Genomic DNA, 288358 nt, shown 5'->3' on the forward strand with positions numbered 1-288358 from the left:
TTGGCCCTTAGAGAAATATAGGGTACACGTAAAAAGGTAGGTAACACCTTTCATTTTTATTCTGAACGACTAGATACATTTGTTGGGACAAATGCTTTTCGGGTTTAGAGGAGCGAGTGCAAGTGTGAAGGAAATGTATTTGTGAGTTTAGCTAAGGCCGTGGTTTAGAGGGATGGGTATGCCAGAAGAGGAGAGGGAAGAGTTCCCAGATTTAAGTTGTTATCATATAGAACACTGTAATACGATATGAAATCTCACTCCTCCACCTCTGTCCCCTCCCTCTCTTACAACTTCACCTCTCACTCAATCCACTACCACAATCCTGCTCCCTCTCAAATTCCACTCCATCCTCACACTCAATCCACCCATCCTCACACTCAATTCCCTTGCCACACACTCAATCTAACCCTCCTCACACTCAATTCCCCCCACCACACACTCAATCCCCCCCCACCACACACTCAATCCCCCCCAGTCATACACTCATTCACTGCCCCCTACACACATTCAATCCACCCCACACACAAATACTTCTCCCTCCCCCCCCCCAACCCCTCAATAATTTTACCTTGGTGGGAAGCATCAAGTGCAGGCCCAACTTCCAGTGCTGACTGGAATGTGGGGGTGCCTTGGAATAAATCAATGGGCCCTCTACTAAATTATTTTCCGCTGTCTTGTTTCGAGGACTGCCAAACAGTGTAATCCCCAAGAGATATTATATAAAGTTTGCAAAAACCTTTCAAAGCTTTCGTTTACCATGGAAAACATTGAAGATGTATTTAAAAATAATGTAAATTTGGCCTACTGTATGTGTGTCAGATTGCATTTTAGGGGTGTAAGTAAGAACAGTTAGTGAGTCATTCTATGATGCCATTTTATAATGGAATTTATCAAATTCTGTAGCCCACATGTCCCTATCTACTTGTCCCTCCCTGAATACCATCTCACCTTCCCTGTCCCTCTCCACTGCGGCAAAATATAAGCAAGAAGACCAAGACATAATGCTTGACGTGTGAAAACAGCGAAGTGAAATAAGGGTTTTTCTTGCTTTTGCCAGGGGAGGGAAAGTGCAAGCTGCAGTTTCAATGAATTTGAACCATTGAAGTTCAAAGGGATAGGGAGGGGGGTATTCATATTTGAAACATCTCTACTAATTATTGTTTACTTGTTAGGTGTTTATAGTGAACACTTCAGTTTTTAATCTGATAGATCTTGAATAAGAAAGTGGTTTCTCACAGAAATGTATAATCTGGTCTTTCTTAAATTGCATTTCTATTGACATTTACAAGACCAAGAAAAAGTGTAAGGTTTACACATTCTTTGAAATGTGCATTTTTTTTTAGTAGCGCTATTATTAAACGCTCCTATGGGAAAATACAAGGAATTCTGGATAAGCTTCCACAAGTTTGACGACTGACTGATATCAAAAATCAATGTTTCTACTCATGATGGAAAGGTCCTCGTGGGACTAGAAAAATGCTCTTATTGAAAAACTAACCAGTTTTTATGGAATGTAGAATGTTGCTTCTCTGTCAGTTTGATGGCATTAAACACTGGATGAATCACTGCTCCAAAGTGAGTATCTAATTGGAAACTTTATAAGGAGAAGAAGAAATATACAGTTTGGAAAGTAGAACAGCCGTCTTCTTCACTGTTACTGATGTACTCAAGTTTTCTTTTCCATGCTGTTTCTTAGCATTCCCTATGATTTCCCAAAGGGTTTAAGGATGACTTGATGGTTAGCCACAGGTTTAATCAGTGTTACCTCATGTTACAGCTTCAAACTAATGTACAGTGTGTCTTATACATTCAACCATGTATGTGGTTTCCATTTTCAATGTGAAATTTATACGCAATCTATGTGATCACTTACAGTGACCTCTAAAAGGAGCCAATATTTTTAGAGAAATAAACTAAATTCTGTTCAGCATCAAAAATGAATGAATAATTGTAGTCTCGAAATATTTCTTTTACTATGGCGCAATTAAAAGAGTAGTAACAAGTAATAGCAAAAAACGTAAACCTATTCCTCAATGTAATTGGCTTCACTATAAATTAATTTAACAATATGGTGTCTGTTTCCATTGTAGTTTTTCCCTTGATCACTGAGTTTTATTGTCATGCAACTCTTCCCTAACCCCACCAAATCAAAAGCTGACAGACATACTGTAGGTCCAAAAGCGGGAGGGAGAGAGGGGGAGAGAGGGAGGGAGAGAAAGAGAGAGGGAGAGAAAGATAGAAGGAGAGAAAGAGAGAGGGAGACTTGTTCAGGGATAGCATGTCATTATCAAGGGCTTTTTAATGGACAATTGTGATGTCGCTATACCTTGCACACCTGTGGCTAGATCTGCCACTGATTGTGCTTAGGTACCGCAGCAGGTCTTAATGGACAAAGCAATTGACCTTCTTTTAGAGACGTAGGGCCATATGGCATGGCACTATTTGCTTGTGGGTACAGTGCAGCAAGATAGACCATGAAATCTGGAGGAAGTCTGTTGCCCCTCCCTTCAAACAATACCAAGATGGTGGGAAGCCAATGCAGCCTGAACATACCATTCTGCTCATTCAGTGAAAATTACTTTGTGCCTGTGACCACCCATGCTACTGAAACTGACAGAAAAGAATGTGCCACCCTGGAGCAATTACCTGTGCCTGTTTGGCAAAAGCACACCTGCTGCACCTTAACCACAGAGGCATAAAAACACCTGTATCCCAGTCAATGAGGACCCAGTAAATGGCATACCTCTAGCCATAATAACCAGGGAAACTTTACAAATATATGCTACACTCTGCAGGGGACAGCCACATTGATCTGCCCAATTGATCTTCCAGCATCATGTGCCTTTTCAATGATGTGCTGAGTGGACCGACATGTTAACTGTATGAATCCTGTGGTAAGAAGGTTAGTACAAACAATTTGAGGAGATCTATTTTAGATGGACTTGGGAAGCAGTATAAATACTCAACTGTGGAATTCAAAATAGATCATAATCTGATTTTTACAACACCTGTGGACTTGAGTGCCTGAAACTGATGAAAACATTACATTTCTTAATACATAAAAATGTTTATTAAGTCGTGTGGTGGTGAAAGGTTTAACCAGGCCAATAATAATGGTATTATGCCCAGCTGGTTAACCCTAAATCGTGTTGGGACAGAAGGGGTTAAAATGTATTGCCAACATAACACCAAGAAAAAAACACCCCATCAAGTTTTTTTCTTGTTGTTTGGGGTCCCCCATTCTTGGGAGACCACTTTTAGGAGCGACTGGGAGGAGCTCTTACACACCCAGCTGGAAAATAATTGCTTCACTATTGGAGAAGATTTATGACCGCTCGAGCGCGGAACTTTCACCTACATTTTGCTTGCCAACATAACACCATGTTTTCCCCTACCCTACCTTTATTGTCCCTGTTTTGCAGCTCAGCAGCTAGCTGCAGTTAAATAAATGAATGAGAAATGTGCTCACTGTATTTGCGACAGGAAAGTGCTAGCACTCTAATTTTTGGAGTGCAGCTAGGTAAAAAGAAACCATGAAGATACATATGAGTTTTATATTTGTTGCATACACAGAACATACATTTATAAATAAACTGTATTAATGGTGTTTTAAAATTTACAGGCAGGAAGCCTTTCCTGCCCTGAATCCATTAACATGCCCATATGTCATGGATGAATGAGCTGAGGGATTTTTCATCTCCGAACTTCAAAAGGCACCCTGCTAAGGTGATGTCCCAATGTCTATGAGAAGTCCGGAGTTGAAAAGCATCAGAGACTCGAGGTGTTAGGGTGGTAAGGATATTTGTAAGTACCAGATACCGGTGTGAAGTATGGGCGCTTCACACTTGGTAGCCAAACCCCAGACTTGCTGTCGCCAGGTAGAAGGTTGGGCTCGGTATGCTAAGTAGCTCAGTTGTCAAGTTAGCACATGCTCAGAGCAAACCGGGAAGCAACTTCTGCCCTCTTTTCAAGGTACTCTGAGTGTTGGGGTGTCTCTTTCACTGTCTATTTATAGGACTGCTGCCGTGCTAATCTCTGGTAATGAACTTTCGATGTCACTGAGACCACCCGATCGAGGGAGCTTTTCTACTGAGACGGGTCTACTACGACTGGTTACTCATGTAGAGGAGGAATCACACAGACACCATCTGAGATGTCTACCAGAGGGACCTATTCCTGGATCCTGAACTCCAATTGCCGTGTGCCGTAACTTGTGTGCTTTGCACACTCAATGCTCATGTTTTAATTTTTTGATGTACGCAGAATATTTATCCCTACATTTTATGTAATAACATCTTGATTTACTTCATTATTTGCGTTTTGCGCTGTTGCTTTTGTTTCCATTTCTCCAGTGTTTAGGGGGTGGTGAGCAACAGTTTAATGAATGCATATATTTCTTCTCAATGATTTACAGGTGAATTTGAAGGAGATGTTGATGGAAGAAGATTGGGCCTGACACCAGTATACTCCTTTAAATATATTTCGCATAGCCATTAGTATATTTCCCAGTGTACCTCAGGTGTGCTGTTTTTGAGCACAGGCATCTCTCCATAAGTTATTTGGAGGGGAGTTTGTGGGCACACACGCACGCATTAGCTTGATAATTTAAAAGCCCTGTTTCAAGGATTGGCACTCTGGAAAAAAAAACCAGAATATTCCCTTTTTTGTCTCATCCATGGCGGATTTGGATTTCTAGTTAATTTTCGCCCATCTCTACAGTACTCCCAAGTATCCATGTACTTATTGGTGGAGTAATTCAGATAAGTGGATAGTGATATGTGCTATGGATATTCCTCTTCTCCCTACTGCTGAGGTTCGTTTCTCCTGATACCCCTGCCTGATGACACTTCCACTTGATGTACACTTTGATCTGACACAAAGACACAGTTTGCCATATTGCTGGAATTGCTTTATTACATCTGACATCCTGTGAGTAGGAAGCACATAGGAGCCAAGAGTCAAGTTGAATTATCACTATTTACATTACCATCTGCTCTTAGATTTGTGTTTTATGTTGTTTTCTCCTATATGCTTCCCCTGAACTACGAATACAAAGTTCTGTCCTTTGGGACCGGTGAAAACAGTCCCTACCAGAGGGTCTGAGCAGGGAGTGACCACTTTATTTATTGCCCTAATATTTTGTATGCACATTTATTTATTCAATATATATATATTTTCTTCACTTTATTACACTTGTATTCACAATTTTTATCACTTTAATACTAGTGAGCACTCTTTGTGTAAGAGCGCCTTTGAGATCACTTTCACATAGCTATGCTACAGGGACAGGCCCATTAGATAGGGACACTGCCCCCGTAGTTGCATAGTGTCAGGGACACAGCAGGACGCCACACAATAATTGCGGTCTGTGGTCTGGGACCAGATCACCACCACAGTTACAGACTTTCTTCTAGGTGGGACCCTCCAGCTGGATACCACCCCACATAGAGGCGGACGCCATCGCTGACGGCGACGGCATGTGACAGACGGGCCCCAATTCTTCAGTCAATGGTAACAGGTGCTGGAGCACTTGGCAGGTACCTCAACAAGTGCACCAACTCAACCCATTTCCTGTGGGAAGCACTGTCACACACACTTTGGTTGGAATTGCTCCTGGGGACACCAGAGTGGTCGGGTGCCCGGGGCACCTCAGTAATTTTGGGGAAACCCCGCCAGGGTGTGGACAAGTTGGTTGGGGGACACTGTGGGGTTACGGGTGTGTGAGGCCTACCTTGTCCATGTTATTCCGATATATATATATACAGCTCAACCCCATTATAGCACTATCCGCTATAACGCGGATCCGCATATAACGCGGTTTGAGCGTGGACCCCAAATTAAAAAAAAAAAAATTAAGGTTTTTTTTATTTATTTTTTTGCACACACACTGCACACACTCACAGCACACTGCATACACTCACAGCACACTGCATACACTCACAGCACACTGCACACACACACAGTCTCACATAGTCAAATACACACACACACACACACACACACACACACACACACACACACACACACACACACACACACACACACACTGTATCTTTAAGGGAGCTTGCTCTCGCAATACGGAAGCAGAAGCAGGAAGCAGAGGCAGGGAGAAGAGCTGCCAGATGCCGTGTAAGTGCTGTGTGCTGTTGAGCTGCCCCACTGGGTCTGGGAACACTGGGAGAGTTCTCAGCTTTCCCCCTCCGGCGGACACAGTACCACCACCACAAAAAAAAAGACCCTGTTTATAACGCGGTGGTCGCGGGTGACCCTCGAGGACTGCGCTATAACAGGGTTAAGCTGTATGTTCTTAGCTGCGTTCAGTAAACCTGTATTGTATTGGGTCCTGTGCAATGGGTATCCAGCGGTGCTAGGATCCTTCACAGGTGGAGGCGCTGTCACGGCCGTGAGGTCACAGGCAGCGATGAAGGATTTGTGATGACGGACCCCAGAAGCTGCGCTGAGTAGGGGTACATTAAACGATGCATACCTGCACTAATGTATTTTGTAGTCAGGATACTATACTAAATCTGTCCACAGCTACCTAGCTGATTACTAACACTGAGGTGGGCACATACCTGAGTGTCATCCAGTTTACTAGAGAGGCGATAGTGGACAGCTGGACATGGAAGTACTTATTCTATGCCTGCATCATTATTAACTCCTGAGGCCACCATTAAAGTGACTAACTCTCATAGGATTTTTCAAACTACATTAAGGTACCTTTACCTACTCAGCTAATTAAATTCTGTGGTGTTCATGAATATACCACGCTGAGTAGGGGTAAACAATACTATGTATATCTGTACTAATGTATTCTTTCAGCTAGGACATTATATTAAATATGCCCATAGCTACCTAGTTGGTTAATAATACTATATACCACTCACTTACTCAGCTAATTAAAGTTCGAGGTATTTACTAACACACCCCGCTGAGTAAAGGGTATAGCACACCATCAAGTAAGTGTTAATAGTCACATAATAGGTGTGACCTATACCTTTTTTCTCCCCCTCTCCTTCAATGCATATTAATTATTTGGGGTCAGGATTATTTATTATAGGATGTCTTACTATCACATCTAATTGACCATTATAGCAGTTGAAGCTGTCATAGGTCAATAGAGCCGCAGTCTCTAATCAATATCATATGAGAAGACTGTACGGCTAACGCTAAAGCTTGTGGTCTCACTATTAAGTGTTAATTGCTCTGATGACCACACACTGCTCTAACAAGATATTGGTGTTTGAGTATCATATGCTACTGTCAATAGGCTCTGCATATATCTTCACAGTATAACATATCTAACCATTAGTTTACTGTTTTCATTCTTTACAAATAAAGCTTGTTTTGCAGTATTTAAAATGATTTTGGCTATGCTGCTATGCATAAATGTGTGTGTAATGTATTTTAAAATTAGATAACTGTAATTTATGGACTTGTATGGTGTACTTTAGGTCATGGTGAGGCTTGCTTTTGTATATTGTATTCTTTTTGGTACTTATATTTTGTCTGATGGTAACTTGTTCTGTTTAACGATTTAAATAGTTAATTGTTTAACTGTTATGGATGGAATTTAAATTGTTTAGTGATTTAATTAATGAATGCTAATTGATTTTTGGTGACTTGATTGGTTTAAACAATATACTTGTTTGGATGTATTGTTTTTTTGTTTGGAATATGTTATTGTTAACATTCATTGGCAGAGTGTACATGGTGCATAGATTGTATCCATCATGTATACAATGTAAATGCAATGTTTTGATTGGCATTTGAGGCTTTTTATTGGCATTTGAGGCTTTTGATTGGAAGATGAGATAGGATTTTTTTTAGGAAATATGATTTTATTGTATTGTGTCTGTATGGAGAAGTGGTATTTGTAGTAGAGCATGTTTTTGATAACCCTTCTACATTTATTTGTATATTGGTTCATCATATCTCTCTCTCTCTCTCTCTCTCTCTCTCTCTCTCTCTTATATATTTATATATATATATATATATATATATATATATATATATATATATATATATATAGTTGCATGATGAAACCACTGTACAAATGAATGGGTGAAGGGTGGGTATCGGGCCAGGGAGGCTTAACCCCTTGATTACGTTGAGGTTATTATCCAATAAGGTGATTAAGGGGTTGATTGATAATGGCCAAATAATCTATTATCCCTATCTGGATAATAGTTATTTTGCACATTATTGTACTGTAGGTGTTGGGGGGGGGAATGTATGTATTTAATGTATAGGTCAAGTTTATTTTTTTTACATACAGGGTTGGTTCCTTTTGTTCTGCGAGAGACCTCTGGAGACCACCTGCGGTATCCTCGGGCTTCTCATGGGTATCAGGCTGGTGGGTCCACAGGGGACACCTGCGGGGAAGAACCGGTGGCCACACATCTGTGGGGGAACCGCGGACCCGTAGGGACCACCCGTTGGTCCTCAGACACCTGTGGGTCTGACCCGGGGCTCCCAGACATCCGTGGGCCTACCGTGGGGCCCCAGTTGTGGCCCACGGTGACTCGCGGAGACCACCTGGTGGACCATGGCACCTGGCGGGACCTACCAACAGGCCTCCAGAACCTGTGTGAAACACGTTGCTGGTAACCTGTAGGTCTGTGAGGTGACCCGTCAGGCCCACCGGGGACTCACGTGGGCCTGGGGTATGAACCCTGTATGTAAAAGAATAAATTATGTGTTTATGGGGGGGCACAGGGGGTGGATTATGTATTTAATAAATAGAATGATGTTTATTGTGGGGCAGTGTATTGTTTTTATTGTGGGTACTGGGGGTGGGGGGATGGGTATTGGCCCCAATGGAATGTGGGTAGGCCTCCCGGCTGGGTATTGGGTGAGGGTGGTTAGGCCTCACGGGGTGGGGGGTTAGTGGGGGAGGGTATGTAGGCCTCCCGAGTGGCGGGTGAGGGTGGGTTAACCCTTTAATGACTGTAGCGGTTAATAACCACTATGGTGATTAAGTGGTTAGGGGACATTACATTGGATGTTTTTATTCTTATTTCTGTTTTGCAGCAGCGGAGGGGGCATGGACGGTGATGAAGATGAGGATGGCCTTCTTTGTGGCAGCCGGACAAGGGTGAGTGCAATATGTATTTAATGTATTTATTGTTCTTTATGTATTTTAAATGGACACATTCACTATTATCCATTGGTGGATAATAGTAATTTTGTCCATTACTGTATTGTATGTTTTAGGGGAGGTGTATTTATTGTAAAGTATTTGTGTTGTTGGATTTTTTGGGGGGGGGCACAGAATTGGTACTGCAGGCCTGCGGGGAACACCCGAGGGCCCCCGCCGGCCTCTAGTATCATTGCTGTTCATCCCAAAAATGTGATATATGTAATGGGGGTATAAGGGTTGTTGGGGGCACAGGGAGTGTATGTTGTGTATTGCAATGTTTATTGGGTGCAATTGTCACCAATAAACATGCTATTATGCCTTAACCCCTTCATTGCCTTAGCGACTATCCGCTATGGTAATGAAGCAGCATTAATGTATTTTAATAATATTGTGCGGGAGCAGGGTATCCCCTGAGCTGAACTGCATTGATTTGTGGCTCAGGGACCCCCTGCTTCCCGAGTTACAGGCCCTGGTTTGGGGCATCGGTTCCAGTGACGCCGCCATCTTTATAGCGTCCAAGACGCGACGTGGGCTCTATAAAGATCGTGGCGACACTGGCACCCGATGCCCCATACCGGGGCCTGTAACTCAGGAAGCAGGGGGTCCCTGAGCCACAAATCAATGTGGGTCAGCTCAGGGGACCCCCTGCTCCCGCACACTATTATTAAAAATACATTAAGGCTGCTTAAGTACCATAGCGGATAGCCGCTAAGGTAAGGAATTATTCTTTATTGATATGTGTGTTTTACTCATAGTGGAGATGTGCAGAGGGTCTCCGGAGCTGAACCGCTTTGGTTTTAGGTCCGGGGACCCCCTGCTTCCCGAGATACAGGCCCCTTTATGAGGTGCCGGTTTCCCTCTGCTTTGGAATACACATGTGCATGGTCAGTCCACCGTCACCTGTATCTATTTTACAGGCTTTTTTAACCTTGTCATTGCTGAACTAGGGGGTTAACTATTTAGTTCATGATAGCTTATCTCTACTAATCAGCAGATAGTTTGGATCTTCACCTCTCCCCCTAGATCTCAGTTTTAGCATTGTGTATTTTTGTCTGTTTTATGTGTTGTGTTACCACTGTCAGTTGTCCATTTATTTATATGATTTTGACACTTATTTTAACGAGCATAATTAAAGTAATTTAATTTTAAGTTTATCACCATTACATTACCACACACAACGAGTGCTGCCCAGAGGGTGTCTTTGTTCTCTAGTAATAACTCTGTACCCTCCCCTTATTGCACCGTTGTTGATTTCACTTCACCACATACTACAGGCTGATGCGAGGGTCTCCATCCCTTTCCCCCTTCCCCATTTGTTGTATTGTTTACATTCCGCGGTCACGTGTTCGGAACATTTAAATGCAGAGGGATACCGGCACCTCATAAAGGGGCCTGTATCTCGGGAAGCAGGGGATCCCCGGATCTGAAACCAATGCGGTTCAGCTCCGGAGACCCCCTGCACATGTACACTATGAGTAAAAGTTGTTTAGAAAGATTTTTATTTTGCCGATGTTTGCGCAGAGAGATTGGCGGATCTCTCTCTGCTGCAAACACATATCGGCAGAAACGGCCTATCGCCAGGCTATCGGGAGCCAGGCTCTTTTATCACCGGCTCATCTGCGTTTTGCTTTCGCAGTGATTCGCCAGGGATTCGGCCCTTACTGAATACGGTGAAGGCAAATCGCCAAAATCATGCCGATAGTGAACACTTGCCGATAGCACTTTTTCGGCGCTTACCGCCCTGCATTTATCTTAGCATAAGATTACACCATTAATGTGGTTACACAGCATGGTGTATATGGTGCGTGGTCGTACAACTATTACACACCACACTGAACAATATATACACCCACTCATCTGATCCACCTCCTCTAGTATCACCCCAATTGGGTAAAGGTGTCAGATATCTACAGGCCAATAGTCCCTCTGTTTTACCACTATAATCAAGGTTTGGGAGTGTACCGTTTAATTTTTATTTTATTGGTCTTGTGACCAGTTGTTGTAAGTGTTGTTCGTCTGTGTTTCGTGTTCAACTATTTTTATCTATTAGAATATACCGTTAAAGGTTATGTTTTACCCTTCACACATTATACATTCTTGAGTGAGTGCTGGTACTATAGGGGTCTTCTTTCACTTGCCTGGGCAAGTGTTTGTTTGTTCATTAACCCCTACACTGCCAGAGGGCTGCCATAGCCTACATGCTAAAAGGGGCCTGATCTTAGCAAGGGGCTACATATGGGTGTCACGTTTGCAGCAGTAGGACTGCAATGAATGTGCACCCAGCATCTGGAATTCCTTCTGGTGTACATCTCCAAGTTACAGGTTGTAGATAGCTCACTTAGAAACCAACAATAACACAGCCAGTTATTGCTTTCACACATGAATAGCCTTAATTGTCAGTGTCGTGCTTGTGGGAAAACAAACTTAATAGAATGAGAAGCTTTAAACACACATCTTCCAAACATATTGACTAAAGGGTGTGCAAAGTTTTTAAAGTCTCAAACTCACATTACAATTAATGTCAGTTTGTCCTATGTCAATCTGTGTTCACCTTAAAAATAATGGGCCTATGTTCGGGAAAAATACATAGTTAGACCATGCAATGGACACTTAAGTAGTTGGATTAGGTTGCAGAAAATTCTATGTTCACACACTCACATCTACAGTAAGTTGCAATATTCTTATTTTAAATCTTACCTGTACATAGGGCAAGGGATGTAGCCATGGATGTGGCCATATTGGCCAAACTACTTTGTGTTGCGCCACTGCTTTCGGCTGCATCCTGTGGTGAGTCTGTGGTACTTCTAAGAAGACACAGCATCAGGGAGTCATCGCGGCACCAGATTGGTTTGGAGTAATGTTGGCAAAGCCAATATCTAAGGGCCAAATTCCTGGACTCCCGCCATCTTCACAGGGAGTTGATAGCTTTGTGGTGCCATCTGGTCAATTTCCTGACCAGCCACTCCAACGAACTGATGTAGCAGGCAATGGAAGTCCTGAAGCCAGGATCACATATCCCTACACTGGATATGACAAGGTCCAGCTCTGAGTCTGGACAATAAGACCCTCACCCCCCTTGAACTTGGCCAACACATAGCCAACGAGGACAAGTGAGGCAGTGGGGAGGGCACCGGCGCCATTCTAGCCAACGCCAAGGCGCTGTTAACAGTATTTATTTGTTGTAATGTTATGTGGAGACTTCTCCATTAAGTTAAAAAAAATTACATTAAAATAAAAAATAGCGTTTTCATTTTTGTTCTCACTTTATTACAGGTTCCCTCAAATGTACACTTTCAACTATTTAGCACACAATATTTATAACAAGAAATATTTACAGCGTAATAAAATGGTACATGTCGTATTTAAGAACTTACACATCACATCACGATTGGCACTTTTTCATTAACCAGGTCATGATACCTATATTACACTTCATAGTCAATAGTGCGTAACATTATAATGACGGCTTTTGATGCATTTAAATTATAATTATACAAGTCACCAGTAATCTTTTTACATCGATTCAGAATGAATGTACTGTAAGAACATAGTTACTAGAAATTAGTCTGGTGTTCTCTGCCTCAACCTCTTCCTCCTCTCTCCCTTTCTTCCCCTCTCTCTTCCTCACTCACTCTCCCCTCTCCCTCTCTTACACCCCCTCTCTCTCCTCCGCTATCACTCAAAATACTTCCTCCAATACAAAATTACCCCACCCCCTAAGTACACACTATCCCCCCAACTACAGTCAGATCTACACCTCGCCAGATGCAAACACCACTACCTACCCTGCCCCCCAGATTCAAATAACAACAATGACTGCAGCAGAGCCTTGTTCAAATTGTGGTGTGATCTGCTTGTGACCCTGGGAAAGTCAAGATATCGAAACCCCCCAAAATTACTACCACTATGGTGCAGGGACTTGTGCCAGCAAAGGTTATATGTACAGCACTGTCAGTGCTATACAAGAAAATATGATAATATTAATCGCTGTTAATTAGCATTATTAAATTTGTGTGTAAAATGACTAACATTAAAGTAAATCAGTTTATGTTTTGCTGTCCATAAATAGCTACTGTGACTTGCACAACGGCAGCTATTGAGGCTCTCTCACCACCTTGGAGGTCGCATGAAAAAAATGCAATTTCTCTGAGGTCGTAGTGAAAAAATGTGCGTTTGAAGCTTTTTTGACAAACTGATCAGATTTGCAGAAGCAGAATGAAACCGCTCATAACAAAGCTTTGCCCTTTCTGGACATTCCTACATTGAGCACATGAAAGGCATGAGGGGGTGAAGGGGGAGTGTTAGGGAAGTAGCGGTAAGGGGGTGGGTTATTCGGATAGGTTCTGCGGGGGAGGGAGGTCAGGCTGCCTGGAGGGATTAAGGAGGGTGGTTCACACCTGGTTGCACTGCTATAACAAACAATAGGTAGTCAGTGAAGTAAGGTATTTGTATGAACCCTTTTGCTGCCTTAATGACCACTACTGCTTTAAAGGGTTAATACACAGGTCTTGGCTAACTTTTTTAGTCTAGTCCAGTTTTTTCACTTTGGTTTCCTATATTGCTATGGCAATACAAGAAGTCAAAGAGGCCCACAGAAGAACCCAGGACAAGGCCAAAACAGGTTCTATGACCCAGCTTGGAGCACCTATCGCCAGGTATAGCCATGACCTACAATAACATAGCATTAAGGCCCGTGTTAACAGCCTGCTATGGATATGTGTTGAGATGGTCCACACCTAATTTGCATGTTATTAACACTAATGGCTTTTAAAGTTAATGGCAGGCCATCTTAGCTGTAAGACAGTACTCAACGCATTGTTAGAAATCAATTTATTATATTAAAATGTATGAATGAGATCTTCTATCAAGACAATTTAATGTGAATATATTTTAAGGTTACATAGTTACATATTTAAAACCAGAGACATAACATAAAACACAGACAAAGCTCAGTGCACATCCAGAAAAACTTATATACGGTACAGTGCCCAAATATACATGTATAAATAACTAATAAATAAAATGGTCTTTTAGTTTAACATTTTGGCCAAATTGTTGTAAGCCCTTGAGCCAACTGCACGGCAGACCATGTTTCAAGGGTCCCTACACTAATATAGATTCTTAATAACCTGTGCATTTCCAGGAAGAATGATTTATAATAAATCTGTCAATATTAGTTGCAAAAGTTCTAAGTCTGATTGAAGCTTTTATTAACCTGTACAGTACATTACCAGGAAAAGCACTCTGTAATAGATTTGTCACAATCACACTGCATGCAGGCAAGTTCCCCTGATAGTTGGAGATGCCATGGAGTGAGCTTTTAACCATTGAAATGTGGGAGGGAGTGAGCTTCAATTGGATAGGAGGTTGCCACCCTCCAATCAGCTAAGACTAGCTGAACAAGAATTATAAAACATACAGAACACCTACAAGCTCATATTGAACCCCAAAAATACCCACAACATATATATAAGCATATAAGTTACACAGAGGAGTGCTACTGAGCATGGCAATATATATATTTAAAACCAGAGACATAATATGGGTGATGTCCACTTGAACTCTCCTCGTGAAGATAAATCATGTAAGAGAAATAAAAACAAACATAGAGTAATACAATCACTAAACAAACACACAACACTAATCACAATTGATAGACAAACAGTAGCTGAGACAAAACGGGTGACTGATAAATAAAAATAACATTTAATACAATAGCTAATGAAAATATCTCTAAAACAAGGGTCACATGTGCACTCCAACCGTGGTTGGACTGGCCGCTTACCAGACACTATAGATATGAAGGCGGTGGATAAATCTGAGAGTATCCCCTCTCGTTACCAAGCGTCTCAAATGATCAGCAGGAGCTTCGGAGAGGAGCCCTCCCTGCCTTCCACGCCACAGACCTCTACAGGGCAGACACACAGGGCCGCGTGTCGCAGGAGACGGCATCGTCACGTGTGCAGCGACAACGCAAGGTCCACGCCGACAGCAGCAGCCCGGCAGCCTGGCGGTGTCATCAATGTCCTGTCCGGTGCAACAGCTACCGTGGACAGGAACGATTGCCGGGATAAGTCCGTGGATGGGTATAACAAGTGTGGTAGATGTTGTAATATCAGCTGTGCACAAAAAGACCACCCTACGTGTTTCGGAAGACTGCGCTTCCTTCCTCAGGGGTAGAAAAGTAGTTCCTCAGTCAGAGAATGTCCACATTTAAGTAGTCCCGATTTAAAGGTATAATAACCCAATTTAAGAATGGACATGCGCAATGGCTTGAAAAATAAGACAAAGGTCTCAGCTAACAACACTTAAAGACATACACCTATACAAATACATACATAGACCAAATATCAAAAGGCTGTAATGAAATACAACTAAAAATAAAAAAGAGAGAAAGGGATGAGTATATAATATGCAAATATATAATATATAACTAAATAAAGAATAATTAATAATGAATGTTATGAACTTCTCAATGATATTCCACAATAAGATATGTACATTCCAAGATGGTATTTAGCCCCAAGGCTTAAAGTAAAAACCCAGAAATGGATCACAAAAATTGAACAGATATAGATATAGAATGGACAGTGTGCAGAAGGAAAAGGATAAAGCCTATGGCCTTGCAAAAATGGGGCACCAACCATTCCAACCAATACCTCAAGTAAACACAATATATAATTAAATGTTCAGTGCTCAGCACAGGTTCAACCATAAACCCTTTATATTGACTACAAAAAGTGCTATACCTCATATAATATACTATGTGTAACGTGATATATGGAATCAATGTACTCCACAATCCTAGTGACTAAAGTGTAATATGACCCTTAAATAAACAATGAAATAAATCAATTGGATCAATATGAAAACCCAAACACCCATGTAGATGTCAAGTGACATAAGGAGTAAAATTACCTATTGGAAGATTTATTTATTTATTAATAAGAAATGCTTTGAGGTCGAACTCGATGTCAAGACCCAGAGGTGCCAGCGTCTGTAGCTCATATATCCAAAAGGACTCTTTTTTGCCCAGGAGGATATTAATATTGCCTCCCCGCCAATTTGGTGTAAGTGCCTCTATGGCCATACATCTAAGTCCTGCGGGGTCCTTATTGTGTACCTGGAGAAAGTGATTTGACACATTATGCATAATCAAACCTTTAGTGATATTATAAACGTGTTCATATAAACGGCGTTTGATTGGCCTTGTAGTCATTCCCACATACTGCAGACCGCAGGGACATTCCAAAAGATAAATAACATTTGTGCTGTTGCAATTAATGTGTTGTTTAATATTATACATCTTAGAGGTAACTGTAGAGGAAAATGAAGTTCTTTTTAAACTGTATTTGTAGGCTGTGCACGCACTGCAAATAAAGTAACCATTAAGGCCGAAATTGTTATGTGCTTTCTTCTGCATGAGGGGACAGCTAGGTGACAAGGTCTGTCCAATATTTGGTGCTCTTGTAAACACAATGTTAGGTTGGCTGGGTAATATATTTGTTAAATCCTTATACTTCATAAGGATTGGCTAGTGTTTGTATAAGATCTTCTTTATATTGGAGGCCATTGAGTTATATTGTGTGATAAATGATATTTTGGATGTTGTCTCAGTTTTCTTTCTATACTGAAGAAGCGTATCTCTATCTAACAATTCGACCTCGGATATGGTATGATCTAAACCAGCGTTTCCCAAACTTTTTTTCTGTGACCCTGTTATTTTTGAACTTCTCCTTCGTGACCCACTAAAAAATGTATCGCCTATAGGTAAAATAAAACAGTTATGAATGTCCATACAGATTTCATATATTCTCCCAATCCCCTCTATTCCCTCTCTCCCCCCCCATTCTCTCTCTGACCTGCACAGAAGCACACCGTCACTGACCTACAGACACTCACACAGACAGACCAACACAGACACTGACCACGCACAGACACCCACACAGACACAGCCACTGGTGGCCTACACAGACACACACACAGTCACTAATACACACACACACACACACACACACACACACACAGCCACTGACAGACACGCAGCCACTGACACACACGCAGCCACTGACACTGATACACACACAGACACTGATACACACACAGACACTGATACACACACACACAGACACTGATACACACACACAGCGTCTGATACACACACACAGCGTCTGATACACACACACAGCCACTGATACACACACACACACACACTCACACACAGCTACTGACACACACGCAGCCACACAGAGACACTGCTACACACACACATACACACACTGATACCCATGCACACACACACACACACACACTGATACACACACACACTGATACACACACACAGACATTGATACTGATACACACACACACACTGATACTGATACACACACACTGATACACACACTGATACACACACACACTGACACACACACAGACACTGATACACACACACAGACACTGATACACACACACACACACACACTGATACTGATACACACACACACACACACACACACACACACACACACACACACACACACACACACACACACACACACACACACACACACACACACACACACACTGATACACACACACACACACTGATACACACACACACAGCCACTGATACACACACACAGCCACTGATACACACACAGACAGACACTGATACACACACACACACACACACACACACACACACACAGGCACTGATACACACACACACACACACACACACACACACACACACACACACACACACACACACACACACACACACACACACACACACTGATACTGATACACACACACACACACACAGCCACTGATACACACACACACACTCTCCCCTATACACACACAGACACACACAGTGAATTACAGGCAGCGACGGATGTGAGTGACTGGAGGGGGGGGGGGCAGGGGAGAGAGGAAAGTACAGCGATCCAAGCAGGCAGCTCCACCGCCTCCCCCTGCCCGCCAGCGACTGCACAGCCACCATTGCCCGCCCCCACGCCCATCTCCCGCATCAACTGACTGGGTGGGTGGCTGGGAGATGGTGACTTAGACAGTGACTGGGTGGGTGGTAGACGGTGACAGTGACTGGGTGGGCTGGGAGACGGTGACAGTGACAGGGTGGGAGAAAGTGACTGGGTGACAGTGATTGGGTGGGAGAGAGTGACTGGGTGACAGTGATTGGGTGGGTGACAGTGACTGGGTGGGAGAGAGTGACTGGGTGACAGTGATTGGGTGGGTGACAGTGACTGGGTGGGTAGGTGGGTGGGTGACAGTGACTGGGTGGGTGACAGTGACTGGGTGGGTGACAGTGACTGGGAGGGAGAGGGTGACTGGGTGACAGTGACTGGGTGATAGTGACTGGGTGGGTAGGTGGGTGAGAGAGGGTGACTGGGTGACAGTGACTGGGTGACAGTGACTGTGTGGGTAGGTGGGTGGATGACAGTGACTGGGTGGGTAGGTGGTTGACAGTGACTGGGTGGGTGACAGTGACTGGGTGGGTGACAGTGACTGGGAGGGTGGGAGAGGGTGACTGGGTGACAGTGACTGGGTGGGTGACAGTGACTGGGTGGGTGACAGTGACTGGGTGGGTAGGTGGGTGGGTGACAGTGACTGGGTGACAGTTACTGGGTGGGAGAAAGTGACTGGGTGACAGTGACTGGGTGGGTGACAGTGACTGGGTGGGTGACAGTGACTGGGAGGGTGGGAGACAGTTACTGGGTGGGAGAGAGTGACTGGGTGGGTGGGTGACAGTTACTGGGTGGGTGACAGTGACTGGGTGGGTGACAGTAACTGGGTGGGTGACAGTGACTGGGTGGGTGACAGTGACTGGGTGGGTAGGTGGGTGACAGTGACTGGGTGGGTGACAGTGACAGTGACTGGGTGGGTGACAGTGACTGGGTGACAGTGACTGGGTGGGAGACAGTTACTGGGTGGGAGAGAGTGACTGGGTGACAGTGACTGGGTGACAGTGACTGGGTGGGTGACAGTGACTGGGTGGGGTGACTTACCTTGCCGCTGGACGCTTTCCACTGCTTCCCCCGATATCCCCGCGGCAGCTGCCCGGGACGGGAGGTGGGCTCGGGAGGGGGGGGGGGCATAGGAGGTGAGCTCGGGGGGAACGTGGGAAGCTGGCCGCGGGGGGAAGCGGGCCACAGTAGTAGCTGGTACTTCCTCTTCCGTCCCACGTTGGGAGCAGGGGGAATCGCGCCAATTTTTGTAACTTGAGCAGGGCGGGGGGGAGGGGCACCGCACGGCCAGACTTGCTGCGACACGGCAATTTTGGTTCCGTTGCCCGGTGCCGGGTCGCGACCCACCATTTGGGAAACACTGATCTAAACCACCTATTGGGTATTCCCTTTCAATAAATTTATTTTTTAATTCTTGTGCTTGTGTCTGAAAAGTAATATTTTTTGAACTATTCCGTTTTAACCTGATAAATTGACTTTTTGGTATGTTGTTGATCCACGCAGGGTTGTGGTGGCTGTTAGCGTGCAAATAATTATTGGCTTGAACGGATTTAAAAAAAGTTTTGGTGTGTAAAGTGTTATTTTCAATGTAAATACATAAATCTAAAAACTCAATAGAAGTGTTGCTAGAAGTAAAAGTGAATTTAAGATTAAACAAATTATTATTCATATACTCTTGGAATGATAACAACTCTAGTGAGGTGCCTGACCAAATGAAAAAAATGTCATCGATGTAGCGCCGCCATAGGACCAAGCTCGCTCCATAGGGATAGCCGGACCAAATAAATGTATCCTCCCAGCTGCCCATAAAAAGATTGGCATAACTAGGAGCGAACTTCGTACCCATGGCGGTGCCACATGTCTGTAAATAATAAGATCCATTAAAATTAAAAAAATTGTGTGATAAAATAAACTTAATACCTGTGACTAAAAAGGATTTTAATGTGTTAGAAATTAAGGGGTCACCATCTAATACCCGGCCAACAGCCTCGCAACCCTGAACGTGGTCAATGACTGTGTACAGTGAAGACACATCTGCTGTAACTAAATAAAATAGTTTTTGCCACTGGATGTCCCTGAGGGTCTGCAGTGTGTGGGTCGTATCTCTTAAATAAGATGGAAGCTGTATGACATATGGCTGCAAATAGTGATCTATGAATTCTGACAAGTGGGAGGTGAGAGATTGGATGCCGGATACGATTGGCCGTCCCGGAGGATTTTGTAGGTTTTTGTGTATTTTGGGAATGATGTAAAATATAGGAATAATGGGATATTTATTGTACTGAAAATCGAACTCCTGCTTTGTCAAAACTTGTTGTTCCAAGCCTTCGTTCAGAAATTCCAATAGTTGTTTCTGATATTTAACAGTGGGATTGGAGAGGAGGGGCTGTTAAGTGGATATGTCTGTAAGTATACATAATGATTCCTGGACATAATAGCTTTTATCCATAATTACCAGCCCCCTCCCTTATCTGCCGGCTTGATCACTATTGCATCACTCTCTCCAAGTACCTTCAAAAGGCCCTTTTCTTTAATGCTCAAGTTATGTTTCTTAATTTTGAAATTTTTACTTTGTAATTCCAAGTCATCCGTAACCATTTGTGAAAAGGTGCTTATAAAAGGACCACTCATAAACTTAGGAAAAAAAGTTGAGGGGTTCTTAAACTTAGAACCTGTGCTGGGTACTGAACAGATGGGTAAATTATCATTTGTGTCTTGCTTTGAGACAACGTCTCTTGCAAAATATTTCTTAAGACACAACTTCCTAACAAAGCGCTGTACATCCACATATAACTGGAAACTGCTAGGCCCTACCACAGGGGAAAAGGACAAACCTTTAGAGAGAACATCCTTCTCTTTATCAGTGATGGGATAGATACTGATGTTAAATATATTCGTGTAATTCGGTTTTACCGTTTGTGTACTTTTCCCTGTCTTGCTACCTTCTCTTGTTCCTCTACCGTGCTTTTTCTTTTTCTGTCTCTTGATGTTCCCTCTCTCCCTAATAGATCTTTGATCGCTTCTCTCGCGTTCTGCTGGTCTCTGGTCTTTCTCCAGTCTAAAAAAGAAAAAGTGGGTTTATCATCACGGTTACTGGTGGATGTCTAATTCAAAATCTACCAACGGTTGGTATTTATTACTGTGATGGTATTGCTGAAATATGGAATCAATTTCCTTATCTATGCGTGGTATTCAGAACAGATATAGGGGGTTTTGGGTTGACAATATTTTCTCGGTGTGATTCTGACCGTGTTTCTTGTCTTTTGGGTTTAGGAGTAATGAATTGTACCGGATTGGGAGCTCTTTCTTTGGTCTCAGAAGCAGGTTTTTAATAGCGATTGGGTATTTTATGGGAGTAGCTCAGTGCACATCCAGAAAAACCTATATACGGTACAGTACCCAAATATACATGTATAAATAACTAATAAATAAAATGGTCTTTTAGTTTAACATTTTGGCCATATTGTTGTAAGCCCTTGAGCCAACTGCACGGCAGACCATGTTTCAAGGGTCCCTACACTAATATAGATTCTTAATAACCTGTGCATTGCCAGGAAGAATAATTTATTATTTATTAGTTATTTATACATGTATATTTGGGCACTGCACCGTATATAAGTTTTTCTGGATGTGCACTGAGCTTTGTCTGTGTTTTATGTTATGTCTCTGGTTTTAAATATATATATTGCCATGCTCAGTAGCACTCCTCTGTGAAACTTATATGCTTATATATATGTTGTGGGTATTTTGGGGGTTCAATATGAGCTTGTAGGTGTTCTGTATGTTTTACATAGTTACATAGTTACATAGTAGATGAGACTGAAAAAAGACATGTGTCCATCAAGTTCAACCTATGCTAAATTTAGACGACAGATACTTTATCCTATATCCGTACTTATAGTATATTGATCCAGTGGAAGGCAAAAAAAGCCCCTAGTGACATATCATACAATGATATCTCATAAGGGAAAAACTAACTTCCTTCCTGACTCCAAGAATTGACAATCAGATTACTCCCTGGATCATAATCCTTCCCATGTTTACTTATTTGGTACAGTATATCCCTGTACACCTTTCCTTTCTAAAAAGGTGTCCAACCTTTTTTGAACAAATCTATTGTATCTGCCATCACAGTCTCCATGGGTAATGAATTCCACATTGTAACTGCCCTTACTGTAAAGAACCCTTTCCTTTGTTGTTGGTGAAATCTCATTTCCTCCAAACTTAAAGGATGCCCCCGAGTCCTTTGTACTGCCCGTGGGATGAATAGTTCTTTTGAAAGCTCCTTGTACTATCACTGAATATATGTTTATGAAGATTTAGAATTCATCTATAGCCAAAAGAGCTGAATTACAGTAAAGGCTTAATGCATAACAGATGTTAGAGGATAGGATTTCAAGGCCTAGTATGAAATTTGAATCTGAAGTAATTTGGAGTTTGTCTAAAGAAACCCACGAGGAGAAAGGGGGTAGAGTTTGTGATCAATAAATATAGTTGTACTCTGCAAGAATGTCTCTCTTTCCAAGATCTCTTCCCCAAGACCACACTCTGCATGTACCACCAGCAGCATTTGAGTGAACAAAGGTTTCTCTATCATTGCATCTGAGCACATGTTGTCACCATTGATTAAATTTTAATCTGTAAGTAACATTGTAAGAATAAACTAACATTGTCTGTTGAGCAACAATTTGACGTATTGGAATCTTTCTTAACAAGAAATAATAAGTAGAATTATTATTAATTATAGGCTGAAGCTGGTAAATTCTGGGCATTATTAAAATCCCTGCTCTCTGATTGGATAACCAATAACCCAGAATTTTAACCAATCAGTAATAGCCCAGAATTTTTGGCATCCTGCCAAGTTTTTCAGCCAATCAGTTTTCAGTTCTCATTAACAAAGAGTGAGATCAGCTCTCAAACAGTGGAGGTGATTGGACAGGAGGCACCAGTGTTTTGTTGGTGTGTGTGTCTGCAGAGTGTGGGTTTACAGGGGGCTGCAGTGGGTGTAGAGAGGGGGCTGCTGGTGTGTGTGTGTGTGTGTGTGTGTGTGTGTGTGTGTGTCAGTGTGTGTAGAGGGTGGAGGAGGGCTAAAGAGTGTGTTTAGCTGTGTGTGTTTCTGAAGTTGTGTAGGTTTTCAGGGGGCTGCAGTGTGTGTTTGTGGGGGTAGAGGGGGTTTGCTGTGTGTGTTTTGTGGATGTAGAGGGGGCAGCAGTCTGTTTTGTTGGTGTGTGTGTTTGTAGTGTGTTTTGTGGGTGTAGAGGGGGGCTGCAGTGTGTGTGTGTGTGTGTGTGTGTGTGTGTGTTTGTGTGTGTCAGTTTGTGTAGAGGGTGGAGGAGGGCTGCAGAGTGTGTTTAGCTGTGTGTGTTTCTGCAGTTGTGTAGGTTTGCAGGGGGCTGTGGTGTGTGTTTGTGGGTGTAGAGGTGGGTTGCTGTGTGTGTTTTGTGAGTGTAGAGGGTGGAGGATGGGTGCAGAAGAGGGGGGACTACATAGTGTGTTTGTGTATATAGAGGGGGTTGCAGAGTGTACAGTATATGTGTGTGTGTATAGAGGGGGGCTACAGTGTGTGTGTGTGTGTGTGTGTGTGTGTGTATATATAGGGGGTTGGAGGCTGTGTGTGTGTGTGGTGTGTGTGTATGTATAATTTCCTTTTAATAAACTTACAGTAAAAGCAAAAGAATGCAGACAATCATGCTGATAAAAATCAATATGACAACAAAAGTGTCTATCTTTTATATGCATTTTTTTAATGTAATCCCCTGTGTCAGCACAAGACATGGCCCCTTTAAGAATTACATTCCACTGGACCATGTGACTGTGCTTAGCCAGTGGAAGGACAGTTGGTGACAGTTGGAAAGGAATTGCTGAGGGGACTGGGGTGGCAGTTTTGTTTTGATATGGTGAGGCTGCTGCAGAACACTCTGCAAGGGCCTGACCGATCCATGGAGTGAGGAGACTGGTGGATTTTGCTGGCAGTACAAAGTACAGTGACACCACAGGGAGCACTGCAACAGCTAAGAGGAGAAATATCAGGATTTAACAGCCAGAGATAAGGAAGAGATCCCCCTGCATTTGAACACATGTTATATTTTCAAATTAACTGTAAGAAGCAGCAGCTGCATCTGTTTGAATCCAGAGCTCCAACAAAAGCTTATTGTACAAATACCCTGTCTGATCAACAGGGTATATGAACTAATATGCACCCACACATCTCTTCAAAACATAGAGCATTGGATGAATGAGTCAAGATATGTGCATCATGACCTGTTCCTGGAAAAACAAATAGGGTGGGCGCTCACAATATAAGGTGCATTATCTAGGGCTAACCAGTGTCTGTGAATGTGCAACTATTAAATAATAGTGACAATACCAAACTCGTGTAACTAAATGATATAGTACCATAAAATATGCTATATCTGGTGAAATAAAATATTATGGAGTGATATACAGTGCTGGAAAAAATATATATAGAAAAATGCAGCTCAAACAAAGCTTTAATGGATGGTCTATGGACTCCACTCAGCAAAATTCATTGGCGGAAGAAGGGGAGCGCAGGTCTCAGAATAATACATGTCCTCCATGTCAGACCTCTCAGACCCGATACGTCACTTCCGGTTGGTGACGCACCTTGGATCGTGGGGAATCCCGGTTGGAGGAGGGTCACAGCGGCAGGCTTCCTTCACTGGGGGTTGACTCAGAGTTTTCTGATTCACCTCAGCAATCCACAGACTCTACGCGTTTCACTGGTCGAGCTTCGACAGGAGACATGACAACAAGTTGGCTATACTTGCTACTTAAACCTATGCTAGCTATCTGATTGGCTAATGAGTAAATATGCAAAAATGATGAATGAGGGTACATCCCAAATTCACCAAAAGACTGATTGACCATCAGAATAACAATATATGTACTATATATATATATCTTTATTTTTAATTTTTTTTAAAGGCTCAAATTAAGCTAAAAGATTACTTGAATCCCATATTTAGGAGAATAGCACAAAGACATACAGTATATGAGAGTGGTTGATTGAGAGAGAATAAAAAGAGAGAGAGGGCATATTACTGTATGTTAGAACATATAAAATATATACATAAGTATGACATATTTATAATAGTAACAATATAAGGATATGGAAACATATAAATATAGGAGGATGGAAGATGTAAGGTATAACAATGATAAATACTAAAAAATACAAATCATTATCAATTTATTAATTTAGAAACATAAAAGATCGCATAAAAGGGGCTCCAAAGTTGCGCTTAAAATATAAGAATATATTCATATTCATATAAAAATTTATATGAAAATTAACATAAAAATGTATATAAACATTCAGTTAAATAATTCAGACAAACAATTTTTATAAAAATGCTATTATGTCCATATCTGCGTTTAACCCCTTGGAATCACAGTGCCCATTCTGTGAATCCAAAAGGATTCCATATGCACCAGATCTTGTGCTCTGTTACCATCCTTCCAATGAGATTTCACTTGTTCAATTCCCCTAAAGGTGAGATGCTGTGGATTAGAGACATGATATGTTTCTAAATGTTTTGGGACACTATGGGTCTGTAATACCAGTGCAGCGTTAGTGATTGTTTAGTAGGATGGCAGAAATACTATGTGGTTATATGGTAGCCCTGTGTATGTATCCCTGTTCAAAATGATAGATAAAGTAATATAAAGTTTGTTAAAATTCCATACAGTTGTGTTGTGTCTAATTACTCCTGCTTCCCACTTTGTGTACCACCCACTATAAGCGTTAAACCCCAAGTTGCAGATCTCAGGACCCCACCTCAGTGACAGGTTCTATAATCTGAGGTAAAGTAAAGAGGGGTTGCACATAAAACATGGTTTGTTTGTGACAAAGTATACACTGTTCTATTCATGTGTTTGAGTTTTTCAAAAAGAAGTTCATCTCTTTAAAACATCGAGCATTGGATGAACGAGTCAAGATATGTGCATCATGACATGATCCTGGAAAACCAGCACCCACGTTCAGAATTCGCATTGTAGCGTCACATCCCACCTGCACATTGAGGGAATTAAAAAAATCCCCCCCCTCCACTCAAGGGTACTGCAGTGTGGGGAAAACCCATGATTACTACTGGCAGGCCTGCTCTTAACAGGGCTTACTGCCAGAGGTCAAGCTGGTAGCCAGAAAGCTACACATGTATTATGTTAATAATCTACTTCTTTACTTTAAAGTAGTATAATATGCATTTAACATATGTATTTACAATATAGTGATGTGTCTAATTCGCTGTTGTTATCAACATGCATTATATAATCTTTATTTATCAGGAAGAAGAGGAACTAAAGCTGTTCAGTTAATTTGTGTGAAAGCCCTTGTGGATTCATTGCTCTGGGAAAGCTCTGGTCTTCCAGAAACTGTTACCGCTTGACGTGCTTTCCTATGACTCACCGTGGAGCATAGAGTGTATACACAGCAATGTAAAATGGTATCCGACGGCCAAAATCCTGCTATAGGTAAAAGGTCAGGAGGCCAGGCTCAAAGCAGGAGTTTCTCCTTGGCTCCCTGACTCAGTTGTACTCGGCTGGGACTGGCCCTTTTTTTGAAACCTACTGGCTCCTTCTCAGGAGGAGCCTTATGCTCTGGTACAGGAGAAGCCTGGTAAACTGTTCCCCTGCTCGGCAGATCTATTCCCCAGTAGACACCGGGTTCCGAAGACTCGTAGGCAAAGACGCTGTGACAAACAGGACTGGTTGCAGAAATCTGGGACTCAAGGTGGTCATACTAATAGGCAGAGATCACATGTGATGACTGTGGATGGATAGAAGGAGGGAGAGAGAGATCCTGGGGATTTACCAGAGCTATCTCTGATTTTCACCAGACCCAGGCCTTGCCAGTCAATAAGAGAAAGTGGTAAAAATATGGTGACCCGATATTGAATGCACAAGGGGTAATGGTATTATCTCATTTTGAATTGTCAAAGGCTATTCTGTATAGGGTGAACAAGCAGACACAAACAGGGGAGGTCACAAGACAAATCTTGGTTCCCAAGTTGTTTGTGAAAACTGTCTTCACCCTAGCCTATACTGTTCCTTGGGGTGGTTACCACGGTAGAGATAAAACCATGAACCATATTTCGTTCTGGTTCTATTGGCCAGGGATGCATACTGTAGCGATATTGCTAAATTATGTGTGGCATGTCCTGAATGCCAGCTAACCTGTCCGAAGGAACAAAAAACAGCCCCCGTGGTTCCTCTACCCTTGGTCTCAGCTCCCTTTGAGAGGATTGAGTAGACTTGGTAGGATCTCTAGAGCCTTCTGTGAAAGGACACAGGTTTATTCTGGTAATAGTCGACTATGCAACAAGATATCCTGATGTGTTTCCCCCCCCCGAGGACAGCAACTGCGAAGCAAGTAGCCAACAAATTGTTGGAGCTGTTCTCACGGATCGGACTTCCCCAGGTTACTGTATGTTGACAGACCAAGGTACAAATTTTATGGCTAAACTGATGCAGGATGTCTTAAAATTACTAGAGGTCAAGTCAGTTCGGACATCGGTCTACCATCCACAGAATGGCGGATTGGTTGAAAGATTTAACCAAAAGGTATGTTAAGAAAGTTTGTAGATTCGGAAAAGAGAGCCTGGGATGAATTTCTCCCTTTTCTGCTGTTTGCAGTGCAGGATGTTCCCCAGGCCTCCACGTGATTCTCTCCATTTGAACTACTGTATGGCTGCCAACCCCAGGGTATCCTAGACCTTCTAAAGGAGTCCTGGGTGAAACAATTGTCCCCTTCTAAGAATACCCTGCAATATGTATTGGACCTTAGAAAGCACCTAGATGTGGTCGGCCATTTTGCTAGGGAGAATCTTAGATCAGCCCAAGATAGTCAGGAGAGACATTACTACCAAAATGCTCACATGAGAGTGTTTCGTCCGGGGGACCAGGGGATGTTATTATTATTCGGTTGTGACAGCAAACTCCTAGCACAGTGGCACGGCTCATTCGAAATACTCTGCCACACGGGTGATGTGGATTACGAGATCTCTCAACCAGGGTCCAGGAAGGGTAAACAAATTTACCATGTGAACTTGCTAAAACCCTGGAAGGTGCAGAGGTCTCTTTTCATCCATCTGGTGGAAGTGGAAATGGACCTGGGTCCTCAGCTCTCACAGGGGACCACCATTGGTGACGATCAAATCACTATGGGTAGCCAATTGTCCTCTGAACAAAAAGGGGACTTGTTAGAAATATTTAAACAATTCAATTATGTTTTTTCTGATTTACCAGGGCAAACAAATTTAATTTCACAAGTGATAGAAACAGCACCTGAGGTAAAAATGTATGTTCTCATCCTTACAGGTTGCCTGAAAGCAGTAAAGCCCTTGTAGAGAAGGAGTTACAAGACATGCTAAAGTTGGGCGTGATTGATGAATCATGAAGTGAGGGGTGTAGTCCAATAGTTATGGTCCCTAAACCAGATAGGAAGGTAAGATTTTGTGTTGACCTCAGAAAGATCAATACAGTATCCAAGTTTGATGCATATCTGATGCCAAGGGTGGACGAGTTAATTGACGCCCTTGGTACAGTGGAGTATATATCGACACTGGACCTAACAAAAGGATACTGGAAAATACCTTTAGAGGAGAAGTCCGAATGCAAAACCGCCTTTGCCACTCCGATGGGTTTATACCAATTTGTGACAATGCCATTTGGACAGTATAGAGCCGACCACGTTCCAGAGACTCATGGATAAAGTGCTGAGACTTCATAGGGCTTATGCCCCAGCCTACCTAGATGACATTGTAATTTATAGTAAACACTGGCGGGCCCAACTAAATAGGCTGAAAGCTTTCCTCATGTCTCTAAGAGAGGCAGGGCTCACAGCTAACCCTTAGAAATGTGTCTTAGGTAAAGCGGAAAACAAATACTTAGGCTATGCAGTGGGAGGTGGAAAAGTAAGGCCACTAGCTGACAAGGTAGCTACCCTGAAAGAAGTTCCAACTCCCCAAACAAAAACACAGGTACGCTCTCTGTTGGGTTTAGCAGGGTTCTATCGGCGGTTCATACCTGACTACTCTGAAGTTGCAGCACCACTAACAGACCTCACAAGAAAGTGTGCCCTACACAAATGGTATGGTCTAGGGAGTGCCAGAGAACATTTGAGGAGATAAAACGGTGTCTACCAGAGGGCCCATCCTTAGAAGCCCAGACTATAATAAGCATTTTATCGTGCAAACCAATGCATAAGAGATAGGGCTAGGGGCAGTGCTGTCACAACAGTTTGAAGGGGTAGAACATCCGATTCTTTTTCTGAGTAGGAAATTGTTCCAGAGGGAAAAAAAACTACTCAGTGATTGGGAAGGAGTGCCCTGCAGTAAAGTGGGCAATTGAGGCCTTAAGGCCTGGCAGGAATCCATTTTACCTTGGTGACAGACCATTCTCTATTAAAGTGGTTAAATTCAATTAAAAACTCAAATGCTAGGTTTACCAGGTGGTATAAGGCCCTCCAACCCTTCTCGTTTGAGATTCAGCACAGACCTGGAAAAGAAAACGTGAACGCTGATTTCTTCTCTAGAGAAGGGGTGGATGGTCGGGCTTCAGCCATGCGTGGCCCTAGCCACACACTAACAGGAGAGGAATGTAACAGGGTGAATATAAGACACCAGATCTGTGCCTGGCAGACCTATGTTTCAGTCTGCATTGAAGCAGTGAACTTCATAACATTATCAGATGTATCTGTTGATGTGTTTCAGCCTGTAACAGGGTGAATATAAGACACCAGCCCAATGCCTGGCATAGTGCAGCAACTCTGAAAGAAAACTGCTTGCTGTAAAGGTCTGTCTTGTCTATAATTCCTGTTTCCTATTTAAAGACTCTGGACTTTGAACAGCCCTTGTTGGGAAAAGGGAAAAGCCCTGCTCAGGACTTATCTTTCTATTTGTTTATATTTTCTGAAAATAAGCTTTTCCCCAGGTATCTCAGGTGTGTTCAGTTTTGTTCACAGTTATCTCTTGCTCCCTCTCCCCACCTTCAGGAACTGTACAAACTTAACTAACATCATGTTAACTCTATGCATTACCCCTAATAGATCTATGTGGATAGGCGTTGCGAGGGTGAATGCTTCATTTCCACAGAATTATCACTTATATCATAGTTAATGCAATGCAATTTCTGACCCCAAAAAAGACTTAACGTTACTGTATTTAGCTTTTAAGAAACACGTTTATGTTATGTAAACTGACGTAACAGAGCTCTGTGGATCTGGGCCTGAGTGCTTTGCCTTACCTATTTTTACACCTCTTGTAATTAATCAGTGGATTGCTCTCAATAGTTTCCTTGCAACCTCTCTTTGAAAACTTTATGCAAGTGTAATCCTCTTTCCTGTGACTAAGGGAACTACATGTGCTGAGTACCTGTCTGGCGTACAGGAGGCCTAATCCTCTGCCCCATTGAGCCTGGGCTGATCGCGTTCTTTCTGGATACATCGCCTCCAACTGGGAGGGATCCTAGCGCTGTAGGATAACCCCTCACAGGATCCAATTCAGTCAGTGAAGAAGGATACACACACAGGTATAACTAACTTACAGTATATTTACTGACACACATGTACTTAGATAACACATTAACCATACAAGGCCCCCACAATACAGTACCCACACAATATACACCACCCCGGTGGAACTCCCCCAAAGTACTGAGGGTGCTCTGGGCACCTAACCACCCCGGTGTCCAAAGAGCCAGGCCCACCCAAAGTGTATGTGGAGTAGCGCTAACCCTGTGTGAGTTGTTGGTGCACATGTGTACCTTCCTGGTCTTAAGCCAGACCAGGCCAACTTGGAAATGGTGGATCCGCAGATCCACACTGTGAGCCCACGACGCGGGTCTCCCGAATCCTCTCACTCTCTCCTTGCCGAAGGCATCTGCCTCTTGAGGGAGCTCCAGCTCGAGTGTATTCCTTAAAGTCAATGGGGTGACTCGTGGTCTAAACCCAGACCACTGGCCGCAATCTGACTGTCTGATCAGTCTCACTATGGCTGCTGTGTGCTAAGGGGAGCGTCTCTATCTGGGGGCCTTCCATACAGCACCACAATCTACCATGGTTCAGGGCTTAGTTGGGGCCTGCAGGCGATGTCTTCCCTAGTTCAGGGGCCACTGGCACGCTGAACATGTCCTCACCCATTGCCGTCCTGGTGCCGACTCAGCTCTGTTTCACGCCAAACTCCACTGCTCTACCTTACGTGAATCACTCAGCCCTATTGGCTGTGCTGTCCCACGTGGTGCTTGTCCTAGAGGAGCCTGGGATTTGTAGTCCCCTGCGGCTCTTGGGGAGCCACCTAACATGGCCGCCACATCTACTGCCCTACTGCGCATGCGCCCGGCATTCTTTGCGCATGCGCAAGTATTCAAGATGGCGGCCCCTGCTTGCCGGGTATGCCGCAGAGCTCTGGTGACCCGGTCACCCTGCAGCCTTCCCCCACCCGGCACGGAGGTGAGCGGGGACCCCGGCTGTACAAGGAATTAACCCCTCCTCTGCCCAACCATGTGTTAAGCCTTTACACCTCATCCCTAACATTGTTCCCTATACTATTTATTTTTCTGCATAGCCATGCCCTGCATTAAAGCCCTATTTACAACTGCGGGGCAAAAATCAGTGCATGAGGAGCAGGACAGTACGTGATATGGAAATTGTTTTTCTAAATAACTCTTGAAGGTAAATAAATAACTTGCCTTTGATAAATATGAGATTGTGTTTTGGCTTCGGTTTTGCAGCAAGGTAGCAGTGATGAATGACTCCTTATGTGCCTTCATGCATGGTACTTGTTTCAGACGAATCATAAGATTAATTTTAATGCCACATTTGTCAGTGTGGGAGATTGATAAACAATCCCCAAGGATGAAGAATGAGCCAATATTGGCATTTCATGTCTAGGAACTTCCCTCACTTGTCTTCTTTATGACAGTCATGTACTGTATAAAACAGCTTTGGCACTCAAGGGATTATTTATTGTAGTCCTTTGACTCCAGAGATGGGGATAAACTGAAGCAAAAATGGCACCATGTTCTATGAAGAAAACTTACCCCTGTATTTAATGGGAGTTTTGTTTCCTTGATAAAAACATTGCTGCTTCCTTTTGACCTTGGACAAGGTCCAAGAGATATACCTCTATCTCCCTGCACCTCAGGCAACAGCATTAGATTGTCAGATCTTTGAAAAGGGGACTTGTGCTTGCAAAAATGATATGCACATTACAGCATTGAGGACATTATCCGTGCTATATTACAAACAATATTGTTATTACCCTGTGTAGGTAGTAGAAGTTCACACCGGCTCGGGGGTTTTGGTTTTGAATCAAGACCATTATTTCTCTTTTGGTTTTGTATTATTTTACCATTTTATACATGGGAAATATAACTATATTAATTAAGGAAATATATACATAACAACGTGCATGTAATAAGTGTAGCGCATTTTCCCCACCTTTATTAAAGTGTGGCCGGTACCGCAAGCCGGGAGATTTCCCGGCTTGCTAGTGGCCGCCCCTCGGCGTGCCGCGCGTCATAGACGCGCGGTCACGCGTCTTCGGGAGCCTGCGCCCCCTGCACGCGCGTCCAGGGCTCCCCGAGGGAGCCCTGGTGTCCCGCGATCGCGGGACGGCGGCAGGGGGTTCCGGGGGACCCGGTGGACCCGGCAGCGGTAGGGAGAGCGCCCCGATCGGAGGGCGCTCTTCCGCTGCTTCGGCGCTCGCCCGTCACCCTCGGGCGCGTGCCAGGCTACTGCTGCGGCCAAGAACGGGCAAATGCTCGAATAAACTTGGCCGCAGCAGTATGGCGACTACGGTGTGTGGTGCGTTACCTGTGGCTCACAGAAGACCTGAACCTCCCCTACTGGGAGTCTGGGGTGTTCCTGATTCTTATGGTGACAGCGCCTCCACCTGCAAGGGATCCCGACTTGGAGGGATGGACCCTTACAGGAACAATAATAGTAATACATGCACACAAATATATATATATATATATATATATATATATATATATAAAAAAAAAAATATATATATATATATATATATATATATATAAATATATATATACTAACAACCTTAACTGAACATGATAATAGTGGTACCCTGTACCACACAGTAAAATAGACCCCAACCTGATACTAACAGTGAGTGTCGAGAAGTCAGGGAGCGCAGTACACCAGGGTGAACCTAAACGCAAAAGAACATAACACAGATAATAGTGCAATCCTGTGTGATTGAGAGATGGTATAACTAAAATGGGGACATGGAAAATGGACAAAAAAAGATTGCTACACAGATGGATGAAATAACAAATGGGTTTAGTAAGTGAACATCATGGAGCACACAGATGCAGTGGGAACATACAAGAAAGCCCCAAAAATCAGGCAATGGAAATAGAGCACAGTCAGTGTCCATTGTGGGAGGTAAAAAATCTGTAAGTGGTGAAACTGCTGCAGGGGGTCAAGCTGCGCCGGCGATTCCTCCACTGCAAACCACCACAGAACTTCCGGGTTTGATTCTCCCACTCAGTCTTCTGCTCCACGAAACTGCGTCACACTGCGGACAAAGCGGGCTTCTATTGGCACAGGAACTAGAGACAGTGAGTGTCCCCAGAATACATTGGTTGCCAGGAACCAATTCCCTGATGTCCCTTTCCCAATGTCAAGGCCCACTCAAAGTGTTGGAGATAGTGCTATCCCGTGGAGTGTTAGTGCACTTGATTAGGTACCTGCCCGGGGCTCCTGCAGGTATTGCAGAATAACAAGGAGGATCCGTCTGATCCAATGTTGTTGTTCGCGATGGCGTCCACCTCTGCGTGGGGTGAATTCCGGCGTGGATAATATCACCTTACCGTCTTTACCGAGTAGCTGGTCGCAGTCACCACGTGGCGTCTCACCGGTGCTGTACCTGACTAAAGGCAGCTACTGGGGAAAGGTCCCTGACTATGGGCTTTCCCTATAGCAGCCACATGCTACAATGAGTCAGTGCCTAACTGGGGCATAAGGGGGAAGATCTGGCCTAGTCTAGGGGAGCACTGTTCCCTGGACAATACCTACTCCTCAGAGGTCCCTCTTCTGACTGGCGTGTCTCTCCTAGCACACCAAATGTAACTATTTTGCTGCAGGGCATCCTCTCAGCCCTATTGGCTGTTGTGCGTCATGTGGTCTTCACCCCAGGGGCTGCTGGGGCTTGTATTTCCCCTTGTGGAGCTATTTCCCTAATGGCCGCCGCTATGCTCCACACTGTGCATGCGCGAAGCATTGTGCTGGTGCCTCCGCAACTACTGGAACCCATGCGCATGCGCAAATCTTCCTGTCATGGCGGCGCCCTGAGGCAGCATTTGCCGCGGGTCTCCGTCTACCCGCTCGCCGGGTATCAACCTCCTTGCACCGGATGTAAGAGGAGGGGTTATGCAGCGGAACCGGGGGATCAGAAGGGACCTGGTTACATCCTCCCTCTGGTGAAAACCCAATGACCCTGCTTGGACAACATATGCACACAACATTATATAATAAAAATGCAACGTCAAAAATGCAACTTAACACAATATGACTTGACTTTACATTAAAATGTACATTTCGGTCAACATAACAATAACCGATTTCACCTTGCTACGAGCCCACTGCTGAGCCTCATAATTGGGTGCCCCAATTTGGTCATGTCATCGGATTGGGTGGATGTCTAGCTCTCTGGCAACTCCCTCTGGGGAGTAGTACAAACAGTCCTGCGGCTAAACCTCTCCCATTGAGGGCATAAATGTCTCTGAAGAGTCTCTGTTTGGGATGAAGCATGGGCTTCCGGGGTCCAGGTGTTGGCTCATTGGAGCCACCTTAGGGGGCGTTCTCGGGCCCTTTACCCGTAGCTCGGCTGAGACCTTAGACGCACCTGATGACGTGGATCGAACAACGCAACACCAGGAAGTAGGATCCATGTGAGAGCAAGTGCTGCAGCTGGCAAACAATACGGATCACCGATGGAGTTACCGGAGGGTAACAGTCCTAAACAACAGTGGAGGCTGTGTTCCAAATAGAGGACTTGATTTCTCTTTCCCCTTCGGAACTATAGTTCAGTGAGACAGATGACATCTGGAGCCCTGATAACTTATTTCTACTGCTGGCGGATCCTGAATACTGGTGCAGTCTGGACAGATACTGAATCCCGTTGGTAACATATGACAAAATTCATGTATTGCTTAAACTAAATATCTTTTTGTACATGCATTTATAACCACCTTCACTTTTATCACAGTATATTTATTTGATTTCACTATGAGTTGTGCGCTGTGTTTTCTTCTTTTGGTGGGTAGCTGTACCTCATTAGCATTATTAGTAAGTTTATGATCTAAGGGGGCTATTCACTAAGCTCTGAGCTTTCGCGCTGGCCTGAAAAAAATTAGCACGTCCGATAAAAAATAAAGCCGGCGGCGCGATTCACTAAGGCCCTCAGCCCATTTTCTATCGGACGTGCCCAAAACTGGCTTATCGTGCGTGCAATGTATTTTCCCTCTGCTAGCACACTGAAACTTCCCGTACGCTAGCTGATAGAAAAAAAAGCCGCATGTAACATTTGCATGGAGATTTGCCATCTCCATGCAAGGCTGTTACAGGCGATCGTACACTAAATAAATACATTTTAATTATAGTGTACATGAGCAGGGGGTCTCCTGAGCTGAACCGCATTGGTTTCAGGTCCGAGGACCCCCTACTTCAGGAGATATAGGCCCCGTTATGGGGTGCCGGTATCCCCTGCACTTTAAACCTTCCGTGTCACTTGACAGGGTTATTTACATTCTGCAGGGGATACCGGCACCCGATAAAGGGGCCTGTATCTCCTGAAGTAGGGGGTCTCGAGGCTGAAACCAATGCGGTTCAGCTCAGGAGACCCTCTACTCATATACAGTTACAGGCCCCGGTATGGGGCATCGGAGGCCAGTGTCGCCGCCATCTTTATAGCGTCCAAGACGCGACGTGGGCTCCATAAAGATGGCGGCGACACTGGCCTCCGATGACCCAAACCGGGGCCTGTAACTCGGGAAGCAGGGGGTTCCTGAGGCAGAAATCAATGCGGTTCAGCTCAGGGGACCCCCTGCTCCCGCACACTATTAATAAAAATACATTAAAGCAGCTTCATTACCTTAGCGGCTAACCGCTAAGGCAATGAAGGGGTTAAGGCACAATAGCATGTTTATTAGTGCCAATTGCCCCCAATAAACATAGCAATATACAACACACATCCCCCCCGCCCCCTAACACATACAATACAGTAATGGGCAAAATAACTATTATCAACATGTGGATAATAATGCATTTGCCCATTTTAAATACATATAAATTACAATAAATACAGTCAATACATATTACACTTACCTTTTACAGGCACCCACGATGAACGTCGTCTTCATCCTCATCTTCATCCTGCCCATGCCCCCTCCGATGCTGTAAAACATACACAAGAATAAAAACAGCCAATGTAATGTCCCTTAACCCCTTAGCCACCATAGCGGTTATTAACCGCTACAGTCATTAAGGGGTTAACCCACCCTCCCCCACCACTCGAGAGGCCTACATACCCTCCCCCACTACCCCCCCACCCCGTGAGGCCTAACCACCCTCACCCACTACCCAGTCGGGAGGCCAACCCACATACCCTTTGGGCCAATACCCCCTCCCCCCACCCCCAGTACCCACAATAAAAACAATACACTGCCCCACAATTAACATCATTATATTTATTAAATACATAACCCACCCCCTGTGCCCCCCCATAAATATAGAAAAAGCATTGAGGTGTGCTGCTACCCCAATTAACCCAATACCCCACTTAACCAATGCTGCAGAGTTAAAGAGGGGTGTTTTCCCCTCTCTCTCTTTTTAAACCTCCATGACAGAATAAAGATTTTATGCGCAGCCCAGCCTCTGTGATCTGTTGCACGGCCGTGCCCGCTGTTATCTCCTCCCCGGTGACGTCTTTCTACCCCCCCATAAATACATGATTTATTATTTTACATACAGGGTTCATACCCCATGCCCACGTGAGTCCCCGGTGGGCCTGACGGGTCACCTCACAGACCTACAGGTTACCAGCATCATGTTTCACACAGGGTCTGGAGGCCTGTTGGTGGGTCCCGCCAGGCGCCTTGGTCCACCAGGTGGTCTCCGCGGGTCACCGTAGCTCACAATGGGGTCTCCACGGTAGGCCTGCAGATGTCTGGTGAGCCCCGGGTCAGACCCACAGGTGTCTGAGGGGCCTCGGTTGGTTCCTACGGGGGTCTGGGGACCCACGGGTGGTCCCTATGGATCCGCGGTGCCATGTGACAGAGGCATTGCTTCAGCCAATTAGAATTGGGATGGAGTTCACAAGCTCTGATTGGCTACCGTACCATGTGTCGCCGGCCATCTTTGTTTTGATGACGTCATCTTAAAGGCAATTGAAACTCAGCCATTCTGATTGCCTGGCGTCATTGCCTTTAAATGACGTCATCATTTTTTTTTTCCGGCCAAATCACATGTTTTTCACGGCCCAATCAGGACCGTGGGAAACATTTGACCAAAATGTGACGTCATAGGCCTATAAAAGCCTATGTCGCCTCATTTTGAAGCCAGTCGCCGAGGATGGAACGCCTCCCCTCCTAAGAAGAGAAGAAGGGCTTCGCAGAAGAAAATGGAAGAAGACGGAAGAAGATGGAGAAGACCCCAAAGAAGAAAAGAAGACCCCAAGACCGACAGGAAGGATTACAAATAGAAGAAAGAAGACACCGTTATGGATTGTAAGGGTTTTTTATTTTATGGTTACCTGTGGATTGGTTCCAGTGTTTCCGGGTCGCCTGGATTTCGGTGAGTGGACATCTAATGGTAAGTAAACAAAAGAAAAGTGTATTATTTTTACTTTTACAGTTTTTTTTTATTTTTGATTCATGTCTTTTATTTTTTCAGTCCCATTTAATGCCCCCTGAATGTATCTATGTACCTATGGGTATACATACATTCACAGACACTGAATGGGTGTATTCTATGTGATTTTTGTATGTAAATGCATTGTATTTTATGCTCTATTATTGCCCCCGTATGTTATGTATATCTATCTATATGGATAGACATACAGGGATAATAATTGATTGTTTTACTATGTTTATGTTATTTTCATGTACGCTAGTGTATTTATCAGCTTTATTTTGTCATTGGTGTGAATAATGTAATTTGTATTTAGTTACAGGTTATTTTTAATGGCTTCTTTCTGGTAGTTAGATTAGAAAGCACAGATTAATTGCATCATGTGCACACTCAATGCAATTGTGTGACATTTCATATAAATTTGTGTAGCTGCTGGTTTGTTGGTTTATATTTACAATTGCTGCAGGATATATTTTAACATGCAATGTGGTGATTTTAAGATTAACAATTGAGGTTTTGATTTATGCATGTTTTATGTGTTTCATAATGGGCAAATAATCTATTATCCATATCTGGATAATAGTTATTTTGCACATTATTGTACTGTATGTGTTGGGGGGTGGGGATTGATGTATTGAATGTATAGGTCCGGTTTATTTTTTTACATACAGGGTTGGTTCCTTTCGTCTGCGAGAGACCTCTGGAGACCACCGGAGGTATCCTCGGGCTTCTCACGGGTACCAGGCTGCGTGGTCCACGGGGGACACCTGCGGGGAAGAACCGGTGGCCCCACATCTGTGGGGGCACCGCGGACCCATAGGGACCACCCATGGGTCCCCAGACCCCCGTGGGAACCACCCGAGGCCCCTCAGACACCTGTGGGTCTGACCCGGGGCCCACCAGACATCCGTGGGCCTACCGTATAGACCCCATTGTGGCCCACGGTGACCCGCAGAGACCACCTGGTGGACCATGGCGCCTGGCGGGATCCACCAACAGGCCTCCAGACCCTGTGTGAAACATGATGCTGGTAACCTGTAGGTCGGTGAGGTGACCGTCAGGCCACCGGGGACTCACATGGGCCTGGGGTATGAACCCTGTATGTAAAATAATAAATCATGTATTTATGGGGGGGCTCAGGGGGTGGGTTATGTATTAATAAATATAATGATGTTTATTGTGGGGCTGTGTATTGTTTTTATTGTGTGTACTGGGGGTGGGGGGAGGGGGTATTGGCCCCAAGGGTATATGGGTAGGCCTCCCGGCTGGTTAGTGGGTGAGGATGGTTAGGCCTCACGGGGTGGGGGGTTAGTGGGGGAGGGTATGTAGGCCTCCAGAGTGGTGGGTGAGGGTGGGTTAACCCCTAAATGACTGTAGCGGTTAATAACCGCTATGGTGATTAAGGGGTTAGGGGAAATTACATTGGATGTTTTTATTCTTGTGTATGTTTTGCAGTATAGGAGGGACATGGGCAGGATGAAGAAGGCCTTCATCGTGGGTGCCTGTAAAAGGTAAGTGGAATATGTTTTTACTGTATTTATTGAAAGTTATATGTCTTTAAATGGGCAAATGCATTATTATCCATATGTGGATAATAGTAATTTTGTCCATTACTGTATTGTATGTGTTAGGGGGGTGTATTTAGTTATAAATATTGTTTATTATTTTTGGAGGCGCAACATTGGTACCGCAGGCACACGGGTACCCCATGACTCCTGCGGGGCCCCCCGCTTGGTGAGCCAGGGACACCCAGATCCCCGTGGGGTCAGCCGGGGACAACCGCTGGCCTGTTGTATGGGTGTTGCACATGCAAAAAGGTAAACAAAGAATTTTTTCTAAGTTCTGCTTTTTTTTATCACCAGCCTTTAGCTGGTGAGCTTTATTCAGCGCAACTTTCACGTACGATCAGTTTGCGTTGCTTAGTGAATCCCGCAGAAGGGCAGGATTCAGTGCAAACAGCTGATCGTACGAGCAAAGATAGACTTTGAAAACATTTCACGAAAAAGTCAGTTTTAGAGCGCAAAGTGCCTGTTTGTGCGGCTTAGTGAATAGCGCTCGGCGGAACTTCACTTTATAAGAGCACTTTGCGCTCTTAAAATGACTTATCACTGCTTAGTCCATAGCCCCCTAAGTGTTGTTCTATTTATGCTGGGTTATATGTGTATAGTAAAGAGTTACTGTTTTACCATACTGGTGTGTATTACTCATGTATGTTCCTGCACAGGGTTATCCCACCTAGTTAGGATCCCGCACAGGTGGAGGCGCTGTCATATATCGAATCAGCTACACCCCAGGCTCCCAGTGGCGGAGGTTCTGGCCTCCTGTGAGCCACAGGTAATGCACCACACACATCATAGTCGTCTTATCTCCCAGGGGGTGGGGGAAAGTGCTACATTTATAATCCCATCTTTTTTGGAGCGCTGGAGTTCTATTCCCATTTTTAGAAAGTTGTATTAGGAAAAAAAAGGAATAAAATAAATGACTCACAATTTTGTTCACATTTTCTACAGATCCTCTGTGTTTCGCTCTGACCCTCTGCACCTCTCCGGGCCAGGCACCCAGTTTTAAAGAAGTTTCCACAATACAACATTTGCATGTCCCAAGTTTGCACTGAGAAGTGAGATGTAAGAAATCTTATTTAGATGCCGAACACTAGTAAAAATCTATTCTAGTGTTTTATTATTGAATATATCTGATTTTTTTCCCTGAAGAAAGTTTCATAAAAGACCAAAAAGTTAAACAAATATATAATTATTTGTGCACAAGTAGAACTTCTGCATTATTGACTGCTCGGGAGTGTGCGTGCGATCACATCCAAAGTTTTTTGACTAACCATTAAACAAACCGCAGTTGAACATACAGTACAGTAGAGCTGTTGGACAGCTAGATGCTGTGTACAAAGGGCCTGTTGTTGTAGTGATCAGGTTAGGGGATTGAGAAGATTACTAGGAAATAAAATAAGCAGACAGTAAAGGGAAGGCTGAAGATACCCAGATGCAGGACACCGAGACATTGATTACTGTAGTTGTTCCAAGTAAATAATGATCCCCGTAGTGTAACACAGGGATTAACTAGAATAATTGATTTTTCCGTATATATATATACATATATACAGTGTTCAACAAACCTATAGATTTGCACGCCCCGGGCGAGTGGATTTAAGATCGTGGCGAGCTCCTATTGGCCCAAGCACCACACGTTTGGTACTAGGTGGCGAGTAGATTTTTTTGTTCGGCGAGTAGATTTTTTGGTGATTTGTCGACCACTGCATATACAGGCATACTCCGCATTAACGTACGCAATGGGACCGGAGCATGTATGTAAAGTGAAAATGTACTTAAAGTGAAGCAATACCTTTTCCCACTTATCGATGCATGTACTGTACTGCAATCGTTATATACGTGCATAACTGATGTAAATAACGCATTTGTAACAGGCTCTATAGTCTCCCTGCTTGCGCACAGCTTCGGTACAGGTAGGGAGCCAGTATTGCTTTTCAGGACGTGATGACAGGCGCATGCGTGAGCTGCCGTTTGCCTATTGGGCAATATGTACTTACTCGCGAGTGTACTTAAAGTGAGTGTACTTAAAGCGGGGTATGCCTGTATATATATATATTGGGCTAGTAATATTTTCCTTATGACAACTTTTAAATTCCAGATGAATAGTGTAAATGTCTAATAATTTGCTATGCAGAAAATGTTATCCCCGGCATTCGGTTTATATAATACTTGTTTCATTTTGGAGTAATTGCACTGTACTGTATTCTCAGAATCCCTGAATGAAAGCTGAGGCGTGAGCCCTATTTATAGAAATCGTGTCGAGTGATTTTACCCTCCAGTTTCCATAGAAACAACATATTCAGCAAGCGTCTTTCCAGTCTTTGTGAATGAAACAGACTCTGTTTACTTTACACCATTCAACATTTTAGTATTACAATCTGGGTTAACATTTTATACACATGTAACGTTAGGAAACGGGATACCATTTGCAGCACTAACATTCGGAAAAATAGTTACCGATTTGCTTATAGAAATAATGATACTACAATAGCTTTATTTGGATTCCAAACACTAGCCACATTACAGTATTATTTCTTATTTCCCTAGACAATAGCCCCTTTATTGGGATACAATGCTTATTATGTTTTCTAGAATCACATTGCTTAGATTAAATGTTATACTGTTAACACCATTCAGTAGTATTAAGCTGTATTTAATAAAATACATGGTTTTGCAATATCAGATATCACTTCCTAACAGATGATATTTAAACATTCAATGAAAATCGGTAGAAAAAATATTTACCCTAATATCAGACCAGATGATAAGTTTACTAAAATGTAGATGGAATTTCAATAGAATTGTCCATGTTTGAGTCAAAAGCAAATTAAAGTTCTGTATTGACTATGTAACCCTTCCTGCCCAGCATCCAAGGGAGGTTACATTAGTGTAGGGCGTGTCTACATGAGCATAGATTACCTTGTCTCAGGATGCTTGATGTGGTCAGCTGAGTGACGATAATGATGGGCGCCAGGAGCTTTTTTTAAGTACAACTTCAATCTTTATTCAGGTCCCCTTGCATGGGAACAGTTCACTCACATACAGTACACAAAAAAATTGACATAGTTGTACATTGTTTCTTCCATATAGCTATCACTCTTGACATAGTCCTTGCCTAGGTGCCCACTGAACACTCAGGTTCATAGACTTGTTACTGTATGGATTGCTTTAATTGGACCGGGCCACCCTTTTTAGCTACATCCATGTGGTCCTGCTTACTTCAGGTCCCTTCTGAGATCCTGGCTTGTACTATGCAGGTTACTGTTACTCTCCAGCCCTGTTGTTGAACTGCCACTTCCTATGGGGCTATGAATTCTGTATATGGGGATCCGCTTGTGGGGCTGATCCCCTGACATCCTGGAGCCCTCTTTAGGTGGCCATCTGTGGAAAATCTGCATTCCCTCTCTGGGACGTGCCTATCTCTTAAATGGCAATTGTGTTAATATCCTAACTGATAGGGCACTGTCCCTAGTTAAAACATAGTAAAGAGGGGGCCTGATCTCTCCTATCAAATGGGAATACTTTCCCCTGCCTCTACTCCCAGAGGCTCCTATTCGCCTCTCATCCTGGAACCTCTCCTTCCAGAACTTTTCCTCTCTCTTTTATACCTACAATAACACAGTACCCCTGTGTCAGCACAGGGTGGGGCCTTTCATCTACTACTGTACTTACTATTAACCCCTTGTAACACACTATTAACCTCACAGGAGGGGGTTACAATTATAGAATGTGTCTGTGCTAGTCTCTAACAACTTATTTACTATTTCTTTGGTTTATTTAAAGTAAATGTATATTATATTTTTGACTAGTTAAGGGGTGAAGGATATGAGCAATGGCATAAATACTGCCCAGAATGGCTGCACAAGCACCGGGGGCACTAGCTCAGGGGGAAGGGGAGGGCGGGGAAGGGAGTCTAGACCCTCCATACTCATAAGCAGCGGCGGAGTGGCATCCCACATGATAACAGGGAACCAGAAAAGCTTCAAACGAACCTGGATGCTGTTCAGGGGAGGAAAGGAGATAGAGCTGGTACGCTCTCTCTTACAGCACCAGCTCTCTCCTTTCCTCCCCTTAACTGCATCCGGGTTTGTTTGAAACATTTCTTGGTCTCTGCAGCCACTTGGGGTGCTGCTCCGCTGCTGCTTGCGAGTCGTGAGGGTCCACTAAATTTTGTGCTGGGGACCCCCTTACGGAATAGTTACGCAAAATGGATATAAGGATCAGTAAACTGTAGAATCACTTGCTGTCCTGTACTGTATCATTACATGAATGTTTCAGTTATACAGATGTGAACCTTTCTCAAGGTCAACCACACAATAAGTCCGAAAGGTCCCATAAAAAGTTCAGTGTGTGGGTTACATCTATAGATTTTAAAAGTTGGTGCAATGGTCATAGTAAGTGAATATCTGGTGTGCTGATCCCACATTCTTCAGCATTGACTTGCTGTACCTCAGTTTATGGACATACTTGGAAGCGAGAGGTAACTCTCAATGTATTTGATCCCGGTAAAATACCCGAAAAAATTATTATTCTTGGCTATTTTTTTGTTTGTTTTTTGTTTCATGTTTTGAGTCCATACCTTCAAGGATTTTCACAAATGTCAGTAATATTTTCCAAAATAGGGATTAATGCTGTTTGCAATTCTGTGAATAAGAGTTTGTGAAAATAAAAAAAATTGGAATAAACAAATGGGTTTATAACTTTAAAAGTAATGTCAAGGGAAGGAATGTTGGCTGAACAACTGACCAGTCATTGCCCCAGAATAGATCCCCCCCAGATCAAAAAAACAATGAGTCAACGTTTGGTCTTAACAAGGCCACAGCTAAGTAACATAACAGGATACTGACCGTCTTCCTGTAAATATTGTCTACAGCCCACAGCATAACTGAAACTTGTGATCCCTGTTGCTGAAGTATTCATCAAATTACAGATGTATACCTTGTTAACTCTTCACACCAAACTTTAATTTTCAAACCAGTACATTCCCAACAAATTTAAAGGCACAACCTGGCAGCAATCCACCGCAGGCTGTGACGAATTACAGAAAACCACATGACATAAAACTTGAAAGATATATTTAATCCTATTTTTTTTTTTTTAGATTTTATTTTTGGAAATATATATATATATATATATATATATATATATATATATATGTATTTAACAAAAATATATAAACATAACTACTATTCAATCAAATGAATCAATAATATATACGTGAAATAACAAAGTTGGGTGGGAGGGAGGGAGGGACGGCATCTCTGAAAGCAACGCACTGACCAAATGAAGGTGCACACTCTCACAATATAAAACAAAATCTTTTCATCGCCACAACGCATGCAGGATTCTTTAACTGTTTACTCACCCAGCGGGGGCTCCGGGTCAGTCTGGTCATTATGGCTAACTACCTTAAAGCTGCATCCCACCTCATCAGTCATGCCCCAGAATAGATCTCCCCCACCCAGACAAATAAAAAATTAGTCAACCTTCAGTTTAAACAAGGCCACAGATTTATTATAGCAACATAACATGATTTTGCCACGCTTCCTGTCAAACTTGTCCAACGTGCGCCTCTGGCCCAAATTATTACCCCCTAAATGTATTAATAAAACATCAGGTGAGCAATGATTTTAAATGGATAATTTCTGGAGAAAATGTACCCATCTCACATCCCTATGACCTACAGTATCCAAAAGAACCTAAATTGCTCCATAGTAAACATAAATTAGAACCATAAGGACTAACTGCTACATGTCGACCTACCAATAAAACCAAGAAATGAGCCAACCTATTTCTGAAAACCTAATAAATAAATAAACACATGAATAAAATACAAACAGTATTTATTTTTTAATATAAACAAATAGAACTTCTACATCTATATGAAATCCAACGTTAGGGAGTCCTTGATGGATTTGGCTACATAGTTACATAGTAGAAACAGTTGAAGAAAGACACACGTTCATCAAGTTCAACCTGTGCTTAATTTAGATGACAGATACTCTATCCTATATTTGTACTTACATTATTTTTATCTAGCGGAAGGTAAACAAATTGTCTACTTTAGTTTTACCCATTTTGTCTTGCCGGGGAAGGTTATATGTAGGATGTATGTAGGTAATTTGAAAGGTCCGGTAATATAAGGAGATGTAGCAGGGTGATTCAAGAAGGCTATCACATACCAATCATTTAAGAGATTACATCAACCACTGTGAGGAAAAGTCACTCAACTGCAGCTCCTTTGTCCACTTGTGTTTTGCAGTACTGACCTCTGTTTGCTTGATCCACCAGAGGCCTCCACTCCAGGGCACACAGGAGATATCACTCTTTGCCAGCGTTGGCTCCATCCTCTCATCCAATGGTGGGTGCACCAATACACCACCCCCCCACCAGAGAGAGGGGAAATGAGGGACTATCAGCACTGGACTTCTCCCACTGAAGCCTCAGTACTTTCCCGAGAGCGCCTCACTCTGTTGTGCAGTTTCACAGGCCAATGACATCCATCTTGGCTCCTCTCAAGGCAAATAAGCCGGCGGTTCTGTGTCACCAAGCTCGCAAGCGGTGTGTCTCACCAACAGGAAAGTCTCCATTGGGAACTGCTGGATCAACAGAGGATTCAAATTGTGTTTTGAGGGCGGGACAAGCTCATCTGCTCTGGTGAACCTCCGACAGATCGCCAACACAATATGGCCACCTGCTTCTCATCCCAGTCCTCCACACCCGGCCATCAACCACAAGCAAGCCTCTCCACTGCTTGAGGTGGGATTCACAGGGTCTTCCATTGAGGTCTGGTCACTTTTATATATCTATTTACTGAGCGTGGCAAGCTCATATCCATATATGGGGCCCACAAAGCTCCACTGCCCTACATCTTCTCTGCTCTGCTTCCAGGCCACGCCCTGGTAGCATCCCACCTCAAACACCAACTGTCGACGATGTGTTCACAGGTGAAAAAAGGAGACTTGCTTTGGGATTAAAAATGTAGGCTTTTATTTCGCCAAAGAGCATCAACAAAAAACAGAGGCTTTTCCTTAGCCAAGGTGAGGCAAAAGACAGGACAGCAACATAAAGTTTAACTTTATCCTAGGCCAAATTTAAGCTTCCCCAGCGTATGAAAGTCTATATACGTCTATAGAGATCTACAGTATATACTGTAGATATCTGGTGTCCTTTGGCTTCAAGGTATTGGTATTTTGCATTGGTATTTGGACCCTGGTGGGTGTTTAAGCCTTGCGGGGGGGTTTCGGGTGAAGTTAACCCATTCATTACCTTTGCTGTTTTTACCGCTAAGGTAATGAAGGGGTTAACCCCTCCCGCTACCACCTGGTAGGCCTTAACACCCATCCATGGGAATACTACCCCGTCACCCAATCCCTCTACCCACAATAAACAAAAATACACACAACAAACCTTCTACCTACCTCCTCTACCCCCAACAAACCTCCTCCCCCCAACACACACACACAGTACAGTAATGGGCAAAATACTATTATCCAGATATGAATAATAGCTCATTTGCCCATCCCAAATCAAACATTAGCCAGGCAGCATAAATAAAACTTTCTACTTACCCCTAACATCATGAAGGGTATCCCCATCAGCATACTGCAGGTCCATGTCCTCCGTGGGCAGCAAGAGTGCATGCAAAAATACAATCTAATGGCCCCTAACCCCTTAATCACCTTACCGATTAATAACAGCTATAATAATTAAGGGGTTAACCCACCCTCCCCCACTACCCACCAGGGAGGCCTAACCACCCACGCAAGGGCCACTATACTTACACTCTACCCATTGATTGGCACAGTGGTATAACATACCCAAATAATATGGGCATAAGCCACTATAGCAGTCAATGGCCAACCTATTCAAACAATCAAACACAACAATACACAACAATTAAAGAAATAAACAAGCACCTAAACACCACAACAATAATAGAACTAAAAAGCCTCAACTACACATCAATAAAATTATTCTAACACCAAAATCGCTAAAGAATAAAAATTATATTATACCAAACTGATAGAATACAATTAAAGAAACATCTAACAAACAAAACAAATCAAGAAATAAAACTTCTAGCCAATCCACAAATGTACTAAAAACAAGCCATCCAAATTCCAAACAATTTTTTCAAAGCAATAAACAGAAATAGAAAAAAAAACAATCAATACAAAACAGGCATTTGCCAAAAAAATGCATTGTGTGGCACTGTATTTATTTGCACCCTTAAGGGGCACAAATTAATACATTAGCAATCAATGGGCAATGAAAAACATATAAAAACAAGACAATAGCAGCAGAAAACACAGGAACCTAGCACAAGCTGGAGGAACCAGTATAAACATCACTGACAGACATGAAGGGGAAGTTTATATAGGCAGGCTGAGAGGTAGAGCACGGGTACAGAGGTGCCAGGTTTTAGGGTCTGGAATGTTCCTTGAGAGAATTAGTAGAGCAGTCCTGGTGGAGAAGCATGGGTACTGCAGGCTAGAACATGACAATCGCTATAGTGATTAAGGGGTTAGGGGCCACTAGATTGTATTTTTCATATACTCTTGCTGCCCACGGAGGACATGGACCTGGATTATGCTGATGAGGATGCCCTTCATGATTGCAGGGGTAATTATAAAATTGTATTTACTTTATGCTGGCTGTTTGCTTTTGAATGGGTAAATGCACTATTTTCCATACTGTATATGGATAGTAGTAACTGTGCCCATTACTATACTTTATGTGTTGGTGGTAGGGGGAGGGGAGTTGTTGGGGGTAGAGGATGTGGGTAGTAGGGATGTTGTGTTTATTTTTGTTTTTTGTGTGTAGAGGGATTGGGGAATGGGGTAGTAGCCCCAAGGATGGATGTTTAGGCCTACCGGTGGTAGCGGGGGGGGAGGGGTTAACCCCTTCATTAAGGTAATGAAAGAGTTATCTCCACCCAAAACTGGCCCACAAGGCCTAAACACCCACCAAGGGCTAAATACCAACTTCACCCACCTTTCTTACCCACAATAAATATGGCACTGGTAGCTCATCCCTTCATTGCCTTAGCTGTTTGCCGCTAAGGTAATAAAGTTGCCTGTAAATGCATTTTTATTGCATGGGATTCATGTCTGAGGCCCCGGTGCTGATATTAATGGGTATCAGCTCCGGAGCCTCCTGGCATCAATCTGATTCAGAAAAAAGCATTTTTTTTTCTAAGTCCTCTCTCGCCGCCTTCGAAGCAGGTTTCCCCCAGCCTCACGCCAACTTATCCTGTCGTGAGGATTTCGGGAGAAACTCTCCATTCTAGAGCCGCGATAAGCCTCGTTAAACTAATCGAGGCTACTAGAATTGCACGAGTTTCCAAATTTGCCGATAAGTGGCTTATCGACACTCACCGGGCGATGTGTTTTGGACAGCAGCAAAAATTGGCGAGTCATGCCTTTGTCGCCCACTTATCAAGGCTTACTGAATAGCAGTGGGCATTTGGTCCGGAAAGGCCTTGATTAGTGGGTTATCGAGGCTTATAGAATAGGCCCCGTAGTATGTTAAATTGCAGCATGCGGAGGAATATCAGGTGGTGGTTGAGTGGAGGCTGTATGACTTTGATAAAAGACATTAACACTATAAAAACAAGTTTCCTGTTCACTACCCACTGTAGTAGATATTGTTACAATACATTCATTTGGAGCTGTATTACAGCTAAGCATAAGACTTTCTATGACAGAAAGGCTTTACATCTCAAGTACTAGTTGATATTATAAACCTCTTTTTGGCAAGTGCTAAAGTAAAGTAATACAGTATAAAGGCACCAAGGGGTAAACAATCTAACAAAGCTTCAGATGTACAGTAGCACAAATATTCACAACATTATTAGCATAAATCGCAAAAGTTACCATGGCAACAAGTCAAACTTTAACTGTAGTGCAGTTCAAAAGCTACAAGAACATTTGTTTTATCTGGAGACGAAAGTCTGAGCTCAGGAAAACATGATGCATGAGGTTGTCTCAATCCTGAGAGATCAGAAACGGGCTATGATTTGCATTGCAAGAAAAGATAGATTTATTTAGAAAACAGAAGCAGACGTTCAGTAATAACTTGAGATTGGAAGTTTTCTCCGAAGGGATTGAACAGGGAAATATAATTACATTTGTGCAAATTAAATGCACGTCTTTGCAACTTGAAAAAGACCCTGTTTTTTTTTAGTTTTGTTTTTTTAAATCCAAGAGCACACAGGATATCTGCTCACATGCCTAAAGAGGAGATTTATCTGGAGCAATTATAGAAAAGTTCTTGAATTTTACTACAAAATAATTGGTACCTGACAGATCAAGAGAAACTGAAAAGTTGTTTTGGCAGGAGAATCAAATACAACGTGTTCAAGATTTTTTTTTCAATTGTACTATAATTTAAAAGAAAAAGGTTTACAGAAGCAAGGATTGGATTTTTTTTTGTCTCTCTTTTATCCAGCAAGGATGAAAGTACAGTAATTCATAAAGAAATGCCCTTATTTTTCTAGCGAGCAAGAAAAATTGGGACAAAAAAAATTTCAACTCAAAGTGGAAAAAAAAAATCGCTTACTAGTAAACCTGACGCCTTATTGGAATTTCTACATAAAAATCTTCCCGCAGGTGACATGAACTTAGGCAAAAAGATAAATACAACAGTGGCAAACGATTGCCATAAAATAGATAACAAAAATTCAGCACATAAAACTAAATATAGGAAAAGGTGCAGAAACAAAATAATGTCCGGGAGTCATCACAGCTTGGTTCACGCACAAATCTGTGTTTCTTTTCATAAATGTATTCTTTCAAGCTTATAGATAATTACCTTTAATATTATATTTATATTTAATATATATTAACTATTCTGTTTTCCTCTGTTCCCTCCACATCTTCGCTGATCTTGTTATCCTTGTTGGATCCCTTCTTTCCCTTCCTTGTGTTTCTCTCTCTCTCTCTTAATTAAATGGCGGGTGGTGGTCTACTGCGGGATACCGAGTCACTAGATAAGTAATCTTATGAAGTGTCCATGTTTTATTCCTGTCTATATTGAGTACATTGTCCTCTTTCATACTCTTTTGTGTCTCTTTTAAATGTATTTCTTTTTATTTGTAGTATATCTTTTCGTAGTCCTTCTTCTTTAATAACTAATTCTTGGCTAGTCTTCTTGAGTTCTGTGATATTGATCCCAAAAATTCAGGATCTATACAACCCCCCTGGAAGATCAATTGTCTCAGGGTCTGATTGTATCCTACAACCAATCTCTCAGCATTTAAAGTATCATCTGCAAAACAATAGTACAGCCATTATATACAGTAACCAAAGACACCACCCACTTTCTTAACATTGTAAAAGATCTGACAGATATGCAAGATAATGGCATTCTATGCACTATGACGGTCCAAAGATTATATATGGCAATCCCTCATGATGAGGGTATAGCCACTATATTTAGTACACTAAGGACTACCATGTTCTCAGATGAGAAATGTAATTTGTTTTATTAAACTGCTAGAAATTGTATTAATACAAAAATATTTCCAATTTGAAAATAACTACTACATGTAAAAACAAGGTACGGCAATGGGTGCCAATATGTCTTATGCCAACTGTTTTATGTATATAATAGAAAACAAATTATTTGTGACAAATCACAAGTACAAACACCATACCCACCAAGTGGGGCGCTACATAGATGATGTTTTCTTCATCTGGGCAGGTGGTGCCCTCCAGTTGGAGGATATGATGGAATGGGTGAATCAGGCGCATCATACAATAAAATTCACACTTGAATACGATATTAAAGAAATTAATTTCCTGTATGTAAAAATACAAAAATCAGGTAACATACTCACTACATATGTGTACAGGAAAACAGACAAAAACAATATACTGGGAGCAGACAGTTTCCACCCACATCAAAGTAACAAATGACTAGCATATTGTTAACGTTTAAGAGCCCATAGGATCTCCAGTGACCAAAATAAGTTTAAGCTAAATGCAGACAGAATGATAAAAACATTTTAAAAAAAGAGTGTTGTACAGAAAATCTAGAGAAATGCAAAGTGATGTTGAAAAATTACCCAGAGAGGCTCTCTTTCTGGATAAGTCGAAAAACAATAAAACCTTCTCTGGAATACCTTTTGTATCTACCTATAAGACACATGTCCACACATGTAAAATCAATTATTCGAAAGCATTGGCAGATTCTGGAGAGAAAAAAACTGAATTCTGGGACAAACATTCAAATAAGAACCCCTCTTTTCCTATAAAAGGCCTCGCAATGTAGGAGACATGCTATGTAAAGCAGATCTAGGCTTATCACTGAACAGACAAACAAGACTACCAAATAAAAAGCCACCTATCCTCTGCCTGCCACTGGGATATAAAAGGGAGTGACAATCAACCACCAAGTGCTAAAAATATGGAATTTAAAGATCTTTGTACATGTGGTAGTTTATGCATTTGTGTCCCTGTGGCAAACTGTATGTAGGACAAACAATGAGACAATTTAAAGAACGTCTCAATTATATGCTCACAAATCGGATATCAGACTGTAGAGAAAAGAATCCCCTGTAGCAAGACTCTTTGCATTCCTCTTCCGAAATGTTACTTTTATGTCTGAAGCGCTTATTCCCATGATCTGTTATTTGTATTATTTGTTATTTATATGATTATGTCACGTGTATTACTGCTGTGAAGCGCAATGTACATTAATGGCGCTATATAAATAAAGACATACATACTTTGTTGAACGACGACATAATGGGGCCTATTTACTAAACCTCGATAAGTGACTTATGGCACTATAAATGCCCTTATAGTGCGATATTGCCTGTGTTCCTATTCAAAAAGCTCAGACAACAGGGCAATAATGCACTAAAACAGCTTTTTATAGTACTGTAACACTTGAGAAAAACAAGCTGTACGATAATGCCAAAAATGCCAGAAATTGCATTTTTTGCCAGAAACTGCTATTCACTAAGCTGTGATAAGCATATCGTACTATAAAAATGTGCAATATTTTGGCACCATCTAAAGGTACTGCAAGATGCATAAAAGTAGTTTATTTTAGTTTAACACAGGATTGATACGGAAAGCCGACAGGGACCCGCAGGGACCTCGGATATCTGGGGGTTCCCGCGGGTCTTGCGGGTCCCCAGGTGTTCTTGCAACTCGAGGGGGGGCTCCATGGATTCCCAATGGTCCCCACGAGTCTCCGGGGGGTCCCAACCAGCCTCCACTATCAATTCAATGCAATAAAAATAAAATTGCAGCCAGTTTCATTACTGTACCTTAGCGGCTAGCCAAGGCGTGTTTGACCAATGTGGCGAGACTAATTTTGACTCGTGTGCCACTAAATTTGAGTGAAAACTGGAGATCTGTCCCGGCCCACCTCCTAGACATGAAGTGTCTGACCTTATTGCATTTGTCTCCTTGAAACGATTACAAATATCAAAACGTTATAATTTAGAATAGAGGTTATATCACCTGATAACTTCATTTTTAATAAAGTCCTCCAATTAAGTGGTGACATATGTCACCTCTCTTTGTGATGCACAAGTGATCATTCAAGAATGTCACAGTCTCCTGTGAAAGTGGCTTGTTTATAAAGGTCAGGAGAGCCATCATTTAATTCCACCTCTGGCAAAACAAACGACCTAATCTTTAGATTCTAATCAGTCCTGTGCAACACATCTGGTACCTTTAGTCAGTCAATAAGTGATAATCCACCAATTAAGCCCTCTTTGTAGACCTACACAGACCCAGGAAGGGTCTTGACCTATCATAAACCCAACATATTGTATTTTTAAGGTAAACAGTACCCACATTAACCCCATAAGCACCAGATTGATTCAAATACTTAATATTCCCCACCACTTTCATAACAACAGGCATTTAGATAATCAAATACAGTATGTGATACAGTATACACTGCAACAATCCTGTTTGTAGTGTACATGTTAATATCATATTAAAAACTCTCAAGGAAGTTCAAAAGAAGCAATATGGATATATGACGGCTTAGTAGCGTCTCAAAGATCATAACATAATTTGCGGAAAGAAAGTCAATGACAAGTTGAGTGGTTTTTAAATATACCCGTGAAAGCCTAATGGATTGTCAAAATTCACATGTTCCATTTAGAGTCTCATATAATTCAAAGATAGTGAGTGTTCTAGTGACAGAAATCAATTGGAAAAATATTGGGCACCCACGCACATAATGAAAATGAAATCATATCTACTTCAACATATTATTATTTGAGAGAGGTATATACACGATCAAAAAAAAAAAAGCCCAGGATGCTTTTAACATAGTTGCTAGAGAGAAATAAGCTACAGTACTTACCAGTTCATCCTTCCTCGAAAAGCTTCAAGCCTCTAAGAAATTCTGAACACAAAGATTTAAAAGGCTTCTCTCTAAGGTGTAAACATGTCCTAATGGGTATTGAGCTTGGTAGTGGTCTAATGTGTAAAAAAAAAAAAGGGCAAAAAAACAACCCAATGCCTACTTCCAACATATCAAATTAGTAAATTAAGTATTATCTGTTATTCTTCTCAGGGTTATTTGTCAAATCTATGGTGGCCAAATCAATGATGTAGCATTGGGGCTTGTAACCTGGGACTTACCCTGTTCAGAAAACTTGCCTCTAATCCAGCAGTGTGCTGGTTAATTGACCAGCACCTGGCTGATTAGAGGTGTTAGAAAAAGCCTGCCTTTAAAACAGGAAGTAAGACTCCTTAGCTCACATCTGAGCTGAACTCGGAGACAGAGCAGAGATTCCAGAGTCTCCCAATTGGGGGTGGGGGGGACTGACCAGAGGAACGGCTGTCTTGAAATGCAGAAGGACTGGACTGTATACTGATAGCAAGACAAGGGGACCAGACCTCAAAACCTGGACAGACATTGCTGTAGCACACAAAGGTGCTTACCCAGGAGAGCAGAGAGGACTTTCCCTACAGCTTCAGGAGAACAGATAAGACTTTCTTTTGGAACTGTTATATATCTGTATATATGTTTATATTTTGAGGCTGGTAAATAGCTTAGCTAACCAACCCAGTCAGAGAGGGCTGAGCTACAGGTGTAGATAGTCTCCAAAGCAGAGATAGGTTTTTTGTTTGGCTCATTTTCATATGTTTTGCTGTGTTAAAGCGACAGGCGCAATAAAGCCTAATTTTAATTTCACCTTAAAACAGTCTCCCTTGCGTACCCGTGAACACGTCTCCTAAATAGAGAGGTAACTCTCAATGTATTACTTCCTGTTAAAATATTTTATAAATAAATAATAAATAAATAATTATGGTGTTAGAAGTGGGATTGAGGTGAACTTTGAAGTTAAAAGGGGCCCGGAGACTGCCTGTGAAATTTTTTTGTGCTTTTTGCCTACAAACAGCATGACCAAAGAATCTCATGCAGCAGAGACAGAGTTAAAGGGATACACACCCATGCAGGAAATCTACACTGCACTGAAACTCACAAAACCACAGATAGACTCTTTTCCCCAATCCCAAGAGGCGGGAGAGAGAGACTGCTGAAGCAGGTAAACCTTATTTGCCTATCACAATAAAGTGTAATATGGTCATTGAAATAGGGGTTTTGCCTTCTAGCCGTAGTCAGGGTTCAAGAAGTGAGTTAGCCCTTAAAAGGGATAGGCGTTTGTTGTTTTCAAATGTTTTGCTGAAGCAGTGAATACAGATGGTGACCCACGAGCGGTAGTGATTCTGCAAATAAAGGTTGCCACACCGCATAGGACTACCAGCTGTGAATGGAGTATATGCAGAAAAGTGTGAAAATTGATGCAAGACTGTGCTGAAGCAGAGGAATTTTCAGCAAACAAATGCTGAGGGTAAAATTGCCCTACCGGGGAAAAAGGGATTGCTGAACTGTGTAAAAGGTATTCCAAAGCCAATTACTGAGTGTTGAGTCACCCTGCCGGGAGTGAAAGAAATATTCCACTGCAAATAATGTTTTTTTTTCTGCAAGTAAAGTCTGCCTATGTATCTTGGGAGTAAAACAGGCCCCCGATGAAGCCACTACAGGTGAAACATATGTAGGGCAAGCTAAGCGTTACCACCTAGTTCGCTGGCTATATCGGAGAGGTCTGCTGCCTAACCTCCTTTCAGAGTGTTTCGGAGACTTCAATAGGAAGCACAACACTCTGACTACTCCTTATCTGGTGTATGGTTCTAAGTACAAGACACATACTTTGTGATCTTGCGACAGCTGCTGAAGCTTATCATAACAGACCCACAGGCTCATTCAATCTTGAACCTGACGGCCTGGCACAAATGTGTATGTATATTTGATCTACATTCTACCAGGCTTAACCACACTCATTTTGAATCTATACATCATTTTAGGTTACATCCCTTAACATTTAGGAGTAGTGTTCTAAGGACATTAAAATTGTTACAGAACCACTACCACTTCTAGTATAATTATATAGTTGTGGGACACTCATACTTATAATAGTGGTTTCTATCTACATTGTTAGTCTGAATTAGGCATACAGCTAACCTCTCCGTTTTTAATTTACTTTTTAATTTTTTGGTTTACACTACTGCTGCAATAAATATATTTTAAGTGTTTATTAATAAATAGTAAGTTTTAATACAGGTACAGGTGTTTTCTTGTGCGGCATATAGGGAACTTCTCTTTATCCTTCTGTTCAATATTAACCCCTTCCCTGCCAGCACCACCTCCACACTTTATTGCAGTTTTTGTTCCTAAACTACACATGTTATACCATTTAGTTTTCCCTCCTTTCACAATCGGTATAGTGCAAGGTGCACACCCTATGACCCGTCTGGGCCATTCCATCCCCCTCCGAGTAAAACAGGCAACCAAAGTGTGAAGAGTGAATGCCATAATACCCAAAGATGAGACTGAAAATTACTGAACTCAAGCAGAAAACCAACTTCTGTTGCTGAAGCGGAGGGATTGGTATAGCAAGTAAATGGTGTAAAGCAAATGCCTTTGCTGAAGCCAGAAAATGGGCAGCTAGCAAGCATTGTATTTAAAGAAATAGAACCCTGGGAATTTAAAATGGCCACCCAGCTGAAGTCAAATACAGACTGTAAAAAAGGGAAGAAAATTTGTTCCTGGTGTAAAGAACCCCACCACACGGAGCAGTGTACCTTCAGGCCTTATTCAGACGATGAGAGTGAATGCATGCACAGTACTGCTAATATTGTAAAACTTACCCAAGGGAAGAAAAAGTCTACAGAGAGGCTTGTGAGAGCTACGACCGCTACAAGCAAAATATGCCCACCTGTATGACTACCACCATTTGGGGTTCTAGCAAATACAGTAGCAACAGCTACAATAGTGTCTCCTGAGGTCAGGAAGAAAATTGCACCTGATAGCCCCAAAATGGAGGACAAGATGCAGCGTTCCTGTAATGAACCCTACCCCACGAAAGAGTGGCCCTTCCAGTCCGATGAGCAGGAAGACATCTCTTATGGGGAACCCAAACCGAGTCACACCCACAAAACACCCCAAGAATTGTGGGGGTTCCTGAACTCGGTACGAACCGAAAAGACCGCTCCCTATGATGGCAAATATGATCTTCTGGAGAAATTGCGGGAGCAGTGGATCACCGAATATTTCTGTCAGCTGTTACAATTGCAAGAAAAACCAGGTGGATCCAGTGACGCTGCTAAAATTTCAAATGAAGATGGAGACCCCAGTATCCCTGAGGGGACGGTGTCATCCAAAACAAAAAGGTGAAAAAAGAAAAGCGGTTCTTCATTTACCGTGGAAGGAACAGACACATCTGCAGATCTTGCGGAGGAAAAGGTGGTCTGAAATGTCCTGCAGCCTAGAGAAAATGGAGAAGTCGTCCCGCGGATGACTGAATATCCAGAGGGCCCAAGGCAGAAGTCGTGTACCCCAAAGAAGTGTCTATCCGGTGCTAATAGTGAGAAACCCTCAACCAACCATCCCAGGGAAGGGAGCCGGAACCGGTGAGTGACAATCCCTTGACCAGCCCTGGGGATGCCGTGAAGGTTGCCAGGGGTGACTGTGATTGGCTCGGGAAAATAACGTGAAGCTACAGGAACATGTGCTCGGCCAGGACAGAATTGGATGATCTCAAGACTGAGCTAGATACTGCAAACGCTACTATTTCCGCTATGGATGGAAAGCAGAGCCAATCTGATAAAATGATGGCTAAGCTGAAGCGGAAGTATGAGGAGGCACTGAAGCAGATGACAGTCTTCCAGCAAGAGGTTCACACTCTTCGCATAGAGCTGAATGCCTCACAACAGGAGGTCAACAGTGTCTGGACAGACGTAGACGTATCTCAGAAGGAGGTTCATACACTCTGCAGAGCACTGGATGCCTGACATAATGAGATCAACAGCTGCCGCACAGAACTGGGAGTCTCCAGAAAGGAACTTCACAGTCTCACTGAGGAGCTGGACATTTCAAAGAAAACCATCCTACATCTTAACTTAGATCTCAAAGTCTCTCAGAAGGAGCTTCAAAACCTAAACCTGGAGATGGAAGTCTCACGCCAGGAGACAGCCCGCCTCCAAGCAGATGTGCAAAAATTGAAGGTGGACTGTAAGGAGGCCCTGAATAGTACAGAGACTGAAAAAGGAGAACATTTAAGATTAAAAAAAGACAATTCGGTGTTGACAATCCACATCAATGGAAAGAATGAAAAGCTGCACGAGCTTGAAAAAATAAAGAAACGGTTGGAAGATGAGAAATTTGAAACAGAGCACCGACTGCAGAACCAACTGCAAGGTCTGCGTACACACCTCAAGAATGTCGAAGAGAAGCAGCGAACTCTGCAGGAAGAAAATCTGCAGGCTGCTAAGGAAAAACAAGTGCTGCAGGAACGTCTGATTACCCAGTGCGTCCTCGCAAAGCAGCAGGATAAACTGAAGGCTACCCTGACCATCACCAAAGCATCGCTAGAGGCTAAGCTTAGAGACCAGGTGACTCGGTACAAGAGGGAGCGCAAAAAGGTCCAGAAACTGAGACGATTATCTGCGGCCCAAGCGAAGAAGTTCACAGTGCTCCACAAAATAAAGAATGATAGGTGGAACCAAGCTCGGAGAAAGCACAGGGAAGAAATAAAGACCCTGAAAGGAGAATGGCAGGAAACACTCAAGAAACAGAGTGAGACTATGCAGTCCACTAACTTACAGATGCCTCCAATACGGGAAAAGGTATTGGCTCTGTCCAAGCATCGGTATTCCACAGTAACTAAGGCCCGTGAGGACAAGTGTACAGTGAGAGCTGGGAACACCACGCACCTTCAAAACAAGATTACGAAGTTTGAGACACCTAAGAAAGCACTAGCCAAACCTGCAATCGCCCAACAGGCAACAAACACAGGTAGGACTGCAGAATCTAAGCCAGAAGAATCCTTAGCTGAGGAAGCTGAAAAGATAGGACATTCTCTGGAAATCGCAACTCAATCCCAAAGAAGCTGAAATGGCGACTACATTGAATGGAAAAGTGCAGGAAGACAGCTTCAAGAACTGAGGGCTCAAATGGCTGTTATAGGGTGCTCTGGTGATACCAGGAAATGGACATTTTGTGCTAAAGTGGAGCACATGGGAAGGATGGCGAGAGAGAGCGATTTGCATAGGCGCTCTGCGACTGTCGCTATACAGTCTGCCTAAAGGAGCCCGACACAGGGGAAAGCTCAGGACCACATTGTCAGTAGAAAGACTGTACTTGGGAAAAGTTCTCCTTGAGCGACTGAGGACTGTACTCAAACACTACTCAAACACTACAGGAGACACTACTAAACTGGAGAAAGGGCTCCAATCCCTGCAGGACTGAGGGTTCTCCTCCATCCACTCTCATTCAAGTCCCAGAGGTATCTTGAGTGAGAGTGGAAGGATGGGCTTTTGCCGTGGAAAGCCCGAGATTCCCACAAACAGGGGATTTACCCTGTTCAGAAAACTTGCCTCTAATCCAGCAGTGTGCTGGTTAATTGACCAGCACCTGGCTGATTAGAGGTGTTAGAAAAAGCCTGCATTTGAGACAGGAAGTAAGACTCCTTAGCTCACATCTGAGCTGAACTAGGAGACAGAGCAGAGATTCCTGAGTCTCCCAATTGGGGGCGGGGGGGGACTGACCAGAGGAACGGCTGTCTTGAGCTGCAGAAGGACTGGACTGTATGCTGATAGCAAGACAAGGGGACCAGACCTCAAAACCTGGACAGACATTGCTGTAGCACACAAAGGTGCTTACCCAGGAGAGTAGAGAGGACTTCCCCTACAGCTTCAGGAGAACAGATAAAACTTTCTTTTGGAACTGTTATATATCTGTATATATGTTTATATTTTGAGGCTGGTAAATAGCTTAGCTAACCAACCCAGTCAAAGAGGGCTGAGCTACAGGTGTAGATAGTCTCCAAAGCAGAGATAGGTTTTTTGTTTGGCTCATTTTCATATGTTTTGCTGTGTTAAAGTGACAGGCGCAATAAAGCCTAATTTTAATTTCACCTTAAAAACAGTCTCCCTTGTGTACCTCTGAACACGTCTCCTACAGGGCTTTTTTTAAATATATGTATGTAAAACCAAAACTCTTAACATTTTTAGAAACAAAACCCCCAAATTATTTAGATCCAAAACCAGAACAAAAGGCAGGTGACCATCATTAGGTGTTTCTGACCATGGGGCCTCTGCTATAAGAGTTCATAAAAAAAATCACCGGGCCATTTAAGTCACCTGGTTTTTGAGCGTTGCTATCACGGTAATCATAAAACCTCTATTTCCTGTGATAGCAAAATTCCCTAAACGGACGAGTAGCCGGCGGTGTGATGATCGCCTCTCTGAAAGGCCAAATCCGGCGATTTCTTTTTTAGCTGCAGAGAGAGCTGCTCAGAGAGAGCCGCTTCTCCTTGTGCTAATCTTGCCTGAAATAAATGTTTTTTTTTTTTAATAAAAAATGTAATACTAGCGTAGATGAGCAGGGGGTCTCTGGAGCAGAAACCCGTTGATTTGAGGTCTGGGGACCCCTTGATTCCAGAATACAGGCCCAGTTATGGGGATGCTGGTATCTCCTATGCATTTTATTCCCACGGTCACGTGACGCGGGACATTTAAATGTATAGGAGATAGCGGCACCCCATAACGGGGCCTGTATCTCGGGATGCAGGGGCTCCCCGGACCTCAAATCAATGTAGTCCTGCTCCAGAAACCCCCTGATCATACACTAGTATTAAAATGTATATTAAAACAGCTGCTACCCACAATAAACATTAGAAACAAAACAACACTAATACCCACCTCCTCTACCCCCACATAATTGATACCAGAGGCAGCGGGTGTCCGGGGGTCCTCAGGTGGTCCCTGCGGGTGTCTGTGGGCCCTCGGGTGGTCCCCGTGGGTGTCCAGGGTGTCTATACTATACTGTATGTGTTGGGGGGGGAATTTATTTAAATGTTGACTTTTCACCTGCTGCCCCCAGACACCCACGGGGACTACATGAGGACATCGGACATCCGCGAGGACCACCTGAGGACACCGGAGGACTCCTGGACACCATCTGAGGGCCCACATATCCCCATGGGGACCACCTGAGGACCCACAGACACCCACGGGGACCACATGAGGACCCCAGACACCCGCGGCCTATAGTATAATCATATGGTGGTAGAGGAAGTGGGTATTAGTGTTTATTGTGGGTAGGGGGGTGGGTGAAGGGGATATTTGGCCCTTTGTGGGTAGCGGGAGGGGTTAACCCCTTCATTGCCTTAGCCGTTGCCGCTTAGGTAATTAAGTTGCCTGTAAATGCATTTTTATTGCATGGAATTCATGCCGGGGATCTCCGGCGCTGATATTAATAGACAGCACTTATTCCCTCACCTGCTGTCTCTATAAGTTTCCCCTCAAACCTCTTAGATTGTAAGCTCTTCGGGGCAGGAATTTCCTATTGTCTGATTTTGCTGCACTTAATGTATTTTAATTCCCTGTACTGTATTCTTTGTGAAGCGCTGAGTACATTTTTGGTGCTATATAAATAAAGACATACGACACAATACAATGTCAGCTCCGGAGACCCCCGGCATCAATCCGATGCAGGAAAAATGCCTTTTTTTCTAAGTACTGTCTCGCCGCCTCTCAGCTGCTTCTCAGCAGCCTCACGCCAACTTTTCCTGGCATGAGGATTTTGGGAAAAACTCTCCATTCTAGAGTCACGATTAGCCTCGATAGGCTTTGATAGGCCTCGATAACCTAATCGCGGCTACTAGAATTGCACAAGTATCAGAACCTGCCAATAAGTGGATTATCGCCCCTCACCCGGCGTTTTTTTTTTTTGAAGGCTCAACATTTTGGCGATTCATTTTTTTATCGCCCACTTATAGACGCTTACAGAATTGCAGTAAGCATTTAGGCCAATAAGTGCTCGATAAATGGTTTATGAATGCTTATAGTATAGGCCTCACTCCCGGCCTAGGGCACCGAGAGTGGGTCCAGCTCTTCCCCTATCCTCTATGCAGGATAGGAGGTATGGGGTGCACCCTCTCGCTCCCTGTAGGGAGGCCTCAAGCCTGCCAGTCCTGGCAGCTCGGTCTGGGTCACCCTTGTCTCTCTCCCTCTGGGGACAGACTCACTAAATAGGAAGTAGCAGTACACTAAGTAGCTCCAGCAGGCACCACCCCTGTGTCTTCTGATTGGACACAGAGCCTGATATGTAAAATAATAAATCATGTATTTATGGGGGGGCACCGGGGGTGGGTTATGTATTTAATAAATATAATGATGTTTATTGTGAGGCTGTGTATTGTTTTTATTGTGGGTACTGGGGGTGGGGGAAGGGGGTATTGGCCCCAAGGTATGTGGGTAGGCCTCCCGTCTGTGTAGTGGGTGAGGGTGGTTATGCCTCACGGGGTGGATAGTGGGGGAGGATGTATAGGCCTCCCGAGTGGTGGGTGAGGGTGGGTTAACCCCTTAGTGACTATAGCGGTTAATGACCTCTAAGGTGATTAAGGGGTTAGGGGACATTACATTGGCCCTTTTGATTGTTTTGTATGTTTTGCAGCACCGGAGGGACATGGGCAGAATGAAGATGAGGATGAAGACGGCCTTCATCGTGGTGCCTGGAAAAGGTAAGTGTAATATGTATTTACTGTATTTATTGTGATTTATATGTATTTTAAATGGGCAAATGCATTATTATCCATATGTGCATAATAGTAAATTTGCCCATAACTGTATTGTATGTTTTAGGGGGCGGGGGCAGGGCGGTGTATTTAGTTAGAAATATTGTTTATTTTTTTGGAGGCACAACATTGGTACCGCAAGCCCGCGGGGACTCCCACGGACACCCACGGGGACCCTGGGACGGCCGCGGGGACCCCCGGACTCCCGTGGGGACCCCCGCTTGGTGATCCGGGGACCCTCGGACCCCCGCGGGGTCAGCTGGGGACACCCGCAGTACCCCCGGCCTCCCTTGGGGTCAGCTGGGGACACCCGCCGGCCTGTTGTACAGTATGGGTGTTGCGCCTGCAAAAAATGTAAACAAAGAAATTTTTCTAAGTCCTGATTCTTTTCTGCCTGCCTTGGGCTGGCGTATTTTTTTCGGTGGGTTTTAAAGAACAATCTCTTAACGTAGCTTAGAGAATCCCGCAGAAGGGCAGAAATCAGCTTATTTAGCTGATCGTACATGTTTTTTCAGGAAAAAACCCAGTTTAAGAACGTAAAGTGCCTGTTAGCGCTGCTCTGTGAATCGCGCTGAGCGGAATATCACGTTCGCAAAGCACTTTCCGCTCTTAAAGCCACTTTATGGACCTTAGTGCATAGCCCCCTAATCTCCTAAAGAAGTCTCCTAAAGGATTACTATTCAACTGAGGTAGACCAGAGCATTTTGTTGGCATATAGTTTAAATCATGTAAGTTGCACAACTATTTTTGTTGCTGTTGCTAAATTCACCTCTATAAGGGAAATAAAAAATTGGGCCTAAAATATTTACAATACTGTCCAACATGAATTGAAGCAGAGGCAGCCCCTCTTTCAGGTATCTGGCAATACCACTACAAGTTGCATGCCCGTACTTAACCCTAAGTTCTTTGTTCTTTACATAAACATAGATACATTTAATTGGTGACAAATTACAGAATTAGTCTAAAATCTAAAATATTCTTGTATCTGTAGAGGATATTTTGCCTTTCTCTTCCCCAGCCCCTTTGCTGTTTTATTCTCTCGTGTTCTGTTCCGTTACTTTTCTTACCGTCTACTTTCCAGTCTGTATTTTGTCTTTCCTTTGTCTAGCACATATCATATATCATATCTTGCTTCCTGGGCATTTTCTGCCCTGAACTCCTGCAGCCCAATTTCTCCCATTTTTCCGCTTCAGTCTTGTTTCTAGATCATTTTCTGTCATTGTCACATACAACTCAACTGTTAAACATGTTACCTTCTGTACTGACGTTTTAGATGGCAGTACGAACAGAGCAGTGTAATGTATTTCTGTGGCTCGAGTCCATATATGCTTTTCTTTGAGGACACTTGCAACAACCATGTACATTTATAGCAATACAACTAGTTTCTTTTTCTCACAACACAAATGAATCGATGTGTGTTGTCTTGGTTTAAAAGCATCTAGCTTCCCCAGAAGCCAACCGAATATTAGTTTGGATAATACAGTATAATATTACAATATTGTCCACTAAGCATGTCCTGCTCTTCAAAAATCAAATAGTTTAAAATATATATTTGTTATTCTCCAGTTTCTGAGATAACCGTGGTTACCTCTAGATAGCACTGGACTCTGGAGAAAACTCAATTTTAGCCACTGGAAACTTAATACGCTTATCTCCTCAACAGAGCATCAGATTGTAAAAGTAAAAACAGCATTGGAAAGGGCAGGAACTGGTCTTATACATTAAAAGGCAACGCATGGCAATCAGTAGGTACTGCTACTACAAGATTCCAGTTTCTCACTACAGTACTTTTGCAGAATTCATTTAAAATCACCACAGTTGTGAAATGTCCAGAAATAGCAGGGCTCACTGTTGCCGGAGTTACAGCTTTTTCCTTCCTTAAAACAGCCATGCCGCGTTTTGGTATGGCAACACATCCGGGAACAAGGAGTTCCTCTACATGATTAGGTTCTTTCGCTATGTGTAAATTAAGCTTTCTATTTCCTTTCCCCTACCGTATGGCTCTTATTTATACAAACATGTGGCTACTTTTTTTTTCTTCTTTGTAAACAAAGCATGATTTCCTTTTTTTAAAGGTTTTTGGAATCCGGAGAGTGTTTGTCAGTCAAAAGCACACAGGGAGCACTCATCCAAAAACGCTCTGAGCTGTAAAAAGTAAAATGTTAGAACTTTAAGTGTTGTTAGTTAAAGGTTCTCTTGAGACATTATTTTTCCATTGAGGGTTTGCACAGATGTGGAAAACATCTGAGATGTACATGTATGTATATCTTTATTTATATAGCGCCATCCAGGTACATAACGTGTATTGCTGCTTTGAAGTGCTGTGTACATAGATGGTGCTATATAAATTAAGATATACTGTACATACAGCTCTATTTATACAGTATGTGTCATGAGTATAGGAGAGAAGGTCAGTGACCCCTCTCCAATCAGCAAAGAGAGTCAATAAATGAAACTAGTCTTCTTTCATAAGTACTGTACTGTACATGCAAATACAATTTGCAGTTACGGTACATTCAGAACGTGGGTTTGTTGTTTTCATTCTTCCTACTGCAGCATATGAAATTTTTAGTGTGACACGTTTAGAAAAGAGAGGAGAGAGCCTGTATATTTCAACATTTATGAGACTTTGCAGGATCAAATGGAAACATTTGCTATGCAGGAAGGAACTAAACCACTAATGGTATCAAATAAAAATAAAGCTGGAGTGGAACTCAAATTATTATCTGTGTGAACTCTTCAGAAAGGAAAGCAATCAATCGGGGAAACAACTTTATCTTTACTGTCAATTGGAGATTAGGTTGAGGACTAACAGTGCCCATCATTTTGGCTTACTGAATCAAGCATTCTCTTACATGTCCAAGAAAGTACTGTATTTTGTATGTGTAGCCATGCTTTCTGTGGCTACTAGCCTGCTTCCCTCCTGGCACTATGCCCTGGTACAATCAGGCTGCCAGTAGTCAGTATGGGGTTTTCCCCCCTCCTTGGTGCTGCACTCGAGTGACAGCGGAAGACCGTGACATCAGGCCTGAGCATGTCCAATCATGGGACAGACCTGGTGCCCTCTTCCTGGCTGTACTTAAGGGCAGTGCCGCCCCAAATTCAGTAGTGCTGCTACCCCCATGCGAAGGGCAGATCAGACGACCAAGAGCCTGCATATTGGGCCTTCTCTAGTCCTCTTCCCTCCGGGGGAGAGTGAGTGTATACCATACCTCTGCTAGAGGGGCAGGGAAGAGCTGGGACTGCTGAGGGTGCCCTTGGCCAGTAGTGAAGGTCCAGGGACCATCCTTCAGTGGGTATCTGAGAGTGACTGTTGTGGGCAGGACCTGCCGTGTACTGTGCTGCACAGAGAGAGACATTAAACCGTTCCTGTTTGCATATACCTCCGGCCTGGTTTGTTATCTTACTGGGGGGGAGAGGTAATCGGTTCTAACATGGGAGATCCTCTTCAGTTCCAGGAGCCTACTGCAGATGGGGGCACTGCACTGCTAAAGAATATGTAGGGTATGAACCCCAGAAGCCTGGTCCTGTGTCCCCACTACCATCGGCGGACGTCTCAGCCCTCCTGTTACCAGCAGGTATCATGCACCACACATACAGTAATGGCCAATCTCCCACCGGGTGGGGGAAACACTGTTACATATGTTTGCTCAAATACATTGTCCAGGACTTGGAGTGCAGTGTGGCAAACATGTAAGACTTCACCAGCTTGTGTCACATGTGATCCTAAATGACAGCTGAACTTACTGTAACTGAAAGAAATAGACACTGTTTTAGGATGGTATCTACAGCATAATATGAATTAGGGCCAGTGGTTCTAAAATGTATTTGTCCTTTACAAGTGTCCCCATTCTCTAAATGTTTCCATTCATTTTATATTGGCCTACTGTATCAACCCCAAATGCATCTGATATTTTCTGCTAAGCAATATTTTGTTGATACTTCAAAAAGAGAGAAAATGTTCATACATCCTAGCACAATATGTCTTTAAGTAATCCCTAAGAGGATCTCCCGCTGCTTCACTTATACAAAGTACTGTATTTTGCAGTTGTGGTGCTGCTACATGTGTGCAAAGTACGTTCATTGCTGCTGACACCGTATACCTGGCTTATGTTGAAGTTCCTTTTTCACTGAAGTTTAAAAAGAATCAGAAAATACAATTAACAATTCAGGTTTTTAATTTGATAGTTCATTATTTTTTGTGCACAATGATACATACAGTACATATAGAATTTATCCCAAATGCCAATCTTCTAATATCCAATTCACTTACTTTACAAAATAATTTATTGGGGGTCATAGAAAAAAATCCCTCGGCACACAAGGAGAATCACAAGGACATTCTGAAATACTGTATACATTTATTTTCAGGGAAAAAAGCACAATGTTTCAATGGAAACAATCCCCTTTGTCAGGCACAGTGCCATTTTGAGGGTCTACATCTCAAGCAAACTCTATTAGGGGCAGATCAACAGAGATCTGCCATTTTTCGTAATGTTACCCACAGTTATCGTAACAATACTCCTAACACCAATCCACCAACCTCAAGTTAACCAGTAAATAGAGTATCAATATATTTGGCGGACGTATGCAAATCAGATGCTAATGAAACATTAACCTAACATCGCAGATCCTCGAACCTCCGTTAAGGTTAGTGCAAGGAAATAACATTGCCATGCATAGATCACAGCAAAAGTTGCCGTTAATCACGGCGTTATCATAACGTTATTTCTGTACGTTGCTTATAATGACAAAGGCAGGTCTAAAGTGGCAGCATAATACATTGTTTGGGTATGGCACTGAACGCTTTCTATTGAAATAGAAGTGTCATACAGTATAAAGGTGGCATGGCCTGGAGCCTGAATAAGACGACCCTGTTGAGCTGCAGGTCTCTAGAAAGAAAATGATCATTCTTAGCCATCACTGAACAAAACACTCAAACAATATGGCTGGTGAATTTAAAACCTGAGAATACAATATTTTCAGTGTGGCATGCCTCTAGTGTGGCGCATTTTTCAAGGTTTATATGTTATGGCTTTTCTCTGTTTATAGCTACTCTAGCGATTTGTGTTAAATCTCTTGAATTTACCCATATGCCGATGACCAGATTTATGTTAAAATACAATGGTACCTATTATGCAGGCAAAAATCTGCAGACTCATACTCAGAAGTCCCCTCACTGTGAGGGACATACAGGCATACCCCAGTTTAAGGACACTCACTTTAAGTACACTCGCGAGTAAGGACATATTTTCAATAGAACCATACCCCTGTGTCCGTACGCTTGCTTCGCAAGTACGGACACTTATTCTTCCCTACAGAACGCCATAGTAGTGACGCGCTGATTTCCCCTCGCCCAATAGACAAACAGCATCTCTCGCATGCGCATGTCAGCACGTCCTGAACAAAAATATCAGCTCCCTACCTGTACCGAAGAATCGATAAGTGGGAAAAAGGTAGTGCTTCACTTTAAGTACATTTTTCGCTTTACATACATGCTCTGGACCCATTGCATATGTTAAAGCGAGGTATGTCTGTATTGAGAAAAAATACTATTTGATGTCTTACAGGGGCACCATGATACATGACACATATGACTGATAGAGGAATAAGTCTCCACAACACTGGGAATAGATCCCTTGTTCAAAACAATATCACAATGTTCTCCTGGAGTGTGGTTGGCACTAATACACCAATTAAATGGAAATATATTATTCCTCACCAAAAAGACGCTGGGTAGTTTTGGAAGCCGACCTGGTTGACCCAGTTGAGCTGAGAGACCTGCTCTGGACCCCAATGAGGAAAAGGCCTGATATCATCCATACCAGTCAAATTATAGCTCACTCTCTCACATGTTCGGACTCGGTCACAGTTAGAACACAAAAATCTCTAATAACCCCACTCTATGAAAATCCAGATTTTGGTCCAGGTCTGGGTTTTAGCAGGTTTGAGAGCTGGAAAGTAGCAGGTGTTGCGAGATTGAGGGATGTGGGTCCAGAGGGGTTCCCCAGGCCCTTCGAATATTTTAACAAAGAAAAGGCTATCCCAAATAACCAGTTCCTTCAGTATCTTCAACTAAAGGCCTTTTACAATAAAACCCAGCCCCTTGATTCTCTAACAAAATTTGAGACTTTCTGCCTGGGGGACAGAGACACGTCAGGCCTTATATCAAACCTTTATGGTTGCTTTGTGAGCTCCCTCTCTGATGCATCAATAACTGAAATATATGTCCCAATGGAAACAAGACCTGGGGGAGAAATTGGATTTGGAGGACTAGGATGACATTTTCCTGGCGGTGGCTAAATCCTCCATGTGTGTCACTATCAGAGAAAATGCCTACAAGGTTCTGATGAGGTGGTACTTGACCCCCATGAAGCTAGCCAAGTTCACCCTAGGATATTCTTCAACATATGCAAAGGAATGTGGGGAGCGGGCCATCTTCCTGCATATGTGATGAGGTTGCCCGCTTGTGTCAGCTTACTGGGCTAAGATCAAATCGTGGGCCCAAAGATTCTTTGGTCTGGATCATCCTCTGGATTCCTGGTTATTTCTACTTAACAAGCCATGACACCTTCTCCTGAGACACGAGAACAAATTATTGTGCCATATGTCCTCAGCCACAAAACGCGAACAGTTTGGAGACAGCCAGTTATCCTATCGGCTCCAAAATTAAAAATAAAATAAAGTCTGTCAAGTCTGCTGCATGGAGAAGTTGGTGAGTCTTAATAACGACACCTGCACAGGTGGGTTGCCAGAAGGTCTGGTTGCCTTGGATTCTGGGTGCGGGCTACCCAGGAGTAGACTCCCACTGAATTCTGCTGTAAAATGAAGGTCGGGGCAGCTTTACCCATCTAAAAAAACTCGGGTCAAGTTGGAACTCTGGCTCTAAGCTTAGGGTAGAGATTTGCTAACTAAACCCACAGTTGTTAATTTCTCTCCCACCAGATGGTATTCTGTTCTGTTATGTGAATATATGTGATGAGGTGTTTTGCTCTGTAAAAAATGTACCTGGGTATGTATCCAACCCCCTGTTTTATTTTCTGTGCTAAACCCCGCCCCCCCCACCCATTTGATTTATCCCATCCCTCCCCTCCTTTGAAAAACTTCAATAAAAAATTGAGTTTAAAAAAACAATGGGAAGCCATATACAGTAGCAATGTTACATGAAACACACTCAACTGAAAATGAAAATAAAAAACTATGCACTAATTGGGTAGGTAGCTCACCCATACACAGCAATTTTTTTTTATATATATATATAAATATATATATATATATACATATATATACAAAGAGAAAACTGCGCCCCTCAGGTACTGTCTCTTTTAACACTTAGATGGTATATAGATCAATACTTTTAATGCATAAATCCGAATGATTATTTAGATGTCAGCAGTAATATATAAATAAAAATGAATATAAAAATACACACAATAATAAAAAACAATGTAAAACTAAATTAGTGTGAGCTAATGACTAAATGGTAAAAAAAAAATTAAAAAAAAAATTGCATTTGAAAATATTGCAAACAATAAAATATAAAAATCAATAAAAAACCATATAAAGAAAATAGTCCTGTATATATTAAAAAAAATGCATGATGGCCCTTAATCTGGATCCGGCTGCTCTCTGCAAGGAACTAACGACCTCCCAGTAAATCTGCAAAACGACAAGAAAGAAAGCGCCCGATCCTAGTGTAATATGAAAAAATACATTTAATAACCAGTACTAGATCCAACTAATTTACACTCACAAACATATGTGAATAATAAGCATGTAATGAATATACTCATTCGCCAACTGCGGGACGACACTGCTCTGCTCACACGTCACACTTCTCTTCAATGGAGTCCCAAAGTTTCTCAGCCGCCAACCAGCAGGGCTCTCACAAGGCAACACAACCTCTCCTGATGTGAACCGGATGTACACCGCTCATCACAGCAACTCCGGATGGGAGGGAATGACCACGTGACCCCGTGGGGGAGAAGGGGCTGGTGTAGTAGTTCACCAAAGCGTAGCAACACAAGCAATGTCCCGGCAGCAGTCCAGGTAAAACCGAATAAACTATATCTTGTCAGTAGCTCACACTAACATCCCTTTGGGGATGGCGAATACAGTTGTCGAATGAGTATACTCATTACATGCTTATTATTCACATATGTTTGTGAGTGTAAATTAGTTGGATCTAGTACTGGTTATTAAATGTATTTTTTCATATTACACTAGGATCGGGCGCTTTCTTTCTTGTCGTTATACATATAGATTGATAGATAGATAGATAGATAGATAGATAGATAGATAGATAGATACAGATAGAGAGATAGTTAGATAGTTAGATAGATACAGATAGAGAGATACAGATAGAGAGATAGATAGACACAGATACATACAGATATAGATAGAGAAATAGATAGAGAGAGAGATATAGATAAATATAGATAGAGAGATGGATATAGATAGATAGAGAGATGATATAGATAGATATAGAGATAGAAATAGATGTAGATAGGTAGGTACAGGTAGATAGATAGGTACAGGTAGATAGATAGATAGATAGATAGATAGATAGATAGATAGATAGATAGATAGATAGATAGATAGATAGATAGATAGATAGATAGATAGATAGATAGATAGATAGATAGATATGCTGTGTATGGGTGAGCTACCTACCCAATATAATAATTATATTCCATAAAAATCATAGATGAGCTGGTAGACCCAGAGGGTAGATTTCTGGTGATCAAATGTTTTGTTGAAGGAAAGAAATTGATTCTGGCAAATATCTATGCTCCTAATTTTCCTAATCACAATTTTTGTGTCTCCACATACAGTACCAGCGGCTCGTCCAGTGGGACGGACTCCCAAATCATATTAGGGGGAGATTTCAACACAACAGATAATCCATCCCTTGACAGGAGTGACTCCAAAGCGTTCAAGATAGAAGTAATACTGAATCCATCCCATTCATAAAGGAAAACCTAAACCTTTTGGTTCCTTGACACGTTCTCGGGTCTTTATACAGGGATTACTCCTTTTACACTAAGGTTCACTCAATCTTCACAAGAATTGATTATATACTAGCATCTACTTCCCTAATCCCAATAATTAAGAAAAGCAAGATAGAAAATATACTCAAATCACTGCCGCAATATGGATTGAACTAACTATTAAACATCCCTCCTTAAGATCTCAGAACTGGAGCATGCCTTTATAGCTCTACAACTTAAGTGACTTTAAAACAATTTTACAAAATACAGTACCTGCTCAGACTACGTGCAAGATAATGTTGAACATATACATAATCCACCGTGGTTATGGAATGCCTCCAAAGCACTATAAAGCGTACAAATCATATCTTACGTAGCAGGAAAAATAATTAATTATAAAATAAGATCCCAAATCAGAAAACTCATTCAGGCATTCCAACCTCATAAACTGGTCATCAAAAATCAGAAGAGAATTATCTAGAAATCAAGAGCTCAAGCCTCTATGAAACCTTGCTCAGGGAACGAACCCAATTAAAATTAGAGTCCAAAATAACACATTTTTTAGAGAAGCAAACACATCAGGTACTGTAGTCTATTGGCCAACCTGGTAAATAACAGCAGAAAACCAAACACAATAATGAAGTCACAAAATGGCTCCAGTTATAGCGACCCCGACAAAATAAACAAGACTTTAAAGAATTTTTTATGAGGAATTATATATAGTAGTTCTGAAAAAGATGAGAGCACCAAGGGTGCCACATTTATAGAGAAGGCAAATGTCCCCAAGTTGTTAGAGGAAACTAATGTTTCTGTTATTAAACCAATCTCAGATGAGGAAATCTTTGCTGTAATTCAAATGTCAAATATGGTAAATCACCTGGGTCTGATAGATTAATCACTGAATACTACGACATTTTACATACTGTAATGATGTCATTCCCACTCTCAAATTGGTATTTGACACATTCTCAAAACTAAATACTTACCAAACGATTTCAATATAGTCAGAATTATTGTACTCCAAAAACCTGAAATGTACCCAGAACTAGGTAAGCTCATATAGACATATAGATAATAATAATAATAATAGCATGTTCTTACAGAAACATTTTGCAGGCACAGGTCCCTGCCCTCGTAGAGCTTACAATATAGGTTTTTGGTGCCTGAGGCACAGGGAGATAAAGTGACTTGCCCGAGGTCACAAGGAGCTGACACTGGGTATTGAACCAGGCTCCCCTGCTTCAAACTCTCAGTGTCTTTACTCACTGAGCCCCTCCCTCTCCCCATCTCACTATTAAATAACAATGTTTAAATCTTAAGAAAAATATTGGCTTACAGAATTTAAAACATTATGCCAACTATAATTTCAATAGAACAAAGAGTGTTCACAACAAATAGGCATTCTGTTACATATTCTGTTTATTAAGAGCTCTAGCAGCGGTTATAACTACACGAGATAAACAAAAACAACCTACTCTAATTGTAAATCTGGATGGAGAAAAAGCTTTTGGTAAAATAGCATGTCCTCACCTATTCCGAATCATAAAATACCGCACCGGAAACCATAATGACTACAAACAACCTACAGTAAACTCTAACATATTTACTTTAGGGAAAGTTACAGGACAAGGCTGCCCTCTTTCTTCTATGTTGTGTCACTTTATCTTCCTGTGTCTCAGGCACCAAAAACATAGATTGTAAGCTCCACGGGGCAGGGACCTGTCTCTGTAAAGCTCTACGTACAACTAGCAGCGCTATACAAGAACATGCTATTATTATTATTATTATAATGAAGGGGATAACGCCTCCTGCTACTCACCCAATAGGCCTAAACACCCACTTCAGACCAAATAACAGCTTCATAGTTGCCCCAGGGTTAGTGTTTAGGCCCCCTGGGATGGATTAGCCCCTCCCTTATCTTAGCGATTATAACCACTAAGGTCATAAAGGTGTTAACGTTTTTTCGCAATGCCTAACCACTTACCAAGAGTCAACGACCCCCATCACCCACCCACCTACCACCAACACCACACACAGTAATGTACAAAAGTGCTAGAAGCCAAAGATGATTAATAATGCTTTTGCCCATTCAGATAATAAATACAGTGCAATACACTCAAATACATTACTATAAAAAATACATTAGTATTAAAATAAAATTGAGCCATTTATTCCATTGATTGCCACTGTTGTAATCTATGCCCTCAACGGCTCAATGGATCACAGATAGCATCATTGGCAAGCAATGGCCCCCACACAACCCCCCCTTCCCTCTACCCCTGAGGTGTCAGTATCTCCTGCAAGTATTGTTCTCCCACGTCACGTGACGAGGGACATTTATACTTGCAGGAGATACCGGCACACTATAGAGATCTGTACCTTGGGAAGCAGCGGGTGTCCCCCGGACCTGAAATGAATGGGGCTCAGGTTCAGAGACCCCCTGATTTAATAATATGTTAATATTGTCCTGGAACTAGATTCCATATTCCTCTGTCTTTCCTTTAGTTATGGGATCCATTTCTCCCTTGTTTAATTACTTGTCAGTTTCCCCTGTCCCAGCAGCAACGCTGCATGTAAAATGCAACATTATTGCTACATGTTGTAGTTCCCTCAGACATTCTGTGAGTTGCCATAGCAGCCCCAGCCTTTCTCTCCAGAATGGGCTAGTCTTCCCCCCCTTCTGTTTGTTTAAGATAGTCTGTCCCAAGGCTATTCCCTTTACCCACACTGCTCCTCACTTTCTTTTCACCCTGGACTCTGTGTGAGTAACTGCCTGCTATATACCCCAGCAAGGCCTTTTTGTTTTACACTGTCTCATCATTGATACACTGCACATCAGACAGAGAAGCACTCTCTACCATATTACATCACCAAGCACCTATCTCCCTGTGATTTCCCTCAATAAAATCAAGAAAGAGAAAAGGACTTGTTTGTGCTTTGGAAGAGGTGAGACATGAGTTAAGCTAACTGGAGTCATTCATACACCATTCGTGACCCTGGCTTTAGTATAGTAAAACAAGACCTGTGTTAGGGAATCACACAGGAGCTACTACTCAAAGACTTATACTACACAGAATAGTCTCTGCACCCCAGGACAAGCAGCAGCTTTACTCTGCCAGACAGGGCAGCTAGCTTTATACAGCAAACTGCACACAGCCTGCAACCTTACAGATAAGCAAGCAGATTTATACTGGACACAGCCAGCACCTACCCTGCACTTAAGGTAGCAGCTTTGCAGACTGACAGTGCACTTTACACACAGAGCCTTGATCGCCTTCTCTGTATTTTTGAGTCCACCACCTGCACAGCCCATAGTGAGGATCCACCATCTCACCTACCCCTGCGCACGTCCCCACGGCCAGCGCCATCAAGGGTCACACCACCGGACACCCGCCAGGACACGGGTCAGAGCCACCGGACACCTGTGAGTACAGCTACCCCTACGCTGCACGCTGCAGGACACCGCTCGGCATCATCTGAGACAGACGCCCATCGCTGACAAGGTAAAAGACCGCACGCCACACGCACTGGCAAAAGGCCTACACACACCTACAGCATGGCAGAACTCAGAGCCTGACCAGACGTCACGCAGGAAAGCGATCACTCAGACACAGAGACCGATGCGCAACTGCAACAGGCGCAGGCAGGCGCAAGGCCCAAACGGGCAGTCACACTGACACAAATGGCCCGCGAAAAATATGACACTGACATTGAAGCGCACCGCGCTAAATTAGAGTTGGCCTGGAGCACAACCACACTGGGAATACGCAATGTTACTAGAGTTGGCAACTATGCGAAACAGCTCGAGCAGGCAATAACGCAATTAAGGACCGATTACTCGCGTTATCAAGAACTGTCAGAAGCATACATTACTTACCTGACCAGGGCCAACACCAGCGAAAGCCTGCAAGAAAGAGACTTACAAAATGACATTGACCGTACACGTGACAGCCGCGTGCGGACCGCTATCACAGACGCGCAAAGCGTGAGAAAAGAGCTCCTCCTGGAGACCACGTCGCAGCGCTCCAGCACATCAAGGCACTCATCAAGGTCTGCAAAATCAGCGCAATCCAACGCGTCCAGCGCAAGCGCTACCAAGGCGCGAGCCACTGCAGAGGCTGCACGTGCCAGGGCCGAATATGGTCGGAGAGAGGCAGCCGTAAGGACAGAAAGAGCACGCATAGAAGAGGAGGAGGAGAATGCTGCCAATGCCGCCGCCGCTGCCACTGCCGCTGCTACCGCCGCCGCTGCCAATGCCGCTGCCGCTGCTACCGCCGCTGCTGCCAATACCGCCGCTGCTACCGCCGCCGCTGCCAATGCCGCCGCTGCGCGTAAAAAGGCCGAATTGGACGCGGATCTAGAAGCTCTAAGCAAAGAGGAGGACGCCACTGCCGCCATAGCCCAAGCCGAAGTCTTAGAAGCAGCTGCGAGACAGGACGGCGGGGAGCTACCGTACAAACGGATAGCCTCAGAGGATCCAATCCAACGCACTGAAGACTACGTAAGGAGCCTCTTCAGTGTAAACACCAGCGCACCATCTCAACACGGATGGAGTGACTCCACAGAAAATGAAGACTTGCTAAGCCCACGAGGAGAAGACGCTGGTACATGCTGGTACATGCTGCCTGGGAAAGCCACAGCCGCAACAGTGATCCACACGCCAGTGCGCACACGGATGTACCACAAAAGGCTCGCTGTCCAGCTACACCCACACGGGAGAACACAGCCCCTCACACTGACCAGCAGCCATCTAGCGTCCACGCCAAGGAAGAGATGACCGCACAGACCCTCCAGCAACTACCTCAGAACGGGATGCCTCAGGCCTGACAGACATAATCAAGTACATGATCCGGCGTGACCTGGTGCAAGCAGGACTCACCAGCTTCGACGACCGCCCTGAGAACTACCGGACGTGGAAGTTCACGTTCAAAGACGCAATCAACAGCTTGGACTTCTCAGCAAGGGAAGAGCTCAACTTGCTATTCAAGTTCCTGGGGAATGAATCCAGAGAGCACGCGAATAGACTGCGGGGCGGCAAACGCGCACCAACCCCAAGTAGGTCTCGACCTAGTGTGGGAAAGGCTAGAAGAGTCCTACGGCAGCCCCGAAGCAGTCGAGGATTCGCTCTTCAAAAGAGTCGACAGCTTCCCCAAGATCACAACTAAAGACTACTCGAAGTTACGAGAGCTCGGGGACCTGCTGCAAGAACTGGAGTTCGCAAGGAAAGACCATTCCTTAATAGGTCTCAACGTCCTAGACTCAGCTCATGGAGTGAGACCCATCCTGGAGAAGCTACCCTTCAACCTCCAAGAAAGGTGGATTTCACAAGGCTCCAAATACAAAAGGGAGAAACAAGTAGTCTACCCCCCATTCTCAGTTTTCTTGAGCTTCATTCGCGAAGCAGCCAGGACAAGGAACGACCCCAGCTTCTTCTTAGGTGCGCAAACCACACACAGTGCAAGCAGCCTGAGGACAGAGAGATCAGTGGCGAGATACGGTAACACCCAAACACCCATCTCGGTCCGCAGGATGAACGTGCCTCCCACGACCCAAACTACTCCCGATCAGTCGATCGCCGGAGACAAGAAACCAAGGGACCTTAACAAAGAATGCCCTATACACAGAAGGCCGCATCCGCTTAACGAGTGTATCGGATTCAGAATGAAACCCATAGAGGAGCGAAAGAACTTACTCAGGGAATGGGAAGCTTGTTTCAAATGTTGTGCTTCCACAACTCATTTATTCAAAGACTGTAAAGAAGAAATCAAATGTACGGTGTGCGAAAGTGACAAGCACGTGACATTGTTACACCCAGAGGCATTGACACCCCCACCAACTCAACAACCCATCCTCCGTAGCGGAGCATGGCGGGGAGGAAGGAGAAGGAGAGCCAACATCCGTCACATCTCAGCGCACTGAGGTTTGCGGAAAAGATGGTGACAAAATGTCCTGCTCCAAAATATGCCTTGTCGCAGTGCACCCCCAGGGACAACCTGAGAAGGCTATTCGGATGTATGCAATCCTCGACGACCAAAGCAACAGATCATTGGCGAAGACGGAGTTCTTCAACCTATTCAACTTACAGGACAATGCCTAACCTTACACCCTCAGAACCTGTGCAGGGTCAACTGAGTCAACAGGGAGAAGAGCAAGTGGTTACGTCATATGTTCGGTGGATAACAGAGTGAAGATAGCTCTCCCCACACTCATCGAGTGCTGCCACAAGGCCACAAACAGGGACGAGATTCCCACACCGCACATGGCACGCCATTACCCGCACCTCAGAGGAATAGCCAACTACATCCTCCCGGTAGAACAAGGCGCCAAGATCTTGCTGCTGCTCGGTAGGGACATCATGAGGGTACATAAAGTCCGTAAACAGCTTAACGGACCCCACAACGCGCCATACGCCCAAAGACTTGCCCTAGGATGGGTGATAGTGGGCAACGCGTGCACCGACAAAGAGCACGGACGAGACTATGTTGACGCCCGCAGAACGGTGGTAACAGAATGTGGACACACATCCCTCTCTGAATCATGTCTTGGCCATCTCCAAGCGATAGGAGGGCCAAGTGAAGAGAAGAGACAAGGTCATACCCCTGAGATCAACAAAAACATCCTCACATCAGGGGGATGTGACAATGGCCTGGGATGCTCAGCAGTCCAGACAGCTAAGGATGATGAGTCGATTCCACCGAAGGAAGAAATTAACCTCCCAAAGGTGACCGACAAAGGGATCGTCCAAAAGACGATCAAACAGTCCTCTCGCGAGCAGTGGCACGACTAAGATGTACAGTTGTTCCTCTCCACAGAGTATCAAGCGACAAAGCAACCAACTGCCACGGCTGGCATAGCCGCAAAAGATTGCGCCCTACAGGTGAAGCCACAGTGTCAAAAGGACTGTTCGTTCACAAACGTAAGGGGAGACAGTTGCAGAGACATTTCCCAAAAGGATTTACAAGGACAAAAGAGACAGTTCTTCGTCATGTCCAGGGAGAGAACAACCTCCTGAGGGCAGTCAACAAAGAGACACAAAAGCTTTTCACCAAATTACGTGGACGACAAGGGACGACGACAAACAAACACCATTGAGGGAAGATAGAGGTTTCCTGAGGTTAACAGTCAAGGAGCTCTTCAAGAACGAATTAGGCAGTTGGGTGGCCCCACTACCATTCCACTCGCCAAGAAGACGTCTTCCGAACAATAGAGAACCTGTCATCTCTAGGCTCACTTCGCTCCGCCGCAACCCACAAAGGGAGCCGGAGACCAAAAGCAACTTTGTGGCCTTCATCCAGAAGAGACTCCTTACCGGCCACGGAAAGCCAGCATCTCTAATGAAGAAAGGTGAAGAATGCCAGTACCTCCAATCATCTGGGGCCTACCACCCTCAGGAACCCGATCAAATCCGGGTAGTGTTCAGCCCCAGCACTCAGCTTCAGGGAGTCTCCCTGAACGACGCCCTCTTTACTGGACTAGATTCGACAACCAGTCTTCCAGGAGTGTTGTTCCGCTTCCGCAAGGAGCCAAAAGCCATCTCCTTCTGCCAAACGCCAGATGAGAGAGCGACAGGCTACCACGACTGGCAAACCTACAAGGGGATGCATTCTGTGGGTAAAACTACAGAGACAAAAAGACTGTTCTCTCACAAAAAAGATGGGGTGTGGAAAAGGGGAAGGGGAGGGGGTGGGTGATGGACTGGGCGCTCCCAAATGGTGGACCAATAATATTGATAAAAATACAACTTAAATACACAAATATATCTCACACCAATAGTGAATGAAAATAAAAAATAAAAGTGTAAAATAGGCAGCTCAACTTCCTCTGATGGGACAGTTCCAGATCCCAGGATGGTGAACTTGTATTGCTTGCAGATGAGGAGGAGCGCAGGAAAGTGTGGTGATATATGAAAGAAAAAGATATCATATATAGTGCAGATTGTATAACACTGCAGTTATGGATTAATTCAGTAGAATAGAACTCACAAAAGTCGTAGATAATTTCACATGTCAGAGATCCTTCTCTCTCTGACTGGAGCCCTTTAGACAGTAATTGCCAGGATATCCCTCAGTGCACGGGTATATGCAAATAAAGAGAAGCCACAATAGTGCATACTATTCCAAATCAGTATAATTTAACAATTAACAAGAGTGTAACACACTCACATTTGCCATGTTAAAATCAGGTGGGGGAGAGAACCATAGATTGTTCTTTGGTGCAGTTACAGGCAGCTTCACAGCGTCTTGGAATCTCTCACTGTGATTTCCGCATCCGTCGCCGTCGCGTCACTTCCGCTATTGCGTCACGGCTAAGGGCGGAAGTTCCCACTGGACGAGATCTCTGCCTGAATTTGCCAGTCCTTCCGAACAGGTTCCCTCACTTCAAACTCTACGCGTTTCGCCAGATGCTTCGTCAGGAGTTGTAATTAGATGGGAGATACCTCTGTACTATTTATAGGCCCATCAATCAAGAGATATGACAATATGTTAACCCCCTCAGCGCTCACACATAGCGCGAGGTGCAAAAACTCAGTATGTTGTTAAAGTGACATACACAGGACGATAATCTTTATTATACATATTTTTAACTTCATAACTTTAGATTTATGTATAATAAAGATTATTGTCCTGTGTATATGTCACTTTAACAACATACTGGGTTTTTGCACCTCGCGCTATGTGTGAGCGCTGAGGGGGTTAACATATTGTCATATCTCTTGATTGATGGGCCTATAAATAGTACAGAGGTATCTCCCATCTAATTACAACTCCTGACGAAGCATCTGGCAAAACGCGTAGAGTTTGAAGTGAGGGAACCTGTTCGGAAGGACTGGCAAATTCAGGCAGAGATCTCGTCCAGTGGGAACTTCCGCCCTTAGCCGTGATGCAATAGCGGAAGTGACGCGACGGCGACGGATGCGGAAATCACAGTGAGAGATTCCAAGACGCTGTGAAGCTGCCTGTAACTGCACCAAAGAAAAATCTACGGTTCTCTCCCCCACCCGATTTTAACATGGCAAATGTGAGTGTGTTACACTCTTGTTAATTGTTAAATTATACTGATTTGGAATAGTATGCACTATTGTGGCTTCTCTTTATTTGCATATACCCGTGCACTGAGGGATATCCTGGCAATTACTGTCTAAAGGGCTCCAGTCAGAGAGAGAAGGATCTCTGACATGTGAAATTATCTATGACTTTTGTGAGTTCTATTCTACTGAATTAATCCACAACTGCAGTGTTATACAATCTGCACTATATATGATATCTTTTTCTTTCATATATCACCACACTTTCCTGTTCTCTCACAAAGCTAAAAGGAAACAGTGCCAGAGACTTTTACACAAAGACATTGTGGTGCAACCAACAAACCTGGAGCTGTGCATCCACCCTGCATCCTTTGCCAAAGAACCTTGACCAAGGGACCTTGAAACCAGTGATACCGTCCGGTGTCACATCGCTATGTGGACATGGACTCTTGCATTGTTTGAGAATGTGATGTTATTCTTGTTATGCATTGCACATATGTTCCACATATTCATATTATATAGTGGTATCTCCAGATACCAGACGGGGAGTGTCCTGGAACTAGATTCCATATTCCTCTGTCTTTCCTTTAGTTATGGGATCCATTTCTCCCTTGTTTAATTACTTGTCAGTTTCCCCTGTCCCAGCAGCAACGCTGCATGTAAAATGCAACATTATTGCTACATGTTGTAGTTCCCTCAGACATTCTGTGAGTTGCCATAGCAGCCCCAGCCTTTCTCTCCAGAATGGGCTAGTCTTCCCCCCCTTCTGTTTGTTTAAGATAGTCTGTCCCAAGGCTATTCCCTTTACCCACACTGCTCCTCACTTTCTTTTCACCCTGGACTCTGTGAGTAACTACCTGCTATATACCCCAGCAAGGCCTTTTTGTTTTACACTGTCTCATCATTGATACACTGCACATCAGACAGAGAAGCACTCTCTACCATATTACATCACCAAGCACCTATCTCCCTGTGATTTCCCTCAATAAAATCAAGAAAGAGAAAAGGACTTGTTTGTGCTTTGGAAGAGGTGAGACATGAGTTAAGCTAACTGGACTCATTCATACACCATTCGTGACCCTGGCTTCAGTATAAATATATTTAATTTTTTAATGTATGATCGCCTGTACGTTCTCTCTGCGCATCTCTTACAGACTGCAGGGAGATCGCACATTAGGATCTCCGAAAAAGAAACTGCTACGTCGCTCGGTATGTCATTCTACCAAACGGTATCTGACTTGCGATAACTCTTTCTGAATACTGTGATAGCAAATATGTCAGACCGTGAGGTCTCTGGTGTAGCCAGCTTATCGGAGCTACAAGAATAGGCCCCTGAACCTCTGATTGACCCACCTGTGCTGAAGCAGGGTCTAATTGAGTCACCTGTGCTGAACTAGAGACTGATTGAGCTACCTGTGCTAAAGCTGGGATATTCTGAAAACCTGACCGGTTGGGGGCTGGGTCGGGGGGTGAGATTGAGGACGTGAGTTTAGAACCCCTGCTTTACTGTACTGCATGTGTTTAATTTGTATTTTATTTACTATCAAAGTTGCCAAAACGTATACTGTAGCGCCAACGTGTATTCTAAAACAAATCTGGGGCAATCACCAACAAGACCCAGGTACATGCTGGGTACATGCTGGGTACATGCTGGGTACATGCTGGGTACATGCTGCAACATTTCAGTGACATTTCTGCAGACAGACTAATGGCCCATCGGATTAACAGCGGGGGTCCCTGGCAGTCCCATTAACACAGCAGGGGTCCCTGGCAGTCCCATTCAGTTTGAATGGGACTGCCAGGGACCCCTGCTCTGTTAATCCGATGGGTCAATAGTCACTGCAGAAATGTCACTGAAATGTTGCAGCATGTACCCAGCATGTACCCAGCATGTACCTGGATCTTGTTGGTGATAGCCCCAGATTTTCCAAGGAAAGTTTAAGGCAAGTTTTAGAATACTCGTCGGCGCACCTGTATCTCTTAAAATCAGCTCACTCTTGTTAGTGCTATAATATAAATTTTGCTGTGATACATTATAATAAATACATGGCCCAGCTTTATCACTGTTTAACTTTCTGTCAAATATAAAGTCCTCTACTTTCCAATACCTTTCAAAGTCACGTCAACATCAAAGGAAATACCAAAATAACAACAAAAAAGACATGATAATTTAATTATAATTCTCTTGCAAATTATATGTCATAGTAAATTGGATAAACATAAAATTGATAAAGAAAGCCATGTATAGAGATAAAAGCTACAAGTAAATAAATAAGAGACCTTTAAATCCCATTAGACATAGTACGAAAAAAGTAGTGTGTTCTCTGGGGTAGTCATGGTTGATACTGTAGTTACATTGATTTTTCTTGTAGTTGACATTACAAACTTGTAAAGCTTACAGTGCAATTTAAGTGATACACGTAATGCACAACATTTTAATTATTGCCCATTCTCTTTTGTTTTTCTCCAAATGTCATTTTTTCCTTCTTTCATAGATTTCCCCCTTTCTGTCTCCCCAGTCCAACAAATAGTGTGATGTGGAAGAGAACATTTTGTATTCCAGAAGGATATGTGAGTTACAATGTCTTAGCCTTAGTTTAGTGAAGCTGTATACAGGTGATTAAGTGTCAAACAATCGGTATTGCTGGAATATTTTGGGTCCAGCATATGAGATGTCCCTGATTGGAGATAGGATTGAAACCAGGACTTCTACTGGATAACAGCAGCGGAAAACAAGAACGTGATTCAAAATAGTTGGGTAAAATAAAAGATAATGTGAATTAATATGGCTATCTACATCAGCACATTGCTAGATGGCTGTAGTGTGAGTAATCAGAGAGGCTGGATAATAGATCAAAGATTTTTGGAAAAGATACAGTATTTTTCTAATTTGTGGTTTGGCTGCTTATGTGAAACTGACGAAAGCAATGTCATTGTAGTTACTGCGACTGAAGTTCCCTTATGTTCCTCAAAATAGTTCTTGAAATTAGGAAATGCTCAGGATTTTTATTGGTGATTGATGACAGTTAGATTAAATCACAGGACAGATTATTAACCCAAAGTGGTCTGATTTTAATTAAATAATGCAGAGTCAATGAGTACTTCAGTATTAGGTGATACCTTTTATATTTGGACTAACAATTGATATTATAAGACAAGCTTTCGAGAGTTCTCTCTTTCCCTCAGGTCAGCAATACACAGGAAGAGAGGAGAACTCTTGAAAACGTGTCTTGTATTATCAATTGTTAGTCCAAATGGAAAAGATATCACCTAATACTGAAGTAATCATTTTCTCTGCACTATCGTAACTGAACTAACACGGCTAATTCTATATCATTCTTGAAATAATAAAAAAATATTTAATCATGCCAAACTTGTAAAGTTTACTCTGCAATTTAAGTGACGTAATACACAACATTTTAATTATTGCCCATCCTCTTTTGTTTTCCCTCAAATGTCATTTTTTACTTCTTTTCATAGATTTCCTCATGCACTTTTTCTGTCTCACTAGTAGTCCAACAGATGGTGTGATGTGAAACAGAACATTTTTGTATTCCAGATGGATGTTTGCGTGTGTGACAACCTGATACTGTAACATACTGTAGGTTATCACTATTGATGAGCACTTGACCCCGTGTTTTTGTATTGGTTCTAAAAACAATTTTTCATGTCTAGTCAAAAAGGCATTTCATCTGGTTTTGGATTACATGGATGATGTCAATTTAATGAAAAAAAATCATCAAATCATGTAATCTGGAGGTTGCCAACTTAATTATTTATGTAATTTACAATATACAATACTTAGTAAAAATAATTATATATATATATATATATATATATATATATATATATATATATATATATATCTTTATATATTAATAAATGTAGAAAAGTCCCAAATGGGACCTAAACATTGAATGAATATAAACTAGACTTTTTTTGCATGTAGGCCGAACTGTGTCAGGGAAGCCAGACATGCCGCTTCTTCTGATGGACTCACCCTCTCCCCAAGCGAAACAGGTTGGGTCCCTCCCCCCAAACTGAACAACTCACCGCCCTCCCCACTCTTGCCCATCAAACCGGGGACCAGCTTAACACTTGAAAAGCGAACTACGTCCAGTTGGGCAGTCAGATAAGGATTCTGGATTTCTTTCCCATTTTTCTTTTTTAGCCTTTGAGCATATTTTACTGCAACTCATTTGAATGAAGCTGAACTCCTCTCCAAAACTGGGAGGCCGCTTCACAGATGATTTTTTTAGGAGCTAATGTGGGAGAACTACTCACTATGGTTTGTTTATACAACTGCAAATTGTTTCCTCGAACTTCCTGATTTCATTTATCAATTTTTTTCATGTCAGTTGTAGAGAAGGATAACTGACATATATAAAAAATGACCTGTGAAGGCTATTTTCTTACTTTTGTCCCTCATACAGTATTTTCCCTCGGTACAAAAAAACTATACACCAAACCTCAGAGATTTCCTAATCAATATTCACTTAAATGCGATTATTGATAACTCAGTCATCCCGTTTTGTAAATATGTGTTGTACAATACACTGAAGTGAAATAAAAGGTAGGAACTAAGAGACTAATAATAATAATATAACGTGTAATGATATCATTGGTAGTATATTTATTTTTGTCACTAACATGAAAATTAAGCTGCAACGATAATGCACAGTGAACCATGGTCGTCACAGTACATTAATTCATTGCTTTAAGCCCTGTGGCATTACCAATGAACTTTTCAAGCAATAACTTCACTATTTAATTCATCGTTTGTTTTTAGTGTACAATTGTCAAGCATGATTTGTTTTCCTCTATAATATTAATTAAATGTGGTTAGACGTCGTGGACTTTAAAGGGCCTTTGAAGGATTGTGTTCTAGGATTGTGTTCTCTGGTGTGACAGGTACAGAACTTAGAAAACACAGATAGCGAGAATTTGTTTCCTTCCATTGAAGTTGAAAAGGAAGAAATTGCTTGATGAATTTTAAAACAAGACATTTAAGGTGAATGACCTGCTCGTGATTTTAATTAGTTAATGTGACAGTCTTATTTTGTAACTTTATTGCAATCTATAATGGTACTGTTTGAATATGAAACAATCTGGTTAGTGAAAGACCTAAGTCAAATTAGAATATCTATGGAAAAGAATGTTTGATGGCTTGTATGTGTTGTAAGGGGAGTGGGAGGGTTGGGGATAGAAAACAAATACACTATCCATTGAATCCAGTGATTATCACTGTAGTTATATGCAATGGGGCACAAGAAGCCATATTAGCAACCAATAGGCAACCTAAAAAAAAATAATACAATAAAATAAAAACAAACATTAGCCAAAAAATGCATTCATTAGCACTGTTGTTATCTATACCCTCAACTGGCACAGATAACTACATTGGCAATTAATGGGCAACATGAAAAAAATGCAATGAAATAAAATACAATCAAGGTGTTTCTAACCCTTGCCGGGATGAAGGCTCATCCTCCTCATCCAACTGCAGTACCAACAACTCTTGACTCACGAAGCAATGATCCTCATCTTGAAGAACAGCATGATGAACAGAAGTTCATGATCCTCAGTTGCTTGAAGATGAGTCCCCAGTGAGTAGATCTTCTTATCTTCTTTCTTTTCTTCTTATCTTCTTTCTTTTCTTCTTATCTTCTTTCTTTACTGTTTCTTCTCTTGAACAGGTGAAGGAGATGTTGACTTGTCATTGTCTTCCTATCATGTGACATGTGATGTCACATTTGACTGACAAATGACACATCCACCAATCAGATTGGTGGGTGATCCATGTGTCCAGGCATCAGGTTTGGCAGGCATTGAATTCTATACCAGACTTGATGGAATCACATGCTACAACCACCAATCCGATTGAGCATGCACTTACAGTACATGATGGAATAGAAATAAAAATAGTAGGACCACTTAGTGTCCATGTAAGTATTCAAAGTCGTTAACATGACATGTCCATGTCATATTTTTTTTAACCCTGCACCGTGATGTCACTATATTGGACTATAACATGGACGTGTCATGTTAACATACCCCTGAGGAAGTTCCACATGAACGAAATGCGTTGGACAACTTGCCATGAGAGCAGCAGACCTACCACCTATAGGAATTATTTACTCCTCCACCCTCGTAACTCTGTTGCGCCGAGTCATCTGCGGCGGCTGCCATTTTCGGAAGTGACGTCACTCGCGTGCATGCGTGAGGAGAGCAAGAGAGGGGCTGGATGGCGCAAACTCCAGGACACCTTTAAATACTTACATGGACCGTGGGTGGTCCTATTGCCTATATTTCTCTTCCTTTTTGTAAGTGTATTCTATATTACCTTTACATGAGTAAAAATATATTGCATTTTTTTCTTTCTTTCTTTTATTATAATAAAAATTTCTCAAGAGTTCTGCTGTTTGCTGTTGGTATGCCGAGAGTTCTTTCCTCTACAATGCTCATTGGAACTGGACACCACATGAGTTGGAATAACTTGAGTCCATTTTTAAATTATCCACATTGCCACACAGTGTTGCACTTTTTTTTCTTCCTTTTTTCCCCCTTTTTGAGGAGATTTGCGCTCCGATATTTGTGTTTTTGCTTGTAATCCAGACCCCTGGAAAGAGGCTTCCTTGTGGCGCTGCACTGTTGCTTATGGTTGTACTTATATAGTTTTATGTTTTTAAGTCACTGCACATTTTTTGACACAAAGAAGACGGCGAGTCAACATCTCCTGGACCTGTTCAAGAGAAGAAAGAAGACACGAAAGAAGATAAGAATAAAATAAAGAAGATCTACTCACCGGGGACTCCTTTTCATGCAACTGAGGATCATCGACTTCTGCACATCATGCTGGACTTCAAGATGAGGATCAATGCTTTGTGAGTCAAGAGTTATTGGTGCCACAGCTGAATGAGGAGGAAGAAAGCCTTAATCCTGGCATGGGTAAGAGACACATGTATTGTATTATATTAAATTGCATTTTTTTATTTTCCTCATTCATTTCCTTTATCTATGCCCGTTTTATTTATTTTATTTATAAAAATGTTTTACAGGAAGTAATACATTGAGAGATACCACTCGTTTTCAAGTATGTCCTGGGCACAGAGTTATAAAAAATACATGGTTACGATAAAAGAACAGGGTTATACAGGGAATTGACAGACATTTCCTGGACAGATAAAGTTGGAAAATTGGGTACAGGGGATAAAGGGCTTATGTGTTTCAGATAGAAATAGAGCAGCTTTAACATCACTTTAACATCAACTAACATCAGCGAACGGCAGCAAACGGATCATGCCCTATGGCTGCCCTTCGGCTGCGCCAAAGGCTGTGCGCCTTTGGAGCAACACAGATGTGCGCTGGAGTGGGTGAGGTTGAATCTGATGCGTCTGTGAACAAAAAGATCTTTTCTTTGTCCCCTTGGCTCATTAACATTCCAGTGGGTGGGGTTGCCGATTCAACAAAGAACAAGCACATGTTAACCCTTAGCACGCTGGTCCTGTGCAGAGGGGAGCAGTTCTTGGGGGGCCCTCATCAGGAGCAACGCAGATGTACGCTGGTAACTGATTTTCAGCACTGAGGACTGTGGATTCAGAACAATCAAACAAACGTTGAGGGTATACAGTAGATAACCACAGGGACAAACTCTCAATTTTTTGGCTAATGTTTGTTTTTATTTTTTTGTAATGTATTTTTATTTTTTAGGTTTTCTATTGGCTGCCTATGTGGCTATCTGTGCCCAGTTTGAGGTCATAGATTACCCCAGTGAAAATCAATGGGTTTATTTACAACTATTTATTTGAATGCTTTGAAAATACATTTTTATTTTATTGTGTAATTTTTTATTTATTTCAACACAAATGGGCAAAAGTACTATTAGCCATATTTGGCTATCAGTGTTTCTGTCCATTTATATGTGTGGTGATGATGGTAGAGGGGTGAGCATGGGTGGAAGTTGCTCCAGGGATGGTGGATAGGCCTTCCTGGTGGAGATAAGGGGCTGGGTTTAATCTTTTAATTACCATAGCGGTTAATACCCGCTGAGTTGATTAAGACAGGGGTATGGAAACTTGGGGATGCTGGATTTTCTCTGGGGGGGGGGGGGGTTCGGCGGTTGCAGATGCCAATGCTCTTCCCGAGGCATTTAAATGAAATGCCTTGGGATCGCGCAAAGCCTCTGCAACCTCAATTTACCGGGATTCTGCCAGCTTCTGAACACGACGCTATGGCAACATGGCGTCAAATGACACTGCGGGTCATGTGACATCATGTCACATGACCCCACAGCATCATGTGATGCTGGTTCACAGGAAATGGGGGGGGGACGAGAGCGCTGGTGCTGGCAGGCAGGGGACGCAGCTCAGAAATTTTGCTCATCCCTGGATTAAGGGGTTACTGACCGATAGCTAGTTTTATTTTCTGTTCATGCCATGGAAGAAGAAGTGGACCAGGAGGATAAGGAGGATGAAGATGGCTTTCATCCTGGCAGGGGTATGTATAACTGTAATTTACTATATGTGTGCTGGCTAATGTTTTATTTTTAATGGGCAAATGCGCAATTATCCAGATATGGATAATAGGACTTTGCCCATTACTGTATGTGTTGGGGGGGGGGTGTTATCAGGGTGACCATTTGTTGACAATATGGCTATCTGTGACACTTTGAGGGCATAGATAACCACAGTGACAATCACTGGATTAGATGGCTAGTGTAATTAGTTTTTTATTGTAATGTATTTTCTGTATTGTATTTCATTTTATTGCATTCTATTATTTATTTGAATGGAAAAAACGCTATTAGCCATATTTGGCTTTTGGCACTTTGCATATAACTATGTGTGATGTTGGTGGTAGAGGGGGTGGGTGAAGGGGGTAGTTTATCCAGGGGGAGTGTTTTGGCCTCACATGAGGGGTTAACCCCCTTCATTTCCTTAGAGATTGTAACTGATAAGGTAAGGGAGGTTTTAATCCATCCCAGGATGCCAAAACACCCACCCTGGGCAACTTTGAAGGTGTTATATGGCCCTGCGTGGTTATGGCTCCAGGGTGGGTAGCAGGAGGGGTTAACCCCTGTATTACCTTAGCAGTAGTAAATGATATGGTAATGAAGGGGTTAACCCCTTCCGCAACCCACTCGGTAGGCCTAAACACCCAACCCGGGGCAACTACAGACTTCACCCACCCCCTCAACCACCAACAAACCGGGCATGGCACTTAAACCCCTTCATTACCTTAGTGATTAGACACTAAGGTAATGAAGCTGGGCTGTAAATGTTACATAGGATTGTAGCAGGGGGTCTCAGGAGCTGAAATGAATGCAGGTCAGCTCTGGAGACCCCGGATTCAATCCCATGTAGTAGCAATACATTTTTCTTTTTCCTGTGCACAAAGCGAACCAGATCTCGCCATCTGAATATGCAGGTTTAAGGTGTGATGTGCATATCCAAGAGACCCGAATAGCACTTACTGCCAAAAATGCGAGTTGTGGCATTTTTTGAGCTACCGTGGAGTGCTGAAGCTCCTTAAAAAGCCGTTTCCAAGCGATTTTAAAATGTGATCAACGCTTTCTGAATAGCTACAAATGCAACATAGCTTGGAAAGTGCACAAGTGTTAAGTTACTTATCGATTCTACCTGAATAGGCTACAAAGTCTTTATTGGTGGCTCAAACGAAAGAAAATTTACAAAGGAATGTCTATGAATCAACATGCATGGAATATACATGCCACAATGCCAGTTTAACAGGATTGGGGCCATTTCTGCAAAACAAAGATTGGTCCAAGGTCAATGGTCAGCCAAAGAGACCAAGTTATTTATCAACATCCTAGAAATACTCACAGCATTCTGCGCAATAAAAAAAATCCTAAGGGACCTTCCTCTCAGAGTTTTGTTGTACAATGTCACAGCAGTTGCTTATATCAACCGACAAAGGGCCACACAAAGTGTAGAAGCCCTCAGAGAGGTCTCAATGATCCTCAGATGGGCAGAACAGGCAGTTGCCCATCTTTCAATAACTTACATTTCCGGAGAAAAAAATATAAAGGCAGATTTCTTGAGCAGACAAACTGCCCTAAGCAGGAGAATTGGAGTTGTGTTCACAAATATTCGTGGGTATAGTACAGCAATGGGGCCACCTATCAAGAGACTTGATGACTTTTAGAACAAATAAAAAGTTAGCTCACTTCGGCTCCAGATGGCAGGATCCCAATGTCACTGTTTGGGATACCATGTCAGTCATATAGACATTCCTTCTAATATACATGTTCATTCCCACTCCGTTACTCCCTTTGGTGACAGCCAAAATCAGGAGAGAAAAGGCAGATGCTATACTTATAGCACCTCACTGGCCCAGATAGGCATAGTTCACAGACCTAGTGAACCTTTCCATAGACACCTCATTGAGGAGGGGGGGGGGTGCAGGAGGAGTTAACTGCTTCATTACCTTAGCGGTTACTACTGCTATGGTAATGAAAGGGTTAACACCTCCCGCTACCCCACCCGGTAGGCATAAACACCCACCATGGGCCAAACACCACCATCACCCAACCCTGCTACACACAATAAACATTACAACACAATACTAGCCAATACACCCATTGATTGACAGTGTGGTTACCTATGCCTCAAAGAGAGCAAAGATAACCCCAATGGCAATGAATGGGCACTCCCTAAAACCCAAACAACCCTCCTAAACACATACAGTACAGAAATGGGCACAATTACTATTATCCAGATCTGGATAATAGCTAATTTGCCCATTAAAAATAGAACATTATCCAGCCAGCATAAAGTAAATAAAAGTTCTACTTACCCCTGCCAGGATGAAGGCCGTCATCACCATCCTCCACGTTCATGTCCTCCGTGGGTAGAAACATAACAATAACAAAAAAACTAATGGCCACTAACCCCTTGATCACCTTAGCGGTCAGTAACCGTTATAATAGTTTCCCGTTACCAACACCCGGGACACCTAACCACCCTCCACGGGGCAACTACCCCCACCCTCTACTTCTTTGAAGAGGTAAGTAGGAATTTAGACCTTACAAGGTCCCTAACAAGAGGTTAGTCTACAAAATAAAATAAATTATTTGCGCCTGGATTGAAAACTGGTTGAAGGATAGACATCAGAGAGTTGTCGTAAATTGAACTTTTTCAGTTTGGGCTAAAGTTGTGAGTGGAGTCCTTCCAGGATCGGTAACTGCTTTTTAGCGTTTATTAATGATATTGGGGTTGGCATAGAGCGCAAAGTCTCCATCTTTGCTGATGACGCTAAATTGTGTAATGTAGTAAAATCAGAGCAGGATGTACATTCTCTCCAGAAGGACTTGGATAGACTGGAAACTTGGACAAGTAAATGGAAGATGAGGTTCAGTACAGATAAATGTAAGGTTATGCATTTGGGAAACAAGACTAAACAGGAATCTTACAAGTTAAATGGGGATAAATTAGGAGAATCCTTTATGGGGAAGGATTTAGTGCTTGTGGACAGCAGGCTTAACAACAGGGCCCAAAGTCATGCAGTAGCTGAAGAGGCAAACAAGATCTTATCTTGCATTAAACAGGGAAGGGAAGGGAAGTAAACATAATTATGCCCCTATATAAAGCATTAGTTATACCACACCTTTAACATGGAGTACAGTTTTGGGCACCACTCCATAGAAAAGACATTATGGAACTATAAAAAGTGCACAAAAGAGCCATCAAATCAATAAAGGTGATGGATAATCTGATTTGTGAAGAGAGGGTAGCTAAATTAGGTTTGTTTATATTAAAAAAGAGATGTCAAAGAGGTGATATGATAACTATATACAAATATATTCGGGAACAATACAAGGAGCTTTCAAAAATAACTATTCATCCCAAGGGCAGTACAAATGACATGGGGCAATACCTTAAATTTGGAGGAAAGGAGATTTCACCAGCAACAAAGGAAAGGGTTCTTTACAGTAAGGGCAGTTCTAATTTGGAATTTATGAGACTGAGACTGTGATGGCAGATACAATAGATTTTTTCAAAAAAATGTTGGACATCTTTTTATAAAGGAAAGATATACAGCGATATACCAAATATGTAAACATGGGACGGATGTTAATCCAGAAAGTAATATGATTGCCAATATTTAGAGTCATGAAGGAATATAATTTTCTCCTTATGAGAGATCGTTAGATGATATTTCACTGGAGTTTTTTGTTTGCCTTCCTCTGGATCAATATACTGTAAGTACAAATATAGAATAAAGTATCTGTTGTCTAAATTTAACATAGGTTGAACTTGATGGACGTACGTTTTTTTCAACCTCATCTACTATGTAACTACTGTACTATCTACTATGTAACTATGTAATTAAAAACAATGAGCTGTAAAATAGAAGATACATTAATGTAATACAATGTATCCGCGATGTACTAACCTAACTGAGTTAAAAGGCTATACATTTATTAAGAGAGAGAATAAAGTGAATAATAAAAGAAAATGTAATTACAGAATAACAAGATCGGTGGGTGATCAAACCACAATGTGGGTTATAATATACTAGTGACATGTTTACATTTAGAACCTAAGTCTGTGTAACAAAGGAGTCATTTGGTTGCATCTTTTCATCAAAACATGATTCAAGGCTGCCAACCTCGTCAAGGTAACCTCCGTTTAGCAGGTACCTACACTGAATGTATGCAATTTCTTATTGTCCTATGGACTATACTTTGTGAAGTATTTTGTGTTTTCTTTCTTCGGCACATCTCCCTAATTTATTTGGAGCGACGCTTGAGGGGATATATATACAACTGGCGACTGCAAATAAAATTAAAACTCTCATGCTCTCACACTCTCTCATCCTGGAATGTTGCTTCCGAAAGAGAAAAATCTGCAATTGAGGATTAAACTTTTGGAGAGGGATCTGGAGATCAAACCAATCCTGATTCCAGGCGGATCCAAATTCGCAAAAAAAAAAATTGCCTATATTCTTGACAGCAATCACTGCGGCACGCAGAGTTGAAGAATTCCACGCTTTATCATGCAAATAACTATACTTCCATATTCATCAAGACAAAATTAGGATGAGGAAGGTTCCTCACTTTCCTCTACATTCGAACGAAAAAGAGAAGCGATTACATAATTTAAACATGATAAGAGCTTTGACATTTTATGTCCAGAGTACAGCTTCGTTCAGAAATACTCCAAGACTCTCTGTAGTTTTCCAGGGCCCTTAGAAAGGGGAAGCGGCTCCTGCTGCTAACATCTCAAGATGGATCACAAACTGCTATCAGCAAAGCTTACCATCCTGTGGACAATGTTTCACTTCAAACCATTAGAGCTCACCCCACTAGCGATATGACAACTTCTTGGGAGGAAAAGGTTCAGGCTTCTGCACAAGGTATTAGTAAGGCAGCAACATGGTCCTTGTTGCACACCTTCTCAAAACATTATAGATTAGTTATCCAGGCCTTGGCCAATCCGAGATTTTGGAGGAAGTTTTTACAAGCTGTAATTTCGTTTACTACCATGGATGGACCCACCCTAGTGAACTAATTTCTTTGGTACATCCCATTAGTTATGGCTGCCATGGAGGATGTAGAAGAAAACTAGAAATATAATCACCAATATTTATATTTCTTCAAATCCTCCATGGCAACCTACTTCCCTCATTATGATTGGTTACTATTATAATTATTATGATTATCATCATTATGACAATATTTGGAATGTATTTCCTGTCTATACTCATTTTGTTCCTTTATAGGAGCTTACCTAAACGATAGCTTACCAGGGATGAGGACACACCTTCTTCTACCTATGTCAAAACTTTGTTGTCCTACACCAGCTATGAGGAAGAGCTATATCCCATTAACTATGGCTGCCATGGAGGACTGGAAGAAATGGAAATATTGGGGAGTATATTTCTCGTATTCATTTTCTATCAACCAGGAGAAGTTTGATATATTGCACCCACTTTGCACCATTTGCTCCAGACGGCAATTTGAGAAGTGTCAAAGGGATGACTGAAGAATCAATCTCATGGATAAATGTTTTTTTTTCTTCTTGGATCATCTGAAACAGATGCCTCCTGAAGCAAGGTCACAATGTCTTGCCACAGCAAAACCCTAATTTTAGTAGATATGCTTCTCCCGTGCTCCTGGCAAAATACAGGTACCAACAATATGCAATTAGAGAGTGGAACATCATGCATTGCAATCAGGTGTCTTGCAATCAGCTGCATTGAAAATCAACCACCCCAGTGTACATCTGCATTGCCCCAAAGGTGGACAGACTAATGGGGCTCCCCAAGAGCTGCTTCCCTCTGCAAAGGACCAGCGTGCTAAGGGTTAACATTTGCTTGTACTTTGTGTTATGTCAACCCCCCCCCCTCCTGGAATGTTAATGAGCCCAGAGGACACAACAAACTTTTTTTCACAGCTGCATTGAAAATCAACCACCCCAGTGTACATCTGCATTGCCCAAAGGCGGACAGCCTGATGGGGCTCCCCAAGAGCTGCTCCCCTCTGCACAGGACAAGCGTGCTAAGGGTTAACATTTGCTTGTACTTTGTGGAACATCAACCCCACCCATTGGAATGTTAATGAGCCAAGAGGACACAAAGAACTTTTTGTAAACAGCTGCATTGAAAATCAACCACCCCAGTGTATTTCTGCATTACCCCAAAGGCGGACAGCCTGATGGGGCCCCCATAAACTGCTCCCTTCTGCACAGGACCAGTGTGCTAAGGGTTAACATTTGCTTGTACTTTGTTGAACGTCAACCTCACCCACTGGAATGTTAATGAGCCAAGAGGACACAAAGTACTTTTTGTTCACAGCTGCATTGAAAATCAACCACCCCAGTGTACATCTGTGTTGCCCCAAAGTCGGACAGCCTTTGACGCAGCCAAAGGGTGTGAGCCGTTTGCTGCCATTTGGTGATGTTAAACTGATGTTAAAGCTGCTCTAATTCAATCGGAAAATCACAAGCCCTTTATCCCCTGTACCCAATTTTCCAACTCTATCTGTCCATGAAATGTCTATGAATTGACTGTTTATCCTCTGTTCTTTTAATGTAACCATGTATTTTTATAACTCTGTGCCCAGGACATACTTGAAAACGAGAGGTAACTCTCAATGTATTACTGCCTGGGAAAACATTTTTATAAATAAAAATATATTGTTGTGTTAATTCTAGTGCAGCTCTGTTTTGCTCAGTGAACATTAAAAATAGCAGACTGAAAAGCTGCTTTAAGTGACATACTGTACTGTACACAAGAAATCAGGTGTGACGGTGAGGGGGTAACGAGGCTCACAATAACGGTTTAAGCCAGTTTGGTTACCTCTGATCCATGTATTGGGGTTCGGGAGTGTCAGCTCTTGAGCCCAGCGATTGTATCTGCATTATATGAAATTATGCGACAATAAAGAATGTATGTGTTTTATGTTTCCAGGAGTGCCAGCAAGCAGAGAGTGCTAGGCTATGAGTTTCAAGAGGGGTTTAACGGAGAAAGTCTTTGTAGAATGTGCGTAGGTAGTCGGGTTCCAGAGTTGCTGGATACCCCAAAAAATGTACCCGGGAATCAGGTCGGATTCCCGGATACATTAATACACGTTGCTCCGGCAAAATCTCCCCTTGAAATGCTTGCGCGACTCACCGCTAGGATTTCCTGCTTCAGCACAGACCAGAAAGTTAAATGGGGCATAGGGATGTGAGGTGTCCCTCAACTTGCCCAGGGGTCCCAAGGTTAAGGGGGATACTCAAGTAATGCCCAGGTCACCCAGAACCTGTGTAGGGGTTCTGGGGAACTCCAACCATACATAAGGTTGTGAGGGATTTTATAAGTCCATTTTTATAGTGCATGGGGAATATGGCTAGTAAGAAATAAAGTGCAGCTTTTTATTCTATTCCCCATACCAGCAGACTTATAATAGTTTAAAGTGTATAGTTTTATTAAACAGTGTGTTTTAAAACATATACGCTTGTGCACAGTAATTTGAGCTGGGAATTTCATATACAATGTCCTGAGTGAGTCACTAGCTACCAACTTTGCTGCCAGCGTGTTTACTCAGACATCGGACTTGAAAGCCACAGAGGATGCTAGAGGTGTGAAGACCATTTGGACAGGATGGCTAGGTGAAGTATCCACATCCTGGGATGAATGAAAATCCGCTGGACTACTATTTGCCTTCCCAGCTATGGAGGCACCAAGCCCAGCGGGTGGCTTCTGAATACCAAGTGGCCAAGATGACCATCTTGTGCATGCCCTTGGCTGATTCAGAAGAAACCGCTTGCTTGGCTTCAGGAGACTGGCATCGCTTTTGATTGGCTGGCAGGAAATTTCCCATGCTCGGATTGGCTGTAGTATTTCCTGAATGAACTCTGAAATACTATAAGAAACCTTCAGCTAATCTGGACTTCAGATTCAAAGCGTCAGAACAGCAGCGGAAAATCTGAAACGCCCAAAAGATGCTCTGAGAGAAATAGTAAAGACACCGGCTTCAGAAATCCGAGTTGAAATATTTCTAAGTCCAGCTTTTCGGGGGCCAAGTTCTGAGAATTGAACGTAGCTGTTGAGGCTGGATTGCAAGCCAAATTCAGGACGTTTGGAGCCAACTCCCGGTGAACTTATTTCAGCACCTGCAGAGGAAAGACAGCGGTGGTGTCAGGAACTTCATGCCGATTTGCGTTCCAGGACATTTCGGGCCAAATCCTGGTCAACTAAAGACTCCTGTTTCAAATCTATTTAAGATAGGAAAGTCTATTTTTTTGCCCAGGTCCCAAGTAAGTGTGTATTTCTTATGTAGTTTGTGTTCCATTGTGTGTGCCTTTTCATGTAAATAAATTTACAATTTATTTCATCAACCTGCTTTGCTCAGTGAATGATCCTGTAAAAAGGTATAAATTGTATCCCGTGACACCAGGGCAATACACAATTTTACTCTACAAAAAACAATAATCCAGACCAGGAGAGGCATAAACCTCTCTGGCTAGAGATTTGCTTGAAATGTAGGAAACTTAGTCCTCAAGCTTCTGACATTTTATAAGGTTGAAGGCTGAAATGTTTTTAAAATTGCAGTGCGTCGAGGCAAACCTATTTGCCTTGCTATGTTTATCCCTATAATTTGGGATTGGAGATTTTTATCCTCATTGAACAACATCTCATACAGTACTTCCCTCTAATTAACCAACCTCCAACAAACAAGCTCTTTCTCTGACTAGGGACATCTGTTTCCAATGTTACCACAAGCATAGCCCTGGTTTTATTTATTTTAACCTTTACAAACTATTCTGAAGGGATTGTTACAAAATGTCAGGTCTCATTCCCAAAGTATAATGTTGAGTTGCAAGTAAACAGTCTGAATTCATTTATTGCACCAGTGGCGTCTGAGTCTATGACAATTTTTGCATGGTTTTGACTTTTCCAATGAAGAGGAATCCACCTTTTTTTTTTTAAATCAAAACTATTATGCATGTCTGTTCAATAATGAAACGTGAAGAATCACTTTCATCACACACTGACAGGCATGTTGTTTAGCTGCTACTTTTCACACTGAGGAAAACGACACATCGAGTGAGCAATGGTTCTCCCATTTATGTGGTTGCATCAGATTATCAGGATTATGTCCCTAAAAGCTTGAAACTGAAGGAAATTCAGTTGTATCAGTGATGGTCCATGTATAGAAAAAACAAAAAGACAGGGCGCACAACGCACATAGTGAAGCACAATTAAAAGATAATTTTACTAAAAGAGTAAAGGTTCTGCGTACATCAATATAATGAATATCAAGCAGTGGGTTAGTGGGGTTACCACACAGAAGAAATGATCACAGCTCTCCACTGGAACGGACGCAAGGCACTGGATACCAGCAGACCACATCCAAGGCAGCAGCTTCCGTGAGACCTTCAGTCAGGGTAACCATGTTACATATTCCCTGTTTTGTGTCTCCCTGATGAAGTAACTGTGTGTTAGGAAACTAGTTGGATTGTTGGATTGTTCATCTATCTGACCATACTATTTGTTAAGTATATTCTTGGCTTGTGCCCCCCGGTCCCCTGCGTCACTGCCTGTCGGTACGGGTGTTTACTATTGCTACACTGCCTTCCCTGTGTGTTGTTCGCAGATGCGCTCTCTCCCCCACTCCATGTGAGAAGGAGAGTGTTATGACGTCATCAGAAGGCGCACCACGGGTCTGAGCGGCGTGCTGTTGGAGCTGTATTGCTGTAGGACTGACAGAGGCTTCTGAGCCCCATAATGGCACTTTTACACGGGACTTTTCACCGGTCCCCAACATCTGGTTACCCTGACTGAAGGTCTCACGGAAGCTGCTGCCTTGGATGTGGTCTGCTGGTATCCAGTGCCTTGCGTTTGTTCCAGTGGAGAGCTGTGATCATTTCTTCTGTGTGGTAACCCCACTAACCCACTGCTTGATATTCATTATATTGATGTACGCAGAACCTTTAATCTTTTAGTAAAAGTATCTTTTAATTGTGCTTCACTATGTGCCTTGTGCGCCCTGTCTTTTTATTTTTTCTATAGCCCTAGGGGTGTCGAGACACCCCTCAAGAAAGGCTGCAGACGCCACATTAGTGTTATTCCCCACAAGGTCAATTTATTGTTTATTTAAACTTTCACACTGCATTGTTTCTATATACACTGTTTAATCATGTTTTAGCTGCGCACTTTCACCCCCTATGGTCCATGTATGTCTGCGTGTTAAAATAGCGTTCATGTTGAAACTACTTACTGCGTCTTTTTCTAATTACAATATATACTACATTATCCATATTAGTCATAACTTGTAATGGACCAACACAAGAGTTTGACAAATGGAAAATTATTAGTACAGGGGAAATTATAGTGTACAGGACTTCCAAGATCTCATGGTCTCTTCATGTGCACAGAGCTGTCAAAACCAAGGTGCCTATGCACAGTATAAAGTATTTGCTAATGGACAGAAGAGTAACAGATGCATGCATCCTGGTGATCCAATGTATAAAACCGAAGTTGATGTTTTGTGCAACTTTTTTAATCAAGAAAAAATAATGATAGGGGGCTGAGATAAAAGTTTGGAAGTTATCGGTTGCGCACATGAGCACCAAAAATGCATCAAACTTGTCTGTCACCGTTTTCTTGTCTCTAAAGACATACTGTATGTAAGAAAATGCGAACAATTCTTAATGTGATGTGCACAATACAAAGAATAAGAAAATGACATGCTATCCAATGATTTTAAGAGAGAAATTGATTTTTTGAAGCAATACACTCTTTCAATTTCCTTTAAAATAAAGCACATCTTTATACATAGCAAACCATGTCTCTTCTTAATTAGTATCAACAATATCTGTCAGTGGAACACTTTACCCATCAAAACATAGTTTATCATAGTAAAAAATTAAACAAAGGAAAAACAAGTGGTGCCTAGACACCAAAACGTAAAGTCTGATGTACAGTAAAACACGCGTGCCAAATATTTAAGCTCTGCTCACTAGAAATGTACAAAGGTTTCACACAAGCTCATGGCAGTGGTCACTTGTCTACCCTGCTGCTGCCCTAGGGGGGGCAGTAGAAGGGGCGATGGCAGTCTGTGTGGAGTGGGTAGGGTCCCCAACAGCTTTCCCCAGGTCCCAAGACTAGAGTTTCCAGCTTGGCCTCACGTGTCGACGGCCCTGTGAGCCCCTCCCACATCTCTCTATCTCTTACACCCCCACTCTCTCTCTCACTCTCTCTCTCACTCTCACTCTCACACTCACTTTCACACTCACTGTCACACTCACTCACTCACCTCTTCACTCTCACCCCCTCTCACTTTCCCCCTGCCTCACTCACTCTCACCATTCTCACACTTGCCCTTTCTCACCACATTATTTCTCTCCCTCCCCACTCACTGTTCCCCAACTGTATGTCCTCCTCTCTATCTCTCACTCCCCCTCTCTCTCACTCTGCCCCCTCTCTTTTCCTTTTCACCCTCTTCTCGCTCTTCCCCCTGTCTATAACTCCCTCCTCTTCCCCCTCTCCATCGCTCCCCCATCTCAATCTCTCCCCTTTCCTCCCAATCACTCCCCCCTCTTCCTTTCCATACAATTTCCCTCTCTTCCTCTCTCACTCAATTCCCCCATCCTCATCCCCTTACTCAATACCCCATTCTCTCAATTTCTGCACCCCTCTCTCAATTTCCTCCCCCTCTTTCTCTCTCTCTCTCTCTCTCTCTCTCAATATTCTCCCCATCTCAATTTTCTCTCTCTCAATTCTTTCTCCCTCACTCTCTTTTTCTCTCCATTACTCCCTGTGACAGGGTGAATGAACGTCACCAGCCATATACCTGGCAAACCTATGTTTAGGCTTGCAGTGCAGCAGTGACGAGGTTAAGTTTCAGTTGAGAAGGGCTGCTTAATTAGTCTGACCCCAGCTGCATAATCAAAGTGTTTTAAAAAAACCCAGGCTGTACACACATGCAGACTAGCTGGTCAGGAGACAGGACTGAAATACTGAAGAGATTACTGCTATAAGGTCTTTTTTTTCAAAGTACATGTGTGATGAACTGTCGGTGTCCTGCATGCTGAAGAGAAGCTGCCTTGTTTTCTATGCTAAAGAGAAGCTATTTTGTTTTTGCATGCTGAAGAGAAGCTGCCTTGCTTTCTATGCTAAAGAGAAGCTATTTTGTTTTTGTCTGCTGAAGAGAAGCTATTTTGTTTTTGAATGCTGAAGAGAAGCTATTTTGTTTTGTGTGCTGTATGTTTTTAAGGCTCAATAAAGAATCCTTATCAAGAAAACCCGCGTGTGTGGTTGCATGTACCCATGCAACATATCGTGTCAGAAGTGGGCTTTTGAGAGGCCCCTGCAGTTGAAGGGCCACACACACACAAAAATTAGAAAAATGGAAGAATTTTTAAAAGAGTTTCTGTGCGAGCAGACCAGTCAGCAGGGACTGTTAATGCAGGAGCAGGCCCAACTACTATTGCAGCAGCAAACCCAGCTCCTAACCCAGCAGCAGGCAGCACAGGATGAGCGGATGGCCAAGCTGCTGACCCAATTCCAGGGGTCTGCCAGTCCAAAACTTGCGAACAAACCCCCGGTCATCCTGAGGAAAATGGCTCCGAACGAGGATCCAGAGGCTTTTCTACTCACATTTGAAAGGGTTGCCGAAGCTCAGGGCTGGGCTGCAGATCACTGGGCAACTGTTTTGGCCCTGATCCTCATAGGAGAAGCCCAGGCCTCATATCAGGGCCTCCCAGCAGATCAGGCAATGGACTACCAACAAGTAAAAACCGCCATACTGGATCGCTTAGGTCTGACCCCAGAGACCTACTGGCAGCAGTTCCGGAACCTGAAGTACACCGCTAAGATGAGACCCCGGGTCCTCTCTCAGCTGTTATTGGACTTGTGTACTCGCTGGATACAACCCGAGGAGCACACTAAGGAGGCAATTCTTGAGCAAGTGGTTTTGGAATAATTCCTACAGATAATACCCCTTTCCGCACGCTCGTGGTTAAAACGCCATGCTGCTGAAACCCTAGCTTTGGCGGTCCGACTCGTTGAGAACTTCCTTGGGGCAGAGGATCAGGCGAGTGCCCTGGACCCAACGGATCCAACTTCACCAGCACTTGCGGAGACCCATGGAGGGAGATTGGAACAACGGGGAAACTACGGCCCCTCCATACGCAACCGCCAAGTGCCACGAAAGGAGAAGTCCTTCCAACAAGGAAGAAGTCATAACACCGGGCACCGCCGAGACCCTCATTCCCTTCCTGATGTCGGCTTGTCGCCAAATGAGAGGAACTTCCGAGGATGTCGCCCACAGGACCCACCAGATGCCTGGTCTCCAGTATCCTGTCCAGCGGAGCGCTATCCATGGCCCCCTCCTGCGAGCAGACCCTCTCCATGTTCCGCCTGCGGAGAACAAGGCCACCGGCATGTGGACTGTCCACAGATGGATTGTTCCTTCAGCAGGTCCGTCGCCTCGGCCTTCACTGGAGAAAATTATAAGCCCTGGCTACTTCACGCTCAGGTTGGGGGGAAAAACGTCCAGGCCCTTGTAGATTCGGGTTCTGGGAAAACTCTGGTCTTCCAGGAACTGTTACCGCCTAACGTATGTTCTTTTGACTCTCCATGGAGTATAGAATGTATACACGGCGATGTAAAACGGTATCCGACGGCCAAAATCCGGCTACAGGTAAAAGGTCAGGAGGCCTACATCGAAGTAGGAGTCGCTCCTTGGCTCCCTGCCCCCGTTGTGCTCGGCCGGGACTGGCCTTTCTTTTCGTACCTAATGGCTCCAGTCTCTCACAAGGAGCCTTATTCTATGGCTCAGGAGAACCCTGGCAAACTGTTACCCTTCTCGGCAGACCTTTTTCCCAGTAGACACCGGGTTCCAAAGACTTGGAAGCAAAGACGCTCTGACAAACAGGACTGGTTGCAGAAATCTGGGTCTCAAGGTGACCATTCTAGTAGCCAGAAGTCACAAGTGATGGCTGGGGATGGCCAGAGGGAGGGGGATATGGGCCCTGGAGATTTACCAGACCTATACCTCCCTGATTTTCGCCAGAGGCAAAGGGAAGACCCAGTCCTTGCTAGACAGTATGATAAGGTGGTAAAAATTGATGAGCAGATATTGAATGCACAGGGGGTGATAGTATTCCCCCATTTTGAATTATCAAATGATATCCTGTATAGGGTGCATAGGCAGACACAAACAGGGGAGGTCACCAGACAGATCTTGGTTCCCAAGGCATTTGTTAAATCTGTGTTCACTCTAGCCCATACTGTCCCTTGGGGTGGTCACCTTGGCAGGGATAAAACATTGGACCATATTTCTTCCCGATTCTATTGGCCAGGAATGCATAGTGATATTGCTAAATTGTGTGCGGCATGTCCGGAGTGCCAGCTAACTAGTCCGAAAGGACAAAAACCAGCCCCCGTGGTTCCTCTACCCTTGGTGTCAGTTCCCTTTGAGATGATTGGGGTAGACTTGGTAGGACCTCTAGAACCTTCTGCGAAAGGACACAGGTTTATTCTTGTATTAGTTGACTATGCAACAAGATATCCTGAGGCGTTCCCCCTGAGAACAGCAACGGCGAAGCAAGTAGCCAAAAAGTTGTTGGAGCTGTTCTCATGGGTTGGACTTCCCCAGGATATGGGTACAGACCAAGGTACAAATTTTATGGCTAAACTGATGCAGGATGTCTTAAAATTACTAGAGGTCAAGTCTGTTCGGACATCGGTCTACCATCCACAGACTGACGGTTTGGTGGAAAGATTTAACTGAACTCTAAAAGGGATGCTGAGGAAATTTGTAGATTCAGAGAAGAGAGCCTGGGATGAACTTCTCTCTTTTCTGCTGTTTGCAGTGCGGGAAGTTCCCCAGGCCTCCACAGGATTCTCTCCATTTGAACTGCTGTATGGCCGCCAACCCCGGGGTATCCTAGACCTCCTAAAGGAGTCCTGGGAGGAACAGCTGTCCCCTTCTAAGAATACCCTGCAATATGTATTGGACCTTAGGAAGCGCCTAGATGTGGTCGGGCATTTTGCTAGGGAGAATCTTAGATCAGCCCAGGACAGTCAGAAGAGACATTACAATCAAAATGCTCGTATGAGAGTGTTTCCCCCAGGATATCAGGTGATGTTGTTGTTACCCAGTTGTGAGAGCAAACTCCTAGCCAAATGGCATGGCTCATTCGAAGTACTCCGCCGCACGGGTGATGTGGATTACGAGATCGCTCAACCAGGGTCCAGGAAGAACTTGCTGAAACCCTGGAAGATGCAGCGGTCTCTATTCATCCACCCGTTGGAGGAGGAAACGGACTTGGGTCCATAGCCCCCACGGGAGAACATCGTGGCTGACGATAAAATACCAATGGGTAGACAGTTGTCCTCTGAACAAAAAGGGGACTTGTTAGAAATAATTACACAATTCCATGATGTTTTTTCTGATTTGCCAGGGCAAACTAATTTAATTTCACATGTGATCGAGACAGAACCAGGGGTAATAGTACGTTCCCGTCCTTATAGGTTGCCTGAAAGTCGTAGGGCCCTGGTAGAGAAGGAGGTACAAGAAATGTTACACTTAGCAGTGGTTGAGGAATCATGCAGTGAGTGGTGTAGTCCACTAGTTATGGTCCCTAAACCCGATGGGAAGGTAAGATTTTGTGTGGACCTCCGAAAGGTCAATGCGGTATCCAAGTTTGACGCATATCCGATGCCAAGGGTGGACGAGTTAATTGACACCCTTGGTAACGCGGAATATATATCCACGCTGGACTTAACAAAAGGATACTGGCAAATACCTTTAGAGGAAAAGTCCAAGTGCAAAAATGCCTTTGCCACTCCCATGGGTTTATACCAGTTTGTGACAATGCCATTTGGACTGCATGGAGCCCCAGCCACATTTCAGAGACTCATGGATAAAGTGCTGAGACCCCATAGGGCTTATGCCGCAGCCTACCTAGATGACATTGTCATTTATAGTAAACACTGGCATGCCCATCTAAATAGGCTGAAAGTGGTCCTCAAATCTCTAAGAGAGGCAGGGCTCACAGCCAACCCTAAGAAATGTGCCTTAGGTAAGGCGGAAACCAAATACTTAGGGTATGCAGTGGGAGGTGGAAAAGTAAGGTCACTAGCCGACAAGGCAGTTGCCCTGAAAGAAGTTCTGACCCCCCAAACAAAAATGCAGGTATGCTTTCTGCTGGGTTTAGCAGGGTACTATCGGCGGTTCAGCCCCAACTTCTCGGAAGTTGCAACCCCATTAACGGACCTCACAAAAAATTGTGCCCCTACACAAGTGGTGTTTCAGAGAGCCTTTGAGGACATAAAAAGGTGTCTAACAGAGGGTCCCGTCTTTAGAAGCCCAGACTTCAACAGCCCTTTTGTAGTGCAAACCAATGCATCAGAGATAGGGCTAGGGGCAGTGTTGTCACAACAGTTTGAGGGGGTGGATCCTTTTTCTGAGTAGGAAATTGTTCCTGAGGGGAAAAAACTACACATTGAGAAGGAGTGCCTCGCAATAAAGTGGGCAATCGAGGCTTTGAGGCATTACCTGGCATTACCTGGCATTACCTGGCAGGAGTCCATTTTACTCTGGTGATGGACCATGCTCCATTGAAGTGGTTAAATAGTATGAAGGACTCCAATGCTAGATTGACCAGGTGGTATATGCCCTCCAACCCTTCTCATTTGCGATTCAGCAAAGGCCTGGAAAAGAAAATGCAAATGCTGGCTTCTTTTCTAGAGAAGGGGTGGACGGTCGGGCTTCAGCCGTGCGTGGCCCCAGCCACACACTAACAGGGGAGGAATATGACAGGGTAAATGAACGTCACCAGCCATATACCTGGCAAACCTATGTTTAGGCTTGCAGTGCAGCAGTGACGAGGTTAAGTTTCAGTTGAGAAGGGCTACTTAATTAGTCTGACCCCAGCTGCATAATCAAGGTGTTTTAAAAACCCCAGGCTGTACACACATGCAGACTAGCTGGTCAGGAGACAGGACTGAAATACTGAAGAGATTACTGCTATAAGGTCTGTTTTTCAAAGTACATGTGTGATGAACTGTCTGTGTCCTGCATGCTAAAGAGAAGCTGCCTTGTTTTCTATGCTGAAGAGAAGCTATTTTGTTTTTTTCTGCTGAAGAGAAGCTATTTTGTTTTTGTATGCTGAAGAGAAGCTATTTTGTTTTGTGTGCTGTATGTTTTTAAGGCTCGATAAAGAAGCCTTATCAAGAAAACCCGCGTGTGTGGTTGCATGTACCCTGCAACACTCCCCCTCTCAATTTTACCCTCTTGGTCAGGGTAAGCCTCTAGTCCAACTGTGGATGGAAACTGGGGTACTGAAGTTGGGACCGATCGGGTACACCGGTTTGCCATCCACAATGCCATTGGTTGGGCACCCCTGCTGTAGCCAATTTCAATAGCTGAAAATTGGATTACTATAATCAAAAGCAACTATGGGTCTCTCCACACACCTCTGGGGCAGTGACACGTGGCACTTCATTAAGTAACTGCACTACGTTCTCACTCACGCCCACTCGCCCAATCACACACAGTGAAATCAATATTACACGTTTAAAACTTATATGACAGGGAATATGTCACACATTGCAGAAGACATCAAGAACCTGGGGGAGCTCCTTAAATCAATAAGAGAAAAAGCAGAGCAGATAGGGTTGGGTGATTGGCTCAGGAGCAGTCTTGGAGGCTGTGGAGCCAGGACGAGAGGAGTCCTGTGTTGGGAGAAACTACATCGACAGCAAGCCCCCTGTTGGTGAGGAGGGCTAGAGAGCTTCTGAAGTTTGAGGATATGGAGCCAGGACATCCGGAGCGTCAGTCAGCTTCATCAGACGAGATACGGGGACAAAAAGGGAAGAAGATGATACCGGAAGTTAAAGTTAAAAAATCCAAGAAGGCAGCCAGAAGAGCCAGCAGTGTCTTGGCTGGAAGGTAAGAAGACGCAGTACAAGGTACATCGAGTGGTGAGTATATAAGTCTTAATAACTTTACATTTGAGGTTTAGTGATGGAGCACAGGAAATTCCTGTAGTTAGGGTTTGGAATACGCTGAAAATTAATAATGAGGATGTGTGTATTATGCTCACCAATCTTAGCGAATTTAATAAGCAGGCTGAGAAATGGGGAATTGCTGAGTGGGGTTTTTAGGATGTGTTAAGGCGTGAGACTGCCCCTTTAGGGATGCACCTTCCATTATCTATAAAGTAAAACACTTAAAGTAAAGAGTGTGTGGATATGTTTTCTTTGCTACCTTTTAATGAGGATGTGTGGTTAAGGGAGATAAGAGAGTGGGCGAAGGATCAAGGGAAGAGTATAAGAAGCTGCCCCCAAGATAATTTAACAATTGTTTTTTTGTGTTTTTGCTAGTGTGCATGGTGGAAAGCAGTCGCAGGGTTGTTGCTGCTTATTTTAACATGTGGATATCATATTGGAAGCTTACAGGAGTTGTGGAGGATTAGCATGTTAATTTTTATGACAAGCAATGTTGTACTGTACAAAATGTGCTATTCATCCCTTTCTATGTCAGCACCAAGGTCAACGCCTCTTCTGTCAACCGCTGGCTGGTTTCAGAAAAGGAATATACTGGATCTTTAATGAGTCACAATGTAGGTTGCAATCGGAGGACAAACACCGCTATGAATATGCAATAAGTCGCGGGAGCCATTCTGCATTACAAGGGTTTATAGGGGGTGTTAACTTGCCCGAATAAGCAACAGGTATGGAGTTTAATGGAAAAGTGTGAGGACTTGTGCGAGTTTAGAAGAGGTGGATTATTGGTTGAAAATGTATCCTAAAAAAAGATAATGCTAAATTATACTAGGAAGGTTGCGCTTTAGGGTTTTGAAATAAAATTGAAACGGTGGCTTGATAATGTAAAGTCTGCAGTTCTGCATAAGATTATAGTAGAAGCAAAGTGAAGTAAAGAATTAGCTTTAGATAAAGTTGTGGGTCGTCACCTCCATTTGAACATGTTAGATGATCATTGTTAGGTGTCCCTAAAAATGATAAAGGGGCTTTTTGGTTGATACATCATTTATCATACCATAGTGGTTTATTGGTGAATGATGGAGCCCATAAAGAATTCTCTCATATGCCATACTGTACGTTACTTTTGATCAGGGACTAGAGATAATAAGAAAATATGGAAGTGGAGATGTAATGGCAGAAGCTGATATTGGATCAGCTTTTAGGTTACGGACAATTAATCCTGCATGTTTTCATTGATTTGGATATAAGTTTTAGAATCTTTTTATGTTGCCAAATGTTCACCCGTGGGGGTGTTCATTGTCTTACTTTTATTTTGCCATTTTCTCTTCCGTTTTAGAAAGGCTAAAAGCGTTCAAAATTAATTGCAAGTCAGTCTTACATTACTTGGATGGTTTCCTTTTATTGTAGGTCCAGCAAAGAGTGAGCAATGTTCAAAATTCTTATTAACATTCCCGTGGTTTGCAAACACATGTGGTATTCTTTTAGCATACAGTAAGAAAATATGGTGGGCCAAGTTGTGGGGGTTTTCTTTTTAGGGATTTAAATGGATTCAATTTTAATGGAATTTAGATTGCCAATTGAAAAACATTTTAAATTGTGTTCCGTTGTTTGTTTTGCTTTATCGGTTAGAAAGATAAAATTGAAGCAATTATAATCGTTGGTACTGTAGGTCACTTGAATTTTGCTTGCAGGCTAGTTTTCTTGACATTTGGAAGGGACTTAGATTGACTAGAGTTTTCATGGAGGATTTAAAAGTGGGGTTTTTTTTAATGAGCTATAATGGAAATTCTTGTTGGAAGGAAGAATTTGTTTTAAATGCCAATGTTGAAATGTTCACTGACGCTGCTGGACCTGGTTTTGTGGCCTTTTAAACAGGACATTGTTGTGTCTGGCTTATTGGCACATTGGGTATGGGAGGGTTTAAGAACAAAAACGTCTCTTACTACAAATGTTTCCCATAGTGCTTGCTGTTGAAGTGTGGGGGAAACCCAAGCCAATAAGAGTTATTTTTTAGATGGATAATCTACAGTAAGTGTGCTATTTTCTTAAATTCACTTCGAATGTGCCCTTTTGTAGTGCGATTATTAAGGCATTTGGTTCTGAAATTATTTAGATTTTAACATATGGTTCAAAGCAAAGCATATTCTGGGAGTATTAAACATAATTACTGATAATTTATTTCATTTGCAGTTAGAAAACTGTTCAAGGATCAGACAAAGAATGCATCTCTTGTCCGGTTTTCTTATGCTGAGTCCCCGCATGTGCTAACCGCGCTTGGCACGGTTACCTCTTTGCATGTGAATCTTCACGCCCACGCTCACACGGCGCAGCGCGCTCATGCGCGGGCACGCACACTCTCCCAAGCTTAGAGAGAGGCAGTGTAGGCTGAGCGGAGAGAGGTGGAAGGGGGGGGGGAGAGAGAATGGAGGGACACACACAGACACACACACACACACACACAGAAACACAGACACACAGAGCACGATCCAGCCAATAACACACACCCTCCCCTAATAGCCATGCCCCCCCCCCCCCACTCCTGCTCTAAAATTATTGCAGGACAGCAAACGCTCATGCTTGAAGAGTTGGTGACGTCACCACTCCCAAGCTTGAGCGCGGTCAGCACCAGAGTGGATGCAGTGTGAGTAAGTGAATTGGTGAAGAAATCTTTAGCACCTGCTACTTGGAAGAGCTATATTAGGCATGGGATGAATGGAATGTTAATAAGGGCTGCTTCCGATGTGTGAGTTGGTCAGTAGAAGGAGTTTTTATAAGCTTGATTTATATAAAAAATAAGTATGGCATTACGGTATCAGCTCTGGATTAGATAGTTGCAGGAATGTCCTTATTCAATTTCCAGGATGTGAAAGCCAGTATTAAGAGGTTTTAGGAGCCATTATTATAATAGGGATATTAGAAGGCCTCTTACAGTTGACATTTTAAACATACTGTATTGGTAGTGGTAATAGATATCTATGAATATTTTAATCTAATATAGTAGATATTTATGATTTTTTTTTGAGGCATTGTTATTTAAAGCAGTTTACTGTATGCTGTGGTGTTTTTTTTATGCGTTGAGTGAGCAAATTAGTGCCTGCAAATAAGCAGAGAGGGGGGTTAGGTTTTAACGCTTTGAATGCCGAAGAGCCATGCGGCTGCCGCGACCCTTAACCTGGAAATGTAAGAGGAGGAGTATCCTCTTCAATTTGCCTGCACTGCAGATCGCATCCTCCACTCCATGGGATTTAAAAAAACTGAGTGCTGGGGGTGATTTCTTATTCATGGGGGAGGGTGGGAGGGGATTATGTTTTGGGGTTAATACAAAAACTACAATGAATTAATTTAATTAAGAGGGATTTGGCCCAATTAAGGGCCTTATTCTGTAAGCGTCGATAAGGCCCTTATCGAGCACTTATCGGCCAAAATTATCTTGCACACTATGATGGCGGAACCAGGGCTCAGGGAAGACCTACAAGTGGAGCGTGTGCGCACGCCTTCTGTAAGGGCTGGATGCGCACACGCTCAGTGTGTGCCAGGGAACGTGAGGAGTGTCGTGCCGCAGGGGCCCTCGCCACGGACTACGAGGGGGCAGGAGGCGCAGCTGAAGGAGGTAACGTGACGGCAGAGGGAATAGAGAGGCGCCGCGAGCGCTGAGTGCCGCGGGAGGGACCAGGAGTTTGGGGGTAAGCACGCATCTTGCGGGGAACGCGCGTGACAGCTGGACATGCGTCCGAACGGGGCGCAGAGGAACGGGTGCGGAGGAGGAAGGGAGAGATGAACGAGGAGGCGGAGGAAAAGGGTCAGAGGCAGGGAGACCAGAGGTGACGGGGACACATTGGGAAGCAGGAATCCTCTGAACCATCACAGTAATATATTGAATGTTTGTAAATGTCTTTTTTAATAGGTTTTTTCATTGGATGTGTTTTTTGATTTTTTGGGGGAGGCACATTGACTGATAATATATTAATCTGTACCACTTTAGGGTACAGATTAATACATTATTATGACAATATTTGGGGGGCATTTCAGGCTTGGTATTGCTGTTGGTTTTTTTAATTACAGTTTATTATGTGGATGTCATTGTTTGTTTTTTTCCTGCTTGATGGTAATCAAATGTTTGTGATTGTTGTTCGTTTTTAGTTAATGTTGTATTATGTTAGCTAATGCTTTCATGGTGATTTCATATATTGTTTGAATTTATTTATTTGTATTTTAATGTTTAAATTAATTCATTAATGTTGTAGAAATTAATTGGTTTGATTGGTTAATGTTACTTTTAATTTTGAGTTGGTTTAGTAATTAATTGGTTTGATTGGTTACTGTTTAAAATAATTCGGAGTTGTTTTAGGAATTAATTGTTTTGATTGGTTAATGGTTTAATTAATTAATTGTTCATGGTGTTATTGCTTGTATTCATTGGATTAGCTGGCTACTGTTTTTATTTAGTGAAGTGCGTTTTTTTGGAGTTTGGTTATGTTTTATTATTGTGTGTCTGGTGCATTAATGTATTGTGATTATGGTGCCTATTGAGTGCTATAGAGGCTTATCATCCCCATATTATTATTATATGGGTATGACGTACCACTATACTACTCAATGGGTACAGGCTGGGTATTGTCAGTCCGGGGTGGGTGCTTAGGCCTCCCGGGTTTGTATCGGGGCAGGGTGGGTTAACCCCTTAATGACTATAGCGGTTAGTAACCGCTAAGGTGATAAAGGGGTTAGGGGCCATTAGAATGTCTTTATTATGTATATATGCTTTCTTGCAACGGAGGACAGAGGGACCTGCTGTTGTGGTAAGTATAACTGTATTTATTTAATTTAATAATGTATGCTAATGCAGTGTTTAATAATGGGTAAATAATCTATTATCCATATCTGGAAAATAGTTATTTTGCCCATTGCTGTGTGTGTTTGGGTGGAGGGGGGCGTGTATTGATGTTTATTAAATATTTTTGTAATATTCATTTGTTTCATAGTGTAGATGTGCAGGGGGTCTCCGGAGCTGAACCGCGTTGGTTTTATGTCCGGGGACACCCTGCTTCCCAAGATACAGGCCCCATTATGGAGTGCCGGTATCCCTCTGCATTGAAAAGTCCCACGTCACGTGACCGGGTCATTTCCTTGCATAGGAGATACCGGCACCCCATAAAGGTGCCTGTATCTCGGGAAGCAGGGGGTCCTCGGACATAAAACCAACGCGGTTCAGCTCCGGAGACCCCCTGCACATCTACACTATGAAAGAAATGTATATTAAAAAACATAATTTGTGGGCGACATTTCCGCTGTGAGAGGCGGCTCTCTCAGAGCCGCTCTCTCTGCAGCAGAAATGAATCGCCGGGTTAGGCCTTTTCAGAGGCTCCATGCTCTCGCTGGCAGCAAATCGCTCGTTTTGGGAATTTTGCTATAACAGGTAATCAAGGCTTTCTGAATACCGTGATAGCAACGCCCAACAAAACTTCGATTTAAATGACCTGGCGATGATTTTTATCAAGCTTTACTGAATGAGGCCCTAAGGGTTTATTTTCCCAGTTTGCTAATTATTTGGTCGGTCGTTATTCAACAATTAAAATGTTGCATTTTTAGAAAGACGCACCTTGAGTGTTATAGATAAAAAGCTAAACAGACCTCTGTCATTGTTTAAGAATTTGGGACGTTTTTCTAGTTGGCTTGTGGATCTGGAAAATGGTGGTAGGGTTATGTATAGATCATACTGGTTTCATTTATTTGATGTAGAGTTAGATTTTTCATTTCGGTTACGTGGAGGGTATTGACAGGACGATATTCCTATTGGGGGTTCTGAGTCTAATTTGATGGGTTAAATGGACTCGGAGTGCCATGTTATATTTTGGGTTAATAAATAAAATAATGGTTGTTATTTAGGCAGAGATGGTTATAGCTACTGTATAGTCAGTGGTCGACAAATCACAAAAAAATCTACTCGCCGAACAATAAAATCTACTCGCCACCTAGTTCCACACGTGTGCTGCTTGGGCCAATAGGAGCTCGCCACGATGTTAAATCCACTCGCCCGGGGCGTGCAAATGTATAGGTTTGTCGAACACTGGCTATAGTGGTTAGTTACCCTTTGGCTGGGAATTTAAGTTTAAAGTTGGTGCTGTTGCCTTCCTTAACACCAAATTCCGGTTGTCGTTGTCATGTTATTTTAGTGCAATCTATGTGGGACATGAGGAGGGTATTTCATTTGGAACTTTATCAACCACTTTGTGGTGTAAAGATTTGATTTTCTTACAGATGTAGCAGCCATTACCCTTGTTCATGCGAGTTAACACACAAAATAACCCAGCAAATAATAGCTGTGGAATCTACTTAATCATTTTCAAAAGTACTACTTTGAAATAAAGCGTCAGAGTAACTGCAACACATTGAGTTAGTGCTCAACTCAATCAAAGATTGAGCCTCTGATTGATTCACCTGTGCGGAAGCAGGGACTGATTGAGCCACCTGTGCGGAAGCAGGGACTGATTGATCCACCAGTGCTGAAGCAGGGATATCCTGAAAGCCTGACCTGTTGGGGGGTTTGAGGACTGGGGCTGAGCACCCCTACGTTAGCGGGTGCAATAACATCTGCTACATCTGCAATATTGAATGATCATGTTATCAGGCAGGAACTTAGAGGATCACACACTTTTGTTCTTCATATACAACATGGCAACAAGATTGAAGAATGAAGCATATCTTTTGCAGCCCAGTTTAACTTCCTCTTAATCAATATGCTGTAACTTGTTTCAGCCTTATTCAGTTTGCAGTAAGGTAATCTTCCCCTTGTTAAGATCTTAATCCTGTTCATTTGAAACTGGACTCCTACCCAGCACAGACAACATATCAAATAGGGCCTTGAGTGGGAAGCTAAAATATTGAGGGTCATTCATTAAATGTAATGGGAGTGGGGGTCTGTGCAATAGTGCCCCGATCAGGACTATAGCCATTTAATGAATTACCCCCATTGTGCTTTAACCCTCAAAAAAATGTTGATTAAAAAAAAAACGTTTTTTTTCTTATGAAAAAAACCTTTTAATTTCGCCAATTAGGAGATGGATATTTGCAGGGAAATAGCAGTAATGCCACATTAAAAAAAAAACACGTTGTGGTTATCGATATTCTCTGAAGATGTATGATGTTATGTTGAGTAGAGTATTTACTTGTACATTATCTCAAGCCATAAGACACATGTATAAAGTCTGTGAACATAACCATACATTTTAAGCTGACTGATAATATATTTTGCTGAATAAACAATCCTATATTTGTTAATGCAATAAGCAAAAAGGGAAAGAATGGCTGAGTAAAAAAACATGATTGGTGAATACTTGTGGTAGGGAGAGGAGAAATGATTGTTGCTCTCGGTTGTATTGAGCTCTTACTGGTGTCTGTGGTTGTAACTAAGGAACTGTGTAACGATTCTGCTTTGTTTTATGAAAGTCTTCAAAAATGTGCTCTAAGCCAAAGAATTCAGCAATTTTCTTCTTTCATTGCGCCATGAAAATTATTACTTTTGCAAGCAAATTAAAGTGCATAAATTGTAGATTTTTCAGCATTTTTTGCGAATACAAATACTTATGCCTATCATGTCTTCAATAAAATTTAAATCAATTTCAGTGAGGATAGTTTCATATGTAACAATACTCAGGCTAATTTAATATAAACAGATTTTTCTCAAACTCACTTTAATTGTGTCTAAATTCTTTAGGAGCAACCCAAAATATCAAGGAGAAAGGAATCCCGAATAGAGTCCAAACACTTTCCGAAAATGCTGTTATTTTGCATTAGTTCATATATTATATCGTAAGCACCACATCAGGTACAAGTTTGAATGTGGTCTGGTTTGGACTTTTGGTCCTAAAGAATGTATTTTCTTTCTTGACTTTGCCTCCACCTGGCTTGTTGTGGTTACAAGGTACTGTAAGCCCAAGAGAACATGGCACATGACATCAGGGGGCGTAGCCAACCCACAGAGGCCAAGGAATAGGAGATTATGTCACAAGCCTGGTAAACTCATGAGAAACGTGATGACATCATTATCCTTTCAGAGGAAGAAAATATAGGGTCCTGTTACTAAGTGGCTGTGACAGTTTAGCCTATAATAGCTGGGTTGTCTTGGTACTGTAGGAGGAAAAGCATGGAGAGCTGTAAAGGCTTACAGTAGTTGCAAGTAGCTCTATGGAATGCCTGAAAGGTAGCAGTGAGTTCTCCAATGGTCATGAAGGTTGGCTAGTGTACATTTATTGTGGACCTAATATCAATTAAAGTGTTAACAATAAGGTCCTTGAGTTTTCATAGTTAATGTTATGGAGCACATCCATTTTGAGCTTCTTTGGATTCCATAGTTCGTGTTAACAATATTAACATTGAGCTACCCCAGTTTTCATAGTTGATACAGCTATGACCAGATTTACTGTTTTCGGTGCTGTTCCAAACTAAGTGTAAATCCCCCGCACTTATTTGCATGTTGCGGCCCCCACTACTGTACCGCGGCTGCAAAATTCAGTTTTTTGTGCGCTGTAGTATTCTGCAGTAATGATAGGTGGTGCTAGTGTACAAGTGTGTCTTTAATCTAAATGCTATGTAATTTAACCCTTATTCCCACACGGTGTTTCAATGCGAAAAAAACTTCAGATGACAAAAAAGTATTTTTAAAGTATGACATTTTTATTAGAGTAAATTAGCTTAGAGATAAATAACAAAGACTTTGTGAAATAATACAATCTTCTTACACTAAAACAATCTTCTTCTACCGACATCTACTTCTGGCTGTCTCTTGTACAGTTTCACCTGTAAAATAATCGAGAAGAAATGGAAGAATTAATTACACTGTGCTGCTGTTAGCTATATGGAACACATGCGGATCATTTGTGCGCATGCGTGTTCTATGTAAACTGTATGGAAGGGCTATGCGGTACATTTGTGTACATGCGTGTTCAATGTAAACTGTTTGGAAGGGCTATGTGGTACATCTGTGTACATGCGTGTTCTATGTAAACTTTGTTCATTGAATTTATGCTCATGCGCATGGCGCACTATGAATTGTTAACTGTACGGAACGCATATGCGGTTCATTTGTGCACAAACATGGTACAGGTACTGTAATAAAGAATGACAAAAAAAATTATATCTTCTTCTGGCCGTCTCTGTACAGTTTCCCCTGTAGAATAAGCGTAATAAATAGATGCATGAAATACACTGTACTCCTGTGTCTGTGCGCATGTGTTCTATGTAAATTGTATGGAATACATATGCATTTCCTTGAATTTGTGTGCATGCGTGGTACAGGTATTGCAAATTGAACGGAACACACACATTACCTTAATTATCCATTATCGTTGGATTTGTTTTGTACACGAACAAAGTGTTGACATTGATCAGTCTGCTGAGCCTGCATAAAAGAATGTAAACAAGGATTAAACAATGACAAAACATTCATTACTGTATTAAAAACTGGACATTAAAAATGTTTATGTTTTATTTAATTCACTGATTAGTGCAGCACACAGTACTCTGTTGCCATAAAGGTTAATTGATTGTGTCTTTCACAGTCTTCAAATCTGCAGTTGTGTATTTATACTGCATCCCAAGTTCATTTAAATTAAGTCTCCTCAAATTGTTAGGAATAGCCTTTTTACCCCTGGAGCCATCAAAGTTCACATTTATGGTGCACTGGGAATAATGTTCAAAGTAACATGATGTTCAAAGATTAGCTTTGCAAATCAACTTTGCTGTCCCTTGCCGTGGGTAACATAGTTTTGCAAAGTTTCCCCAAGTATTATTGAAAGTGGGGTATCATCTACTGGATCCACATGGACATTGATACTGATGCATCTTTGCCTCTGTTGTGCCACAGGTGTGATTTGGAAAACAGGCACAGAAAACTTCTCCTGGATGCCACTTTCCTGCAGGTCAGTCGTAGTATGGGGTCTCATAGCCACAAATTCATCATCGCTGTCTGGTTTTTGGGTACTTCCTACCTTCTGAGTATTGCATGGAGGCAGGGCTGGCGGGTTATTTGCAGGACTTGGTGTAGAGGCTTTCCTGGGGCCGCTTACCTGGTCCAACGATGTATCTCCTTTTCAGACGACACAGCGTCACGACATTGTGGCATCACGTGATGTCATAGCGCCATGCGGCATCAGGTTGTCATGGAAACCTGATGACATTTTTGCTATGTGAAGGTGAAAGAAACGGCGCTAACTCTATTAGTGTACACTTAAGCTATATAGGGAATTTTTAACAAAATCAATTGATTATTCAACAATATTAATGTGCTCAATTAACGTGCAAATGATATTAAAAAGTTCAAACCCCCTGCTCAAACCCGGCTGGTGGGGACTGGTTTCACTAGTCTCACAAATCGTCACTCTCGTTGTAATCCAGGGGGAGCATGGAGGGAAATAGAACAAAAAGACAAAAAAACAATGCGTTGAAACCTATTCCCTGCAAGGTACAATTATGATCAAGTCAGATCTAATCAAAATTGACCCGCAAAACATCATATTGCTTCTATCTAATGAGTTCCATAATGTGGACAAAATTCGAGTTCACTTTATTACCCTTTATGTAACAGGATTATCCATATCAAAATAGCAATAGGATTAAATTTTCCTATTATCTCATTCCACGTTTCTATACAGATAGGAACAGGTTAAACCGTAACAATTAGACAGAGGATTTGATTCCTATTAAAAGCGCTCCACCGTGTATATAGATGTACAGATGGCAATTAGTGCAGACCATGTGTGTTTTTTACAAGTGTTTAGGATTAAATACCAATTGTGGAGGATATATAAAGACACCTTAGAGTAAGGGGCGGTACACTCCTGAGGAAGCCACACACCCTTTTTGGCGAAACGCGTAGAGTGGTAGCCGTCCTGAGAGGAGAGAGGAGAGAGGAGAGATTGCCATACAGATACTCACCTAGCCGCGCCCGGAAGTGACGTATCGGGACGGAGCGGAAGTGACGCACCGGCGGAGAGAGAGGCAGAATCATCCACCCGAGAGGCAGCTCCAAGTGCAGTACTTGCGAACATCTGCTAAATGGAAGTCTAACAACCCACAGAAGAGGGAGCCCACGAGGGGAGACAGCACGGAAAGACGCCGTCCACCGCCGGAGACACACAGTCCCAGAGAGAGGTGAACTACACTAAGTCACATCGGAGGAGGCGGGTGAGCCTGAAGCTAACAAACTCTTCTCTCCTTGATCACAATGATTGTGATACATGCTTAAATTACTTGTTTTTATTGTAAGTGTTCATTTTTTAACCCTATAAAGTCGAGTTTTATATTGTACTGGTCTGCACTATGGTATCATTTCTTTTACATATACATTGTTGCTGAGCTGAGAATTGGAGACCCCATCACTGAGTGGAGAACAACATTTCTAGCAGAGACCATTGTGTGTCAAAACCGCTTGATTTTAACTTACATCTTGTAAGTAGGCATCACATACGAGCCAAGACAAAACATAGAATTTTACACAAATTTAAAAATTGTCTACACTTAGATTGTTTTTTTGTCCTTTTGTTCTATTTCCCTCCATGCTCCCCCTGGATTACAACGAGAATGACGATTTGTGGGACTAGTGAAACCAGTCCCCACCAGCCGGGTTTGAGCAGGGGGTTTGAACTTTTTAATATCATTTGCACGTTATTTGAGCACATTAATATTGTTGAATAATCAATTGATTTTGTTAAAAATTCACTATATAGCTTAAGTGTACACTAATAGAGTTAGCGCCGTTTCTTTCACCTTCACATAGCACGCATCTTGGTTTCTGGTGATTAGGGCTGCTTACTATTAGTTAAAATGGCGATGAGAGGTAGCAATGTGTTTTCTAAGAGACTGTCTAGAAATGTTAAATTTAATAATACCCAGGAAGAAGTGATTGAGGTTGACAATGATATGGGGAATACAGTGGAAATTGAATTTGCCAAACTTGAAAAACTTTTTATAAGGGACACTAGAAAGTGGCTAGATGTCACGTTTCTAGAAGAATATAAAAGATGTAACCGCATACCGAGGGGATTAAGGATCTCTATTAGTCCCTCTTTTGACTTAGAAGACAGTGAGTTTTTATTGAGATGAAATGATATATTGGACAAATGTTCATTTACATTGATAGATTTAATCATTCAACAACAGAACAGCCATCTCAAGAAACTAGATGAGGACATATTGGAGATCCAAGAAAGATTCACTCCCCTAGAGGATACACATGAGTTCAAAGAAAAAGATAAGGCCTTACAAAAGAAAATCGATACATTAGAAAAAGAAGTAGAGACAGCCAAGTTAGGCAAATTCAAGAGAGATGAGGAAGATTACATTAAGGGGGAACAGAGAACTTGGAATAAAAAAAGAAGAAATAGAAGAGAATGGAACCAGGGAAGAGGGAACTACAGAGGCAAGAATAGTCAGAGCTATCGGGGTAACAACTACAAGAGTTGGGCACCCAACAGAGATAGAAGTACCTCAAGGGATAGATCAAGGACAGATACTGGAAGAGGGAAAGATGAACCACGCACAGTGGACACCAAACCCTCAAACAGCTCTAGTTCACTTGAGAGAAGTAGAGCCAATTTTACACCCATTAACACAGACAAAAGAGCCCAAAGAGACAAAGAGAGACGACAAAAAACACATAGGTCTCTAGACCGGAGTCATGACAGAAAAGATAGGAGTAGGGAGCGGAGCCAATCACACACCAGGGAAAAGAATGGTTCGGATTCTTTTTTAGAGGCAGGGACGTCTTCGATTTCAGAGGACAAATCAAATCAACAACAGAAAACACAAGAAAAAGGGAAATTAAAAAGAACCCGACAGTCAGAGGAAAGAGGGGGGGGGAGACAAAGAGCACGAAAGAAAGAGAAGTGCCAGATAGAACCAAAGAGTAGTATATTCAACTTAAGTAAAGTGACATTGACAGACACACAAAAAAGTGTAATTTCGAAGGGACTGTCATTTGCTCCAGTAAAGAGTCACAGCAGTTTTGATCTCTTTATGGACGCAAATAGATTCCTTCGGAAGTTAACTCTTAAAAGGTTCTTCATGGCCAAAGATCAAGCCCCTAGATTGGGACCAAGCATTCCTCCAGTAGTAGCACAAGAGGTTAATATGATTCACACGGGTTTAAAACCCAAATCCTCCTTCTATCCTCATTTTGCCAAGGGGAATCATCTGGAAACTTTTTTCCAGATGATCAACACAGATTTTGAGAACCTGGCGGAACACAAACAGAAATTTAAAGAAAATCTCACTAAACAAGAAAAAACAGCCTTAAAAGAAATTATAGACAATGAGGAATTAGTAATAAAACAGGCTGACAAAGGGGGAGGTACTGTCCTAATGGACAGAGACAAGTACAATCAGGAATCTTTAAGACTACTGGGGGATGAAGAAACATATATTAAATTGAAAAAGAACCCAATAAATGAATTTACAGAAGAGCTAAGGTGTTTATTGGAGAGGGGTAAGAACACAGAGGTACTGGATGAGGGGGAATATAGATTTCTGTACAGTGACAAATCAAAAGTTCCGGTATTTTACCAGCTGCCTAAAATTCATAAGAGTGAAGTCAATCCCCCTGGTAGACTTATAGTCTCGGGGATTGACTCACTAACAGCAAATTTGTCACAGTACATAGACATATTCCTCCAGAAATATGTCACGCAACAAAAGGCATACTTGAAAGACACCACAGATTTATTAAATACACTAAGTAAAGTGAGATGGGAAAGACAATTCCTAATGGCAACATGCGATGTTGTGTCATTATACACATCAATTGACCACACAAAAGGATGCAGGGCCATAAAAAGATTTTTAATGAAGGATGCAGACCTTGCAGAAGTACAGGCCAACTTTATTATTGATGGAATCATGTTTATTTTACAGCACAACTTTTTTTGGTACGAGGGAAGTCATTATCTGCAGAAACGAGGAACGGCGATGGGTACCAGGTTCGCCCCGAGCTACGCCAACCTATTCATGGCGTCATGGGAGGAGGATAACATCTGGCCGAATGGAGAGCTTGGGGAGGGCCTGGTTCTCTGGCGTCGTTTCATCGACGATGTGTATCTAATTTGGGGGGATGGAGAAAGTAAGTTGAAAGAATTTTTAACAGGCATAGAGAATGAAGAGCTGAATCTAAAATTCACGAGTGAGTACAGTGACAAAAAAGTCAACTATTTAGACCTAGAAATTTATATAGAAAATGATCAAATAAAGACAAAACATTTTTCAAGGAAACAGATAAAAACAATTACATTTTGCGTACTAGCTGTCATCTTCCAAGGTGGATGGACGGGGTTCCATTCAGTCAGTTCACCAGAATTAAAAGGAACTGCAGTGAGAGAGAAACATTTTTACAACAATCAACAAAACTAAAGGAGAGATTTATAGATAAGAAATATAAAGAGGAGAAGTTAGATGAGGCCTTACTGAAAATAGACCAACTGGAGAGGGAAGACCTTCTGAAATCTAAGGGGAAAGACAAAACAACAATAAATAAGTCAGATTTTGCATTCCTCACAACTTACAATGGGGAAGCTAAGGAAATTAAGAAGATCATACACAAACACTGGGCCATACTTAAGAATGACCCAGTTTTGGGAAGGGAATTACCAGAGTACCCTAACATCATTTTCAGGAAGGCGCGCAACTTAAAAACTACACTAGCCCCAAGTATCCTCAAACAAAAAGTAAAACCTCAGAACTGGTTGCAATCTAATAAAGGTTTTCATGCATGTAAGACATGTAGAGCATGTCAATTTAAATCCAACAATAAATTGGAATTTACATCAAATAACACAGGGGAGAGATTTATTGTACAATCAAGTCTGACTTGCAGGTCAGATCATGTGGTGTACCTCCTGGAGTGCCCATGCAAATTGCAGTATGTGGGGAAGACTGAGAGACCAATAAGAACTAGAATTATTGAACATCTGAGTAGCATTAAAAGTTCTCTTTTAACACACAGTCTTTCCAAACACTTCATGGAAAAGCACCAGGGGGACACCACGGGTCTGACTTACATGCCTATAGAACATGTTGCGGGCCACTGGCGGGGGGGAGATCACAATCTGGAACTCGTGAGGAGGGAGACTTTCTGGATTCACAGGTTGCGGACCCTCTCCCCCAGGGGCCTGAACATGGAAATAGAGTTAGCACCCTTTTTGTAATCTATTAAGACTTGGATTTGTTTGATTGGACTAACCGGTTCATTTGCTTTCTCCATCTGTTGTTTTCTCTCCCTTTTTTCTCTCCCGCAGCACGCACTTGATATCTGTTGTTCAAGTAGAAAATGTTCATGTCACTGTAATCACTCTAGCCTATTTCCCCCAGGTTATGCACATAATGTAAATGAGATTTTTCTACATTTGTATAAATATTGTTAAGATTATGTATAAGTGTTTATTGGAGCTGTGCTGCAGAATATAAGGTTATTTATTTCCCATCAGTATATTAACTTTAATGTCTGCACTGTAAATATGAATATCGAATATACAACCAAAGGTTATGCATTTCCCACCAGTATATTTACTTCCATGTCTATACTGTAAATATGAATATTGAACATACAACCAACCCCTCTTGAATATAAATGTATAATATACAATGAAATTATATGAATTTATATATATGATGGAGCTCCCATGTAATTTTTGTATATATCACACATTGATAATTGTGAGGTAAAAATATTTTAATAATAATAACATATCTGAGGCCCCTAGGGTTCATAAATGAGATTTTTTCCCCTTTTTCCCCCTTGTTCTGCCCCCTTTTTTGACATTTGAATCATGCGTTGAAACCTATTCCCTGCAAGGTACAATTATGATCAAGTCAGATCTAATCACAATTGACCCGCAAAACATCATATTGCTTCTATCTAATGAGTTCCATAATGTGGACAAAATTCGAGTTCACTTTATTACCCTTTATGTAACAGGATTATCCATATCAAAATAGCAATAGGATTACATTTTCCTATCATCTCATTCCACGTTTCTATACAGATAGGAACAGGTTAAACCGTAACAATTAGACTGAGGATTTGATTCCTATTAAAAGCGCTCCACCATGTATATAGATGTACAGATGGCAATTAGTGCAGACCATGTGTGTTTTTTACAAGTGTTTAGGATTAAATACCAATTGTGGAGGATATATAAAGACACCTTAGAGTAAGGGGCGGTACACTCCTGAGGAAGCCACACACCCTTTTTGGCGAAACGCGTAGAGTGGTAGCCGTCCTGAGAGGAGAGAGGAGAGAGGAGAGATTGCCATACAGATACTCACCTAGCCGCGCCCGGAAGTGACGTATCGGGACGGAGCGGAAGTGACGCACCGGCGGAGAGAGAGGCAGGATCATCCACCCGAGAGGCAGCTCCAAGTGCAGTACTTGCGAACATCTGCTAAATGGGAGTCTAACAACCCACAGAAGAGGGAGCCCACGAGGGGAGACAGCACGGAAAGACGCCGTCCACCGCCGGAGACACACAGTCCCAGAGAGAGGTGAACTACACTAAGTCACATCGGAGGAGGCGGGTGAGCCTGAAGCTAACAAACTCTTCTCTCCTTGATCACAATGATTGTGATACATGCTTAAATTACTTGTTTTTATTGTAAGTGTTCATTTTTTAACCCTATAAAGTCGAGTTTTATATTGTACTGGTCTGCACTATGGTATCATTTCTTTTACATATACATTGTTGCTGAGCTGAGAATTGGAGACCCCATCACTGAGTGGAGAACAACATTTCTAGCAGAGACCATTGTGTGTCAAAACCGCTTGATTTTAACTTACATCTTGTAAGTAGGCATCACATACGAGCCAAGACAAAACATAGAATTTTACACAAATTTAAAAATTGTCTACACTTAGATTGTTTTTTTGTCTTTTTGTTCTATTTCCCTCCATGCTCCCCCTGGATTACAACGAACCTGATGACATTTGACATTGCTTTGCCTTGATAATGGGACGCTGAAGGAGGTGATGCCACTGGACAGGTAAGAGACAATTATTAGAGGCCCTGCACTCTCCCCTGGTAATCAGCTTTATGGTTGTGGGAAAAGAGTAGGGCCTTTTTAACCGTGGGGCTTGTTGTAATAGCACTGACAGCACCAACATCAAGCCGGCCCTGCATGGAGGCATATGGGGAGGGAAGACGTTTCATCCAAATGTCTTGATCATGTTACAAGTTACAGCTAGACTGGAGCTCAGTACTTTGTAGGGGGGTTGCTCTATGTCTGAGTTGGGCTGATCTGGAGGCAGGTAAGCAGGGTCAAAGTTGAGCTGACCTTTGTCTGGTGTGATGTGAGAAGGGTCTGAGGTGAGGTAAGCTAGGTCTCAGGTGAGCTGAGCAGGGTCTGGAGTGGGATACGCTGTGTTTGAGATGAGCTGTGTTAGGTGTAATGGTGATTGGAGTTCAGTTACCTGGGTCATCTTCATCTTTTCCACATTGGTCCTGGAGTCTTCCCCTTTGGAGTTTTTGGTGCTGCCTTGTTTTCTTTTTCCAGTCTTTGTTTAAGTGTTTTTTGGGGTCGCAGGAAGTATTATATGAACTTTATAAGGGTCCTTAAAGTTGAGAGTGGGATAGCAATGCGAAGGTTCTTGCGTCCGTAGCAGCTGGATTGATCCATCGTTGAAGCACAAGAGTTCTGATTAAGATCAGTGAGTGTGGCAATACAATTTCTGTGTGAATTTATGTACAGTACCGTTGATGTCACATGGGCAACATTTCAGAGGCCTCACGCGATTCATTGGCATTTCATTTAAATGCCTTGGGGAAGAGTGCAGGGCCTCTGCAACCGCCATGCCCTCCCCGAAAAATCCCCCATTTTGCACAACCCTGTTCTAGATCAGGGGTGTGCAAACTGGGGGGCACACCCATCAGGGGTAGGCATGAGATTTTTCTGGGGCGGCGCAGTCGGTTGCAGAGGCCCTGCGCTCTTTCCCAAGGCATTAAAATGAAATGCTGGGGGATCGCGCGAGGCTTCTGGAACTTCAACTTACCTTGCTTCAGCCGGCATCTGGAAGCGTCTCCATGGCAACGTGGCATCAAATAACACCGCGGGGTCATGCGGTGTGACATCACAAATGCGTTGCAATAGCAACGTGGCGTCAGATGATGCCGCGGGTCACGTGACGTCACATGACACAGTGCGTCATTTGACGCCACACTGAGCAAAGGGGGGCGGGCGCGAGCACCGTGGGACAAGAGGCAGGGGGAAGCAGAAGCAACAGTTTGTGCACCCCTGTTCTAGATCATACTGTACGTGGCGAGACTGCTTACCAGCCTGGCTATCTTACTTTTAACCATTTACCAATTTAGGGGTCTCCACATTGAGAACAATCCCTTTATTACTGGGTTCACACAGTGACCCAGCATTTTATTGAGCTTTTATCTCACTACCTATATGTGATGTCCACACATCTTTGTTTGTCCACCCTAATTTTATAATAACCCCAATAAAGGTTACGTTTTACTATTATTATAACTTATACACCAAACATTTGGATGTGAGTGCTTGTTTATAGGGGCTCCTTTCTTGCCTAGGCAAGTAATTGTTTACATGCATTTGTGAACAAGAATAAACAGACAACTTACAAATTAAATGGGGCAAAATAAAGTCAACCGTGATGGAGAAGGATTTAGGAGAACTTGTAAACAGCTGGCTTATCAATAATACTCTTTTTCCATGTCTTTATTGTCTCCTTCTAGGTACTTTTTATTTCATTTACATACTGTTATATATTGTTGAATGTTATTCATATATATACTTTGATTCTGGTTGATTTCTATTCATTTTACATTTGTGTGTGTCTTTTATTCATTATAAGCACTGTTTTTTAATTATTGAATTACTTTTTAATAATAAATTTAGAGATTTTTTTTATTATACTGTATGGTCTTAATTTTGGCCCCCTGCCTTTTTTATTATTAGCATTTTGTCAATCCATCTTGGTCTGTATTTAAATTAGGACATTTTCATCCATTTGGAAGTCAATTGTAATATATATATATATACATATATGTATATATACATATATACATGTAGAGGTGTCAGTACCGTGTTAGCCGAGCTTCAATAGTCAAAAAATAAATAGATGATACCGTTCTGTGGCTAACGAAATGCTTTTATTTGTGCGAGCTTTCGGGATACACTGATCTCTTCTTCCGGCGATGTTATATATCCATATATCCATATATATATACTATATATATATACTAGAACATTAGTTACTATGCTAACTAGTACATATATAATGAAATATATATATATATATATATATATATATATATTTCATTATATATGTACTAGTTAGCATAGTAACTAATGTTCTAGTTTTGTATGTTACTTTTTGCTGCGGTTCTCCACTGCTGTTTCATTTCCAGCTTCTTCTATTTGGAACATACAGTAGTCTCTGTATTTGATTTTGATCAAGTTGTATTACTTTGTAACATGGCACATGACATCATCAGGGGGGTGGACTATTTAAAGTGTGGAGTTTTCACTAGGACTATACGTATTGCCCTGAGGAAGCAGGAACTCTGGGAAACGTGAAGGGCAGGACTATAAACACTGGGACTTTCGGACCAACTGGACGCCGGGTACGCTCCTTGTTCCTCCATGAGACGGTACTACTTGCAGCTTGTAAAATGTTTGGACGCTTGCCATTGCAGGAGCGGTGTGCTGGAGTCATCGTCAGCGTCGGAGGACTGAAGCAGCACTCTTGTTTTTTTACCCTGGGTGGTCTAAATGTGATTTTACCTTGTGGAGCATGTAAGTGTGATCACCTCTGTACTTTGTAATCTTTCTAAAAACGTTAATGTACAATGTCCATTTTCTCTTTTCTCTGCAAATTATTGGACAGAATAGCTGATATATTTACAAGCAAGAAAACTCCATTGATATCCCTTCATTACTCCATATTTTTGTTTATACTATCCATTGATGTTGGATATCACACCGAAGAGAAGATTTGCAGCTATTTGTCAAGTCTAAGGCCGCGATTATAGTGCATGCTCGCGCGCGGAACGTGGCGGAGGCGTGACAGAGGCATGGCAGTGACATCACGTGAACGGTCTGCCCTTATTGGCTGAACCACTCATGTGACGCGGCCGTGACGCGGCTGTCACGCTCCAAAAACAAATTCATTTGTCTCCTGACCTGTCTGTTGCTCCATAGGTCGTGCTCGCGTGCACAATGTGGGCCTTCATTGAGACACATGTATTTGTTACGGCAACACAGGCGCCATTGCGTGGGCGCCATCGTCGGCACTATAATAGTGGCCTAAGTGTAACGCCTGCCTGATTTATACATCCTCTTGCTAAGTGCATCCATCACCCACCTACTAATTAACCATGCAAAATTGCCCCACTTGGTGTGTTTTTTTTGTTTTATCCCCTATGTGGTTCCTGGGAGTTGTGCTCCAACTCTTGTCCATAGTTTCATGAAAGACCCTGTGGAAGGTCTCTTTGATGGAGCAGCACCTCAGAAACTTAAGGTTGTTTTTTCATCAATTAGTAATTAATTTTTCACTGATTGGCACCATCACTTATTAATATTTATTGTAAGGATTGATGCGCTTTGATTTTGTTTTTTTTCCAGGAGATCGGACACTGTTTAAATGTTCACTATATCAAAGCTTTTAGGAATTCAACATTGACGTTTTCCAATACTACTGTATCTTCAGAAGTTGAAGTTGAAATGCAAAATAGCTGTGCTATAAAATAGAGAATTGCGACTCTGAATGATGTTACTCATTAAACTGTACAATAAGTATAGAGCAGAAACAGTTCAAATGAATTGTCCAATAGAAAATGTTAAAAAAAATCTTTATACTGTGCCTGTAATTAATCTAACACATTTATCAGAATAACTGTTTCTTTTCTTTGAAAACACCTCTGGGACCTGGATAGTATAAAAGAAAAAGAATCCTAATTTGGTGTTGCATCTTCCTTCTTCAATAAACAGCCTTCAACCCACATGTCTTACTGACACTGAAGTATGTCGTGTCCTTTTTAAGCTACGAGACTCACTGATTTGAAGTAACATTTGGGAATTTGTTAAAAACGGTTGTGGACACTTACCTTGAAATATATTCTTGCATTACAGTTATAGTGCTTCAATGCTTCATTTCTTTTGCATTATTCACGTTTATAATGTAGATCTTGGGATTCTGTTTTTATTAAGTCTCTATTATATATTTTTAAATGTACTGATGCAGCGGCCGTTCTTCGAACACATCACGGCTCCGATTTTGAGTTCTCTGCTGTACTCCACCCAGCATGAACGCGGCCAATCGCCCCAGGCACCCGCGCTTATCGCAGATGTTTTGTTTGAATTTCATGGATTCTGTTTCTTCGTTTGCAATAAAATGGATGAATTGTAATGTGTACAGCACTGTGCTACTGTGCTACTGTGTCAATTTCATGTTTTTAAAAGCCAGAACACTAAAATTCATTTTTTCTGCACTCGCCGCGCTCGCATCTTAGTGCGGGGAGGCTGGAATTCATCCCGCGGTTTCAAATCGGGATTCCGATGTACATGACGCGTGAAGTGTTCCAATAAGTGACAGGTATCGGCCATACTTACTAAATAGTGCTAAGCCAAATGACACCTTACAGCGCTGTAACATTCCTTATGTCCCAATACAGTGAATGTCTTATGGATCAATATGGTGTCTTTTGGCTTTGGCCCCACATAGTACATAGGAGCCTGGTAGATTCAATGATTTTCTGCCTAACAAACTTGCGAGGAGCATGTCCAATGAATTGTTTCATGAAATGGTAGGAGCGGTGGTGCTGCAGATTTCCCTAATTCCTACTTATATACTTTGCAAACCACAATACAAATAACTAGGTATATGAAAAAACAGAAAGACAACGACACAGATCTCTTATATAAGTAAAAAATATATAGAATAGCACCCAAGCCCCTATCCTAGTAGGGAATCTGTAATGCAGCATCAGAGGAATACAAGTGTAAGTTTCACCAAAGCAGAGTACAGTGTTCCATCACTGTGAGTGCCCATAGAACAATACATTAAGCTACCGTCCTTATCTGGAACACTCTGTGATGTTCTGCTCTGCCTGGTAGTGGCCCATCAGGGGTGCCCGGTAGGATCCGCCTCTCTAGGGAACCGCAAACGCCCGCAATCACAAGGCTCCCGGTGCCGTGATCCTCTGATCGCTTCTGGGTACTCACACCTGAGTATATAGGGGCTTGGGTCCTATTATATATATTTTTTTACTTATCTAAGAGATCTGTGTCGTTGTCTTTTCTGTTTTTTCATATACTGTACATATTTGGAGGATCCCTGGCAGAACCTTGGGGGTCTGAGGAACCCAGCCCTCTGAAGACACGACATTAGATCATCTTCTTTTCAAACTGATGGACATTTTGGTTGAGCACCGGTAATCTGGTTTGTTTGTGTTTACAAATAACAAGGTACTGTAGCGCCATGAGAGGAAAGAGTGGCACAATATTTTGGTTCATTTAACTGAGGAGAGGTATATTAAAAAATGTGTGTCTTGTGTTTACAGTATTAATTTATCTGCATGAATGGCGTTTTCATGTGAAAATGCTAATTTACGTACTATAATACATCTTACCAAAAACTGCATCTTAATTTGTAATATGATACAGTACTTGCTGTATAAGCCGTTGTGGTATGCACATTGTGTATGCAAATGAAGAAAACTCACAGGCTCTCAAAAGTTGTTCAATTTAGATGCAAGATTACATTTGAGATATTTCCTCCTCCAGGCATGTGTACTATGAAATTACTGATCCTATTCAACTCAGAATGAGAATCAAATAAGAGTAGATGAAATATGCATCATGTATGCAAAAATCTACAACAACAACTTCCAGGAGGGAATGGAGAGAGGAGATATTGAAACTTTCAAGTATATTAAGGGTTTGAACAAGGTACAGTACTGTGGTGTCACGTATGGCACACCTGTGAGCACGTGACCTACATACAGGACAAAGTTTTATACACCGATCGCAAGCTGTCCCACTTTTCCCCTTCGCAAATGTCCATCAAATAAACAACATCTCCCCTCAATTCGTCCCCATATACCGTCTGTCACAAACAGCACACAAGTGAGCACGTGACTTAGAAATGCAACCACTTTTAATACAAACGGCTACTCTAGCCAATTCACCTTTCTCCCCCCCGGCAAGGTACTTTCAATTAGTTAATATTAATCCCTTACTTAATTGCAATCAGATCTATCCACTACCATCACTGAAGAAATATGACACAATATGTAATTAATATATCTGCCAGAATCTCCGGACTCTGTTTATAATAGAAAAACCTACACTACCGACACACTTTATTGAAGTGTGGTCGGTACCGCAAGCCGGGAAATCTCCCGGCTTGCTAGTGGCCGCCCCTCGGCGTGCCGCGTGTCATAGACGCGCGGTCACGCGTCATCGGGAGCGTGCGCCCCCTGCACGCGTGTCCAGGGGCTCCCCGAGGGAGCCCTGGTGTCCCGCGATCGCGGGACAGCGGCAGGGGGTTCCGGGGGACCCGGCGGACCTGGCAGCGGTAGGGAGAGCGCCCCGATCGGAGGGCGCTCTTCCGCTGCTTCGGTGCGCGCCCGTCACACTCGGGCGCGCGCCAGGCTACTGCTGCGGCACAGAACGGGCAAATGCTCGAATAAACTGTTCCGCAGCAGTATGCACTTAACACACAAAAATCTGTTGTAGAAAAATGTGTCTGAAAATGTAAATACTCTCTCCAGAGCATTCAACAGTTCATTCGGAGCCCCAAAACATCACTTATTAAATGTTTTAATATATATAAAAATACATTGTTTAGATTATAGAAAAAGGATTACAAGAACATACAATTACAGTAAAGGCTGAACAGATTCTTAAAATAATGGGACAAAACAGAAAACAAAAATCCCTTTACATTATATTACCATGTATCAGGATTTTCTCCCAGAAAGTTCACTGGCACAGAATTGAGACTTCACTTAATCCATTTTTTTCTGCTCTTTTAAATAAAATCTTTATAAATTCTTCATAAGTTCTTCATAATTGTTTGTTTTTGTCTTTTTAAACAGTTTTCATCTTTCTAATTTCACATTTAGATGTAATTTGCTGTGGACCAAACATGTGGGAGTTTTCAATCATGTGTTTCTTGTTAGTTAGGATATAGTCAATTTCATTCTTGATTCTATTGGGTCCATTCCATGTTCATTTTTTATTTGGATTCTCTAAGAATGACTAAATGATGTTTTCACATTCTGCTAATTCTACCCACCTACATTATCCCCACGTTCATTCCTGATATGATAACCAAATTTACCAACTGATGTTTTGTCTTACTGCTGAGCACCAATCTTGCATTGAAATCTTCCATAACGATCTTGAGGTGACAATTTCTGTTGTTGTTAAATTGGTTGATTTCATTGTAGAAGTCTCCACTTCATTTTCTGCGTGACTAGACATTGGAGCATACATTTATCTGTACCTCTGTAATAGAATGTGTCCACTTTTGAGCTCAATGTGGCCTTCCTTTTTTGTTCTAATTTCACAAAGACCAACAATATCCCATTGAATCCTTTCAAGTGCTTCACTGGAGAGAAAGTGAGGCAGTTGTAGGTAGTCAGATTTAGGTTTGAATTGCAGCTTTTGTTTAACCTATGGTGATTCTTAGCACCCTCTATCTAATAATTATTTATATAGATATATATATATAAAAAAAAAAAAGTGAGAAAAAATGCGGTTAAGCTTTAGATTAAGCTTGGCCGCAGCAGTATAGATATATATATATATATCTATACTGCTGCGGCCAAGCTTAATCTAAAGCTTAACCGCATTTTTTCTCACTTTTTTTTTTCTCCGCCGAGATTTGCCGCGCGCCAGCCGCATCTCACGGCCGCGTGCGCCCGTTTCTCCAATCAGCGCTAATGGCGCTGAACACTAGAAGCGCCTGCGGCGGCAAAAAAAACAAACAAGCCCGCGTCTGAACGGGGGTTTAAATTACCCGCGGTGGCGGCCGCATTAGCCTAAAGCGGGCCGCCACTGTATATATATATATAATAAAGCGGGCTTGTTTTTTTTTATATATATATATATATAGATAGATAGATAGATAGAAACAAAAAGACTGCGCCTGTTGGGATCTATATACACTTGTAAATTTAACATATAGAAATTATTTGAAATTATGATAAACTATATTCTATTTCAATAGCAAAGAGATATCTCTAAAAACATGAAAAATTATGAACAAACATATAAATAAATTTAAATATCCTAAACAAAAAAATTGCTAGTTTCTATGAAACCATAGATCAAAAAATGGCTGTGATAAAAATAATGTTGGAAAAAATCAATGTGGATAAAAAAACCATAAATGGATGAATAAAAAATGTATACTCAAATCTAGATTAGCACTCTTTGCAGGATACTGGCAGCCTTCTACGTGGAACCAACGACCTCCCAGTAGATCTATGAAAACGAAAAAAGAGAGCACCCGATCCTAGTGCAATATGTAAAATAATATCATTTAATATACGAAAAAGAGTCCAACAATTTAAAACTCAATTTTAAGACTCTTTTTCGTATATTAAATGATATTATTTTACATATTGCACAAGGATCGGGCGCTCTCTTTTTTCGTTTTCATATATATATATATATATATATATATATATATATATATATATACACATGATTGAAAACTCCCACATGTTTGGGAGTCCGAATGAACTGTTGAATGCTCTGGAGAGAGTATTTACATTTTCGGACACATTTTTCTACAACAGATTTTTGTGTGTTAAATGCATAGGTTTTTCTATTATAAACAGAGTCCTGAGATTCTGGCAGATATATTAATTACATATTTTGTCATATTTCTTCAGTGATGGTAGTGGCACTGATTGCAATTAAGTAAGGGATTAATATTAACTATATATATATAATATATATACATTGTTCGACAAACCTATACATTTGCATGCCCCGGGCGAGTGCATTTAACATCATGGTGAGCTCCTATTGGCCCAAGCAGCACACGTATGGTACTAGGTGGCGAGTAGATTTTTTGGTGATTTGTCGACCACTGTATGTATATATATACAGTATATATATATATATATATATATATATATATATATATACACACACACACACTCGTTACAACGTACAGCTGAACCCCCTTATAAAGCTATGCTTGGGGTCCAAAGAATCACAAAGCGCTATAAGCGGATCGCGTTAGAAATAATGTACAATTGTATGCATTGTACAATAAAGTATTTAAGACACCAATAATCGTGTTGTAAAGTATTCATAAATACTAAAATTGGGAGCCAACACTTGCATCGCGTTATAAGCGGATTCGCATTGTAACGGATTGTGTTATAACGGTGTTGAGCTGTAGTAAAGCACGACATTGCAAATTGGGTTGTGAGATCACACAAAATTGTTTCCATCTACTCAATTCGTTTCAATGTGCAGTAAATCGGCAGCAGTAATGCTTTTTCGTGTGATAATGGGTGATAATGGGTGATAACGGGTGCAACAGCGTCTGCTTCATCTGTAGGTGGTCCAAGTGGTTCAAAATAAATGCTTCAATGTTTCTGTATATATTGTGCATATTTTTGCATATATAATTCTTCTTTGAAAACATCTCTCCCTGAGTTGAATCGGTACATTTTCATGGCATATAAGAAAGCAGAATCTATATTGATATCGATATCTACTGCTGCGGCCAAGTTTATTCGAGCATTTGCCCGTTCTTGGCCGCAGCAGTAGCCTGGCGCGCGCCCGAGAGTGACGGGCGCGCGCCGAAGCAGCGGAAGAGCGCCCTCCGATCGGGGCGCTCTCCCTACCGCTGCCGGGTCCGCCGGGTCCCCCGGAACCCCCTGCCGCTGTCCCGCGATCGCGGGACACCAGGGCTCCCTCGGGGAGCCCCTGGACGTGCGTGCAGGGGGCGCACGCTCCCGAAGACGCGTGACCGCGCGACGCGCGGCACGCCGAGGGGCGGCCACTAGCAAGCCGGGAAATCTCCCGGCTTGCGGTACCGGCCACACTTTAATAAAGTGTGTCGGTAGTGTATAGATAAATATAGCAAATGGAAATATTACTTTATGCTCATTTGCATGTCTTAGACAGGTCTGCAACCCCGCCTTTCACCATTAACACCCAGCACACAGTGCTTCCATTGCAGCAATGGATTCTGGGAAATGACATGCAAATGAGCACACAATTGCTTCAAAACCATAGAACATGGTCCCCTGTAAGCTTTTGCTTCTACATTTCACAGCTTTGAGCACACCCTGCGGTAAGATGCATAGCCGGTAAACCCACCCAGAGGCAACCATTTCCTTCTTCCACCTTTGTGTTAAGTGTGATATTGTTTGTAGCAATATTTCTGCATAGATGATTCATAAAAAATGTGATAACTTTCAATTTTAAGCTCATCAAAGTGATTTTTCATGGAACAACTTGCAGTTCAATATACACCAGAATGTCGACTGAGTCTGTTGCTATCTCTCTCTGCAATCACCTAAAGATTCAATAACAGTATGGTTTGTTATAACAACGAGCTAACTAAATAATCGGAATTTACCTACTTTGGGTGTACTAATCCCAGTTTGCTTTTTTGACTCTCATGTTTTGGTTACAGTGGGGTTCAGCCACAAAGGCTTTTGCACCTACAAATATACAAAAATTAAGTATTCATTGTATTTCTTATAAACTATTTTGACTGGTGTGTGGTGGATTGTTTTTTTTTAATTTGTTTGGATATGGCTGCTTGTCAATGATCAATTAGACAATATTTTCAAAATATCCGAAAAAAAGGAAATCTTAACTGATGATAGGGCAACTTATTTTTATTGAGTTTATTCACCTTTAAAATATTGGAGACATAACTACTGGAATTCTCCATACCTAATAGCACTGGAAAAATTATTACTGCAGAAGGGCATAATTATAAGAAAATTGTATTTGTTTTTTTACAGAACAGGTCAACTTTATTAGCACTGATTTGATGAATGTTTCATGATTAGCAGCACATTCAAATATTTTTTTTCAATTTTAAACAACTAATATTAAAAATGTTGAACTCTGTAATTTGTCCAAGAACTTGGTTTACTTATATTTCCATACTGGGTAGTGTTTGTTGCATTATTTTAATGGATTGCTTATTTTAAGTTTACTATTCCAAATGTATTGCCAATGTAAATGTTTTATTTCCTTAATTCCAGCAAAGATTTGTAATATTCCTACCTGTAATATTCTAACAGGACCACATGCAGGATATAGTACTAAATAACATAAAAACTCATTAAATGTAGTCTCTCACTGTTTGAGGTTTCTTGTTTTAAAGTTAAGTTGACTACTTACAGATGTTTTGTGTGGAATAGCATAGTAGATTCAAAGAATCATATTTCACAAATGCAACTGTTATGGAATTTTGAAGGGTAAATGAAACACTTATAAGTAAACTAATAATTGGCTTCTCTATTTAGCACTAAAAGGGCAACACATTATTAAACAGGTTTATAGACACAACTTAACATGCTATTAAACAACCTTTTTACCCATGGGTTTAAAACTGTGCACTCCATACCATATTTCACTAAAGCACAAGACCGATTGCAGTGGGGTGCAATGAATATGGCAGAAGATATTAAGGGCCTCATTCAGTAAAGTTTGATAAAAATTATCGCCAGGGCATTTAAATTGACGTTTTTTTTGGGCGTTGCTATCACGGTATTCAGAAAGCTTCGATTACCTGTCATAGCAAAATTCCCAAAACAAGCGAGTTTCTGACAGCGAGAGCATGGAGCCTCTGAAAAGGCCTAACCCGGCGATTCATTTCTGCTGCAGAGAGAGCGGCTCTGAGAGAGCCGCCTCTCACAGCGGAAATGTCGCCCACAAATTATGTTTTTTATTATACATGTGTTTCATAGTGTAGATGTGCAGGGGGTCTCCGGAAATGAACCGCGTTGGCTTTATGTCCGGGGACCCCCTGCTTCCCGAGATACAGGCCCCTTCATGGGGTGTCGTTATCCCTCTGCATTGAAATGTCCCGCGTCACGTGACATGACATTTCCTTGCATAGGAGATACCAGCACCCCATAAAGATGCCGGTATCTCGGGAAGCAGGGGGTCCCCGGACATAAAACCAATGCGGTTCAGCTCCGGAGACCCCCTGCACATCTACACTATGAAACAAATGTATATTAAAAAAATATTTAAGAAACATATATACATGACCCCCCCATCCCCCCTCCCCACCCAAAAACATACAGTAAAATAATGGGCAAAATAACTATTATCCAGATATGTATAATAGATTATTTGCCCATTATTAAACACTGCATTAGCATACATAAATAAAGTAAATAAATACAGTTATACTTACCGCAACAGCAGGTCCCTTCTGTCCTCCGTTGCAAGAAAGCATATATACATAATAAAGAAATTCTAATGGCCCCTAACCCCTTAATCACCTTAGCGGTTACTAACCGCTATAGTCATTAAGGGATTAATCCACCCTGCCCTGATACAAACCCGGGAGGCCTAAGCACCCACCCCGGACTGACTATACCCACCCTGTACCCATTGAGTAGTATAGTGGTACATCACACCCATATAATAATAATATGGGCATGATTAGACTATATAGCACTCAATGGGCACCCTAATCACAATACATTAATGCATCAGACACACAGTAATAAAACTTAACTAAACTCCAAAAAACCACACTTCACTAAATAATAACAGTAGCCACCTAATCCAATGAATACAAGCAATAACAACATCAACAATGAATTAATTAAACCATTAACCAATCAAAACAATTAATTCCTAAAACAACTCCGAATTATTTTATAAAGTAACCAATCAAACCAAATAATTACTAAACCAACTCAAAATAAATAGAAACAGTAACCAATCAAACCAATTAATTACTACTAAAACCAGAGACGAACATGAAACACAGACAGAGCTCAATGCACATCCAGCGAAACTTTATACACGGTACAGTGCCTAAATATACATGTATTGATATCTATTAAATAAAATCGTCTTTTAGTTTAACATTTTGGCCAAATTGTTGTAAGCCCCTGGGATACTGCACGGTAGACCACACCTCAAGGGTCCCTACACTAATATAAATTCTTAATAACCTGTGCATTGCCAGGAAGAATGATTTATAATAAATCTGTCAAAATTAGTTGCAAAGTTCTAAGTCTGATTGAAGCTTTTATTAACCTGTAGATTACCAGGAAAAGCACTCTGTATTAGATTTGTCACAATCACACTGGCAAGTTCCCCTGAGAGTGGGAGATGCTATGGAGTGAGCTTTTAACCACTTAAAAGTGGGAGGGGGTGAGCTTAAATTAGGTAGGAGGTTGCCACCCTCCAATCAGCTAAGACCAGCTGAACAGGAATTGTAAGACATATAGAACACCCACAAGCTCATATTGAACCCCCAAAATAACCACAATGAACATGAAACACAGACAGAGCTCAATGCACATCCAGCGCAACTTTATACACGGTTTCACTGGATGTGCATTGAGCTCTGTCTGTGTTTCATGTTCGTCTCTGGTTTTAAATGTATATTGCCATGCTCAGTAGCACTCCTCTGTGACACTTATACACTTATATATATATATATGTTGTGGTTATTTTCGGGGTTCAATATGAGCTTGTGGGTGTTCTATATGTCTTACAATTAATTACTACAACATTAATGAATACATTTAAACATAAAAATACAAAGAAATAAATTCAAACAATATCTGAAATAACCATTAAACGCATTAGCTAACATAATACAACATTAACTAAAAACGAACAACAATCGCAAACATTTTATTACCATTAAGCAGGAAAAAAACAAACAATGACATCCACATAACAAACTGTAATTAAAAAAACCAACAGCAATACCAAGCCAGAAATGCCCCCAAATATTGTCATAATAATGTATTAATCTGTACCCTAATATATTATCAGTCAATGTGCCTCCCCCCAAAAAATCAAAAAACACATCCAATGAAAAAACCTATAAAAAAAGACATTTACAAACATTCAATATTTTACTTACCATTAGAAGCGACTCCCGGGGTAACAGGAAGCTCACGTACCTTGAAGGCCTCCAACAGCATCCGATGCCATCCGCCATGAAGATCCGGATCAGGTACCTAAATCTTCTTTTTTCTTTCTTTACTCACCGTCTTCTATCTTCATTAGCCCTAAGGATGGGTGTTTAGACCTTGCGGGTGAGTAGCGGTTGGGTTAACCCCTTTATTACCTTAGCGATATTAACCGCTAAGGTAAGAAGGGATTAAGTCCCCCCAACCCCCCCCCCCGCAAGGCCTAAACAGCTACAAAGGGCCAAATTCCCCCTTCACCCACCCTCGCTAGCCACACAAACCTGGCATGGGTGTTTAACCCCTTCATTGCCTTAGCGGTTAGCCGCTAAGGTAATGAAGTTGCTATAAATGCATTTTTCCTGCATCAGATGCATGCCGGGGGCCTCCGATGCTGGTATTAATGGCTATCAGCTCCGGAGACCCCTGGCATCAATCCGAGGCAGGAAAAGGGCCTGATTTTTTCTAAGTCCAGACATATCACAGCTCATCGACGCATCTCCCCACCAATTTACCTGAATTTTGAGGTGAATTGGATTTGGGGAGAAGATCGCCTTTTAGGGCTGATAGGCAGCGACATGCGACTCACGGGTACTTGAATCGTGCGAGTTTATGATCCTTCCGAAAATGGTTGATAAGCGGCTAATCGCCGCTCAATCGGCGATTTTCTTTGGGTCATAAGATTTTGCGGCGATATCAGCCACTTATCGAGGCTTACTGAATACGAGTAGCCATTTTGGCCGATAAGTGCTCGATAAGAGCCTTATCGACGCTTACAGAATGAGGCCCTAAGTATTTTAAGCTATCTGGCAATTCATGGGGTTAATGTTGGTAACAGATTGTCTTAAAAATACAAGAATAGTTTCTGTGTTGATCTAGTAAGGAAGCTTAACCTGGGGGTTATCACTGAAAGTTAAAACATTTATAGTTTGGAAGAACGCAGATGATACCCAGATCCTGGGCTGTCAGCCTCAAAGAAACCTTTCGATTATTGAAATATCTCCTATGCATCACAGAGAAGGGTGACGAACAGGTCACCACTTTCATTTGAGGGCTGTATTAAATGTGCAGGTATCATAGACCTGACAGCAATTTGCAAGAATAACGAATAGATATTTGTAAACGTTGTGATTATACAAATCAAATCATACCACCGCTTCATGATTAGGAGGAGCAAAAGTCAGATATCTCTTTCTTCTAAAATTAAATAGACATATTTTATGTTGAACCGTGAATATTAAGTACACAGACACAACAGTAAGATGGCATCTGTCTAAGTATTATAGAAACAAATCTATAAAGTATTTTATATATTGAGGCAAAAAGTTAAACATCACAAGAAACGTCAGGCAAGAGTTGATTGATGACAGGGGTGGGGTTATGTTGTTTTAAATGGGAAAAAAAATAGTACATACAGTAAGTCTTTCCAAGGGGCTATGAAATCAGAATTCAACAGAAGTGTGTTTTGGTATTAGACACGTGAAATCTCATATTTTCTTTGTCAGTGATCTCTCCGGGAAGAACCTATGACATGTGGTAACTACTGTATTATTCTGTTTATGATTATCCTGTTATTTTAAGAACATTTCTGCCGTTATTATAACGGTTTGTTCTTGTAATAATCTTGTTATGTGACCTAAGCACTGCAATTTTAATATTCAGGTTCAAGCTCTGATTAAACTGTTGAATACTTTGTAGAGAGTAAATTAGATTTTCGTACACATTTTGCTACAATAGATTTTTGTGTGTTAAGTGCATAGCTTTCTTAATGAATAGAGACCAGGAGCTCTGTAAGTTGATTACCGTTGGTTGTGGCAGCGGATATTATATATATATATACAGTGTTCGACAAATCACCCAAAAATCTACTCGCCCAGCCAAAAAATCTACTCGCCACCTAGTCCCGCCCCAACCCCGCCCCTAGTCCCGCCCCTAGTCCCGCCCCCAACCCCGCCCCTAGTCCCGCCCCCAACCCCGCTTTAAAATAAAATATATAAATAAAATACCTTTAATAAATTCCAAGTAAGAACAACATTCGTTTTTGACATAAATGTATTTATTGTATTACATTATACTACAATTAGTCCTTGTTACGTGTGTGTGTGTGTGCGTAAATGTCGGATCTAGAAATAAAAGCCCGATGTGAATGACTAGTTTCCTGAACCCCTTAACCAGTGTCTGGACATCCCCGCTTCACAGTATCTAAAGCAGCAATCCCGCCTGGGATCTTACCTGATCCGCAGTCCCTCAATGTCCAGGTACCCTCATTCCCGCAATGTTATACATTGGAGGGGATGTGTTCCCTACCTGTCTTCTGGGTTAGGGGGGGTTCCGATGTCTTCCGTGTGAAGCTTGAGTCAGATCTGGAAGAAAGCAGTATAGGTTATTTCGGTGAAGTATAGGGCAAGTAAGATATATAGGGTAAATAAGAGATCCAGAGTGTGGGGGGGAGAGAGAGAGAGTGTGTGGGGGAGAGAGAGAGTGTGTGGGGGAGAGAGAGAGAGTGGGGGAGAGAGAGAGTGTGGGGGAGAGAGAGAGTGTGTGGGGGAGAGAGAGAGAGAGTGTGGGGGAGAGAGAGAGAGAGTGTGGGGGAGAGAGAGAGTGTGTGTGGGGGGGAGTGTGGGGGGAGAGAGAGTGTGTGGGGGGAGAGAGAGAGTGTGGGGGAGAGAGAGAGAGTGGGGGGAGAGAGAGAGAGTGGGGGGAGAGAGAGTGGGGGGAGAGAGCGAGAGAGAGTGAGAGAGTGTGGGGAGAGAGAGAGAGGGTGTGGGGAGAGAGAGAGTGTGGGGAGAGAGAGAGAGAGTGTGGGGGGGAGCGAGAGCGAGAGGGAGTGTGGGGGAGAGAGAGAGAGAGTGTGGGGGAGAGAGAGAGTGGGGGAGAGAGAGAGAGATAGAGTGTGGGGAAGAGAGAGAGAGAGTGTGGGGGAGAGAGAAAGAGAGAGTGTGGGGGAGAGAGAGAGAGAATGTGGGAGAGAGAGAGTGTGGGAGAGAGAGAGAGAGAGAGAGAGAGTGAGTGTGTGGGGGAGAGAGAGAGTGTGGGGGGGAGACAGAGGGGAGAAATGGTGGGTGACACACAGAGGGTGGGTGATACACAGAGTGGGGGCGGTGTGACTGACTGGGGGGGTGACTGATTGGGGGGGAGAGGTTACTGATTGGGGGGAGGGGTGACTGACTTGGGGGGGTGACTGACTGGGGGGTGACTGACTGGGGGGGTGACTGCCTGGGGAGGTGACTGACTGGGGGGGGGTGACTGACTGGGGGGGGTGACTGACTGGGGGGGGGGTGACTGTCTGGGGGGGTGACTGACTGGGGGGGGTGACTGACTGACTGGGGGGGTGACTGACTGGGGGGGTAACTGACTGAGGGGGGTGACTGACTGGGGGGGGGTGACTGACTGTGGGGGGTGACTGACAGCGGGGCGGTGACTGACTGGGGGGGTGATTGACTGGGGGGGTGACTGACTGGGGGGGGGACTGACTGGGGGGGGGTGACTGACTGGGGGGGGTGACTGACGGGGGGGGTGACTGACTCTCACACACATACACATTCATTCACACACACACATACACCTTCTCCCACACACACACACACACAGGGGAGGAAAGGCCGCGACCAGCACCACGCTCCTCCCCCACCCACCCGTGCCCATCTCCCGCATCCCGCACGTTGGGGGGCAGGCTGACATCCCCCCCCAATCAGCAGGGTGGGTGGGAGGCACGTGGCGTGGTATCCCCCAGCGGGCACCCCAGGGGACAGTCAGCTCCGCCGTGGCCGCCACTGCCCTGCTCCCCTCGCCGGCATGTCCCGCAGTGCGAGGCCAAGCAGCTTTGCAGGCTGCTTCTTTCCCCCAGCCCGCGGCGGCATGAAGCTCGGGGGGGGGGTAGGGGGTCAGGCTGACATCCTCCCCTTCTCATGCGGCGGCTGCGCCATCATGAAGCTAGCTGGCGCATGGGAGGCACGTGGTGAGGGCCGAGGGCCGAGGCCCCCCCCGCACGCCAACCGGGCGGCAGCAGTGGGAACCTCCCGCCCCGGGCAGCGATCGGTGGATCGAGGGGAAGGGGACAGGAGCAGGGGAAGGGGACAGGAGCAGGGGACAGGAGCAGGGGAAGTGGACAGGAGATGGGAACAGGCGGAGGGACGGGGACAGGAGCAGGGGACAGGAGCAGGTGAAGTGGACAGGAGCAGGGGAAGGGGACAGGAGCAGGGGACAGGAGCAGGGGACAGAAGCAGGGGAAGTGGACAGGAGACGGGAACAGGAGGAGGGACGGGGACAGGAGCAGGGGACAGGAGCAGTGGACAGGAGCAGGGGAAGTGGACAGGAGACGGGAACAGGCGGAGGGACGGGGACAGGAGCAGGGGACAGGAGCAGGGGAAGTGGACAGGAGACGGGAACAGGAGGAGGGACGGGGACAGGAGCAGGGGACAGGAGCAGTGGACAGGAGCAGGGGAAGTGGACAGGAGACGGGGACAGGAGGAGGGACGGGGACAGGAGCAGGGGACAGGAGCGGGGGATGGGGACAGGAGCAGGGGACAGGAGCAGGGGACAGGAGAGCTGCCGCGGTGGGGAGTAGGAAGCCATTTGGGGACCAGGGGGATCGCAGGGAAGGAGCAGAGGGGCCGCAGCATGGAGAGTACTTACCCTCCAACAGATGTCTGGGCAGAAAGAATGGCCGCTCATTGGGGGCGAGCTCATATAGAGCCTGGCCGCACGCCCACAAAGCCTGGGAGCGCACGCCAATCAGCTGTCATGCAGGGGGAGTTTTTTTTAATTTTATTTTTTTCAGCCGAGCAGGGAAATTTAAAAAAAAAAACACGTGTGCTGCTTGGGCCAATATTTACTCGCCCGGGGGTTAAATCTACACGCCCCGGGCGTGTAAATGTATAGGATTGTCGACCACTATATATATAGAGAGTATATATATATATATACATATACACACACACACACACATACAGTGGTGTGAAAAAGAAAGTACACCGTCTTTGAATTCTATGGTTTTAAATATCAGGACATAATAACAATCATCTGTTCCTTAGCAGGTCTTAAAATTAGATAAATACAACCTCAGATGAACAACAGCACATGACATATTACACCGTGTCATGATTTATTTAACAAAAATAAAGCCAAAATGGAGAAGCCATGTGTGAGAAACTAAGTATACCTTATGATTCAATAGCTTGTAGAACCACCTTTAGCAGCAATAACTCAGGGGCATTATGAGGAAGCCATCTATGGAGAAATGTGTAGGGCGGAATATCTGATATTGAATAGACCTGCGAGCACCCATACTACATCCATCAATTAGTTATTTTGGCGCCAATATTGTTCACCGAGGAGGAGACGCCTGCAGTGTATCAGCGATGCTGGCGAGAGAAACCGGGAGGATTCTGATCCTGGTGTGCTGCATACACAAGCCCAACAAGGAACGGGGTGCCTCATCTGTTGAACATAAATACCCTAAGAGGAAGTCACATCTTTGAGTCACGAAGCACAAAAAGAGAAGTGTTGGAGAAAGATTTAATTGAAGACAGAGGGAAATTGCAAAAGACACAGAGTATCATCTAACAGCTGCGGGAGATCAAACAGGTTGTGAGTATATTGCAGTGCAAATGCTGAGGAAAATCAGGTAACCAATCACAGAATGTCTATTCACCAGGAGGACTTGCATTTATAACGAGCATAATCCATTGCAAAATCGGACTGGGTCCAAAAGAGGAAGTTGGTGTATTTATTGCAACACATCTATAATATCTGTGTGTAGATAGGTACAGACGGCTAACTTACTCACACACCAGCCCAAAGCAGCTTAAATACTGCCTCACGGTGTTGGTATACACTGTCTCCATACCAGCTCACCTGCATTTCCCACTGCCACATTATCTACGCTACTTCTCCCACGGGACTTTATACTCCAGAAGTGACGGACCTCAAGAGGTTAACATCCATTCAATCCACCAAATCTAACAATTGCGAATATGCATATCACAAATGGACTGTAATCCATTTTTTATTTTGGATTGGAGGATATTTTACACAAGAGTGTTAACATAGTCCGTTTTTTCTTTAATAATTCCATGTGCATTACCATATTTTTTCTATTGGAATCAGAGGACTTATGGTTGGCTAGCGGCTCCTACCACGGTTTATCTAGAGATAATTAAATCTCTTAATCTTGTATCATGTATGCAGTATTGCAGGTCTCAGTTTAATCAGTTAAAATAATTTTCTTTTTTTGCAATTCATTTAGTGTTGTTTAGTTTTTATATACAACTAGCTGATAAACCCGGCGTTGCCCGTGATTGCTGGGGCGGGGGGGGTGGAGGGGCGGGGAAGGGCGTGGAGGGGCGGGGAAGGGCAGGGAGGGGGCCAAAGGAGCGAAGGGCAGGGAGGGGGGAGAGGGAGCGAAGGGCAGGGAGGGGGGAGAGGGGACGAAGGGCAGGGAGGGGGGAGAGGGGGCGAAGGGCAGGGAGGGGTAGAGGGGGCGAAGGGCAGGGAGGGTGGGGGCCGAAGGGCAGGGAGTGTGGGGATGGGGTCGAAGGGCAGGCAGGGTGGGGGCGAAGGGCAGGCAGGGTGGGGGTGAAGGGCAGGCAGGGTGGGGGCGAAGGGCAGGGCCGGAGGGGGTGAAGAGCAGGGCCGGAGGGGGTGAAGGGCAGGGCCGGAGTGGGTGAAGGGCAGGGCCGGAGGGGGGGGGTGAAGGGCAGGGCCGGGGGGGGGGGGGGGTGAAGGGCAGGGCCGGGGGGGGATGAAGGGCAGAGTTGGGGGGGTGGTGAAGGGCATGGCCGGGGGGGGGGTGAAGGGCATGGCCAGGGGGGGTGAAGGGCCGGGCCGGGGGGGTGAAGGGCTGGGGGTGTGAAGGGCCAGGCCGGGTGGGGTGAAGGGCCGGGCCGGGGGGTGAAGGGCCAGGGGGGGGGTGAAGGGCCGGGGGGGGTGAAGGGCCAGGGGGGGTGAAGGGCCAGGGGGGGGTTGACAGATCCCTTCCCGTGCGGTTACTTACCTCGCACCGGGCCGCGCTCCTCCTCGGGTTCCTCGGCGGTCTCCGTTCCCCCCGGCGAGGCAGAGCTGAGATGCTCAGGTGAGGAGGTGGTGTGGGCAGCCGGCCCGTACAGCTCCCGACTGAGAGAGCCGGAGCAGCGCTCGCGGGGATGGTGAGCTGGGGGCGCGGCCTCTAGGCCTGAAGGTGAGAGCGGCGAGAGCGTGCTCTGGGGGTGGGGGGGGGGGGGGTTAGCGGTCTGTGGGAGGGAGCACCGGGGGAGAGGGAGCACCGGGGGAGAGGGTGAGCACCGGGAGAGAGGGTGATGTTTGTCAGGTCCAGCGGAGTGGTGATAGGGGGGGTTCCGTTGTTGCGTGCCAGCCGCCGGGAAGGGCGGGGGGGCTCAAGGCCGGGCAGCCGTTGAGGAGGGCGGGGGGGGTGAGAGGGTGGATGGGCGAGGGTGTGTGTGTGTGTGTGTGTGTGTGTCCTTCACTCCATCTCATGTGCGGGGGCGGGCGGGCCAAGGGAGCAATGTCATTGGCCTGGCTCAAGGTCCAATGGGATTGCCGCTAGGGACACGGGGAGGGACACAGGGAGACACATACAGACATAGAAACATAAGACGCTTTCACAAATATATAGTAAGATACATTTCTGTGTTTTATTTACTAGATTGTCTGTATTTTCAAGCAACTTGGTACACCACTATAATTAACTTAATTTCCTTGCGCCTGAGTGTTCCCCCTATTCCTATTATTCTTATTGTTGGAGTTGTGAGATCTCCAATTCACAAAGGCAGCAGTATTCACATTATATGCACGATTTTCTACACCTTTTAGCGTTTTTTTACCACATGTTGCAACAGGATATATATCAATCTCATGTACAGTATACTGTACATGTCACTTTATACACAACCTTGAACTTATATAGCTCAATCATGTATGTGACATACTTACATGTGTGCCGTCATAAGAATAGAAAACACTATAGGCCATGGCTTGCACATTGCATGTATAAAGTTATCCTTTGCCTCCAATTTGAGGACCAGATAACTGTTCACTACTCACAATAACACTAGTTTAATCAACACTTAAGAGTGTCAGTATCTCAAAAGGGTCATGTCAAACCTGATTAATTGTCTTAAGAAAGGTATCTAAACAGCCACTGTACCCAGCACTTCTCTCTTAAGACTATGAGCAGGTTGCTGATCCTAAGGCTCACTGAAGAATCTTGCTGCTCTTCTTTCTGCTAACGATCACCCCACTGCTTTAGCTATTGACCTGTGTCCCTCAAATAATCATCTTGTCTAAATGCATTCCAGCCTTCTGATGTTTGCCATCGCAAACATGTTAGAAATAGTCACTTTGAAAGTACTTCACATCACGCTGTGCCAAGGACATACTTGAAAATGAGAGGTCACTCTAAATGTACAGTAATTGCTCCACAAAATGGTCATAAACTATAGCATATCTCAGCTCTCATGCATGTGCCTGGTCCAAATGCCTACTGAAGATTGGCAACAGTTTGTGTATCATGGCCTCTATATATTGTACTGTTAAAATGTTACATAAAGAAAGAGACATGTTCAAAAATGGTTGTTTTGGCAAGCAAACCTATCAAAATGTGCTTACATGCACCCACGTTCTGTATGAATGTATGTGATGATATGATGTTGTAACACCACTTCCCTCCTCCTCAGGGAGATTTGGCTGATAAGGGTGTTATGGTGCTAACCTGTTAAGCTTACAAGAGGCCTAAGCCTCCGTGCTTGGGGAGCCTGGGGTGGCTAGTGCAGCGCCTCCACCCTTGAGGATCCCTGCGTTGGTGGGATAGCCCATCATGGTAACCGGTACTGTATATCTATATTGTTTACCTCCTCTAACCCCGATCCACACAAAGTATATGCAACCTATTTACTATTGTCCTGTAGACTTAGCAATACAATATACACACACAATAATCCCTTTGCCAGTTCTGTCAGGGCTGAGCACGCCACCTCCAGTCCGCGCAGGAAATTCTGAACGACAGGACCTCCTCTTCCTGCAGTGCCAACCTCACGATGGCCGCTGAATTACACACAGTCCCTATGTATGTGGCTGCGCCAACCACAATATGGCCACCTCAGCTCACTAAATCCTCCCACCAACAGGACCACTGCCAGGGAGGAGGCAAGGGAGGGTACCCTGCTACTGTACAATGTATTTTTTTTTCTTCAAAAGCATCACGCAGACAGACAGACAGTGTTTGAGGCTGCACAGCCTGTGCCCAATTGTGCTGAACCTTTGGAAGAAGAGGAGACAGTGATCCTCTTCCTTTCAGAGATTACAGAAAAGGAGGGATAGCTGCTGCTCCACCTGCACCGACTGCTGCTTCTCCTGCTGCACCTCCACCTGCACCTCCATCTGCACCCACTGCTGCTTCTCCAGCTACACGTGCAGCTGCACCTCCACCTGCACCCACAGCTGCTTCTCCAGCTACACCTGCAGCTGCACATCCACCTGCACCCACTGCTGCTTCTCCTGCTGCACCTGCAGCTACACCTCCACCTGCACCCACTGCTGCTTCTCCTGCTGCACCTGCAGCTGCACCTCCACCTGCACCCACTGCTGCTTCTCCAGCTACACCTGCAGCTGCACCTCCACCTGCACCCACTGTTGCTTCTCCAGCTACACCTGCAGCTGCACCCACTGCTGCTTCTCCAGCTACACCTGCAGCTGCACCTCCACCTGCACCCACTGCTGCTTCTCCAGCTACACCTGCAGCTGCACCCACTGCTGCTTCTCCAGCTACACCTGCAGCTGCACCTCCACCTGCACCCACTGCTGCTTCTCCAGCTACACCTGCAGCTGCACCCACTGCGGCTTCTCCAACTACACCTGCAGCTGCACCCACTGCTGCTTCTCCAGCTACACCTGCAGCTGCACACACTGCTGCTTCTCCAGCTACACCTGCAGCTGCACCCACTGCTGCTTCTCCAGCTACACCTGCAGCTGCACCCACTGCTGCTTTCCAGCTACACCTGTAGCTGCACCTCCACCTGCACCCACTGCTGCTTCTCCAGCTACACGTGCAGCTGCACCTCCACATGCAACCACTGATGCATCTCCAGCTACACCTGCAGCTGCACCCACTGCTGCTTCTCCAGCTACATGTGCAGCTGCACCTCCACATGCAACCACTGCACCCACTGCTTGTTCTCCAGCTACACCAGCTCCAGCTACACTATAAAGAAGATGATTTAATTGAATGTAAAAGTCATGTTGGCTTTTATACATTTGATTTCTATACACCATAACCATGTATAAAGTGCAAATCCACCTGCACCCACTGCTGCTTCTCCAGCTGCAGCTGCACCCACCGCTGCTTCTCCAGCTACACCTGCAGCTGCACCTCCACCTGCAACCACTGCTGCTTCTCCACCTACACTTGCAGCTGCACCTCCACCTGCACCCACTGCTGCTTTCCAGCTACACCTGCAGCTGCACCCACTGCTGCTTTCCAGCTACACCTGCAGCTGCACCTCCACCTACACCCACTGCTGCTTCTCCAGCTGCACCTCCACCTGCAACCACTGCGGCTTCTCCAGCTACACCTGCAGCTGCACCTCCACTCACTGCTGCTTCTCCAGCTGCACCTCCACCTGCATCCACTGCTGCTTCTCCAGCTACACATGCAGCTGAACCCACTGCTTCTTCTCCAGCTATACCTGCAGCTGCACCTCCACCTGCAACTACTGCTACTTCTCCAGCTACACCTGCATCTGCACCTCAACCTGCACCAACTGCTGCTTCTCCAACTGCTCCCACAGCTGCTGCTCCAGTAGATGCACCTCATCTGGTTCCAGTTGCGGAGCATTTGCGGGAGTGCCGGATGTGCGGCCTCAGCCACTGTGCTCAGACAAAGACTGCTCTAATCGCACCAACCATCTGCATCCACTACTGCTGCTCCCACGGCTCATTCTCCTGCTGCTCCCAGGCATCCTGCTCCAGCCCCTAGAGCTGATCCCCTGGTGAACACAGCATTCTTGGCACATCAATGTGTGTTGCAGATGCAGAGTGCTTGGTTCTGCTGCATCACGGACAATCTGGTGACAGTCGAGCAAATCTCGGCAATTTAGTATCCTGACCACCCTGTATTTGTTTTACTTTTGTTGTGTGTATTAGCAGGTGTGGATATTGACGATTACACAGTACATTACTTAAGTGAGATACTCTGCACACACCATTTTCCCCAATTGAACAGTTATTCCCAAAACCATAGTTCTATAAAACTACATACTTTTTGATAGATATTTTCAACATGTGATTTCACTCTGTGACATACAGTATTTACTCCATTGGTTTCTCTACAACAATTGTGTTAAATATAGCTGAACTGAAAAATTGCTCAGCATGGACCTAAAGATCATCTAAAATTACTTACTGTATACCTTCTTAGGTTTTGTATGAACTACATACAAATGTTTTTGTCATACCTAAATGTAGTGCTGCTTCAAACCCCCCCCCCCCCCCCCCCCCGCCCACCCCTCTGGGAGATCTTGTTATTGCTACAGGTGTCATGGTGCTAAATACCTGTGAGGGTCCTGGAGATGCTGAAGGTCTGCGTTGGTATGGGGAAACAGGACAGGCTTTTGGTGATCCTTCAGGCTCTTCTCATGGTGACAGTACCTCCAGTCAGAGCAGACTCTAGGTGTACTGGAGACAGTCCCCACCATGACAGTCTTATACTGTAGCATACCTCTACCCAATAGACTGTAACTTAGGCAGAGGTACAGTATATAAAACAGGATCCTTTATTGAGGCTGCCACTTGATGCAGTTGTTAATACAGCGTATGCATAGGGTTTTTCAGGTTAAGTCCCAAGCCTCTGGATGGTATCTGGCTTTTCTCAATTGAGACCGTGCAGTCTATTAGATCTTTTCACCTCAACCCCCTAAGGGGCTGAGAGCATGTCTCACTCCCAGCCGGGAGGAAGTAGAACTGCCTATAATTTAGAACGCCTCCTCTCCAGTACAGATGAGGAGGGCACAAGTTCTGCACCGATTGGCTGTACACAGTCCCAGTTCACCTCCAACCCTGTCACTCAAAGAGGCTGCAAGAGGGGCATGGAAGGGGGGGTGGGGGGGTAAACCCCACAGGATAGCCTGACACTGCTTGTAGCTACTAGGACTTACGTGACAGGAGGCAGAAAATATAGCCCTGGACTAGCCATGGCTACATAAACTTGGCTCAAAAAGTAGATCAGGATTACATGCCATTTTTCACTTTTTAAGACTTAAGAAGATGTGACAAGCTTAAGGTTTCCAAATCGCTTGACTGGTCTATTAGCAGCTTCCCCACACATTTCCAATTCTGGAACATGACATGTTCCTTTTTTGAACTAGAACTGATATGTTTTATACTTGTTTGTGCTATTTACACCATATAGCTTTACACTACAGGGGTGAAAAGGACTTGTTAATATAGTGAAATGTTTATTGCCTTTTGAAATCTTGTGACTCATGTTAGGTACTGTAGCAAATTTGTCTTTTTATAAGGAGTTCCTAACTACATTCTAAATTCTCAATTTAATAACGACTTTAATTAGGACATTATAGAAAATGAACCATACACCTGGGAGGTTATGTAAGCAATGCAAAATAACAGACGCTGCTGACATTTCTTGATTCACTACTATGCAATTTTTAGGATAACGTTTATCACCATAATTGCAAACAAAATGTCATTGCATTAAAATAGTAAGTAAATCAATTATTTAGCTTCATAAATAAAAAAAAATCTGATTCCTGAGGAGTAAAACAGTTATGATAATAAAAACAAAGGCAATGAGCAGATTGAAGATGAAAGGATTAAATTGTTCTCTGTAAAATTAAGAGAACTGCATGACTCCTGATCCCTTTTAGTGAAGTACTGAACATTAGGGAAATGTGCTGATTAGCTGTGTAGACCTCTGCAGACCTCTGCAAACTCAGGTATCTACACAAAAGGGGAAAGATTAGTTTAAACAAAATTGTTGCCGCTACAAGTGACAATCATAACACTAGACAGGAGGTTGCACACCGAGTCAAGGCAACAACTTGAGATTTATCCCAATTTAGTGATGAATACAGTAGTTTAAAGTTTGTGGTAAAAACAAATTCTTCAGTTACTGCCCAAAAGAAGCTCATATTTCTAGATGTGCACATATTTCCTAAAGTTCACAGATCAGGCGAATCTTGTTGAATATTTTGGAAAAATAGCAAGCTTTGTGTTTTGTTTGTGGCACGAATTAAAGTCAAGTTGCAAGATCCTGTGGCCCTTTATACACTGCCATTTTCGCAAAATTCTGTTGAAATTCTGCCAAAATTGGCGATTTCTAGGCACTTTAAATATCTGCAAAAAATGTAACAAAAAAAACAAAATTAAAGAGGAAACTTCAAATTTTTTTGCAAATCTGCTATGTAGATATTTGCACATGCCTACTTAAAAAAACAAACACATATATCTTTATTTATATAGCGCCATTAATGTACATAGCGCTTCACAACAGTAATACATGGGACATAATCATATAAATAACAAATAATACAAATATCACATAATGGGAAGAAGTGCTTCAGACATAAAAGTGACATTAGGAAAATAAGTCCCTTCCCCCAAAAGCTTACAATCTAATTGGTAAGTAGGAAGACCATACAGAGACAGTAGGAAGGTGTTCTGGTAAGTGGGTCTACAAGAGGCCCAGGTTTATGTAAAGTATCTGCCAGAGAGCTACTCATATGCTTTGTTATGGAGAGGTGTGTTTTAAGATGGGTCCATGCTGTCCGATGGGCAGCATGGAGGTCATTAGTTATTTTAGTGAGGGCTGTTTCAGTGGAGTGAGCAGTGCGGAAGCAGATTGTAGAGGGTCAAGGAGAGAATACAGTAGGTGGTGATAAAATGGAGCAAGAGCAAGAATACAAGACGTTCCAGGAGTTTAGAGGCAAAAGCAGGAGGAGACAGGACGATATTTAGAAAGAAAGGTAGGGTTAAGCTGTTTTTGATTAATGGTATAACTGTTGCAAGTTTAAAGGATGAGGGAAAGGTACCAGAGGAGGAGTTAAAAATGTGGGTTAAAGTAAGATATATAGTAGGAGCAAGAGGTTTTAAGAGATGGATGGAATGGGGTCGAGAGCAGGTGTTAGAGGGAGAAGAGGAGATCAGCAACGATCAACATTATCCTCTATGACAGCAGAAAAAAGAGTTGACGAAGGCAGGAGGAGAGTTAGGAAGAGGTATAGGATGGGAGGAAGATACAGAGGGGATCCACCTTATACTTGAAACAGTCAGCAAAGTCCTGAGGTGAGATGGAGGAAGAAAACAAACAGCAGAGGGTTGTTTGACTAGGGAGTTAAAGACAGAGAAGAGTCGGCGTGAGTTAGACTTGCGCATGTCGATTAGTGAAGAAAAGTAGGTTAGTTTAGCCTGAGAGAGGCCAGAGCTGTAACAGGTTAGCATACATTTGTAGTGAAGGAAGTCTGCGAGAGTGTGAGATTTCCTCCAGATGCATTCAGAGGAACAAGTGCAGGAACGCAATATACGCATGTGGAAATGTAGCCAGGGTCTGGGGTAAGAAGGGCGAGAACGGCAGAGAGAATGCAGGGCATGTAGATCAAGAGATGAGGAAAGGGAAAAGTTGTAGTTCCTGACCAGGTTGTCAGGGACTGGAGCAGAGCTGAGAGAGGAGAGAGAGGAGCGTAAAGTGGAATAAAAAGCTGATAGGTAAATAGAGCGCAGGGTCTCTGCAAAACTGCGGGATAGGTGGAGAAGGGGAGAAGTGAGAGAGAGAAAATGAGATGATGGTCAGAGAGAGGAATAATACTTTGGTCTCTCCCCACCTCTATCCTACCGCTGTTCTAGTAAACAGCATGGGACATCCAATGGAGGCAGAGTAATCCGGGCATCCAGTGATGTCACGATACTGTGCGTCATCTAGCCGAGCTTAAGTGAAGGATATCTGAAGTGCTCCCCCTAATTATCAATTGAAAATGAAACAGAAAATATGCCTGACAGTCTGTGTCTTAAAATGCAAAGTCGACATGCAGATAAAAAACAAATGGTACTATCCTGGAACCAGGGTCACGTATGATGTATGAATAATTCCAGTTAGCGTAACTCATGCCTTCCCTCTTCCAAAGCACAACACGTCATTTTGTCTTTCTTAGTTTTATTGAGGGAAAATCACAGGAAGAAAGGTACTTGCAGATGTAGTGTGGGTAGAGAGTGCTTCTCTGTCTGAAGTGCAGTGTATCAAGATATGGCAGTGTAAAAACATAAAGGCCTTGCTGGGGCTAATAGCAGGCAGGTACTCATTCAGAGTCCAGGGTGAAAAGGAAGTGTGGGGGAATCTGGGTAACAGGAATAGTCTGGGGACAGACTAACTGTGAGCAAAACAGGGGGGAGGGCAGAATAGCCCATTCTGAGAAAGATCTCAGAGGTTGCTGTAGCAACTCACTGACTAGGGCTGTGTAAACAACATACTGCACCGACACACTTTATTCGAGCAAATACCCGGTATGTACCTGGCAGATACCTGGAATGCGCCGCTCCTCACCTCTGACAAGCCCCGTTGCGTTTGCCTTCCCAGCCTGGGTTCATGCCTGGCTGACGGGTGGCTGATCTGTTAAATGATAATGATTAGGATTTAATAGGCTGCAATGCTTCGCGTGTCTACCAGATGGCATAAATTCATGAATTGTAATGCATTATATATATATATACTGTGCAGTATTGCAGCCAGCGGGAATAAAATGCTTCAATCCCTTGCTGGAAAATACCTCAATGCACTCGGGCAGAAAACAGTCACAAACCTCAATACACCCGGGTATACCCGAATTCGTGGGACTAGCCGAGCTCAAATAAAGTGTGTCGCCAGTGTATGTATCAATAATGTTGCCTTTCACATGCAGCTAGCTGCTGGGACAGGGAAAATAACAGGCAGCTAAACTAGGGAGATATGAATCCTATGAGCTGCAAAGGGAGACAGAAAAATGTGAAATCCTGTTCCAGGACAGGTACCATACTAGCCCGATATTTATTGCTGCTCAACCCAAAAGAGGATCCTCCCGTGATCCTCGTGGAACAGTAGAAACAGAGTGCGGGGAGCGCAAGAAGAAAATGAACAGTTGTTAGTAACAATATTGCTCTGATATGGGAAATCACAGTTCTCAGGTAATTGGCGGTATGTATAATATAACTATAGACGATGTACTCACACGGCCATGTATGACTGTCTCAAAAAGTGATTTCTTTGTAGACTGTAATCCCTCTGTTACTCAGAAGAAAATCTTTCCTCCTGAATCTTTTCCCTCTGTGTGGGATGTTCTTGTAGTTTGACGACGAGCGGCCTCGCGGTGGAACCCAATGGGGATGACAGCCAGCCACACAAGTGGTTTAAAAAAATTACATTTATTGATTAAAATGTATGAGTAACAGTGTACTCACACATAGGATGGATGCATCGAGTACTCACGGCTACTTCCAGCACTGAGACTCAGTGCACTCCCGCTCCTGCATCCGGTCGACAGGACTGGATACAAAGCGCTTGGAGGAGCTATGGTGGCTGTCGGCGATCAAAAAGAGACACCAGCTTGAAAAACACGTTTCATCATCTGATGCTTTGTCAGGTTCTTGCTGTGGATGTGTGGTAGGCGTAGCGATTATATACCCTTCACAGGGGTATTATTCAATTACCTTAAGTATACTGTATTGGCACTTGGATTTTAGTCGTGTCAGTGTTTCTCATTATATGATGCAGAGCACCAAAAACATATATTAGGTAACCACCAATAATAGAAATTATTATGGATTGATATTGTACATTCATAAATACAATTGTCAACAACAGTTAGGCTAGCAGTAATCATTGTTGTGGTTAATAGTGTGTGTCATAAACATATGATTAAAAACATATGATTAAAAACGCTCGTATATACATTTGTCTATTTTAAAAATACATGTCACTACAGTTGATATATCCAATATGTATTGCGAATAGACCCACAGATGTAATTGATAACATCAATCCTAGTTGCAATATGCATTGCTTTAGTTGATAAAGGTATATGATAAAAATGTATGGTTTAAAACATATGCCCATAAACATACATATATAAATATGTCTATTAAAAATACATGTCTCTCCAATTCATATATCCAGTTTCTATTACGAATAGACCCATTCTTTTAAAGTAGATTTAATCTCAATGTATAATCTATACAAAATGCAAATAATTTTGGTAGCTGCCAGGGACCCCAAGGTTTCAGGGGTAACCAGATGGGCTTACACCTTTATTGTGTAGCCTAGATACCCCCTCCCATCACAGAGGATAAACACTTATGGTTGATATTTGAAAAAAAAAATCAAATTATCAGGGGATAATATTTTATTGGCCTGTTCAATGAATGTATCATTAATTAACATATTCACGTGCTACTCACAAAAATATTTTGTCATCTGTCCCAGGCTGGCATTTGGCTTGACTATGTATACAGTACACTGGCCACTTTATACTGTATGTAGTCAACCTGGAGAAGGTAATAATAAAATATTACCATTGGAAATGGAACAATCCCCTACAGCTGTCAGACCTGATAGAACTACAGTAACTGTTTGATATTCCTCATGACTGGTACAAAGCTAGTCTCCTAGCTAATTAATAAATTGTATTTATGGGATGCATTTTCTATCTGTAAGAGGGAATTTGAAAATACATTAAATATTGCCTTTAATGTGGAGCTGAAAATGAGAATCTGGGTATACTTTACACCTCTCTCCACCTTCAAGACTGGTCCTAAAACTCACTCCTTAAATAAGCCTTTCTCCAAATTACTCATCCCTTGAGTATACAGTACACTCCCCATAACACCTTCCGATTGTCTCTGCAGGTGCTCTATACATACTTAAACTGTAAGCGCTTCGGAGCAGAAACTCCTATTTCTAATGCTAATGAAGGGGTTAAACTTGAACTGTTTATTAGGGGCAGGAAGTGTGTATGAAGGGGGTAGTTGCCCCAAGGTGGGTTGTTAGGCCTGCCTGTAAGGTTGCAGGAGTGGTTAACCCCTTCACTACCATTGCGGTGGTACACGCACAATCCGATTGGTTCCTGTACCATGTGATGGCAGCCTTTTTAAAAAAAATTAAAGATGATGTCACATCCTTTAAAAAAAATGAAACATGTCACATGGTACTTCAACAAATCAGATTGGGGACAATCCGATTGGCTGTAGTACTACAGTATGTGATGGCAGCCATGTGGTTTTGAGGATGTGACGTACCTCCCGTACCTTTAAAAAAAAGCCTGTCACATAGTACAGCATCAAATCGGATTGGAGCTGTACCATCTGACCCTAAAACCTGACATCACGGGCCTTATATAAGGCCTGTTCCATCTCATTTTATTTTAATAAGACGACGAGACAACATCTCCTGTTGGATTACAATGGATTACAAAGAAAGAACATTTTACCTGATGCTGAGGATCGCAGAGGATAGCTGAGGAGGGCGTCACAGATGGTGAGCTTCCAGATACTGTACACCGGTATTTGGAGAGTGAAGACATCTAAAGGTAAAAAAAAATATTGAATGTATGTAATTTTTGTTTTTTATGTTTTTTTTTATTGTATTTTTACATTTTTATTTTTTTTGCTTGCCCATTGCCTGCTAATGTATTTATCTGTGCCCCTTTAGGGTATTGATAAGTACATTGACAAGGCAATGCATTTTTTGGCAAATGATTGTTTTTAATTAATGTTATGTTTTGTATTTTTGTTTAGTGTTTTGCGTTAATAATTATGTTTTTATAGGGCTTGTTTTTATTAAATGTTTGGATTGTTTAGGCGTATGATTTCTTTTATTGATGTGTTGTTTAAGCATATGATTTATTTTATTGATGTGTTGTTTAGGCGTATGATTTCTTTTGTTGTTGTGTTGTTTAGGCATATGATTTCTTTTATTGATGTGTTGATTAGGCTTTTTATTTATTTAATTTTTCTGGTGTTTAGGTGTTAGATTTCTTTTATTCTTCTGGTGTTTTGGCTTTTGATTTATTTAAAATTTGTGTTTAGAGGTGTGATTTCTTTTATTGTTCTGATATTTAGGTGCATGAGTAGTTTTTATTGTTGTGTCGTAGTTGTTTTTTTTAGGTTGTCCATTGACTGCTATAATGGCTAATCATGCCCATATTATATGGGCATGATATACCACTGTGGCAATAAATGGGTAGATGGTTGGGATAGTTGTCCCTGGGTGGGTGGTCAGGCCACAAGGGTGGGTAACAGGGGAGGGGGATAACCCCTTATTTACTATAGCAGTTACTAATCGCTAAGGTGAGTAAGGGGTTCGGGGCAATTAGATTGTATTTTTATTGTACTGTTGCTGCACTTGGAGGACATGGACGCAGAGGATGGTGATGAGGGTGGCCTTAATCCTGGCAGGGGTAAGTAGAAATGTATTTACTTTATGTTGGCTGGATAATATAAATGTTGCCCATTATTGTACTTTAAGGCTATGGTTGTTGGGATAGAGGGGGTGCCCATTCATTCCCATTTTGGTTATCTTTGCCCCCATTGAGGGCATAGGTAACCACACTGGCAATGAATGGGTGTATTGTTTAGTATTGTGTTTGAATGTGTTTAGTATTGTATTAACCGCTACGGTAATGAAAGGGTTAACTCCTCCACAACCCCCCGCAAGGCCTAAACACCCACGCGGGCAAAATACCACCTTCACCCACCCCCCCTACCCACAATAAACCTGGCACTGGTGGTTAACCCCTTCATTGCCTTAGAGGTTAGCCACTAAGGTAATGAAGCTGCCTGTAAATGTATTTTTATTGCACCGGATTGATGCCGGGGGTCTCTGGAGCTGATATTAATGTGTATCAGCTCTGGAGACTCCCGGGATCAATCCGATGCTGGAAAAATGCATTTTTATTCTACGTCCTGCTCTCAGATCAGCCTTGGGCTGGCGAGATAAATCTTTGATAAACTCGCAATTACAGAGCTCTGGTAATCTCACCTGAGCTACTAGAATAACGGAAATGTATCAAAATGGCGTTATTTGGATTTTTGTATCTCCCGTGCATTGTGTTTGGCCAGGAGCGAGAAATCACCAAAAAAATGCCTTACCCGCACGATTTAACCAACTCATTAATGTTTTCTGAATAGCTACCTATCAAAATTTAGCGAAAGCTGGTCAAAATCCTCGATGAGTTGTTATCGAAGCTACTAGAATAGGCCCCGGTAAGTCTTTCTGCATCTATAGTACTTCTTCATAAGAAAGGGGGATGTTTTTTGGGGGGAAAGCCTCCCAACAAAGGTGGTAGAGGCTAATACACAAAGAGAATTTAAAAATGCATGGCGTAGACATTTGGCTATACTATGTATGGAAGAAAGCCAAGGATCACGTGTCTGAGGTTCTGCAACAGACAGGAAAATGGGCAGACAAGCTGAACCAAGTGATTCTTTCTGCTGTCACATTTTATGCTTCTATGTGTTAATTTTATTATTGATGTATATATTGATGTATACTGTATGTATATATAATCATATAGCTTATTAGAAATTTACTAGGGTATTATTAGGTTGAAGTGTATTATATTTATTTGTGTCTATGGAAACATAATGTCCAGTTGAGAAACAAATGACTGCTGATTGGTTTCCACACGCCATGTCTGAAGATTATATTATTAATGCAATATACTGTATATATACATGTGTGGTCTGAAATCTCTCACGTTTGACACCAATACTCACAAAACTCAGAAAGGTGCCCACATTGGGTCGTGTTAGTGGATATATATGCTGGTTTAAATTTGGGGGTTCACTTACCCAATGAATGTGTTGAGATAGCTCCAAAATGTTGTCTGTACACTTCTATGCTGACATTATTATTCATGATTCAATCCATAGATGTTCCAAGCATTCTTTCTATAGGAATGCTGACCGTGTGTGTGGACACAGAGGAATCCTGCTGGGTATTTTCCAGCACCGTATATATGTAGATGAACTATGAGTTTTTCTTTAATTGTTTTTAAATAGTTCATTTTAATATCTCTCCGAGGGTGTTCTAAACTACAATTTGACATATGTGGTACTGTACATTTAAAGGTTCTTAAAGGTTTATATAGTCTCCGGAGATCACCAAGGAAAATGTGCAGATTACACCATATATTTGTCTTATTTTATCAAGGTTTATCTATACATATTAGATTAGAATATAAACATATTTGCTTGGAACCAATACACCTCTTCATCCTCATTGCTATATTAACACCTGCAATTCATTATAATAAAGAAGAGTGTTTCTTGCAGCTAGTGCTTTTCCATTACTGGTGAGAGTATCTTGATTATGTTACAAATGTATATTTGCAAAACACATTTACAAACTATTATTTGTCATTATGTAAATATATTTTTTTATGTACTATTATATAAAGGGCCTAAAACATTTTTTCATATTCAACAAATGCAACATTATTAAAATACAGTAAGTAAAAAAAACATGTAAAAAACACAGAAATATACAGCACTCTATGGGGCTAAATAAAGGTACTAAATGGTGCAACGTGGACCAAGGAGGAACCCTAGTTCCTCCACACAATCAGTAAAACACAAATTATGTTCCCAGGACTCATAAATGACAAGTGGAAAAGGAATAAGTCAAACTAATTTAATCAGAAAATAAGAACACAAACACCAAAGGGGTGTAAGTAACACAAATATGTGTGGTATATGTGACAAGGAGGGAGCAGGAGAAACAAGGGAAGGTAAAAGGTAGGATAGGAACAACAAAGGGAGGGAAAATTCCAGGGAAAGAGGGAGGGGGGAATGCAAGTACAGTAATACAGGGTAAGAGGGGCAACGTTTCGGGGTTAAACCCCTTCATCAGGCCTGTTCCCAAAGGGCAAAAAGTGTCCGATGGTATGTCCCTTTAACCCTGTTAAAAAGCTCCCTATGAGAAAGTGAACAACCAGATGCAAATAATGATAAAGTGAATGTCGCTCAAAATGGAGTGCAATAAATGAATATAACACCTATGGTAGTGTTTTCAGGGATGTTGGGCAACTGAATTAAGTTCCATGAAGTCCTGTCCAGGCAATATGTTGAGCTCAAATATCCCAAATATATGACACTACACTATTCCTAACAGAGACACTGAGAGGCAATGGGGGCTATGCACTAAGCAGCGTGTTTATGCTTTTGCGTTTTTGCTTTAAAAGCTCCTGCGTCACGTGACCGGGGGATTTAAATACTGCAGGGGGATACCAGCCCCCATAACGGGGCCTGTATCTCATGAAGTAGTGGGTCCCTGAGGCTTAAACCAATGTGGTTCAGCTCAGGAGACCCCCTGCTCATGTACACTAGTATGAAAACACACATAACAATAAAAAAATTATTAATTCCCGTAGCGGCTATCCGCTATGTTAATAAAGCTGCATTAATATAATTTGTATTAATATTGTGTGGGAACAGGGGGTCTCCTGAGCTGAACCACATTGATTTCAGCCCCGGGGACCCCCTGCTTCAACTTACCACAGCTAATATGATGTGTGTCCTCTGCAGGTCCCTGTCCTCTGTTGCCGGAGAAATACATATCAAATAAATTTTAATGTCCCCTAACCCCTTAATCACCTTAGTGGTTAATAACCGCTACAGTAATTAAGGGGTTAACCCACCTGGCCCTGATACCCACCCACGAGGCCTAACCACCCTCCCCAGGCAACTACCCCACCCGTTACCCATTCATTTGTACATTGGCTTCATCCTGCACATATATTATATTATTATATTTAAAAATTATTATTATTATATTTTAAAAAAATTGTTCGTATTGCATATATATATATATATATATATATATATATATATATATATATATATATATATATATATAGATAGGTTTCTTACCGAGTAGATCCAGGATCCCAAGATCACGAGGCAAGAAGGAGACAGCACACTCAAAGGTACAAAAAGCAGCGTGTATTCAGTAGAAAAAACGGCACATAAACCCGACGTTTCGGTCCTTGACACAGGACCTTTCTCAAGGGAGTGCTGTGTCAAGGACCAAAACGTCGGGTTTATGTGCCGGTTTTTCTACTGAATACACGCTGCTTTTTGTACCTTTGAGTGTGCTGTCTCCTTCTTGCCTCGTGATCTTGGGATCCTGGATCTACTCGGTAAGGAACCTATCTATACATTACCTGTATGGGACAAGCACCTTTTTACCACATATGTGTGTGCCATCTGTTTATTTTTATATATATATATAATATGGGCATGATTAACCAATATACAAAGAAATGGTTAATGATTACAAAAACATATCAAAACATCACATAGCCAATTAAAAACATCACATCTCAAAAGAAAATAAAGCAAATCTCAAAGGAAAATAAAGCTCATCTCAAAAGAAAACACAGCACCTAGCCAAATAAATATATAACAAATGACAATCAAACAATTGAATGGTAGTCTGTACATGATGCAAATAATCTGTGCATCATGTAACACTATGCCAATCAATGCTCAAACTATAAGAAACAATTACATACAAGATACAATGCCATCCAAACAATAATAAAATAAAAACAAAGCAAGAAGTAAACCGAAATAAATTACCATCAATCACTCCAATCCAAAATTTAATGACACAATTCACTATTAAAACTACAAATCAAACCCCTAATGAAATATATTAAAGCTCAAAGTAACACCATCAGCCAAAATCTAACTTCCAAAAATAAGCCACTCATAAAAAACAAGCCCCCCCAAAATAAACTATTGAAAACACACTAAAATGTTCATCTAACTAAATAAAAATAAAAATTACATTGCATACACATTTCAAAACAACCAGAAAAATACATTTAAATAATCCAAACAAGCCAAACAAGCATTTGCAATACAAGCATTGATTGTCCCTGTATGTATATATACATATGGATATACATAAATACAGGGGCAAAAAATGAGCATGAAAAAGCTGGCGAAAAGCAACTTTTCGCATAAGTTTACTGCACCCCTAAGTCTCAATGACCACTGAAGTATAAATTTGTTGATACAAAGCAATGGCAAATAATAACTATCTGCCACAATTTGTGAATACGCACTTATTTTAACAAATTGGGAACATGCACACATATGTCCATTACCTTAGCAAGAGACTCCAAGAATAAACCATCTCTACGAGCATACAGTATCTTGCTATAACACTCTGAGTATTTGAGACCCCAGAGAGGCTGGGGCTACTATATCTTTGCTACCCTCGACGTGTCCCAAGTACAATAATTACAATATATATACTACCTAGATATGGTTTAATGTAAGAGCACATGTATATCACTGTCTGACACGCATCATCCTAAGCAGCTAAGCGCTACACTTATAGGTTTCAATCACTTTATGTTTTCACTATATATTAATAACATTTCATTATTATTTTAAATATTTGTGGAGGTGTGTGCATCAATAGGAATATTTTCTCTCTCTCGTCATGTAATTCTAAACTGACTTTTTGTTTAAATTTTTATTAAAATAAGCACGTTGATTACATTATTTTGCTATTACATGGATAGCTGTACCTGTATTCTGTAATACAGTATGTGTATTAATGTTCTACCATTGCCAGTGAAGGATTCTGGGTCATGCTTTAAAGAACTGTAGCATTCTGTTAGTTTAAGATCTTCTGATTGTCAGGGTCAGAGCAAATTTTCAATCTTTGTATTTTAGGAGCTGTTTTACAAAAGAGTGGGAGAGAAAATGTTGTGCTGAGATGAAAATATTTTATGTTAAATAAAAGATCTGAAAAACGTTTTATTCAACATCAATAGGGTTGCCTGGTTGAGTAATGGGCTAATTTACTGAAGCCATGGTTTTAAATCATTTTTGCAGTTTTGTGAGTTTCATTAGGATCAGTTAGGATGCAGTTACATGATTTATGTATTGTAATGGGAAGTCTAAAATTCTTCTTTACCCTTTTTTTATGCATCAAAAAAGCTGCCAAATCTGAGCTCCCTAGTGAAAAATCAGCTTTAAATATAAAAACTCAAAGCAACTTGGGTGGGCTTTAAGTCCTTCAACTGTGAAACTGGTGCATAAAATAATACCATATGTCACAGCAAAAAACAAATCCCCATCAAAGCAACTAAGCTTTTGTTGTTTTGCAGTTGGTAGATATTATTACACAACCCCAAAGTGTATCAATGTAATGCATTCTCTCTATATGATACAATGTCAATAGGTTATCTAGAAACATAGGTATCTATGTATCAAATGGCACATTCTGGTGCAAAGTTGTTATTTTGTTGCAACGCGCACTAAAATATACCTGCAACAGACATCGTCTATGTATTAATCTTGCTTGCCTGACGAAGCCGCTAACAGTGTCTACTGGGCGAAACGCGTAGAGTGGAGGAATTTTTTCCACCCATACGATCCGTATCCAGAACGGCCTGCAGTGTGACGTCCTCAGTGCGACCGGCCTGGCTGTGATTGTGCCGAGACGCTGAGACGGAGGAAAGCTATAACTTGCACAGATAACTCTCTCTCTAAAGTGCCGGCTAAGAAGACGGGGGACATTCAGAGTTCATGTGAGGGTCCCCACACATTGCGGAAGGCGGTGAGAGACATCGTGATCGATTCTGTGGTTCACTATTATGAGATACATGCCTATTTTACTGGCACTATTGTGAGTGCGTTTTTCATATTTTATTATAAAGTTTATATTTATTTTATTGATCTGTGCTATGTAGTTCTTATCTCTCCTTATATTGTTTGACCACCTATCTATCTCAGTGATATCGGAGGGAAGGGACTCATCTGCATTTCAAGGGGATTATTCCCTCAACGCCCATTGAATACCTATATCCTGTGAGTAGGCTGGACATAGACTGGTGAAAATATAGGTGCAAAATAGCGCTCATGCAAACAATGATAATTTAAAAACCTGTGATACAAAGTCCAATAGGTAGTCCTGGAGCTGCCCAAAGAGGTTATTCTGGTATCTCCCAACCAGACTTGGAATTGTGGAAGAAAAAACCTCCTGTGGCGCTGAGGCAAGGATAAGAATAGGATTGTAGACAGAGAGCCAAGATCAATATCATATTGCTCCCAGTGTGTTCCTACGTCTACACTTATATTGTGTATGTCGTTGTTTTTTCTTCTCTCCCATATGCTCCCCCTGGATTTCTTGAGAATTAATCTTGCTTGCACCATCTGCTTCTGTCTGTAATGATATGGGCAAATGGGAAGGCCTAATCGGAAGAGCAGCCTATGGGCTCTGTGAATCCATATCAAAACCTTCACATGGAGCCTCCATTATATCCTACCCAATACCCTTTTAGTCAGCTACCTGTTCTTCTGTTTCAGGGCTGCCTTTAACCACAATAATCATACTCCTGCACTCTGGCCCTTTTTATTACTGAGTATAGATAGAGAAAATGAGCGCAAAAAACTGTGAATTTAACAATACTTATTGTCCCAGTAGTGTAGGATGGGTGCCGCACAGGTGTTTTAGGATTCGTTCAAAAACCACTCGGAGTACAGTTGAGAGGAAGAGGTCTAATGCGCACTCACATCCAGGTGAAGATATAAAGGAGAAGAGAAAAAAAACTTTTTAGTACTGCAGGTCTCTTCTGTCCTTTCCATCTTCTCTCTCTGGGCTCGATTTACAGTTTGGAAGTAATTGCAAAAATAGCGATGGAGTTACATATTTAGCACTGTGCTAGTGATATCTCTGTAATTAGATGTTATGTTGGGGACTATAGAATAATTAGCAGCTGGTTTTAAAATATGCTAATGAGATATTGGACTGTCTTTATTGTCTACTGTATGTGCATTGTGCAATGATAAAGTTCATATATGTTTAATGCAGTCATTACATATGTGTTACTTTTGCACTTACATGCACCAACACACCCTTTAAAATTTGACTTTTGGGGAACCAACTTCAGTCTGTAAAAACAAAGTATAGCAGAAGGAAGCTCTGCAGCCAGAAGTTTGATAATAGAAGTGTAGCCAGGTCCTCTGTTTCTTCTCTTCCTTACCTCCACGAGGTGGTGTTTGTCCCTGTTCGGGTGCCAGTTGAAGTGGGAAGTAGCGGTAGGGCGATCGCGTCGCTAGTGGCTCTCGTAGCAGGGCGTCGCAATCTTGTGCATAGCCACACATGCACAGTAGTGTCATTTTTTAACTATTTGTGGTAACTTGATGTATAGTAAATAAAATTGTGTTATTTTGGATCATTCTATACATCTTGTGTTGATATTCTTTACAGATATATCCGAGTGCTTACTATAGGGTTTTCTTTGTGTCTTTGTGTGTTTCATATATGCCTCGTCACCTTGTCCAGGATATTGATGCAATCTCGTGATGTGGACATCGCAAGCTCTATGGTGAAAACTGGGCTAATGCAGATCAAACATACAGAACACCTACAAGCTCAAATTGAAACCCCAAAATACCCACAACATATATATAAGCATATAAGTTTCACAGAGGAGTGCTACTGAGCATGGCAATATATATTTAAAACCAGAGACATAACATAAAACACAGACAAAGCTCAGTGCACATCCAGAAAAACTTATATACGGTACAGTGCCTAAATATACATGTATGAATAACTAATAAATAAAATGGTCTTTTAGTTTAACATTTTGGCCAAATTGTTGTAAGCCCTTGAGCCAAACTTCACGGCAGACCACGTTTCAAGGGTCCCTACACTAATATAAATTCTTAATAACCTGTGCATTGCCAGGAAGAATGATTTATAATAAATCTGTCAATATAAGTTGCAAAAGTTCTAAGTCTGATTGAAGCTTTTATTAACCTGTACATTACCAGGAAAAGCACTCTGTAATAGATTTGTCACAATCACACTGCATGCAGGCAAGTTCCCCTGATAGTTGGAGATGCCATGGAGTGAGCTTTTAAAAATTTAAATGTGGGAGGGAGTGAGCTTCAATTAGATAGGAGGTTGCCACCCTCCAAAACAGCCAAGACTAGCTGCACAAGAATTATAAAAATATGATTTATTATAAATCATTCTTCCTGGCAATGCACAGGTTATTAAGAATTTATATTAGTGTAGGGACCCTTGAAACGTGGTCTGCCGTGAAGTTTGGCTCAAGGGCTTACAACAATTTGGCCAAAATGTTAAACTAATAGACCATTTTATTTATTAGTTATTCATACATGTATATTTAGGCACTGTACCGTATATAAGTTTTTCTGGATGTGCACTGAGCTTTGTCTGTGTTTTATGTTATGTCTCTGGTTTTAAATATATATTGCCATGCTCAGTAGCACTCCTCTGTGAAACTTATATGCTTATATATATGTTGTGGGTATTTTGGGGGTTCAATTTGAGCTTGTAGGTGTTCTGTATGTTTTATAATTCTTGTGCAGCTAGTCTTGGCTGTTTTGGAGGGTGGCAACTTCCTATCCAATTGAAGCTCACTCCCTCCCACATTTAAATGGTTAAAAGCTCACTCCATGGCATCTCCAACTATCAGGGGAACTTGCCTGCATGCAGTGTGATTTTGACAAATCTATTACAGAGTGCTTTTCCTGGTAATGTACAGGTTAATAAAAGCTTCAATCAGACTTAGAACTTTTGCAACTTATATTGACATATTTATTATAAATCATTCTTCCTGGCAATGCACAGGTTATTAAGAATTTATATTAGTGTAGGGACCCTTGAAACGTGGTCTGCCGTGAAGTTTGGCTCAAGGGCTTACAACAATTTGGCCAAAATGTTAAACTAAAAGACCATTTTATTTATTAGTTATTCATACATGTATATTTAGGCACTGTACCGTATATAAGTTTTTCTGGATGTGCACTGAGCTTTGTCTGTGTCTAATGCAGATCAAGCAAGGCTTTGTTTACATCCTGAATAGAAACCTCCCTTGTATGACATGATGGGAGGCGGATACCTTGCTGTGATCATGTGCTTTACCACGCTGACATGCTACGATCTCTAATAGCTCATTACATATTCACTGCTTTCTGCTGGTCCACTCATGAGACTTCAAGCACAATGCAATGTGTGGCCTTCTCTGATTGGAGCAATGTTTGACAATGAACCAATTGGAGTCATGTTTACATTTTGAGCTGGTTAGATCACTCGAGTATTATGCAGTGATAATTTGCACCTTTTTTGATTCAGCTGTTCATGCATTCTGCTCGCAACCTTACTGGACTACGTAAATTGATTTTGTGTATTTAAACCTCAATTGGATGCCATTTCATTAAGCCCCTAGAAGAAGCAAAATGTGCGAAACGCTGCGTCGGGCTTGTCTTTGTGAGTACTCCCCATGGATCCCCCTTATCGGCTGTGAACTCTCTCTGCTACAACACTACAGATCTCTTGCCTCACATGCCATCTCAGGACTTTATCACAAGGACAATTTTTTCATGATGATCTGCAAGTATACATAGCGATTTTTCCATCTTATCAGAGGTGACCCCTTGTTATTCATTTATTTCCTTGATGACCTAGGTGGTACTGTATTGGCAATTATTTTTATTATTAGCAGTCAATAGTTTACAGCACACAGCTTCAATTAATTATTTTTTGACCGGCAGGTCCTTACATATATCTCAGGAGTTTACTACTTCTCTCCTCTTGAGCAGTATTAATCTGTTCTTATACATTTATTAAGGACTATCTGTCATTTTGTATGTTTTATAGCTGCGGGGACCCCATGGGGATTGTTTTAACTTTGTATCTTTTTTGTATTCTCAATGTTCATGAATAAACATTTTTTCATTATTATATTTGCTTGAGTGCTTTTGGTGGGACACTTTCCTTTTTTCTTTTCTCATTAATATATATATATATATATATATATATATACATATATATATATATATATATATATATATATATATATATATATATATATATATATATATATATAAATATATAAGAAAAAAAAGCGCCAAATCCTAGTGCATTACTGTGCAAAATAGATATATTTAATTCCCAAAAATCTCAATAAAAATGAACTCACAAACATAAAACAATTAAAAGCATTGTATGAGTAATACTCATGCTCCTAGGACCAGGAAACGCTGCTTTGCTGCTGTAGTCCCTCCGTGACTCCACTGGAACAGATTGCTGCCTCCGTTGTTCACTGCCTGCAGGAACTGACGTGTCAGGCACTCCACGATGGTCTCTCCCCCGGTATACACCAAACAGTTGATCTTTAGTTCCCACCGGGGACGGTTGAAGTCGCGGACCAGCGGGTGACGTCACGGGAACAGTTCTAATTACCGGACCGGTACAGATACTCAGCAGTTCAATGGCAAGCGTTGCAAAGTCCACTGCACACCTTCCCTACGCGTTTCATCTGATTTACAGACTTCTTCAGGGGTTGAACTCTGGGTGTGTGGTGTCTCATATTATATACCTCCCAAATCCAATTAGCTTAATTAGTTAAAAGGCAAAAAACAATGTGTTGGCAATTTAAATTGTACGTGGAACCGATTGAATACACATGTGAACACCTAATGTTGCATCCACATCACTAAATACTTGCCAGCACAAAGAAATATATATACAATACTGATGAATACCAGTTATACTATAAAATTATTAAAACAAATATATAGTTGATGTCCTTGTCTATGTTATTTTGTTGTAATTATACGGACTACAAGGGTGTGTCTAGAGATATCAAGAGAATATACTGTAGTTGCCAACACCTCAATATAAATGATATTTAGCAACAGTTATACATTTCATATGTTAAACAAAAAATTAATATTATTATTCTTATAAAACAAAAATTATTTCATAATCAATGTCCTTATTTGTTTTAGTTAAACATACTATAAGGGTACATCTCAAGATATCCTAAATGCCCCAATGAACAGAAGAGTTAGATATTTATTCAATACAATATAAATGTGGCTTAAAGAGTTTAGATCAATTAATGAACAAGAAAGAGCATAATAGTCTCTTATATACCAATTGATTTTTATCTTGGTACATTATTTATATTTTACTTAGTATTATCATGGATAAAGATTGAAACCATAATCCCTTATGAGTGGTTTTACTCTTAATATTGCAGAACCATTTGTGATATTAAATGAGTGTTAGTCAGTGTCCCATAAGATGGAGGTTAAATTATCTTTGTGTTTATGTATATAAATCCAATTTGGACTATAAAATAGAACCAGCGTGGAAAAGAGCAGCATTAAACTCCATAAAAAATATAATATGGAGTTAAGAAATATATTAGGAAGTTTAGACCGGGCATGTATCCTAGGTCACTTGAACCGTCAGCCCAGTAAGATTGCATGGTTCAGCTTACTCCCAACACTCCTCGATGGGGGGGGGAGGGGTGGGGGGGGGGAAGGGGGGGAAGGGGGGGGGGGAGGGGGGGGGGAATAGAGGGGGGAGAGGGGGGAAAAATGTGATGGTGAAAAAATAGAAATCTATGTGTATGTGATACGTGAAATAACAAATATAAATAAATATTAATAAATGTGTCCTAGTATGGCACTGTGTTATATGTATATGTATGTGCTATCAATAATATAAACCCTTAACTAAATGTTTATGTGCTATCATAAATTCTTAACACCATAATGGGTGAATTTATATTAATAATCACCTATGTCAGGCGATCACGAAGGGAACATGTGACCATGTTCAACCCAGACCTCCGTGGTCACCAGACTTGTAATGGTACCTATCCTACAGTAACAAGGAGCAAAAAGAAAAAAGGCAAAGAAAAAGGCAAAGAAAAAACAGGAGAAAAATCCGTCCCAAAAAAATAGACAGAGGTCAGATTAGATGACTGTGCTGACATCAATACAATCATTTAGGCCTTCTGGACTCAATGTATTTAATTCGTAGATCCAGTATGTTTCTCTCAGATTGAGCAGTTTGTGCCTGTCTCCACTCAGAAGTGTAGAATTTATAGCCTCAACCCCCATGATTACTAATGAGGACGGATCTTTATTGTGCTTCAATTCGTAATGTCTGGATAAACTATGTGTTTTTAACCCATGAATTATATTACGTCGATGTTCCAGGAATCGTATACATAGGGCCCTTTTGGTTCTACCAATATACTGAAGCCCACAGGGGCATGTAATCGCGTATACAATGTGAGTGGACAGACAGTTGATATGGCCTTTTATTTGATGTACAGATCCATTTGAGTGGGATGTGACACTCTCAGTCTTTTTTAAGTGTTTGCATGTAAGGCATCTTGAGCGATTGCACAGGAAATTACCATTTTTAACGTTCTTATTTGTTTGTACAGCATTTCTGAATTTTCTCAGTCTACTGGGTGCCACGATTGATTTTATATTTCTGGCCTTCTGAAATATCACCGGTATTTTGGGTGGTAGATTTTTGCCTATGATCGGATCATTAAGCAAAATTCCCCAGTGTTTGTTTAATATATTTTTAATTTTTTGTGAAGAACAATTGAATTGTGTAATAAATTGAGGGACAATGATCTCATTCTTGTCCCTTGTCTGCCTATTTTTCTTTTTGTAATTATATTGCCTTTTGACTGGTCTAAAAGTACTTGTCTATCCAGTTTACCAACTTGTTTAAAAGTTTCTAGGACCTTATGGTGATTGTAACCTTTGTCCACAAACTTTTTTACAAGAGCGTCCCCCTGCGCCAAGTAGTCCGAATCAAGAGAACAATTCCTCCTGATTCTGAGAAATTGGCCCCTGGGGACGTTCTCCAACCATTTGTGGTAGTGGTTGCTCTTATAATGTAGGTATGCATTTGTGGATACTTTTTTGAAAAATGTTTTTGTTACAATTTCGTTCTTATTGTTCACCATTAGTTCTAAATCCAAAAAATTAATATTGTATTTATTTATATCAAAAGTGAACCTCAAATCCATCTGATTGTCATTAAATGCTGTTAGAATCTCACTCAATGCCTCCTGTTCACCGTCCCAGATGAAAATCAGGTCGTCTATGAAACGGCCATAGTACACCAAACTTCACGGTCAGCAGCTTTTGTTTGGGTGCCAGAAATACAGTTTTCATTATGATGTCTAATAGTAAAGAAAGATTAGCCAGAAGGCAAAACTATCTCAAACCAGTTGAGTCTATTACAGTTGAGACCATGGAGGAGGGTATAGATTTAAAAACCAATTTCTTTAGGCTTGAGAAATTGGCAAAGGAGGAGATGAAGCATTGGCTTGATCTGCTCTCATTGGAAAGATATCTAAATGAAAATATAATTCCTAGAAGTTTAAGAGTAACAAAAAAACCAACATTTGAAACCAGTGAGGATTTTTCCTCAAAATGGAACTCCATTTTGGAGAAATGTTCCTTCTCATTGATTCGCTTTGATGAGGAGAGAGTGAAATTCACTGAGAAAGAAATAGAGGAGGTACAACATATTTTAATGCCATATATAGAAAGTGAAGAGTTCCAGGAATTGGATCAATTAGTGAACAAGAGAGTATTAAACTATGAAAAAGATATTATGGAACGTAAAGATACAAAATATCAGAGAGATACTAATGATTATGCTACCAATCAGGTTACCAATTGGAAAAGAGGCAAGCGAGATGATTCCAAACACCACTATCCCCCCAAGAAGGGGAAGAAACAACACAAATATAGGGAAAGAAGTAGGGACTACCAACATACCTCAGGAGTAACATCTAGAACACATACACCTAGGACGAACAAACAGAAGGAAAATAAACCCACTACACCGGGGTGTTCTACAGAGAATAGATTTGAGGTTTTGACAGATTCCCCTAAGAATTTAGATCTGGCTACTAAAGAAGGTGGAGGAAATAGTGGGACTATTCCCAAACATACTAGTAGGGATCCAACACCACCTCGGTCTAAAATAACCTCACACACTGCTTCTTTTTTAGAATTGGTGAAAAAGGAGGAAGAGAGAGAGAAAAGGAGAACCTACCCACTATGGGACAGACATCCCACCGCGCGGGAACACCCCTCACAACGCAGAAAAAGAAGCAGCGAGGAAGACGATCTGGGCAGCGTGAACAAAGAAAGAAGGAAGGCAGACTAAGGACATTGATGCCGGAGAGTCACGGTATTTTCAACCTATCAAGTTTTGTATTGTCAGCACATCATACCGCACTCCTCTCTAAAGGTCTTTCCTTTGCACCTAGTAGTTCACCTAAAAAATTCAATTTATTTGTAGATTTAAATAAATATATTAGGAAGGTCACACTTATGAGATTTTTCACTATGAAGGGCAAAGAGAAGGAGGAGATGTTCAGTTCTCAGGAGAGGGATTGCATTAAAGCCATGACTTCACTCCTGGCAGATGGCTCTGACATAGCTGACATTGATACAAACTGTGGCCAAAATTTGGACATCTTTACACAACATACTACACATCTGAATGATGTTGTACTGGATACTGTAGATAATTTGGAAGATCCAGTATTGTCTTCCTCCACTGTTGCTGAAACTACCTCTGTAGAATCTTCTAGAGTTAACATCAAACATTCACCTTTTATCCCAAAATCTACCTTCTTTCCCTATCAAGCTAAGGGGGGGTTCATTGATACTTTTTACACACTGGTACTGAAAGACTTTGAATCCCTCTGTCAAAACACACTTACATTACATAAAAGGAATTTACACAAAAACGAACTACAGGCTCTAAAAGAGTCGAGCGAAGATAGTGAAATTGTAATAAGACAGGCAGACAAAGGGGGCGGAATAGTGCTTCAAGATAAGAGTGTATACATAGCAGAAGCAAATCGTCTGTTAGGTGATGTGAAGTCATATATACCTCTACAAAGAGACCCAATGGACATCTACCAAAAGGATCTCAAAATATTCCTCTTAGAGGCAAAACATGAGGGAATCATCACACAGGCAGAATTTGATTTCTTATTCAAACGAAACCCTAGAACACCGGTGTTCTACCACATACCCAAGATACACAAAGATATCACTAACCCACCAGGGAGACCTATTGTCTCTGGGGTGGAGTCTATGACGTCCAGCGTGTCCCAGTATGTTGACCATTTTTTACAACCTATGGTGGTCAAGTTAAGATCACATATTAGGGACACGCTGCATGTTATAGACTCAATCTCAGGGATACCTTGGAAATCCACTTACATTTGGGCCACATGTGATGTGGCCTCTCTGTATACATGCATTGGTCATACAAAGGGAGTGGCAGCAATATCACATTATTTGGAAAAGGACAATCTTATAAACAAAGCACAGAGAGAGTTCATTTTAAATGCTATCCTGTTCATTCTGGAACATAATTATTTTTTATTTGGAGATGATTACTATCTACAGATCTGTGGAACGGCTATGGGCACCCGCTTTGCCCCCAGCTATGCAAACCTATACATGGGCCTATGGGAGGATACTCATGTGTGGGGGAATGCTAGGCTGGGGGCTGGTTTGGTGTACTATGGCCGTTTCATAGACGACCTGATTTTCATCTGGGACGGTGAACAGGAGGCATTGAGTGAGATTCTAACAGCATTTAATGACAATCAGATGGATTTGAGGTTCACTTTTGATATAAATAAATACAATATTAATTTTTTGGATTTAGAACTAATGGTGAACAATAAGAACGAAATTGTAACAAAAACATTTTTCAAAAAAGTATCCACAAATGCATACCTACATTATAAGAGCAACCACTACCACAAATGGTTGGAGAACGTCCCCAGGGGCCAATTTCTCAGAATCAGGAGGAATTGTTCTCTTGATTCGGACTACTTGGCCCAGGGGGACGCTCTTGTAAAAAAGTTTGTGGACAAAGGTTACAATCACCATAAGGTCCTAGAAACTTTTAAACAAGTTGGTAAACTGGATAGACAAGTACTTTTAGACCAGTCAAAAGGCAATATAATTACAAAAAGAAAAAAGAAAAATAGGCAGACAAGGGACAAGAATGAGATCATTGTCCCTCAATTTATTACACAATTCAATTGTTCTTCACAAAAAATTAAAAATATATTAAACAAACACTGGGGAATTTTGCTTAATGATCCGATCATAGGCAAAAATCTACCACCCAAAATACCGGTGATATTTCAGAAGGCCAGAAATATAAAATCAATCGTGGCACCCAGTAGACTGAGAAAATTCAGAAATGCTGTACAAACAAATAAGAACGTTAAAAATGGTAATTTCCTGTGCAATCGCTCAAGATGCCTTACATGCAAACACTTAAAAAAGACTGAGAGTGTCACATCCCACTCAAATGGATCTGTACATCAAATAAAAGGCCATATCAACTGTCTGTCCACTCACATTGTATACGCGATTACATGCCCCTGTGGGCTTCAGTATATTGGTAGAACCAAAAGGGCCCTATGTATACGATTCCTGGAACATCGACGTAATATAATTCATGGGTTAAAAACACATAGTTTATCCAGACATTACGAATTGAAGCACAATAAAGATCCGTCCTCATTAGTAATCATGGGGGTTGAGGCTATAAATTCTACACTTCTGAGTGGAGACAGGCACAAACTGCTCAATCTGAGAGAAACATACTGGATCTACGAATTAAATACATTGAGTCCAGAAGGCCTAAATGATTGTATTGATGTCAGCACAGTCATCTAATCTGACCTCTGTCTATTTTTTTGGGACGGATTTTTCTCCTGTTTTTTCTTTGCCTTTTTCTTTGCCTTTTTTCTTTTTGCTCCTTGTTACTGTAGGATAGGTACCATTACAAGTCTGGTGACCACGGAGGTCTGGGTTGAACATGGTCACATGTTCCCTTCGTGATCGCCTGACATAGGTGATTATTAATATAAATTCACCCATTATGGTGTTAAGAATTTATGATACTGCACCGACACACTTTATTCGAGCAAATACCCGGTATGTACCTGGCAGATACCTGGAATGCGCCACTCCTCACCTCTGACAAGCCCCGTTGCATTTGCCTTCCCAGCCTGGGTTCATGCCTGGCTGATGGGTGGCTGATCTGTTAAATGATAATGATTAGGATTTAATAGGCTGCAATGCTTCGCGTGTCTACCAGATGGCATAAATTCATGAATTGTAATGCAGTATATATATATATACTGTGCAGTATTGCAGCCAGCGGGAATAAAATGCTTCAATCCCTGCTTGGAAAATAACTCAATGCACTCGGGCAGAAAACAGACACAAACCTCAATACACCCGGGTATACCCAAATTCGTGGGACTAGCCAAGCTCGAATAAAGTGTGTCGCCAGTGTAGCACATAAACATTTAGTTAAGGGTTTATATTATTGATAGCACATACATATACATATAACACAGTGCCATACTAGGACACATTTATTAATATTTATTTATATTTGTTATTTCACGTATCACATACACATAGATTTCTATTTTTTCACCATCACATTTTTCCCCCCTCTCCCCCCTCTATTCCCCCCCCCTCCCCCCCCCCTTCCCCCCCCTTCCCCCCCCCCCACCCCTCCCCCCCCCATCGAGGAGTGTTGGGAGTAAGCTGAACCATGCAATCTTACTGGGCTGACGGTTCAAGTGACCTAGGATACATGCCCGGTCTAAACTTCCTAATATATTTCTTAACTCCATATTATATTTTTTATGGAGTTTAATGCTGCTCTTTTCCACGCTGGTTCTATTTTATAGTCCAAATTGGATTTATATACATAAACACAAAGATAATTTAACCTCCATCTTATGGGACACTGACTAACACTCATTTAATATCACAAATGGTTCTGCAATATTAAGAGTAAAACCACTCATAAGGGATTATGGTTTCAATCTTTATCCATGATAATACTAAGTAAAATATAAATAATGTACCAAGATAAAAATCAATTGGTATATAAGAGACTATTATGCTCTTTCTTGTTCATTAATTGATCTAAACTCTTTAAGCCACATTTATATTGTATTGAATAAATATCTAACTCTTCTGTTCATTGGGGCATTTAGGATATCTTGAGATGTACCCTTATAGTATGTTTAACTAAAACAAATAAGGACATTGATTATGAAATAATTTTTGTTTTATAAGAATAATAATATTAATTTTTTGTTTAACATATGAAATGTATAACTGTTGCTAAATATCATTTATATTGAGGTGTTGGCAACTACAGTATATTCTCTTGATATCTCTAGACACACCCTTGTAGTCCGTATAATTACAACAAAATAACATAGACAAGGACATCAACTATATATTTGTTTTAATAATTTTATAGTATAACTGGTATTCATCAGTATTGTATATATATTTCTTTGTGCTGGCAAGTATTTAGTGATGTGGATGCAACATTAGGTGTTCACATGTGTATTCAATCGGTTCCACGTACAATTTAAATTGCCAACACATTGTTTTTTGCCTTTTAACTAATTAAGCTAATTGGATTTGGGAGGTATATAATATGAGACACCACACACCCAGAGTTCAACCCCTGAAGAAGTCTGTAAATCAGATGAAACGCGTAGGGAAGGTGTGCAGTGGACTTTGCAACGCTTGCCATTGAACTGCTGAGTATCTGTACCGGTCCGGTAATTAGAACTGTTCCCGTGACGTCACCCGCTGGTCCGCGACTTCAACCGTCCCCGGTGGGAACTAAAGATCAACTGTTTAGTGTATACCGGGGGAGAGACCATCGTGGAGTGCCTGACACGTCAGTTCCTGCAGGCAGTGAACAACGGAGGCAGCAATCTGTTCCAGTGGAGTCACGGAGGGACTACAGCAGCAAAGCAGCGTTTCCTGGTCCTAGGAGCATGAGTATTACTCATACAATGCTTTTAATTGTTTTATGTTTGTGAGTTCATTTTTATTGAGATTTTTGGGAATTAAATATATCTATTTTGCACAGTAATGCACTAGGATTTGGCGCTTTTTTTTCTTATATTTTTCTATGCAGGTGGAGAGGGAGGTCGTTGTGCCCTTTTAAGAAGCTGCCTGTTGGTCCTAATAGTGCCACTGTCACTCCCCAATTATTGGACTTATTTGTTGGACTCTAGAGGACTATCTGCATTGAGCAGATTAAGGCAAAATTCACAGCACCACACAAAAAAAATAATTTTTTTTGTATAATTGTATGTTTTTAGCTTTTTTTTTTATATTGGACATTCACAGTGCATTTTTGGTATATTAATTAATTTCATTATTTAGGATATATTGCATTGGTATATCATTATATTAATTCATTAATATTATGTTGATGTATCTATGATTTATTACCGGTTTAATTGATTTTATATATCCTATACTTCTGGCGTTCCACACACGAGCGCAGACCCCTATTGTATATATATATATATATATATATATATATATACAGTGTTCGACAATCCTATTCTTTGTGGGCGCGCGGCCAGGGTCTATATGAGCCCGCCCCCAACGAGCAGCCATTCTTTTTCCAGATCGTTGGACACGGTAAGTATCCTCTGCCTCCGTCCTGCTGCTTCTCCATGCCCCCTGCACTCACCCCCACGGCCCCTCTGCCTCCGTCCTGCTGCCTCTCCATGCCCCCTGCACTGACCCCCGTGGCCCCTCTGCCTCCGTCCTGCTGCCTCTCCATGCCCCCTGCACTCACACCCGCGGCCCCTCTGCCTCCCGAACACACACCCACGGACCCCTCTGCCTCCCGAACACACACCCGCGGCCCCCTCTGCCTCCCGAACACACACCCACGGCCCCCTCTGCCTCCCGAACACACACCCGCGGCCCCCTCTGCCTCCCGAACACACACCCGCGGCCCCCTCTGCCTCCCAAACACACACCCGCGGCCCCCTCTGCCTCCAGCCGCTCTGGTGCTCCACTGTCCCCTCAGGTCCCCCGCTTCCCGTGTCAGACCGTGTGGCGGGATATGGGAAGCGGGGATGTCTCTCTGTCTCTCTCCCCTCTCTCTCTCTCTGTCTCTCTCCCCTCTCTCTCTCTCTCTCTCTCTCTCTCTCTCTCTCTCCCCTATCTCTCTCTGTCTCTATCCCCTCTCTCTCTCTCTGTCTCTCTCTCTGTCTCTCTGTCTCTATCCCCTCTCTCTCTCTGTCTCTCTCTCTCTCTCTCTCTAACTCTCTCTCTCTCCTCTCTCTCTGTCTCTCTCTGTCTCTCTGTCTCTCTCCGCTCTCTCTCTCTCTCTCTGTCTCTCTCCCCCCCCTCTCTCTCTCTCTGTCTCTCTCCCCTCTCTCACTCTCTGTCTCTCCCCTCTCGCTCTCTGTCTCTCTCTCCTCTCTCTCTCTGTCTCTCTCCCCTCTCTCTCTCTCTCTCTGTTTCTCTCCCCTCTCTCTTTCTGTCTCTCTCTCTGTCTCTCTCCCCTCTATCTCTTTGTCTCTTTGTCTCTCTCTCCCCCCCTCTCTCTCTCTCTCTATCTATCTCTCTCTCCCCCCACACTCTCTATCTCTCTCTCCCCCCACACTCTCTATCTCTCTCCCACCCACACTCTCTCACATTCTGGATCTGGATCTCTTATTTACCCTATATATCTTAACTTCCCTATACTACACCGAAATAACCTATACTGCTTTCTTCCAGATCTGACTCAAGCTTCACACGGAAGACATCTAAATCCCCCTAACCCAGAAGGCAGGTATGGAACACATTCCCTCAATGTATAACATTGCGGGAATGATGACACCTGATGAAGGCGGGATTTCTGCTTTAGATATTGTGAAGCGGGGGCATCCATACACTGGTTAAGGGGTTCAGGAAACCAGTCATTCACATCTGGCTTTTATTTCTATATCCGACATTTACACACACATACACACACACACACACACACACACACACACACACACACACACACACACACGTAACAAGGACTAATTGTAGTATAATGTAATACAATAAATGAAATTATGTCAAAAACGAATGTTGTTTCTGACTAGGAATTTATTAAATGTATTTTATTTTAAAGCGGGGTTGGGGGCGGGACTAGGGGCGGGGTTGGGGGCGGGACTAGGTGGCGAATAGATTTTTTGGGTGGGCGAGTAGATTTTTGGGTGATTTGTCGAACACTGTATATATATATATATATATATATATATATATATATGTGTGTGCTCATTTGCATGTCATTTCCCAGAATACCTTGCTGCAGTGGAAGTGCTGTGTGCTGGGTGATAATGGTGAAAGGCGGGGTTGCAGACCTGCTTAAGACATGCAGATAAGCATACAGTTGTATTTACATTTGCATATTTGCTTTGCTGTGAAGGGTTTTTGTCACTTTTTTTACTCACCATAACTTAACTCAGTATATATATATATATATATATATATACTGAGTTAAGTTATGGTGAGTAAAAAAAGTGACAAAAACCCTTCACAGCAAAGCAAATATGCAAATGTAAATACAACTGTATGCTCATCTGCATGTCTTATATATACTGAGTTAAGTTATGGTGAGTAAAAAAAGTGACAAAACCCTCCACAGCAAAGCAAATATGCAAATGTAAATACAACTGTATGCTCATCTGCATGTCTTAGGTAGGTCTGCAACCCCGCCTTTCACCATTATCACCCAGCACACAGCACTTTCATATACACTGGCGACACACTTTATTCGAGCTCGGCTAGTCCCACGAATTCGAGTATACCCGGGTGTATTGAGGTTTGTGACTGTTTTCTGCCCGAGTGCATTGAGGTATTTTCAAGGCAGGGATTGAAGCATTTTATTCCCGCTGGCTGCAATACTGCACAGTATATATATGTATACTGCATTACAATTCATGAATTTATGCCATCTGGTAGACACGCGAAGCATTGCAGCCTATTAAATCCTAATCATTATCATTTAACAGATCAGCCGCCCGTCAGCCAGGCATGAACCCAGGCTGGGAAGGCAAACGCAACGGGGCTTGTCAGAGGTGAGGAGCGGCGCATTCCAGGTATCTGCCAGGTACATACTGGGTATTTGCTCGAATAAAGTGTGTCGGTGCAGTATGTGTAACATGGTACAGTAAGTCTTTTCTACCCTCTCTCCCACTGTTACATAAGCCCCTAGTAAGTTCAGGGCAGTAACAGGTTGATTCTGTGGGTATTACATCCCCTGCAGCCTCCTCTGTGATGGACAGAAATGAGGTGGTGACTCATAACCTGTTTAAGCCTATCAGGATAGGTACAGATCATGAGCCCGCCACTTCTGGAATAATACTAAGGAGTGGCCCAAAGTTACTTTAGTCTTGCTCTGCCTTCCAAGGTAGGAGCATGGGCTGTCAGACTCTCCATGGCGTGGATGAGCTGGCCTACTTTAGGCTTAAGGGCCTAAAGAACGTCAAGACTCAAGACACCATACTATCGAGGCAGCACCATCTGAAGTCCTGGGATGTTGGACAGTATCATCAATGCTGTATAAAGAGCTATATATACAAAAAATAAATAAAATATAAATTAGTGTAAACCTGATACATCTACTAAAACAAAACACCACTTGTGCAATAAGTGATATATATATATATATATATATATATATATAAATATATATATATATACTAGCTGAGAGACCCGGCGTTGCCCGGGATGTAAATGCGTAATAGGTAGTATTATTTATAAATCGTGGAACAATAGGTGAGTATTTGTTGGAAAGGTTGGATAATAATATTGAAAAGAAAGATGGAATAAAATGTAATACGATGTTGTTTAAAAATGGTTTATTGTAAACACACCACAGTACAATGTATATTATGGTGACATAACAGATGTAAAATGTGAGGCGTGTGTCCTGCTGCTAGGGTGTGAGGCGGCGGGTGGCACATGGGTTGTGAGTGCTGTCTGTGAGTGGGGGTCCTGCTATGGTGTGAGGCGGCAGGTGGCGCGGGGGTTGTGAGTGCTGTCTGTGAGTCGGGGGCCTGCTAGGGTGTGAGGCGGTGGGTCAGTGATGTCAGTGCGTAGGGGCGGGAGGCAGCAGGTGTGTGAGGCGGCAGTATGTGTTGAGTGTGGCGGGTGTCTAGTGCATGCAGTGGCTGTGAGGCGGTGGGTGAAAGGCAGAGGCGAGCGGAGTAAGGGCGGGTGAAAGGCAGAGGCGGGTGGGCGCGAAAGCAGAGGCGAGGAGGCAGGAAGGCGGGCAGGAAGGCGATGGGTGGTGGGAAGGGGTGGAGGAGGGGGGAAGGGGGTGGGGAGGGGGGAGGAAAGGGGAGGAGGGGGGGAGGGAAGGGAGGAGGGGAGGGAAAGGGGAGGAGGGGGGAGGGAAAGGGGAGGAGGGGGAGGGAAAGGGGAGGAGGGGGAGGGAAAGGGGAGGAGGGGGAGGAAAGGGGAGGAGGGGGGAGGGAAACGGGGAGGAGGGGGGGGGAAGGGAGTGGGGGGAAAGGGGAGTGGGGGGGAGGAAAGGGGAGTGGGGGGGAAGGGGAGTGGGGGGGGAGAAGGGGAGTGGGGGGGGAAAGGGGAGTGGGGGGGGAAGGAGGGGGGGAGGGGGAGTGGGGGGGGAGGAAGGGGGGGGGGAAGGAAAGGGGAGGGGGGGGAAAGGGGAGTGGGGGGGGGGGAAAGGGGGAGTGGGGGGGGGAAAGGGGAGTGGGGGGGGAAAGGGCAGTGTGGGGGGAAAGGGGAGTGGGGGGGGGGAAAGGGGAGTGGGTGGGGGAAAGGGAGTGGGTGGGGGGGGGGAAAGGGGAGTGGGTGGGGTGGGGGGGAAAGGGGAGTGGGTGGGGGTGGGGGGGAAAGGGGAGTGGGTGGGGTGGGGGGGAAAGGGGAGTGTGTGGGATGGGGGGGAAAGGGGAGTGGGGTGGGGGGGGGGAAAGGGGAGTGGGTGGGGGGGGGAAGGGGAGTGGGTGGGGGGGGAAAGGGGAGTGGGTGGTTGGGGGGGAAAGGGGAGTGGGTGGTGGGGGGGGAAAGGGGAGTGGGGGGGAAAGGGGAGTGGGTGGGTGGGGGGAAAGGGGAGTGGGGGGGGGAAAGGTGAGTGGGGGGGGGGAAAGGGAGTGGGGGGGGAGAAAGGGGAGTGGGGGGAGGAGAAAGGGGAGTGGGGGGGGAGAAAGGGGAGTGGGGGGGGAGAAAGGGGAGTGGGGGGGGGAGAAAGGGGAGTGGGGGGGGGAGAAAGGGGAGTGGGGGGGGGGAGAAAGGGGAGTGGGGGGGAGAAAGGGGAGTGGGGGGGAGAAGGGGAGTGGGTGGGGGGGGGGAAAGGGGAGTGGGTGGGGGGGGAAAGGGGAGTAGGTGGGGGGAAAGGGAGTGGGTGGGGGGGAAAGGTGAGTGGGTGGGGGAAAGGGGAGTGGGGGAAGGTGTGTGGGGGGTGGGGAAAGGGGAGTGGGGGGGTGGAAGGGGTGTGGGGGGGGAAGGGGAGTGGGGGGGGAAAGGGGAGTGGGGGTGGTTGGGGTGTGGGGGGTGGAGGGGAGTGGGGGTGGAAGGGGAGTGGGGGGGAAAGGGAGTGGGGGGGAAGGGTGTGGGTGGGGGGGGAAGGGGAGTGGGGGGGGGAGAAAGGGGAGTGGGGGGGGGAAGGGAGTGGGGGGGAAGGGGGTGGGGGGTGAAGGGGGTGGGGGGGGGAAGGGAGTGGGGGGGGGAGGGGGGTGGGGGGGAGAGGGGAGTGGGGGGGAGTTAGGGGGGGGGAGTGGGGGGGGTGGGAGGGGAGTGGGGGGGGGGTGGGAGGGGGTGGGGGGTGGGAGGGGGTGGGGGGGTGGGGGGGAGGGGGGGGTGGGAGTGGAGTGGGGGGGTGGGGGGGGGTGGGGGGGAGAGGGGAGTGGGGGGGAGTGAGGGGGGTGGGGGGAGAAGGGGAGTGGGGGGGGGGGGGGTGGGGGGGGGGGGGTGAAGGGGGTGGGGGGGGAGTTGTGGAGTGGGGGGGGAGAGGGGAGTGGGGGGGAGAAGGGGAGTGGGGGGGAGAAGGGGAGTGTGGGGACGGGGTGTAGAGCAGTGGGCATATGTATTGTCATAATTAATGTATGTGCATGTCCCCCCCCCCCTCCGTGCGTCGTCCCCCTGCTGGTTCGGCTGGTGCCCCCCCCCCCCGTTCTCCGTGACTCCCCCCCCCCCCCCTCCCCGTGACTCTTGGCTCGCCCCCCCCCGTTCTCCATGACTCCCCCCCCTCCCCGTGACTCTTGGCTCGCCCCCCCCCCCTGTTGCCCGTGACTCGCGCTCCCCCCCCCCCCTGGCGCCCGCTTGGTCCCCCGATGTGCCGTCCGGCTGAGTGAGGCGCGTGCAGGCGGCGGCAGGTAGCGCCCTGTGTGGGCCTGAGGCGCGAGGCTGCGGGGTGGGCCTGAGGCGCGAGGCTGCGCGGGTGGGCCTGAGGCGCGAGGCTGTGCGGGTGGGCCTGAGGCGCGAGGCTGCGCGGGTGGGCCTGAGGCGCGAGGCTGTTACTGGTGCCATAAGCTGAGGCGGGACTTGACTAACCTGAGCGGAGGTAGCGCCGGGGAGGTAAGGGAGCAGCTAGGGTAGGAGGGCCGCGCTTCCCGTCCGGAGCCGGTGCAGGGCGGTGCACGTGATGGGGGGGGGGGTGGTAAGGGGCTCCAGGGCAGCATCGTGCGGTGGATGTTCAGGTGAGTGTGGGGGGAGGGGGTGAGGGGCTCCGGAGCAGCATCTTGCGTTGGATGGTCGGCAGCGTGAGTTTTGTGTTGGGGTGAGGGGGGGGGTTAAGGTGCTCCGGAGGAGCATCGTGCTGTGGATGTATGGGTGAGGGGGGTGGGGTGGTTTTGGGTGTGCTCCGGGGATGTTTGGGTGTGAGGGGGGGGGGTGATGGGCTGCAGTAGCGGGAGAGCTGTGGCGTGCGTTCGTAGTGTGCATGAGGTTGGGGGGGGTGGTGGTGGAGGGGGGTGCATGAGGTTGAGGGGGTGGTGGTGGAGGGGGGTGCATGAGGGTGGTGGTGGAGGGGGGTGTTCGTCAGAGGCAGTGTTGCGCTGCTTGTTCGTGCAGTGTGTGGAGGTGAATGCTGTGGTAGCAGGCGGTGAGGGTTTTGTGGGTTGAGAGGTCGCCCCAGAGCAGTGAGGATTGTCAGTGAGGGGTGGGACAGTGGGGTGAGGGGTGGGACAGTGTGGCAGTGGTGTTGGCCGAAGGCCAATGAGAGTCAGTGAGGGGTGGGACAGTGTGGTGAGGGGTGGGACAGTGTTGAGGTGGAGTGACAGGCCAAAGGTGCAATGCGATTGGCCCTAGGGACACAGGGCATGCAGACAAACATACAGACATTTCAGAAATATATAGTAGTTTCTGGATGTATTTTTGCTTTCACCGGGTTTCTGGATGTATTTTTGCTTTCACTAATACACTTTGATCTTCAACATTGAGTGCTGTCTCTTGTTTACCAATCCTTGGAACGGTAACGTATAACTACATTCTCTATATGGGACGTGCACCTGTGGCTTAACAGCACCTATTGGAGTGCCAGCTGCCTTATCTGACTATATATATATATATATATATATATATATATAAGTGTGTGAAAAAAGAAAGAAAAAACAGACGCACACCTAGTGCATTAACGTAATAAAATATATATTAAAGGAACATAAAATCAAACAAATGCCCACTCACAAAAGTACTGCAAAAATAAGCATGTATGAGATTGGCTCTCATGTGCCAGCAACGCGGTCCTCTCGGTCCGGCTCAAGGCAGCAGCGTCCTCCCGTGATCCTCCTTCGTGTAACCGGATATTGGAAGTAGAATCCCTCCTATTAGGCGCTCGGCGAAAAGAGTCCCTCCGGGAACCAGCAGCTAGAAATCCTCTATGCCAGAAGCAGGATAGCGGGAGACACAGGAGCCAGCGTCTCAAATCCAACAGCAGCAATGTTCATGGGCAAATGATGGCCACAATCAGACCACGCCCTATGCGTTTCATCATCGATGATGACTTCATCAGGGGTAACCCACTAGACACCCCTTCACAGTTTTTATAGGGAGGCATTTGCATTAATTGATTAATTAATTAAACATATGAATCACAACTAGTAATGTTAATACACTTCATATAGTGTTATGAGGACCCAACTGAGTTAATTAGAAATTTAATGTTCAAAAATGGGATAAAATGGGAGAATGCAATTTGACTGGAATTAATTAAAATAATGGGAAAAAATACCATGGGGCCTATGCAGAGAGCAGCGCTATTTCGAAATTCGCCATTTTTTGGAGAAAATCGCGCAGAAAGCAGCAGAAAATGGCGAGTTCCGAAAAACGCGCCAATTTTTCTTTTCTATTTGTAAAACTCGCCTCGCGGCTGGCGAGAACCTCAATCTCGCCAGTTTTAAAAATATCCGTATGCAGAGAGGCGCGAACGGCATCTAGCGGCTGTTCGCGCCAATAAAATGGCGCGATTGTCTCCGTTTTGCCTCGCCAAAAAAAACTGCCGCTCGCGGCCATTGCAAAGGGAAAAAAAAGGCGCGAATTTGTTTTAACACATTTCTGAAGCGCGCATCTCGCCAATTTAAACTCGCCACACGCATCCATGTTAAACATAGCAGAATTCGCACTTTTCTGCATATGGAGATTAAAACTCTCCAAAAAAGCTACTTTTTAATAAATTCGCCAATTTTAAAATTCGCTGCTCTCTGCATAGGCCCCCATATATCAATAATGAACAATATTTATATATAATCAACCATCAATTAGATTAACAATTGATATTCTAAATCTCAAATGAGGAAAATGGAATTTAAAAGGGAAAATAAAAAATAATAATAAAAAATATAATGTTTATAACTTGTGAACTTAAATTATTGTAACATAAACTGAATAACACCAGTTTGTATGTTCTAATTGACATTTAATCTCTGACATATTTGAATTTTCAGGATCTGGAGAAGAATAATATTATAGAAATTCTAACTAAGCAGATATTGCAACAGTATATTTCAACCAATAGTATTAGCCGCATCCACTATAGTCGAATTTTATCTGTCTACAAATAGAACAAAAAGTTAACAACCTACAAAGAGCACATATTCAATGTAACAAATGTCACACATCCATACATTAATGTGAATACCAGGTTGAACGATTCCAATGAGGAGCCAGAGGAGCAACAGATGGATTGAAAGCAAGAACAGAAGAAAAACATGGCTTGCTTCTATGTTGTTGAATGTGTATAGTGCTATATTTGAGAATGTATTATGTGTATGTTCATTAAATTATATTAACCTAACTATATATTAATATAATTAAAATTATATGTGAATGATAAGTGTGCTAATAAAGTGATGTGTCACCTATATGAATATATATTATATGTGACCCATATATCTATAATGATAAATATATTGATCTAATATTAATATGTTTAAAACTAAGTGTATAGTGTATACAATCAATAAAACCATATTATGAATAATATTAACCAAGCTAAGTATTTTTATTATAATCAAACTTAAATAAAAATTATGTGAAAAATATTAGCAATAATATAATCAAATATAATGATGTGTACCTATTGTGTGTTGTATAAATTCAATGTGCATAATATATGAATTCTAATATTTTGAAATTACTATATAACCATTTGTGAAGATAAACCAATACATCAATAGCAAGTGGTGATGTATACTATATAAACTGACCACTAATGCCATTTCAATATTCCAATATTATAATATATTTTTGATAGTGCATAAACATATAGTGTATATGTATATAAAGCGACCCTCAATGACCAGACATATGACCATAGCCCAGAGGGAATGCAAAAGCATTCAACCCAGACCTCCGGAAAATCACCCAATACGTCGAGTGATTAAACTATGGTACTTATGTCAATATGGTCATTGTGTCCCTTTGGGTATGTGGTATCCAAAATGTACATCCAATATGTTTCTCTTGTACATAATCGTTGAAAATGATCCCCTCCCATATAAAGGGGGAATTAATTAAATGCCCATAACGGATAGGGATTTTGGATCCTTGTGTTGGTTAGTACAAAAATGGCGGGAGAGACTATGTGTTTGGCACCCATGAATAACATTTCTTCAGTGCTCTAAGAAACGTGTACTCAGAGCCCTTGATGTACGGCCTACATATTGTAGGCCGCATTCACATGAAATAAGATAAACAACATATTCACTTAAGCAGTTAATGTGATCTGTTATTTCATATGAGGTGCCATTTGAATATGATGAAAATGTATTTGTTTTTATTATATGTCTACAAGTAAGACAACGGCTTCTCCCACATCCAAAATTCCCCACTTTCTTGGTTGAATCGGAATTGTCTACTCTCTTAGTTTTTAGTTTACTTGGGGCTATTAAGGTTTTAATGCTCCTTGCTTTTCTAAATACTATGGGAGCATATTTAGGTAATAGATGACTAATTATGGGATCGTTACGTATAATATTCCAGTGACAGTTTAGAATATTTCTAATTTGGTGGGCAGATTGATTAAATTGAGTAATACATTTTGGTGTAAATCCATACATTTTGGTGTAAATCCCCCTTTTTTTACACAATTCCTGGTTCTACGTAACGACTCTGATTTAACCTTAGATTGTTCTAGTAATGTGTCCCGATTTAAAAGACTGTCATCTAAAAATGCTTTATTAACAATAGACATGTCATAGCCCCTCTCCTGAAATTTATTTGACAGATCTTTACCTTGTAACAAAAAATCAGTATCCATTGAGCAATTGCGCCGAATATTGTAAGTAACTGTTGGTCGATACAGATTTAAAGTGTGTTTTAGTCTGAATTTGCTGTTCAACACTTATAAATAACTCCAGGTCCAAAAAAATTATGCTATCTGGATGTATAGTGTAAGTGAATTTCAGACCCATTATGTTGAAAGATGTCAGAATCTCCTCCAAGCTCTCCCTCTCACCATTCCAAATAATAATAATATCATCTATGAAACGGCAATAGAACACCAGACCCCCCCCCCCCCCAGACAAGCATTCTCCCAAACATGGATACTCTCCCACAGTTCCATGTAGAGATTAGCGTAACTGGGGGCGAATCTGGTACCCATAGCCGTTCCACATATTTGTAAATAATATGTGTCTTCAAACAGAAAATAATTGTGATTTAAAATAAATTTAATGCATGCCAAAAGAAATAACCTCTGTGAAGGGTGCAAATTTAAATTCAATTCAAGATAGTGATTAATAGCCTGAATACCTTTTGTGTGATCTATACATGTGTATAGTGAAGATACTGTACATCGCATGTTGCCCAGTGAAAGGTATCTTTCCAAGTAATACCGGAGGTGGAATCAATGACATGCAACGTGTCCCGTATGTATGAGCGTAAAACAAATGGAGATGATCTATACTTTAATGTACTTTGAGGGTCAGTTATATTCAAAACTAGGTTTGGATCTGTCAATGTATTTTGCTCTTCTTCATGAGTTGTAAAATCTAGCAAAGAGTTTTCCCTTAATTCACAACCCTCAAATGCTGTTCTTCTCATAAGAGGATCCATCAATGTATCTACTATGTCTAATTTTTGTGTACTATTGCAGATATTATCAGTATTATCCGATTCAACCAAAAAAGAAGTAAAGGCATTGATACATTCTATTTCTTGAGTATTGAAATTTAATTCCAAATTTTGTTCCCCTTTTAGAGAATAATGCCGCATTAGGGTCAGCTTAGGGATGTATCGGTTTAGATCCACAAATAGATCGAACCTATTTGGTATACTATTTGGAGAAAATGATAATCCTTTAGCTAAACGTGATAAGTGATATGGGGTGAGTGTATGTGATGATAGATTATAAATACCATAATTGGTTGGCTTAGCTTCCATTGTTCTCATTTTCTCCTGTCCTTGCTTTTTTTGCTCCTCCTCTGACTCCCCTGAATCTCGTTTTCTTCGGGGTTGTTGTTGAGACTGTTTCTCCCAAAGTGGATATTTCTTCTCCTTTTCTCTTTGCTCTAAAAAAGAGGTGGATTTGTTGGTTCTATTTGGTGAGACAGTATTTGTTTGATTAGGACCCTTAGAAGTAATCTTAGACCTGGCACCTTCCCTTGGTCCCTCCGCACCTTTACTCTTGGGTGTCCCTATTACCCTCACAATCATCCCTCAATACAGAGTAATGATTGGAGGTGGAGCAATTTGCAGAGGGAGTAGTGACTGGAGCCTTTGAATTCTCTTTCGTATCCATTCTTGCCTCTTTTATTAATGTAATGATTTAATTTTTCTCTTTCTCATTAGATATATGTTTTTTTCTGATGTTTGGAGTCTCTGTTCTCATCTCTATAACCAGAATTATATCTACTGTACCATATCTACGGTGTTGGTGAAATCTTTTTTCCTTCTCCAATTCCTTACTCTATCATTTGCGTAATCGTCCTTGTCACGTTTGAGTTTATTTGTTTTCCTCTCAATAATTTATTTCTCAAATGCAACCACCCTTTTATGTACCATTTCATCCAATGAGATGAATTCTTCCGTACCTTCAAATGGTTTAATAACCTCCTGTACCTGGACTATCTCCCTCCCCAACACTTCCAGTCTCTCTTGTCTATAAGAGACCAAACGTTTGATGAGAGAGACAGAGCAGGCCTCCAGAGTAGCATTCCAACTGGCTGAAAATGTCTCATTTGTCTCAAATGTTGTTTGTTTTTTTACTATTCTCAAACCTCTTGGGACTAATTTGATATTCAGATAATTCTGGAGGGAGAGCAGATCCAACCAGTTTCTCATCTCATCCTTTGTAAAATTCTCCAGTTCCTAAAAATTGCTCCTCAAATCAACATCTTTCTCTAGAATTACAGCGGGGTCCTCATTTACAATATTTGCAAACTTATTTCTCCTGGCTAAACGTTCTTCACAACTTTGCATCATTTTAGTAAATATATATAAAAAAAAATTATATCAAGAAACAATTTCCCAAAATTATATAAATAAAAAACTAAAACAGACAATAAAATAATCAATCTAACTAATATGCAAAAAATCAGAAATATTAAATGGCTGCTAACTTCTGGGTGATATATATGGAACAAAAACAAAAAACAATGAAGTAGCGCCTCTAATATATCCTGAATTAAAGTTAATGAAAATAAAAAACTATTAACCTATTTACCTAGTTTTTTCTAGTTTTTTATTTTCATTAACTTTAATTCAGGATATATTAGAGGCGCTACTTCATTGTTTTTGTTCCATATATATATATATATAAAAAAAATATATATATGTATATATATATATATATATATATATATATATATGTATATATATATATATATATATATATATATATATATATATATATATATATATATATATTGTGACAAACGCCCCTCTTTTGTAGCGCTGACGTCTGTCTGGGATCTTCCCGACACAGTCTTCTAGGGTTAATTATACAAATAACAGGATCATACAAAGCATTACGTTGCTTAACTCAGGCTTCTGCCTGCTTTATTTTCATCCCAGTAAGGGACTGCAGCTTTAACATGTGTAGGCAGGAGGCACTCAGTTATTAACCTTCAGCGGTTTACTCATATCAGTGTTATAATATTTCACACAATGTTACTTTAAGAAACAGAAATAAATCATATAAACAAAATCCTATCCCATTCAGGGATCTAACTACACAGCAGAATCGGCATCTCTAACTTCTGCTGGGCAAACTAACCTGGTTCCCCAGCTTAAAATAATGCCCTCTCAATTAGGGTCACTAGATACAGCATTCAGTCTTTAGACACAGTAATAAACATTTGTTTGTCTTATCTGTTCGTGGTGGGAACTCGGTCCCAAGTGTCCATGCAAATATTCGGGTACTGCGATACTTGAAGGGGGCGTCCTCCCCGAACTAGATGCAGGGGAACAGCAATACCCCCAGCCTCCAGGCTCTAAGAAGAGAGAGTGAAAAGCAACCCTCTCTACTCTAAATACCTGTTCTAGTGATTAGGAGAGCAGGTGAGGGAGAACTAGACACATTGTAAACTGTGGTCTGGACTTTCCATCCACCAGCCTGAGTAAATGTGAAGCTGTGGAATGGATCATTTTGCACTATTCCTGCACTTTCTGACCTAAAACGGGGCAGAAAGCTGTCTAACATCTTTGGACTATATCACAATATATACATCTACATCTATATCTATATATATATATATATCTATTGTGATGCCGACACCACATTGCAGTCTCTTTTGTCCCAAATGAGGCAGGAAACACTGTATTTCTCTATACTTGGGGTTTATTTACAGGGATAAATAATATGAATAGGCCCACCGTCCCTTTGAGAAAAACCAAATAATAAAATCAAATCCTATTTCCTTTAGGAAAGCTAACTACACATTTCAGCAGCAACCCTTACTAACCCGGCTGCCAGCTCAGCCAGTTGTCAGCCCCAAAACATGTACATTGCATACAAAGTCTCTGCAGATAATAACAAAGCGCTTGCCTTATCTTTAGTCCTTTAAGGTCCTCTGCAACCAGACGTCACTGCTTCAGCACAGCTCTCTCAGCAGTGTCTCTCAGACTTCTTTTACCAGCCTCCATTAGCTGGGGAGCTCCTCTGTCTCATCCCTTCTCTGGGATAAACTGTCTCTCTGTGCCTTGTAGCTTCCAGCCTTTTAAAGCACTTCCTGACTATTCAGAACAGGTTGATTAGCTTCATTAGTTATCACCTGAATAGCCTTTCCAAGGAGGATTAAATTAACTCTTTGTGGTGAAAAAGTCCAATAGCTTCCCCATTCAGCCCCTAGAGGACAGCGATGGCACCACATATCCCTCACCCCAGCGAAACATTATCATGTGAGCGACCTGTGCACTATTCCTGTGCACCCACCTCTTTGTCAGACTTCGGCCCTTCTCTCGCCCCCTTTTTTTTTCTCGCCTTCCAATTTAGGCATTTTCTTTTTGGGGTAATTGCCAGGTCATCTGGGCCTGAAGACTGGTACCTGTCTTGTACTGGCCTAAGTCTAGGGTTGAAGCTCCGCCTTTGTTGTGTCCCCTTTTTCAAATGTTCCTGAGCATCCTGCCGTCTATCAGCTATCTCTGCCTTCTTCCTCTTGTGCTCAGAGTCTCCCTTACCCTGTAGATGATCCTTGACCTCAGTTTGCTCATGGCGTTCACTCACCAGTACTTATTTGGCCCTTTCTTGTGAAGACAGCAACTCCGCTTTAGCGGTGATGGCTTTTGGACCTTTTTCCATCAGCGTACTTTTAGGGTTGGTTTTCAAATCATTTATCTTCAGAACTTCAATTTGGGTGGGGGTCTTACTAACCCCAAGTGCACACCATGATGCCTCTCTATGACAGTCGGCAGACTCGTAGGCTTTGGCCTTTCATCCTTGTCCCCTTAACTTACTCCGTTGGGAGTGTTGCTGGACAACCTGTGAGGTCTTTCTCATCTTACGAACATGGACACTCTTCAGTCCCATTCTCGACTGTCTCTTCACAGCGGCTGCCTTCCTGTCAAGGAATCCACTTTCGGTCCCATGGGTATTGCAGTACAACTGGCTTCTTACTGTACTACTATGTCGCACCTTGGTCTTCCCATTCCGTGCCTTGTGGAAAATAGACTGTAGCACTGCAACGGTATTGCAGTCACGCTTCCTGGTGCGACTCACTTGCTTTATCTCTACCGCCCTCTTTTCCATGGACCGCTTCTGTGACCCAAGTGTCTGTCTTAGGGTGGTAACCTCTTTCTCCAACTTCAGCTGAGAAGCCTCCTGATGGGCAGCATTAGACTCCAACGTAGCATCCTGCTCAGTCTTCAGAGCCTTGAGTATTTCGTCCAGGTCACGCTTTTGTTTCTCCGCCATTTTGCGGCCAGCACGCTCAGACTCTAGGTCCTTCCTCAGGTCTTGAAGCTGTCATTCTGCATTTCTTTTTTCACTCAGTGCAGCTGCCAGTTCATCTTCTTTGGCGTTGAGTCACGACTCCACATCTCCTAGTAGGTTCAGCGCAAGGCTTAAATCTGTTTCTTTTCCTCTATTTCTGACCTGCAACTGCCTGTGCTCCTCCCAGACCTTGTCCAGCTCCAGCTGCAGTCGGTCCCTCTCATTGGCCGTGTGGTCCAGCAGCTTGCTGGTATCACCCATCTCGGTTTCATAGCGCAATGTCAGGCAAGCCACCTGACGGACGGTCACCTCCTCCCTCTCGGTGAGTTGTATTTTGCGCTCAGCAATCTGCGTCTGCAGGACTTCAGTTTGATCCTACAAGTCCCCTTTCAGGGCCCTCACCTCTTCACGGTGCTTGCTCTGGGCTTGCGTCAGCACCTCCTTCATCTTTTTGAGCTCTGCAGTTTTTGTTGCCAGTATCGCCGCTGCTTCTGTTTTCCAGGCTTCTTTCTCCTTGGCATACTGACTCATGAGATGGAGCTGCCTCTCTGCTCCTCCAGTTCTTGCTCCAGTCTCTGGACCTTCTCACGCTCCCTCTCATACAGAATCACCTGGCTTTCAATCTCCGCACCCAGCGATGCTCTTGTGGCGTACAGCGTGGCCCTCAGCTCCTCATGCTCGTCTGTGGGGACATACTGGGTACTCAGCCGTTCCTGTAGCACTCGCTGCTTCTCCTTGGCTGCTTGCAGACATGCATGTTGCTCTTGCAGCTGGCTCTGCCATAGGTGCGCTGCTTGATTGTGCTGCTCCAGGGAGACATGTTGCATCCTCTCTGCATTCTGCAGTGCTTCCTGCACCTCTAGCTTTTCCTGGATCAATTGCTTCTCCACTTTCCCTGCTTGGTGAAGCTTCTTAGCATCTTTACTGATCTGGTCAGTCAAGTCTGAATTTTTCTGTCCCAGGCATGTACAGTACCGACACACTTTATTGCAGTGTGGTCGGTACCGCAAGCCGGGAAATCTCCCGGCTTGCTAGTGGCCGCCCCTCGGCGTGCCGCGCGTCATAGACGCGCGGTCACGCGTCTTCGGGAGCGTGCGCCCCCTGCACGCGCGTCCAGGGGCTCCCCGAGGGAGCCCTGGTGTCCCGCGATCGCGGGACAGCGGCAGGGGGTTCCGGGGGACCCGGCGGACCCGGCAGCGGTAGGGAGAGCGCCCCGATCGGAGGGCGCTCTTCCGCTGCTTCGGCGCGCGCCCGTCACTCTCGGGCGCGCGCCAGGCTACTGCTGCGGCAGAGAACGGGCAAATGCTCGAATAAACTCTGCCGCAGCAGTATTTGCTCTTTTTACCTTTTCTAAACGAATAAGGATCTCTTCCTCAGAATCCTTCAATTCAGAGACCTCATGGCGTGAGAGTTCCAGCTCTGTTTTGAGCGCGCGAGCCTCTTGGTGAGAAATTTCTAAGTCTGTGATGAAGTTCTGCACATCTTTCTGGACATCTCATAGCATAGTCTCCAGTCAGGACTTGTTCTCTCTGGTTTGCTCGGCTCTCTGCACACGGTGGTAGCGGCAGCCTCTGTCATCTCTAGGCGTGTCGTCGTTCCCGTGACTATTGCGCCAAACACTCTGGGCTGTAACTTCTGCTTTAAGGTAGCAATACTGGGCATTCTCTCTCATCATCACCGTCATCATCATCATCATCATCGTCATCGTCATCCTGCCTGAAGGGGCAGTCTTTGGTATGGTTCAGCTTTTCAAACCATAAACATCTCTGGTGCGGCTCCTTTTGTGGGATCACGCCAGGATACCCATTCCTGAAAGGACATTGTTTTGTGTGGCCAGGCATATTACACATAAAACACATTGTTTCCTCCATTTTCTACCTTCAGGTGTATTCTTCACCTTGATCTACTGGAGGCGCTATTTCATTTACACACAGCACTTGCTGGCTGCAAATTCACTCGCTTCAGCAAAAAGCATCAACGTTACATACAGCACTGCAATCCTTTTTTTAACCGACCGGCAGACTTTACACTTTCTTCAGAATTTTTTTTTTCTCTGCTTGAGTTCAGCACCTTAACAAATCTTCTGACCTCTGGGTGCTATTGCATCAACACTTCACACATCCTCTGTGCATGCTGTAAGCACAGCTGATCACTCATAGTGGGACAGGCTTTGCTTGTTTTTTACTTCAGTTGGGTGGCCATTTTAAATCCCCGCATTTATGTTCAAACCCACAGTTTCCGCTGCTTGGTGCCTTAGGGACTGCCCGCATTCTCCACCATATTGTGATGCCGACACCACATTGCAGTCTCTTTTGTCCCAAATGAGGCAGGAAACACTGTATTTCTCTATACTTGGGGTTTATTTACAGGGATAAATAATATGAATAGGCTCACCGTCCCTTTGAGAAAAACCAAATAATAAAATCAAATCCTATTTCCTTTAGGAAAGCTAACTACACATTTCAGCAGCAACCCTTACTAACCCGGCTGCCAGCTCAGCCAGTTGTCAGCCCCAAAACATGTACATTGCATACAAAGTCTCTGCAGATAATAACAAAGCGCTTGCCTTATCTTTAGTCCTTTAAGGTCCTCTGCAACCAGACGTCACTGCTTCAGCACAGCTCTCTCAGCAGTGTCTCTCAGACTTCTTTTACCAGCCTCCATTAGCTGGGGAGCTCCTCTGTCTCATCCCTTCTCTGGGATAAACTGTCTCTCTGTGCCTTGCAGCTTCCAGCCTTTTAAAGCACTTCCTGACTATTCAGAACAGGTTGATTAGCTTCATTAGTTATCACCTGAATAGCCTTTCCAAGGAGGATTAAATTAACTCTTTGTGGTGAAAAAGTCCAATAGCTTCCCCATTCAGCCCCTAGAGGACAGCGATGGCACCACACTATATATATATATATATATAGATATATACAGTGTTCGACAAAACTATACATTTGCTCGCCCCGGGCGAGTGGATTTAACATCGTGGCGAGCTCCTATTGGCCCAAGCAGCACACGTTTGGTACTAGGTGGCGAGTAGATTTTTTTGTGTGGCGAGTAGATTTTTTGGTGATTTGTCGACCACTGGATATATCTAAATATATCTATATATATATACTGTAGTGCCCACGGTTATTCTAACACAAACCAGTGGCAATCGCCAAAAAGACCCAGGTACACCAAGGTACATGCTGGATACATGCCTTAAACTTGCCTTAAACTAGACCCAGCATTTCTGCATTGATTAATGGCCCATCAGATTAACAGCGGGGGTCCCTGGCAGTCCCATTCAAAATAAATGGTACTGCCAGGGACCCCTGCTGTGTTAATCCTATGGGTCATTAGTCAATGCAGAAATGCCTTAAACTTGCCAGGTTACACCCAGCACATTCCCAGAATGTAACCGGGCTAGTTTAAGGCAAGATTTAGAATACTCGTGGTCTCGTCTGTATATATATATATACAGTGTTCGACAAACCTATACATTTGCACACCCCGGGCGAGTAGATTTTTTGGTGATTTATCGACCACTGTGTATATATATATATATACAGTGGTTGACAAATCACCAAAAAATCTACTCGCCACACAAAAAAAATCTACTCGCCACCTAGTACCAAACGTGTGCTGCTTGGGCCAATATTTACTCGCCCGGGGGTTAAATCCACTCGCCCGGGGCGAGCAAATGTATAGGTTTGTCGAACACTGTATATATATATATATATATATATATATATATATATATATATATATAGTCACTTATTGCACAAGTGGTGTTTTTGTTTTAGTAGATGTATCAGGTTTACACTGATTTATATTTTATTTATTTTTGGTTGTTTCCCTACATCAGTATTCATCGTAATCACTTTGCCAATGAGTACTTTTCTTCAGCACATTTCTGAGAAGGATTTTGGACAATCCAGGAGTCACCCCGGCTTCGGGACTTCAGTCACCTAAAGGTGCTTTTTCACTAACATTTGGACATTACTTCGTTTTATAATTGTAATCCCCTGTTTGAATTTAGCGCTAAATTGTGTATTCTCTCCATGACATTACCTGATGTATTAACCAACCACACCTCAAGATGATTTCATCTTCTTGTAGTTTTTTGTCAAATCAGGCAATCCGAATGATCAAGGATTGTTTTTTTTGAGAACATTTAAAGTTCCAGAGATACATTTTACATTTTGTATAATTTTTCTGCACAACATTTCTTCTCTTTTAGCCAAAAATATTCAGCAAAGGTAGGGAAGGGCAAACTCTGTTCAGCACACTGTGACCACATAAAAAATAGTAAAGCACCTTCAAAATGTTCTGGATGCAGTATTGACCTTTGTACAGGCATACCCCACATTAACGTACGCAATGGGACCAGAGCATGTATGTAAAGCGAAAATGTACTTAAAGTGAAGCACTACCTTTTTCCCACTTATCGATGCATGTACTGTACTGCAATCGTCATATACGTGCATAACTGATGGAAATAATGCATTTGTAACAGGCTCTATAGTCTCCCCGCTTGCGCACAGCTTCGGTACAGATAGGGAGCCGGCATTGCTGTTCAGAACGTGCTGACAGGCGCATGCGTGAGCTGCTGTTTGCCTATTGAGCGAGATGTACTTACTCGCGAGTGTACTTAAAGTGAGTGTACTTAAACTGGGGTATGCCTGTATCATGCTTATATATTTTAAGGGGAAAAATTATCTGTTACCAAAAGGTAAAACCTTAAACCTGTCATTGCCATCTGTATACTTTGATGTGCTAAGGTACAATATCTATCATGCTCATGTACTCTCCTAATACAAGTTTGTATTAAACGTATTTGGGTGAGTTTTAAATCTTTCCTTATTGACACTGGTAATATTTCCAGTATCTGGCCTTTTGTAGGTTTACTTATCCATTTGGAAATTAATTGTTGTAGCCATGGATCACTATGCCATTTTTCTGAATACAGTATCACTGCTATCTACTTTTTTTTGGAAATCTGTCATATACTGTAGAGTAGACCACCACTTCAAAATATATCAACATACTGTAAGTGCTCAATCTAAGATACCACTTTTCATTAAAATATTATATAGATCATTAAGTTTAGCCTAAAATATTGTATAAAACATTATATTACACAATATAAAATTTTCTGCCCAATTGCTAACCTCAAATTCCTGGTAATTGAAAGAGAAAAAAAGTTAAAATAGTATATATTACTCTAAGGTTAAGTATTGAATACTAGTATCTTGGATAGAGCATGCATTAGATATGGGGACACATTTTTTAGACAATGATTCTAGGGTTCCCAGCCCTTCTCCTAGTCATTCTGAAATATTCATCTTGGTTACATACTGTATGTATTTATAAATTGGAACTTATTGGATTTCTTTGTTAACTGTCTCCTTATATTAAGAGAGAATGCTTCACCAGTCTTAGGCCGCGGGCATGATCAGCGCTTAGACGCTGACCCGCGCTCATGCTTGCCAGTGAGCCCCTGCAGCCGCAATGAGAGCGGCTTTAGCAGGGGCTCGCGCATGCTTCCGCAGGCATAGCCTGCAATTTTTTTTTCGTTTAAGCGCTCACGCGAGTGGAGGGCTGATCACCTAATGAGGACGAACCAGCTCGGTGACGTCACTGGCCCGCCCACAGACACGCCCCCGGATGGCGCGCGTAGTAAGGCCAGGGAAAGCACCTGCTTTCCCTCAGCCTCCGTGCGTCTCCGCACGACTGGAGTCTTTATGGACTCAGCCTTACAGTACATCAATTATTCCAATTTCCAAATTGTTGACATCTCAAGATTAACAGAAGCCAATTTCTACTTCTATTTCTCTTTATTGAGTATCTTTGCTAAGTAGTATTGAGCACTGATAAAGCAAATAGATTGCAGAGAATGTGAGCATCTGTGATGGATCGAGGTCATTTATATCCATACCTAGCTGTGACATATAAAGAAAAGTCTGGACATGTTTAGAAGGCTCTATTTATTTGACTGTTTCAAAGATAATAGCAGTGAAACCACTTTCAGACAAGTGCATTATTTTTTTATTTACTTCAGTAACAAACCAAATAAATAATTTCCCCCTTTATTTTATTTGAAATAAGACTACAGTGTGATTCATTAAATAGGTCAATAAAAAGAAGACAGAATTGATGTTTTTAAATATTGCATTATTCCAGGGGCAAAGATACTGTGCAGGCCTTGTGAATGCCATTTGTTTCAACTTCGCCACCATAAAAATAGGAAAAAAAGTAAATTTGAAGATTTTACAAGGTCAATGTTTAAAAATGTATCTGGCACAATGATAGAATAAGGTATGCAGTTTTGCACAGCAGAGTTGGCACTGTGTGTTACTCATCTCCTGCATCAGGATTACTATTCTAAAACTGATAATGAGAAATCATACAACTACAGTATGTAAAGAAGGCTGCAAGGACATTAATATCTGTTTAGACACTTTCCAGTTGCTTTTAGCATTGTCACTTCATACAAACCAGAGCATTTATTTAGCAGAGACTGCAAACTGACACAGTGCGTTGAAAATATATTGCAACTAAAAACCTTTTAAAATACTTGTATATGTGAATTAGAACCATATAATTAACAGTAGACTCTCCTTTACAATAAGCATTAAGCATAAAAAAATTATTGCACAAACAGCCTGAAACACATTTTTCCCAATTCACAGTGAAGATAATGTAATGTAATCAAAATATACATTTATTATAGAAGTGTGTGTGTAATGAGGTGCAATAATATGGGGAGAGGTGCGTATGAGACCTGCTGCTGTCCCCAGTGAGACGCTGATGGGCATGGGGAGAGATCACATTGAGGCCAGCTGCAGTGAGATGCTGACTGGCATGGGGAGAGATCACATTTAGACCAGCTGCTGTCCCCAGTGAGACGCTGATGGGCATGGGGAGAGATCTCATTGAGACCAGCTGCTGTATCCAGTGAGACGCTGACGGGCATGGGGAGAGATCTCATTGAGACCAGCTGCTGCCCCCAGTGAGACGCTGACGGGCATGGGGAGAGATCTCATTGAGACCAGCTGCTGCCCCCAGTGAGACGCTGACTGGCATGGGGAGAGATCTTATTGAGGCCAGCTGCTGCCCCCAGTGAGATGCTGACTGGCATGGGGAGAGATCTCATTGAGACCAGCTGCTGCCCCCAGTGAGATGCTGACTGGCATGGGGAGAGATCTTATTGAGGCCAGCTGCTGCCCCCAGTGAGACGCTGACTGGCATGGGGAGAGATCTTATTGAGGCCAGCTGCTGCCCCCAGTGAGACGCTGACGGGCATGGGGAGAGATCACATTGAGGCCAGCTGCTGCCCCCAGTGAGATGCTGACTGGCATGGGGAGAGATCACATTGAGGCCAGCTGCTGATCCCAGTGAGATGCTGACAAGCGTGGGGAGAAATCCTGTTGAGATCTGCAGCTGGACGAACAGGACCTGTGAGGCACCTCTGTTGTAATAGATCCTGAGATGTCTTAATACTTGATTGTGAATGTGAGTCACTGATTGTAACCTGTGCTGGAAATTGGATTTTTGAACTGCGGGTATGGCTAATTTATGTTATTAACCTCCGTTCCCCACACAAAAAAATTAATGGGTCGATCTCCACCTGTCAAACTGGGCTGGGACAGTGCTGATGAAAGGAGCCTGAGGTAAACGTAGCTAGTGATGATCACAGCAGGGGGTTCCCTTTCAAAGCAGAGACCCCTGCTGTAATCTTAAATATAGTCAACTTTACTGTCCCGGCCACTGCTGCTTGCAGTTGGGGCACAGTTACCTCATTGCAAGCAGTTGCATATGCATGTGCATGAAAAATAGTGCATTACTTGGTCGATAGGTGGTGCTTTATCATTTTAACTTGCACATTTTCTAATTTCATTCACATTTTATTTTTCGATCTCCAGAACTTGGGGAATGTCATCTTCCCGCATTCCTTCCCCCCCCCCCTATTTCCAGCCCTGATTGTAGCCCTTCAAGATATCTAGGTAAGCATGGGGAGGACTCCTTTCCTCCACTCCACCACCATTCCTCCTCTCTCCTCCACTCCTCCACTTCTCCACCATTCCTTCTCTCATTCTCTCCTCCACTCCACCTCCTCTCATCCACTCTACCAACTTCTCCTAAACTCCTCCAACACTCCTCCACCACTTTTCTGTTCTCCACCACTCCTCCTCGTCTCTCCAACACTATATTTATGATAGTGAATAAAACAATACTTGGGGGAAATAAATATGCACAATCGCACATTTTTTACATTTCCAATAATAATTCACATTTATCAAAGTTTAGTCAATCTAGGCTATTGTATATTTTTAAATGTTATCTTGAACAAGACATGCCATTAAAATCTAGAGATAAATATCTCCATATTTCAACTATATACAAATGAAGGAGGATCATTTCTAATAATAATACAATGCAGATACAACCCGCTGTAGCTTAATCAATATTTTAATAATGCTTAGAGTTTGAGTAGATAAATAAAAAGTAAAATATACTGTAAATCATTTCACGCTATGAAAAGTACAAAATGATTATTTAATAAATAGCATGATTTTTTTTTCCAAATCAGCTATCAGCCCAACGAAATGGTTTTCCTTCACACGTGCTAAAAATAAAAGTAATCTTATTTTTTCTTATATGGTCCTATCAATCTCCACAGGAATATAGACTGACACAATGTGTCCTTGCCATGTAGAGTTTACAAATTATTTTACTGTCGGAAGTAAAGGGAGATAACATTAATTATCGTAGGACCACCAACAACGGCTGTCAAACTTGGTTTAAACTACTATAGGTTCACCAGTTTCACAGGCAGTGACATTAGCACTGATGTACATTTTCACACCAGCAATGGAACAGAATCAGTCAGCCAACATTTGTGACTTTTTCATTAAGCAGATTTCTTCTAAATGTACTTCTATGATCCCACTGGTTTTCATGATGATGTCAGTCTGGATTCCTGTTGCATATTAAATGTTCTCTAATCAATAGCAAGCAACTTCTTTTTTGCCAAAATGTGTGCAGTTCACAATTTTTCATAATTAGTGTTCAATTGAGTTTGTTTCCTTTTTCTGAACATCAGTTCAGTCAATTTCATCACTACAGCATTACATCAGCTTTTGAAAAGTTTCTATAATACCTCCCAGCACTGGGACATCTCTGGTCTTCATTATACTATTTTATTTGGAAGCCTTCACGTTGTAGGAATCATGAAAAGAAGAACTGCATTTTAAGAATGGCTTGCCATTGTTTCAACATTTCTCAGCTACGATATATACTGTCAAGGCAATTATGAAGCCAGGTGAATGCAAAGAGCAGTATTTTCATTTTACACCTCACAGCATCCATTAATCAAGGCAGAGTTTGCTTAAATTTTACTCCACAAGTGTCAGCTTGCAATTTGACGAGTATTAATAGGAAGTTTTAACAAATAGAGTGACCACATGTTGTAATTGAATGTATCGAATTCACCATCATTGTGCATCATTCTTTTAACTTTTACTCGATGTGTGTAAAATTTTGGAAAATATTTGTTACATTTGACAGGAAAGGGGGGGGGGGTCCCTGCTCAGCTCTTTATTAACATACTGAAGGGGTGCTATCAGGGATGAATAACGATAAACAACACGGGAGAGAAAGAATCCTTATTGATGCACTCACTTCCACTAATATTGAAAATAATTAAATGTTATTAATTCAAAGAAAAAATAACCAAATATTAAAGCCTCAATATGAGCACATGTGTGTTTAGCGAGAAGTCCTGAGTGGGTCCTTCTCCTTGGGCATGAATGGGGTGGGATTCACCTTCTTCCTCTGGTTTGCTCGCAAGTGGGCATTCCGCTTCGGTATCAAATTTGATAACGCTTAGAGTGTTTAATGCTAAATATCAATGGGTTCTTGTAAGATATTATGGACTGTAGCATAAGCAGACAGGCACCTGTTCTGCGAATTATAAATTGTAGGGCTGAACAACCCCCCCACCCCCACCACCATAGGCAAAAAAAATCCACTTTGCCATCTGCCGGACAGACGAAGAAATACAAACAAATCCTAATTACGTCTGACATATCCCTGTTAAATACAGATGTGAATAACAACACAAAGAGTTGCTGAGAGTTAAATGGGATATATATCGCTTATATCTTCCAAACAAAACAAGAGATGTCCGCACTTTTGTTGAGGAAAGCCGGAAAAACGAAAAGGCCATATCTAACTAGCATATACCAACAATAGTGCACACTCCCTTTATGCCCTTCTGGCACTTTATCCCTGGGTCACCTTATACAGCCAGATGTCCATCCATATTTATACCCAATATGCATGTGATGGTAGCGCTACCCTCCCCCTTGTAATGGTGGTGCAAGTTGCTACCTTCCCTTGGATAAGGTGTGTAGCTAGATCGCCCTCCTTGGAGATAGGCCGCATCCGTGTCCCATGATGCAGGGGCCTCCAGCACACTTCCCTTCACGCCTTATGTCTGTCAGCCTCGCAGTCATCCTCCAGGCTTAGGGATTCCTCCCCAGCAGTCTGTCCTGATCCACTAGCGATCAAGCTAATGGACAAGTCCCTTAGCTATAGCCGTCCTTATAGTACTCCGCTAGGGTGGCTCATGGCCTAACTCCTAGAACAGTCCTTCCTGCTCTGTGTCCTTGTCAGATCTGACCTTGAGGTCTCAAGTCTCTCAGGATATTCTAGTCTCTTGCAGGATATCCTCTCTCCCGGGTCTTTGGAAGGACAAACATGGCTGCTGCACCTCAGCATAGGAGTCTGAAAAGCTGCATCAGCTCCCCCTAGAGGTAAGGTGGACTACCCTGCTACACATATAGTTCAAATACAGATAATATTTTTAAGGAATAACCTGATAATCTAAAATAAGAATACACATTTTATCCCTACAATTTTAAGTGGAAACTGATTCAATCTGAGTTCGGTAAAAGTTAGGCAAAACTGTGTGTGTGAAATCACAGAATACCAGAACCTTACATTCCAAAATTAAAACCCAAAACACAAACCCTTAAGATCTTAGAACCAAAACTTCTAAATTATTTAGTACCAAAACCAGAACACCAGACCAAGTGCAAATCTGTGCAGTGGATTTGAAAACTTGCGCTGTTTCTAGGTATATCTTTTTCATACTGTACATTTTTAGTTATACTGTATTATTTCCGTTTCCCAATTCCTTTTATGATTATAAAGCAAAAAAAGGGAGAAAGCAGAGCACTGCCCAGGGAGCCAGGTGGTATAAAAATATAAAGATTTATTCAATGATAAACATTACCCAAAGGAGGTGTAAAGCCTCCTATTCGTTTCATGCAATAAATGTGCTTTATTCTTGATAGCCACGTAGGATGCTTCACACCTCCATTGGGTAATGTCTATCATTGAATAAATCTTTATATTTTTATGCCACCTGGCTCCCTGGGCAATGCGCTGCTTTCTCCTTTTTTTTTTTTTTTGCTGTTTGAACTTCTATCAGCGGCTGGACACGCCACTACAGATCTATGAGTCTCTAAGAGTGGGTAAGATCCCTTGAAGAAATTAAGAAATTATTATTCATGATTTTTTGCAAGATATTGTGAGTTATGGACATTTATGATTTTCTCCAATGAGGATACAGCAAGGTGAAAATATCATTTTTGACTGCTTCCTTCAGGAGAATTGGGAATCACTATACATTGGTCACTCACTTAGAATACCCACACCAAATAAGAGTTGTACTCGTATGAATCTTTCATTGAGGATTTCTATTATATTCCGGAACTATTAGAGCACCCACTATCTTCATATCTTGAGTTTTTATGATTATATGCTGATTTTGAGCATATTTTCATGCTTTATTGTGCTATTTTAGCATTTTTAGGCTTATTTCACTCTTTCAATCCCCCCCCCCCCCCAATAATTTGGTAATTTGGTAATTTGGTAAAAACAAAACCAATGTACTCACTTTTCTTTAACTAAACAAATGTGCACACTTACGTAGTTTCAGATACTGTATTTAATTTTACCTGAATACAAAATATTATAGCACAACATATACTTGTGGAGGAAGAATAATTGCGAAGCAGTTTAATATGTAACAGTTATTAGCCTTGGGGCTAGATTCACAGAGCTCTGTTAAACCATGGCTCAGAATGTCACGCTATCTAAATCAGGAACAGACGCTATCTTTACTGAGAGTAACAAATATCTACAAGGTTAATTAGATGCAAAAACAGCCATGCTGTATCTCATTAGCATAGACTTACCATCATGTTATTGTAGCATAACCTTGAATTATCTTCCTATAACGTAACGTTCCGTGTGTCTGGGTGTTACTCTGATCTAGACCATAAAATAGGTTTTTAACTATAGTTAAGACGAGTGAGATAATGCTATATTTGTTAACTCATGCCTTATTGGGGCGTTTCATCCACCCAAAACCTGTAATGGCCCGATTTCAGGGTCTGGATGTGAGTAGTGACAAGTTTAAGTATTTTTGGTGGTACTATCATTTATTTATAATGCGCCGACACATGCCGTAGCGCTGTACAATACGGTTGGAGGACAAAAACAATAAAATAACAAACGTAAACTTACATTGTAACAGTAGGTAAGGGGGACCTGCCCCAAGTAGCTATCAATCTGTAAGTGGAAACATTATATGAACAGAGGTTATACATTCAGTTTAAAGAAATTTCATGGACAAAGATAATAAATGATTATGGGAATTGTAACAGAACAACTCTAACATCAGCGAGTGGCAGCTAACGACTGACACCCTTTGGCTGCACCTTTGAATATGACCTAACCTACAGTAATGTAATGTAAGTCCCCCCTTTGTTTATATGCACTGTTAATGTAATACCTCATTTGCATGACATTAGAACTAATGGCTATTATAGTTAACGCAATGCTCATTATGAGAGAAATTGGGATTGAACATTATGCTTTGCAGATATGCACTTGGATTAACGGAGTTAACAGAACTGTGTAGATATGAGCCCTGCCATCGCCGGCACTTTAAGCGCAGCCTAAGTAAGACTAGCGATTCCAAGTGAAAGATTGACCTTATTTCTGTGGTTGTGGTTATTTCTGTGACTGGTATCATTGTTCTCTATTGCGCCAAGGTCTATTATTTCTTGTGATAATATTTTCATTTGGGAAAGTCGCACACCTATCTAACCAGGATCAAGAAATGACATTTTATTTGTGAAATATGTATTTATTCATTTATGATATGATTCGTGATTCAAACCCATCCTTTGGATTTTGAGATAAAGTTAATTAATAAACATTCTGGACCTTGATAAATGTGCTTCAGAAAAAGCCAGGGGCACCGTGTCAGTATCTACATTTTTCCTCCCTGTTTAAAAACCATTTATCACTCTGTCTTACCAAAAATAACCTTTGGATGATAGCACTTATAAAAGATGACAGCAGATGTTCTTTTGATGCATGGAGCGCAGTTTATTTAGTAAGCAGCTGCATATATGTTTTTCCACTTACAGTGGAGTATATTGACAGTCAATACTAATTACATGTCCTACCATTTGATAAATCGTGCACATTGTACATCAGTGCCAACATGCTTTGCAAACAGACTCTCTCCATTCAATAGAAATGCTTAATTAAATTCATTGTAATGAACTAATAGATTGTTGGTTTCTTTAAGCGGGTTGTCTGTGTGGTCTAATAATTTGGGGTACAATTGTTTATTTCGAATAATGCTGAGCAGTCAATTTAAAAAAGACAGTCATCATTTTATAAATGATTAAAAAAAATTATCCTATCTAATATCCATTATCCTCAATAACATAATTATATCAAGGAAATTATATCACACATAATCAGGAACATTGATATTTGCTGTAGAATGAATACAACTAAAAAAAGAAGCGTTTGAAGAGTTTAAAGAACAGGGAAACAATGGGACATTTCTAGATGAAGGGCATGCCAAAATATAGAAAACCATGATAAATATAGTAAGCAAATCCTCCCGAGGGGGGTGAAGACGTCGCACAGCCTCAATAATGGAGAAGGCTGATGGGTGACTCAAAAAATAGCTTTATTCACACATAATGTGCAAACGGATCCTCTTGACGCGTTTCAGCACGTGGGGCCTTTGTCAAACTCTTTTGACAAAGGCCCCACGTGCTGAAACGCGTCAAGAGGATCCGTTTGCACATTATGTGTGAATAAAGCTATTTTTTGAGTCACCCATCAGCCTTCTACATTATTGCGGCTGTGCGACGTCTTCACCCCCCTCAGGAGGATTTGCTTACTGCTGCTTTCTACCGCCTGCACGCCGAGCTGCGCATCTCTCTCTCCTGTGACCAGGACCCGGATATCTCTCAAGGGCCGCCGGTCAGGTGACCGCCCACCGCGACAGCGGATGCAGGGCTGGCGGTGAAGAGGCCATCGATTCATTGTGAAGCTAGGAAGTGGGGGGGTTATGCTATACCCCCATATCCACACAGCTCCAGAAAAAGGTCCATCTACAGGAGAAGCTACATCACAGGAGGACATTACGGGCATGGAACCAGCTACCCCTGAATCAGATAAGTAAATCTTTTTATCCCAACTACATGGTGCTCTTAAGGAGCCTGTTGCTGGAAAAGATTGTTTACACAATTTATTGTCTCTATGCTTGGGGTCTACCATAGCCTAAGTTCCAGTTACATCACTGTGCAGCATTGCCTTATTTCTGAGCGCCTGGTGGGTCAATCGTCAGATTTACCTGGTTACACATGATAAATATAGGGCTATTGCAAATGTATAAGTCCCAGTCATTTGCATTAATAGGCCATGATACAAACAGTCTTTAAAAAGTCCCTCTTGAACAGTTAAAGCAAAATAAACTAATACTAGTGTGTAGCCAGGTCACCTGATGGCTACTATTCTGCCCTTGGGCTGGCAGTAAATCCTGGTACAATCAGGTTGCCCGTAGTTGGTATGGGGTTTTCCCCCTCACCTTTGGTACTGCACTTGAGTGACAGCAGGGAGTGGTGCATCCTGTTGTAGCTGGGACAACGGGGTGCCCGTCTCCTGGCTGTACTTAAGGGCAGGACCACCCTAAAGTTAGTAGTTCCTTCCCCCTCTGAGGAAGGCAGGTCACACAACTGGGAGCCTGAGATTGGGGCCTTCCCATGTGCTCTTCCTTCCAGGGGAGAGTGAGTGTGGACATACCTCTGCCTCCGCTAGGGAGGTGGGGAAGAGCTAGGATGGCTGCGAGTGCCCTTGGCCTGCAGTGGCGGTCCAGGGACCATCTTCAGTGATAGCTGACCTGACAGACTGCATCCGGCAGAAGACTGCCGTGTAACTAACTGCAGAGTGTAGTAATAAGCCCGTTCCTGTTTTGAAATGTACCTCCTGCCTGGTGCGTGACCTTATTGGGGGGAGAGGTAATAAGTGCTACCGTGGAAGATCACCTTCAGCTCCTGGACCCTACGGAAGATGGAGGAGCTACACTGCTACAGATATATGTGGGGTATGAACTCCAGAAACCTGTTCCTGTGTCCCCACTACCATCGGCGGATGACTCAGCCCTCCTGTTGCCAGCAGGTATATGCACCACACACCCTGTAATGGCCCCTATCTGCGATTGGGTGGGGGAAACACTGTTACATATACATGTTGTTTAGAGTATTGTTCTATCTGACGGGATATGAAATTCTGCAAAAAAATTGCAATTGAATACTATGGAAACTGTGATATTTTCTCAGGTGAGATATGCAAAATATCACAAGAACAATATAATGTGCCGTGGGGTCACGTTACATCATTTGATGCCAAAGACAAGGTAAGGGGGGGGGGGAGAAGGCAGGGGGGTGCTGGGGGAAATCTTTGCGCACCCCTGTTATAGATCAATACTAATATTGCCTTTATACATAGAACAGATTTTTTTTTATCCTCCACTTTTTAGCATCAATGTACAAAGGTTTCATTAATCTCTTCAGAGCTATGTCCATCAGCTTATTGCAGTGTTTTTCAATCAGGGCTCCGGTCATTTTTAAATTGCACCATATACAGAAGAGTTTATAATGCATCTGATCTCAGATGTTCTATTAGGAAGTGTTGGAGTTCCATACAATGCATCCAATCTTAGACACGCTATTAGAGAGGGTTGTGGTTCCTTACAATGCATCTGATGTCAGACGCGCTATTAGAGAGGGTTGGGGTTCATTACAATGAACCTGATCTCAGATGCGCTATTAGAGAGGGTTGGGGTTGCTTACAGTGCATCTGATCTCAGACGCACTATTAGAGAGGAACTCAGAATTTCACTTTGGGTTCCTTAACCGTAAAAAGTTTGGAAACCACTGGCTTATTGTATGGGAAGTATAAATAAGAGACATGCGGAGAATTAAAAAAAAACACAGATAGTAGGATGATATACTGTATATCGGATGTCTCATGAATTCCTCTGCTATCTCAGAGTTGGAATGACGTTCCCTGACAAACTGCCTGCATCACACGTGGGACATTTCACAAACAAGCCTCTTACATTTTATTGACATTTCAGCAAAATAATCATAGCACACAGAAGCCCGTTTTTTATTGGCAATAATATTGCAGTTTCATAAAAAATAATAATAATGGATTTATTGTCTTCCATAGTTGAACACAGGGACATGCATCAAATCACAATAAAAAGAACAATTCCTGCGCTCCTACCAATTAGGCTAAGATAAAAAAATATTCTCATGAAAAAGGGTATTTGGTTAAACCCTTTGGCCAAAGCATTAGTAAGCCTGCATGCCACGTCAAGGCAACCAGTTTAATGCAAGTACCTACACTATACTGTATATACATGTAATATACAGTATAGTGTAGGTACCTGCATTAAACGGCATTAACCAAATACCCCTTTTCACGAGAATATTATTTTATCTTAGCCTAATTGGAAGGAGCGCAGGAATCGTTCTTTTTGTTTTTCTATATGCAAGGCCTATCTTTTTACCTGCAGCAAACTTCTATAGGGAGGAGCGCGGTATTATGTACAGTTTCTCATCAAATCACAATACAATTGACCCAGTATTACAGAGCTCAGTTCCACAGCTTGGATTGTTTATCACAAGACCAATGACGTCATTAAGTGTAGGATGCAGCTTTGTATCTCTCAGAACTCCGACAATGCCGTTCTTCAAACAGCCCCAGGCCCCAATCATAGAATGAACTTATGTTTACAATAATACAAAGATAAAAAAAAAAACTATTAAACTGGTCGCAGAAACGAGATGTACTGCCCTTAAGTGGGTAATTCTAATGTACAATATATGCAGTTCTGTCCATTTTTGGCATAAAATACCCATACACTTTAGTGGCCTAAGTGGCAAAGTTGTCATATACAAAATAGGGCCAAATATCTCGCTATATGATTAGACAAGTATAAAGATACAATGTATAATAATATTACCAGGTATTGAAGAAACAATAAAATCACACTGCCATACAGAACGGTGGATTATGTGGCTTTGTACTGTATGTATCTCTCGGTATTCATTCTTTAGTGATCTTTTTCTTTTCTCAAAGACTAAACAGTATCATTCCCTGACTGATCTTGCTGATCTCTAAAACTTCCATTTATTTCACAATTTATTGGTGAGGAAGTCATTTTTTTTTTTTTTTACTACACAAGGTGGCAATGTTCAGTAATCAGTAAGCGAAGTGAACATGTTTAGAATGTAAAATCAAGAAGAACTCTAAAAAGAATTGCTAGCTGGAGATATTGTGCAGTGAAGTGACTGATGACCAGATGTATTTTAAAATGATTCCGTTTGTAGAGAAAACAGAATGCTGGAAAATATAGATTAGATTAGAGATGTGTGAAATTACCAGAGTTCACTTTGTCTACAGTTCGATCCAAACTTTTACCCTTAAAAGTTCGGTCAAAATGAGAAATGTTCAGCTGAACTTTGCCAGGTGAAAAGTACAATGAGAATGGGGAGAGGAGAAGGGGGAAGGAGAGAGGGGGGGGAGGGGTGAAGAGAGGGGGGGGAGGGGTGGAGAGAACTCCTCACCAAACTCCTCACAAACATTTATAAAAGTTTGAAAGTTCCAAGTTCGCACAGAGGGGACATATTAAAAAAATTCAGGCAAAAAGTTCACACATTTCTAGGTTAGATGCTTTTTCATGGGTCAAGATAGGAGCTTTTTCAATAGGTTTAGTTGTACCTGACTTTTAAATAGAAATGAACGAAACCGTTTAGCTGAATGTCCTGATCATTCCATTCATTCAAAATTTCGTTCCGCTGTGTAAAATCCGGATTGTTCCAGTTTCAATCCATGTTCAAAACTGCCATTGGATACAATTCATGTAGTCTGCACATTGGATTCTTAAAATACACCAGCGGATTGCGGAATCTGCAGATTGGATTGTTGGTGGTCAAAAAAATCCCAAAAAGACAAATCGCCCTTTTTGAGATGAATTTGTGGAAACCCGCAGACCAAAGGAATCGCCCGATCCGCGGCGGATCCAAATCCACCAAAACAATATGCCCATCTCTACTCTTAAATATACTCTTCAGTTAAATTGTACATTTCAAGAAATTATTTGTAAGCTTCCAAAGATTTTGTACATATGCATCAGGCACCAAAACACAGACTCAAAGCTCACCTGGGTAAGGACTGTGTCTGTAAAAATGTTGTGCTGCATACCACGCGCTATAATGTAATTGTGAAGCACGTCCCATTGAGAGAAAAGCGCTATATAAAATAAAGTTATTATTATGAAATTGTGACGGTTCAGGGGATTCCTTCCCCTTCATGTGTCCCTGACGCCCCATGCTCACCTATCCTCTCTGTTCCTTCCCCTGCCAGCCTTCCTTCCTTTACCCACAGAAACAGAAGAAAAAACAGCGCAAAAAAACCATAGTGTAGTATATTAAAAATCAATTTATAGGGTAAAAGGTGAGTGTTGCACATACATCAAAATAAAAATTACACAGCATAACATGTTAGGGACATGTTACCACTCGGCGGGAACAGCAGGACACAGGCAGATGTGACTGGAACATCCTTCCTCTGGTCGCTGGTATCCAGGATCGGTAAGTACAACTCTGCTTGAGAAGCCTTCCCGTGCACTGAAGATACTGCAGCCGTCAGTTCAGAAGGGGTGATCTCCTGATCAGTTCCGGGTTAGTCCGCGTGTGCGTGTGACGTCATCTAGTGGCGTCCCTCTGCCGCTCGCGTCTCACCGTGTCTCACCACACTGAATAGTATGTCGAGTGAGCAGAAAGTCCCGAACAGGTCCCGAACAGAGCTGGTGCAGTAAATTAAAGCCGCAATGGGAATTGAATAAGAAAATAAAGAAACGCGCCCTCTCCTACGCGTTTCGTATCGAAATACTTCTTCAGGGACCTGTTCGGGACTTTGGCTTACGAACTTGACGACTCTGACTTCTGGATCCCTGGACACTGGCGCACGGACACCACTACTCTTACTCTGTACTCCCAAAGCATTGCAAGTATCGCTAACCTTCTTTCAACAGGCCCGGCAATGCCATACCACACTCCGGGCACGCTCTCACTGCTGTGGGTGCGTGGTAATACCCTTCCCACCTCAGTAGTGGGGTCTTGCCAGGTCTGCGGGCATACAGGCGTGACAGAAATAAAGATACTATCTACTATACAGTATATCTGATGCCGGTCCATTAAAAAGTGCACAGCATGCAAAGGACCAAATCTAAGATTTCTACCAGAACAAGTACGATTTCCAGAACTAGAAGTCATACAGTAAGTAAATAACCTCCTGAAACATGTCTAACAGCTGTTTTAATTCTCAGCATAAACCTAATCACAAGCACAATACTCTTGTACATGTTGAGGGTTACTTAGGTGAAACAGGGGCAATACCAATAAAAAAAAGTACACCATATGTATCAACGCAAAACATGATATTGATTAATGTATTGGTTTTTATTATATTTGTTTTCTTTAATACAGCTGATTCTCTTTGCACCAGGTTTTGGTTAGTGGGCATTGACAAAGAGCAGGATACTGTATGTTTCATGTTCTGACTCAAGCTCACTGTGGCAAGTGAGTAGAGACAGGCAGTTGAACTCACTCCCCGTCAATGCACACACACACAAGTCCTTCTTTCTTTTGTACTTTTATTTTGAAAACAATAATAACATAAAGGATGGAATGGGCAGGTGGGAAAAGTAAGCGAGCGGTAAATTGCAATAGCTTTACCAAGTGGTAGACAAGCTATGACTATCCACAATGCTGCTGGAACTAAAAATGAAGCATGCTACCCATAACTAACAGGAAATAAGGCAAGGATTATGCAAACTGGCAGGGGGAACCAGAAACAGCTCAAATAACTGAGAAAAAGGGGTGTTACCAAGGCAACTGGCTGAGAAGCCAACAGTGAAAGTTACATTTGTTGCAACATTACACTGAGGAATAATGGCTGCCTCAGAACAGGGAAAATAAACATACAGAGAGATTTCAGGACATTTCATGAACTTTTCTGAGTATGGTACTGTATGTAAAGAAAGTGAGTAGGATTTCTTCAAGACCTTGCCTGATCCATACGGATATACTGTATGTTGCACTTTGTGCTGCACAGATGGTTTTGTTGTATGGATAGTTCGGGTGGGCACTTTCACAGGTGTTTTGGTCTTAATATTTGGGGAATTTTGTTTTGGTGCAAAAAAAAAGTAGGAACATTGTTTTACATTTTCAAAAAAGTGTTTATTTTTTACATTTCCCCAGTTAATAACAACAAAAAAAACCTAATCCGAGGAGCCTTTCCCAAGTCCGCTTGAATTTTACTCTGACTTGAAAATTAATTCCAAAAGAATCCTGAATTTGATGAAGTTCGGATTTCGAGCCCACAAAAGTAACCATTCTTAATTTCTAGCTTGCCATAATTCTTCCTTTTATCATTTATCTCCCTTGATTAATTACCGGTAAGCTCTTTTCTTGCATGTTTAACATTCACTTGATAATAAAAAATCTTTTATAGTTCTCAGAATAGGGTTAGTTTGAGCAGATATTCTGTATACCCTACATTTTGGTGCATTCACTCACTAGTTCATATCTTCACATACAGAGCATTGAATTCTCCCAAAATACTCCAATGTAAGTTATTTTTCTTTAAGCCATCCTTTTTTTATTACAGAATATACTGAACCTTTTTATACACAAACAATGGTACTAAGGGCAGAGAATTAGGGGAAAGGAGATTGGAATAATATATGTCATAAGAAGAGTTTCAGTACTAAAATTAAGGTCTGAACAGTAGAAATACATTTGTATCAATCTTCAGAAGCACAAGTGTTATCCAATACCAGAAAGTAAAATACCATTGACTGCTTGCCAGACCCACTATTTGAATCAATGCCACCTCAGGGTGTGATTTGTCCTCATCCATAGATCAAAGTTGCATCAGAGGGGATGGAAACTATTGAGAACTGTTTGAAGCCACGAAGCCTGTGTCACTTGTTATAATCAATCAAATCTATTTTTTTAAGGAAAAGAACATAATTAGTCATCCCTTCTTTCCATGGAGGTCTTGACATGGCAGCAGCTGAGTACACATTGAACTACATTTTTATAGATCTGATTTATATTAAAATATATATTGAGCTTAATTAGCCAACGGGATAAAGATGCAATGCATTAATGGTGGCAGATGCCACCTGCTCCTGTTAATTTTAAGACAATTGCTCAGGTAGATAAATGGATTTTTTTTTGTTTACACTAAAACTCACTTTTCAGTTAAAATATTAGAAATATATACTGCAACTGATAAACATTTTCTGTATTCACCTTTCAGACCCATTTTAAAACACACCTCTTTAACAAAGCATATGGGTAGCTCCGTGGCTGATACCACACACCTCATACATCGATCTTGGTCTCTTGCAGAAGCACTAACCAGAACACATTCCTACTGTCTCTGTGCAATCTTCCTATTTGGCCCTTTAGATTGTAAGCTCTTCGAGACAGGGACTCCTTTTCCTAATGTTACTTTTAGGTCCCAAGCACTTTTCCCACTATGTGTTATATTATTACACGTATATATATATATTCTATTTTGTTCCAAAACTCAGAAAAGTTAAACCTCACTAAACATTATACCGCACTAAAAAATAACAGTGTATATATATATACACATTGTTATTTTTTAGTGAGGTATAATGTTTTTAAGCCTTAGTGATTACACATTATGTTTCACTGCAATATTTGTCCGGTTGTCCTACTATATTTAATATGATCTGTGCCTTTGGAAAGCTATTTGATCAGTCTTGATATAGTTAATTCATCACCAGGTAATAGTGGAGTGTGATAATATCCCTATCTATATAGAAATTGCCACAATATATACACACAACCCAAAGCAATAATAAATCTGTTTATTTATTCAGATAAATAGAGGCTGCTATTATAAATTATGATTTCTAAGCACCATACTTTTCTTATTTTTGGAACAAAATAGATGTAATACCTTATTTTAATCAATTGCAGTGTCTTGCTATTTATTTAAATGTATTCAAATATAATCTAGGTTCTGAATAACATGTCAATGAAATAACTTACGTTAATCAGCTTCAGCTATGGTAGAACGGAAGTGAATACATTCAAGGATTTGCAACAACTGACCTGAAATTCAGCTGAATATTCATTGCTTATAAGGCCGTTGTATATACTGAATAGTTTGTTTACTTTCAACCTGATAAGAAGTACTCGAAATCCAGTGCTGATCAATGAACGTTGAAGATATTTCCTTCATTTGCCTCAAACATATTTGCATTAGAAAGGTAGGTACAACTACAAAAGCTTTTTTTTAATTGAATTTATTTCGTTAATTTATCCAGAACTGATACACATTAATATCTGCACCGGAGACCCCCGGCATCAATCCGATGCAATAAAAATACATTTACAGGCAACTTCATTAACTTAGCGGATAACCGCTAAGGCAATGAAGGGGTTAACTACCAGTGCCATGTTTATTGTGGGTAGCAGGGAGTGGGTGAACAATACACCCATTCATTGCCAGTGTGTTTACCTATACCCTCAATGGGAGAAAAGATAACCCAATGGCACCCCCTCTATCCCAAAGACCATTACATTAGAGTAATGGGCTAAATTTCTATTATCCAGATTTGGATAATAGTGCATTTCCCCATTCAAAATAAAACATTATCAGCCAGCATAAAGTAAATAAAACTTCTACTTATCCCTGCCAGGATGAAGGGCATCCTCATCACCATCCTCCACGTCCGTTGGCAGGAACACAACAATAAAAAATACAATCTAGTGGCCCCTAACCCCTTAATCACCTTAGCAATTGGAATGTGGGTGGGGTGAGCTTAAAACCTGGGGAGGAGTGGCCACTAACCTCCAAAACAGCTGAGACCACCTGGACAAAGTTAACACTCAGTTGACACTTACATATATAGCCATGCATAATAATGGTATACTACTTTCCTCTCTGTTGGCAGTAAGTCCTGGTAAGTACAGGTATGCCAGCAGTAGTTATGGAGGTTTTCCCTCACACCATGGTGAGGTGCCTTATGTATGGAGGGGAGTGGCTGTATGCTCTGAGTCCCTGTATAGTGACATCAGGGATGCGCCTGCCTCCTGAAGTATATAAGGCACAACACAGTTAGTTAGTGTGTGTTCCAGCAGCTGTGGGAAGTTTTTGGGAAGTTGTATTTTCCTGCATAAGGGATTGTAGGAACACTTTGTGACCCTAGTGCAGTAACTAGCGGTCCAGGTTGACCAATCGGCCTGTCTGAGCCACTCTGTGTCCAGGGACCTGGCACAGAGAGGATCTCCCTAGGAGAAGAGGGAATCCCACTTCAATTTGGGAGGGCGTACCTGGCAAAGGGACAGCACGGAGAGATGTGCGGCTAGAGCCGGCAGCTGCAAGGGGCAGTCTGCTACATCACAACCTACAATAAAGATGGCCCTGTTAACGAAACCCCCACTGTGTGAGTGTGAAATTACTCAACAGTGGCAGTCACCACCGAGAAGGAGTTCCTCTCCAGGACCATCTCCCTGCGGAAGCATAGACCCTGATGAGGTGGAGGCTCTGCACATGATGTAAGTTGAACTCGCACCCACTACCTCAGCTACCTGTCCTGATGACATCCCCTAATACCATCAAGCGGGAGACTCAGGAGTCCTGTTGCCTACAGGTGCACCACCAAACACGAACACGTAATGGGGATTGGTTGTTAGAGTACCCGGGCCAATGTGAGATTGGGGGGAGGGGGGGAAACCCGTTACACATATATATATATATACATAGTTACATAGTAGATGAGGTTGAAAAAAGACGTACGTCCATCAAGTTCAACACATGCTACATTTTATCCTATATCTATACTTACTTATTGATCCAGAGGAAGGCAAACAAAAAACCCCAGTGTCATATCATCCAATGATATCTCATAAGGGGAAAAATAAATTCCTTCCTGACTGCAAGAATTGGCAATCGGATTTAGACCTGGGTCAACATCCTTCCCATGTATACTTATTTGGTATATCCCTGTATACCTTTCCTATCTAAATAGATGTGCAACCTTTTTTTGAACAAATCCATTGTATCTGCCATCACAGTCTCCATGGGTAATGAATTACACATTTTAACTGCCCTTACTGTAAAGAACCCTTTCTTTTGTTGCTGGTGAAATCTCCTTTCCTCCAACCTTAAGGGATGGCCCAGAGTCCTTTGTACTGCCCGTGGGATGAATAGTTCTTTTGAAGGCTCCATGTATTGTCCCATAATATATTTGTATATAGTTATCATATTCCCTCTTAGACACCTCTTTTCTAATGTAAATAAATCTAACTTAGCTAGCCTCATAAGTTAGATTGTCAATCCACTTTATTAATTTGGTGGCTCTTCTCTGCACTCTCTCTAGTTCCATAATGTCTTTCCTTAGGATTGGTGCCCAAAATTGTACTCCATATTCAAGGTGTGGTCTTACTAATGCTTTGTAAAGGGGCATAATTATGTTTACTTCCCTTCCATCCATTGCCCGTTTAATGCAAGATAAGATCTTGTTTGCCTTTGCAGCTACTGCATGACTTTGGGCACTATTGCTAAGCCTGCTGTCTACAAGCACTCCTAAATCCTTCTCCATCAAGGATTCCCTCAATTTATCTCCATTTAATTTGTTAGTCGCCTTTTAATTCTTGCATCCCAAATGCATAACCTTACATTTATCTGTATTAAACCGCATCTGCCATTTACCTGCTCACGTTTCCAGTCTCTCTTAGTCCTTCTGAAGAGAAATTACATCCTGCTCTGATTCTATTACCTTAAACAATTTAGTGTCATCAGCAAAGATGAAGCCTTTGCTCTCGATCCCAACCTCAAGGTCATTAATAAACAAGTTAAAAAGCAGGGGTCCCAGTACCAATCCCTGTGGTACTCCACTCATGACTTTAGCCCAACCTGAAAAAGTTCCATTTATGACAACCCTCTGTTATCTGTCCTTTAACCAGTTTTCAATCCAGCTGCATATATTATTACTGAGTCCAATTTTATTTATTTTGTACACCAACCTCTTGTGTGAAACCGTATCAAAAGCCTTTGCAAAATCTAAGTAGACCACATCAACTGTATTACCCTGGTCTAAATTCCTACTTACTTCCTCAAAGAAACAAATACGGTTAATTTGGCATGATCTATCCTTCATAAATCCATGCTGACTATTACAAATAATTTTGTTTTCCATTAGGTATTCCTTAATATTATCCCGTATTAAACCTTCAAGTAGTTTCCCCACTATTGAAGTCAGGCTTACATGTCTGTAATACCCGAGGCCCCGCCCGACACCTGTGGGTTTGACCCGGGGCTCCCAGACATCCTTGGGCCTACCGTGTGGACCCAATTGAGGCTCACGGTGACCCAAGGAGACCACCTGGGCGCCATGGTGCTGGCAGGATCCACCAGCAGGCCTCCAGAACCTGTGGAATGCTGCTGGTAAACTGTAGGTCTGTCCAGGTGCCCTGCCAGCCCACCGGGGACTAGCGTGGGGCTACGTTATGGACCCTGAATGTAAAAGAATAAATCTTGTATTTATGGGGGGGGGGGCACAGGGGGTGGGTAATGTATTTAATAAATAGAATGCTGTTTATTGTGGGTGATTGTACTGTTTTTATTGTGGGTACTGGGGTGGGGGTGGGGTGTTTCCCCAACGGTATGTGGGTAGGCCTCCCTTGTGGGTACTGACTGGGTGGTTAGGCCTCACGGGTGGGGGGGGGGGGTTAGTGTGGGAGGGTATGTAGGCATCCCGAGTGGTGGGTGGGTGAGGGTGGGTTAACCCCTTCATGACTGTAGCGGTTAATAACCGCTATGGTGATTAAGGGGTTAGGGGACATTACTTTGTATGTTTTAATTTTTGTGTCTGTTTTGCAGAAGCGGAGGGGCCATGGCCAGGATGGGGGGGGGGTTAACGGTATGTGGGTAGGGGGTGAGGGTGGTTAGCAATGCAGGGAGGGAGATTTACTGGTAACAGAAACATCTCTCTCCCTTCAATGTAATCTGTTTAAAGCCCCCTCCCCCCTAATGTGTGTTTCTGTAAAATCTCTCTCCCTTCAATGTACTGTAATCTGTTTAACAGAAACATTAGGGGGGGAAGGGGCTTTAGGCCTTTATATCTCTCTCCCTTCAGTGTAATCTGCTTAACAGAAACATTAGGGGGGAAGGGGCTTTAGGCCTTTATATCTCTCTCCCTTCAGTGTAATCTGCTTAACACAAACATTAGGGGGGAAGGGGTTTTTAAACAATGCTGCTGTGTATAATGTATAAGGTTTTTTACAATTAGATAGATGTAATCCTTGGTATTGTAAGGGTTAGTTTGTTTTTAAATTGTCTTTTCTGGTTGTTACTTACAGTATATATTGATTTTGGTTTACTTGCTTGGTTAAAATACTGTAGTTAAGTTGACTTGTTTGGAAGTGTTTGTACAGTATTTACTGGTAGAGTAGCTTGCAATTATATTGTTAACATTCATTTGCAGAATGTACAGTACTGTATATGGTGCATAGATTTAATGCTATGCATCATTTACAGTATACAATGTACTGTAAATGCAATGTACTGTGTGGATTGTAATGTTATGTTTTACTGTATACTGTATGCTATTCATTAACTTCATTGCTCTACACATCTAGGGATTTCATTCCACCTTACCACCTTTCCTACACATGATTTGTGCTTTAGGCATTGGTTATATTACTGTATGCTAATGCAGATGTGTGATGCTTTGAGACTGTCATTTATACTTTGACAAGTCTACCTTTTGGTGTGTAGTGTGCATTATCCTTAGCGTTGTATACTGTAGGTGCCTTTAAACCCAGTAACCTATTGTGATTCACTTTGATTCTCCCTAGTGTTTTTTGAGTCACTATCCTTTTCATGTTTAGGGTTGACAGTGTGTGTCGTTCCCTAGTGCTGTTCATTAGTGTTTAAGGGTCCATGCCTCTTTTTTAAGTGTTTTTAAATCATGTACTGTACTGTTTATTCATCCCTTTTTGCACTGTGTCAAATAAATAAACAAATATATCAATTGCATACCTGAGTGCTCCCATACGGGTTACTTTTTTCTCTTTTCACTCACATACAGTATGTATATATATATATATATATATATATATATATATATATAGCTGTATGATATATATATATATATATATATATATATACACAGTGTATATATGTATACTGTATATATATATATATATATATATATATATATATATATATATATATATATATATATATATATATATATATACAGTGTATATATATATACAAAGTATATACTGTACAGTATATATTTATTTCTCTTCATGTCTTTATTTATTTATTTAGATTTATTTATTAATTGTGGGGCTGCTGTGCGTGAATTTTTTTTATTGGGGGTGAGGGGGGTGTTTGGCCCTTGGTGTGAGTTTACGACTTGCAGCAGCAGCACAATGAATAAATAAATATAAATAAATAAATAAATAAATGACAATAAATACATTTGAAATACATTTTTATTGATAGTGTACATGTGCAGGGGGTCTCCGGAGCTGAAGCGCACAGGTTTCAGGTCTGGGGACCCCGTGCCCCCCGAGATACAGGCCCCTTTAGGGGGTGCCGGTATCCCTCTGCTCTGCTTGGTTTACAGGCCGCGATCACGTGATCGGGACCTTTAAACGCAGAGCACTCAGCACTCAGAAACACAGGCCAGACAGATTTAAACACACACACAATAGGGGGAGGTTTTTTTACATAGCTTGCAGGGAAGCTTAACGCACACACAATAGGGGGATAGGGGGAGGGTTTTTTACATAGATTAGAGAGAAGGCAGGGCGTTTTAAAAGCGAGAATAGGGGAGGGGGTTTTACATAGATTTTATTTATTTATTTAGATTTATTTATTAATTGTGGGGCTGCTGTGCGTGAATTTTTTTTATTGGGGGTGAGGGGGGTGTTTGGCCCTTGGTGTGAGTTTACGACTTGCAGCAGCAGCACAATGAATAAATAAATATAAATAAATAAATAAATAAATGACAATAAATACATTTGAAATACATTTTTATTGATAGTGTACATGTGCAGAGGGTCTCCAGAGCAGAAGCGCACAGGTTTCAGGTCTGGGGACCCCGTGCCCCCCGAGATACAGGCCCCTTTAGGGGGTGCCGGTATCCCTCTGCTCTGCTTGGTTTACAGGCCGCGGTCACGTGATCGGGGCTTTTAACGCAGAGCTGGATACCGGCACCCCCTAAAGGGGCCTGTATCTCGGGGGGCACGGGGTCCCCAGACCTAAAACCAACGCGGTTCAGCTCCAGAGACCCCCTGCACATCTACACTATCAATAAAAATGTATTTCAAATGTATTTATTTGTATTTATTTATTTATTTATTTATTGCGGGGATGCTGTGTGTGATTATTTTTTATTGTGTTTAGCGGGGGTGGGTGAATGGGGTATTCGCCCCAACGATGGTTGGGGAGGGCTTGCGGGGGGGGGGGGGTGGGGTAGCGGGAGGGCTTAACCCCTTCATGACCGTAGCGGTATTAACTGCTACGATCGTGAAGGGGTTAAGTGCACCCGCAACCCCCCCCCCCCTCCCGCAAGTCCTAAACTCACACCAAGGGCCAAATACCCCCCTCACCCATCCCCACTACACACAATAAAGCGGGCACGGTGGGTTAACCCCTTCATTGCCTTAGCGGCTATCCGCTATAGTAATGACGCAGCATTTTCCGTATTTTTAATAATATTGATCAGGAGCAGGGGAGGGGGGGTTCCCTGAGCATTAATCATTAATTTCTGGCTCAGGGAACCCCCTGCTCACTTTACAATATTATTAAAATAATGCTTCTTTACCATAGCGCATAGACGCTAAGGTAAAGAACGAGTGTTTATTTATACTGTATATTGTATGTGTTTTATTGATACTGTACATGTGCAGAGGGTCTCCAGAGCAGAAGCGCACAGGTTTCAGGTCTGGGGACCCCGTGCCCCCCGAGATACAGGCCCCTTTAGGGGGTGCCGGTATCCCTCTGCTCTGCTTGGTTTACAGGCCGCGGTTACGTGATCGGGGCTTTTAACGCAGAGCTGGATACCGGCACCCCCTAAAGGGGCCTGTATCTCGGGGGGCACGGGGTCCCCAGACCTAAAACCAACGCGGTTCAGCTCCAGAGACCCCCTGCACATCTACACTATCAATAAAAATGTATTTCAAATGTATTTATTTGTATTTATTTATTTATTTATTTATTGCGGGGATGCTGTGTGTGATTATTTTTTATTGTGTTTAGCGGGGGTGGGTGAATGGGGTATTCGCCCCAACGATGGTTGGGGAGGGCTTGCGGGGGGGGGGGGGGGGGTAGCGGGAGGGCTTAACCCCTTCATGACCGTAGCGGTATTAACTGCTACGATCGTGAAGGGGTTAAGTGCACCCGCAACCCCCCCCCCCCTCCCGCAAGTCGTAAACTCACACCAAGGGCCAAATACCCCCCTCACCCATCCCCACTACACACAATAAAGCGGGCACAGTGGGTTAACCCCTTCATTGCCTTAGCGGCTATCCGCTATGGTAATGACGCAGCATTTTCCGTATTTTTAATAATATTGATCAGGAGCAGGGGGGGGGGGGGTTCCCTGAGCATTAATTTCTGGCTCAGGGAACCCCCTGCTCACTGTACAATATTATTAAATCTCTCTCTGCTGCAAACACATCTCGCCCCCAGTATGTGCAGTAATTTACTGAACATGTACTGTAGAATAAATGCATAGTTTTATTTATTCGGGTTTATTACACAGTATACTGTATGGCCGGAAAACATCAGCATACAGTACAATATAATCCATCGAAATCCCCCCATTAGCCGTTTTCTTTTCTGAGGAAAAACAAAATGAAAAGTTTTAATGTACAGTAATGGTCAGCCCCCTAAAGAAGTTCCCAGCCAGCCCCACCAAAATAATACGGCAAAAATACAGTACTCACCATACTGTACAGTATTACTAAATTTCCCATTCAGCTTGCGCTGGCGCCGGCCCACTTCCAGTCCAGCTTTCATCATTTTGCAGAGGGACTAGCCCACCTGTAGTCAGCGGGAAATCGCTTAGGTACATGCAAGCTTCATCAAAACTGGCTGCGAAATCCATCTCAGAGTTGTCACCGACGGCGGGACCATGATGATAAGCTGGTGCTGCTGCTGGTTCTGGTTCTGGTTCTGGCGCATTGCTTGGCAGGGACTGTCGCTTCTTATTTCGTTTTAACACGACCCTTCGCCTTTTGCCGCCTCCATTATCATAGATACGGGAAAAACCCTGTGACACACACCAATACCCTCCAACAAATTGGGGCTCAATACGGTGAAAACAGGGGTCACTACATAACCTTTTCCTTATTGCATGCTTCCACAAATGAGGAGTTGGCGAAAATCTGTAAAAGTCATAATTTTCGATAAAATACTGATAAATTTGAACAACTGTTGCCATCTTATCCTCTGTTGCATTTATAGCGGCCCATATCAAATAAGCATAACTTCTGTCAGGTTTTTGGAACACGGGCTCCACTTGAACACTCATGTCTCTGTAGAATAGTGTAAGTGAAAATGATCTTTGTCTTTATTTAATACATTACTGTATGTAAAGCCTAAATTGATACATTTTTTGCAACTCTTCCTTCAGTCTCAAGGACAAGTTACACAATAGCATACTGTACTGGGATAAAGTAACTTTTTTTTGGAAACGAAACAACTTGCAAAGGCCACACATTACTTAAGTCATGAGTTTATGCCATCTGGTGGACAATCGAAACATCGCAGCCTAGTAAATCATTCTCATTATCATTTAACAGATCAGGCCCCCGTCAGCCAGGCATGAACCGTGGCTGGGAAGGCAAACGCAACGAAGCATGCAAGAGGTGAGCAGCGGCGGATTCCAGGTTTCTGCCAGGTACAAACCAGGCATTTGCTCGAATAAAGTGTGTCGGTGCAGTATATATTTTGTGGTAATTGTTGGGGTGTATATGAACTTACTGGTCATCCGTGTGTGAATTAGCTTGTACAAACTGTCTAAAATCAAGATTGTACACAAATTCAGAGTTTGGAATCTGAAATTGAGTGTGAAGGAATTTTAATGTTTTGACTTAATCTATTGAAATAAAGTTGGCAGCTCTATATAATCTAGCGTTCTTCCATAATGTTAAAGCTTATAGAATAGTGCTTGGCAAGAATTCTGGACTATATTAAAGATAAATAAGTGGGTGGAGAATCTAGTCTGTAAACAATTCTATTACATTCCCATATTTGGCACAAGTGATTAATCAAAGGGTTTTCAAGCACTCTTAAGGGCTTAAACTTTTTGAGTAGCCATGTAGTATATTTTAATCTAGCTGGCTCACAAATTGAGTATGTGATATCTACCCAACTTTTGTTATCAGAATTAATATTAGAGATATGTGAAGTCTTCCAAAATGCATTTGAGCACATTTTAGTGTGTTTTTTTTTCCACCAAATGCGTTTCCTTGTGAACCTGTTTACAGAACTTTTAAGGATTTAATATTTCTCAGAAATCACACATTTTAACCATCAATTTACTGTTTCACCAATGAATAGCAGCTCAGTCAGTGTTTACAAGTGATTTGATAAGCATGCAGTATCAGGAGGAGAGTGATATCTGATCATTTTCATAGGTCTCCAAATCAGGATCCTAAGGGTTTTATCTACTCTATCTAATCTATCTATCTATCTATCTATCTATCTATCTATCTATCTATCTATCTATCTATCTATCGCGCATATTAGGGGAGGGAACAGGAATGTGAAACAGTTAGGAATTAAAACAAAAATGAAGCACTGTAGTGTAGGGGATCTCGAAAAAGACAATGTCACTATATCCAACTGGAAAAAGGAATTCTTTCTGCATTCAAATGGAACTGTAGATTAATTCACTATAAAAGGAACAATGAATGTGAATAACCAATAAGTTGAATAACAAGAACATCCACGCCATATCATGCAGCTTCTAAAACCGTTGCGGACGAATCATCTGTTCGCAAAGATGGAGAAATGCAAATTCCACCAATCCAGTACCCGTTTTCTGGAATATATCATTTCGTCTACTGGACTAGCCATGTATCCAGCCAAAATCAAAGTCGTTCTGTAATAGCCATGTCCTCTCAGCCTGAAAGCTGTCCAGCGGCTTCTAGGATATGTTAATTATTTCCGCCGATTTAACCAGAACTGTTCATCCATCCTGGTGCCTATCACCGCATTAACCAAGAAAGGGGTGAACCCTTCTCAATGGTCTGCAGAGGCGGCAGATGCAGTTGACAAACTAAAAACAGCCTTCGTTTCAGCTCCAGTTCTTGTGCACCCAGATCCCGCTTTACCCTTCATCCTAGAGGTAGAAACATCAGATGTTGGGCAAGTGCGGTGCTATCTCAGCGGAAAAACCCAAAAGCCACGTTGCACCCTTGTACATTCTTCTCCAAAGAATTCTCTCCTGTCAAACGGAGCTACGGTGTGAGCAACCAAGAACTCTTGGCCATAAAAATGGCTTTACAGGAATGGAGACACTTTCTAGAGGGTACCAAAAATCCGGTGATTATGCTCACAGACCACAAAAAACACTTGTACATCGAGGGCGCCCGTCAATTGGGGTCACGACAAGCACAGTGGTCATTATTCTTTTCTCTTTTCAATCTTATTATTTCGTACCTACCAGGGTCCAAGAATGTAAAAGCAAAATCTGTTTCTCGCCAATTCCTGGTCAATGACACTGCAGAGGACCACAAAGAACCCATGCTTCCTCCTTCACGCATCATATCGGCGGCAATCTTTTACTCTCTAGAAGACATCATTCTGGACCAATCCCTAATTCCAGATGGCCTCATGGATCTGGAAGGACGCCTTTTAGTTTCGCCAGCCATTCAACGAAAGGTCTTGGAGTGGGGCATAGTTCCTAAAGCTCGAGTCATTCTGGAAAAATGAGAACCATCAATTTACTGGAATGGAATTTCTGCTGGCCTGGGATTCGAAAGTATGCTTAGAGCTTCGTGTCTGCTTGCCCTGTCTGTGCCTGGACCAAAACAGCCAGGAATTATCCTATGGGGTTATTACAAACTCTACCGATCCCAGAGTGGCCATGGACTCACGTTTCTATGGACTTTGTGGTGGAGCTTCCCTTATCTAAGGGTATGACTGAGATTTTGGAGGTCGTGGATCGGTTCTCCAACAAGCTCATTTCATCCCTCTGAGGTGTTCATTCGGTAAATATTCCGACTCCATGTAGCTCCTCAAGTCATCGTGTCGGAGTGGAGCTCTAAATTCCTTTCCAAATTCTGGAGGGTTTCTGCCAGCAACTTGGAGTGTCCTTAAACTTTTCGTCTGCTTATCACCCCCAGTCTAATGGACAAACAGAGCGGACTAATCAGTCCTTGGAACAGTATATCCGTTGTTTCAACTCAGAGACTTAAGACATACTCCTCCCGGTTATTCTTAACGGTGAAAACGGCCAAACACAAAAGCTTTGTGATTTGGCTTTGCAGCATTTTTCCTCTGGTGCAGTCTCTCCATGCTGATCCCTTCTCCTGGAATGTCCGTGCCATCACCATTCCAGCTTCCAGTCATCAGCTAGTCCCCACAGCATGCAGAGGCTCCCTCAGGCTTGTGCACAGCCTGGTTTCCTCTTCCTGGTCTTGGTCTGTGTATGTGTTGGTATCTCTGCTGATTTCTAAGTGCTGGTTGGGAAAAGTACTGTCTCCCAGAGATATGGTGGCTCAGAGTGTCCAAAAAACATCAAACGCATTTCACCTGTTGGATTCCTCAGTGATGTCGCATGACATGACACAAAATAGCAAGCACACCAAAACAAAATAAAAAAACAGTGCAAATCATTACACAGTGCACATTTATTCACATACATTCTCCAACAGGAGCCCCATTAAATGTCCAAGCATTACAAAAAGCTCAGAGCACAGACAAGAGGCATCCTAAAAGACATTTCGGGCAGCAGCCCTTCTGCAGTTAGAGTACACAGCTGCATGAAATGTCTTCTTGCTTGGAGGGCTGTCTCTGCTCTGACATTTCTGTAATGCTTTGAGATGTAATGGATCTCCATTACAATGGGTTTATGTGAATAAATGAGCATTGAGTAATGCTTTACATTGATATGCTTTTTGGTGTGCAAACTTTTTCAGAGTATTTGGACCAATGTTATTGGGGCTTTTGGGCATTGCACCTGCTTTGGTTTTTTGTAACCATCTAGGGTTATTTATAATCGTTTTTCTCTTTTAAGAGTTTTTTTGGGGTGTTTATTTACCCGTTTTGCTTTTTCTGTATATGATGCACTGTCATTACTTCTACTGTACAATATCAGCCAAATAAAAGCCAAAAATCAATGACATTAACATTGTCTCCTTTATTCTGCTTAATTAGTATAAGGCCCTGCTGTATTTCTTCACATTACACTACATTTATTTGGCAAATACAGTAGATATTAATCAACCTTCAAAACGGTGTACTGTATGAGTACTTTGATGATTTACTGTAAGTATGAATAGCATACATTAATGAAAAATATATAAAATTGCAATCTAAAAATCTAGAGACAGTAAGTTGTATGTGTTTGAGCTGTTTAAATACATCAAAATTAACACTATAAAAGATTCTGAGCCTCTCCCCTCTCTAACCACTAACGTCACAAGTGCATGATAAATTGGGAGTGATACCACATTGGTGGTACCAGCTAATTATACAATTATGCACAATATTTTAAAAGAAAACATCGTGTGTTCATTTTTGAGGTTGGATGGTCTCATCCAGCATGTGGTCAAACCGCACAGTTACCAAGAGGACGCAGGTATATTTCACATAAACATACAATCAAAAGGATATTTATTTATTTTAGAAATGTGGTGGTGATTTTCGCTCTAAAATATACAACCAAAATAGCTGAAAGACTGTCAATAGCTGATTTGTTTAGTGGATTGGTCAGTTGCAAATGCTATTGAAAACACCCAAGGAAGGAGACGACCGTTCAGTGCCCGGAAAAATACAGGAACATAAAAGTTAAATAAAAATAACCACTCTTTCCATTGTAATTTTTTAAACGCCTAAACCAATGTTCATAATGATTGCATATTGAGCCATTGCCCTATTACAAGCTTGTAAGTGTAACAGTGTTTTCCCTGGGCCCTACAGATCCTGACTCATATGTATGAAAATCCCCAATTACATGGATGTGTATGTGTGTGCACCTGCTGGCTTACAGGACTCCTGAGTCTCCCGCTTTGTTGGTATGGGGAATATCACCATGACAGGCGTCTGAGGTAGTGTGCTTGGAGTCCTACTCACATTCGATGCAGCGCCTCCACCCCATTAGGATCTCTGCGGCCGCAGGGGGATGTATCTGATGGGGAACTCCTTCTAGGTGCCTCCTCCTGCTGAATGACTCCACACTCACACAGAAAGGATCTTGTGAACCATGATATCTTTATTGGCATCTTTCTAGGCAGACTGCCCCTCATAGTGGTCGTGCTTAGCCGCTCATCTTGTTGAAGTACCCCCCTTCCGAAGGTTCCTCCTCTCTCTCAATAGAGTTGGTTCACCTCTCCCCTAAGGGAGATCACCATCTGTGCCAGGTCCCTGGACACAGTGTGTAGTCGGCCTGCACGTGACTCTTACAGCCTTTAACTGCTGCAGACACTCCACTCCGGAACATAACAACAGAACAGCCCTAACTTTAGGCAGTGTTGTGTCTTATATAGACTCCAGAAACAGACACACCTTTGTGTCACTAACAGTGGACACAAAGCACGTTTTCACTTCCTTTGTTACATATGACACCTCACCAGGGTTTGAGGGCAAACCTCCATGATTGTTGCTGGTAATCCTGCATACTTACCAGGCTTACTGCCAGCATGAGAAAGAGATGTACACCATTTTTACACATGGCTACATAAGGATTGTAACTATGTACTCCTATTTTCATGTATACCATTTAACTGAGTATTTGGCTTCCAAAATTAAATGGAACTAAGACGTTGATGCTCATTTAATAAGGTCCAAGGCAGCAGTTTGCTTGACTATACATGGAAAACTGCCAGCAACCACTTACTGATTTCGGAATTTGAATTAAAATTCGTGAAATAACAGAAAAAAATATATAAACATGGAGAATATTTTATAACAAATCATAAAATGGGACGAATTTTAAAACATGAGAGATTATTCTAATAAAATACTTAAAATAGTTGAACATTTTTGCATTTAAAAGAACCCCCGCCCCCCCCCCCCCAAAAATGGAAATCTAATGTTGACACATTTGACAATCTCTTATCATGGACATTCATTATCCAATAAATTCTACAATGGGAAAGTAATAACGTATTCAGGCAAATTTTGAATACCAAGTACTCTTAAAAATGAGAAACAAGTGGAAATTCATATCTAGGTTAGATAGACACTGTGGGGCCTATGCAGGAAGGGCCGAAAAATTGCATTCGCCAGGGTTTCAATTCGCCAGGTTTTTGGCGTGTTAACCTCGCTGTATGCAGGGAGGGCCGAATCCCTGGCGAATGAATGCGCCACCACCATTTGAAACAATGGCTAATAATCGGTGGCAAGACGGCTGCCTGGCGAGAAGCTGCTGAGAAGCCGTCCCCTGGCGAGATATGTCTGCAGCAGAGAGAGATCCGCCACTCTCTCTGCGCAAACATCGGCACATTAAAAATTATTTATAAACCATTTTTATTCATAGTGTACATGTGCAGGGGGTCTCCGGAGCTGAACCGCATTGGTTTCAGGTCCAGGGATCCCCTGCTTCCCGAGATACAGGCCCCTTTATGAGGTGCCGGTATCCCTCTGCATTTAAAGGTCCCGATCACGTGACCGTGGAATGTAAAGAAAGCAGAGGGATACCGGCACCCCCTAAAGGGGCCTGTATCTCGGGAAGCAGGGGATCCCCGGACCTAAAACCAAACCGCTTCAGCTCCGGAGACCCTCTGCACATCTACAGTATAAATAAAACACCCATATCAATAAACACTCGTTCCTTACCTTTGCGGCTATGTGCTACGGTAACGAAGCAACATGAATGTAATTTTAATAATAGTGTACTGTGAGCAGGGGGTCTCTGAGCCACAAATCAATGCGGTTTAGCTCAGGGGGCCCCCTGCTCCCGCACAATATTATTAAAATACAGAAATGCTGCTTCATTACCATAGCTGATAGCCGCTAAGGCAATGAAGGGTTAAGGCAGAATAGCATGTTTATTGGGGACAATTGCCCCAATAAACATTGCAATAAAAAACATACAACCCCTGTGTATTTAATATACAAAAACAAGAATAAATACATTAAATACATATAGCACTTACCCATTACCGGTTGCCATGATGAAGGCCATCCTCATCTTCATCCTGCCCATGCCCCCTCCGCTGCTGCAAAATAGACACAAGAATGAAAACATCCAAAGTAATGTCCCCTAACCCCTTAATCACCATAGCGGTTATTAACTGCAACAGTCATTAAGGGGTTAACCCACCCTCACCCACCACTCGGGATGCCTACATACCCTCCCACACTAACCCCCCACCCCGTGAGGCCTAACCACCCTCACCCACTACCCACAAGGGAGGCCTACCCACATACCATTGGGGAACCCCCCCATCCTCCCCCATAACCCACAATAAAAACAATACAGTGACCCACAATAAACATCATTATATTTAATAAATACATTACCTACCCCCTGTGCCCCCCCATAAATACAAGATTTATCCTTTTACATACAGGGTTCATAACCCAGCCCGACGCGAGTCCCCGGTGGGCTGGCGGGGCACCTGACAGACCTGCACGGTGAAAAACAAATATATCAAATAGTGGCGCTCAAAAATTATATAAACAAATGTGATAAATTGTGATACTTAATACAAACATGAATGGATGCTGCTTAACCCAGTGTGGGGTCGTTCTCTCGATCCCGTGGACAGTGAAGGGGTGAAGATCATCGGGAAGCGCAAAATCATGTAAAACAGAAGAAAATTCCCTGATGGTGCAGTATTGTGATTGATATGAAAATCAATATCAAGGTGCAGTGTGCTAAATACTCACAAGTGTAGAGTGAGCAATGTTCCCATAAAGGTTTCTTTTGAATGGCAGCCCATTGGACCGTCAGACAGGTAAGTGGAATGGTAAGTGCTGGAGACCTTAAATGAATAACATAAACACGGACATAGTGCAGACTGTACAAAATCTCTTTAAAAGTAAGTGTATGTGCAATGCACTCACATGGTATAAAAAGGTAATAAGCGTTTAGATCACACAGGTTGGATCTCAGCAATGTTTAAGCTGCTCTCTCAGTCCCCCCTCTGCCTCGGCGGGCGTGCGTGTCACCGGTGCGTCTCACCCAAACCGGAAACTGGAAACCGGAAGTGACGTCATCAGCTCTGGGGGTCCTCAATTTTTTATGCTTGTTGGTACTTATATATTTTCACAGGCTACATTGTTCAGTTGCAGGTTTGAATTAGTTAATTGTTTAATTGTTAGGGATGGAATGTAAATTGTTTAGAGATGGAATGTAAATTGTTTAGGGATGTCATTAGTGAATGGTAATTGATTTATGTTTAACGGATTGGTTACAATAGTATATTTGTTTGGAGTTATCTGTATTTTGCTTGCAATGTTATTGTTAACATTCATTTGCAGAATGTATATGGTGCTTAGATTATATGCATCATATATACAATGTAAATGCAATGTGTTGATTGTGATTTGAGGTTTTTGATTGGCATTTGATCTTTTTGATTGTAATATCAGTTAGGATTATGAAAGGAAATTAATTGTATTGTAGTGTGTATTTATGGAGAACTGTTATTTTGAGTACAGCATGTTTTGATAACCCTTCTACATTTATTTGTATATTGGTTCATCATATGTGTATATATATATATACACATATACACATATACACATATGATGAACCAATATACAAATAAATGTAGAAGGGTTATCAAAACATGCTGTACTCAAAATAACAGTTCTCCATAAATACACTATATATATATATATTTGTATGATGAAGCCAATGTACTAATTCATGGGTGAAGGGTGGGTATCGGGCCAGTGTGGCTTAACCCCTTAATTACCTTTGCGGTTATTATTCGATATGGTATTTAAGGGGTTAATTGATATCTGAATGTAATTGCAATGTATTGGCTTTGTATTGGCTATGTTTTTTGTGGGCAAGACAAGGATTTTGCTGGCGACTGAGACTTCTTATTGATAAGGTCAGTAGTACTTAATTTATTTGAATATGCTAGTTTATGTTTTTAATAATGGGCAAATAATCTATTATCCCTATCTGGATAATAGTTATTTTGTACTGTAGGTGTTGGGGGGGGAATGTATTGAATGTATAGGCCAGGTTTATTTTTTTACATTCAGGGTTTGTTCCGTGGTTCTGCGTGGGACCTCTGGAGACCACCTGCGAGTCTCCTCGGGTATCTCACAGGTATCAGGCTGGCGGTTCCACGGGTGACACATGCGGGGATGAAGCGGTGGCCTCACATCTGTGGGGGCACCGTGGACTCATAGTCTGTGGGGATGAAGTGGTGGCCTCACATCTGTGGGGGCACCGCCGACCCATAGGTGCGGGGATGAAGATGTGTGGTTCCACTTCTGTGGGGGCACCGCAGACCTGTAGTGAGCACTCGTGAGTTCCCCAGACCCCCGTGGGAACAACCCGAGGCCCCGCAGACACCTGTGGGTCTGACCCGGGGCTCCCAGATATCCTTGGGCCTACCGTGGGAACCTAATTGTGGACCACGGTGACCCAAGGAGACCACCTGGGGGCCATGGTGCTGGCGGGACCCACCAGCAGGCCTCCAGAACCTGTTTGAAAAGGGCTGCTGGTACCCTGTAGGTCTGTCAGGTGCCCCGCCAGCCCACCGGGGACTCGCATGGGGTGGCGTTATGAACCCTGTATGTAAAAGGATAAATCTTGTATTTATGGGGGGGCACAGGGGGTGGGTAATGTATTTATCTACTATATATTTCTGAAAGCACTGTATGTCTGCATGGCCTGTGTCCCTCAGGCTAATGAGATTGCTCCCTTGGCCCACCCGCCCCCGCACACCTCTCATTGGCCTGAGGCGGAGTGACGGGACATACACACACCCACCACACCACACCACACCACACCACACCACACCACACCACCCCCACCCCCAACCCCCCCTCCCCCACCCCCGACACCGCTACAGTCAGCGGGGGGGAGACGGGAGTGAGTGCGCGGGACACAGCGGGGGACTCTCACCTCACCACAGCTCTCACCACCCATAGGCCACTCCCTCACCCGGCGCTCTCCCTCACCCCCCCCACCCCCCCACACACAGACCACATGCCTCATTGGTCACACCCAGCAACGCTGCCCACAGCCTCACCTCAAACGCCCCCCTCCTCCACCTCACCACTCGACACACCGAATCCCACCGAGTAACCGACGCCGACACACTGACCGACGCCTCTCACACGTTGCCAGGTACCACATCATCCCCCCTCTCCTCCTCCACTCCACCCCCGCGGCCGGGCCGGGAAGACGTAACCGACGCCACCGCCTCACACAAATTGACAGGTACCTCATCAAACCCCCCCCCCACCCCCCGCGGCCGGGAAAACGGGTTGCGCCAGCAGCTGTCACCACAACCACCACCCCCACCCGCGGCGGCGCCAGCAGGTATCGACCCCCGCGGCCTGACTAGCGGCCAGGCCGGGAAGCCGGGAGCGCGAGCAGGTATCAACAACCACCCCCCACCCCCCTTCGCGACAGGGCAGAGGAAAAAGCAGAGGGGGGGGGGGAGAAGGGACACACACACAAACCACAACACAGGAAGCTGTAAAGAAGGAAAGAATGGAGCTGGAAAGGGGTCGGGGGACCGGACTGGTAAATGGGGGGGGGGGAGGACGGGCCTGTAAAGGGGGGGGGGAGCTGGATTGATGGGAACAAACAGAGAGGGGGGAGACAGGGGAAGAGAGAGGGGGTAGACAGGAGAAGAGAGAGAGAGAGGGGGAAGAGAGAGAGGGGGAAGAGAGAGAGGGGGAAGAGAGAGAGGGGGAAGAGGAGAGAGGGGGAAGAGAGAGAGGGGGAAGAGAGAGAGGGGGAAGAAGAGAGAGAGGGGGAAGAGAGAGAGGGGGAAGAGAGAGAGGGGGGAGAGAGAGAGGGGGAAGAGAGAGAGAGGGGGGGGAAGAGAGAGAGAGAGAGAGGATGGGGGGAAGAGAGAGAGGGGGGGAAGAGAGAGAGAGGGGGGGGGAAGAGAGAGAGAGGGGGGGGAAGAGAGAGAGAGGGGGGAAGAGAGAGAGGGGGGAGGGAAGAGAGAGAGGGGGGGGAAGAGAGAGAGAGGGGGGAAGAGAGAGGGGGAAGAGAGAGAGGGGAAGAGAGAGAGGGGGGAAGTGAGAGAGGGAGGGGAAGAGAGAGAGGGGGAAGAGAGAGAGAGGGGGAAGGAGAGAGAGGGGGGAGAGAGAGAGGGGAAGAGAGAGTAGAGAGGGGGGGGTATGAGAGAGAGAGAGAGGGGGAAGGAGAGAGAGGGGGAAGAGAGAGAGGGGGAGAAGATGAGATGAGAGGGGAAGAGAGAGAGGGGGAAGAGAGAGAGGGGGGAGAGAGAGAGGGGGGGAAGAGAGAGAGAGGGGGGAAGAGAGGAGAGAGAGAGAGGATGGGGGGGGGAAGAGAGAGAGGGGGGGAAGAGAGAGAGAGAGGGGGGGAGAGAGAGAGAGGGGGGGGAAGAGAAGAGAGAAGGGGGGAAGAGAGAGAGGGGGGGGAAGAAGAGAGAGAGGGGGGGGGGGGAAGTAGAGAGGAGAGGGGGGGGAAGAGAGAGAGAGAGGGGGAATAGAGAGAGAGGGGGAAAGGAAGAGAGAGAGGGGGAAGAGAGAGAGAGGGGGAAGAGAGAGAGAGGGGGAAGAGAGAGAGAGGGGGAAGAGAGAGAGAGGGGGAAGAGAGAGAGAGGGGGAGACAGGGAAAGAGAGAGAGGGAAAGAGAGAGAGGGGGGGAGACAGGGAAAGAGAGAGAGGGAAAGAGAGAAAGGGGGGGAGACAGGGAAAGACAACACAGGAAGCTGTAAAGAAGGAAAGAATGGAGCTGGAAAGGGGTCGGGGGACCGGACTGGTAAATGGGGGGGGGGAGGATGGGCCTGTAAAGGGGGGGGGAGCTGGATTGATGGGAACAAACAGAGAGGGGGGAGACAGGGGAAGAGAGAGGGGGTAGACAGGAGAAGAGAGAGAGAGAGGGGGAAGAGAGAGAGGGGGAAGAGAGAGAGGGGGAAGAGAGAGGGGGAAGAGAGAGAGGGGGAAGAGAGAGAGGGGGAAGAGAGAGAGGGGGAAGAGAGAGAGGGGGAAGAGAGAGAGGGGGAAGAGAGAGAGGGGGGAGAGAGAGAGGGGGAAGAGAGAGAGAGGGGGGGAAGAGAGAGAGAGAGAGAGGATGGGGGGAAGAGAGAGAGGGGGGGAAGAGAGAGAGAGGGGGGGAAGAGAGAGAGAGGGGGGGAAGAGAGAGAGAGGGGGGAAGAGAGAGAGGGGGGGGAAGAGAGAGAGGGGGGGGAAGAGAGAGAGAGGGGGGGAAGAGAGAGAGGGGGAAGAGAGAGAGGGGGAAGAGAGAGAGGGGGAAGAGAGAGAGGGGGAAGAGAGAGAGGGGGGAGAGAGAGAGGGGGGAGAGAGAGAGGGGGAAGAGAGAGAGAGGGGGGGAAGAGAGAGAGAGAGGGGGAAGAGAGAGAGGGGGAAGAGAGAGAGGGGGAAGAGAGAGAGGGGGAAGAGAGAGAGGGGGGAGAGAGAGAGGGGGGAGAGAGAGAGGGGGAAGAGAGAGAGAGGGGGGGAAGAGAGAGAGAGAGAGAGGATGGGGGGAAGAGAGAGAGGGGGGGGGAGAGAGAGAGAGGGGGGGAAGAGAGAGAGAGGGGGGGAAGAGAGAGAGAGGGTGGAAGCGAGAGAGGGGGGGGAAGAGAGAGAGGGGGGGGAAGAGAGAGAGAGGGGGGGAAGAGAGAGAGAGGGGGAATAGAGAGAGAGGGGGAAGAGAGAGAGAGGGGGAAGAGAGAGAGAGAGAGGGGGAAGAGAGAGAGAGGGGGAAGAGAGAGAGAGGGGGAAGAGAGAGAGAGGGGGAAGAGAGAGAGAGGGGGAGACAGGGAAAGAGAGAGAGGGAAAGAGAGAGAGGGGGGGAGACAGGGAAAGAGAGAGAGAGAGGAGAGCAGGAACATTACATCCCAGGCAACGCCGGGTCTCTCAGCTAGTTAAATATAATGATGTTTATTGTGGGTCACAGTATTGTTTTTATTGTGGGTACTGGGGGTGGGGGGGGGGTGTTCCCCAACGGTATGTGGGTAGGCCTCCCTTGTGGGTTGTGGGTGAGGGTGGTTAGGCCTCATGGGGTGGAGGGTTAGTGTGGGAGGGTATGTAGGCATCCCGAGTGGTGGGTGAGGGCGGGTTAACCCCGTAATGTCTGTAGCGGTTAATCACCGCTATGGTGATTAAGGGGTTAGGGGACATTACTTTGGATGTTTTCATTCTTGTGTCTGTTTTGCAGCAGCGGAGGGGGCATGGGCAGGATGAAGATGAGGATGGCCTTCATCGTGGCAACCGGTAATGGGTAAGTGCTATATGTATTTAATGTATTTATTGCTGTTTATGTATTTAAAATGGGCACATTCACTATTATCCCTTTGTGGAAGATAGTAATTGTGGCCATAACTATATTGTATGTGTTAAGGGGGGGGGGAGTTATTTCTTTATAAGTATGTATGTGTTTATTCATAAATTTGGGGGGGGGCACATAATTGGTACTGCAGGCCTGCGGGTAACACCCGAGGGCCCCCGCCGGTCTATAGTATCATTGATGTGCATATATGTGTATGTTAGGGGTTATAGGGGTTGTTGTTATATATATATATATATATATATATATATATATATATTCATTTATTTATGTATTCATTTAGATGTATTTATTTAGTGTGGGGCTGCTGTGTGTGATTTCTTTTTATTATGGGTAGCGGGGGTGGGTGAAGGGGGTATTAGCCCCAACGGTGGTTGTTTAGGGCTTGCGGGTGGGTAGCGGGAGGGGTTAACCCCTTCATGACCGTCACGGTATTAACTGCTACGGTCGTGAAGGGGTTAAGTGCACCCGCAACCCCCCCGCAAGCCCTAAAGTCACACCAAGCGCCAAATAACCCCTTCACCCACACTCGCAACCAACAATAAAGCTGGCACGGTGGGTTAACCCCTTCATTGCCTTAGCGGTTACCCGCTAAGGTAATGAAGTGGGCTGTACATGCATTTTTCCTGCCTCGGATGCATGCCGAGGGCCTCCGGTGCTGGTATTAATGGTGTCAGCTCTGGAGCCCACCGGCATCAATCCCAGCCAGGAAAAGGGCTGATTTTTTTTTTATGGCCCCTATCGCCGCTCAGCTCCAGCTTCTTGCCAACTTTTTTTGGCGGAGCTATTTGGAGAACATCTCTCCATTTTAATGGCGCGATCAGCGGCGAGATGCTGATCGGGGCTTCCTGCATTCTGCGGGTTTTAAAACTGGCGAGATATGGCTTATCGCCACCCGCGCGGTGAGTTTTTTAAACCAAAAAAAAAACTGGCGGTTTTTCCTCATCTCGCCAGTTTCTCGCCATTTACTAAATTGCTATAGGCATATTTGGCAAAAAACTGGCGAGATTGGGCTTCTCGCAGCTCTCTGCATAGGCCCCTGTGTATCTACATTCGATAAAAAGCATAGAACCATATAATACATGGTGGAATGTGCACAAAAACGATATAATACAATTGTGGTGGTGAAGGGGTTAACCAGGCCACTAATAAAGGTATTATACCCAGTTGGTTACCCCTAAACCTTGTCGATGTTGATGAAGGGGTTAATTGTTGGTCACCACAATGCCATGTTTTCCCTCTACAACACCTGTAATATCCCTGCTTTGCAGCTCAGAAACTAGCTGCAGTTATATGAATGAATAGGTAAAGAGCAAACTGTATTTGCGACACACGGGGGAGCTCCTAGCGCTGTGCCAAGTGTTAATAGCATAAGCGTGCCTGCGGGTAGCGGCTGTATTGAAGTGCTGTATCACTTCCTAAACCGCCGACGGTGAAACCACAAAGTCAATTGAATAAGTGGTCTGCGGTATAGCTGAAGTGCCTGAGCGCAACAATGTATCCAGCCATCTTGTTATCCACTTGATGTGAATTGGTGAAGTGCGTCTGTGGTTACCGATCAAAGTCCGTACGGATACATTGTATGCCGGCTTGTAACCCAGAATGATTATAGGTCAAACCGCAACCCACATCACAGAGCCCATTCAATTAAGTGGCTAACTTGCTAGGAAGGAGCTAGCACTCTATTTTTTGGAATACAGTCAGTTGAGAATGTAACATACCCATACATGTTGTTTTTATATCACCCACACATACAGAAAGTACATATAAAAATAAACTGTTTTTCAGTTATGTTTTAAAATGTAAAAGCAGGAACCCTTTCCTGCCAGTCCGGCAATTAATCCATTAGCATGTCAATGTGTTAAGGGTGGATGAGCTGAAGAATTTTTCATCTCCACTTCAATGGGCACCCTGCTGAGTTGGTGCCCCAGTGTCTAGAGAAGTCCAGAGTTGAAAAGCCTCAGAAACCCTAGGTGTCAGGGCGGCCGGATTATTGTAAGTACCAGATATCAGTGCGTAGTATGGGCTATCAACACTTGGTAGCCAAACCCAAGACTTACTGTCGCCAGGTAAGGGGTTGGGCCCGATATGCTAAGCAGCTTAGGTGTCAAGTTAGAACATGCTCTGAGATAACCGGGTACCAACTTCTGCCCTTTTTGTGAGCTACTGGCAAGTCTGGGATAGGTGGAAAAAGTTGTTCCCATGGCAGGATTGGATGGGTATGTTAGAGATAGGACCCTTAACCCTATAAAAATGCCCGCAGCCCAGTCCTAGTTAGATTCATCTGAGATTCACCAAGATCCGTCCTAGTACAGCATCAGCGATTCTGGAGTATGAGGGGTTAACTACTTTGTAACCAAGGTAAAGCCTCTCTTCCAGAATTTGTTTGAGCTCAGGATTCCCAAACAAATACTGTAAGGACTTAATGAGCAGATTTCCACCGGCAGAGATACAGGGGTGGCAACTTGCGCCCCTAGCCAAGGATTGTCGCACGGCTCAAATCGCACACACTTGCATGCGTGCAGGGGTGCCCAGAGACTTTGTTTTCAAGTCATTCGTTCCGTGGACGTTTTCTTGCGTTTCCCCATCCCAGTAAGTGTTTATTAAGTGTAATTGTGAATTATGTGTTTGTCTGAAAAGGAAATAAATTACAATTTATTTTGCCCTCCTTGTTGTGCTCAATCCAGAATCCCGGTATTAATGTGTTGATGAGACCTGGTCTACAGTGACAAGCTTATTTAATGGTGGCAGCAGTGGGACGCGGATTGAGCCTATGATATAGTCTCCTGTGGGATTCTATAACATAATGGGAACGTCGTAGATTGCGAGCTCCCAAGACAAGTGGCAACTTGCACACGCTTCACAAGAGCACGAGATAGTATTGCTATGCTATGCGAAGGAGAGCAATGTTGTCTAGTACCACAGTTCTGGCATCTTCATGTTGACTCTTTGGTTTCTTAACCCTTTTCTATGCTCTAGAGAAGGTCTTCTCCATTCCAGAACATACTTACTGCACTTAAGATCAGGAACTGGAGAATAAATAGATTTAGAAACTAAAGAATATAGTACTGCATATCCCAGAGGTCAAGTGTCACAAAACCCATTTTTGACTTCCTTATTCTTTTATTACGCCCTGTTCCACACTAATGCCCACAGTCCTAATTCTATGAACCTCCTTGCTTTACAATGAGCACAGTATATGTTATTTTATTTGCATTCAACCTTTCCTCTGACTATGCTGCACAGATAAGACATTTGACTCACTAATTCCTTATTCACAATGTATGTATTACTTGAACATGACTTAAAATAACCTTGAGGTTGGCATCGAGAGCAAAGTCTTCATCTGTGCTGATAATACTCAATTGTGCAAGTCTTCATCTGTGCTGATAATACTAAATTGTGCAAGGTAGTAGAATCAGAGCAGGATGTAATTTCTCTCCAGAAGGACTTGGAGAGACTGGAAACGTGGGCAGGTAAATGGCAGACGAGGTTTAATACAGATAAATGAAAGGTTATGCATTTGGGATGCAAGAATAGTCCAATCCAACAATTAGTGACAAGTTGGACAAGTGACAAGTGACAAACGCTGGATCCTTTCCATTGTATAAGATGTATAATTTGCAGATAAGCAGGATAGGACACAGGGGTTGATGAAATCAATGGTGAAGTAAAGTCCCCAGACAGGCCAACCCTGAAGGGTAAGATTAATGGTCAGAACCACAATCAAACCCTCATTGGGATGGTCCCTGGACTCACAATAAACGATTGTAGAGAATAAGAAGAGTAGTACTCACAGATGCCCCTGCCCTGTGTATCCTGATAGCGTGCAGCAAAGTGAAGTTTGCTTGTCCGGAAGAAAAAAAGAAAAATTTGCGCACAGCAAATGGAGTGGTTCCCAAGATGATGTATAAAAATATCTTTATTGGTCCATCATAAAAAAAGGAGGAGGTAAACCTCCTTTTTTATGATGGATCAATAAGGATATTTTTATCATCATCCTTGTTTGGGACCCACTCCATTGGCTGTGCGCAAGTTTTTCTTTTTTTCTTCTTCAGGGATGCAAGAATAAACTGGCGACTTACTGTACACATTAAGTGGGGACACGTTGGGGGAATACTTGATGGAGAAGTATTTAGGAGTGCTTGCAGGCAGCAGGCTTAGCAATAGTGCCCAATGTCATGCAGTAGCTGCAAAGGCAAACAAGATCTTATCTTGCATTACACAGGCAATGGATGGAAGGGAAGTAAACATAATTATGCCCCTTTACAAAGCATTAGTAATACCACACCTTGAATATGGAGTACAATTTTGGGCACCAATCCTAAGGAAAGACATTATGGAACTAGAGAGAGTGCAGAGAAGAGCCACCAAATTAATAAAGGGGATGGATAATCTATTTTATGAGGAGAGGCTTGCTAAATTAGATTTATTTAAATTAGAAAGGAGGCGTCTAAGAGGGGATATGATAACTATATACAAATATATTCTGGGGACAGTACAAAGAGCTTTCAAAAGAACTAGTCATCCCACGGGCAGTACAAATGACTCGGTGGCATCCCTTTAGGTTGGAGGAAAGGAGATTTCACCAGCAACAAAGGAAAGGGTTCTTTACAGTAAGGGCAGTTAAAATGTGGAATTCATTGCCCATGATGACTGTGATGGCTGATACAATGAATTTGTTCAAAAAAACGTTGGAAATCTTTTTAGAAAGGAAAGGTATTCAGGAATACACCAAATAAGCAAACATGGGAAGAATGTTGATCCAGGGATTAATCTGACTGCCAATTTTTGGAGTGAGGAAGGAATTTATTTTTTCCCTTAATGGGGTTTTTTGTTTGCCTTCCTCTGGATCAATAAGTAAGTATAGATATAGGATAAAGTATCTGTTGTCTAAATTTAGCATACTGTACTGTAGGTTGAACCTGATGGACGTACGTCTTTTTTCAACCTCATCTACTATGTAACTATGTAACTATGTAAAAAAATGGGGAAAAGCACGCAAATCTCATAGTGTAGTATTAAAAGTATATTCAGGGGGTATAAGAACAGCTGGTAATGTATGCATGTTAGAAAACCTTAGCACAAGCATTTAGATTATAAGGGACAAAAATGTGTTCTCCAGGAATTTACAGACCCTAGTGCTGGCACCATGGCAGGCAGAGCTGGCTGAATGCAGAAAGAAACTTGTGGGAAGCGCAGATATCACCGTATGTGGAAAAAAATATATAATATATAGTGTAATATGTTCTACAGGAAAAAACAGCTTCAAAAATCACAAGTGGGGACTCACAATTTCTCAATGAAATACCAGCAGTGTGTATGTAAGGAAGACTTGCTTGACATGAAGTTCCAGGATTCAGCAGGACAAACCCTCAATAAGAGAGATGACACTCTTAGTGCAACATTGCATGTTCACTGTAAATGTATTTATAAAGCAATAAATATTGCACTCACATTTTGCACTATGTGCATAGACACGTAAAATTATAGATGCGCAGCTTCAGTGTTCGCCGTCAGCCCCACTCCCGAGGTCGCGTCGCGTCACTTCCGGTTTGGCCCGTCGCGTCACTTCCGGTTTGCGATCGATCGCAGAATTGATCCACACGGGTTCAGGGGGGTTCAGAGTGCACTTCTGGACTGCTGCTGTTCACTCAACGTGTTTCGCTTGTCTCCAAGCTTCATCAGGAGAGCTGGCTGAATCCATGGTTCTTAGAGCAGTGTTGAACTCTGCTACCTTCGGAAAAACATCTGCAGTTTAGGAAGCAACAGAAGGCACCACAACACACCACTCAGATGTCCAAGGAGAATTATCGCTCCCCCTCTACCACACGCTGACCACACCCACAAATATGTCACAGGAAAGTTCAGAGAGCGGCCAACGAACAGCCAAATGCCTGTCCTTTGCACTTAGTGGTAAATAGTGCTCCTATGGTGAGGGATGTCACAAAATAACATAAAGTATGTCACGCAAAGTATCCAACACATTTTGTAGCGCAATGCTACTTCAACAGGGTTAGCTTGTAATGATCAACCAGTCTATTCAAACCCATCCTCAGTCAGGGGTTGGATGGAAATACAGGTGTATTCAATTGAAATTATATCCAAAATACAATTAATGTTAAAAGACAACATTTTGACTAATTATTTATAAATAATTAATTTGTTAATATGTTATCTTTAAACATTAATTGTATTTTGTAATTGTATTTTTAATTTTTTTGTATTGATCCTAAATCCATGATACCGAGCAATCAACTTTGATTAACAGGAGACTCTCTGTCCATTTCTCCATTACGGGAAGGAATTCCAAGTATATCTTTATCATTACCACTTTTATTTTACTAATATGGCATTCAAGTTTATTAGCAACTCTGTATACATTTGCACAACCTGTATATAACACATTTTAGGGGCCCACTACACCATATTAATACCATTTTAATATAATAATAATAATAATAATAATAATAATAATAATAAATGATCTCTAACTGTGCATGCAATGCCTTGTATATTATGTATAACCCTGTTCACTTATGTAACTATGTATTTGTAACCATATATTATTTGTCATCTTAACTCTATGCCCAGGACATACTTGAAAACGAGAGCATTACTCTCAATATACTTCTTCCTGGTAAAACATTTTATAAATAAATAAAAAATTTATATAATTTGAATAATTTGATTTATATACAGTACATATGCTACTCACAATTTCACCATTTTATTTTGTGCGCAACACATTTTCTACTATTTTCACTTATTACTCGAGCACGTCATTGATTCTGAATACCCATATGAAAGCAAAGTTTGTACAGTATTTCACTTTGTAAAACAAATAGTCCTGTTTGCTCTTAGAGGTATAGAATAATGGCATGTGTTCTATAGATATCAACAAGTCCTCCAATACTGGGTGTACTGTGCTATATTCTCTATAATCATCACATTTCAAAATAGAGGTTAAAAAAAAAAGCTTGGAGCGGTCTTTGAATTGACAAAGGTGAAAAGCAAAAGAAAATGTTTTCTTTCTCCAGGGCCAAGGAATTTATTGAACTGCTTAGGTTTAAATCACAAGTGAACAGATTTTGTGGTCACTAAACCTTGTCTCTTGTGGACATTGGTCACTATTATGAAACCAACCTTACTATCTGGCAGGACTGCCAGTCTCTGCCCAGGGTAACTATAAACTGCAGTAGCCTGAATATTTTAAGAAATAAATGAAGTATTCAGATAGAACTCCAATTAGACTACTATGATTAATGCAATAAAAGTCAAATGATTTAATTAGAATTTCAACAGAAAACATACACTGGCGACACACTTTATTGAAGTGTGGCCAGTTCCGCAAGCCGGGAGATTTCCCGGCTTGCAAGTGGCAGCCCCTCGGCGTGCCAGTGGCAGCCCCTCGGCGTGCCGCGCGTCTCTGATGCGCGGTCACGCGTCATCGGGTGCCTGCGCCCCCTGCACGCGCGTCCAGGGCTCCCCGAGGGAGCCCTGGTGTCCCGCGATGTGGGGGACGGCGGCAGGGGGTTCCGGGGGACCCGGCGGACCCGGAGAGGAGAGGGGGAAGCCGCTATCGGCGGGCCTCTCCTCCGCTGCTTCGGCGCGCGCCCGGCACCCTCCGGCGCGCGCCAGGTAACTGCTGCGGCCGAGAACGGGCAAATGCTCGAATAAACTCGGCCGCAGCAGTACTTTGTATTTAGATGAAGTGAAACGTTGGTGCTCTGAACCAGTTATCCAGAAATTAATAAACTAATTATTAGAGTGGAGATTGTAGATTACTGCAAGTAATGTACTGTATGACCTCAAGACTGACGGAAAGGATTACAAATAGAAGAAAGAAGACACCGTTGTGGATTGTAAGGGTTTATTATTTGATGGTTACCTTTGGATTGGTTCCAGTGCTTCCGGGTCCCATGGATTTCGGTGAGTGGCCATCTAATGGTAAGTAAACAAAAGAAAAGTTTATTATTTTAACTTTTACAGGTTTTTTTGATTTTTTATTCATGTGTTTTATTTTTTAATTTCCATTTAATGCCCCTGAATTGATCTATGTCCCTATGGATATACATACATTCAGGGACACTGAATGGGTGTATAGTATGTGATTTTTGGATGTACAGTGGCGGCCGCCTTTATCCTAATGCGGCTGGATCCACAGCGCTCTGGTAATCGCGGGCAGATGCGTTTTTTTTTGGTCCGGAGTGAATTGCGTTATTTTGGTGCTGGTAATATTAGCATTTTATTATTGCTGTCTGCAATACTGCAATACAGTCTAAAAACTCAGGGGGGCATTCGCGAGCTGTTGTCTTGGAAGTCTAATACAGTACTTTAGCAGTTCAACCTACGTCAGTACACAGTCTGCGTGTGAGCGCGCAGTAATTGCAAATTTGCATATTTATACATGCATTTGCAGTGCTGTACTGTATGTCTCATTTGAATATTGTTGAAACGCATGTGGCGTGTGCTGTAACAGTGTCACATTTCGGCATATACAGTACAGCGCTCTCCCCTCGCTCGCCCCGCGCACACACAGTATAATTTACTGCACTGCAGTATTTCAACTTCTTATCTTATGTACAGTACAGTACACCTCTCCCACACCATTCCTTTGAATGTGTGTCTTTCTGGTTTCAATCACATTCCTGCTTGACAGCCGATGATTACTGCACATGCGTCTGAAAGTTCACCACTGCTTGCTTGAGTGACCAAAAATAAAAAATAAAAATTTCTCCTCATTTTTTTGTTTATTTTCTCCACAAGAAGCCTGCATAAACCATCTTGATATTACGATATTCAATCTGTGCTGTAGCTTTTGACTGCGACACTGTGCGTTTGACTGCACATGGTTGATTTGTGTGCTTTTTATGTACAGCACTGTATTTGGGGGTGTAGGGATAAAATTATTATGATGACCTGCCTTTTGAAAATATGCAATTTCTTTGAACTGCAGTAGAGCTACAGTAATCATTCATGCTGCTGTACACTGCACCCCCCTCCCCCACGCACACACACAAGGCTTGCTCAAGGATTTGAAACTCTTATCTACAGTCATTCAATGAAGCTTGCCATTGTGTTTTTAATCTGTCCCTAGCCGAGCATCACCTCTCTATGTGCCTGCCTGTAATCCTCTTTGAGATGGGAGCTAGTTGATTACTGCGCATGACTCACCCAACCCCCCCCAACCCTTTGAGGCTTTGTTTATGGTAACGTTTTGGAAAATCCCTTCTTGAATTTGATATGTAAATCTGATTTGCACAGCACTGTGAGAATTGAGAGTTAAAAAAACCATTGACTGATTCATGTTGTTTTGTCATTCTTTCTTTTACTTTGGTGTGGGTATGTGGGTGGGGGTTGTTGTCAATGATTATGATTATCATGAATGTAAATAAATATTTATTTTATCTTATCAGGAACAAAAAAAACAAATATAAAACGCTTGCCATTGTGTTTTAATCCGTCCCTAGCCGAGCATCACTTCTTTATGCGCCTGCGTGTAATCCTCTTTGGGATGGGAGCTAGCTGATGATTACTGCGCATGCGCCTGTAAATTCACCACTGCTTGCTTGCGAATTTCCAGAGTGAGTGACCAAAAAGAAAAAAAAAAACATTTTCTCCTCATTTTTTATGTTTATTTTCTCCACAAGAAGCCTGCATAAACCATCTTGATATTACGATATTCAATCTGTGCTGTAGCTTTTGACTGCGACACTGTGCGTTTGACTGCACATGGTTGATTTGTGTGCTTTTTATGTACAGTACTGTATTTGGGGGTGTAGGGATCAAATTATTATGATGACCTGCCTTTTGAAAATATGCCATTTCTTTGAACTGCAGTAGAGCTACAGTAATCATTCATGCTGCTGTACCCTGTACCCCCCTCCCCATGCACACAAATAAGGCTCGCTCAAGGATTTGAAACTCTTATCGACAGACACCTCTACGGAGTCATTCATTTTTTGAAGCTTGCCATTGTGTTTTTAATCCATCTCTAGCCGAGCATCACCTCTCTATGCACCTGCGTGTAATCCTCTTTGAGATGGGAGCTCGTTGATTACTGCGCATGACTCACCAAACCCCCCCAACCCTTTGAGGCTTTGTTTAAGGTAACGCTTTGGAAAATCCCTTCTCAAATTTGATATGTAAATCTGATTTGCACAGCACTGTGAGAATTGAGATTAAAAAAACCATTGACTGATTCATGTTGTTTTGTCATTCTTTCTTTTTCTTTGGTGTAGGTGTGCAGGGGGGGGGTTGTTGTCAATGATTATGATTATCATGAATGTAAATAAATATTTATTTTATTTTATCAGGAACAAAAAAAACAAATATAAAATAATCATGAATAATACATAATGCAGTCTTTATTAAGTTCTTCTGTCAGATAGAAATTGAGGGCCGGTGGATAATCATGAATAATGCACATTGATAATAATATTAATTAATAATATATAATATATAATATATAATATATAATATATAATATATAATAATATATATATAGTAATATAATTTTTTCCGTCTTTATCTTCTTCCTCATTCTTTGTACAGTACAGTAGTTCATTGAGAGAGGAGAGGTTTTGTGTACATCATGACTGCAGTTTAGATACTGTACACTTAACTGTACAAACAGTTCACAGACTGTACACGATACCCCCCCCTCTCCCCAAGTCCATCCTTTTTTCTGAAAAGACAAGAAAACAAAAAATTAGTGCAGTTATGTGCATACTGTATTATGGCATTGTGTGCTGTGTAGTGCTGTCAAACTAATCTACAGTATACTGGAACTACTGTATACTCTGACTACTGTTAAATATTTTGTAACCAGATGGCTGGTGCTGCTCTCTCTGGAAAGAAAAAAATTGAGGAGTTACTGTAGGTGCATACTGTATTATGGCATTGTGTACTGTATAGCTACTCCATATTGGACTACAGTATGCAGTTAGTACTGTCAAACTAGTCTATACTGGAACAACTGTATACTCTGACTACTAGGAATGAAACAATCTGTGCCATACTTACCTGTATTATACTGTACTTACAATACTACAGTACAGTACTATACCATACTACCTTCCTGATGCTTGCCCATTACGCGCGATCACAATGGGCAACACAGTCGCAATATGGTCAATATATTTATTGCATCGTTCCACGGTGAGTACATCGTTCCAGAAACTCAGTATGCCTTGCGCCAACTCATCCTTTTTGGAGGGTTTCACGACTTTTCGGATATGGTCCTTCAGCTGATGCCAGACTATTTCGATAGGATTGAAGTCTGGCGATCTGTCATTGGAGGGGGGAAAAAAGGACAATTTGTTTAAGAGATACAGTACACAGTAAAAACAGTGGGAAAAATTGAATGGGTAGTGGGGGAGGGTATTTAGGCCTCCCGAGTGGTGGGTGAGGGTGTGTTAACCCCTTAATAACTGTAGCGGTTAATGACCGCTAAGGTGATTAAGGGGTTAGGGGACATTACATTGGCTATTTTGATTGTTGTGTATGTTTTGCAGCACCAGAGGGACCTGGGCAGGATGAAGATGAGGATAAAGACGGCCTTCATCGTGGGTGCCTGGAAAAGGTAAGTGTAATATGTATTTACTGTATTTATTGTAATTTATATGTATTTGAAATGGGCAAATGCATTATTATCCATATGTGGATAATAGTAATTTTGCCCATTACTGTATTGTATGTGTTAGGGTGGTGTATTTAGTTAGAAATATTTTTTTTCGAGACACAACATTGGTACCGCAGGCCCGCTGGGACACCGGGAAGGCCGCGGGGACCCCCAGACTCCCACAGGGATGCCCGCACTCCCGCGTGGACCCCCACTTGGTGAGCCAGAGACCCGCGGATCCCCGAAGGCTCAGCCGGGGACACCTGCGGGACCACCGGCCTCCCTCGGGGACCACCGCGCGGTCAGCCTGGGACAACCGCCGGCCTGTTGTATGGGTGTTGCGCCTGCAAAAATGTAAACAAAGACATTTTTCTAAGTCCTGATTCTTTTCCGCCGGCCTTGGGCTGGCGTGTTTTGTTCGGCGGGTTTTTAAAGAACGGTCTCTTTGCGTAGCTTAGTGAATCCCGCAGAAGGGCAGAAATCAGCTTATTTAGCTGATCGTACGGGTTTATTGGGACTTAGAAAAATTTCAGGGAAAAAGGCAGTTTAAGAACGGAAAGTGCCTGTTAGCGCTGCTCTGTGAATCGCGTTGAGCGGAATATCACGTTTGCAATACACTTTCCGCTCTTACTGCCACTTTACGGAACTTAGTGCATAGCCGCCATAGTGTTTTTATTTCTGTGAAACACCCACACAGTAGTATAATAGTATAATAACGTTTACAGTATATCTCTATGTGCCCACTAAAACTAAAATATGAAATATAAATAAAGGTGAAACCCCTGTATTGAAAGGAGTCAATGTGCATTTCATTTGCAATGCTTTTTGGTAGCCACTTTATTCAGTGAAACTTCCCAAGTAAAAAAGTATCTAAATAACGTATGTCTCTAATAATGTATATAGAATATCTCTATGTAACCACATGATTAAACTGAAAAAAAAAAATCCCAACAATTTTAAAAAGGTTGAAAATTATAATTGTTTTTAGACTTCACTCGACATAGGCACCCAAAACTGGAACAACCTACCAGAGACTCTCACATCCACCACCAGTTTAAGTTCTTTCAAATCTAATACTTTCTCACATTTTAACCTGGTCTGTAACTGTTTCATACGCTCATAATATATATTTTCTTTAACTGTGCATGCAATGTCTTGTATATAATGTATACCCTGTTCATTTATGTAACTGTACTTGTAACCATGTATTATTTGTTTTACTCTGTGCCCAGGACATACTTGAAAACGAGAGGTAACTCTCAATGTATTACTTCCTGGTAAAATATTTTATAAAATAAATAAATCTTCTGGCTATATAAATTAATTTTGAGATTATTTACTGTATCCTATTTATAAACAAGAAATAATAAATGCTTAAAGTACAGTACATGCATGCGTGGTCAATGGAACGCATATGTGGATCTTTTAATGTAGGCAAATGCATAGTCTATGGAACAAATATGCAGGTCATTTAGGAATGACAGTTCTGTATGTAAACTTGTGTAAATTATTTTTTCTCCCTTGATTAGACAGCTTGACAATTGGGGATCGGGTGCCCATTCTGGATGCAAAGTGTGTACTCTACATAGCTCTACATAGATGTTCGAGTTGATCATGTAGTTGGGATATAGCTTCATCTTGTTTTTGGAGTTAGTTGGCCCATACTGGTAATGGTTTTGGGGCAGGTAATCATTTGGAGACAGCTATTAGGGTGGATGCAGGTAGTTGGGACATAAGTTAATCTAGTTTTTGGAATTGGTTGGTTCGTACTAGTAATGGTATTGGGGGAGGCACTCGGGCGGAAGCAGGTACTCAGGTGGAGGCAGGTAGTTGGGACGTAGTTTTATCTAGTTTTTGGAGTTGGTCTATTCGTATTGGTAATGGTTTTGGGGTAGGCACTCAGGTTGGAGTAGGTACTCGGATGGAGGCCGATTGGAGTGACCGGTTCGGAAAGGTCTATTATTCAATGTCTTGGCCCCAACCAATCTCTTTCTTCTTCAAAAGTTAATGAACACACAGATACACAACAGGCTCTGAGAAACCGCTACCATTACCACATTATATATATATATATATATATATAAGTGTCAAAAGAAGTGCTAGTGGGTGTGGCTAAATGTATACAACAAAAAACAGACAAAGATGCCCAAAGCTACTTCCAAGTGCACACTTTATATTTTAAATATAAAGCATTTTTGTTCCTAGCTGATCTGTGCTATGGAGTTTCTCTCTCTCTATTTTTCATGGGGGTCTGATCCTGTTGAACACTGTGAACCCTGCTGAGTTCTACCCACACCTGTCTTTGGAGTGATAGCCACTGACTACCTGCTACCTCATACCACACCTGTCGGGGAGAGATGTTAATCCCCCTACACACTGCTTGATTATATCCTATGTTTTGTAAGTAGGCCTTCTAAAAGAGCCAAGACTTCATCATCACATTTACTAAATATAAGAACCTCTACACTTAGAGTATCTCTGTGTTTTTTGTTTCCCCTGTATGCTCCTCCTGGAATCTGAGAACAGATTCCGTAAATGCATGTGTTTTTTTTTAATAGAATATGAAACTGCAACACTAGATATGTACTGTAGAAGGTCTTTAGACAGAGATACTGTATGTGTACATTGTATCTTCTTTTCAGACACCTGCTTCAGACACTGTAGCATTCAGAGTATCATAGGCAAAGATATTCAGTGTGTCATCTGCCGGACATGCAGTGAACTGCAAATACACAAATAATCAAATAATTAATCTGTCTGTCCACAGAGTTAATATTTACCATTTTAACCGAATTTCCATTTGTTTGATTATTGTTGCCCTTTCTGTAATCCAAGTGGTTCAGCAGTTTATTCTACATCGAAAGCATACTATAATGATTTACAGTAACTAATAGGACACATATTTCTATACAGTCATACTACATTATGCCTAATGGAGAGTGCAGTCCAGGTTCACAGAGTGTGATAGTCAGCCAAGTATAAACAATAGGTTTAACACTAGATGTGCTCTTTTAGGTTCATTTAGATTATACTGTTCTCAAACCATCACTAAATACTGCTACATGAACATTATAAACTGCTAACTTTGGGGAATAATCCTCAATTACCACTACCACTCTTCCCCCAAACCATCAACCTTATGTATGTATTCTGAATTCATATTAGCTTAATTTTGTTTAGAACTGAGCATCAGGAGTTTGGGTAGCACTTGCTGCATACATGTAAATGGCAGCACAGAAAGCTAGAGCGAGAAAAATAGTTAACTATCAAATGTACAGAACCAATTTAAAGTACAGTTAAACAAATAACTTATTCATTTTACTATAGACCAGGTTTGTTGCATTGTGTGAAATTTGGCATTTATAATGTATACTTTACTTTCTGTAATGCTATGCATGAATTACACACAATATATGACATATTCTTATAGTTAGGCAATTACCTATTTTGAGTCCTTGTAACACAAATAAATCAATCTTGATCATTGTTGCTATCTAATTGCAGACAGTTGTATCTAGCCTACAGGCTGCTGTAGATTCCTTTAGAACCCTACTGTGTCCTCCTAAGGCACACATGTCACTGCTAGTACCCAGCGACACACATACACACACATACATACATACAGTGTGCCGAGGCCATGTCAATGCACATATAACCAGACTTTAATATACATAGCTCCATAATCTGCATATAATTATCAAAGAGTGAATTGGGTGTTCTGTCAAACCTTGAACAATTCAGTCCTTGTTAATAGGCAAACCAAATAAAAAATGATTTCTCCATGGTGGGTTCAAGAACTTCAGGGGTCTGAGTTTGTTTTGGAAAGTCCCTATTCAGATTTAATCAGTTGAGTTACAGAGCAGCTACTTTCTTCTTGTATTTGGTTAATTTCCACTATTAACAAGAATGTAGCTATTCCCTGATTTCTAATTTTGTATCCTAGAAATAATATGCCAATAGACATTTTGATGAGACGGCATTTTAAGAATGCTTTTAAACTTTCAAAACATAATCCTATTAAAGAAATAATCACTATTATTATGTATTATTATGACTATGTAAACAAATGGGATCCGCAAATTGTTCCAGACTTACTAAATGGTGCTAAGTCTTTGCATGCCATTCATTTGTACCTTAATTTAGTACAACGCCAGTATAATCAGCATTACACTGATGAAACCCAAAAGGTCAAAACAGATGTCTGTGAGTAGGTTTACTGGCTATGCACTTCTTTAACCCAGGCTGAGCTGAAAAGCTGTGTAATGTGGCAGGCATAACTTTACAGGAGTCAATGTTAAAATAGATAAGCAAAAAGTGACACTGTGTGCTCATTAGCATGCATTTTCCCAGAATCCCTGTCTGCAGAGGAAGCACTGTAAGCTACGAGATGATGGTGAAAAGCAGGGTTGCAGACCTGTCTGAGACATGCAAATGTCCTCACAACTCACAAGGGACATTTGTATTTGCTGTACCTTAATTTACTAAGGCAAAGAAAAACACTGAAGCCTGAGCCTGTGATACTCCTTGTTAAAGGACTTACGTCCGAAACGCGTAGGAGGGTGGCACTACCCCCATGGGTGATGTTTATTTGATTAATAAATATATTGATTTTTTACCACCTGGCTCCCTGGCAGTGCGCTGCTGTTCTCTTTGTTTTGCTTTGGATCTTCACATCAGCGGCTGGACACGCCATCAGGAACTCGTGGAGGGTCAGGAGTGGGTAAGAAATTAGCTTTATTTCTCAATGTTTACAAGTGTATGCAATACCAGTTTTAATTTAGTTTGACTCCAATGAGTTAACTAAAAGTGGATTGATTTTCATCTTGCTGGTTCACTTCAGGAGACACTTTATTATCAACTGACTGGTAATTCACTTATGCTATCAAGTCAGACCCACTCCATAATAGAGCATTACTCCAGAGCCTGTATTTATATCATTGATTAAGGACGATATATATTCCGGACACTTTGGAGCACCCACTTTATTATATTCTCCTGAATGGGGATTGTGCTGTACCAAGGCTTAGCACTATTTAATAAAGATGCAGTTACCATTATTCGATCATTTCTCGGCGCGTTTTTGTAAAGTCTGCTGTATTCCACGTGGCATTCACTCGTTAATCTTCCGTGAAGGCTGTCAATCACACGCATGTTTACCGTTGTTAATTTTCCATGATTAATGTGATTGGGATTTGTTTGGGTGCAGTTCTAAGAGTTTCCGCCATAGCCTCCCACACAATGATGTCTGTCTGAACAAGCTCTTGAACAGATACTGTATTGAGCATTCTTCCATCTCCTTCCATGGATCAACCCTGATTCTACGGACGCAGGAACCTGCTTTTCTCTGCTGTGCTGACAACGGGAAACCAAAAATCGGTAGCTATTTTCAAGCCAAAGCCAAAGGTGCCTAGAGAAAAGGTTCCGATGGTTCAGAAGGCTCCCAAGGCAACAAACTCTGGCCCTTATTATGTGAGGAAGAAAATGGCCAAAATTCATAAGGATCAACTTGTTTGGACGGGCACCAGAAGTGCCCCTGCAACCGCCGAATCGGACGTCCCAGAATTTTCACTGCCATCGCCCACCGCCACCGATTCCAAAACATCCGCCCGCTCTGACCCTTTGTCCCCCAATGCTTGCTCAGAAACCCCCAGCTCACCTGCGCACCAAGCAACGCCAATGTAAGTCCCAAGCCCCCAGCTCACTCCTCCAGCACCCAGCAAAGCAGATGTTCATCCAGGTGACACCAGCACTCCTTGCACCACATTCAGCTCGGTTACCCACATGCTGGATATTTTTAGTGGTATCGAAATCACTGACAACTCAACAGAGCAATACAGGGACCGAATGGAGGCCAAAATGGATCGTCTTTTGGAGACCATGGTGAATATGGATAGGTGCATAGGTGTTCATCTGGATAAGATTGAGAGGAACATCGCGGGGCTCTATTATTTGCTTTGAGTTCCTGCCCCTATATGTCTGATGCATGAGCAGGAAGGTGGCCTTGAAGCGCCTTATTCTCCCATGGAGGAACCGCATACCCCCCCCCCCCCCCCACCCCATACACCCTCTCAATCCCTGGATTTGACCTTTCACAGTGCCAACACCAAGCAAACCACAGGCCCCCCCACGATCACCCCCTCCGTCTCGAGAATACATGTATACCCTTCTGTTGGGGTAGATGACAACCCCGGTAAGCACTAAGCCACGACAGGAGGAAAGCAACCTCCCCAACCATCTACCCCCGCCCACTGCCAGAAGCACACACGCTCCAGCACCCAGGACTGTACAGCTCCCAGACATCACCCTGAGAGACCTGCCCCAGAGCGTCCGGGAGAAATACAAGATCAGATCTGTTGGTCTACCTCAGAAATATGCCCAGTTCATCTTTAAACACCACGTCAGTTTTGAGCTGTAAAGCGAGTGGACCAAAAATGTTTATTATGAAGGCAATAAATACAAGAAGGTTCTTCCAGCAAATTTAAGGAGAACAATTATGGAGGAAGTGAAGTTCTATTTTAAAGCTACCAGTCTTCGGGGCTATACACTAAGCTGTGATAAGTGCTTTTAAGAATGCAAAGTGGCTTTTAAGGCCGATACAGGCTGCTGCGCGATTCACTAAGCAGTGAGAACAGCGTTTTATCGTCCTTAAAAAGCATTTTTTCTGGCCTGTGAAAAAAATATGTCCAATCAAGAAAAAAAAAGCAAACGCGCCGTTTTTTGCCAGTCATCGGGATTCACTAAACAGGAATAAGTCAAACGTGCTTTAAAGGCACGCCAGAAAAACGTGCCAGCTAAAGGCAGGTACAAAAGAAGCTGGACATAGAAAAAATTCTTTGTTTGCCTTTTTTATGGCCCACCATCCATACAACAGGCAAGCGGGTGTTCCGGGTTATCCCAGCAGGAGTCCCCGGGTTATCCCCACGGGAGTCAGGGGGTCCCCGCTGGCCCGCGGTACCAATGGTGTTCCCCAAAAAAGAAACAATACTTTTAAATAAATACAGCCCCCGCCCCCTAAGAAATACAGTACATACATTTGCATTTGCCCATTTAAAATACATTACTGTGGGTGTCTCATTCTCTCCTCCTCGCATTTGCTCTCTCCCCCTGCCTCTCATTCTCTCCGTTGTCTTTTATTCTCTATCTCCCCTTCCTTTATTTACAAACCGGATCGTTAGAAGACCGGAGTGTCCGCTCATGTGAACGGACTGATTTACCTGCTTCTGCCGTGCCATCGCTGCATATCGTTGGCCTCGTATCTGGCTGTTCATATCGTTTGGAACAGAGGCATTTCTTGACGGATAATTATCATTTCAATACTTTCTTCTGCTATTTTAGCCAGAACTGTCCACAGTCATAAGATTATTGCACTGTTATTTCAGGCAGTGTGACATGAAACAAGCTACTTACAAGACTTTCATTGCTATTAAGTTGACAATATTGGGATGTTCTGATACACTGGCTAAGACTTGTTTAGGTTACTGCCTTTTATGACTTGTTTTCCTTATCATGTACATGGATATGAGCATACTTTTGTTCCACCATACATTTATATTAGGCATCCTTGTTTACTGACCGACCGGTCGCTCTATTACACTCTAGGGGAAACCTCTTTCCCATTAGTGCGTTTAAGCTTTCAGTGTGCTGATTTATTTCTTGTATTTTGCGTGTAACTTATTTACTGTTTCAGTTCTGGTTTGTTTAAATCACATGTAGCCCCCGGTAAGTAAGAACGGGCTACTTATCCTTCTCCTACTGGAGTAAGCCCTGGTAAGGGCAGGCGCCAGTAGTGACCATGGGTTTTCCCCCTTGAAGCCCTGCCTGGAGTGATAGAGGAGGGGCCCCCTGACTCTGTGCAGGCCTAGACAGAGGGGAGGTCCTGCTGACATCATGAGGGGCGGGCTGAACTCTATTTAATGGGCTGTCCTGTGTGTGTGTTGTGTCAGTTGGTTGAGGAGTTCTGAAAGCTGCCTGGTTGGAGTGGAGTGTCTGGCTGGAGAGTCAGAGTCTGGAGAGCAGTGTGTCTGTTCTCTGCAGTGGAAGAACCGTCAGCCTGAGAGTGCTGAGAGAGAGATGACCCTGTGAAGGTTGAGCGTTCAACCTGTCAGGCTGTGGAGTGATATCCTGCGAGCTAGGAGTGCCATGCTGGTCTGAAGCGGAGTAGGGCCCAGCAGAGCTATGAATGAACTGAGAGACCATATGTAGAGTGAGAACGGTGCTTGGAAGAGACCTCAGAGCCCCTATGAGTAGAGCGGACAGGATTATAGAGGTGGACCAATGCCCCTCACCCTGTTTAGGGGGTGAGGGGAAGGATATCTAGCCTCACTCCTAGGGCCTACCCTGTGGAGTGGAGGCAGGGTATTGAGGCCCCATCCAGACCATCCTGCAGGGATACAGTCTGGAGGAGAAGGAGAGGAGAGAAGGAGGGATCACAATTGGGAGCCCTGCTGAAGTGTACTACCTCAAAGTGTTACCCAAGAATAAAGACATTGCTGCTGTTTTACCTAAGACTGTGTGTGAGTTCTGGAGCATTCACCCTGGGACAGGGTTCTTTCTCTGTAAGGGTCCTACCCCACATCCCTGAGGATTATAGAGAATGGAGGCGCTGCACCGTTGCTAGAGAATGAAGGCGATTACCCCAGAAGCCTGGCCCTGTTGTCCCCAACACCAACGCAGGAGACTCAGGCCCTCCTGTTCCAAGCAGGTACGCACCACCCAAGTACATGTAGCCAGCCCTCACTACGCCCTAGATAGATATCTGCATCTGGGGGGGGGGGGACATGGGTTACACACATTTTATTTCTTTTGTGATTTTCTTATCTAGCAGATTAATATTATTTAGGAGATGAGGGGTTTTCGTTTTTTAAACTTCATTTTATTCACTTTTTTGTTGTTTCTGTGTTATCAATAAAATCCATCTTATTTTTGAATTATTTGAGTGCTTCTTATAGGGCTTCACTTTTCCCTTTTATGTCTACACATTATATCTACCCTGTAGCACCGCTAGAGACTATATTTTTGCTATATTGCTGGCTTCTTCATTTTCAAGGATTGAACTAATGATTTGACTGTGGCAATATCTGTTAGTTTGTACAATTATATTGGTATTATATATATTGTATTAAGCTGGATATTCAAGAAAATGTGCTACACTTTGGCTCACTTACACTCCTAACTCATAAAAACAAATGGGAATTAGGGTGTAATAAAGAAATAAATCCCTCATTAAATGTGTGCTGGAGTCATTAAAAAGATTTTGATTGCGGTACTCATGTTACTGTGAGGATCGGGTGCATGCTCCGCCCCAGTCAAGCTCCTGTCGCCTGATTGGACCTAGCTTCTCTCTTGCCTGCAGGAGTAATCCTGCAGCTGATTCGTTGCTCCTGTTACTTAGGCTCTGCCCTTTCCATCAGGGAGTTGGCTGAGCATAATCTTCTTGTGATGTCGTGCTGGTCGCAAGCACTCTGCCTTGCCTTGTTTTGTATTGCCTTGCCTTGCCTTATCCTGCTTTGGACTCAGCTGATTTCTCCAGTCCTCGACCACGGCTAGTGACCCCTACGATCCATAGCTCTCCCATCCTCGACCACAGCTAGTGAACCCTACGATCCATACCTCTCCCCTTACCATCTGCACCTATCCATCCCTGACCCAGCTAAAAGACTACGAACCTACACACTGGACACAGCTTCGCGGCTTCATGTCGCTGTGTCAATATCCCTACCTCTGACCTGCGGTCCCGTCCACTGTACAGTGAGCAACCATTACAATTACCTCTGTATTGGTGGCGTTAATACTACAGTACATGCGTGCAGTCTACTGCATCTATCACCTTGAGGAAGACAGCTTTTCTGTAGAAACTACGTTTCAGCTGCTGCCCCACTGTCCTCTCACTGGGGAAATGTGTCTACTCTCCTGTTTGACTTTTCAGAGCACACAGAAAAAGGTGGAAATATTATAATGAAAACAACATTTTTACCAGGCCAGGGATGACGTGACTCCTGCCAGTGTGTAGTTCTAATTCCGATTGAAATATTTTGTACAGAGGCATATTTGAAGCTGTACTCAAGCAAAACTGAACCATCATCTTCTCCTCTCTAAGGTCCTAGACGGTATGTCTAGGCCTAAACACTCTTGATGCATGAGACATCACTCTCTTCTCCTCCTCTCCATCAACTCTAATACCCATCAACTTCCTCTCATAAATCCCCACCAACACCCTCCCCAGCTTCCTCTCCCACACCACCACCAAATACGCTCTCCAGCTCCCTCTCCCACCCCCCACCCCCAACACTCTTCTCAGCTTCCTCTCTTGCACCCCCACCAAACACTCTCCCCAGCTCCCTCTCCCACACCCGCTCTAACAACCCATAAATAGCCCCATTAACAACCCCCTTCTTTCTCTCCTGCATCCCAACAAACAGCCCCTCTTTCTCTCTCATTTGCTCTTTTCAATCTCTTATGCTGCAACCCCTAAGGCTCAGACATCTTGCACACTAACATGCCAGCTGCAGGATTTCTCATTTAACCCAAGCAAATGTGTCATTAGCCAATAATTGGACTACCTAATTGGATAACATCAGAAAATTGAACAAGAACATTGTTGAGAAGCTCCCCTTGGAGGCGGTAAGCACAGTTCCTTTACATTAACCCCTTGAGAGCCAATTAGTCAGTTTAGTTTATTCTTTGTTGCTTGGTTGCCACATACATTAAATGGAATCTTTAAGATAAGAGTTCTGAATAGAAATCTCATTAATTAATGCAATTTTTCTGTGCAGTGATTGGTCAGAATAATCTCCTACGGGGAAGTAAATGAATTAGCTATCAATGCTGTTGTGGTGTTAGATGGGTAAGTGATGATAGACTGGTGGAACAATGGGTATTTTTATTTTTAACCTGCCAGGTGCCTCTTTAAAGAACTTTTAACTTGATGATTCATGGAAAGTTATGTTATTTCAAGGTCTTGATGTGAGTAACGCCAAGTTTAAGTATGGCCAATTAGACAGGTCGTTAGATCCCCTGCGTTAACCTTAACAAACTTTTTTGGGTATATTTAATTATTTCAATTATTTTCTTATGCGCTACTCACCAAGAAACTCAGTACTAGAGCGCATGTAGGAACTTAGGGAGGACACCCACCCCAGACCTACAACCAGGACCTACAGAAAGAAAACATACATGGCAACGACGAGGAAGACCTACAAAAGGCAGAAAGCATGAAAGGGAGCCGGAAAGCTGGCTGCCAGGGTATTTAGGGTCTGTCCGCAATGATTTGTTTAAACGGGAAGGTTTCTGAATGGAAGTAAAGCTTCCTGATTTCTTAAAGCAGCAAGGAGCTTATTCCACAGTCTTTGGGATGTTCTTGAAAAAGCTCTCCCTCCAGGTTGTTTCTTACTGTAGGTACCAGGACATTGCTATTTTAGCGCCATTGTGTATTCCTGGGTACGTTATCGCTATTGGCAGAATGAATATATCTTTAACAAGGAATCCAAAGCAAGGTCTACCATAGAATTTGCTACGTGAAGCTAGGAGATACAAAGGGACGGTAACAATCATGAGTACAGGACTACTCCATACCGACCACATTGAGACAGTGTATTCAAGCAGCCGCGCCATTATATTTTGCAATTAGCTTCGTTGTTGGCATATCAAGTGGGTCTGCGCTCTGTCCACCCTTCCCCCTCTCCTTACTGGGCTCATCTTCGATTTGCTCCACATTGAATACTTTACTGCTGTAACGGCAACTTGCTGCAAGATATCCAGTTGTCCTGTGAGCTTATAGACTTTTTTGTACTTCTACCATAGAATTTACCTGAGACAAGAATGACAATGACGTGTACAGGAAAAGATTGATAGACGGAGCTAAGTCTGCAAAAAAGAGACGGGACATGTCAGTCTAATTGTCAAATTAATTAAAGAAGAAAGAAATAAAGCATCAAAAGCAAAGACAGATAATTCGATTCTTCACTCTTTTGAAGCTTAACGCTGCCTGCTTCTCAGCTAATTGTGCAATAATCAACCAATGTTACTTTATTTGGTTAATTAAAGTAATCCCCTGTTTCCACTAATACATTAAGACATTTTAACGTGTAACAGCAACAAAAATTACTTAACGCACTTACTAAAATGTATTAGTCAGTTTATCTTGGTATGGTTTCCTTTCATATGATATGGATTTTCAATGTTTCTAATAGTGTCTTCATTTTTCAATGCGGAGGAGAGAGAAGTATAATAATTACAAGTGTAAAACTGACGGATTTGTGTATCTTATTTCCTAATTCTTTTTACTGCTTGCCTATTAACAATTGTAGGCAGTGGGTGCAACTACAGTACCTTGACTAACATACACATTTTTAAACCTTGAGACATGAGGACATATTTATTGAACTCTCCAGGCTGCAAAGTGGGGCAAAATAGCATCAGGTTTCTAAAAAAATCTATTAAAAAGCAATGGGATTATTTTTGACTGATCATCTTGGGGACGTTTTTTTGCTGTGCCTTTGAAGCCAAACGCTAGGAGACTTTATAAATAATTCCCACGGTTCTCTGTTGACTCATCGATCTCCTAATTGCCTAACTGGGTCAACATTGGTGCACAAAATGTCATGAGATTTTGTAAAAGAAAACAAATCCCGTTGACAGAAAAGAGACGATATAGGCAGATAAATGTGCTGCTATTTATTGATCTTGGTTTGCTTACTCCAGTAGATTGCTGTCATTTTCAAATAATCTCAAGATTCAGTTTTGGGATTTTTTCCCTAAAGTCCTCTGGTGCAAAACTAGGGTATAACCAATGGACAATCACCATATTTAGCAAAGAAAAGTAATCCAATTGAAAGTTTTGATTAATCCGGTGCCATTTTTGTGCATTGATTTTGCCCCATATACGCAGTCTGGAGACCTTTGTAAATAACCTTATTTGAATGGTCAATGGGGCAAATTAAAAGAAACTTGGTGTGGGTATGTTAATGTTTGGAGTATGTGGTTTATTTTAGAAACTGTATAATTAATTGCTAGTCTAATTCATTTTAACCATGGGGTCAATTTTGACTAACCCAGCTGGTATCTGAATTCATGCTTTATGTTATTATTATGGAGAGAAGCAAAACAAATGGAAACATAAACATTAAACAAATATATGTATTTTAAAAAAAAATCAACATTCATCAATCTTAATAAATACGCAAACATATATTCCATAATTATACATGACAAATCATATACCTGGCAAATGAAGAAGGAACTGTGCAAAACCCTTTCTCAAGGTCCAACTAAAATAATAGTCCTGTCAGCTATGTATTTTTTATATTTGTATAAGTTTTGATAAATATATATTTATATAACAAAAGAGTCTAACATATTGCATCACAGGGCTCTTTCTTTCCTGTGTGGTAAATTGAGACTTCAAAAGTATAACCACAATTCCCAAACCATCCTGTGCTCAAGTACAGTTAAGAATTCACAACCATTTATTAGGTTCCATAAAAGAATATGGGGAAATATTTCCTAAGCAATCTTCTTCCATAAGACAAGTCCCGAGGCTTTGAAGAGACCTTATAATGCATTAATAGCAATGAGCTTTAAGGTGGCTTCCTGCACTGTATGGGGTTTTATCGCAGTAATATGGCCTATAATCTATTATTTCTAGAAGAGGAAGTATACAAAATTTCTTCAAGGAATATACTGTAAGTACAGATGTAGCCGACTTATATCCAACCTGCCCCACGCATGTGCAGGTGAACCGTAGACCAAACATGGAGTTTTCACAGCCAAGTGCAGAGCACAGGGAAATTGCCCATAAGGATTAACACAGTGGGGGTCTCTGCTTCTCAATGGGACTCCCGCTGTGTTAGTTCTACCGGGCCCCATCATTCTGGAAGAGCTGCACAGTGAGAGCAGATAGAAGCAGTCCCTCTCTCTCCCTGCACACCTCAAAGAGGTGATCACATTGCTTTTATTTTATTTTAATAACACAATATCGAAGCAGAGGGTCTGAACCGAATTCATTTCGGCCCCAGGGACCCCCTGCTTACCGAGTTACAGGCCCAGGGTATTGGGTGCCGGAATCTTCTGCACATATAAATGTCCAGGTCACGTGACGCAGAAGAATTATATGTGCAGAGAGATACCAGCACCCCTTACTGGGGCTTGTTTCTCGGGAAGCAGGGGGTCAAAGGGGCTGAAATTAATGCAGTTCAACTCAGGAGACATCCTGATTCAATAATATGTAATTAATTAGTTTTCTGGCCGAGTACTTGAAAATAGGTCTGGCTGCATCAGTAGTATTGTCTACTAAAAATTACAGGCAAGCCTGTCATAGCCTTAATTCTGAGGTGTCCCACATAGGCATTTTTGTGGGCAAGCCTCTCGTTATTAATAAATGCTTTTGATATCTTCCAAATATCAAATGTTGTTTACCGCAACCCCTCCCCCCCACCCACAAAAGGAAGGGCTGATTAAAACAAAACATAAGCATAAATACATATAAACTGTGAAAAACAAAATATACAAATGCCATTAATATAAAATTTATATTGCAGATCATACAGCAATATAAATGGAATTCATGTACTGTACATGCAATCACACGTATATCATGTGTGGGGGTGTATGAGTCCCATTTTATTTCCTGCAGCCTGATCTTCTGATTAAGCTTCTGGATATTTGTGCCTTCGTTGAAAAGTAGGCTGATCTTTAAAATAATCATTAACCTCCCCTCTTTCCTGACCTGTGCTCTTGCTCACAGAAATCGCTTGGCACCTAGTTTCATCCTTCGACTGCATGCTCAGATCTGGGTCCCGGTTTACGCCTCCCAGACTATCACTCCCGCTAGCTTAGGCTGATTACATGTGGTTGTCGCTATAACGAGTGTCTGAATACCCTGACTGCTTACACAATCCTCCTGCTCCCTTACTTCTTTAAGTAACTGGGTAAAATTTGGATGGTTGTCTTCTCGTTTATACAGCCGTAGTCATATAATAATGTGGTCATTGTACTTGGTTCCTCTTAGGACCTGATATAGTCTTATGGCATCTAGGTGTTCTTTAGTTATGCCTCATTTACTATATGCAGGGTGCACATTTACATCTTTTGAAGGCGTTCAATGTATGCCAACTATGAATCTTCCTTGCCCTGCTTAGTGGATCAGAACCTATAATAGATTTATTCTCCAGTGGCATTAATGTCATATGCAATTTCCAATGCATTTAAGTACTCCTCTGCAAAAGCGTTTGGGAGGTTCATGCAGTACGAACAAATGGCACCAGCCACCTTTCCTATTAAATTCTCAGACAGGCGCTGCCTCTTTACACTGTCACTGCACCGCCATTCCTTTATCCTCCTCGTGGCATGAGCTACCCAGCTTTCATATTCTTCTTCACCTGTATGAACTGGAACTGCACCCGTGAATGTCTTTAGATTCCTGAATGGACTCCTTAGGTATGAAGAATCATTCAGTTTCTAACTAATTGGCCTAAGGTTGTCAGCACCTCCGATTCAGGAGGTTTAGGGGCAGGACACACAGGAGTCCCTACATTTTTAATATGTTTCACTCACCTCAGAAACATGGCACGCATTGGCTGGCATGTCATGTGTCCCTATTTCAGCAGCAGGGGGTTCTTGGAGCTACAGTTCTGCTGCCTAGTGCTCTGTCATTGGATAATTCCCAGCAGCACACACTAGTGAGGAACACAGCAAGAGGGCAGCATGCATACATAGCTGTATCATATCATGGGGTTACATACAAATGCACAGATTTTTTTTTATGAATGAAAAAGTCCAAAACTACATATCAATGTGGGAAGCTGGAGTAGGAGACATAGCAGGTTAACAGTCAGGAAGTTCATAATGCATGTCAGCTTTTATTCTGATAAAATATAGCCCAATGTATAGGGTACATACATCCCACTTTTTGTAAATAGCATATAATTCTCTTAGATAGCACTCATTCATCAATGCTTTGCATTTTTTTTAAATTTTCCTTGAGTACTGTATATTGGGCTCAGAAAGCCATCTCCATTTAAGTTTACATTGCCTTGAAGGTGGTCATAACAATAGGATTGCTTCCAAAGCAACAGATCCCGGTAAATCCAGTGGATCCCGGTAAATCCAGTGGAGGCTACTGGACCTCAGGCAGAAAAAAGGTTAAAAAGTTCTCATGGTCAGCAATTCAAACTCAAACAATGAAACTTGTTGCTCACAACTCTAGGATTGATTATTCTCATATGTGATGTATTTTAGCATCAAAAGGTCAGCACCATCAGGTCACTTCATAATTTCTTATATTGAACATGACTTAGTCAGTGAAATTTCAATCTCTCACTCTTCATAAAAATGAAAAAAAAAACGAAAAAAAAAACCAACTTCAGTCATTTGTCGTTAATGAAACATTAGTAACCCAATTAAGGAAACTTGTCAAAGCAGGAAAGAACATAGAAAACTCTTGGTACAAATTGCTACATTTTGTTCTTGCTAATGAAGGTCAGCATAATTAACATGCTCTTTTCTGCAAATCCGGATGTCTGTGACTCCAATTAAATAGTAGATATGGAGAGTAAATGGACATCTGGTACAAGAAAACAACGCTTTTCAAATGAGAGCTAGAAAGTAAAACATTTGTGTGTGTACCGAGCAACGCGCATTTTAAGTGAAACTTCTTCGTCTTTGGTAACTGTTTTGTCACAGAAATTGTATTTGTGATGGTAATTTTTTTTAATTATAAATAAAAACACATTCACATTTTCCCAATCTTTAAAACCCATTGAGTGCTATAAAGGCATACTCACACCGCTCTGGATCACCTGAATTTCCCGAATTAAGAGTCTCCTTGTTGGCAAATAACACCACGCCTTTGGCTTGGATCCTCCGATCCTTATAGTTACTGGCGGCGTCGTAGGCACTTCTGCATCTGCGTGCGCTGCAGGTAAGGTGACTCACAGGGGACAGGACTCTTCTTTGCCGGCTACGGGATCCTCAATGGGTAATGAATCTCCCAGTAGTGTAGTCTGGAGAAGAAGCCAGTGGAGATTCTGCGGGATAAAGGGGGGAGAGAGGAGGGAGAGAGGGGGGGGGAATCTCACGCAGGCTCTCCCAGCAGTTCAGTCTGGAGAAGCCGGTGGTGAGTCTAAAATAGAGATGGGGGATGTTAGATGGGGGGATATCATGCAGGCTCTCCAAGCAGTGCAGTCTGAAGAAGCCTTTGGTGAGTCTGCGAGAGGGGGGGAGTGGGAGGGATCTCGCGCTGGCTCTCCCAGCAGTGCAGTCTGGAGAAGTCAGTGGTGAGTCTACGATAGAGAGGGGGAGTGTTAGAGGGGGGGGGATCCCATGCAGGCTCTCCCAGCTGTGCAGTCTGGAGAAGCCAGTGGTGAGACTGCTAGATAGCGTAGAGGAAATTCGGGGAGGGGGAAGTGAGGGGGAGCGGGGAGGAGGATCTCACACAGGCTCTTCCAGCAGTGCAGTCTAGAGTAGCCGCAGTGCCTAACTCGGGGAGAGGGAGTGTTCGGTGCATCACTTGAAGGGTGGGTGTTCGGCGCATCACTCGGGGGGTGGGGAGGGTGTTCGGCGCATGACTCAATGTTGTGTGTGTCCTCTCCGGTGACTATTGGCGGCGCACTTGTGGAGGAGGGGGTGGTGTGTGTGTGTGTCTCAAGCGCTGACTTCCTCCTCTCCAGTTGACTCCTCCTGGTGGAAGCTGACAACACTGATGGCCTCTTTTGCCAGCAGTGACGTCATTAACATCACCAGTGCCTTCCGTCTCCATCAACTCCATTCACTGCCAGGCAATTTTGCTCATGTGATAGGTATGTCCAAAGAAGGGTTTCACATTAAAAAAAGGTTATATTGTCCTCTTGAAAAGAATCCCAAAAGCAATATTTATTTACCAGGTTTAATAGTATTGTAGTCAGTGGCACAGCATAATAAGCCAAATTAACACACAAAATCCCAGCACGCTCTAACTCCAACACCCACCACATTACAGTCTCACTGTGGTTGCTCCTCATACAGAGGTAAAAGGAAGTTTTCACAGTTTTAGTGTTAGGACCTGCATTAATTTTGGTTTACCTTGACATGGTATGCATTCTTATGATGCTTTGGCCAAAGGGTTTAACTAAATAACCAAGTAAATAGTATTATTATTGAAGTATTTCAACTTTATACTTATTACTTTATATGTTTTGTCAATTGGATGTAGCATTGGGCACCCCTGTCTTTTGTTTGTATACATGTGAATGTTTATAGAATGCAATTCTAGAGTCATAAATAGAAATTACAGATAAAGTGTGACCGTGGCTGGTGCAAGGGTATTTGGTGTCCCTAGGCGAACCTTTATGTTGACCCCCCTTCTACCGCCCCCACCCATCCCCCCCACACACAGACAATTCACTTTCACGTTTTTCTTTCCTATCTAACAGAAAAATGAAAATGTTATACCTAATAATTTTTTTGTAACATTCTTGCACTCCACCCTCTTTCCCTGTCACTCTCATTCCGCTTCTCCCTGTCACTCTCCATTTATCTCCCTATCATTCTTGTCCCCCCTCTCTCCTTGGAACTCTTCCCTCTCTCTCACCCCCCTCTCTCATTTTCTCTACCCCCTCCCTCTCTCATCCTCCCCTCTCTCTGTCATTCTCTCCCCTCCCCTCTGTTATTCTCCCCCTCCCCTCTCTGTCACCCCCCCCTCTCTCCCTCTCATTCTCATTCTCCCCTCTCCGTCACTCTCCTTCCCTTTCTCTCATATAGGGGTTTATTCTAGTAGCATCGATTAGAAACTCATCAAGCCTTTTGAGCATTTCCCTTATGATTTGGCAAGTTTGCTATTCAGAAAGCTTTGAATACTTGCCAAAATCATGTGGGGAGTTTATTTTCCCCAGCGATCTCGCTCCTGCTCAAACACCGAGCGGGAGCTGACAAACAGCAAAATAGCACCACATTTTATAAGATCACGTTATTCTAGTAGCCCCAATATTTTCATCTGGGCTATGAAACAGCGAGCTTGTCAGAGATCTCACCTCGCCACCCCAAAGGTGACGAGAAGGGATTTGAGAGTAGGGGGCATACACAGGCGGCACACTTTATTTGAGTACGGCTCATTCCGCAAGCCGGGATATGTCCCGGCTTGCGAGCCGCACTCCCTCAGAGTGCCGCGCATCGGCACGCGTCATCGGGTGCCTGTGCCGCCTGTACGCGTGCCCAGGGCTCCCCGAGGGAGCCCTGGTGTCGCGCGGATGTGAGGACGGCGGCGGGACGTTCCGGGGGACCCGGCGGACCCGGTGAGGAGAGGGGGAAGCCCCGATTGGCGGGCCTCTCCTCCGAGGCTTCGGCGCACGCTCGGCACCCTCCGGCACGCGCCAGGTTACTGCTGCAGCCGAGAACGGGCAAATGCTCGAATAAACTCGGCCGCAGCAGTATGCACTAAGCATTCATAAGCCACTTATCGAGCACTTATCGCCCAAAATACCTAGAACGATTTTGTAAGCGTTGATAAGTGGGCGATAAAACATTGAATTGCCAAAAAAAATTCCAATGGGCAGGGTTGACAAGACACATAGCAGTAACCAATTACAGATATTAACCCTTAGCACGTTGGTTCTGTGCAGAGCGGAGAAGATCTTGTGGAACCCTTTCAGGAGGTGTCTCAGCAATATTCAAGGCATCTATCACCACAAAATGGCAAAGATACCCAATTAACCATGTACTTTAAATGTACTACGTGAAAAGTTATTCAATTTACCAAATGATTAGTAGATGACAAATACAAAATAAATTCAATAATCACCTTGTGAACACACGTGGATTTTATCATGGGTGTTACATTTGTTACAGGTGTAACCAGATGAACGTATGTGGTGGGTAAGGAGCATTTAGTAGCATAGCTTTGTGCATAAGATGAAGAAGGCAATGAGGTACAAAGCAGCAACCTTGAGCAAAGTGCTAGAGAAGAGTTTGTGCCTGAGAACTGTGATTTAATAGATATGCAGGAAATGGATTTGAGTAGCAGAGATTGTTCTAAGAAATGTACCTGCTGAATTTAGAAAATGATTTTCTAAGAGTAAAGTTGTGATATATGGCATCTAATTAGTAAAAGGTCATAAATCGAGAGAGAGAATTGGGGCATCCATTAAAATGTAAGCTGCAGAGGAAGAGAGGAATAGACAAGGTGAATGAGAAAGTGAATGTAAGAGGATTGTAAGAGGATTGTGATTCATTCAATGTAACTGGTTTATGAGACTAAAAAGAAAATGGAGAAAAGTTGAGGGGGAAAAAGGAGATGAAGGAAATGAATATTCATTAAAAAAAAATTAGGAGATGAAAAAAGAACAAATGAAAAATGTAATAAAAGCAATTTAAAAAATACAAGCCGATAAACACCCCAAGTTATCCTTCCGCTGGTGTCATTTCAATTTCTTTTTCCAGAATAGACACTGGAAGGTGGGCAGTAGAGACGGGCAATTGTTTTTGCATATTTGGATCTGCCCTTAATTGGTTGGTTCCTTTGGTCCGCAGATTTCTGTGGATCAGTCTCAATCAAGCAAATCCACGGTTTCAGATTTGTATTTTAGAGAGCAATCTGAAATCAATGGCCAGATTGTTAAAAAGTCATCCATGGGGGGGGGATATCACCCTCTCCGTGGATTAATTTGGTTTGTGGGTTGTATTCAATGGCGGATTTGGATTAATTTGCACAGATTTGTTTAGTACCAAACCCGCAGGCAGATTTTGGTGAGGGAGACGAATTTAGTCTAAAAATTCTAGGAAATAGATTTGGACTGGTTCTTCCATTTCTAGTGGACAATTTCAATGGAAGTTACTGTCATATAGCCCTTTGTCAGGACACTTGTCCACATATCTGTTGTTAAGTGCATACAGTATTTGGCAAAATGAAAGTCTCCATGAACTTTCTGACTATAATACACATCTTCCTGTATGCAGTAGCTCTGGAATAGCTTTTCTGTAGAAACTCCTTCTGTAGAAACTAAATAAAGTTGCAACTAGACAAAAGAATAGTGTAAGGCACCAAGCAGATTCTGAAGGCTGAGGAAAGCAGAACAGGATAGAACCTGGAGTGTGGTCATAGAGACGGGCTGATTATCACATAGTTGTCGCAGGGCAGGATCGATAGACAAACACAGTAAAATGGATGAAGCAGAAGTGAAGGTCATGCAGGCAGAGGTCAGGGCAGGTGGCAGGCACGATAATGGTTAAACAGGTCAGAGTCAGGCATCTGGAAGGCAACAATGTTGTCAGGTATGCTGAGATCAGGGCAAGCATAATCAGGCAGGAAGAAACCCAAGCACAAAGCAAGTGTGACAGATAGATGCTCTGGTAGCAAGACTGGATGCAGGGGCAAAAACACATTTATCGGGCAACAAGGAAGTAGAAGAGATCAGTTTATGAAGGAAGCCAGGGGGAGTGGCCACAAGACTGATTGCCAACAGGTGTGAGCAGGGAATAGTTGAGCTTAAAAGTATGCTGTGGTAGAGGAGCTATCCAGCACCTGGTTTAGCTCACTACTAGAGATGCTTCCCTGAAAAGCAGAGGTTATGGGTTCTGATCCTGTCAGTCTGATAACAGAGAACAGAGATTGAACTGGGCACTAGGGTAATATACACAAAAGTAACCTTTTTAAACAGCAATCACAATCAATGATTGCTGCTATACAGTACCACATACCCAGTATTATGCATTTGCCTAACATTTATTTATTTAAAACATGTGTTACCAGGAAGTAATACATTGAGAGTTACCTCTCGTTTTCAAGTATGCCCCGAGCACAGATTTATGATGACAAATATATGGTTACAAATACATAGTTACATAAAGTGAACAGGGTATACATTATATACAAGACATTGCGTGCACATGTTAAAGATAATATATGCTATACGCGTATGTAACAGTTGGGATTTATCTGATAGGTAGGAATGGAACCAGTTTAAAGCATGCTTCCCTATTCCAGAGAACTGGGCTTGTTTAGCAAGATAACATGATCAACAGTATCAAAATCCTTTGCAAAATCTAGGAATATTGCACCAGTGAGTTGTGCCAGTTCCATTCCACACTGGATCTCATAGCAAACTTTTAGGAGGGTAGTTATCGTGGAGTGTTTGGGCAAAATCCAGATTGGAATTGGCTAGGGAAATTTGTCTTTGAGTTGATTAGGGAAGCAAGTGGTTTGGCAATGGCTGGGGCACCAAGTCTTTGGAACTTGGATTGCAGTAAGCAGGTCCACATTGCTGCTTAGTTTAAATTTGAGGAGCGCTTGTGTACTCTCCTTTTCAGATACTGGGACAAATTGAAAATTGTGGGCAGTGTTGGGGCTATATGGGTACTCCCAGGATGAGGCTCATGTATGTAGTTTGGTTTGCGTTTCGCTATTAAGTTAGTAGCACTCCCCACAAAGTATTAATTGAATGCATTTGCAATGCCACTGGTATTTGTCAGAGTAATATCCTCCTTAATGATATTACTTGGTTGCTGATGGCAAGAGGGCTAGAATATATTGTTGATAACCTTCCAGAAGTTAGGTGGATTTGATTTATTCTGATGAAGATTGTAATATTGTGTTTTTGCATGTCTTGTTTGATTTGTGCACATATTTCGCCGGCATCTGTAGTTATTAATATCCTTGGTAGAGCCAGTTACTTTGTAGCTTTTCCACAACCAATCCCTAAGATGGTAGAGCGATATAAGTTTGGTTGTTACCCAGGACAGAGTGTAAATAAGCAGCAAGTTCATGATCACAAAGGTAGGTAACTTTGGATGAAGCTGTTGTGAGCCAAGTGAGTGTGTGCAAAGTTAAAAAGCAGAGGTGTGCCTTTTCCTTGCCAAAATGTTTTGCTTCAGTTGTAATGCAAGGGTCTGTTCAGGGTTTGCAGAGGGATTGGGGGAGGGGGGGTGAATGAGGTTGTTGTGTGCAGTCAAGTGTTGAGAGAGGCTGCAGTAAATAAAGTGTTCAGGGGGGTTAATTGTGCAGGATAAAAAGAACGGGATAATAGTGTGGTCAGATAAGATCACAGTATGCTGGCCTGTGTAGATGAGTTTGCCGAAAGTTCCAGTCTCAGTCCACCTCTAGTCCAACTACTGTCTAACTACATATTCACTTTAAATGCCCACTTTAAATGCAACTCTCATAAAATGCAATGCTCACCCACATTGCTCTCCCTTAAGTGATTTCAGATTTAGTGGTATAGTAGTTGAAAGGTTGGATGATGGTTTCTATGCCAACATACTGTACCATACTACAGTATATACCCAACAGTTTTAACCCAACAGGAATTTCTCGATTAAGTTAGATGGTAGTACATTTATGCTGATTTAGGGGTATTGTATGTCTTTATTTATATAGCGCCAAAAGTGTACTCAGCGCTTCACAAAGAATACAGTACAGGGAATTATAATAATACATTAAGTGCAGCAAAATCAGACAATAGGAAAGGAAATCCCTGCCCCGAAGAGCTTACAATCTAAGAGGTATGATGGGAAACTTACTGAGACAGCAGGTGAGGGAAAAAGCGCTGTAGATGGCAGTGCTTGGTTACAATGGGTGGTAGGAGTGACTGTGGGTGTGGGACAATAGCCAAAGGCTATTGGGATGCTTGATTTGTGGGGCAAGTTTTAAGGTTGGTCAGGATTAAATCAGAAGGTTAACACAATTTGCGGGAGGTGTGGGGGAGAGCAGGTGTGTTTATGTCTGGGTTCAGGATTAGGAGAGATATCCCCAGCAGCATGAAGGAGTAGATAGAGGGTGTGAATAGAGGATTTGTGGGGGTGCTTTTTATTGAGTGGTAAGGAAGTTGTTGGGAAAAAGGTGTATAAATAATGGTGCAGTGTATGGGCACAGATATAGGTGGAGGGGAGGAGAGATAAAGAAATGTGGATAGGAGGGGAGTGGGGAAGTTGGAGAGAACAGAAACGTTTAAAAAGGAGTGACGAGACGTTAAACAGAAAAAGCAATAGGGAGGGCATAGTGGGATGCAGGATGAGAGACTAGACCATGTATTGGAGGATAGAAAGATTACAAATTATCACAGCAATTAGAAAGTCAAGTTCTCACAGTTACAAGGTTGTAGTTGTTTTTGAAGTGCAGAGTCCAGATCTTCCTGTAGTATTCAACTTCAATTCTAACTCCAGTATTAACTCCAGTATTAACTCCACAGACACTTTATGTGACACTTTGGGATGACAAAGCCATATGGCTCACAGCCAAGATAGAGTCACTTAAATACTCTAACACACAGTCACTTGACTAACAATGAAGGGAGGGGTCTACCTATTCAGCTCATACCAGGTAGATGTTAAACAAAGATCAATAGCAGATGGGCTTAATTTGATAGGAGGGTTCCAATCAAACAAACAAACAGGGTAGATCCAAAGAAGTCCCTCATTTTTGCTCTAATAACGTGCGTTACGGAAATTGAGATAGAAATCCTCTCTGTGCATGACTTCTTTCTCTCTCACTCTCTGCTCCTCTTTGCTATAACTGAGACCTGGCTCACTCAGTCTGACTCTGCTCTAGAAGCTGCCCTCTTTAATAGTGGTCTTTCTTTCTCTCAGAGCCAGACTAATGGCCCATCGGATTAACACAGTGGGAGTTCTTGCAGTCCCATTCAGTTTGAATGAGTTCTTGCAGTCCCATTCAGTTTGAATGGGACTGCCAGGGACCCCCGCTGTGTTAATCTGATGGGCCATTAGTTTGTCTGCAGAAATCTCATGGAAATGTTGCAGCATTACTGGGAGATTGCCCCAGATTTTCTAAGGCAAGTGTTCGGATACTCGTGGCTGCATCTGTATAGATATTTCACGGTGTATTTTTATCATATTGGATGTTGCATTGGGCTTTTCTGTCTTTTGTTGTATACATTTGGCCATGCCCAGTAGCACTCCTTTTAACACACATATATATATGGTATGTCTTGGGGTTTCTTCAGCTTTCTGTGTGTTTATACACCCAGTAGCGCAAGCATGCTGCCTAGGGGTCTAGGGGTCATATTCTCCTGTCACATTCAAAACTTATCTAAAACCTGTTGCTTTTTCCTCTGCAATATTACAAAGATACGCCCTTTCCTCTGTTGCTCGACTGCTAAACTCTGACTCAGGCCCTTATTCTCTCCTGTCTCAATTACTGTAACCTCCTGCAGTCTGGCCTTCCTGCCTCTCACCTTTCCCCCCTTCAATCTATCCTAAACACTGCTGCCAGAATCACAATACTGTTTCCTAAATCTGTCTCTGCGTCTCCCCTGCTGAAATCCCTCTCACACTCAATTCTCCTCTTCACTTTTAAAACTTTACACTCTTCTGCCCCTCCTTAAATCTCAGCCCTAATTTCTTGCTATGCACCTGCCCGACTCTTGCGTTCCGCTCAAGGATGTCTTTTCTCTTCCCCTTTGTATCTAAAGCCCTCTCCCGCCTTAAACATTTCTCACTAACTGCCCCTCACCTCTGGAATGCCCTTCCCCTCAACACCCGACTAGCACCCTCTCATCCACCTTTAAGACACCTTAAAACACTCCTGCTTAAGGAAGCATATGACTAGCTCCGTGGCTTATACTATACACCTGATACATAAAGCTTGGCCCCTTGCAGACACACTCACCAGAACGCCCTCCTACTGTCTCTGTACATCCTTCCTACCTACCAATTAGATTGTAAGCTCTTCGGAGCAGGGACTTCTCTTCCTAAATGTTAATTTTTAAGTCTGAAGCACTTATTCCCATGATCTGGTATTTATATTATTTGTTATTTATATGATTGTCACGTGTATTACTACTGTGAAGCGCTACGTACATTAATGGCGCTATATAAATAAAGACATAATACATAGGAGGTTATTTTTTGTCTTATTAGCTGGTATCCTCAAAGCTAATGAAATGCAACATAACGTCTGTGTTACGTTATATTACTAAATAACAGCTCTTTCCGGGGAATTTCCATTTAGCCTTGGTTACTGTAAACAAAACTTGTAGTTAAGCCGATTCAAAGGAAAACACAGTACTGGCATGCGACTAGCAAAACAATTCTACTCTTACTGAAAATAACTAACAAAAGCTGATAAAACTGACTGCATATTTGGAGGTTGTTTTCTGCTTACATATATAAAAGTTCAAGCAGACAAATTCTGCTACACCCTTTTAACGTCTGTTCGGCAAAGTTGCAGCGCTATTAACGGGGAGTTTCAGGTCTCAGAGACGTGTTTTCCATAACAGTGCACATGCGCATTGGTCAAACTTTAACGCAAGTTATTAATGCATGCACTAATTTGTGCCTTATCTCATTTCTTATGTGCAATTCCAAAGGTTTATGCAAATCTTGTTATAATATTGAGAAATTCAACATTCTAACACATATTATTTTTTTCCATTATGTATAGTGTTTTCTTTCATTTATTTTTCTATTGCACATTAATAAAAATGTAATATTAATTAATAATGTTGAGATATATATGGATATACATTATTGTACACCCATACTTAACACAGTCATTACATTATGAACCATCTTAATTGACACAAACATACTGTATCACTTTAATCACTAAAAACCATAATACAGTTTATGATGTGTTTCAGACATTTATATGATCCCCGATATTTATCTTTGCATGACACATGTAACGTTTGAAATGAAAAGGTTAAGCCCTATACAGGCATACCCCGGTTTAAGTACACTCACTTTAAGTACACTCGCGAGTAAGTACATCTCGCTCAATAGGCAAACGGCAGCTCACGCATGTGCCAGTCAGCACGTCCTGAACAGCAATACCGGCTCCCTACCTGTACCAAAGCTGTGCGCAAGTGGGGAGACTATAGAGCCTGTTACAAATTCCTTATTTACATCAGTTATGCACGTATATGACGATTGCAGTACAGTACATGCATCAATAAGTGGGAAAAAGTTAGTGCTTCACTTTAAGTACATTTTCGCTTTACATACATGCTCCGGTCCCATTGCGTACGTTAATGTGGGGTATGCCTGTACTGTGCTACTGTGCTACGGTGTCAATTTCCCAGTGTCCTGTACTTACTTCATTGCATTTAGGCTATCCCCAGAAAAAATAAACCACACTGATAATCAGGGTCTGGATGTAGGCAACTCCCGCTTCTGGAAGGTCTTAAATATTGTAATGTTATGACTGTGCATTCACATGAAAGGTGGTCTGAGGGTCCCCATTGTAAGGTAAACTGCTCATTACCATATGATTTGTATATTAGTAACAACACTTTCTAAACAAAAAATATATTGATCATCTGTTTTAGTGGTAAATGTATGGACATCTAAGCGCTAAGCACCTTTGGGGTTACACGTTACGGATAACGGTACGTATAATGGCGATAATGTAATCCTAAAAGTGTAACGCACGTCCGTGTAGCTACCTCATAGTTCTGGTAACCTAATGTTATTCACCAACTGGAACTAATTGAGTGGAATATTTGTAGAGAGCACAGATGGGTCAGATGGTGGTATCTGTATGATAAGTTAGTATATTTCCCCCTCAAGAAATGTATTGGTGTTGACCACACTGGAACTGATTGTCTGGTATACTAGTAGAGAGTAGAGACATATCACATGGTGATATCTATGTAGTGTATGCTATCCTCATGTACCAAACATAAGTAACCTATCAGTGATAACCCAACTGGGGCTGATTGGCTGGTATGCCACAGTAGTAGAGAGAGTAGAGACAGACAGGCCTGCTTACCTGCCGTATATTATGCTACATATACAGAGACAACTGCTGGTTTTAGACCACTTGACAAGGAAAATCTGTGACCATCTCACAGTAACTTGTGAGATGGCCACAGAAGGCTGTAATGGCCCATCGGTTTAACACAGCGGGGGTCCCTGTATTTGAATGGGACTCGCAGCCCGGTAGGATTCACACAGCTTGAGTCCCATTCAAATCCATGGACCACCACTGTGTTCATCCGATGGGCCATTAGTCTGGCTGCAGAAATCTTGCAACATTGGATGGGTTTTAGTGTCAAATTCTCAAGGCAAGTGGTCTACAACTGGCAGTTGCAGATGTATAATAGAAATTATCAATAGTTAAACTGTGAAGAGTGAAGTTAAACTGGAACTGATTGATTGGTATACCCTCGAAGAGAATAATAATAATTGAGTGTCTGTCCCTCTGTGTCCCTCTGTGTCTGTCCCTCTGTGTCCCTCTGTGTCTGTCCATCTGTGTCTGTCCCTCTGTGTCCCTCTGTCTCTCTCTCCTATGTCTCTCTCTCCTCTGTGTCTCTCTCTCTGTCTCTCTCTCCTCTGTGTCTCTCTCTCTCCTCTGTGTCTCAATCTCTCCTCTGTGCCTCAATCTCTCTCTCCCCTCTGTGTCTCTCTCTCTCTCCTCTGTCTCTCTCTCTCTCCTCTGTGTCTCTCTCTCTCACTCCTCTGTGTCTCTCTCTCTCCTCTGTGTCTCTCTCTCTCTCCTCTGTGTGTCTCTCTCTCCTCTGTGTGTGTCTCTCTCTCTCCTCTGTGTCTCTCTCTCTCTCCTCTGTGTCTCTCTCTCTCCTCTGTGTGTCTCTCTCTCCTTTGTGTCTCTCTCTCTCCTCTGTGTCTCTCTCTCTCCTCTGTGTCTCTCTCTCTCCTCTGTGTGTGTCTCTCTCTCTCTCCTCTGTCTCTCTCTCTCTCTCTCTCTCCTCTGTGTGTGTCTCTCTCTCTCTCCTCTGTGTCTCTCTCTCTCCTCTGTGTGTCTCTCTCTCCTTTGTGTCTCTCTCTCTCTCCTCTGTGTCTCTCTCTCTGTGTGTCTCTCTCTCTCTGTGTCTCTCTCTCTCTCTCTCTCTCTCTCTGTGTGTGTCTCTCTCTCTCTGTGTCTCTCTGTCTCTCTCTCTGTGTCTCTCTCTCTCTGTCTCTCTCTCTCTCTCTGTCTCTCTCTCTCTCTCTCTGTCTCTCTCTCTCTCTCGCCCTCAGCAGTCTGCTCGGTGTCTCCTCGTACTTCTTTCCTGTGCTTTCTGTTTCTCTCTTTGATTAGTTTTAGTCTGCTTGTTTCGTAATTCTTCTCTTGAGCAGCACCTCATGCTGCTTATGTCCCACCTTCCTTGTCCAAGGTCGATGCTAAATGAATGACATACCTGTAAAATTAACAAACGGGAAACAGTGTTAAAGGCAATTTATTCATTGGTCAACAAGGTCTAAAAGTTGTGTCTTCATAGAATTCAAATGTTACTAGCTGTTTTCCTATAATGTTTATCTCCAACACCCAAAAAATGCAATAGTCAAGTATGGATGCAAAAATATAATTTATACATAATAAATATGGAAGAAGCCTATGCCCTTCTTAAAGCCCATTCCCACAAAACAAAAAAGCGTGGTACTTCCCTTTATCTCTGGTTCTCTTCTGGAGTCATCAACAAGTATACATAATAGAGGCATTCGTCTCTGTGCACTAATTACTATTTTCTTTGAATTATTTGGTCCTTAACTTAGAGAGCTGTCTGACTCCACTTATCTAGTTACCAGCTGCTTGTTTTCCATAGCAACTGCATCTAATGATTTCATTTGAAAATGCATGTCTTCGTTCTATACTAGTGTGCATTTGTATTATTTATCCTCTTAAACCACCTGATCTTTATTATTCAGATGAATCTCTAATGCCCACATCTAAAATTAATTTGCAGATATGCTTCTGTGCAGTTGGAAAAAAGAGATGGAAACGCGATCATTCACGATTCATGATTCCTACTAATGAATGTGCTGACCATATAATAAGCAAATATACTGATCTGCTGATGCTTGAATAAAGGAGAAAACCTATATTTGATTTAGAATGTCAATATTCCCATTTATCATAATATTTTCCCCTGATATCCCCCAAAATACTTTAAAACTGTTTAACTCACAAATTGGATCAAATCACAAATATTTACAATATCAAAAATGAGTATACAATAATTAGGATACAGGCTGAACATGATCTGAGGAGGTGTTTTTCTTCAATTACAGTATACTTCAATCAATTTCAATTTTTAAAAAATCACTTAAAAATATCAACCATGCTGAATGGACCATGCATGCAAGAAAAGTCCTTTTGGGATATTTGGATTAGCATGTAAATAAATGTGTGTTTGCTACATTACTTAATAAATTGACAAATGCAGCAATATTGGGATTACATTGGAGAATGTCATTATTTTTTTTCAACTGGTGATAAGGCTAATTTGGCTACCAATAGCATATTTTATATACAGTATGTGTGTATATATATATATATACACACACACACACATACAGTATAATCAACTTTTTGATTATTTTAAAATATTTAGAAATCATTTAGTAGGCAAATAAGTTAACAAGGCCTGAGAAATGGACAGTACATTTCAAAGAGAATCATGAAAAGGAATGGATTTGTGTACTTAACATCCTCCAGTCTAACACTGAGATACTGTAATTGTATTCTGGCCTTGCATTCCACAACGGACAGTAGAGCAATACAATTGTTAAATATCCCAGATAGACCTACTGTAAATGCCTCCCTGGGAGACCTATCACGCTACAGTATTTCCCAATTTGGACCCTTTATTCCCCTCTTGGGTGGAATTCAACCCAATGCAAGCCTCTAGAAACCTACAGTACAGCCAATGTATAATCTCTATATATTTCAAGGGATTTGTTAGCCACATATGGCTAAAAATAAGTGTAGCAGGGCCACCCCTGGGTACTATTCTACCCAATGGGCTGGCAGTAAACCCCTGCTACAATCAGGTTGCCAGTAGTTGGTATGGGGTTTTCCCCTTCCCTTTGGTACTGCACTTCAGTGAATGCAGGGGGGGGGTGCATCCTGTTGTAGCTGGGACAGCGGGGTGCCCGCCTTCTGGCTGTACATAAAGGCAGGACCGCCCAAAAGTTAGTGGTTGTTCCTTCCCTCTGAGGAAGACAGGTCACACAACTGGGAGCCTGAGATTGGGGCCTACCCATGTGCTTTTCCCTCCGAGGAAGAGTGAGTGTGGACCATACTTCTGCCTCTGCTATGGAGGTGGGGAAGAGCTAGGACGGCTGCGGGTGCCCTTGGCCTGTAGTAACGGTTCAGGGACCATCTTCAGTGATATCTGACCTGACAGACTGTATCCGGCAGAAGACTGCTGTGTAACTGTTACTGCAGATTGTAGTAATAAACCCATTCCTATTTTGAAATATACCTTCTGTCTGGTGCGTGACCTTACTGGGGGGAGAGGTAATAAGTTCTACCGTGGGAGATCACCTTCATCTACTGGAGTCCACGGCAGATGGAGGCGCTGCACTGCTAAGAATATATGTGGGGTATGAACCCCAGAAGCCTGTTCCTGTGTCCCCACTACCATCGGCAGACGACTCAGCCCTCCTGTTGCCAGCAGGTATATGCACCATACATCCTGTAATGGTCCCTATCTGCAATTGGGTGGGGGAAACACTGTTACATACTATACACAAAAACATATGACATAACATATATGTCACAGTGCAATTAAAAGCAACTAAGAATTTTTTTATTATTATTTTTATAAAGCTGTTGCTATCTTTTGTCCAGTTTTGTATATGAGTGACTTTAATATATAGTGGGTTACAGTACGCATCCCGGTGGCAAAACTAGTGAAAAAAATTGCACCAGATTTATCAAAGGAAAAACTCAATGTGCTTTAAAGGAGATTCCTTTTCCTTTATAAATATAGTTTCACTAATGGTGATGTGAGAAACATACAATGAATATCAGACACAGCTTAAAAGGCAATCCACAATCACACAGTGTTAAATCTTGATTGCAATTTAAATATACAAATGTAACAGTGCAGAGAATGGGTTCTAATGCTGCAACACACAAAGATGAAAATTCTATTAAAAGAAAACCTCTGATGGAAGAAGAAGTCAGTGCTTTGATGTTCGACCTATTAGTCGTACCAGAAAGAGAAAACATCAGAGGTGCATGATTGTTAATAATGTCTCATGGTCGTGGAAAACAGCTACAATTAGGCCAGGTCCCCAGTGGCGGCTCTGGTGCACGCCACACACCGAAGCACAGCCCTCTATGGGGAAGGCCCCAGTGATTGTGTGTGTGGGCGCGCAAAGCGAGATGATGCGTACCCTGGCAGGGATGTCAAGAATTTCGTTTTTCCTTGCCGCGACGTGATCGTGTGGGGTGCTGGCGGCCAATGGCAGGGCAGACCATGTGGACCAATAGGAATGTGATGTGCTTTTTGCTGCGCTGATGTGATGGCCGCCCCCCCCATCATGGCCACGCCTCCCATCGCTCCCCCTATACCACACAACGCGCACGTGTGCTGCAGTAAACACTAGGGCCGTTGCCTAAGGCTGGTTCACCATGACCAGAAGGTCCTTTCCTCTTACTACACCATTTCAAAAAGGAGACAATGGGCTAAGTTCTCCTGGGGGATTGTTTTCAGGAAACACTTAATAAAGGGTGGTCAAATGGGGAAGACCTCTTACCTTGTGAAGCAATCCAACCCTCCCTTCCTCTCTTTTGTACAAAAATGGATATAAAATAATGCGCCAGTGAAACAAATGTTGACTCTCGTGAAACAAAGCGCTTCTGCTTGTAATTTAACACATCTTTGTACAAACATTGAAAAGGCAACAGGATCCATAACGCTAGCAACATCTGTGTAAGTGGGCTTCTATGTGCCGAAGAAATCAGGGAGTTCTCGTACATTTTCCGTGAAGGAGCTCTCGTACATTTTCCGTGAATCTCACTCATTTGAGGTCAGTCTCACTGATATTTGGTAGAAGTTCTCGTAGACTTCAGTGGACCGTCATTACTCAAAATCAGTATTTTTATAATAAAATGCGAGAATCTCACTGGTTTCAGACCTTGCGGATTGACGTCACCATGACACTAATACATACCTAACTTTCAGAGAAGGAATTAATCAATGAAAAAAATATTCTTTGACAATAAATGACATTGCTTATAATCCATTTCTGTACAGAGAATCTTAGTAATTTTGGTGTGCTGTTCCTAACACCTACTTTTATTTCTAAGTGCAAGTTCATTTAAAACACACATGTAGCGACCATTATGGTAGCCACTAACGCAGTTTGGGAAATCAGTAACACAATATTTTGAAGCGACTCTTTCAAACAACCATAACGCAACGCACACCAAATATCTTGGGAGAAATCACGGTATCTATGTTCTTCTGACCCTGGAGGTTAATGGGAAGGTACTTCCTGTAGGGTGGTACAGTATGATAGTCATACTTAAAAATAAAGTGTATTCATTACTACTATTAAATGTAAAAAATACTGTAAGCTAGCACCAATATTTTTTACTTTGTTGTTATGATCAGCTCAATAAAAAAAATTGCGGGTTGGAAATCAGTTAGCTAATCTATATTTTTTTTACTATGAATAAGCTACCTTATATACACAATATAAGTAAATGCTTCATTACATTGGCGACCAACTTTATTCTTACTTGGCTAGCTCCGCGAATTTCAGAAGATCCCGGTGATGTACGGTTTTGTGTCGTTTTCTCCCGGGATATATAGCGTTATTTTCGCGGCTGTGATTTAAGCATTTTATTCCCGCTGGCTGCAATACTGCAATGCCGTGTAAAACCGCATGGGGGCGTTTGCGAGCTGTTGTCTCTGAAGTCTAATACCTTCGCGGTTCAACCTGCAGTACACAGTCTGTGCGTGCGTGCGCGCGCAGTAATAGTAAAATTGCATATTTAATTTATTTTAAAGTACAGTACTGTACATGCTCGGACCCTGTTGGGGTGAAGTGAGGGGGTTACTAACATCTGGGGGAAAATGAATTTTAATTCTATGGTGAGTACTGTCTTGTTGCCGTATTATTTTGGTGGGGCTGGCTGGGTACTTCTTTAGGGGGCTGACCATTACTGTACATTAAAACTTTTCTTTTTTTTTTCCTCAGAAAAGAAAATGGCTAATGGGGGGATTTCGATGGATAATATTGTACTGTATGCTGATGTTTTCCGGCCGTACAGTATACTGTGTAATAAACCCTGATTAAATAAAACTATGCATTTATTCTACATATTCAGTATCGTTTCATTATTTGTCTTCCACAGTATACTGTACAGTGGTATACAGTGCCTAACATCTATGGGCAAAAATAATTTTATTCCTAGGTGCCCTAGAACAGAAGTTCCCACGCCAATTGCCCGTGAACTTGACCGCGGCCCTAAGTAGTTCCCACGCCAATTGCTCGAATATAATGTAAAATAACCCGTTCTGTGGGTCTGAGCGGGTTGAAATTTACCTGGTCCCCATGCGGGAGGACCCTTGACATAGTGGCAAAATATCAGCCTTCCAAGACCCCCGGAACCAGAGATACCAAAAGACAGTTTAAAAGCACATTACCAAAGTGGCTTTTTTTCTGCCATGCAAGTCAATGGCAGAAACCTGAACTTTAACATCACCCTGACTCCGCTCTGTTGCCACGAGAGGGTCGCAATTTGCCATGCAATCCTGCCGCAACTAGGACTACATGGTGCCCCAATCTGAGCCTTCTAGCTCGAACCAAACCGGAGTTATGGGTTCCAGGTTTCTGCTCATTCTGACTTAGCCGGTTCAAAGCTTTCTCCGCCATTGCGCTCAATGGTAGGACCCTCCTCGCCGGCGTGACCCTTTCTCGCCGCCATTACTGCTGGGACCCTGTTGGGGTCAAGTGAGGGGGTTCCTAACATCTAGGGGCCAAATAAATTTTATTTCTAGGTGCCCTAAAACAAAAGTTCCCACGCCAATTGACCTAGTTCCCACGCCAATTGCCGTAGTTCCTACGCCAATTGCGCGGCCAGCAAGTAAAAAAACAGTGCAGCAAGCCTCTACAGTACATTTGTTACACTGGCAAAGGAGCAAATGGAAACAATTTGAGGCAATTCAACATGGTCTTTTATTGGTGGAGTCAGTACAAAAACATTTATTTACAATAATGAAACATTTAAAGTGCACTGCAATTCAAAACATCAACACACAATAATACATTCTGCAGCCTTTATTACATTCTTCTGCCACAAAATATTTTTGGTGCATGGGTCACAGGGAGTTAAAGTGACTTGCTTTTTATGTACTATATTTGGGGGTTGTCTTTGGGGGTTTATTCATCCAATTATTATGATTCACTGCCTTTTGAAATGACACTGCTGTTAACTATTTCAGCCACACACCTCCAGAGTTTTTAATCCCTCCCTAGCCAAGCGTCAATCAGCTGAGTCACCCTAGCTAGCCTACAGTACCATCCCCCTCTCTCCACTAGGTCGTTGATCTGCTGCATATTGGCATTGTGTTCTTAATCCGCCCATAGCCAAGCTACAAACACTCAGCACGCCTGCTACTAATCACACCATCCCCCTCCCCAAGCCTTAGAGGCCTGTTGTTTGAACGGTAATGCTTTGAAAAGTCTCCTCTCGAATTTGAAAAGTAAATCTGATGTGCAAAGCACTGTGAGAATTGAGAGTACACTGAGACAGTATTTCATCAGGGTGAGAAAATATTTGTCAGTCACTACTGTATGGTTTACAGTCACATGTTTTTAATACAATACAGTACATTCTTTAATATCTTTAAAATAAAAATATATAAATCCTGGTATAAATCCTGGTAAAATATTTTATAAATAAATAAATAAAATAATTCATTGGTGCACTATAGGGGTGGCTGTAAATGATTATGATTCGCAGGAAAGTGAATAAATATGTATTTTATTTTAAAAATAATCAGGAATAATACATACAGTAATGCAGTCTTTATTAAGTTATTTTGGCAGCTTGAAATTGGATAACCATTTGGAAAACCTTTGTGAAACATGGGGAAACATGAGTAATGCACATTTATAAGAATATTAGTTAATACTACAGTATATACAGTACAGTACTGTAATGTACTGTATAATATACTGTACTGTATATACTGTATAGTAAAATTAATTTTTCTTTGGTCTTTATCTTTTCCTCATTCTGTCTGCAGTACAGTAGTTCATTGAGAGAGGAGAGGTTTTGTGTACATCATTGCTGCTGTTTATATACTGTATATTTGACTATACAAGCAGATTTGACTGGACACAACGCCCCCATCCCCCTAGGCCACCGTTTTTCCTGGAACGACAAGAAAACCAAAAATGTGTGCAGTTACTGTACTGTATTATGGCAGAACTACTGTAGATGGCTGGTGCAGCTTTGTCTGGAAAGAAAAAAAATGGGGCAGTTACTGTAGTAGGCAGTTACTGTAGTACTGTCAAACTAGTGTACTGTATACTGTACTGGAACTACTGTATACTCTGACTACTGTTAAATTCTATGTACTGTAACCTGATGGCTGGTGCTGCTCTCTCTGTAAAGAAAAAACTAACTACTGTACAGTATACAGTACTAGTACTCTTACTATCTGGAAAGAAAAAATCTTTGCCATACTTACCTGTAACATACTGTACTTACAATACTACAGCACAGTACTACTTTCCTGATGCTTGCCCATTACGCGCGATGACAATGGGCAACACAGTGGCAATATGGTCTATATATTTATTGTAGCGTTCCACGGTGAGTACATCGTTCCAAAAACTCAGTATGCCTTTCAACAACTCGTCCTTTTTGGAGGGTTTCACCACTTTCCGGATATGGTCCTTCAGCTGATGCCAGACCATTTCGATCAGATTGAAGTCTGGCGACCTGTCATTGGAAAGAAAGGACAATTGGTCTAAGAGCTAAAAACAGTGGGGAACAAAAATGGGACACGGTCTACTGCACTTACTCCGCTGGCGTCTTCACCCAGTTGATGCCGCGCTCAAGGATATGCGCCGTTGATGCAGTGTGCTTGGGATCGTTGTCCTGGTAGAAGCGGTGACCATTGGTGAAATCGCGTGTGATGTATTGCACTATCTCGGGCACAATGTTGTCTTGGAAGTAAGCTTTATTCATGATTCCTATAGCAAGAAAAGAAAAGTGCTCAAAAAACTGCACAATAGTACATTACAGTGCATACGGTAAGGCAACACTAGTCAAGTACAGTGCATTAGGCGACATTATATTTGATACATTTTACCTTCAAAGATGACAATGCATCCCGGTCCACGCCTAGAGATGGCACCCCACACATGCAGCTTCACAGGGTGTTTTGGCCGCGGCTTCAAAGATAAGCGGCCTTTTTTGTGGAACGCAAATCGTGCAAATCTCTCCAGCGACACAGTAGACTCATCAGTGAAGATGCAATCCTGGAAAGTCTCCCCGCTGTCGATCCATGCCTGGGCCTGGAGCACTCTCTTGATTTTGTTTGCGTCCCGTATCATGGGGTACGCTCTGTAATGACAAGAAATAAAAAAAAATTGCGGCACAGTGCAGTACAGTTTGCGAAACAACACTTTTACCTCATGTACTGTCCAGTACTAACCTCACACGTCCATATTTCCATCCAATGCTGCGTCTCATCTTCTTTATGCTGCTCTCGGATACAGTCAGATTGTGCTTTTCTGCAGAGTGTAATTGACCCTTACTGCACTCCTCTCATCATTCTCCTCACTTATTTTGTCCAACAGAAGAGTTGTCTCCCTACAATGTAAAGAAATTATATTGTTTTATTAATATGCAGCAATATAAAATGTATATAAATGTAATGTTGTAATATACATTACATTAAATATAAATAGACAAAATATATACAGTACTGTATACTGTTGTACTATAAATATAAATATACCAAATAAATATACTGTTGTAATATAAATATAAATATACAGTACAGTACATCCTATTCAGTATATACCGTTGTAAGATTAATTGAAATATACAAAAAATGTATACTGCTGTACTATAAATATAAATAGACAAAATATATATACTGTTGTACTATAAATATAAATATACCAAATAAATATACTGTTGTAATATAAATATAAATATACAGTACATCCTATTCAGTATATACCGTTGTAAGATTAATTGAAATATACAAAAAATGTATACTGCTATACTATAAATATAAATTGACAAAATATATATACTGTTGTACTATAAATATAAATATACCAAATAAATATACTGTTGTAATATAAATATAAATATACAGTACATCCTATTCAGTATATACTGTTGTAAGATTAATTGAAATATACAAAAAATGTATACTGCTGTACTATAAATATAAATAGACAAAATATATATATATATACTGTTGTACTATAAATATAAATATACCAAATAAATATACTGTTGTAATATAAATATAAATATACAGTACATCCTATTCAGTATATACCGTTGTAAGATTAATTGAAATATACAAAAAATGTATACTGCTGTACTATAAATATAAATAGACAAAATATATATATATACTGTTGTACTATAAATATAAATATACCAAATAAATATACTGTTGTAATATAAATATAAATATACAGTACATCCTATTCAGTATATACCGTTGTAAGATTAATTGAAATATACAAAAAATGTATACTGCTGTACTATAAATATAAATAGACAAACTACTGTACAGTATGTTGTAATATAAATCAACAGAAATAACAACAGTATTACAGTAGATACAGAACTGTACTGTAGATGTACAATACAGTTTTCTATATTTTTTTTTTGTTAAGTTTTATAAATATACTTACGCGTTTGTTACCCTTGGTGCCTTTTTCCGGTCTCTGTTTTTTCATTGTGCATGATAGCTCACGGTGGTTAATGGCACAACGAGGTCAGAAGTAGCTAACCAGCGTTAGATAGCAGCAATTCGGTGTCCGCTCCTGTACATCTCCTTAATTTGCATGCTGAGATCCTTTGAAATCTTTTTAACAGGCATTGCTGCGAGTGGAAAGAAATACAAACACAAGAATGTATATTCGATGTTTAGTCGATGTGTATTCTATGTGCAGTCAATCCACAAAATGGATGGTGTATTTATACGGTAATGACTCACACACCCACTTTCAACACCTGTACCTGGCCGCCATGCATAAAAGGTCACACACTTTGCATAGGCCACCACTCCATGATCTTTATCTGAACTTGCCCTTGTCCAGATACTGTACTGCATTGTGCCACCTGCTTCCATGGAGCATCCCCGGTTCTATGGACCCAAGAACACACTCACCTCTGCCGTGCCTGTCATGCTGAAAAAGCGAAAGGCAGGAGCCATTTCCACGCCAAGGGCAAAGCGACAGGCTAAGGCCAATAAAGAAAACGTTCTGCTGACCCCAAAGGCTAAGGGTTTTCTTAGACGTAAGCCTCATTATGTGAAGAAGATATACGGTCATACGCTCTCTACGCAAAACGAATGGCAGCCAACCCATCGGACCCGCAGACCACTTCCCATATGCTTCGACGACTCTGCTTTAGCTGTCCCGGAAATCTTCATCCCGCCTTCTCCACCCCCATCTTCTCCGGTTCCATCTGACGACGCTGCCGCCTCTGAAATCCACGGGTCACTTTCTCCTTTGCGCTTAGATGACTCTGCTTCTCGCCCGGAAATCCAAAGGTCACCTTCTCCATCCCTCTTCGACGACGCTGCCGCTTCTCCTCTACCGGGTATCCACAAGTCACCTCCTCCACTCTCCATCGATGCCGCTTCTCTCCATGGAACCCCATCTCATCCTCCGTTGCACCCATCCCCCCAGATGTCCAGACGCCATGCACAAGAAGCAGCTCGTTGGACCGGATGCTGAATGGGATAAGTTTGGATCTCCCCGGGAATTCTATTGTGCTGGCAAAGATAGATCTGCTTCTGGAGAC

Source organism: Ascaphus truei, chromosome 2, assembly GCF_040206685.1.
Source record: "Ascaphus truei isolate aAscTru1 chromosome 2, aAscTru1.hap1, whole genome shotgun sequence".
Lineage (NCBI taxonomy): Eukaryota > Metazoa > Chordata > Amphibia > Anura > Ascaphidae > Ascaphus > Ascaphus truei.